This window comes from Macrobrachium rosenbergii, chromosome 22 (genome assembly GCF_040412425.1).
Source record: "Macrobrachium rosenbergii isolate ZJJX-2024 chromosome 22, ASM4041242v1, whole genome shotgun sequence".
Lineage (NCBI taxonomy): Eukaryota > Metazoa > Arthropoda > Malacostraca > Decapoda > Palaemonidae > Macrobrachium > Macrobrachium rosenbergii.
The window spans coordinates 20,327,149-20,615,506 of NC_089762.1; the positions used below are offsets into that span (position 1 = coordinate 20,327,149).

A 288,358-nucleotide genomic window follows, 5' to 3' on the forward strand; every position below is an offset into this window, starting at 1 on the left:
TGAACTTACCTAAACTCTTGGGAGGACAGCCCAGAAAATAGAACACTAAAGGTAATTAAAATAAAAAGACACCACCTATCAAATCTGATGCCCTGAATTGAAGAGAAGTAGCAGAGGACCAAACAAGTTAATAAATGGGAATGCAAACAAGACATGCATCCCTTTAACTGAAGTCTTACTGGTATTATCCTCTATAGTTGTTTCTACAACCTAACAAGCTCTCTTCGTTAATGATAAATTACCACATTTCTTTCACTGACATTCATACAGTTATCCAATCATAACTTTTTCCTCAGCAAAACATACCATGAGAGTAATAAAAAAATATTAAAAAAATAAAAGAACAAACCAACAGAAAAACTAGATGGATAGAAGAAGGATATTCATAGAAAACTGAGCGTTCTCATTTTTTGTTTCAATCTGTCGAACTCCCCCTGGTGCAGAAGTAAAAGCTATATAATGGAAAGGCAAGGTTAATTTCAAAAAAGAAATTTATACTTGGTCATAAATGAAAATGACCACAAGATCATAAACAGTAATGAAAATGACCACAAGATCATAAACAGTAACCCATGACTGAGTGTATTTTGTCAGACAAGTTTCAGGACAATGGTATAATAATTTTATCACAGAGCAACAAGTACCCTGTCTGGATTTTTTTCCTGCTGTACTGTACAAAATATTTCTGGGATTCTGTCTCAGATCTATGGTATCACTGATAAGAAATTTCCTTGTATATTCATACATATCCTGACAGGTAGAATGCCATCTAACTTTCAAATTTTTAAAAAGTTCATATACTTACGGCGACCAAAAGAGGCATAGCCTGATACACCAAAACAGATGTACAGTGTTGTCAGTCCTGTCATGGTACATATAAAAATGGGCCGGAACTTTTCACGTTTATTCTCTGCTAAAGACTCTTCTAAAGATAAAATCATTCCTGCTCCCTGTGAAGATAAAATATTTTCAAGATTGTTTATCATCTTCCCTGTTTTTCTAGTTGGAAATAAAAGTGTAAATAAATAAATTATTATTATTAACAGTTCAATGGCCATGGTTCCTAACTCACCAATTCGTCTGCAACAAAAATATTTTATAATAAAGTACAGCACTAAGTGTTTACAATAAAACAAATACAGTACTGTATTGTACAAACCCATCAATCATAAATAGCAATTATTGTATAGAACAGATCCAGGTGCACAAATATTATACACTGCAAAAAAATTATCCAACTAAGCATGCCTAACCAACTTCACCAGTTCCTTGATGCCATGGTACTTATTTACCTGCACTATCCTCCATCTCAAGAAAGAGGGGAAGGGAGGTTTGCATAAAATTTAAAATTTTTGTATGGTTAGAATATAATTTCTTAAAAACCTATAGATCATTAATAGACTACATCACAACTTAGGAGGAAGGACAAAGCAGATGAGCTCAATGTCAGGAAGGCAAAGCTGTATGGTGGATTAGGTAAATTTCCTCAATGACAAGTGCTTCCTCAAGTAACTGATTTACAATGTAAGATAATCTAAGACAGTATACAACACAAAAGCACTAGAGGCATAATGGTTGGTACTCATACTCCTTGCGTGTGATAGATAAATGAGAGATGAATTATGAGGAGGATGAGGATGAACAATCTTAATTACTCCCCACCAAAAGTACATGGTCCACCTGATGACAGGCCCCAAGAAGTAGGCAGTCCCTGGTTATAGGCGACCCGGTTTTTTGGTGCTTGTCTAGCGATGAAAATCGACAATTTTCAGCACTGATTTCCACTTATCGGCGCTAATAATTGGGCACTGGTGCTGATGCATACCTAACAGAGGCACTGATATCTGGTTATCGGTGCCGATACTCAGTTATCAGCGCTGAAAATTGCCAATTTTCGGTTATTGGCAATTTTCGCTTATCGTCACCTCCATTAAAATGGAACCCCTGCCGATAACCGGGGACTGCCTGTATACATCATGTATTTCATTAGTGACATCAAAAAGATGAAACTTAGCCAAGATGATCTGGCAACACCAAGTCCAAAATTACACTTGAAGACCAAGGAAGATGAGAGGGCCCAACCTCATGAGCCTTGACACTGAGCATAGAAAGAAGACCCTCTCTGGATACAGCAGCATAAGACTGTTATAGCCAGTCAGAGTTAAGAGTCCTTATACTCTGGCCTATTTTGATGACTTTTGTGAAGGAACAAATGAGGTGAATGAAAGGATTCTGTAGAGTTATGGGCCCCTACAGGCAGCCATGACAAACGAGTCAAACAGAGAACCTTCCCAGCTAGATGACCGAGTCTTGGCTACACATTCTGGAGACAAGATACTAGCTGAGGATCAGTGCGTTGAATGTGTATTCTCCTGAAAGGGTGTGAAGCATACTAACATACTTAGAGATAATCAAAGTGATCAAGAACACTGTTTGAGAGTCAAATCTAAAACAGAAATATCAGACACAAGTTTGGAGGTTTCACCAAAATTTGAGGAATGAGTTTGCCAAACTGACAAAAACATTATCAAGTTATCTAACCAGCCTTTGCTGGCTTTGAAGTCAGCAGAGCTACATCCTTTGCCTCCTCTTTGCCTTAAGGATTTAAGAACATGGCCATTTTTCAAGTTATAACATCAATGGGATACCTTTTTTATAGTCATCTTGCACCTACATTTAAATAGCAATTTCCACATGAGAGAGAATGATTTTGAACATTATTACGTGATTTTGCATCTGCTAGTGTAGATGCAGCAACTACATGGATTTACTTTTCCATCTTGTGTATGTAGCGGTCAACTTCTTGTTGCTGTAATGGCATAAAACCCAACATGTTCGCAGTACTGATGAAATTACCGATGAAATTACTGATGAAATTACCACAAGTAATCAAATCTTTGAGTCTAAAACCCACGAATTTTAACTCTTAACTGTACATGGTCACATTAGTAGACACCAAAATATGCAAGCACACAGGCGCAAAATGAGAAAGTTTGAATTCACAGGACAGAGAACTAGTGTCCAGAAACAAAAGGATCCAAAAATGACTAACAAAAACAAAAGTCACAGCAGTATAAAAAGCAGTGTCCTGATGCAACTCTGCTATACACACAGTGTAAGTTAGGTCTGTAAGTTAGGTCAGGCAAGCAATAGTGGTACCTATTTTAAGGGCATAGTAAATGAGGACTCTTCTCAAAGGACAACATACACACTACAGGACTTGCTGTCCTTACCCACAGAAGCATGCTAGGGAATAATGAACAAAACAACATAATATAAATGGCAAAAACAAACCTCGTAACAGTCAACTGTATGTAATTATAAATCTAGAATACAATAATGAAATGAGCCGTAGACAGAATGGAGATAACCAAAGGTAACTGTTACTATGGCAGAACACATAGAAAGTAAAAATAACTAAGTAAACACTACTGAGCAAAAGTTTGAATCCTTATGAAAGCAAGGCAAAGGTAAAAATTACATTCAGAGCCCTTTACACAAGGATAGATAAAAATTTCACACTAGAATTGCATGAACATGAAATTGATACAACTCAGTAAACTGAAAAGTTACTAAAAGTTGCAGACTACTAGATTTACTCAACTTACTGAAAATTACATGCCATAAATGGTACAAACTGCAAATGTAAAGATTACAGGCTGGGTAGCAAACCATTCACAGTACATCAGTCGTTGGTTGAAAGTTACCAAAATGCAGATGAAAATGCAGATACAGTAAAGATAATTCATAAGGTAAAACACAAAAAAAGTGGAAAACCCTTGGTGGTTCTGGGATGGAAGGCAGTGCGTCCTGATATCAGTGGGGTGTACGATGGATGAATAACATGGCGCCATGGACCTGGTGGGGTTGGCTATGCACATGCAGTTGGATCTTGCTTTGTAACATTGCAAAATGGTAAGCCTAGATGCATTTTGCACAGTCAAGACTATCTATGATTAATCAGTTTGTAGTAGCAAATTATTATCTTTAGCAAAAATACAGTAACAGAATACTAGCATATGCATAATTTTACACTGTCCTTGAAGATGTATCCCAGCTTAAGCAAGAAGAAGGATCTAATTATGGGTATTCCTCCTTAAGCGATTGGCAAAAAGAATAGTTTATGCTATCTGAAAATGGTTTCATTTTGATGATAGTCATTTTATCTTGAACCAGGCAAATTAGCAAGGAGAAACAAATGCATGAAGATATCACTAATTAATAGCAAGTACAGTAAGCAGAAATTAATTCATTTGTTTGTCTTTTTTTGGTACAGTATTTGATATTTTCATACTTGAAGCTGGGTTAGTGTTCTTACATTAAGTGACCTTTGCATACTTGAAACTACCTGAAATTAGATCACTCAGCACAATTCCAATATTTACTAAGGTGGTTTCCTATCCATCTGGTGTTAGCCTTTGATGCTGTGATACAGATTTATCTACTTGAAACTTAAAAGTTAGCTTTACAAAAATGAATAAACAAACTCTGTAACACAGTTATGTATCTGTTGAGCACACACAATTTACTGGACACTGATACAAATTTGATTTATCGGGCTGTACAACAAATACACACAACCAAATCTTTCCTGTCTAAACAAGTGAGTGTTCTTGATTCAATCATTCGGTGCCTGCTATCTGTCTTAAAAAACCTATACTTTGAATCATTGCTATCTGTTGTATTTTTCATTTTAACCCTTAAACGCCTACTGGATGTATCATACGTCGAATAAAATTGTCTGTTGGGTGCCAAGGGGAACCGTACATCGACTAAAAAATTTCAACCAGGTCACTTTGACTCGACGAAATGGTAAAAAAACGCAATTGTAAGCTAAAACTCTTATATTCTAGTAATATTCAATCATGTACCTTCATTTTGCAACAAATTGGAAGTCTCTAGCACGATATTTCGATTTATGGTGAATTTTTGAAAAACTTTTTCTTTACGATTACACGAGTAACTTTTCGAAAATTTCAGAAATTCTTTCGTCATTTTGTATGCGTAATTTTGCACTGTTCTATATTAGCCGTTACATAAAGTTTTATATATGAAAATGTGTGCAATTTCATGTAAAATACAGCAAAATACAACCCATGGTTGTAGCTTTTATCAGTTTGGAAATATTTTCATATAAATCACGATAACTGCCAAAATTTCAACCTTAGGTCAACTTTGACTCGGTGAAATGGTCAAAAAACGCAATTGTAAGCTAAACTCTTACATTCTAGTAATATTCAATCATTTACCTTCATTTTGCAACCAATTGGAAGTCTCTAGCACAATATTTTGATTTATGGTGAATTTTTAAAAACTTTTTCCTTAAATCCGCGCATAGAAATTCTTTAAATCACGTTGTCGTAATGTTTAGCCATTTTATATTAGTTGTTACATAAAGTTTTATATATGGAAATGTGCCAAATTTCATGAAGAATACAACAGAAAATAACTCATGGTTGTAGCTTTTATCAGTTTTGAAATATTTTCATATAAATCAAGATGACTGCCAAAATTTCAACCTTCTGTCAACTTTAACTTTCGACCAAAATGGTAAAAACGCAATTATAAGCTAAAACTCTTACATTCTAGTAATATTCAATCATGTACCTTCATTTTGCAACAAACTGGAAGTCTCTAGCACAATATTTCAATTTATGGTGAATTTCTGAAAAAAAACTTTTCCTTAAGTCTCTGATGGTAACATTGGCCGAACATCTCAGAAATTCTTTAAAATCACGTTGTCGTAATGTTTTGCATCGTTTAACATTAGTCGTTACATAAACTTTTATATATGAAAATGTGCGCAATTTCATGTAGAATACAAAAGAAAATAGCTCATGGTTGTAGCCTTCATCAGTTTTGAAATATTTTCACATAAATCATGATAACTGCCAAAATTTCAACCTTGGTCAACTTTAATTTCGACCAAAATCATAAAAAAACGCAATTGTAAGCTAAAACTCTTTACATTCTAGTAATATTCAATCGTTTACCTTCATTTTGCAATAAATTGGAAGTCTCTAGCACAATATTTCGATTTATGGAGAATTTTTGAAAAAACATTTTCCTTACGTCAATGCGGTAACTCGGCGAACATCTCAAAATTCTTTCGTCATGTCGTCGTTTAATATTTGCACCATTTATATTAGTCGTTACATAAAGTTTTATATATGAAAATGGGCGCAATTTCATGTACAATACAACAGAAAATAATTCATGGTTGTAGCCTTTATCAGTTTTGAAATATTTTCATATAAATCACGATAAATAGTAAAAATTCGACTTTTTGGTCAACTTTAACTCGACGAAATGGTCGAAAACTGCAATTCTAAGCAAAAACACTTACAGTCTAGTAATATTCAATCAATTAGCTTCATTTTTCAACAAACGGGAAGTCTCTAGCACAATATTTCGATTTATGGTGAATTTTTTAAAAATCATTTTACGTCCAAGTGTTACGAATTCATGCATCATTTGTGATAATATTTTCTCTGTGTTGCTTTGATCATTTTACAATTTTGTTATATACCAAAATCATCGCAATTTAGTGTACAATACAAAGAAAAACAAAATAACCCATTAGCTTTAACCGTTTTGCTCTGGCAGCGATTTGTATAAAATTATATATGAAAATTTTTTTGCTGTCATATATATGATAATGATATTTTTTCCCATTTCTGATGGTTGCATACTAAACTTCAGGCAATGACAAAAAAAATGAGCCTAAAATGAACTCTTAATCTTAAAAACTAAGCGTGCTGTGATTTTTGAAAAAACTTTTTTCCGCAGCGCTAACTCACCGAACGCCGCCGGCATACGGGAGACGTTTTTGTAAATAGAGGCTCGGCGTTTAAGGGTTAAAAGTAATGTGTGGCTATTTTTTCTTATGTGAAATGTTCTTACAATGCACATGTAATTACATTATGTAATGTACTTTCAGTACAGTTAAATTTACATTTAAAAGATGACATTTTAAAAGTGAAAGTGTCAATCTTTGTTCATCTCGCAATCACTTACTCTGAAACTGAGATTTTGGTTAAATAGTGTAACTGCGTACATGTACGAGGGTAAGTCAAAAAGTTCCAGGAAAAATTGTTGAATGATGTATTTACACAGGAATGAAACAACCCAAATACTTGGTAAACAATTATCTGTGATGTAGTGATCCATATAGACTTGTTACCTCAGTCATCCTCTTGCTACCGTGGTGTTAACATCTGCTTCAGAAAAGTAACTTCTTGAACCCATGGAAAATAAAAATTTTGAGATAAGAGCTAACATCAAGTTCCTGACCAAGCTTGATTGGAAACCAGGAAAAATTATTGAAGCTTTGCAACAAGTTTATGGAGATTCTTCTCCATCTAAATCAGTTGTTTATGATTGGATAAAGCGATTTAAGGATGGTCGGGAGGACCTCAAAGACAACCCAAGAGAGGGAAGACCATCGACTGCAAAAAATGAAAGAATTGTGGCTTTGGTGCAGAATCTAGTGGATGAAGATCGTCGGATTACTATCGATATGATAGCTAATGAAACTGGGATCTCCCATGGTTCCGCATTTTCAATTTTAAATGAAAATCTTGGTTTGAGTAAACTTTCAGCACGTTGGGTCCCAAAAGCGTTTGAAGACCAACTGCATCAAAGAGCTGAACTTTCTCTTGCAGTTTTAACGAAGATTGAATCAAATGAATCAGAGTTTTCTGACCGGATTGTTACTGGAGATGAAACTTGGATCCATCAATATGACCCAGAAAGTAAAATTCAATCAAAGCAATGGTTACCAAGAGGTTCAGCTGCACCAGTGAAGTTCAAAGTGGCGAGATCTGCCCAGAAGGTTATGGCAACAGTGTTTTGGGACTCCAAAGGAGTGATTTTGATTGATTTCCTTGAAGGACAAAAACAATCACCGGAACTACTACAAAGGTGTTTTGCAAAACTGAAGACTGCATTGGCTAAAAAACGTTGAGGAAAGTTGCACCGCAGAATTTTGTTCCATCATGATAACGCTCCAGCACATTCATCAAGGGTTGCAAGAGAAGTCCTACGGAAATTTAGGTGGGAAACTCTTCCACATCCTCCTTAAAGTCCTGATCTTGCTCCTTCAGATTTTTTCCTGTTCCCAAAACTCAAGGAACACTTACGAGGAGTCCGGTTTGAATCTTTGGATGCTGCTAAACATGCAGTTTCAACATGGTTTAATAGAAAGGCCCCAAATTTCTACAAAGAAGGGTTGCAGAGGTGGAAACAGCGCCTTGAAAAGTGTATAGAGTTAGATGGTAGATATGTAGAAAAATGATGTTTGAATTTCCTTAAATAAAGAGTATATTGAATTTTTCCTGGAACTTTTTGACTTACCCTCGTATGTACTGTGTTTCAGAACAGTCAATCACAAAGCAACAGATCATTGTTAATCAAACAGAGATAGACACAGTCCCCTATGTGACCTTTTGCTTTTTAGTGTTGCACTGTGCCTGTTTTATTGTGTGAGCATGTGCCCTGAGGTGAAAAAACAACAGGCTTAGATGGAATCACTGCAGAGATGGTTTTACCTGAAACTGAAATGATAATTCATTTACTAACTAGACTGTTTTGCAGAATATCGATTGAAGAAACAAAACCTAATGATTGGGAACTAGAAGTCATAGCAAAGGTACCAAGGAAAGGTGACATGATTTAATGTGGTAACAACAATGGTACTGCACTTGCATCAGTTATAATGAAAATATTCAGTATGTTTATTCTCAATAGGATATAGAAAGATAGTAATAAAATGCTTAACATATGAACAAGCTAGTTTTGGACATAAACCTCTTCACATTGTTTTTTGTTGATTACAAGAAGGCATCTGACAGTGTCCCCAGACCAATATTATGGAAGGTCTTGTGTTGCTATGGCATTCTTTTTTTAATATAAAAAACAACTAAAATTCTCCATGAATGAAGCATATGCAGTGTTAATACGGTGCAGTCTGATCAAGTTACTCTGCAGTAAATAGTGAGTTGCTACAAAGGGAATGTTATTTCACCTTCACCTTTGCTAGTTCTATGTTGGACGAGTCGGTAGAGTTCTCAGCTAGCACTCTGCTAGGCTCGAGTTCGAGTCTCCGGCCGGCCAATGAAGAATTAGAGGAATTTATTTCTGGTGACAGAAATTCTTTTCACGGTATACTGTGGTTCGGATTCCACAATAAACTGTAGGTCCCGTTGCTAGGTAACCAATTGGTTCTTAGCCAGGTAAAATAAGTCTAATCCTTCGGACCAGCCCTAGAGAGCTATTAATCAGCTCAGTGGTCTGGTTAAACTAAGGTATACTTAACTTTTTTTTCACCTTTGGCGTTTGCCCTTCTCACATAATTTATAACGAAAAAAATGGGGGTTGGGGATGGAAGAGGTTTAGGATGGAGAAACAACAGAAACAATTAAGAAAGGCTTAATGAGTTGAATCTTTCCAATACTTAGGAACAGATATTCAGTACAGGTTCTCTTGAATTTAATGAAAGACTATACATAAGTTTAATATAATCTGTATTGCTATATGGACATGGTATAACAATGAAAGTATATCTAAAATAATTTGTCAAATCAAAGAATAAAACTTCATGAAGAGTATTAGCTGTGAGATGGCAGGACAGAGTTAGAAGTGATACAATAAGAAAAATTACAAAAGTTTCCAGTGTAGATGAGATAATGATTAATGGGAGATATATGCAGCCTACACACATCCTTCACACAACCCCAGGGAGAACAGTATGTGATAGTGACATTCAGGCTCCTGTGGGCATCAAGAGTTGGAAGTTACTGACCTAACTGGATGACAGTTTGAGAAGGGAGACTGGAAATGAGAGATTTGTGGGAGATAAACAGAGGAAAGACATGAGTGGCAGAATTTCACACAGGCCCTATATGTCCCACAGCACTGTAGGCAATAATGATGATATTACTTAGTTTAAAGAAAACAAGTCTAAAGAATTTATACATTACCTCATAACAGTAGATGGCCACTGCAAAGAAGAATGGAAAACCAACTAAAGAGAACTCTTTTAGTCGAAAGGGGACCTTTTCAGAGTGGGAGAAGTCAAACCAGAATACCACTGCCAGAGCAAATACATTTGAAACCTGAGCAAACAAACTGAAAAAAAGAGGAAAAAGTTACTTAGGCTCAAGAATTTATATTAAAAACATTCTTTTATCATATCTTTAATGAAAGGGATTTATAGCAAAAGTTATTGGAAACGGAGATGCACGCTCCTACTGTTAAGGTATTATGCAATTAATGAAACTCTTTATTTACCACATTGGAAACCTCTACTAATGCTAATGTTGTATCACACTCAAACTCTCTAAAGGGTTAGTTCTGCAACATCAACAATAATTACTTCCAATGTTGCCACATCAACAACCTACAGCAAACTATCCCATTTCCATTACCTTCTAAACCTCCAGATATAACTATGCATATCATGACTAATCAAGTGAGGGCATAGTTAGTTGCTATCCCATAACAACCCTTGACATCTACACAAGTGCACACATGCATACAAATGCACAAACACAGACAAACCAAAATGAATTCACAGTCCAGAAAATAATATCTACTTCCACTTGGAAAATAAATACTGTACATAGAATATTGTTCAAATACACACTTCTGGTAATATTGTATTTAATTTATACTTAAACTGCTAAGCAATTACATTTCAGAGATGCAGATGAAATGCCTTCATGTGCAAATTGTAGATTCAAAAGATAATTTACACAAACAAAATAACAGGCAATTTAGATATTCTTAATGATAACACTTTCAAACTTGCCTCTGAATTTAGACCCATATCTAAATTAAATAAAAATTACATTACTGTATTACTAATTCTGTTACAGTAATAGAACGAATATACAGTCAACCCCTGCCTAGTCGTGGTTCAGGATTCGCAGCTTCACCTGTTCGCGAATTTTTCTGTGGAACTTATCACCTAATTATTTGTGAAATATTAGGTAATTCAAGGATTTTTCATTAAGAATTATTCACTAATTACGGTATTTTCATGTTATTTTCGTGACTAAATACATTCTTTATGATAAAAAATTATTTACTAATTTTTGAACAATATTAATGTAAAGACAGCAAATTATCAATAAAATGTATTCTTGTTTCTGAGCACATTAAATATTAAGGCACTGTAAACAGTAATTAACTTCCCAGGGTCTCCCATCTACTGCACAAAGAAAACAGGACTGCTTCAATACTGTGTGAGAGAAAATGGATGTACCTGAAAATAGGGTTAACTTGAATAGTTTTCACATTTAGCTGTGAGCCGTATATTTTTAAGGGTGATGCTGTAATATGACTTTGAAATGATATTATGTAATATGAATTTGAAATGATATTAAAGTGCTTTAGATGATAGCTTAAGGTATATTCTGCATAGGATGATAGTTTAAGGCATACATTTGGTGTCTGAGCTATTGAAATAACCAGTTATAAACATTTTTAGAAGGGGGTCTGGTTTTTTAACTATTTAATAGCCAGTTATAAGCATTTACTGAGGATGGTGTCAAGTGTTCGCGGACTTTTAGTATTCGCGGGGTGTTTGTGGTCCCTATCCCCCGCGACTATTGGGGGTTGACTATATGTGTGTATATATATATATATACAGGTAGTGCTCGAGTTACGATAATTCGAGTTTACGATGGGGTTAGCAATTAATACCAATACAACAATATTTAGAAAATATTTTTAAATTTCACGGGCACAGGCAACAGCGTATAATCAGGCAGTAAGAGAGGCCAACTTCTTTTCCTCCATCTCTTTATTCCATCTTCTAGTTAAAAAAGTAAGAGCATGATAAAAGTATTGTTAGTAACCTTATACTCTTGCGAAAATGAGTACAGCCATAAACAACCGAACGAGAAACTGTTGTTTTGCTAATAACCGAATCGGATAACAACTACTTTGCTTGTATTTCAACCATTGTACGGTTAAACAATTACCGTAGCTATGTTAAAAATGACGTTAAGTACAACAGGACTGATATATTTTTACATTTTACCCTTATCCGCTTTGGAGAAAAGATCGGCAAGGAAATATACTGCTACAGTAAATTTAAGCTGCAAGTTGTAGCTGAAGCTGAGGAAACAATGTTCAAGCTGCTAATGACAAATTATCGTGCATTAGCAACATGGATAAAACTCAACCGTAAATAAAATTGGAGAGAAAGTATTTTAATCAAAACTACTGGGCATGAAGGAACACATATTACTGCTGTTTTCACGCTGATAAAAGATAAACATGTAAAGCTTGTAGTATGATGATGAAATCAAGAGAAAATAGCGAACGGAATCTTCATTTTTTTTTTTTACACGAAACAAACATAGCCCCAAACAGCCATCTGCCAACATCATCTATTAACGAAAAAAATAGCTAAATTAATTTCACGAGACATATTTATGTTATATTTCGACTTACAAACACTTCTTATAACAAAAAATATCCTTGTCTCATATAAATAAAGTATCTAGAGATTCATTTACACTACCTAGAAGCAAGAAAAGTGCTCTGAACTGAGTTAAATGCGGCGAAATAAACACCGCGTGACAGATTCCCAAACCAAAACATTTCATCGCTATAATCGCAATTTATAATGCAAAAGCAATATGAGAATATATACAACTGGATACAGTGCAGTAAAGCATAACATTTTAAAACATCCATGGAAAAGAGGCACATTCATTATTTTGATGTTTGTATAATAAGTGAAATCAAAAAACCTGAAAAAAGCCAAAATCTTACTCTTCATTTTGGAGACACAACTTCATTTTACTTAACAATTATTTGTTTATGTCTCTGCCTAGGCATTTACATATGTGGCTGAATTCTATAATTTTTATCACGTTTTATTCTTCATTTTTCATCTTTTACCATGAGCTTTAATTCAAACGTTTCTACATTGGTTTATTATCTATACTCTTTATAAAAATAATGAAATACAGTATATTTATCAATATTTATAGGTATACATATATAATATCGCCAGTTAAACCGGACTATTGGCTAAGATGGACACCATGGCCCCCCAATTAGTCCGTCTTAACAAGGGATGACTGTACTACCTTTGTGCAAAAATGCTCATCTAAATTTTTGTCACTCCTTACTTTTGCTAAATTTTCTCCTATTACATTGCTTATTTCTTTTGGATCAAGTATTCTTTTCCCACTTTTTATTATGGCACGGCTAGGTGGTTTAACATGGGTACCATTTATTTTCTTGAATTTTTTCCATATTTTTTGTCATATTCCCTCCACAAAATGATTCTTCATTGAATTACTTCTCTTTTAAGTTTTGCAGATGTTCTGTTATATAGAGGTTTTAATGTATCAATTTCTAATAATAATATAGTCAGTTTTTGTAAAGTTCCTTCTAATATCGGTAATGTTTTGTTTATTTTACTGAACTTTCTATTCAAATTATCTAATCGTCTTCCAATCTGGTCTTTTATTGTTATTAATTCTGTTAGTTTTTCAGACCACCATGGGACTTTGTGTTTTGTTGGATGAGATTTTGATTTTGGTATTGCTTTATCGGCAGCATTTTTAATTAAATCAACAAGAAATTTATTGGTTTCATTATGGTCTTTTAAATATTCAAATGGTGGGATATTTCTAGTGTGCATTTCATATTTCTCCCAATCTGCTTAATAAATGTTCTATTGAAGGACATGCTTGGTTGGATTATTTTGTAATAATGAAATTAATATTGGGAAATCATCACTTGTATGCAAGTCATCAACTGTATTCCAATCCAATCTGTCTACTGTACTATGTTTGTTGTACTTAAGAGTCGATTGAGGGAAAATGTTCCGTGTGTTTTAGAAAAATATGTACTGATTTCATTATCATTTATACAGCACATGTCATATGAATCTATGAATTCTTCTATTTTACTTCCTGATCCATCTGAGTCTGTACAATCACAGTCCCAAATTGGGTTGTGAGCATTAAAATCACCTACTATTAATGCAGGTTCCTTGGCATTATTAAGTAATTCTTTAAGTTTGTCAAAGTCGTAATTTTTATTAGGTTGGTTGTATATATTATAAAATACATAATTATAATTTTTTATTTATATTCTAATACTCGATATTTGCAGATCAGTAAAGTTTACAGGTACTCTGTCATAACATACTTCATGTACATATATGGCAGTACCCAAATTTCCCTCTTCCTCTCTAGATGTCGATACTAAGGTATATTTACCTATTGTTGATACTGTTTTGTTGACATGTTGTAAACATAACATCACTGGTTCATATTCTTTTAGCAATCTTTGTATTTCTCTTAGGTGTAATCTGGTCTGCAACCATTTACGTTCCACTGTATAATATAACATTGAAAATATTATGTTATAGCGGTCAAGTTTTACTGTCTTTTTATGTATTTTCAACTTGGATTTTTTCTAATAATTTATTAACAACATTCATTTCTTTTTCTTTATAATATGCTAAGTGCTCAGTGCACATGCAACCTTTTTTGTGGGTACTCGGATCCGTGGTTTCTTTTTTTCTGTGTTTCATAAAATTTCTTATAATGTTTGTTAAACCATCTTTAGTTATGCTTTTGTTATTACTGCATAATTTAATGAAACAATCATTACATCCACATGTATTATCATGTATATTTCTCTTTTCATTTGTTCTTGTACCAATTACTGGAGATGGAGTAATCTCTTCTCCCTTGACATAATCATTATCTATGGTTTGGTTCTCTTTCACTTCTTCAGTGTTTTGGATACCTGTACCCATAGGTTTTACTATTATTTTAGGAGATAAAGGTATATTCTTAGCTTGCTTTTGTTTTTGTTCTTTCTTTATATCATTTATCTTTGGTTTGATTGATGTTTCTCTAATAATAGTTGGTTTCTTCATTTTGGGTGGTGTTCTCTCCAAAGGCCTTTTTTTATCTTTAATTTCCAGTCCATCATGACCCTCTCCTCTTACTTCTGTAGTAGCATCCTCTGGTGTTCCTATTTCCATTAATATTTCAAATGAATGGGATAAAATATCATCCATCCCATTTGTACCTGTTTCTTTATTCTTTACCATTTTAGTTTTTATTTCTAAAGCATTAATTTCTTCTTGAGATTTACTTTTCTGTGCTCCGTTATTTCTATTCGTATGCATTTTTGTTTCATTACTCATTCTTGTTATTGAAGAATATATATGTTTCTTAGATAGATCTTGAATTCCTCTCACATTCAATTCTAATTTAGCTTCTTTTTCAGACATTCCAGTTCTTCCTTGTAATATTTTTAACTCTGTATTGTATAAATAGTACATACATTCTTTGGATCTTGTATGATGGTCTTGCCCACAGTTTATACATTTTGGTTTGCTACACTTCCATTGTGTGGCATGTTCTTCTGATCCACAATACGCGCACACAGGTTCATTTCAACAATATTTTTTCACATGTCCATATTCACTACAATTTTTACACTGTGGCGGCTTTGGGACGTATGGTCTTACTTCTCTGGTTGGGCCTAAAATTTTTGTTTTCTGAGGTAGATCTTGACTATCAAAATTTTATTTTTGTGATTTTTAATATTTGTTTATTAATCTGTTTACTTGGCAGATCATATAGTTCACAATCCTGTGCTTTTGGGTATCTCTTTTTAAGTGAGTCTAATAATATTTTCTTTTCAGCTGGCTCATTATTATTCTCAGGAAGTACAATGGTACCCTGAATACTGTTCATAGTATCATGTTTTTTTCATTTTTATATTTATGTTATCTATATTTTTTATTGATAAATAATTTTCAGGCTGACTTTTTGTTGTGGCTTCTATAAGGCATGTCTTTTCTTTTATCTGTCTAAACTACCTTTCAGTCGTAGAGTGTCTGCTCAATAAATAATTTTCCAACTTGAGTGCTGATATATCTTGGTCAGTTTCTAAGGCTAGAAACCTTGACCAACTGCCACTCCCAAAGACTGAATTGAAGTGAGTCAAGGTTGGGCCAAGACAATATTTACTTTTTTTTTGGCTTGCTCTGTACTGGAGCATGTGGTTCCAGCATAATTACATTAAGATTTATTTTAGATTTTTCTAGACAAAGGATGTCAGAGGTAGTTTCAGCGGTCGTTAACTGTGCCGAGCCAGTATCATCAAAGGGTCCAGGGGTACTTGAACCCTTACAACTACTATTCACAAAGATTTAAGTATAAAAAAATAAAAAAAATAATAAATAAACCTGAAAACCTTAAAAAGATATCATCAGCCTTTCATGGAGTTTATTCTTCTACCAATGGCACAAGTGAGAACCGACTCCCAAATGTCCACCCCTACCCTAACCCACAGGGAATGGCACAGCATGATTAGAGTGGCCCAAGTGTAAGCCAAACACGCTTGCTAGGACTGAAAGTATTATATAAATACAATCATCCCCACCCTAATCATATTATGGGCAAACTGGATAGAATGCCAAGAGTCCTATCCCCAAAACCAGACCCCCCTGGAATCCGTGGTCCAGCCCTAGAGAAAAGTTCTGCCTTTGAGTTATCAATGTGATAACTCTCAGATCTGAACATTATCGGGCAGTTGATGGTCCTACCACAGTTCTCACTATTTAGCTTTGGATTAAACCCATTCCCAGCTATATCTTTTCCTATTTATCAGGTCCAATAAATTTTAGCTAAAGTGGAAAATTCCACAAAAATTAATCCAACAAGATATATAAAATGGTATATGGGACTCTTGGACTCAAACCCGGGAACAAATTCCTGGGGTTCAAGACCCCTCCCACCACGTCAAGGTGGTCCCACATCGAGAGGGAAGTGTATCTCAGAATAAAAGATGCAAATGGAGAGACGTTCTCTGAAGTAAAAAATTTCAAGGTGTTCAATGAAGTAATCTTATTTAATATTTGTGGTGTTGCTAATAGAGGAGTAGGAGAGCGAAATGACATGAGTGGGAAGGATTGGCTGATGTAGCTACCTCAGCCACCCTGCTTTGTCACTGAGGCTAAAGGAAAAAGTTAACTGGAATGCATGGGTAGAGGGGATGTTGCCCCGCTCATAACCACTGTCTCTGTCACAGATTACCCAGATCATGCATGCATGATGAAAACCCTCCATATAAATGGCTTTGGTTTGTATACCAAGGAATAATACAGACTGCTTAAAATTAATTTTTACAAGTGTGTGAATGTGTGTGTGTACACACACACACACACACACACACACACACACACACACACACACACACACACATATATATATATATATATATATATATATATATATATATATATATATATATATATATATAATGTACAAAAACACATACAGCACATATACATATATACATATGTATACATATGTATATATATATATATATATATATATATATATATATATATTTTTATATATATATATATATATATATATATATATATATATATATATATATATATATATATATATATATATATATATATATATATATATATATATATATATATATATATATATATATATATATATATATATATATATATATATATATATATATATATATATATATATATATATATATATATATATATATATATATATATACATACATACACACACATACATATACATATATATTTACACATACACATTCATATATATACACACAGACATATATATATATACACACATACATATACATATATATTTACACATACACATTCATATATATACACATACATATATATATATATATATATATATATATATATATATATATATATATATATATATATATATATATATATATATATATATATATATATATATACATATATACACACACACACACACACACACACACACATATATATATATATATATATATATATATATATATATATATATATATATATATATATATATATATATATATAAGGTGATCCCTGTCCTGCAGCAACTGCAGATGAGACTTTGCTATGACTAGCCAATCATCAAGATACCTCAACAGACATATCCCGCACGAATGGACCCAAGCTGACACAAGGGTGAACATTCGGGCGAACACCTGGCAAGCAGTCAAGAGCCCGAAACAAAGTGCCCTGAACTGGAACACCGCTCCCTCAAGGACAGTGAGGGTACTTGCGGGAATACTGATGGATGGATATTCGGAAATACACATCCTTCAAGTCCACCTTCAGCATGAGGTCATTGTCCCTGATGGAAGCGAGCACTGAACGAGCCGCTTCCATCTTGAACCTAGTCTGGCGAATGAATGGGTTCAGGGGAGAGCAATAGATGACTGGCTGCCACCCCCATGATTCTTTCTCCTGAGAAAGATTCAGCTGTAAAGCCCAGGGACCGATCTTTCACAACTTCTACAGCACGTTTGCTCAGCATCGCTGCAATCTCCTCCCGGCGAGCAAGATCCTTCAGCGAACCAAGTACATGATAGCAGAAGCAGACTGGAGAGTCAGTGAGGGGTGGATGAGACTCAAAGGGAGACAGATAGCCCTCCTGAAGGACATCTACTAACAAGGTCTCTGAGCCATATCGCTGCCATGTTGCCCAATGGCTCAACGGGCAAAATCCCCAAAACGACGGCAGCTTGAGGGGGGGAATGCCGACCCTAGCGTTTTCCTCCCATCTTCTTTCCCTTGCCTCCCTTCCCTCTACTGGGCTGGAAAGGTGGACGAAAAGGGTGTGACTGCACACCTTTCTTGGCAGGGGTAGAAGAGGACTGGGTTGTTCCTCGAGTGCCCTTCGAAGCCTGGGACTTCTTAGGGCCTGAGGAACTGCTAGCCAGACCCGAACATTGGGCTGTAGCAACACACTTCGTCACTACCTGGTGGACAAGCCAGCTGTTATCCTCAACGCCACGCTTATCCACTGCAGCATCTACCTCTTCTCAGGGAAAGAGAGAGGCAGAACCCAGCAACGGTCCGTTTCATAGAGCCAAAGCCGACTCTGGGCTGACGTGCTTGGTGACTTGTCTGGTTGGCTAGGTACGTGATAGCCCTACCACCAGATTGGCACAGCCTCCCGAAGGTTGAGTCCCCTGAGGGGTTGATGGACCCCCCAGAAGCCGCAACCTTGGACACTGTGAGGGACCACATGTCCAGCCAGGAGACTGCCTGGAAGGCTGCCATGGCAGTGGCTTCCAGGCTTGCTGCTTCTTGTTGCGTGAGGACTACGTCTTCCGCCCTAAGACCCTGCAGCAAGAGGCCTGGAGCTAGGCAAACCAAATCCAGGTCAACGTGTTTCGTCAGCAGAGGCTCCGTCGAGGGTGTGTAATATTTCTTCTGGCGAGGCAGAGGCGGAGGAAGTAGCTTGGCCGAGCGATTGGATTGGAGGGAACTCTCCTTCCCAGAGAAGCGTATTCACTTGATCCAGTACAGTCGACCCCCAGTATTCATGGGGGATGTGTACCACTAGCCCCCATGAATAGCTCAAATCTGTGAATACTTAAAACCCCTCTAAAAATGCTTATAACTGCCTATTTTGATAGTTCAAAACACAAAAAACCCTCTAAAAATATTTATACCTAAATATTTTAAGTTTTATCACATAAAGTAAAGTGCATTTAATAACAAAAATATGAAAATACAGTAATTTGTGAATATTTCTCTATGAAAAATACCATGAATAGGCAAATTTTCCAACAATAATGTGTATATATGTTCCACAGAGAAATCTGCGAATAGAAGAAGCCGCAAATCCGGAATCGCAAAGGGAGGGGGGGGGGGGCCACTGGTACACCTTCAGCAAGCGAGGACCAAGACAAGCCTAGAGAGGCTCTATAGGTTCCTTCTTAGAAGCCCAGTAACCTTCGAGGCTGGAAGGGCGGTCAGCAGACACAGCCAAGGTCCCTTCCTCGAGATCATTGTGTCAAAATGAATAAACAAGATGATCTCTGAAAAAGTCCTCTGTATCTCAAGAGAACCTGCCTCCTGGGGCATACGATCCTCGAGTCCTTCCAAGCCACAGTCCTCTCGCAACACTCTCCCTGCAGGTGGGAGAACCTCACCAGAACCCCCAGCTCCCTGCTCAACCACTTGGGCATATGAGCCGGTAGGTCCGAGAACCCTGCCCACCTCGCAAGTCCTTGTAGTAGGACTGTGACGGGATACGGAGTCCAGGTCACTAGCCCTCCTGCCCACCTCGCGGTTCCCAGTACATGTATACCCACAGGAAGTTGAGGGGACGGGAGAGAGGGAGCAAGTACCCTTACCTGTCCTGTCAGAACCTATGGTCCCGACAGGAGAAGCAGGCCAAGAGCAATCACCAACCCACGATGGTGATGACTTCACGGGTCTAAGAGAGTTCCTCCTTTCGTCCATATGCAGAGAGGGGCTGTCCCGAAGGGCAGAGGCTCACGCAAATGTACTCAAAGCCTCTCAGCAGGTGAGCGAGCCCACTCATGCATACACGAACAGGGGCTGACCGGGAAAGAGGTCACGTATTTTTGGGCATGAGCTTGCCCCATCCTCTCAATGTACTCCAATCGTCTCCAAGGCTGAAGCCTGCTGGCGGGGAGATGACTGTAAGGGGACCTCCTCGACACTACTCCAGGTGAGTGGATCTTCAAGTCAGTCACACCTTCATGGACCCTGGCCACATACTCAGGCGAGTAGCAGCAGAGGGAGGGGAAGCACCTGCTTGCTTGGACCTCATCTTCTCTCATGTGCCTGAACCAGAAAGTGGAGATGACTCTGTGTTGCTGGTTGAGGTAACTCGAGGTTTCATAAAAACCCAAGTACCTTGAGATACGCTCGCCTCCTTGGAGGCCCATGTACTTGAAACTCCCGTGGTACATGAAGGTTCCACGGAAGACCCAGTAAGGGCGTTCTTACGGGTGGGAGAAGTGACGTCCCTCTTCCTCTGCTTGTGGGCTTTGGAAGGGAGAGGGGAGGAGGCAGCAACAGACAAAGATAACGATGAAGATGATGATGAAACCTTCCTGGATCTCTTATTGAACTTCTTCTTCTTCTTCTTCTTCAAAAGGGCATGGAGGATCTGCCCCCTGAGGCTGAATGATGACTGGCACAGATTCCCAGGGAGCAGGGACGGGCACCATGTGGACACAGCAGGGGTGTGAGACTTGTGGAACACTGCTGGGGTCATTACAGTCGGATGCATAGATATACTAAGGGGCATCAGATAATTCGTAGTCGCTGTGGCAGTCAAAGTGGTGATTGTCGTGGCAGAGTGAGTCACTGGAGTGAGCACAGGGGTGTAAGCAGCTCGCACGTGACTAAGGATGCCCTGCATTAAGGAACTCCTTGGAGGCCATGGGACTTCCAGGTCTTCTGGAGTTCCTCCTCCTCCACACCTGGAAACAAAGTCGAGTCTGGGGGGGGGGTTAGTGCACTGAGGGGGATTCCTCCCTCCTGAATGTATGGAGGCCACCAAAGGGAGGTCATCCTGGCTTCCAGTCCCCCAACAACAACCTCCACCAAACAAAATGAGCGAAGACAACGATGGGGAAACTTCGCCCAAAGAAGTAGCAAAGTGGAGAAGTGTCGCTTGTGGGAGGAAAGTATCTGATGGGTTAGACACCAAGGGAGTCATCGGGGGCATGGTACCCTCAGATGATGACTTGGGAGGTTTCTTCTGATACTTCCTCCTCAATGAATACTTCGCCCATTGCTCTGGAGTCCAATCATGGCACTCCTCACCCACAGAATCAGGATTACATTCATATCCCCTGCGATGTGCAAAGAGTATGAGGGTCAATATCAAGGGCCAAACGGCAATGGCTGCAAACCTATTAGTAGTACCAGGGCATTTTCTCATTGGCACCATCTTCCACTCAGACAGCTCAGATGACTTGGGTTAGCCTATCCATAGCAAAAACACAAACACAGACACAAGGATCAACACAAAAAGGCACAATCCCACCGGGAATGGAAGCAATGTTCACAGTAGTAAACATAGGGAAAACAACGGCAGCAGGGTAGAGGGCAGCAGAGCAGCACAACCTCACCATAGTACAGCCGAAGGTAAAGTGACACTCTACCAAGTGGGCAGGTGGGTCTCCCACCGGTTCGTTCGGTAGTTAACTACCATACCGCCTTGTTAAAAGTTTAATGGCCGGTTCCAGCTGCACTGAAGGTAATTCCTATATAAAGACTGAGGGTTTGTATATTTTATTGCATATGAACAAATGTCCAAGGTGTTGAAAGAAATACAATACACTATGTGTACACATGTTGCTAATAAATTACTGGTACTTTTTTATCCAGTTTCTGAAATTACTGAAAGTCTGATCATACAATCAAGTCACTGTTGACCCAGCACCAGCACAAATTTCTAAGAGTAACAGAGCCTTACCTGAAAACAGCCAACTTGTTGAGATGTCGTAGAAGTGTAAGCAAGTACAATGGTGGTAAAAGTAACAGCAGCCAGACACGTTGACTAACTTGCGGGATATACACATTAAGATTCTTACAGAGGTAAATCAGATAACCACAACAGAAACCTGTTGAAACAGTTATTACATAAGAAATGGTTACATCAAAATAGCACAAACTTTTTTTATCTTTTATTATAATACTAAATGAAATCCTAACCCCCATAAATTAATGTACACAACTAAGTTCAGCTGCTTATGTTAATTGTGGCACTACGACAATTCAGTACCGAACGGACAATTCGGTGCTGGACAATTCAGTACTAGGTCAGTTTGGTACCAGACAATTCGTTACTGGACAATTCAGTACTACTATTACTAAAAAGATAAACACAAACACACAATGCATATATATTGCTTAATTATCAGTTGTAAAAAAGAAGACAATTTATAATGCTTAAAAAATTTAAACTACTATTAAAATTCATGTTTAACAAAATAATATATATTGATGAAATGAATTTTTGCATTTATTATTGAACACAATACTAAAACAAAAATATCTTAAAACTTGCAGTATTTCAAAATGTTCATCAGTACGAAGTCGAGCTTTGCACGAGCGATTTTCACAACGCCAGTATATTTTTGAACCACCAGCATTATCTTTATGTTTATGGTAAACTTAGTTTTTGTTATTGACTGATTTCTTCACTTTTCCAAATTTACAAAACTGCAAGTGGCCTTTCTATACCTCAAGGTCTGATAACTGATACTAAAATTCAGGTAAAAAAAATAGTTGACCATAGTAACAATGCTATACTTTAAAATAAGCCAAAAATATACAAACGAATGGGTCACCATCACTTGACTTAAAATAATTGCTTCATATCTCATTACTTAAGGGTCTTTGCAGCGCCCCTTCGGCCCCTAGCTACAACCTCTCTCGTTCCTTTTACTGTAACTCTGTTCATATTCTTTTCTTTCATCTGACTTTCCACCCTCTAAAAATTGTTATCTAGTGCAGCTGCGAGGTTTTCCTTCTGTTTCACCTTTTAAACCTTCTTACTATCAATTTCCCTTTCAGCGATGAATAACGAGGCAGGTCTCACCGTTTAGCCTTTGGCCTGAATTCTATATTCTCTATTCAAATGAGTAGCTTAGTTAAAAGCTTTCTTACTGAATTGTCTGGTACCGAATTGTCCAGTACCAAATTGTCCTAGTACTGAATTGTCAGTCACCAAATTGTTTGGTACCGATTGTTCGGTACCAAATTACCCAGTACCGAATTGTCTGGACGCTGTTACTGTACTCGTCACCTTCATTTATCATAGTTATTTGTTTCCTTGTTCCATTTCCCTAATGGTCTTGCTTATTTTAATATCCTGTACAGACACTCCTCTACTTACAAACAAGTTACCTTCCGCATGGCTGCTTATGTACTATTCATTTTTTTATACTAACACACAATACTACTATCCATTTCAGGGACTGCAAGTCATTGTTTTTCTCAAATATCTTTCAAATTAATTATTTGATCGAAATGGTACTTTGACACAGTGTACAAGACCCCTCCTGCTAATTTTTGGTAATATAGTGCATTGTCATATGGTTTTAGTTAAGGCGTTTACTCTTGACTTACATGGTGTCGCCAAGCATCACCAAACTATGCATTTGAACATTCTTTATCCCCATCCTGTCCCTCCCTCTCCCTTCCCCTCCTCATCCCCCCTCAACCCACTTTCCTGGCCTCCCCATCTCTGACCCCCCTTTCCTGTCTACAGGGGATAGCAGACGTTCGATTGCGTAAACTAGTCCTGCTGACTCATGTGACTTTGCCTTTCTAATTCTTCATAATTGCCACTTTTATTTCCATTGCGATAGCTTGCCACTTTTTACCACTACCACTATCTTCACTTGTTTTATGCCTGCCATTGGCCATGACAGATAAAGGGTGGGCTAGATATTTCAAGATAAATTCACAAGAATTACTCAGAGCACAAGAGATCACATCTTACAACTTGCATAGACTCAGGAGTCTGGGACCGCGTACTGGTGTATTGGTGTCAGCTATGGCGCTGTTCGGTGTTGGGTGCGCAATAAAAAACTTGAACCTACAGGTGGCAGATGGAGCGCTCCGAACAAATTTTACTTTACAATCACAGTTGTTCATATCTCTGAAAGTTTGTAAGTAGAGGAGCATCTTACTGCGTTTCTTTAACATCATTAGTGCATCCTCGACTTACGACGATTCAATCTTACAGCACTTTTTCAGTGTTGTAACTTGATGTTGCATCAAGTTATGGCATCATAAGTACCGTTAACAGCACTTATAGCACTGTATCTTGATGCAACATCAAGTTACGGCACCATAAAACAATTTACGGTGCCATAAGCGTCGTTAATGGTGAAAAACCAACTTATGGCGGGCGCTGGAATGGATTCCCCACCGTAAGTCAAGGACGCACTGTATTTGTACTGGTATTCATGCTTTTTTTTTTTTTTAGTTATCCAGCACAATTAATATATATTCCATCCAATTTGCACACTGTTAGTCACTCTACTCTCTCAGAGCTATTATTTTCTCATCAGCAGTCATGACTGAACTGTCTGGAGATCGCAGTTCCAAGAAATATAGTCTTAGTGACAATGCCATATTTCAGCTCCCTGGGAGAAAGTAATAATATAGTGCATTATATCCTAAAATTCAAAGACTGGGGTGAGTCAACCAGAAATTGATATATTACATCCTCAAGCAGGCAGGAAGTCTATTTGGCCTATCATTTTCAATATCACTACTTAGAGTATTTGTCTCCAGTAGAGCACTAAATTCTATTCCAAACAGCCATCACTTCTGAGCTTTATCTCCCCAAAATCTTCACTCATCTCCAACTTCCCTTCTCATAATTCTCATCCAAGCAAGTCAGGGTCTCCCAGTTCATCTGGTGTTGACAGTAGTCCAACTGACAATTCATGTATCTGGGTTGTGTGAAGGACATGTCCAAGCCATCTTCATTGCCTTTTCATCATTACAGCATCTACATATGGAACCTTAGTAATTTCCCTAAAGGTATCACTGTAGCGCTATCCTGGCATCTGACTGCTAATATTCTTCTTAAATCTTTATTTTTAGAGTGATAACATCTTTTAGATTGTTTCACTGTCATACAATTATTCATGTCCATATGGCAATACAAACCACACTAGTCTTACTTGATTTGCCTTTTCCAGTCATTTACTTGTTGAAGGAGAGAGAGAGAGAGAGAGAGAGAGAGAGAGAGAGAGAGAGAGAGAGAGAGAGAGAGAGAGAAGTAAGTACGCCGTTTACCTAAATGAAATGTGTGTACACATACACATGCATAAAGGAAAAAGGTGTGAACTTTGCAGGTTGCAATTATTTTATTTGCACTGTAAACCACACAATATTGCAGTGTAATGCAGTTCTTACAATGTGCCCTGCCATTCATCTTTAGAGGTTAGCCTATTGTTTGATTTTTTCAGTTACAGTATTTGGAACACAGTATTCATTATACATACATACACAAACATATACTACTGTAGCACTATGGGCTGCTTGTGTGATGAAAGTTATCTGACTGTTTTGTGTTAGATACACACTTATTCTAAACATTAACCAATCCCCTTACAAATTTTTAATTACATTTTGAGTAAAATTTATATTATTTTCTTGGATTTCGAAAAAGTATATGTGCAGATGTACCTCCAAAAACAATATTTCTATACAAGATGATAGACTTTTTGGATTACAGTATTGCAGTTCAAAAGAGCCATTTTACTAACCTGAGTAACTCAAAATGAAATGAGAACGTTAAGTATTGTTTTATTTTGCAAAACCTACAATATATTAATAATTTTCCAATGAATGCAGTAGACCACATAAGATGTTTAGTCCAGTACTGCTGCATATCTGGCTTGTTCTTTATACCCTTAAGCCTCTGTTGTTAGACACCATTTTTTTAATGTAACTCTCTTAATTTTGTTCAGCATTTCTGTTAAGTTTCCAAAATTATAAAATCAATAACATCACCATCTACAAACTCTTGGAATCATGTAAATAGTTACCTTCACTATCACAATCAATGTGAATCACACTACAGTATTACCTGTGAAAGGCAACAAGATTTTCCATTGTTAGTCACCCTTTTCCATCACCTAAAATTTGGAATACTTTCTTCTTTGCTTTTGTTTCATATGATGATGTATCAAAGCTACTGCTATCATAACTGGACCCCTTAATATTGCAAAATTACTGCTATCACATTTTTCATGATGGAAATGGAATAAGGCCAGAAAAAGGATGAAGCTTTGTCAGTGGTTCTGATAGCTCTCTTTGATAATCTGCTCCATTATATAAACAAATCTACATGAACCATCTACAGTATTAGTCAAAATGGGAATTGGACTTCCATCTCTAAACACATGAAATGGCATTGCAACACATCACAACTTACATCAAGTTCAATTATCTACTGGAGTTTCAATCAAGATTCTCATGACAATGTAATTTTGTACACATACTAATGGCCAAAAATATTCAGGGTGATCAGGGAATCAGTTAATGTATACTTATTAATCCTTTGGATTTGATACACATTTTATGGATTTTAGGGTCGCCTAGCCCTAGGTTGAGTTATTCATTATTCCCATAAATGCACCATGGATATACCCACACCTCCCTTGGACCTATTAGTGCAACTAAACCAGAGGTTACTGTAATAGTTCAGCCTATTACTCAAGCTCATCAGCTGTTTAATAGTAATCAATGGAACTACAACTGATATTCACATTTTGCCCATAATACACTGTAAGATATTATAGTACTTTTAATACCGCAATACCCTTATGACTACTATCCATTTCAGGGACAGCGAGTCATAATTTTTCTTAAATATCTTTCAAACCAATTATTTGATTGAAATAGTACTTTGACACAGTGTACAAGACACCTCCCGCTAAATTTTGGTAATATAGTGCATTGTCAAATGGAGTTAATTAAGGCGTTTATTCTTGACTTTTAAAGGCAAAGTCACAGGAGTCAGCAGGACTAATCTACGTAATCAAACGTCCACTATCCCCCATAAACAGGAAAGGGGGGTGGAGATGGGGAGGCCAGGAAAGTGGGTTGAGGGAGGGATGAGGAGGGGAAGGGAGAGGGAGGGGCAGGATGGGAATAAAGGATGTTTGAATGCATAGTTTGGCAATGCTTGGCAACACCATGTAAGTCAAGAGTAAACACCTTAGCTAAAACCATTTGACAATGCACCATATTACCAAAAATTAGAGAGAGTGTCTCGTACACTGTGTCAAAGTACCATTTCGATCAAATAATTAATTTGAAAGATATTTGAGAAAAAATGACTCGCGGTCCATGAAATGGATAGTAGTGATTTGCATTTAATTTTCCTCTCTGAAGAGGGCATCTAATGTGTAATATTATGCTCTGGCTATTGTAGTACATCAACTAGTGAATTGTAAACAATGGAATTTCATAACCAATATTCATGACTTGAACATTGGTAGCATACCAAAAGATATTTCAAACACTGTATGTACAGTATAACATTATTAATCAAATTCTAACTCCATTTTACTTTCTAAAGAGAAAACTAGCCTCCCAAAGTGCAAAATAAGCTAGTATACCAAAGCTTAGGTTATTTGTAACTTTATAAGAGTTGACTGAAGTAAAGATTAAAAATACTGAGTTTTTTAAAACTATTTAGCCTAATTTCCAACATGGTTTTTATGAGATGTCATGGCAGCCTCAGAAAATCAGTTTATTTTCAGGTCTTCCATTAGGCTACTAGGCTAACTTCAATTACCTGGAATTTCCAGTTATCTAGAGCCCTCATGTATAAAAGCCCTGAATAACAAGAACCATACTCTCTCTCTCTCTCATACATTAAATTCTTCCTCTTACTACTTCTGAATAGAAATCTACTGTATTACTGTAATTGCCTTAGGCAATAGGTAACAATTAAGCTATAAACAGCTGCTTATAGTAAAATTTACTGTCTCTTCAAAGAAAATGTGATTGGGAGCTCATAAATTAATAAAAGAAGGGTCTTTTAGTTAGAGACACAAAGTGATCAATGTATCTATCCCTAAAGCTAAACCCACAAGGCAAGAAAATAAAATTGATCAAGTTTTTGAAGGGCCACCTCCCTTCCTCTTCAGCATATATCTGTTGTATTCTGAAGAAGACTGGAGGTGGTCCATTCGAAAGCTTAATACATTTTATTTCTGTGCTTGGTGGGGTTTACTTAGTCTGGTATACAAAGAAAATGTTTATTTCATAGTATGTATCTATAACTAATTTTTAAAAAATTAACATCATGGAAAATCTATGTTACTTGTACATACATTTCATCAATTAACCCTCAAACGCCGAGCCTCTATTTACAAAAACGTCTCCCGTATGCCGGCAGCGTTTGGGAGTTAGTGCCGAAGCGGAAAAAGTTTTTTTTTTTAAATCACAGCACAATTAGTTTTTAAGATTAAGAGTTCATCTTTGGCTCCTTTTTTTGTCATTGCCTGAAGTTTAGTATGCAACCATCAGAAATTAAAAAAAAATATCATTATCATATATAAATATTGAAACATGACAGCACAAAAAAAAATTTTCATGTATAATTTTATACAAATCGCGCTGTGAGCAAAACGGTTAAAGCTAACGGATTATTTTTTTTCTTTGTATTGTACACTAAATTGCGATGATTTTGGTATATAACAAATTGTAAAACGATCAAAGCAACACAGAGAAAATATTATCACAATATGATGCATGAATCCGTAACGCGCGGACGTAAAAAAATGTTTTTTTAAAAAATTCACCATAAATCGAAATATTGTGCTAGAGACTTCCCGTTTGTTGAAAAATTAAGCTAATTGATTGAATATTACTAGACTGTAAGTGTTTTAGCTTACAATTGCAGTTTTCGACCATTTCGGTCGAGTTAAAGTTGACCGAAGGTCGAATTTTTTCTATTTATCGTAATTTATATGAAAATATTTCCAAACTGATAAAAGCTACAACCATGAGTTATTTTCTGTTGTATTGTACATGAAATTGCGCACATTTTCATATATAAAAGTTTATGTAATGACTAATATAAAACGGTGCAAACATTACGACAACATGACGAAAGAATTTCTGAGATGTTCGCCGAGTTATCGACGGACGAAGGAAAATGTTTTTCAAAAATTCACCATAAATCGAAATATTGTGCTAGAGACTTCCAATTTATTGTAAAATAAAGGTAAATGATTGAATATTACTAGAATGTAAGAGTTTTAGCTTACAATTGTGTTTTTCGACCATTTCGGTCGAGTTAAATTTGACCGAAGGTTGAAATTTTGGCAGTTATCATGATTTATGTGAAAATATTTCAAAAGTGATAAAGCTACAACCATGAATTATTTTCTGTTGTATTCTACATGAAATTGCGCACATTTTCATATATAAAAGTTTATGTAACGACTAATGTAAAACGATGCAAACATTACGACAAGCGTGATGAAAGAATTTCTGAGATGTTGGTCGAGTTACGCCGCAGAGCGTAAGGAAAAAGTTTTTTTTTTCAGAAATTCACCATAAATCGAAATATTGTGCTAGAGACTTCCAGTTTGTTGCAAAATGAAGGTACATGATTGAATATTACTAGAATGTAAGAGTTTTAGCTTATAATTGCGTTTTTTTTATGATTTTGGTCGAGTTAAAGTTGACCGAAGGTTGAAATTTTGGCAGTTATTGTGATTTATATGAAAATATTTCAAAACTGATAAAAGCTACAACCATGAGTTATTTTCTGTTGTATTCTACATGAAATTGCGCACATTTCCATATATAAAACTTTATGTAACGACTAATATAAAACGGTGCAAACATTACGACAACGTGATTTAAAGAATTTCTATGCTGGACGTAAGGAAAAAGTTTTTTTCAAAAATTCATCATAAATCGAAATATTGTGCTAGAGACTTCCAATTGGTTGCAAAATGAAGGTAAATGATTGAATATTACTAGAATGTAAGAGTTTTAGCTTAAAATTGCGTTTTTACCATTTTGGTCGAGTCAAAGTTGACCGAAGGTTGAAATTTTTAGTAGTTATCGAGATTTATATGAAAATATTTCCAAATTGATAAAAGCTACAACCATGGGTTGTATTTTGTTGTATTTTACATGAAATTGCACACATTTTCATATATAAAACTTTACATAATGGCTAATATAAAACAGTGCAAAAATTACGACAAAATGACGAAAGAATTTCTGAAATTTTCGGCCGAGTTACCGCGTGGACTTAAGGAAAAAGTTTTTTTTCAAAAATTCACCATAAATCGAAATATTGTGCTAGAGACTTCCAATATGTTGCAAAATTAAGGTAAATGATTGAATATTACTAGAATGTAAGAGTTTTAGCTTATAATTGACTTTTTGACCATTTCGGTCGAGTCAAAGTTGACCGAAGGTTGAAATTTTTTGTAGTTGACGTACAGTACGTCCACTTGGCACCCAACAGACAATTTTAGTCGACGTATGATACGTCCAGTAGGCATTTAAGGGTTAATTATTCATAAGATATCCAAGGGAAAATAATGCTACAATAAATGATTATGTCAAGCTCGCCTATTATAAAACCTTGTAGAGGTCTGGCCAGGATCCTACCTGCATTATTCTGGATCCTTTCATTTCTATGAAAGAGGAGGGCTTGAGAGTGCTTTACCCTCACTCAAGTTGTACAGATTGTCTTTAGTCACATTTTTTCCAACTCCAAAAGTATTATTATCTGCTGATCATATTCAAAGTGCAATGTTTGAAAGACCAGTCTACCTTGTTCTTTTACCTTATTGGTGTCATTCACAAGTATCTTGAAACACTTATGCTCCATTCTCTAATAGTCACCAGAGTCTTGAAATCATTCTTTTCCCATCATGCAATGCTTCACCTTATTGTTTCAACTACTAGAGGTCACTGTTCACAGCTTTCTATGGCACACTAACCCTACTTACAATACCAGGACAGACAACCATACAAACATTGACAAAGCTGGCAGCTCATGGGTCAGACCATAAAAAAGCTGTTTCACTCACAACCTGAGCTATGAGAGATCCTAATTCTGATGCATTATTTTTCTCACTTGCTAATATTCTCCTAGTCTGAGGAACAACTATGTTTCAACCATGTTCCTACTTATGTGGATATTCTGCTACAGCAGGTGAATGTTTATTACTTGGTAAGCAGCTATACTTTCTTTTGAGAATTCTGTTTTAAACATATATCAATACCTTGTTCCTTCAAAGCTTGTTCTAACAATGATTACCAATATGTGACCTATTCCATTTCAACTTTCAACTTAGGAAAACTTCATATCAATATAAATATATCTCAAATATAAAGGGCAAAACTCACCTATTTGTGAAATGACAACAGCTATGTCAACAAGTCTTTTACCACCAGGTCCAAAAGCATATAGGCCAACATCCCCATATGTAAGGTCTGTGGATGGAGTTGGAGGATGTCGCTCATCTTCATCTTCATCATCAGAAGAATCTGGAGGTATTAATGGTACCTATGAAGAAAAAAATTATATGTACAGTATGGATCATCAGAAGAATCTGGAGGTATTAATGGTACCTATGAAGAAAAAAATTATATGTACAGTATGGATATATTACAAGAAATAACTCTTCCAAAAATAATGGCACTGCAATAAGTAAAGCATACAATAAATGTAGCCTGTCTGTTTCTCTATAACACTACTGTCAAATTAATTGTTAAACAAAACAGAAAAGAAATTATTAAATATTTTCATAATCATACAAGCATTCATTTTTGAGTAATTTTCCTGTTTCTCCAAGATGGTAAAGTATTTGCTGAGAACTGTCATCAACACACAAAACAATCTTGAATATACCAGAGGGACCTCCTTGCCCGCTATATCATTAACACCTTGGAAAACTGCAAAAAACTGAAGGAAAGAAACTTATCAGAAGGGCCAGGATGAGGACATCAGGAAAATAAGATTCGTGTACTTATGCAAAACTGTATATATAGTACAGGTAGTCCCCGTTTATCGGCGGGGGTTCAGTTATGAGGGTGTGATGATAACCGAAAATTGGCAATTTTTGAGACTTATCAGCACCGAAAAGCGCCGATTTTCGGCGCCTCTGTTAGCTATGTATCAGCGTCAATACCTAATTATCATCGGCAATAAGCGGAAATCAGCAATTTTCGGCACCGAAAATTGCAGATTTTCGTCGCTAGACAAGCACTGCCCTTAACCAGGGCTGCCTGTACTTGTTTTGTCAACCCCATTAGTCATATAAGGCTTTATTTCCATAGATAAGGAAATACATCCCCCATCACACCTACCTATACTGGTCAAGACTGTGAGGTCTCTATTGTGCATATTCAGTACAACGTATATGGCCTATTCACTTTCACTTTTTGTGTGACTGCTGTAGAGCTCATTTCACATCTCTTCACAAAAATATTATGATCACATTATTAACTAAATCTCCATTATTTAATTTATCATTCCATCACGTTCATCATCATTTAATTAGTGTTAATTTCTTTCAAGACTTCTACAGTGTGAACCAAATTGAGGGTGAGGGGTGACAAAGACTCACCGGGTAGTAGATTCCTACTCGAAGGACATCCACTACCCAGGTCTCCACTCTGTATAGCTGCCTTGTTGCCCAGTGGCCCGGCAGGCACCCCGCACCATCGGCAGCAAGCGGGGAGGAATGCCACCCCTCGAGTCCTCCACCCTTCTTCTTACCCTTGGCCCCCTTCTTAGCATGGGAGGGCTGAAAGGGTCATGACTGCGCACCTGCTCCAGGGGCAGAAGTAGGCTGATATCTCTACGAGGGGCTGTGGAAGTCTGGGACTTCTTCTGACCAGAAGAGGAAGGGCCAGACTGACCCCGAGGGTCTGGCTGCAGTGCTATGTGAAGACCTGGGTCTTTGTCACTGGTTGGTGACAAGCTTGTCGTTGTTCTAGACATGTAGCCTGTCCACTGCAGCCTTCACCTCTCGTCTAGCAAAGAGGGAGGCAGAACCCAGTACCAGTCTGTTCCTAAATGCCAATGCTGACTCGGACCCGATGGACCTGGAGATCTGAGATAGTAGTGTCTTGCCTCTTTAGAACCAGGTTCACCCACAGGTTTACCATCTGGTAGTATGTGACAGCCCTACCTTCAAACATCGGTCTCCGAAAAGTGGCGCCTTCCTCAGGCATACAGGAACCCAAAGAGGAGGATGCGATCTTGGCTACTGACAATGACCACAGACCAATCCAAGAGACTGTCTGGAATGCTGCCATGGCAGTCAACTCCAGTGCCACTGCCTCTGTTTGCGAGAGAGACACTCCCTTTGTACAAAGATGTTCAAGCGACAGACTAGGACATGGCAATGACTCTCCGCGGGAACGTAGTATTTCCTCTGGCGAGCTAACGGCAGAGTAGGTGTCTTGCATGAGTGACTACATCTAAGTGATTCTCCTGCCCTGAAACTAGAGAATTCACCCCTTCAACAAGTCCTGACCAGGGCAAGCCCATTGAAACCCTGGGTTCCTTCTGGGGTCCCCAAAAAGGACTATCGATGACTGGCGAACAGTCTGCAGGAAAAGCCAAGGTCTCTTCCTCGAGATTGTTATACTGCAGTATCAGACTAATGAACCAGACATAGCACACTAGAAGGAGGTCTAAAGGCACTGACAAAACCAAAAAACAACAGCTTGAGCTAAACAAAAGCAAAATACTTCACTGATTTCAGCAAGCATGCAACAACAGGTGAATCAGGCAGGACTGCAGTCACCGACGTGTTGTCGGCAGCATGGCATAAAAGAGAATGACGCCGTTGGCTGTGAGTTGCTTCCACGCTCCCGTTGCAGTGGGCGGGGCCTGTCATCCCCCTCTTTGCAATTGACGAGTTACCATGAATTTTGAATTTAGGATGCCGTGTGAGCATAATCGTTAGCTAAGTAATTACTTGGTAAGTTACTTATATAAAAAGCATTTTCAGGTGTCAACGGTCTTCTCTGATACCCCAACAGACTAGGCAGCCTGAGTAGGATGAGAAATTAAATCAACAGCAAAGGCAAAGGCCACATCTAAGAAAGGAGTGAAGAAAGGTGTATACCTCCTGACAAAACTATACTGTACAGTACTTTGCCCATTCAAATGACACCAAGCAGCACATTCTTGTCATGGAAGATCATGGGTTACATAAAGAAATGGCACATATGCTCTTATCAAGACATACATGCTGTTATAAAACACAGTCTCCTTTCATCTTAGAATAGACATCCATCATACATACAAAGACCAAACCAGTGTTGAAAAATTCCACGCTGAAGGTCAGTAATCCCATGAAGAGAAAGTCATCTTCAACAACCATGCAGTCAAAAGTTCCACAGCAACAAATAACATTTTAACAAATAGCAACCAAAGAAAAAGTTAAAGCCTGTAAATAAACGAGTGGGTAGGTACATCCTTTACTTACCTACCTTGTTAAAAAGCTTCAAAGACTGATCCAGGAGTCACTAGTATCTCTTATATAGAAGTAAAACGTTTATATTCTCATATCACTGAAGAGAAAAAACACAAGTTGGTGATAAAATCTCAGCTGGGAAATTTTGTACTTACCTCTAGCACTAATGAAAAGAAAACAGCGCTATAAGTAAGCATTAGTGCTCCTTCTGAGGTGGTTTGCATAAGAAACAGCTCTAAGTTAAGGGTTTGCTATTAAATAAAGTTAAGGTGCAAGAATTTTTAGAAATGCAATGAGCACTCTGTGATTCTGCAACTCGTACCTTCGCTGTGTTTTGTCTTCCACAAACCTCTGCTTATCCTCAGACTTCCTTTGGGTCTAGATGTTCCTGCTTTTCTAGTGCCCACAGGAACCCAGCTGACATTACCATGAACTACGCTTATGGGGTTGTGTGAAGGAATGTCCAAGCCACTCTATCTCCCTTTCATAATTATCTCAACTACAGGTACATATAGAACTTCCATAATCTACCTTATTTGTTTTTCACAAAGATTTACTTCAAACTGACATAATCTTTGAGACATACTCTCATGTTGTACCACGAGTCATGTTTCTATAGCAATGCTGAGAGAGAATCTGTACTGGATATCATTCTTCAACCTCATTAATCTTTTCTCCATCTAATATTAATTAATCCCTTTGTGCATGATCTGTCCTTAGTACTTCTGCTTTTCTTAAGAGTTATTTTCGAGTTTCAACTCCCTATATATGGTATAGAATGCATTTTATTAAGCAAGGTTTATAAATCTTGTTGTGCTGGGCTGGTTAAAATAGTATTATCTACAAATCTGAAGTCTGTCAACTTTCTAGTGTAAATCCAATTGAAACCTCCTCTTCCACTTCTGACCACTTTTTTTCACTATACAATGTATGCAGGCAAACAAAAATGTTATTTTCATGATAAAATTAAGTTCTGTATATACTCACCAAATAATTGAATAGCTATAGTTTGTAACTCATGTGGCAGCCTTTATTTTCATATAAGTAACTTACCAAGTAATTACATAGCTTAATCCCATACTGACAGGTGGGGGGGATGCATGGACATATTCTACTCCAAAACATTAAGTTATGGTAATGACTTTGAAAATAGAAAAGTTGTTAGCACTGAAGACGATGCTTGTCGTTTCCTTATTTGGTAAGAGACCTGCTGCAGGTATATACTGCCCATCTTAACGTGTAGTCGCATGGGGGTATAGCTGTGGAGCGCCTCTACTTAGGTGGGAGCTTTACAGCAAAGGATATGTCTAATCGCTAACAAAGCTTACAAAAGGTGCCCTTGCCCTGGGGACAGTACCAGAATAAAATAACCAGACAATGCTTTCACCTACACTGAAAACACCACAACCCATCCACTGAGACCGGTGGGTACTCCAGGTACATTGTGGCCCCCTGGCTCCTGAAAATTCAACACCCTGCTATGCTGCTTCCCCCAACATCAAGCCAGCCACTGAAAATGGCCCCAAGGTACTGCAATTTTCAAACACTTTCAATTTCTTTCAAACAGTGAGATGAGAAGATCAGTTCGCACTTCCAGTAGGCCAAATGCAGAATGGCAGTGAGGGACATATGTACCTGAAAGCTAATAAGGTAGAGACTGCCCTGATGTCATGAGCTTTCACTTTAAAAGTTGTAAAATGTCCTCCTGAAGCTGAGTGTGCCTCAGAAATTATGTCTTTGCTGAAGGACAATGTGTTCTTAGTCAGAGGGAGTGATGGGTTCTTGACAGAGCACCAGAGATTACTGGATGGTCCTCTGATCTTTTTGGTCCTGCTCAGGTAATAAGTTAAAGCCCCAGCAAGGCAAAGAACTCTCTCTGCTTCTTCAGAGCCAAGGTATCCATTAAGGACTTAATGGAGAAAGAACGGGGCTACAAATCCAAGGGTAAAGTAGCAAACTGCGTCTCCTTGTGAAAAAACCTACCCTTTAACGATGGCTTGGAACTTGCTAATATGTTAGCAGTAGCCAAGGCCACGAGGAAGAGAGTCTTCCAAGTAAGGTTTCTCCAAGAAGGGGAACGAAGGAGTTCAAAAGAGGGACCTGTCAACCACTTCAACCCTACGGTACGTCCAGGTTCCAGGAGCTGGTTTCTTCCTTTCTTTGCTTAGACATATCACAGGACTTGACGAGGTCATTAAGATCTGGGATTGACGCAAGATTCAGGACACCTATGTTTAAACACTGTGCTAAACACAGATCGATACCCCTTAATGGTGGAGGACAAGAGATTCCTAGATCTCCTAGGATAAAGAAGGAAATCCGCAATTGGGCCAAAAATGTCTCAGAAGAAGAGATGTTGAGTCTGAAACACCAGCTTCGGAAAATCGCCCACTTAGCCTGGAAGACGCAATTAGGAAATCGATGACTGTATCTTGCAACAGCCTCTGCAGCGCTTCTTGAAAACCCTTACACTCTGACAAGCTTCCAGACTGTCTGAAGCCTGTCAAGGCAAGATCGGTATCTCTTATAAAGTGAGGTTGTCTGAGTAGACAGTTTTTAGGGAAAGTCTTGGAAAGTCCACCCACAACTGTAGCAGATCCTGGAACCATTCTTTCATGGGCCAGAATGGGGCTATGAGAGTCATCGTAACGTTGCGATAACCCCTAGACTTGTTCAGCTCTTCCCTGACTATGTTGAAAGGCCTTGAGGTCCAAGTAGGACCAGTCTTGCAGAATGGCGTCTGTTGCCCATGCCAGAGGGTCTGGGGCTGGAGAACAAAAGAGGAAGGTGATGATTCCTTGAGGTGGCAAACAAGTCCAATGTCGGCCTGCCCCATGGTTCGCATATTCCAATGTACCAGGGGATCCAAGGTCCACTCGGTGGGACAGACCTGCTTCCGACGGCTTAGTTCATCTGCTAGAATGTTTAGTTTGTTCAAAGCATAAGGTCTCCAGCTGTCTGGCAGAGAGAAAATAAGTGAGTGCAGTTTCACTTCCATATTTACAATAGGGCTGTGGTATTGTCTGAATGGACTACCATAGTAATGTTGTGTTGATGTGATGGTTCTGTTCTTCTGGCAACCACGTCCCAGAAACTTCCCGGTTCCCCAAGAGGACTCCCCAACCTAGAACCGAGGAGTCTGAATAGAAGTCTAGGTCTGGACCCAGAGGGTGAAGGGTTATCCTTCACAAAGGCTACATTTGGACTGCCACCATTGCCAGTCTGACTTGATCTCCAGGTTTATGGGAAATGTGTAGGTGTCCAGCTGTGTTTCCCTGTCCCAGTTGGCGTAGGTTGAATTGCCAACTCTCACGTGAAGTTTGCCTAACTTGACGAACGTCTTGATGGATGACAGAGTCCCCAGTAGGTTCATCCACTGATGGGCCAAGCAGACGAAAGGGCTAGAAACTTGTGGACCATCTGAAGGTAGCTGGTGATTCTCTGGGCAAACAGGAAAGCCTGAAAAGTCCGAGAGTTGAGACTCATCACCACAGAGGAACTCTTGCAATGAGACCAACTGGAACTCCTGAAGGTAGTTGATAATTCCCAGTTCCTGAGAGAGATATTCAAGTCCTTCGTGCACTTTTCCCTTGAAGGGAATTGAAGAGGCAATTCGTCCAGTTATAGACTAAGGTTTATGCCTATTAAATGAAGTCATTTGTTAGAGGAGCGAGGATTCGAGTGGACATTTGAGGTGCTGTAGAGAGGTCAAAGCAAAGAGCCCGTAACTGGAAGATTTAGCTGGCACCGGCGCTCCAAGAGGAGACAGGCATTTAGATGCTCATGTAGGGTGCCTGAGAGTGTGTCCTGGAAGACGAACCTTAGATACTTTCTGGACGCTGGATGGATGGGGAAGTGGAAGTATGCATCCTGCATATCCAAGGTTATTATCCAAAAGCCCTGGTGAATGGATGAAAGGACTGACTGGTTCGTCTCCACCTTGAACTTCGTCCTCCGGACGAAGAGATTGAGGGCGCTTATGTTGAGGACTGGTCTCCAAAACCCTGATGATTTGGGGACCACAAACAGACAGAAGCAGAAGCCGTCTGAGTTGATGTCCTCGACTTCTACTATGACTCTCTTTCGAAGGAGAGAGGAGACCTCCAAAAGGGCCCAATATTCCGAGCCTCTTAAGTAGGGTGCCAAAATGATGGGAGAAGGGACTAAAGGGTGGCTCTCCATGAGCGGAATGGCGTAGCCCTCCCTCAAAACTTTGACAATCCATTGTTCTGTCCCTCTGCTAATCCACTTCTCCCAAACCTTGAGAAGACTGAATCACACTTGTGCACGGAGGACTTCTTCCTCATTTCTTGGGCAAGGACTTGAGCTCCTCTTGATAATTCTGCCTAAGAAGAGGACATTGGAGCAGGTCCTAGACTGGACTTCATCTTGCTCTCATGAAAGGGATGCTGCTGGAGAGGAGAGACCATCTTAGGAAAAAACGCGGACAAATCTTTGGGGCGTTTGGAAGAATGCGCCAGGAGTCAACTTCTATTGGAGGTACAACTTCTGGGGCTGCGTGACTCCTTTAGTGTAAAGGGAACCATAAAACTCTTTTCTTCAAAATCCCAAAGCAAAATCAGCCGCAAGTTCAAGAGGGCCATCCCTGATGGTCTTGTCAGCGTGAGAAAGGACTCCTAGCCAGTCAGAGGCAAAGTTTCCACTAAATCACTGCAATCTCCGGTCTTTTTTGGCTAGTGCTCTCACCATCCAATCCAAGAAGCTGAAAGCTTCAAACAACTCAAAAAGGTCTTTGATAAGGAGGTAAAGTTCTGCTGATGAAAAAACATAATTTTCGCTGACAAAAACACCGAGCGTTGGGAAGGAAATTCCCCGGTAGGAAAGAAAACCTCCCACGGATAAGTGTGAGGGAGGAAAGACAAAGGAAGCCATATCTTGCTCCCCCTAAGCAGGAAACCCAATTTCAATCTCCTCGAGTGCCTTCCCAGAAGACAAGGAAAGCAACATCGTGGGGTGCCTAGGTCTGTCATCTGGGTGGCTCCTCATCGGGAAGGTTGAGGTAGGTGAGACCAGGGCTAGCATGAACCAAAAAAGGATAGGAAAGCTGGCCCACAAAAATTGAAGGAGAGCTGCATAGGCTAAGAGACCAGCGGTCGGAAACAGGTGCTTAGCGCTCCGAGCAGGAGATTGATACTGAAGAGTTGGCATCGGGCGCTCAGAAGCGGGCACCAGGCGCTTGGCAACTGGCGCTGAGCGCTCAGAAACTGGCGGAAGCTCAGGTGGCGTCAGGCACTCATGAAGAGAAGGGTGCTTAAACAAAGACAACGGGCGCCTGAGAGGGATTGCTAGGAGCTTGGAAGCCAAATACTGGCACCCAACAGAAGTACGCTTAAGAGAGAAATAATCTGGACTGTTCCATGCGCTGCAGGAAGCTGAGGACTGTGCCCGGCTCCTTAAGCCACTAACTGGGAATCAGAGAAGAGCAGTCAGCATCGCCTGTGCGCCTGCCTCATCAATGGACGAGACGAATCTAGAAAGTGCTTGCGGTGCTTCCAAGTCCAGGCTGGAGTCTTGGGAGTTGGACGACAAGTGACACACATCCACAGAGATGCCTTTCCAACGGCTGTCTGTCAAAGCCTGGGAGCTATCAACAGGCTCGACTGAGGGGGCAGCTACCCACTGGACCTCCGGTGTCTTCTCCCCAGGTTAGAGGAGTATGGCAGGGACCTTCGTCTAGGAAAACCGGTAGGATGAGCAGCCACCTCCTCCACTTGCATAACACTTTCTCCTGTCAAGACGCCTTTTCAGTGGCTGTCCACCTATACCTGGGAACATGCAACAGGTTCGACTGAGGGGGCGACTACCTAGGCCTCCATTGGACTTTTGACATGCCTTCTCCCAGGTTTAGGGGAGTATGAGTGACCTTGGTCTAGGAGAACTGACAGGACGAGTAACACCTCCTCCACTTCACTCTGTTCACTACTAGGTTAAATTTATTGTTAAACCTAGACTCAAGACTGGCAATGGCAAGGATCGAAAGCAAGGGAGTCAGGTGCAGGAGTAAGTGGATTAAAAGTATGAGGGCTAATAGCAGGAAAAAAAGGCAGGAAGAGGTTAAGAAGGAATAGCAGAGCTATTTCCTAACCTAGGCTAAGGTAGAAACCTAGGGTAAGGGAAGCTCATTTCTTGGCTCTAGAGACCGCTTCCTTTTCTATCCCTCTCTAATTTGTCTAGTTGAGATTTAAGTCCATTCTACTCTTGCTAACTATTAAATTTAATACAAGTTTTTTCCCTACTATATTTCTGCCCACTACATACACTGCAAATTGTATGAAAATCATAATACACTGCAAATTGTATGAGAATCATATGAAGATTTGATTAATCTGGTTTGCAACTTTTGCTACAACAGCAAAAATAGGTGAACTTAAATCAGACACATAATAACCAAAGAACTAGCAAAAATTATCCTGAAAGCTATTAAAGCTTGAAGGCTACTCAGATAAGCAATAATACTTCACTGAAATCCAGCCATATAACCAAAAATCAGTAAACAAAAGCTGCAGCAAACCCCCAATGTTACTCAAGAGCTGGCAGAAACAGAATGAGGTTTTCTGCTAAGTTGTTTCCAGTACTCCTCTTGGTGAGCAGGGCTTGTCACCTACACTAAATAAAGGCTGCCACACAAGTTAGAAACTATAGCTACGTAATTACTTGGAAAGTTACTTATATGAAAATGATATTTTTATAATAAAATAAAGTTTGTTCATACTTACCTGGCAGATATATATATAGCTGTATTCTCCGAAGGTCCGACAGAATTTCAAATTTGCGGCACACGCAGTGGCCGGTCAGGTGGTTAGTACACATTCCGCCGCTGGGAGGCGGGCATCAGGAACCATTCCCATTTTCTATTCAGATTTTCTAACGCCACTGTCTCCTGAGGGGAGGAGGAGGGCAATATGAATATATATATCTGCCAGGTAAGTATGAACAAACTTTATTTTATTATAAAAATATCATTTTGTTCATGAGACTTACCTGCCAGATATATATATAGCTGAATACCACCTTTGGAGGGGGTAGAGACAGCTAAGAATAATGGAAAAAAAACAATTTTAAAGATAAAATATTTTGGTTCCTTATCTGATAGCATAGCTGACTGAGTGGTTACTGTCACCCTAGCCTGCTTCTGCTTTACTAGAGACCCCAGCAAGGTAGTGACCTATAAAGCTGGCGACTTCTAGATGATCTGTCAACGGGGCGTGACCACAATGTGACTAGACCATAGATCATAATACCAGGACAAAAGCAGTATACCAACCACCTAACCAGTACTTTAAGATTTATGAAAAGATTGGGAAGACTGACTCCATCAATCGACCCATCAACCATAAAAAACACAACAAAACAATTAAAAACCCTCCTAAACAGGATTAAAGGATAGGAGCAGAGCTACCCCTGACCCCAAGGTTGTAGCAGCAGCAATGTATGGTCCCAGAGAAAAGCAATTTTCGTATGCTACCTTGACATCTCTTAAGAGTGTGAGGCAAACACCGATTCACTTCTCCAAAAAGTGGCACTGATAATATCACTGAGCGCCATATTTCTCTGGAAAGCCATGGAGGTAGCGACTGCCCTAACTTCATGGGCGTTAACTCTCAATAACTTAAAGTTGGAGTCGTCACAACAAGAATGTGCCTCCTTAATGACATTCCTGATGAAGAATGCCAGTGCGTTCTTCGACATGGGATTAACAGGATGTTTCACAGAACACCATAAATTGTCCAATGGACCTCGCAGGTCCTGAGTCCTTTTAAGGTAATACCTTAGAGCTCTAACAGGGCAAAGAACTCTCTCAGGATTCTGCCCAGCAAGGTCAGTCAAACCTTCAATTTCAAAGATCTAGGCCAAGGATTAGAAGGCCTTTCATTCTTAGCCAAGAAATATAGGGGACAAAGAGCAGACAGCATTATGTCCCTTGAAGCCCACATGTCGGCTGAAAGCCTGAACGCTCACTCTCTTCGCTGTCGCCAGAGCAATGAGGAAGACCGTCTTTCTAGTAACATCCCTTAGAGATGCTGAATGAAGAGGCTCAAAGGACTGGACATTAAAAACTTGAGGACGACATCCAAATTCCAAGTAGGGGGTAATAGGCCGGGGACCTTGGACGTTTCAAAAGATCTCAAGAGATCGTGGAGGTCCTTATTATTAGACAAAGCCAGTCCTCTGTGGCGGAAAACACAGAGAAAGCATGCTCCGATACCCTTTGATAGTTGGGACTGCCAACTTGAGCTTTTCTCTCAAAAAGAGAGAGGAAATCAGCTATTTGGCTCAAAGTGGTCGAGGAAGAGGAAACTCCCTTCTTTCTGCACCAACCTCTGAAGGTTGCCCACTTCGCTTGATACACTTTGATAGAGGAAGCTCTTCTGGCTCTAGCGATGGCCCGTGCCACTGGCCAGAAAACCCCCTCGCTCTGACCAATTTTTCGATAGTCTGAATGCAGTCAGGTTCAGAGCGGGAGGTTTTGAAGGTATCTCGTGAAGTGGGGTTGTTTGAGCAGATCTGCTCTCAGGTAGGTAGTGACCTGGGAACGTCCACTAACCAGAAGAGAATCTCCGAGAACCATTGGTTCGAAGGCCAAAAACGGGCGATGAGCGTCATCCTTGTTCCTTGAGAGGCCGAGAACTTGCGAAGCACTTCTCCCAGAATTTTGAACGGAGGAAAGGCATAAACGTCTAGACCCGTCCAATCCCAGAGAAGAGCATCTATTGCCACTGCGCCTGGGTCTAGAACAGGGAGCAGTAGATGGGAAGCCTCGCTGTTCTTGAGGTCGTGAAAAGATCCACAAGAGGGCGACCCCAAAATTTCCAGAGGTCTTGGCAAACCTCCTGATGAAGAGTCCACTCCGTCGGAAGAAGTTGGTGGCGCCGACAGAGCAGGTCCGCTCGAACATTCTCTACCCCTGCAACAAATCTTGTGAGGATTGTAATGTTGCGAGCTTGAGCCCAGAGGAGAATTTCTCTTGCAAGGCTGAACAGGGGACAAGAGTGTGTCCCGCCCTGTTTTTGAGGTACGCCAAGAGTGTTGTCGAGTTCACTTGAACAACGTGATTGGCAACTTGAGACTCGAAGACTTGGAGGGCTAGGAAGATTGCTGCCAACTCTTTGATGTTGATGTGCCAGGAAACCTGTTGCCCTTTCCAGGTTCCTGACACTTCCCTCCCTCCAGTGTTGCTCCCCAACCTGCCAATGACCCGTCGGAAAAACAACACTAGGTTGGGGCTCAGAAGCTTGAGAGAGATCCTTTTCCCAACTTCACAGGATCGAGCCACCACCACAGAGTCTTTTATGGCAGGAAGGATTCTCAATTCTTCTTCCAAGTCTTCCTTGTTCTTCAGTTCTCCAGCAGAAAGAACTGGAGAGGTCTGAGATGTAGCCTTCCAGAGAAACAAACTTCTCCAGCGAGGAAATGGTCCCCAGCAGACTCATCCATTCCCTCACCGAGCATGTTTCCTTCTCCAAGAAGACCGCGACTTTTCGTAACAATGAACTTGCCTTTCTAGCGACGGAGACGCTAGAAAAGCCGCTGAATTCATCTGAATCCCCAGATAAACGATGGACTGGGGGGATCAGATGCGATTTCTCCATTGATCAGAAGTCCCAGGGACTTCACGAGATCAGAGTAAAGTGAAGGTCCTCCAGACACCGAATCAACCAGTGCGTAGAGTGAGAAGCACAGATCAACCAATCGTCCAGGTAGAGAGAGATCCTGACTCGAGAGGTGCAACCAGCATCGCTATATTCTTCATGAGAAGAGTAAACACCGGTGTTTTCAACGTGGTATGGGGCTGTGCAGAGTCCAAAGCAGAGAGCCCTGAATTGGTAAGTCTTGCCCCCCAAGACAACCGGAGATACTTCATCGAACGTGGATGAATCGGGGCGTGGAAGATACGCATCTTGAAGGTCCAAAGACACCATCCAATCCCGGGATGAAGAGCTCCTAAAATTGACTGAGACGTTTCCATCTTGAACTTGTCCTTCTGGACAAAGTCGTTCAACCTGCTGACGCCCAAGACAGGTCTCAACCTTCTGGCTGTTTCGGAACCAGAAACAGTCTGTTGTAAAATCCCGGGATTTTGTGTCTAAGACTGGCTCCACTGCTCTCTTCTCGAGCATTTGTTCGAGAAGGTCGAACAATATCTTCTGCTTGGCAGGGTGGTACAGGAGATAAATCTCTGGGGTCGAAGACAAAGGCGGAAGAGAGGTCAGGAAAGGAATTAGGTATCCTCTCTCTACTACTTGGAGGGACCAAGAGTCTGCCCCTCTCTCTCTCCAGGCTCGAGCAAAATGAAGAAGCCTGGCTCCTACTGGCATCTGGAGGAGAAACGAGTCACTTGCCGCCCCTCTTGGGGTGACCTTGCCTCTAGGGAAACCTCTGCCTCGAGGTGCGGGTTTAGAAAAACTTCCTGTGGAAGATCCTCCACAAAAAGGGCTGCTTCTTCTTAGCTTGCTGAGACAAAGAAGACGCAGAAGGAGAGGCGCAGAGGGACGCTTAGAGGACCTGGAAAGGAGGTCTTGAGTGGCCTTCTCCTGAAGGCTGGAGGCGATATCCTTAACCAAGGTCTGGGGAAGAGATGGCTGAGAAAGGCGCAATTGAAGCTCTCCCTTCTGAGATGGAGAAACAGACTTCGCCAAAAGGAGCAGAACAATGCTCTCTTCTTTAAAAGAGCTGACGAAAACTGTCAAGTCAGATCTTCAGAGCCATCTCTGACTGCCTTGTCCATGCACCGGTACGCTGGACAGCTCCCAGACTAATAGAACTAGGGCTATTAGCCTTAGTGTTCAGAACGCCCAGACACCAATCCAAAAGTTAAAGACTTCCACAGTCTTGAAAAAGTCCTTTGGTGGTGGTCCATTTCAGTGAGAGTCCAGGAAACCTTAGAAGAGGACTTTTAAAGTGGGATCTCTAGAGTCCACAAGACTATGTAAGTCCCCTTTAAGTAAGGAACTGACAAACCCATATCTTCCCCTGTGTCGTACCAAATTCCGGATTTACCCGACAACCGAGAAGGAGGAAAAGCAAAGAAGTCTTCCCTTGAAACTTTCTAGTAGACATCCAGTCCTGAACTTTCTTAAAAGCTCTCTTAGTAGAGAAAGAAGTTTTCTTCATTTTAAGAAAGCCAGGAGATTTCTCGCCTGAGACGAAGCCAACTGGGGGGACGGGAGTGAGCTGAAGCTTGAAAGGTTTCAGGAAATAAATCCTTAAACAGACAAGTCAGGGTCTGATAATCGGAAGAAGCCGAAGGAACAAGTTTCTCTTCGTCCGAAAAAACGGAAGAGGTTCTTCTTCCTCAACTGGAGGGTCAGGAGAGCAAGGAGGAAGGAGTCGGAATCGCCGATCGCCAGGGACCTAACGTGCTTGGAGGTAGAGGCTACATCCTGAACAGCCTGAACAGAAGAAACGGGAAGTTGATCATCAAGAAAAACTGCAGGCGAGGAAGCAACTTCCGCAGGATGAGAAGATAGAACACGAGGAGAGCGAGGAGCGTCCTGGCGGGAAGCGCGCGCAGCTCCGTGAACAGGCACAGAAGGAGCTTCACGATGGAGAGCGCGAGAAGCGTCCTGGGTGGGAGCGCGCCGAGACACAGGGTGAGGCGCGCGAGAAGCGTGAGGAGCGCGCGGCGCTAGAAACTTGAACCTGGCAAGCGCATCGGGGCACGACAAAATCTTCACAGAGAAGGAATTTCTTTAAACCTTCCTTAGGCGCAAGGCGAAGCTTCAGGAGAAGCAGCAGGCGAAGCGACGAAGCGGGAGAGTGGAAAGGCCTGACTTCTTCACAGGCAGATGCAAATCTTTACGACGCGGCCTGGCCTTTCTACGATCTATAAGAGAATCCAGCTGCTGTTGCATGCCTAACAAAATCTGGCAAGTAGGGCAGCACAGCTCTCTTAGAAGACGGACTGAATTTGAGAGAAGGAAAGTGGTGAGAAGTCTTCTTTCCCAATGGGGAAAGCTCTCCCGTCTTAAGCGCGAGCAGCGTCAAGCTCCGTGAAACGAAAAACTTCTTCCTTCTGCAGGGACTTCCACAAACTTTCAGGTGGAAGCGTAAAGCGTCTAGAGGAAGAGGGCGTGGCGTCCTCTCCTCTCATGCTTCTCTTGAGAGGTCGAGAGAGTCAACCGAGCGCTCCAACCCCGGGGGGGAGGACATGTCGGAGGGCGAAGCATTCCTTATGGATGCGTGCCCGAGCACGATCCCTGGCAGCCTGGGTGGAGTCATCAGGACCTGCCGAAGGGACGCCAGATCGGAGGAGCCCCCGTAACCTTCATGCGACTTCGACATGCCCTCTCCCTGGGTCTTGGGAGTTCGGCAGAGGTCCAGGCCTAGAAGCATTATAGGGTCGATCTGACGCCCCCTCCACAACACTAGGGGGATTAACGCACACTAACACTTTGCGCTTGCAGGGCATTCACTTTATTTTCAAGAGCGAATAGACTCCAGAACGAGAGTCAGAGCATTACTTTCTGCAACAACCTCAGGGCAAGGCAACACTAAAGGGTTAGGACTACAAGCTACAGGGTTACTAACGGAGAAAACCCTGACCGACCAACCACAGAAACACTCCTGGAGGAAGACCTCCTCATCCTATCACGCTCCAATTTAAGCATATAGGATTCATACTTCTTCCATTCTCCCTCAGATAATCCCTCACATTCATTACATCGATTGTCCACAGAACATTCCATACCTCTACATTTCATACATAAGGTGTGAGGGTCTATCAAAGTCTTCGATAGCCTCACCTTACAACCACCCAAGCTACAAACACGATAGCTAGAGGAAGACATTATATAAAAAAGAAAAGTCAAAAGCAAAATTCAAAAACGGTCCAGAAAAGCGTATGCCAAGCCACAGATCCAAGTCGATACCAAAAACAACCAAAATACTCAAGTGACAAAATATTGAAATCCAAAAAGCGGAGGAACTGACAACAGGTGTTGACAGTCCGGCGACAGAGAAAATCTGAATAGAAAATGGGAATGGTTCTGATGCCCCCCTCCCAGCGGCGGGAATGTGTACTAACCACCTGACCGGCCACTGCGTGTGCCGCGAAATTTGAAATTCTGTCGGACCTTCGGAGAATACAGCTATATATATATCTGGCAGGTAAGTCTCATGAACAAAATGTGAAATAACATTCCCTTGTAGCTCCACTGTATTTTTCTGTAAATCCATCTTACAAGACCTAATGACATTAACTTCATTTGCATTTACTTCATTCATGGATAATTCCAACTAACTTTACATCTTTAAGAGGTATGCCACAACAATGCATGACCGTCCATAATTAGTCTTCGGATTCTGCCAAATGCCTTCTCATCATCAACAAAAGCTATCAGAAGATCTCTATAAATTCCACACACTGCTTCACAGTATGTCATAACACAAATACTGTATCTGATTTGTGCAATGCATGCCTCTTCTAGAACCAGTTTGTTTATCTATAAGGATGTTATCAATTTCTTTCTATATCCTGCTGAGAATAAGCATACCAAACATTTTATTGCAACCTACCAAATTGCAATGCCTCAACAGTTATAAACCATAATCAGTCACCTTTCTTTGGTACCTTTGTCATGCCTTCCAATACCCTTTAATCAGGCTTTGTTTCCTCATTCCATATTCTACATAACAGTCTAGTTAATGTATGAGGTGTCATTCAAGTTTCTACTAAAATCATGTCTGAAGTGATGCCATAATAATTTGATGTTTTTCATAAAATAATTTAATTTAATCTTTATTCCACCTCAAAAACTATGAATTTATTTGTAAGTGCATTGTGGTCATCTTCATCATCTGGAATATCTACTTCTCTCCCTCACATCTCTCATTCATAGCAATACTAAAATGTTCCACCCAAAAATGTCTCTGTTCATATGATTATATTACTGACCCATCCCTCCTTCTGACAAGTATTTTGCTCTTTTTTCTTTTCACCTGCTGAAATCATTATAATTCTGTAGGCTAAGTTAACACCTGCCACTCCTTAGATACTATGCCAACATTAACTTGTTTGTCCAAGTGTGTGTGTGTGTGTGTGTGTGTGTGTGTGTGTGTGTGTGTGTGTATGTGTGTGTATGTGTGTGCATGTGTAATATTGTCTGAAAACATACTTTCCCAACTCATGTCACTTTGTACATCTACACTCAAGGGTATCCATAAGAAGTTTTTTAACTTTTGCTGTAACACTTGGCCATTTGGCGAAAAAAATCAACAACACTGACCTTATGTTTCTCATGCAAACTGGTGGGCATAAACCTTTTGATAATCTAATAACAAATGCTGTTTTTGTGAGAGAGAGAGAGAGAGAGAGAGAGAGAGAGAGAGAGAGAATGTAAATATGTGATGTAAATGTGTCATGAGAATATCTGAATAGGGACTGCATATAACACATCATCATTGGAAACAAACATGATTAACCTAAATGGTGAAAACTCTCCCAACAGCATGGATAAGACCTCTCTGAATGTAGGTTACATCACTTAGTATGGAGTTTTGCTCTAGATTAAAGGAATTCACACCCGATAGAAGAGTGGATGTTGGCACACATCAGTGATATTTATTTATGGAAGAATATATCTTTATTCATAACTGATACTCCACTGCTTTGTTACAAGAAGCAAGCAGACAAAAATAACAGAAACTTATATCAGAATAATTAACCAATTATTCTAAATTCTATAAGAACACTGAAATGCATCAAACTGAAGGAAAACACATGACAAACCAATTTATTTTACACAAATATACTGTAGCCTACAGCAGTATATCTCCATTACTTCTAGTCAATAAGTTGAGAGCTGTTAGTAATTAGGTATGTTACTCAACTGAGTGTCCTTACCTTTGTATCCATTATAATTGAACGTCCGCCAGCTCTTCCACCAGAAGACAAAATGGCATACTTGCAGTCAATCAGCATCAACATAGCTGCCACACTAAGGTATCCAACTACAGCCATTATTAGGGCACCCTCCATAATACCAGACTGAAAAAAAAGAACTGAAATGAAGATACTGTACTAAAATGTACTAAATCTTTACACTAATTTGTAAATTTGCTATGTACAGAAACCTGAGCCTTTTACACAGAAGTACATATCCATAAGTGCAGCCTAGAAAAGGTTGTTGAAATTTCGTAACAAGATGGTTAACTGAACTCTTCTCACTCACATTCCATAAGCCAGCACTTTTTCCTTATGCATCAGGGACAATGTGGCTGGATGAGGCAGGATTATGATACAAGGCTCTCGGTATATACAAATTACTTCAAGATTTGATATTTGTTCCTATGGGAATAAAAACCATTGCCTTTTATGCCTGAGACTCACTCTTTGGATGGGAGGAAAGTTTCTCAACTAACTGGCAAGTTGAATCTCCACTTGAAAATGCCATGTTCCTGGTCATGAATACAAGCATGGGACTCATGATTCCTGTAAACCTCTTATACCATCTGGCATAGATATAGCGAGACTGATAAGCCCTAATCCAGATTGAGATGTGTCTATACCCATTCTACGAACTTTGGAAAACCAAATGCTACCCAAAAGAGGGAAGCATATGTCAGAAAGCAGCTAATATCTGGTTAACTGTAATGGGTGGGTTCAAATGTCAGGTTGCCAAACACCTCATCACAACCCCCATTAAAAGGATGGAAGGAGTCTCACCTGATGAGCTGAAGCTCTAACATAGAACGCTCTTTTGTGCAGTTTACCTTCATCGAGACCCATTTCAGCAAGTGCTTGGCTTAAGTACTGCCTTGCAGTGGAAGGAATAAAAGTGAGAAGGTACAGAGAGAAACCAATAACAAACCAATTCAACCTCCCCCCTTATGGCCTCTGAGTATCTTTGGACCTTGGGTATGATGCTTTGTTTGAGAGGAACTGCTGAACTGACATCATTGGTCATGAAGAGAAGGTGTTCCAAGACTTGTGGGAAACATCACTGAGCTAAATTGAGCTATGGGTAGTTGATATTGCCATATGTCTATTCTCATTATCTGTGAAACAGAGAAGTTTCTCCCAAAGGCTAAGGATGGGTAATGGCCTTACTCCATGGATTACTGTTCCCCTTGCAGGATGAGTCTTATGCCCTTTTACTCACTTCAGGAAGCCTGAAAGAGTGTTCTTAGACACATCCATCTTGTGCCTGCCAGAGCTAACAAACAGGCATCAACACTGGTCTTAGAGGTCAGGTCAATACGAGCTAGTATCCCAAGGCTTACACTTGGTACAAAAACACCTCAGCAAGATTCCCACCAATTAAGTCCATGAAAACCTTTAAATCTCATCAATAGATGGGTTCTGAGTTTCTCCCATAAATTTGGGAAAAGTCGACAACAAGACAGACTCCCAACCTTCCGAGATCAGTCAAGATAGGGCTCCCCCAAGGGCTAGTACAGCACCTGAGTTATGCTGGGGAGGATGAATCTCTACCAATCTGGAAGCTGAAGCCTTTGAGGTGACTGTTTGAAGTTCTTCACAAGCATGGAGAACTACTGAGGAAGAGGTTCATGCTTTGCAGCTGGCAAATATGGATCAAGGAAGGGCGGTAGCCTTTCACTGAAGGGAATGAGAGGAGCTCGTCTCAATGAAGGTCGGTGAGGAAGTTTGTCACCACACAGAAACCCTATCATTCAAGAAAAGCCTCTCTCTTGCAGGAATTGCTGGATAATTTCCAATTTTGTAGGATGGGGGTTGGCACTGATTGATGGTACTTCAAGCCATGTGGCTGGCAGAGAAGAGAAGGCCAGGGGGGAATCTCTTAGTGAGCCTTAGCCAAAAGAGATAGGAGATTGGGATACCATAAGACAAGGAGCCAAAGAAGAACTCCAAGGTCATTCTAACACCCAGAGTAACTAACACTCAGGTACCCACTCAGCATACCAGACTGAATGGAGGAAGGGCATACACATCCAGATTGTCCCAAGGGTGCTAACAGCATCCTCCAGGGCAGCCAAGAGAAATGTAGCAGTGGAGCAAAATACTGGAGGTTTCATACAAGTTGATCATCAGTGTTCTCAAAAGCTCAAGCAGCCTTTCTGCCACATGAAGATATTGGGGACCACTGACTGCCTCTGGCAAATGATCTTGACAGCATGGAGAACTGCCCACTTGTGCACATGCATTGCTCACCAGTGGTATAAAATGACCCATCACAAGATCTTGGAATGTTTGTAGGGATAGCAGTGCTGCAAGCATTTCTAAGACATTAATTTGCAGATGAAGGTTCTTCTGTGCCCACATACATGAATATGAGACACTACCAAGGTGTGTGCCCCACCACTTTTTTGACTCATCCAAGAACAGAAGCATCTCTGGAAGTGGAGGTTTAAAAGAATTTCCACAAAGAAGCTCCAGTTATTCAGCCACCAACCAAGGTCTTCCCTCACTTCTTGGCTCAAGGGCACTAAGTGAGAGGGAGAGTTGCCTGAAATGAACATAAGTGGGGGTGCCTCTGAGGCCTCAGTTTCTCCAAGGACAGCAAGTGAGCAAAGGATAACCTGCCAAAGTTGGCCTGGTTGTTCCTGTTTCTATGGGAATTGTGCTGTCCCCTCCCAGAGCTTTCTGCCATAAGATTCTGACGGGTGAACTCTCGCCACTGTTGTATATATCAGCATGCCCTGGTATTTGCCTCTTGCTTAGGTGTGAGATCGACCTTCCTCCAGCCTATAGTGATCCCAGATCAAGCAAATGTGAGGTGGCAGTCTCTGTTCCTGAGCAATTGCACCTCTGAGGATACCATAACTAGCTGATCAGCCAGACAATGAAAAAGATGTATCCCATGCAAGAGGCCCCAAGCTGGTACCAATAGGGTAGAGCAGGCTCAACCACCAATGCTTCTGGAGAGGCACAGGCAAAGAGTCACCATACTCACTAAACACTGGGAGAGTGGGTTGAGCTTCTTCCTGTCTGTGAAGACATGGGAAGGTCTGGGGGTGCTTGTGCACAGTACAGAGACACCATGCAAGAAGGTTACCACACACAACCTTCATGTGCATGCACAGTCTTTAGACCATCATACACACCACACAGCACGAGGTAATAGTTAGACCATCATACACACCACACAGCACGGGGTAAAGATGGCTCTACCATGTATGGGTGATGAGCTGTGCTCTCCACATACCAGGTGAGCAAGCTGAGCCTTTCTACTGTCTGGGAAGACATGGGAGGCTTGGGGTGTTCACACATGGTACAGGAACACTCACACTTACTATGTAAGCATATGGTCTGGAGATCTCTTACTTACCAGATGGTAATGTTAGCTCTACCATATGTGCTTCTGGTGGAACATGGAAGGAGAGCACCACTCATAACAAAGAAGTGCTGGTCAATGGGGGTACCAAGATGATTGGTAAGGCCTTGTCAGGCCTACCAACAGTGAACTTCACACCTAGAGGTAGGCAGATGCTGTTGCTTCCCCCATACTGATAAAGCACTCACTCAAAACCCTACAGAACTTCTGGTGAGAGTTCTTCAAGGACTCTGAGCATTTTTCACGCCTGAGAAATGTGGGTCAATGGAGTACCAGACTTGCTGGTCTCACCTGTGTCTGCTCCATCTACACTCAATTTAACACCAGCAGTTGGACACACACCATCACCTCCCTGAGATGTGGAAGGTGCTCTCCCAAAATCCTACAAGATTCCGTATGGGTGGTCTTTGAATACTCTCCTCCTCTTCTTTTTATGGGAGGAGGGTGGAGTAGAAGGGTGAGGAGGAGGGTGAGGAAGAGCTTAAGGAAAAAGAGGAGGAGGATGAAGAGGAAGAGGGGAAAGGAAAGCACTGGAGCTGCCTTTCCTTGCACCTAGCCCATGTCTTACCCTCCACTGAAGATTGCAACCATGGCTGATGCAGCTGGAGCATCTTCCACAGAAAGTGCAACTGCTTCAGGAAGCTCAATGGCATTGGACTCCTACCATTTACAGCAACAGCAGATTGTAGAAGTCACTGTGGTAATGGAGTGCTGAGCCCATCTCCCATGCATGCCCCTGTCGGCAGAGAGTGGTGCACTCAGGGGACGGATAGGGAGGTGTTTGATGGCAAGGAGGAAGTGGTAGGCTAACTCTTCTAGCATACCTCTTCTACCAAACACTTCCATACACAGCAATAAATTTACCCCCAACAACTGAGCAGTATACAATAGGATCCACCTCAATGGAGTGCATGAAGGTTCAGTACATGTGCAAGTGCCCTTCACACCTCAGATAATGACACTTTTCCACGTAAAAAAAAAAAAATCACGTTTCAATTTAGCAGTCAGTTAGAGCACAAGACATCCTCATTTGACAGCAGCTGAAGAAAACTGTTTGATGATAGTAAGTGGGTGATGAGTGTCCCAATTCACTCCCTCAACCACTAGTCAAATCGCTCCTACATAGCTTATACTTGTGAAAATTCAGAGATACGAACAAATGGGATTGCACATTAAAACTGTGTTCAGAGTGCCCCTCCTTTACCATCCGTAAGTTCAAATTTTGCTCTGTGCGCCTATTCTGCTTAGTTACAATTTTTGGTGCTACACATGCCGTACAGCACTTTAGCACACACCAACCCACTGGCCCAGACTCTTGTATCTGTGCCAGTGGCAAGACAAGCTCTGATGTGCTCCAAGCTATTCCTGTGATTTTATCGTGAAATATTTAGCCCATCCTTTATCTATCATGGGTAACGGCAAGCATAAGGCAAGTGAGGTTGGTGGCAGAGGTAAAAAGCAGCAAGACATCTCAGTAGAAACTAGGGTGGCAATTATAAAGAAATTAGAGTCATGAAAAAATGGCGAACGTAGCATGCATGTATAATATGAATTGTTCAACTGTTGGCACAATACAAAGAGCAAATTATGGAACATGTTAAAAGTGCCATGCCTATGCAGTCAACAATTATAAGCAAGAGAAGGGAGAAGCTGATAGAAGAAATGGAAAACTTGTAGGTATCTGGATGGAACACCGCTTAGCCTCATGCTGATTCAGGAAAACGATAAAAGCCTTTCTGATGACTTGAAGGCTAAGGCTGGCAAAAACGCTTCAGATAAAACATTTTCTGCAAGTTATGGATGGTTCCATCACTTTAAAAAACGTGCTAACTTGCATCACGTGTCTGTTAGTGGTGAGGCAGTGAGCACTGACAAGGCAGCAGCCTAAAAATTGCCAAGACACTCAAGGAAATCATTGATAAGGAAGGTTATACCCCTCAGCAAGTTTTCATACTGATAAGACAAGTCTTTTCTGGGAAAAAAATTCCAGAAAAAACATACATCAGCCGTGAAGAGAAGACGATGCCAGGATATAAGGTGGCAGAGGATAGGCTAGCCTTACTGCTGAGTGGCAACACATCAGGAGACTCATGTTAAAACCACTCTTAGCGCACTGCACTGCAAATCCACGGGCACTCAAAAACATCACAAAGAGCTCTCTATCCATAATCTGGATGTCCAATAACAAAGCATTGGTGACTCTTGCTATATTCGAAGACTGGTTTTCCATCACTTTGTTCCTGAAGTTAAGCTGTACTGCCAAGAGAATGGGATTCCTTTCAAGATTCTCTTAATCTTGGATGATGCCCCTGGGCACCCACTGCACTTGGATGATTTCGATCTGGATGTGAAAATTGTGTATTTAACCCCCTTACATAACTCCACTCCTTCAACTGATGGATCAAGGAGTAATAGCCGATTTCCAGAAATATTACACCCATTGTACTTACAGGCCAGCATTTAAGGAAGTAAATAACCCTGGTGTGTCCTTACGTGACTTCTAGAAGGGATACAACATTTATAATTCCATCAAGAACACTGATGCTGCATGGTATGAAGTAAGTGACATCACCATGAATGGAGCAAGGAAGGCTTTATGCCCACAGTTTGTCAATGACTTCCAGGGATTTAATCAGGAAGAGGAGGCAATGGGAATCATTAACAGTCTTGATGACATTAATGAAAAGCTACATCTTGACTTAAGAGGAAGAGGACTTTGAAGAGCTGTTTGAGTCTCATTCAGAAGTTAAGGGATGAAGATTTAATGGAGCTGGAAGAAATGCAAAGAACAGAAGAACATGAGGAAGAAGAAGAACTTCTTCCTTTAAAGAAGTCTAAAATGAAATTGTTGGCTGAGGGGTTTTCTCTTATAGAGAAAGCATTAATCATTTTTGAGAATCAGGACCCAAATGTTGAGAGATTCTCAAAAGTGGCAACAACCATCAACAATGCTATCCAGTGTTATCGTCTCGTATACTATGAAAAGAAAAGATAATCAGTGCAAACTTCCTTAGACCAATTCTTCTAACCAGTCTTCAACCTCAACAGCCTCCCAACCTCCACTGACTGCTTCCTCCTCAGATGAAGAAGAAAGTGATACTGAAGAAATCCTAGCCAAAGAAGATACTGACATTGACAACCCGCCATCCCTGTACTTCCACACTGCCTCTCCTCCTCTCATCCATCACCTCAAGCCTGCACTACCAGTTTCACAGGTAAGAAAAACTGTATTATCATCACAATTTATTTAGGTTTTATGTATCATAAGTATTAATAAAGTACTCTAAAAAATACAGTACTGTATATGGAGTGTATTGTTTTAGGATGAAAAGACATACAGTACTGTATTGATTTTATATCACACTGTACTTAAATAGGAGTGAAGAGTACAGTAACTAACTTACAAACAATTCAACATACAAATGGCCATCCGGAATGTAACTCATTCATAAGCAGGGCGGTGTCTGTATAGCGATGGTTTGTATTTCAGCAGAGACAAAACATTTTATGTATCAGTAACAGATATTTTTGTTGAGACTGAATGAATTCTGCTTCACTGCAATAAAAAAAATCTTGAGTTAGTTTACAGTAACAGATGTTACAACAGAATGCATTTGATGAACTAATGCTATATTTTCTCAAATGCTAAACTTCCTTGTAGCATTTTTCCTTTAAAAACATGTTCACAAATTCAAAGATAATTTGTTGTAATGTATATAATTGTAATGTGTATAATTAAAAAAGCATTCTTTTTGCTCAGTGATTTTTGGAAACGAGATTTACAGTACAGGAGAACGTAAACAATTTTGGCATGCTGCCTAGTATAGTATGATTATTTTACCAGTACACACATGGTGACAAATTTAACATAAGGTAATCTTGGGTAGTGCATGACTTTCATAGGCTAACAGAGATTGGATGGTAGAACTGTAGTACAACTCCTCATGGGGTATTACCTTGGAAACTGACTCTTTCTATAGTATTTTGGTTGCTTATCAAGAATTTACCATTATCTTTTGTTGGTCAACCATAATTAAACTCAGAACGGATATGTTTTTGTAAGCTGGTCATCCTGGAATGGTATCGCCCATGCCCAGTGTTATAGGAACTTTTGGTAAATGTGGAGTTTCCTTCACCAGGGGTTTTGGGGGATGGAGCCCCCCCCACCTAAGTAAAAAAGACTACAGGTACTAGGTTAGGTTAAGTTAGGGTAGATTAGGTTAGTATAGTTCCTTTTATAATAGGTTTTCTTAGCCAAACCCTTCTTGAACATTTGGCTCCCTAACTTGCAAGTGCACAGAGCCATTCCTTAACGACAACATGACAGTCCGGTCTTTCTCCCAGCGATTTTGGTATTTCTAAGTAATAGCTCCGAATGGACTATATGAAACAGTTCTGCGAATATAAAAGTCATTAAGGAGCCATGAGTTCAAGAAGGGATTGGCTAAGGAAATCTATTATAAAAGGAACCATACTAATCTAACATACCCTAACCTAACCTAACCTAGTAGGCCGTGTTAGTTAGTTGGGGGCAGAGCGCCCAGAACCCCTGGTGAAGGAAACCACTTTTTACCAAAAGTTCCCCTATAACACTGCGCATGCGCAATAGCATTCCAGGATGGCCAACATACAAAAACAATCAGTTCTGAGGTTAATTACAGTCGAATGACAAAGCATAAGGGTAAATCCTTGATAAGCAACCACAATACTATAGAAAAAGTCAATTTCCAAGGTAATACTCCATGCAGAACTCATAATTAGTCTAGTTCTACTGCGATTTCCCCCACCCAAAGCCCTTCATTCCCAAAAGGTCCCCACCCATGTTGGATAGAGATGATGTTAGCCTAATAATAATTGGTAATTCTAAGTATTAGCTCCGTGCCTGTTTTTACCTTGGAACCTGGTTTTTTCTACACTTTTAGGGCTTCTGATACTGGCGGTGCATTTGTTTGTTGTCGGCCAAATGGAATTTCTCTTCGCCGTGTTTAGTACTGGCCCGGGGGGGGGGGGGAAGGCAGTACCATAAGTTAACAAGTTATTGCACTTGCCGGACGGGATATGAACCGTTCCAAACAGACATACCCGTGCTCTGTCTTGTGAAGATCGCGTATGGAAACCCCTTGTTGGATGGACTTCATGGGGTTAATTACAGGTTAATTACATTCATGCGACAAAATCTGAAGGTAAACCCATGATTAGCAACCAAAAAACTATAGATAAAGTCAAATTAGAAGGAAATTGCCGCCACAGAGATACTACTACTTAGATCTACCTAATAATAGACCAACATTAAACAACCCCACCTCCTTCATCAGCAACACTAAATGTATAGGAAAAATGCATTTCCCAAAGTAATAGCGGCTGAGGAGCTGTCCTATAGTTTTACCATTTTGGACCTCATGTCCCGGTATGGAATGTTTTTTTATTAGGCCCACTGACACTGGCACTGGCACTAAAATTAAATCTCAAGATGCATCCCTGCAATTGCTATTTCCACATTTTACAAGTGATCAAAGGTGTCCTAAGGGACAAAGGTCCTGGAGAGGTAAGACCCAGCGTTCTAGGTTAGGTTAGTTTTTAGTGTACTGGGTATGCTACTTTACCCACGTCAACCTAATGGCTTTTGCCAAACCTTTGCATAGTTGGCTTTTTATTTTCACAGATAATGGCTATACACATAAGGGCATTTTCTCAAGCGAATATCCTTTATCTTAATTTCTGAACATGAAAGAACTTACTTCTTTGAAGGCAAAGGGTAATCCGAGCATTCCGGCACCAATAAAGGAGACGAATATATTAGCGATAATCTTTGTAGGGCTTGTGATGCCCGCTCCAGGTCGATTGACACCCATAACAACAACAACAACAACGATATTTATGGAGCCAGGGTGAACTTTTCATTTATCACTCGATCGGGACGTAGCATCACTGACTAACAGGTGAGTGGAGTTGACTGGTGAAGGTGCTAATCTTTCCTCAGGCTTACCAACTACCTTTAATCATTGAAACGTCATATAAGGCAAGTCAGTGTTTGACGATGTGTATTCATATGCCAATAGACACATTTTGTTTGAAATTACATATCAACTACAATACAGTATTGTATTTGGGGAAAAGGGGCAGTCGTTTTAAATTCTTACAAAATACTCATCTCCATCCAAATTTCCTACGTAAGCAATAAGTTACTGTACATCGTTTTTCTTATAAATAACTTCCCATACACCGATACTAGTTATTAAATGTCATACTGGATATTTTCATTGTTTCCTATGTGTTGTATTTGTTAGAAATTGCAAACATTTTTTATCTAACAATTGGATTAGAGATAACAGGAACAGATGAAATGAGTAAAGCGCAAATGACATATGAATGTAAACAAATGTTTCGCAGACGGAGGTTTTACCGGCCAAATTGAAAAGGAGACACTGAAAATAATAGTTTAAGCTGAAACAGTAAATGTTCCAACAGCCGAAACCCTGCAATCGTGTAGGTAAGATAAATTCATCTCTGAATATCTCTTCAAATTGAGTACCGTAGGTTACCTTGGACAAGGTTAATTCTATGCAGGCCAGTCGAATGTTTCAACTTCACTAGCCTGAGCATGGCCAGTAAGCTAATAGTACGATAAAGTAGCCGGATTTTATGTTCGTTAATAATTTTTTCGACAGGATTTCGCGAGCTCTGAACGATTTTTACAATTATTTGAGTTACAAACCTTCGCTGCGAGGATTCATTCAATAATCAGGCTATGGAGGACCGATGTTTGTGCCTGCAAGCATATAAACCTCTGCCTTAGGTAAATACACCCATATTTTACAATCTGACCACAGCAGTACTTAAAGTCGTAGCCGGATACATAGACCTTACATTTTTCCAACTGGTTATCTTGTGTTTTATCCATTTGCAACCACTATTTCAAATGCAAACTAACTTTTTTTCCCTACTCCATTATCCAGCAGTGGGAAACCTGGGTCATTAGGCAGGGGAAAGCCAAGTATGAGGTAAATGCACTAGCCAGAAAGGTAGGAATAACATAAATTACAACACAATCTTTCAAAGAAATAGAGTGGCCTAGTTTGTGCATATCACTTGTAAGTGTTGAAGATTTACAAGACAAGTGTAGAATGACGAAAATAAACATAACCTTTCCTAGAATGCTATGTCCTGACCTAACCAGACCTTATCTTCCTAACCTCACTCAGGGCACCGTGTCCTGACCTGACTGGGGACGCATTCATCCCTCCTGGACCCACCAACTAATACCAAACTTTGGGAACAATGGACTAGAACCTGATCCTGTCTTTCTGCAAACTACCCAGATTTACAAAGCATGAAAATGTTGCAAGGATAGCTACATGGATGCATCCTAACTTAGCTTTAGACACCTAATCTAACCAAGGGCACAAGGTCTTTACCTGGCTGACAACCCCCAACCAGACTTGACGAAGAGAACTATAAAAGTCAGAGTGAAATATATGGATATATCATAATCCATCCTAACTTATGGCCTTGGGCCTTCACATGGTTGAGATGCCAATCCCTCCATTTCCCAATCCTAACCTGACCCAGAGCACCATAGATCATTAAGGAGAAATGTAGAAATTCATCTTACGAACTTACTACACCAGGTCCTACCTGCCTGGGTGATTACCCCTTGTCTCCTCCTTAGCATTGTACATAGCATATTCCTTACCCTAAAGTTGGGAGGTACACAACTAGAAGGCACACATTACCTCTTGTTCCAGGCATAGTCTCATTGATTGATTCTGAGCAAAGATTGCTTTTGTGGAGAGGCATTTAGTATTGTAAGGGATTAAGTTACTTCCAGATGGATAAAGTAATTTTATATCTGAAATACATTATTCAAGATCTTAATCAACAGTACTTACACCCAAAGCACCCGTACCTAAACTGAAGAAACCACTGTGAAAAATGGTTAAAGTCTTGAAATGTCATAAGAATTTATGGAGTTTCAATTGGTAGAAAAGATGGATAATTATTACTTGACAAAAAACCCACAGAAGCTATTGTGAGTACTGTATATGTTACAAGTACTTACCTCTCCCAGTGTCAAAGAACCCAAAATGGAATCCCATCAAAAAAAAACAAAAAAAACAGTGGACTCAGAAAGTTATTTAAACCCTCATGTCCCGAACACTGAATACGTGACTTATTACAATATTGGCTTGCCCCATATATTCCCAGTTATATAAAGCTTAAATGACCATCATTTGACCCTTTCTTTTATTAAATTTGGTGGGGTTAGGAATTGAAGTATCTTTGGAAGGAGTAATCTGAGTGAGTCTCCTGAACTGACTGGAGTTCTGCACACCTGGGCTACCCCTCCTTGTTGAAAGGATGAGGAGGAGTACCCGAGCCTCTGTGCAAGATCAAATGTCAGATACTGGACCTTTTCGCATGAGTGAGGAAATGTGACTCTTACGAAATAGGCTTGAAGAATCTTTAGAGTCAGAAGCAGTAAGGAAAAGCTGAGCTATGGTTTCCCTTATTGCCAGACTCTCCTTCTTCCCCTTTGCCAGAGGAAGGAGCAGAATTGCTTCTATGATTCTAGGAGAAAAATAGAACGGGTGCTTGATGTGTAGTTGTACCGCATCAGCGCCAGGTCCAGCACGTGTTGGTTCAAGTCCTATTCTCATCCCGAAGGAGGAGAAGTAGAAGGACGGGGAAAGAGGAGGAAAAGAGGCCAGTCACTCCCGGTATCCTTCTCACTTCCAGAACCAACACCTTAGGCGAGATGTTCCATGTCCTCTTGAAGGAGCTGGGTAAGAGAACACAACTTGTTGAGCAGCCACCACAGGGCCAAGGAAAAATTGTTCCAAGCCAAGGGCCTGTGGGCAAGACCATAGGACAACAAGAGTGTGGTCTATGAGACCACATCTTGCTTCCAGCCTGACAGAAACTTCCGGAATGCGAGGGATGGACCAAGCCATCGGCTTCGTGAGCTCTCAGGTGGAAGGTACCGGTATTGTCGTCGGCTGCCGAGTACCTCCTTCGATCGCTTCACGAAGCCGGGAGGAAGATGTGTCCTTAGACACTTCTTCCTTGGGAGAGAGAGTACTAGCGAAAATGTTGACGACATCCAGGTTAGGAGTGTCGAGCCTTTTCAGAAAGTACCACAGCTCCCTAAAGGACAAAGTAACAAATGATCTGGATCATCGATACAAAGTCCAATGAGGAGGGGAACAAGGACGACTCGAACCCGACAATAGATGCCGAAGGATTTGGAGTCCACCTATGACATCCGAGGAGTCGAGGTATTGATCCCCTTCACCTGTTCTTCCATCTTCTATGCCAAAGCCAGAGCAAGATGAGAGATGGTCCTACAAGGGCACATCTCTATCCAACGACTCTCGTAAGGGCATGTGCAGCATGGGACAGGAATCCTAAACAAGAGTCACATGCCACCCAGGGAACAGTTCCCTGGGACAGCAAGACCGCAGAAGCTTCTCATCTGTAGCTAAATCTTGACTGAGGAGAAGAAGGCTACTTCAGATAGAAGACTAGGTCGCAAGATCCTACATTCTTCACAAATGAAAGAGAAAGAAGTAACCCTTGGCAGAGAAGACGAGGAAGTCCAGACTTGAAGAGCGACTCTGACCCGAGAAGGAGTTCTGCAACGACACCCACCAGCGAAGATGGCTCCAGTCCCTGGGAGTGTTGCAGAGGACTTCAAGAGATATCCAGCTATAGCCGCTGCCGCTCGGCGAGAAAGCCTATGCTTGCAAGGGAAGTTGGAAGGTCTCCCAGTCCCAAACACACCGAGATGTACTGCCTGAAGAACCGCTTTTTGTGTAGCTGCTACAGGAGGTTGGGTCAAGCAGAACTCTTCTCGATGCCTCAGCTATTAGGTTGGGCAAGAGGCGAAGTCTTCCAGTATTTGTCTGTATCTCGGGGTGAGCAGTGCTTGAGAACCCCCAGCGAAACAGACAAATACAGAGGGGAAAATGTAGATATCAAGTTTCCCAGAAAGACAGTATGCCTCACCGTAGCGGCCCTTTGGTCTGGTATGAAGGAGCGAGAAAAAAAAAACTACTGACTTGTGCAGGGAGGCAACAGAAAGTCAGTAGGGATTTCTCAGTTGAGCAATCTCTTTGAGAATCTTCGAGTGAGCAGCACGTTCTGTCCCGATCACACAAACCCAAGGCCAAGCTCGCCTACCAATAGGCTACATCCCCACCAGGGATGCATCTGGCTAACTGAGATGTCAAGTGTACTATAGAACACTTGAGTACCTGCAAATGTCGACAGATAAAACAGGAGGAAAAAACGATTCCCTCTTGTTTGTCAACAAATGCCACTACTGTGGTTTGTTGTTCAATGAACCAATGAGTGTCGCAAAACTCATCCTGAATTCTCGGAAGGCCAGAAGGCTGCCTTGAGCCCGGGGTGGTGATGAGAAGGTACTAATCGTCTCGGTCCCACACCGTCAAGACAAAGTCTTACAGGTGTGCGCCTCTTCCTCGATCGGTGAATCCGTAAGTAGACACACGATGTTAGGGGAATATGCAAGCATGTTCGAAGGTTCCTTCAATCAAGCATTAGCCTAACTCCTTCCTCATACTTCGAAGAGGAAAGAAGGACAGAGGAATGGAAGCAGACTTCCATTCTCCGCCATGGGGAAGCTTCTGCAAGATGACAGGATACCAAGACAATTAGCTCTAGCCGGGCTGGCATTTCCTGAATCGGGATCACAGAAGAGGAAGCGGGATAAAAAGAATTGCCGAGACCTAAGGGAAATAGATACTTCTCTTGAAGGAATCCATTCCCAGGTCTCGGCAATGTCGCTGCCAGCTCCAGAGACTTGATAAGTATCATTTCATCCAGGAATGTGCAGTAGGAGAACTTCTTCCTGGTTGATACTTCTTTCTCTCTTCCCTTCTTCCCTCCTCCCTTCTTCCCTCCTCCCTTATGGGAAAGAGGCTGGAAAGAGACACCATTATGAGCACTTTCCTAGAAGGGTAGGAGAGGCTATGTTCCGCAATCTTCTATCGAAGCCTGGGACTTCTTAGGAGTTGAGGGGGGGCTGGCCTGAACTTGAGGTCGAGTCGAGATGACTAAGACCCCAAGGTCTTGGCCATTGTCCAAAGGACAAGGCAGTGCCCTGGTAGGAACCTTGATTACCGAGGTATCTGGCAAATCTCTGCAAGAGAAAGGCAGAACCAAGTAAGGTTCGTTCCTAAGGGTCAAGCCAACTTGGGACTTACGAAACCGGAGATCCGAATTGGGACAAAGTCCTTGTTAGCACCAGAATTGCCCAAAGAACTGCAGTCGGCCAGACCCTTCGAGGCAAGAAGAATTCATATTCTGTCATGGCAGGGGAGAAACTTGGTGTCTCGACCTGAATGAACTCCTCCAAAGAATAGAGTTCATCTGGTCGAGAACACTCTTGGAAGGAAGGACCGCGGCGGCCCCTGACACTCTCAGCCCCTTGGGAATTGCAAGGGTTGCAAGTGATAAAGATTATTCGTTGGGGGAGTCGCGGTCCTGTCCCAGGGATCCTCACACTGACAAATCGCCGCGAAGTTCTCCGAAAAATGAGGGCGATCGCAACTTGAAGAGGAAGACCCTCGCTGCTTCCGAAGCGTGAAACTCTTGTACCTCTGCCCTTGGAGGGAGCCTTGACAGATCCTATGAAACCCTCCTTGGCTACCTGGTTGGACCACAAGACAATCGGGGGACCGACACCCAAAGCACACCAAGAAGCCGAACTCCAAAGAGCTCTCTCTGTCTGTCTAGCACCTCTCGGAACAACTGAGAGGAAAAGAGAACAAGTGAGGAGAAAGAGTACCCCTACCTGTCCTGCCAGTAAGACCAGCAGGAGAGGCGGACCGTGAGCGATAATCATCTGAAGGAGATTATTGCTACACGAGGGAAGAAGAGCGCTTGTGCCGTGGCAAAGCACTTTCCTGGGAAGAGCAAAAAAGTTCACTCGAACAGAGCTGAGAACCCGATTCAGAAAAAACGAAAGGGGCCAAGCCGAGCCGCACCGAGCCGAGCCGATCATGCGAACGCTATCCAGACTGGGAGGTATGCAGTGGACAGGAGGCAGGCGGGGCGAGCCGAGCCAGTCTTGCAAGCGTGACCAAAGGCTGGGCGGGGCGAGCGAGCCGAGCCAATCGCGCGAACACAGTCAGAACTGGACAGGGTGGAATTCGTCTGCTGTGAACTATTGCTAGTTTCCCAAACTCTAAACTCTGAGGCCGAGGCCCCTTGAGAAGAAGGTTCAAAGGGGAATTCTGTGTCTTGTATCCTGCATGTTCGAACCCTAAGGTTCAAGACACATATGAAAACCAGCCGAGCAACCGAAGCAGCTGGTGGGCAGTATCAAGACATCTGGCGTCTCGGCACCCAGACACCTGTGTGTCTCGGCACTTTCTCTCGTCCTGTTCCTCTCGTCAGGAAAGCGCTCGTGATTCATAGAGCGAGCTACCCATGAGACTCCCAAAAATCGGGAGCAGCTGCTTTCAGTTTCCTAAGAGATTGAAAGAGCCAGGCAGAGAACCAGTCTTAGACGCAGACTTCTAAGACTGGCAGTGAGGGCGCGGCCTCTCGAGGCCGCGCTCTCGCGGCCCCTGAAACGCCAGACCCTACAGGAGAATGCGAATCGGTTCCCACCCGAGGGTGGGAAGAGCCAACGAGAGAAACTTGTCTCCCAGAAGAGAGTCAGTCCCTTAGAAGTTCCACAGGACTCCCGAAGGGAATCTTTTCCCTGCTTCTTCTGGTGTTCGAACCGCCAGGATTGAGGCACCAGGCTAGGAACCCGTCCGAGCACTGGCAAGCACTCAGAGTGGTACTGGCGGGAAGAGCTGAGACACCTGGGTGCCTTGGCCCTTTCTCTTACACTACTCCCAAACTGGGCTGAGGAAATACTCTCCAGACCAGATTGGGATACTTGATATTCCAAAGAATCTCGAGCACTCGAAGCGGCTCGCGAACGAGCCCCTGAAGCAGCCCCCGTCCTAGAGGCGGAACCTCTAGGACTGGGAACGGGATCGCAAACCGAGGTCTGCGCGCCCGTGGCTCCCAAAATGCAAAACCCAGGGGTATGCGAATCGGTTTCCTAACCCGAAGGTCGGGAAGAGCCAATGAGAGACCCACTGCTTCCTCGGAAGGAGGCAGTCCCTAGATGTCCAAGGGCATCAAGGGGAAGAAGCAGCCCTCCTCTCCTTCAGCCGATGGAGGTCTGTCTGATTCCCGGGACCCCTTGGACCTCGGGAGAGGAAGAGAAGACACACCAGAAGACGAAATCGAAGATAAGATGAAGAAGATGGCGGCTACTTCCACAGAGCGACTTCTTTCACCTCCACTCCGACATCTTCTGCAAGATGGTGGACATGGAACATGGTAACCTCTAGGGCAGTCAGGCAGGAACACATCGGAAGCGGCCCAGAATACGACCACCAGGAGAAGCAGCAGGCATGATCAGGAAAGCTGATGCAGGAGCTACATCAGCGGTTCAGAAGGCAGGAGTTACTGCAATGGTCAGGAACGTCACTTTCCACAGGGCGACTTCCTTCACCTTCACGCTGACATCTTCTACAGTATGGTGGACATCATAACCTCTAGGGCAGCTGGCAGGAACACAAAGGAAGTGGTCCCGGGCACGACCGCCAGGAGAAGCGGCAAGCATGATCAGGACAGCCGATGCAGGAGCTATGGCAGCAGTTCAAAAGGCAGGAACTACTGCAATGACCAGGAACGTCACTTCCACAAGGCGACTTCCTTCACCCTCGCACCAACATCTTCTACAGGATGGCGGACGTCATAACCCCCAGGGCAGCTGGCAGGAACACAACGGAAGCAGCCCTGGGCACGACCACCAGGAGAAGCAGCAGGCACAATCAGGACAGCCGATGCAGGAGCTACGGAAGCGGTTTGGAATGCAGGAGCTACTGCAACGGCCAGGAACACCACATGAAAGTCACTGGCAGCGACAGGAACGATCAGGACAACTGCGGCAGGAGACCAGGAAGAGCTGCCCAGAGACTGTCATCGAGTTAACAGGAGCGTAACACAGGGAACAGCAGGAGCAGATGGACCACAGATATGCCAGAGGCATTGCCACAGCATACATGAAGGCCAGCAATGACAGCAATCAATCCACATCGGCGGGAATGAGACGGAACGATCCCGATGTGGAACTGTCATCCAGCCAGGTATTGTGGTCAAGCCCGAAGCAACACTAATGAACATCGGGACTCCTTCATGCGAGATTTCCCCTGAGATATCTGGCCAACTACTGCTGTGTCTGCAATGCTCACTGTCAGCCTGAAAGAAAAAGCAAAGATGATTAGAGAGGGAAACTCCTCTCGCTACAAGGGGAACTGCCCTACGCAGCGAGAGGAGGTACCCAAGAAGAGGTCACCTGACCGCATGCCCCCCCTCGCGGTCTTCGCCCGATGAGCGAGCGAAGAGGGCGAAGGAGAGAGATCTCTACTGAAGGTGAGATAAGGAAAAATCTACAGGGAGAGAAAAGGACGGAGGGAAGGGCGCCATGGAAGCGTAACTTACAGGCGATGCCCGCAACCTCCCACCCGCCCCACAACTCTCTAAGCGTAGGCGGCGAAAACAAAACTCAGCACAAGTAGGAAGGAAGTAATCATGCCCTTGTACACAGAGGCAGGAGCCCAATAAGGGAAGTGAACTCTTACATCCTGATCAATGTAGGGGAGCGAAGATATTATGTCCCAATCTAATATTTCTGATTCTACAGGGGAACGCCTTCAGTATCTAAATAAAGGGCTACTGGAGAGAAGCATTACCACTTGGTTACGCTCCTTTAAATACGCCCTTGGCCGTCAACCTAAGACACAGCGCAGGGGAACAACGGCTATGCAAGGTTATCACAAATCGTGGGTTTGTATTAATAAATATCAAACACACGTAATATATACACAAAATATGTTAAGATCCCACCGGGATAATAAGAGCTTAACGACAGTCAGACAAGGAGATCCGAAACCATGTCTGCAACGTATGACAGCCGAAAGCAAACTGGAATGTTTATATCCGGGCAGGCGGGTATTCCTGCCTACCTGGCGGTAGTTACTGCCTAACCACCTTGCTCAAGAGTTTAACAGCCATTTGCAGCCTACGCTGAAAGTAATTCCTAATGTAAAGGACCGACGGTTTGTATATCGTGTCAGAACAAATGCCTTTTTTGTGAGTATATGTGGAAACATGAGCATAAATATATTTATTGTGTGAGTGTGTACTATATGAGAGTGTATGCCTTTGTGCAACTTTCAAATGACCTATTTGGTCCCAGTGCTAGGCTTCTAGCCTAGACCTCTCATTTCATCCAAATCTTTCGGGCCAGCCCTATAAGAGCTGATAGTCAGCTTAGTGGTCTGGTTAAACTTTTATAATATATAATAATAATAATCCAAGGAGGTGAGAAAGGGTCTAGACTGGTGGATGGGCGACAGGAACCTTTTAATAGGAGTATGCCTACATACTCCCCCTCCGGACATGCTTCTGTTCTTGGACGCATCGACCGAGGGATGGGGCGCACACCTGGAGAAGTTGCTGACTTCAGGAGTGTGGCACCGAGAAGACAGGCACCTTCACAACAATATCCTGGAACTCAAGGCAGCCTTCCTGGCTCTCCAAGAGTTCCGGGATCAAGTGATGGGACGCTCCATGGTATTAATGAGTGACAATACGTACCACGGTAGTGGCATATGTCAACAAGCAGGGGGATCTAGTATCCCTCCCGCTCCACCAGTTAACGATGCAGGTGCATGAGTGGGCGTTGGCTCACTCGGTAGAGCTGTCAGCCAGGTACATTCCAGGCAAGAGGAATGTCATAGCAGACAAGCTCAGCCGCCAGAATCAGGTGATCAGAACAGAATGGTTCCTTCACCTGGAAGTCACGGAAAGGTTGTTTGACCTGTGGGTGCGTCCAGTCATCGATCTGTTCACCACCCAGCAGAACAGAAAACTTCAGGTCTTTTGCTCAGTCTTGCCTGACCCATGGGCAGCTGTGGAGGACGCGTTCCAGCACCCATGGGACAACCTCGACATCTATGGCTTTCCTCTGTTCTGTCTGATTTGCAGTCTTCACAACTGGAGGTTATCCACCATCTCCTGCGAGCGAGAGGCTTTTCGGGTCACGCAGCAACGGAGATGGTTGGATATCTCAGACGAACCTCCGCAGCGATATACCAGGGAAAGTGGTCTGTCTTCTGTGGTTGGTGTCATGGACAGGGTATCTCTCCGGTCAGAGCTACTGTTCAGCAGGTCGCGGACTTCCTCGTCTTTCTTCACTGAGAAAAGTATCTCTCCGTTTCAGCTGTAAAAGGCTATTGGGCTGCACTCTGCCTAGTTTTGCAGCCGAAAGGTGTAGATATCTCCTCGTCCTTTGAGATATCCCTATTGACGAGAAGCTTCGAGAGGTCTTGCCCACCCAGGGAACTCAGGCCCTTGCGTGGTATGTGACTTTCATTCTAAGGAGCCTGACTTGTGCACCGTACGAGCCTTTATGAGAGTTGTCAGACAGGGATCTGACCCTCAAGACCTTCTTCTTGCTTGCCCTGACATTGGCGAAGAGAGTTGGCAACTTCACAGACTTTCCTTTGATGTTAAACACTTGAGGGGATGGGGATCAGTTACGCTCGATTTTGTCCCGGATTTCATAGCGAAGACTTAGAATCCATCAGCCCCTGAAATTCGGTTTGTCTTTCGTGATGTCCTCTGAGGAGGGAATTGCCACCTCCTGCCTGAGTGTCAACAACTCTTCATTAGTGCTGGCTCGACCAAGAAAGAAGTGTTCAAGAACACGATCTCTTTGTGGCTTCGTGAGATGATAAGGAGCGCATATTCTGCTGCTGGAGAAGATGACACCGGTACACTTCCTCTGAGAGTCACAAAGTCCGCAGCATTGGTCCTTCCCTCGCATTCTGGAAGAACCTGTCGGTTCCACAGGTTTTGAAGGTGGGTGTGTGGTCCCAACAGACCATCTTCACTTCCTTCTACCTTCGGGATGTTGCCCACAAGTCCTTGGACACTTTTTCCTTGGGTCCTGTGGTGGCTGATCAACAAGTTGTGTAGCTTGCCTGGCTCCTTTAACTGGACAGGTTACGTCTCGCCTAAGATGTATGGTTGTGATTGGGAGAATGAATGTGGAGTGACTGGCCTCTCTTCCTTCTCATCTCTACTGTCTTCCTATGGACATGGAGCGGACGTGCCGTTACATGCTGGATCTGGCGGTCAGTGCAGGTAAGCACTCAACTAGAGCTTCTGTTCTATTTCCTTTCAGGATCATAGAAGCAACCCCACTCTTTCCTCTAGCAAGGGGAGGAAGGAGACCATGACAATAAGACAAACCCAGTGCTTGTATTTGTCTTAATGTCACCGACCTTAAGTTCTTCCTAGCCTACTTTGCTGAACTGACATTTCCTCATTCATGCAAAGGGACCCAGAAGTCTGACAATCGATCTCTTGTTTCTTACAACCCGATCATTTTGTCAGAGACAGTTTTCTCTTCCTCGCTCTATCGACCAGGAAGAGAACACAAGGTATGGTGAACTCCAGTCAGTTCATAGAGACTCACTCAGATTCCTCCCTCCAACCAGTGAGTCTTCCTAATGTAAAGGACCAGTGGGTTGTATATCATGTCGGAGCAAATCACAATTTTTTAAAGTAAATTGTATTTTTCCTAACTATACAAACCTGAGGTTCTCTACATTACATATCGTGCCCACCTCATGCCACCCCTCAACCTGACTCCTGGGCCGAAAGGCAAATTGGAATGTTTACATCCAGGCAGGCGGTACTCCCTCCTCCTGAATGGTAGTTAACTGCGTAACCACCTTGTTCGAAAGTTCAACAGCCGTTTCCAGCTTCACTGAAAGTAATTCTTGATGTAAAGGACCTCAGGTTTGTATAGTTAGGAAAAATACAATTTACTTTAAAAAATTGTGATATTTCAGGTAAAGAGGGCATATTTCTAGAATAGACAGACCACCTTTACCTCATTTACCTGAGGAATGTTGCCCACGTGTATCCAGTTCTACCATAGGGATGTGACCTACAAGTCTCTGTCTTTGCTTATCAGTTTTGGATATGAAGTATCTCCTCTAAGTACAGAAAGCCTGGCGTAATCTTGGAGGTGAAAATGTTGAGTAACTGGACTCTCCTTCCATCTTTACCCCTCTGCCAAGAGTAGCATCTAGACCAGGGGTGTCAAACTCAAATCCTTTCGAGGGCCAATTATGCACTTGGTTATGGTCTTGAGGGCTATCAAAGATTTGGTAATTACTTATTGGCAAGACTGAAGATTACAGTTTATTTTGCTGGTCTAGTACGGTTGAAAACGTTTGGGCGGCGCCACGGCTCATGCGTTCAGATACCAGCACTGACGGTGTTTGGCTTCGGACGGATTCCTTATGACTCATTTATTAAGATTTTTAATAAAAGAGCCTTATTGCCAGCAATTATAATATGAAATAAATTAATAAATTATTGTCATATGAATGAAAGGTAAAACTTATTATGTCTCATTTTAACAGTTTAATAACTTTAGTTAAATTTTCCTCAGTTCTAACAGTTATAGTAGCTCGAATTGAAAAATCTCTTGGCACCTCGCGGACCACTTAAGACCATCCTGCGGGCCATGAGTTTGACACTCCTGGATTCTAGACCAAAGTATGCTCTGGAGCTGGACAAGTTATGAGTGAGTACACATCAGGTATCTAGTCTGCTAGTTACTAAGATGCATCTTCTTGAATCCTTCTTCTTTCAAGAAGGCGGGTGGAGGGGGGCACATGGTATACCTTATTCTGGACCCATTTCTTGGTAATATCCAGAATTAAGCTGCTTTCTGACATGAAGTTTTTTATTGGAGATGTCATGGTTTTTCAAAATTTTCCTTACTCAAGTACCCTATTGCTCCAGACCAGTAGGAAGTTACAGTAGTCATGACATCCCTTTCTTGCAAGCGTAACCAGGAGCTTAGTCAGTTGCAGGAACTACCTCTCACCAAAGGGTTAAGTCTGTTGTATAAAAGGCGATGGTTTATATATCCATAGGATCAAATAACAAATTTTATAAATTATTTTTTATTTTTTCTATGTACACAAACCTGATCCTTTAATATGATGAACCCATATCAACCACCCCTCTCTGTCCCTGCAGCTAAAGAAAAAAGTGAGTGGTGATGTAAGGTGAGGGGTGTATTTTCCCACTCACCCCCAGCTCCACCTGTTAATTACCTTGTTATCAAGTTCAATGACCGGTCCAGCTCGTGCTGAGGGATACTCTTATATAAAAGACTCTGGATGGTATATCTAGGATAAATACAAATTCCTTTAAAATTTGTTATATTTTACTACTTATCTGTGACAGTACATTTGTGGTGATAACAGATCAATATCGACCTTTGAGACATGAAAAAACCACAAATTTGAGAACAAATATTTTCAGTTGCACATATACAGTATACCGTTTTGGAGCGTTATGCTCCCTCTTCAGTGAAGATACATTTTAATGTCTCCACACTGAAGAGAGACCATGACACTCCAAAACTGTAAGTGCTTTTGAATATATGTTCTCCAATTTGTGGTTTTTTCATATTTGGGGGTTTTTTCATATTTGGGGTAATGGATCATCTATAAAATGTCATAATGTTTATGTCAATTTGTAATTTCTTATTTTCTGTAAACATCTTTTTTTACAGATTTCATGTAAAACATAAGCGCCTGTTGAATATACCGTGTATGTATTAGTACTGTTGAATAGCTAACCAGGATGTTTTGGCCTGTGATCCTAGGAATATCTTGCATCAAAACTCTCTTGATGTTTGCATAGTAAGTATTATGATAAATTCCTGTTTTAGTGTTTTCATAGTCCTTCACTCATATTTTTTTATAAATGTGTGTTAAGGGAAAAAGTGATTTTGTATCCAAGTAAATATTAAAGTTTTGGAAAGGTACAGTAAGATCCAAGTTAACATCTGAAAGGTAATAATTCTTATAGGTAATTTAGCCATCGCAAAAGATAAAATGGGTTCAGTCATCAGCTTGTTATCATTTTGGCTGAGATGTTTCTACCTCATTTAGTGTAACTGGTGTTTGTTTATTAAGAGTTCATCCTTAACTACTTAACAGTATGGTATGGTTTTGTTTAAAGATAGTGCTAACACAAGAATCCTGCTGTTGGTGGTATATTTATCCTTTGCTTTACAACGCTTGAGAAAGAGAATTCATGAGGTGGAGATTGTGATCTCCAGTAACTGATAACAAGGAAGGCTTGAAAAAATTCATATGTATATGAAATTTGTGAATGAATTATAATTACATGAGAGGTATCATAGCAAAGTGCTATCAACATTTGTAAATTATAGTACTGTATAGTCAAATTAGTGAAGTTGGTCAAAAGTAGAGGTCTTTTACTGACCCAAAACCATAATTATTTTCCTCCTCACCATCTCTTTAGGAAAAGCAGTGTCACAATGTCTGAATTGATATTTTCATTTTAGCAATGATTTAATTACAGTGATGGTTCAACTATAGTTGCAATATTAATTAATTGCAGTTACACAAATATTGTTTGGTTGTTAAAGCTCGTTAATGATGTAGTTAAGGTGTGCTTGGTGAGTAAGAGTGGGGAAGGGAGTCCCAGCCAATCACAAGGCTGACAGCTTTTTTTTTTTTTTTTTGCTGTTGTTGAGTAAATAAATCACTACTCTACAATAAGGAACTTTAACTGGTTTTTGGAGCTCTTCATCTTTGGTGATATTTTGTCTTCCTTGTAAAAGTTCTTTTTGAGAATGGCTATGAATAACAAAAGATATGACTCATTGTGATGTCCTTAGCATGAGTATGTGTGAGTGTGTATGGTAGATTCATGTTTATGCATAACATTGATCATCATACATTCCTTCCATCACAAATACTGGCACCTTTGTGCTTAAAGTGATAGCATAGGAGCCAGTGGCAGGGATAGTCTCATATGGCCTTGGATCCTTGCATGTAATTAAACTAAGAGGTGGAAGTTTTCTATTTCTTTCCTTATCACTATTATATTTCATTAGCTTTCTCACAAGATGCTGTTCAACCTCTTAAACTACTACTACTTAGTTCAGCTTTCTCACGAGATGCTGTTCAACCTCTTAAAGTACTACTACTCAGTTCATATGTGGGGTTTTCCCCCAGTTGCTCCTTCAGCTCCTTTTACTGAATTTACTTTTATTTTTTCTTGCTATCCAACCTCTCTAACTCCCATTTGTTCCAACATAATATACAAACCGTCGGTCCTTTACATTAGGAATTACTTATGGGGAAGCTGGACACGGCTGTTAAACTCTTGAACAAGGTGGTTAGGCAGCAGCTACCATCAGGTAGGCAGGAACACCTGCCTGCCCAGATGTAAACATTCCAGTTTGCTTTCGGCTGTCATGCTTTGCAAACGTGTTTTCGGATCTCTTTGCCTGACAGTCGTTAAGTTCTTTATTATCCCGGTGGGCTCTTTCTGCATTTTTGTGAGTATATTACATGTGTTTGATATTTATTAATACAAACCCACGATTTGTGAAACTTGCATAAACCATCGTTCCCCTACACGTGTGTCTTGGGTTTGATGGCCAGGGTGTATCTAGAGGGGCGTAACCGAGTGGTAATGCTTCTCTTCCAGTAGCCCTTTATTTAGGTACTGAAGGCGTTCCCCTGTACGCTTGGAGATATGAGATTGGGACATAATATCTTTGCTCCCCTACATTGATTGGGACATAAAGAGTTCACTCCACTTCTTGGGCTCCTACCCTCCATGCACAAGGGCATGACTACTTCCTTTCTACTTGTGCCAAGTGTTGTTTACGCCGCCTGTGCTATAGAGTTGCGGGGGCGAGGTTGCGGGCGTCGTCGGTAAGTTTCGCTTCCACGGTGCCCTGGGTGGCCGCCCCTCCTTCCTTCTCTCTCCTTGTAGGTTCTTCCTTATCTCTCCTTCGGTAGAGAGCTCTCTCTTTCACCCTCTTCGCTTGCTCATCGGGCAAAGACAGCAAGGGGGGGGAGGTCGTGGGCAGTCGGGCGACCTCTTCTAAGGGGCCTCTTCTCGCTGTGTAGGGCAGTTCCCTTTGTAGCGAGAGGAGTCTCCCTCTACTAATCATCTTAGCTTTTTCTTTCAGGTTGACAGTGAGCATCGCAGGCACAGCAGTAGTTGGCTGGATATCTCAGTTGGGATATCTTTGCATGAAGGAGTCCCGACATTCATTCAGTGTTGATTCGGGATCGACCACAGTATCTGGTTGGAATGGCATAGTTCCACATCGGGATCGTTCCGACTCTGTTCCCGCCGATGTGGATCGATCGCTGTCATTGCTACCTTCATGTATGCTGTGGCACTGCCGCTGGCATATCTGTGGTCCATCTGCTCCTGCTGTTTCCTGTGTTATGCGCCTGTTGACTTGACAACAGACTCTAGGCGGCTCTTCCTGGTCTCCTGCCACAACCATTCTGATTGTTCCTGTCGCTGCTGGTGACTTTCATGTGACGTTCCTGGCTGTTGCGGTAGCTCCTGCCTTCCAAACCGTTTCTGTAGCTCCTGCATTGGCTGTCCTGATTGTGCCTGCTGCTTCTCCTGGTGGTCGTGTCCTGGGCCGCTTCCGTTGTGATCCTGCTTAGCTGCCTTGGAGATTATGATGTTTCATGTCCACCATCCTGTAGAAGTTGTCGGAGTGAAGGTGAAGGAAGTCGCCCTGTCGAAGTAGCCACCGTCTTCTTTAACTTATCTTCGATTTCGTCTTCTGCTGCCTCTTCCCTTCCTCTCCCGAGGTTCGAGGGGGTCCCGGGAACCGGATAGACCTCCGTCGGCCGAAGGAGAGGATGGCTGCTTCTTCCCCCTTGATGTCCTTGGACGTATAGGGACTGCCTCCTTCGGGTTCGGGAACTGATTCGCATACTCCTTGGGTTTTGTGTTTCAGGAGCCGCAGGCCCGCAGACCTTGGTTTGCGATCCCGTTCCCAGTCCTAGAGGTTCCGCCTCTAAGACAGGCTGCTTTGGGCACTTGTTCACGAGCCACTTCGAGTGTTTGAGATTCCATGGAATATTGAGTCTCCCGATCTGGCCTGGAGAGTACTGTCCCCGGCCCAGTTTGGGAGCAGTGCAAGAGAAAGGGCTGGGGCATCCAGGTGTCTCAGCTCTTCCTTCCAGCACTACAAGCGCTCCCCAAGTGCTTACCAGTGCTCAGTCGGGTTCCCAGGCTGGTGTCTTGATCCTGTCGGTTCGAACCCCATAAGAAGCAGGGAAGAGATTCCCTTTGGGAGTCCTGTGGGACTTCTAAGGGAATGCTCTCTTCTGGGAGACAAGTTTCTCTCGTTGGCTCTTCCCGCCCTCGGGTGGGAACAGATTCGCATTCTCCTCTGGGGTCTCGCATTTTGGGGGCTGTGAGAGTGTGGCCTCGAGGCCGCGCCCCCCACTGCCAGTCTTAGAAGTCTGCATCTAAGACTGGTTCTGTGCTTGACCCCTTTTGATTTCTTAGGAAACCGAAAGCAACCACTCTCAATTTTTTGGAGGCTTGTAGGGCGCTTGAACTCTATGAATCACAAGCGCTCTCCTGACAAGAGGCACAAGACAAGAGAAAGTGCCAAGACCCCCAGGTGTCTGGGTGCTGAGACGCCAGGTGTCTTGATACTGCCCGCCAGCTGCTTCGGTTGCTTGGCCGGGTTTCATCCTCGTGTCTTGAACCTTAGGTTCGAGCATGTAGGTTGGCAGACACAGAGTTCCCCTTTGAACCTTCTTCTCGAGGGGCCTCGGCCTTGAAGGAGTTTAGAGTTCGGGAAACTAGCGCTAGTTCACAGCAGATGAGTTCTGCCCTGTCCATTCCAATTGTGTTCGCGCGATCGGCCCGGCTTGGCTCAGCTCGGCTTGCTTGGCTTTCCCACCCCGCCCAGCCCCTGGTCGCGCTTGCAAGACTGGCTCAGCTTGCCTTGCCTGCCTCCCAGCCCACCGCATACCACCCAGCTGGATCGCGTTTGTGTGATTGGCTCGGTTCATTGCGGCTCGGCTCGGCCCCACTGTTTTTCCAAATCGGGTTCTCAGCTCTGTTCGAGTGAACTTTCTGCTCTTCCCAGGAAAGCGCTTTGCTCTGGCACAAGCGCTCTTCTTCACCCGTGTGGCAATATTCACCTTCGCTTGTGTATCGCTCATGGTCCACCTCTCCTGCTGGTCTTACTGGCAGGACGGGTAGGGGTATTCTTTCTCCTTACCTGTTCTCTTTTCCTCTCAGTTGTTCTGAGAGGTATGAGACGGACAGAGAGAGCTCTGACGAATTTGTCTTCGGAGTTTGGCTGCTTGGCATACTTTGGATGTCGGTCCCCCGATTGTCTCGTAGTACAACCAGGTAGCCGAGGAGGGTTTCTTGGGATCTGTCAAGGTCTCCCTCCAAGGAGAGAGGTACAGGAGTTTCGCGCTTTGGAAGCAGCATGGTCTTCCTCTTCAAGTTGCGATCACTCTTGTTTTTCTGAGAACTTCATGCCGATGCGTCAGCACAAGGATCCCCGGGACAGGACCACGGTTGCCCCAATGAACAATCTTCGTCACTCCCAACCCTTGTTGTTCTTGAGGGGCCGAGAGCTTGGGGGCCGCCAAGGTCCTTGCTTGCGAGAGCATCCTTGACCAAATGAATAGTTTTCTTCGGACAAGGAGTTCATTCAGATTGAGACACCAAGTTCTTCCCTGCCTTGACAGAGTACGAATTCTTCTTGCCCTGAAGGGGTCTTGCTGACTGCAGGTTGTTCTGACTCTGCCTCACCTGGACTAGGTTCTCTCTCTGCTTCTCCTTGTCGTGAAGGGTATTCTCTTCCGCAACGAGAGGCGTTGATCTTGGAGGGGACCTGCTGGTTTCTTCCAGGCAGTCTCCTGATGGATCCACGATCCTTTGCTTTTAGGCTTTCTCTCCTTGGATACGACCATTCCTAGAAAGAAAACTGCCTTCTGGAGACTGGTCCTCTCCAGGAGTGGGTCTTCCTATACCAGACAGCAATCTGTAGGCAATTCTGGTGCTAAGAAGAAGGACTTTGTCCTAATTTGGATCTCTGGTTTCGTGAGTCCCGAGTTGGCTCAACCCTTAGAAACGAACCTTTACTTGGTTCTGCCTTTCTCTTTAAGAGATTTGCCAGATACCGTGGTAATCAAGGTTTGTACCAGGCCACTGCCTTGTCCTTTGGACAATGACCAAGACCTTTGGGTTAGCCATCTCTGTTTGACCCTGAGTTCAAGCCAGCCCCCCTCAACTCCCAAGAGGTCCCAGGCTTCGGAAGAAGATCGCGGAACACGTAGCCCTCTTCTTCCCTTCTGGGAAAGTGCGCATAACTGTGTCTCTTTCCACCCTCTTTTCCATAAGGGAAGAGGGCAGAAGGGAAGAGAGAAAGAAGTGTCGACCGGGAAGAAGTCCTCCTACTGCAGATGCCTGGATGAAATGACACATCGAGTTTCTGGAGCTGGCAGGAACATTGACGAGACCTCGGAATGGATTCCTTCAGAAGTATCTATTTCCCTTGGGTCTCGGCAATTCTTTTCATCAAACTTCCATCCCGCTTCCTCTCCCATGCTCCTGATTCGGGAAATGCCAGCCTGCCTAGAGCTAATTGTCTTGGTATCCTGTCATCTTGTAGAAGCTTCCCCATGGTGGAGAATGGAGGTCTGCTTCCATTCCTCCATCCTTCTTTCCTCTTCAAAATATGAGGAAAGAGTTAGGCTAATGCGTGATTGAAGGAACCTTCAAATGTGCTTGCATAATCCCTTTACATCGTGTATCTACTTCTGGATTCACTGATCGAGGAATAGGCGCACACCTGTAAGACTTTGTCTTGAAGGTGTGTGACCGAGACAACTAATACCTTCTCATCAACATCCTGGACTCAAGGCAGCCTTTTGGCCTTCTGAGAACTCAGGATGAGTTTTGCGACACTCAGTGGTTTTGTTGAACAACAAAACCACAGTAGTGGCATTCTTCAGCAAACAAGAGGGAATCTTTTTTTTCCTTGTTTCATCTTTCGACATTTGCAAGTACTCGAGTGTTCTGTAGTGCACTCAATAGCTCAATTAGCCAGATGCATTCCTGGTGGGGATGTATTGGTAGGCGAGCTTGGCCTTGGGTTTGAGTGTTTGGGACAGAACATGCTCCCCACTCTCACGAAGATTCATAAAGAGACTGCTTGTCTGAGAGATCCCTACTGTCTTTCTGTTGCCTCACTGCACAATAAAGTTGGTAGTTTTCTCGCTCCTTCGTACCAGACCGAGGGGCCACTACGGTGAGGCATGATGTTTTATTGGGAAAAATCAATATCTACGTTTTTCCCTCCGCAATTCTGTTTCGCTAGGGGTTCACAAGCATTGTTCACTCCGAGTCACAGACAAATGCTGGAAGACTTCGCCTTTTGCCTGACCTGATAGCTCTCCTTCCGAGGCATCAAGAAGAGTTCTGCTTGGCCCAACCTCCTGTAGCAGCTTATAATACAAAAAGCAGTTCTTCAGGCAGTGTATCCCCGTGTGTTCAGGACTGGGAGACCTTCCAGCTTTCCTTTCAAGCATAGGCTTTCTCACCAAGCGGCAACGGATATAGCTGGGTATCTCTTGAAGTCCTCTGCAACACTGTCCCAGGGACTGGATCCGTCTTCGCTGTTGGGTGTCGTTGACGGAACTTCTTCTTGGGTCAGAGTCGCTCTTCAAGTCTGGACTTCCTCGTCTTCTCCGCCGAGGGTTGCTTCTCTCCCTTTCATTTGTAAAGAACATAGGTCCTTGCAACCTAGTCTTCCATCTGAAGTAGCCTTCTTCTCCTCAGTTGAGATTTAGCTACGGATGAGAGGCTTCTTCGGTCTTGCTGTCCCAGGGAACTGTTCCCTGGGTGGCATGTGACTCTTATTTAGGGTTCCTGTCCTGTGCTCTGCATGCGCCCTTACGAAAGTCGTCGGATAGAGATGTGCCCTCTTTGGACTATCTCTCATCTCGCTCCGGCCTTGGCACAGAAGATGGAAGAACAGGTGAAGGGGATCAATACCTTGACTCATTCTTGTATGTCGTAAGTGGACTCTGAATCCATTGGCATCTGTTGTTGGGTTTGAGCCCTTCTTGTTCCCCTCCTCCTTGGACTTTGTATCAATGATCCAGATCAGTCGTTACTTAGTCCTATTAGGGAGCTGTGGTACTTTCCGAAAAGGCTTGACATTCCTAACCTGGATGTCATCAACGTTTTCGCTGGTACTATCTCTCCCAAGGAAGAAGTGTCTAAGGACACATCTTTCTCCTGGCTTCGTGAAGCGATCGAAGGAGTACTCGACAGCTGGCAACGACGATGCCAGTACTTTCCACCCAAGAGCTCACGAAGTCAATAGCTTGGTCCATCCCTCATATTCCGGAAGTTCCTGTCGGTCAGGAAGCAAGATGTGGTCTCGTAGATCACACCCTTGTCTTCCTGTGGTCTTGCCCACAGGCCCTTTGAAACTTTTTTCCTTGGCCCTGCCGTGGCTGCTCGACAAGTTGCGTTTTCTTACCCGGCTCCTTTAAGAGGACTAGTAGCATCTCACCTAAGGTTTTGGTTCTGGAAGTGAGAAGGATACCGAGAGTGAGTGGCCTCTCTTCCTGCTCCTCCATCCCCGTCCTCCTACTTCTCCTCCTTCGGGATGAGAATAGGGCTCAAACCAATAATTGCTGGATCTGGCATCTGATGCGGTAAGACTACACATCGAGCTCCTGTTCTATTTTTCTTGTAGAATCATAGAAGCAATTCTGCTCCTTCCTCTAGCAAGGGAAGGAAGGAAGGAGAGACTGGCAATAAGGGAAACCCTATCTCGGGTTTTCCTTACTGCCTTCTACTAAGATTCTTCCAGCCTATTTCGTATGAATTACGTTTCCTCACTCTTGCGAAAAGGTCCAGTATCTGACATTTGATCTTGCAGTTCCTACACTCCGATCAATATGTCAGAGGCACGGTACTCCTCCTAGCTCCTTCAACCAGGAGGAGTATCCCAGGTGTGCAGAACTCCAGTCAGTTCAAGAGACTCAGTCAGATTCCTCCCTCCAACCAGTGAACCTTCCTACTGTAAAGGACTGATGGTTTGTTTATCGTGTCGGAACAAATCACAGTTTTTGAAAGTAAATTATATTTTTCGTAACTATACAAACCTGAGGTCCTTTACATTACATTTTATGCCTGCCTTATGCCACCTCTCAATCTGAACCTGGGCTAAAAGGCAAACTGGAATGTTTACTTATATCTGGGCAGGCAGGTATTCCGGCCTACCTGACGGTAGCTACTGCCATAAGTAATTCCTAATGTAAAGGACCTCAGGTTTGTATAGTTAGGAAAAATACAGTTTACTTACAAAAATTGTGATCTGTTTATGGTAAATTTCATTTAGTTTCCTTTAAAGGTGAGTGTAAATTTACATATACAGTACTGTATTGAAAACAAGCCGCTAACTGCTGACATCTCTTAAGCAGTTGTTCGTAAGAACAGACTGATAATTCGATTTGTGGTTGGTTGTGCTCGTGGCCCTAATCATTGCTCGTGGGTACAAGGACATTTCATTAATAAAAGTGCTCATGCCTCCAGTTAATCCTGGCCCCATGCACTCTTGGGTATAGGTTCCACTTTATTCTAGTAAAGGAAGCACAAACAACCTAAAGCAGGTTGCATTGATATTATCACTGTTGTAAATATATGAGGCCTTACGAACAATACCTAACTTTTGTGCAGCATTTGTTGAAGCTTTCATTAGATATTTCTCAAAAGTAAGATGTAAGTCAAAAGTTACACCTAGAATAGTTGAAACTACATACTCAATCAACAAAGTTCCATCCACATGAAGAGGAGAATGGGTTGGGAAATCTGTATGAGATCTGCTAATTACTAGTGTTTTTGTTTTACCACTGACTACACCATTCGCTGATCTGGTCCATGTCCCTATTGAGGCTGAGGGCAGCTTCATTTCTCATAAGTGGAGACTTTACTACACCCACAAGTATTGCATCATCGACATAATGAACAATCTTGTTTTCCAGGCCAACAACCATATCACTCGTGTACACTAAAAATAACAGTGGATGAAGAACACTACCTTGTGGAACTCCAGATATAATAGGTTTTGGTACCTACTCCAAGATTCTGAAGTTATAAATCAAAAGCAGCATTAAAATCTATTTGAATTACTCCACACTCAAAACCCCTATCAAGGTTCCCTTGCAAATGGCAAGTCATGTCTAAAGTCTAAAAGAGCATCACAAGTACCTGACAGAAGAGTGGAAACCATTGCTGGTATTATAATTATTTTCAAATCCAATATTGTAAGCTGTTGTGTTCTTATCAGCCACCCAGTAATGTGTGGAGTAGAGGGAGACTTATGTGATGTATCACTTTGATATTTTGAGTGATGGAACTACCTCAGGGCTCAGCCTGTGGATTCCTGAGGTAGACTCATATTTACTATCTAATTGGCGGAGAGATGGACTTCACGAAAGGTATGTGGTGTCTTTAAGATATTCATGCGGTTTATGTGAATGCTTTCCTCTTCTTATATGGGCAGTTGTGATCTTCTGGTACCCTAGGACCTTCAGATAAATAGACACAGTTAATGACCCATGGCAAAGTCGCAAGACCTTAGGTTGGCTCTTTTGCCTCAAGCTTCAATAAGGTCTTACTAACTGTAAGGCCCAAGGCAAAGCTTTAGCTTCTTCAGAACAGGCAATTGTATATTGGCTCCCAGATTGATGATCATAAGAAAAGTGGGTGGTTTTAATTGTCAGTGCCCTCTAATACCCTTGGTTGAAAAGAAGTTATTGTGTGAAAACTTAGCAAACAATGCAGTACTTGTTTTGCAAATCCCAAGGTAATTCAAATACTGAAACCTGTGGTGGCTGGACACTCAAAGCAGCTATGGTACCTTTGTTGGATTATGGAGAGGATTCCTATGAATTAAGTAATAAGGTTTAACCTTTGGAGTGGACGATTAATCACCAAAGAATAGGTTTTTTCTTTTTCTACTACCATTAATCTTTGGAAGGAATTCAAAATCAAATTGTGGGATTTTAGTAGTATAAGTATGTTTTGTGTGTATGTGTTAAATGTATGAAATATTTGTTTATGTAACTTATATTTCATGGAAAAAATTTTTTCCCATTTTTTTTGTATTGAAGACTTTTGTTGTGTTGGCATTATATTTAAAAATCAAGCAGTCAAACATTGCCAAGAATACAGTATCTTCTAAGCCTCTCCAACTGGTATGAATTTGCTTGCATTGGGGCTTTCAAGTGAATTGTTGCAGGAGGTGAGTGTTTACATTGTATATAATCACTTCTTACCATTACCTGCCACTTTTGAAAAGGTTTTGTATTTATGGAATAAATATTCTATACATGGATGTTGATTACATTTAAAAGAATATTACACAATTTCTGACAAGCAAATTAATTTTTATATCTTTCTCATACCATAAATGTAAGTTTGTGATTTTCATTCTAAATTTTCCCTTTTCAGCCGTTCAACTGATTTTGAAGTCCATCGAAACTGGCTTGCTATTACACACAGTTTACCTGTAAGCAAATGGTACTATGATCACACCTCAGAATGGACTCTGGACTATCCTCCTTTGTTTGCTTGGTTTGAATTTATTTTATCTAAGGTAATGTGTGCTGATACAGTTCAGTCTAAAGTAAGGTTATAACTTTCCGTGTGTGTTGTCCCTGTTAACTTTTTTACCATGATTTTTTTCCAGGCTTTAAATTTCCTATGTCTTAGACGGTTGTAGTTAAATGACATTGCATGACTGCCAGGTAAGTATATTGACTTGAATGCAATTTTTGAAACATTTTTTCTTGGTACAAAGCCATCATTGAATGACTGCCGTCATGTCTGTCAGGTTTCTTTTCCAACATGCTCAGAAATTTCAGCATGATACCTCCACTTCAGGCTCCTAAGTCTGTCTGCTGGCAGAAAATGGCCATTTCAAGTGTTTTCCCATTATGTCAAGCTTGGCAGGGTCAGGAGCAAGGCAAATTGCCATGTAAATGATGAGTTTATAACAAAAAATAATTTTTTCATTTCAAAAGTTTTATTCACTTTGGCACAATAAGCTTATTACTTTACTGCTACTTGAGTACCTGTTTTGGTGGGAGGAGTATTGCTGTTATTTGGACATTGTCTCTCAAGGACCTGGAGTCAGTAAAGTATTGAATGAATGTGTCCTGTGACTAATAAGGGTTCATGAATTGGGCGAATCCCATGTAAGTAAAACCATAATCTGTACTGCCAGATTAGTAGTGGACCAAAGCACTTATTCTTCCTTTGCATGGAAACAAGTACCCCTGTTGTCCACACTGCAAAACAAGTGGTCATTATTAAGAGAAAGAGAAGGTATAGGCAGGAGCATCCTCTCTTGCCATCACCCACGAGAGGGAGAATTGAATATGTCAAAAGATATATAAGTCAGGTCCTGAAAGTAACAACATCCTAAGGTACTTAGGAATGCCAGAGGGCAAAATTGATGACAGAAGAAATTTCCATATTTATTTAAAGGACCAAAGATGTAGATGCATCCCTAATTTCATGAAACTAACACTTTAAGTTAAGTATACTTTAGTTTTACCAGACCACTGAGCTGATTAACAGCTCTTCTAGGGCTGGCCTGAAGGATTAGACTTATTTTACGTGGCTAAGAACCAACTGGTTACTTAGCAATGGGACCTCCAGCTTATTGTAGAATCTGAACCACATTATAGCGAGAAATGAATTTCTATCACCAGAAATAAATTCCTCTAACTCTTCATCAGCCGGTCGGAGACTCGAACTCGGGCCTACCGAGTGATTGGCCAGAGCTCGACCGACTCGCGCAATGAAGAGCACTAACACTTTAGGTGGATGCTATAAGTTTGGAAGAATCATCTTCAAGTTTTAAGTTGACTTAATGTAGAGAAAGCAAAATATTGTTTTCATATAAGTAACTTACCAAGTAATCACAAAGCTAAGGTTTCTACTCATGCAGTAGCCTTTTTAAAAATTCTCCTGGTAGCGCTTCTATTGTTTTTTGTGTAGGTGACATGCTCTGTCCACTATTGGAGCTCTTGGGGAAACAACCAGCCAGTTAGTTCAAGTGTGTTTCTGCCACGGCAGCTCTTTTCTTGCTTTTCAGTTGTCTTTACTGGACTTCGATGAAGTATTATCACTTTATTTTGGCAGCTTTCAGAGCTTTTGTCAGCTCATTAGTTTTTTGGATCAGGATCCTAGTTTTATAGAGTTATGTCAGATTCTAGTTTCATATAACTAACTTACCCAGTAATTACTTAGCTAACTATTTCTTGCCTCGATAGCTTAGAAATTAAAAAAATTCCCGGGTAATGCTTCACAGATTTAGTGCAGGTGACTGGTCCTGCCCACTAACAGGAATACCAAGAACTACTAGCAGACAACCTCATTCTATTTTTGCTGACGTTTGAGTAACGCCGATTTTGATGGCAGCTGTGTTCTTAAATTCGCCGGTCGGAGACTGGATTTAGGTGAAGGAATATCGCCGATTTCGGGTAGCCTTCAAGCTTTCAGCTTTCAGCATAGTATTTTGTTGTTTTGTTAGTTTTGTTGTTAATGGACCTGATTCAAGTTTTTCATATTTCGCAGCAGTAGCAAATTTGCAGTTAAATTGTTTAACTACCAATAGTGTAGTTCACTGCGCTACCACCCTTACAGGTTAATCCATCCTCATGGGGCAGTCCAGAAGCCTTCTCTCCCAAGCCTTTAGCCACTGAGCACCTGTTCACGTGGTCCCTTAGCGCCCAGCAAACTCTCTCAGGCGCCCCATGTCAGCGTCCAAATGACTGTCTCCTCTCAAGCGCTCGGCTCCACTTTCCAAGCGCTTGGCGCCACCCATGTGCCCGGCACCAGCACCAGTTCCCGAGCATCTGGAGCCAACTCTGCAGTGCCCATCACCCTCCTCTGAGCGCCAAGCACCCACTCCCAGATGTCTTGCTTCTCTTCAGTCGCCGTCGCCTTTAGTTCAAAATGAACCTTCATTGGTTCCCATTAAGCAGCAGTTGGTTAGGTTATGACGTTGCTGAATAAGGCTCCCTCTGCTTCTAAGACTTCTCTTCAGGCTACCTTGTCCCTGGTCTCTTAAGCAGAGGAGGAAGGCGGTCAAGAGCCTGCTCCTAAGTCGGCCCATGCAGCTCTTCTGCGCTATTTGCTGGTGAATTTTCCCACCTTTTTTGCCCTAGCTGGCCCGGTCTCACCTGCCTCGACCTTTTTGATGAGGTCCCATCCGGACAACAGGACTAGGCTCCCCAAGATAGTGCTCTCTTCGTCTTCCAAGAAGGCTCTTAAGGAAATTGAAGGTTGGCTTTCAGCTAAAAGGGAGCAAGGAAAAGCTTCCTTCGTCTTTCCTCCCTTGTGCCTTGTTCAAAGGAGATATTTGTCTTAATCACCGGGGAAGCTCCTCCTTTGGGAGTCGCTGCCTCCTCCCAAGGGGACTTCTCTTCATTGGCAGAACTAGACACCTTGTCAAAGATTTATTGAAGGTGTTTGAAGTATTTAGCTTCCTGGACTGGACAGTGGGGGCACCGGCCAAGAAGATTGAAGGCTGTCAAGTTTTATCATCTGATATCGCCTCAGACTGGTTGGGAGTCCTGTCATGCACGGACAAGGCCATTACGGATGGCTCTGTAGGGATTGCCTCTCTTTTTTACTCTTGGTGTCTTGAAAAAGAGGAGGTTCCTCGTTGGACGAGCCGGTAGAGTTCTCGGCTAGCACTCTGTTAGTCCCGAGTTCGAGTCTCTGGCTGGTCAATGAAGAATTAGAGGAATTTATTTCTGGTGACGGAAATTCATTTCTTGCTACAATGTGGTTCGGATTCCACAATAAGCTGTAGGTCCCGTTGCTAGGTAACCAATTGGTTCTTAGCCACGTAAAATAAGTCTGATCCTTTGAGCCAGCCCTAGGAGAGCTGTTAATCAGCTCCATGGTTTGGTTAAACTAAGGTATACTTAACTTTTGAAGAAGAGAGAGCTCTGGTGCTCCTTTATCACTAAAGGAATCACTCAGACACAGAAGTCGGCCCTATTGTTTTCGCCTCTGGACCAACACCACCTCTTCCCTCAGGACATGGTTACGTAGATTGCATCTGATTTACAAGAGAAGTCCAAGCAGGATTTGTTGTCACAGTCCTCCAAGCCTTCCAAGGATTCAACTTCTCTTGCTCCTAAGCTGTCCTCTCCACTCCAGCAGCAGCCCTTTGGTGGAAGTAGGCCCAGATTGCAGTTTAGGACCTTCCCCTGTGTCTGTTTCATGACCAGGTCCACCAAGAAGGGCCCAGCCAAGACAGTGCCCAAAAAGTGAGATGGAAGTCCTTCATACACCAGTAGGGGTCAGACTTCTGTAGTTTGGGGAGAAGTGGATAATTAGAGGAGCAGAGCCATGGGTCATCAAGGTTCTAAAGGAAGGCTGTCATCCCATTCCTGGAGAGCCCTACAAGCTCCCCCCCCCCATTAGTCACCTCTCCCATCACAATGTTGGCTTACTCAAAAGGTTCATAGAGACATTCAGCCCTTTTGGAGGAGGTGTCCTCCATCATCCAAAAGAGAGCCGTAGAGCAAGTCAAGAACACCCACACAAAGGGCTTCTATAACCGTCTCTTTGTGGTTCTGAAAGCTTCGGGGGGTGGAAACCAGTCCTAGATGTAAGCGCCTTCAATCACTTTGTCCGGAAGATGAAATTCAAGATGGAGATGAACCATTCAGTCCTCTCATCCATTCACCAGGACAACTTGATGATAACCTTGGATATGCGGGGCACATACTTCCACATCCCGATCTATCCAGACTCCAGGAAGTATCTAAGGTTTGTCTTTTAGGACAAAGTATATCAGTTTCAGCCCTTTGCTTCAGTCTTCTATGGCCCCTCAGGTGTTCATGCAAGTTCTGGCTCCTCCCGCAAAATGGCTCCATCTAATAGGGGTAAACATCAGTCTGTATATGGACGACTGGCTGCTTCGATCCCTGTCAAAGGAAAAGTGTATGAAGGACACGTACAAGATTCTTCTCCTTACCCAGGAACTTGGTCTTCTCATCAATCTCCAGAAGTTCCAGTTGACCCTGTCTTAAGAGATTCTCTATTTGGGGATGACTTTCAACTCTCTGACTTTTCGGGCTTTTCCGTCACTCAAGAGAATTTCTGGTTGCCTTCAGAAAGTCTGCAGTTTTATAGCCCTCCCATCCTGCTTGGCTCAGCAGTGGATGAGCCTTCTGGGGACTCTAGCATCCATCGAGTTGTTTTTCAAGCTGGGCAGATTGCACATGAGAGTTCTTCAGTTCTTTCTAAAGGCCAGCTTGGACAGGAAAACACAACGGGACTCCTCCGTGTTTCCAATCACCCCGGAGATCAAATCGGACCTGCAATGGTGGCTGTCTGAAGAAAGACTACATGTATCAGAAGAGAAGTCCCTTTGACCTAGACTTGTATTCAGATGCCTCAGACGTAGGCTTGGGAGCCCCACTGGGGAATCGGGAGGTATCCAGTACATGGGCCCCAGAGCAACAAAGCCTACATACAAATGTCAGAGAACTGAAGGCGGTTCATCTAGGGCATCAGTATTTCTCAAACATGGCTGCAACAAGACAGTAGTAGTACACATGGACAGTACCATGGCCTTAGCCTATATCCAGAAACAAGCGGCATTCACTCCTTCTCTCTCTACCAGGCAGTAAGAGATCTATTCTTGTGGATGGATCAAAATCAAGTGACACTGGTCACCTGGTTTATCCAGGGGAAATTAAATGTCTTGGCGGACAAACTGAGCCGTCAGAAGCAGGTCCTTCCCACCAAATGGATCCTGGATCCCCTGGTCTGTCTGGATCTTTTGAAACTATGGGGCAGACCACATTAGACCTGTTTGCCACCTCCAGAAACATCGACGTCCTCTCTTCTGCTCTCCAGCCCCGTATCCTCTTGCATGGGCAAGACTGGTCCAATCTGGATCTTTATGCCTCCCACTTTTCATCATGGTCAGGGAGGTGATAAACAAATTTCAAACTCATCACAATGTAACTATGGTCCTCATAACCCCATTTTGGCCCCTGAAGGAGTGGTTCCCAGACCTACAGTTATTGGTGGATTTCCCGAGACTTCTTCCCCAAAAATTGCATTTACTCAGACAGCCCCACTTCACGAGACACCACCAAGGGCTGTCTGCTCCTGCTCTGACAGGCTTCAGACTGTCCACAAGCTTGTCAGAGCAAAAGTTTTTCAAGGTGAGCTGCAGAGGCTATTGCACAGTGCAGGTGTAATTCTTCTAGCCTCGTCTACCAGGTTAAGTGGGCAGTCTGTCGTCAATGGTGCATTAGCCACAATGTCTCTTCTTCTGAGACATCTATAACTCAGATTGCTGATTTCCTCCTATATCTGAGGGACTCTAGGAATTTGCCTTCTTCCACTATCAAGGACTATTGAGCTATACGTAGCTCAGTTTTTAAACATATAGGCCTGGATCTTTCATCAGACTCGGATCTTAACAACCTCATCAAGTCCTTTGATATGCCCAGGCAGAGGAAGGATGATCTGGTCTCTTGGAACCAGGGCGTGTTATTGAAGTGGCTAACAGGTCTTACCTTTGAACCCCTTCATTCCGCTTCTCCGTGGAATCTCACTCGTAAGGCACTACAGTATTCCTCGTTGCTTTAGCTACCACTAAACATAGTGAAATTCAAGCTATCAATAAAAGGGCAGGTTTTTCCAGAGGAGACAGTTTGTTCCTTTACCCTAGGTTTAGCCAAGAATGAGGACCCGTCCAAACCCTGGCCTCGTTCTTTCATCATTAAGAATTTAATGGACATCCTTGGCTCCGAGGAAGAAGAAAGAGTGCTTTGTCCTGTCAGAGCTCTGAAGTATTACCTGAGTGGGACTGAAAAGATCAGAGGTCCATCCAGTAACCTCGGGTGTTCAGTTAAGAACCTGTCACATCCTCTTACTAAGAACACATTCTTGTTCTTCCTGAGGAACTTAATTTCTGAGGCACATTCACGGATTCAGGAAGACATTCTGCATACTTTTAAAGTGAAAGCTCATGACGTCAGGGCAGTAGCTACCTCTTTAGCTTTCAGGCACAATATGTCCCTATCTTTCATTCTCCAGTTGACCTACTGGAAGTGCAAGTCTATTTTCGCATCACACTATTTAAAGGAGGTGGAAACTGTGTATTATAATTGCAGTACCTTGGGGCCATTATCAGTGGCTGGCATGGTATTGGGGGAGGATTCAAAGGAAGCACTCTTTTTCTCCAACTATTCTTTCGCCTTGGTGTAGGGTTTTGATTGTTGGGGAGCCTGGGGGTACAGTGTACCTGGAGTACCCACCAGCCTTAGTGGATGGGTTGTGGTGTTTTCAGAGTAGTTGATAGCGTTGTTTGGTTGTTTTCAATTTGGTACTGCGCCCAGGACAAGGACATTTTTATATGCTTTGGTAGCCATCAGGCCTATCCTCCACTGCAAAGCTTCCACTGAAGTAGAGGCGACCTGTGACTCAACCACAACACTACTACAGGTTAAGATGAACACCAAGCAGAGGCAGTATTCACCTGCAGTAGCTCTCTTACCAGGTAAGGAAACAAGCATTGTATCAATGCTGGCAAAATTTTCTGTTTCAAAGTCATTACCATGCTTTAATGTTTTGGTGTAGAATACAGTCAACCCCTGGTATTTGCTGGGGATAGGGACCACAAACACCCACGAATAGCTAAAATCCATGAATACTTGACATCCCCCCCTCTAAAAATGCTTATAAATGGCTATTTAAATAGTTAAAAAACCAGACGCCCCTCTAAAAATGTTTATAACTGCTTATTTTAATAGTTCAAACACCAAATATGATATTTTGATGATGAAATAAATTTTTAAACATACTTACCAAACACTCATTCAGCTATTTCACTCTTTTCGGCAGACCGGAGATTTTCAAATAGCTGGGTGCGCAGAACCGCTTGGTGTAGGTGTCACAGCCCCCGCCCACCATCGGGTCCCAGGTAGATCAAAAGAAAGTCGGCAATTCGCCGTCGCCACCATCCATCTGTGGGGAGGAGGGTGGGCTCAAATTAATGACTGTTTGGTAAGTATGTTTAAAAATTTATTTCATCATCAAAATATCATTTTTATACATGACACTTACCAAACAGTCATTCAGCTGACTCCATATTGATGGAGGAGGAGATGGAAGAATCAATCCCAACCTTCATCAGAAGTCAAGCCAGCGACTGAGAACATAATAATGCCTGATCTACCTACCTGTCAAGAGAGCTACTGCAGGAAGGTACTGCCTCTGGTCGGTGCTCATCTCGACGTGTAGGACGCTTGGTAGAATTGACCATGATCGCTCCTACTAGCGGGATCTGCAGCCAAGGATAAGTGCGCTTGGCTTGGCAGAGGATAAGAAATAATTGCCCTTGCCCAGGGCCACAGCACAGACCAGAATAAACAAACACGACACCTACACCATACACAAAAAACCACCCATACCCTACATAACTGGAGGGTACTCAGGTACAAGTACCTCTAGGCACCCCAAAAAAACTCGACACCTTATATCAAGGCGAAGTAAATAGAGAGACATACTCCCTACACTCCCTTGCCCAATACCATGCCAGAAACTGATAACGGCGCAAAAACACTACGGTCGTCGTAGACCGTTTCAACGTCCTTCAAATAAAAATATGCGAAGACTGACTTAGTCTTCCAAAAAGTCGTCTGAAGAATCGCACTCAGGGACATATTACGATGAAACGCAAGCGATGTCGCTACCGCTCTCACTTCATGCGTTTTGACTTTTAACACCGGAAGCTCACCTTCCATTAACACGTCCGGCGCTTTCCTTAATCAAATCTCTAATGAGGAAGGAAAGCGCATTCTTCGAAAGGGGACGGTCAGGCCGTCTCACTGAACACCACAAATTAGGTGAACTACCACGTAAATTACGTGTTTTCTCCACATAAAACTTAAGTGCTCTAACCGGACATAAAACGTTCTCCAATTCTTCTTGTCCGAGTATGGAAGATAGACCTTTAATCACAAAAGAGCGAGGCCATGGACGTGAAGGGTCCTCATTCTTTGCTAAAAAAGAAAGGAGTAGAGAGCATACTGCATCAGATTGGCAGAAGCCCACTTTTTTCTCAGTTGCGTGTAACTCACTAACTCTCTTCGCCGAAGAGAGTGCAAGAAGAAATAATGTCTTCCGAGTGAGATCTCGTAAAGATGCATCCTGCAAGGGCTCAAAAGGAGGTCCTGAAATCCAACTAAGCACCACATCCAAATTCCAGGAAATAGGACTATTCGCCAATTTAGTAGTCTTGAAAGACTTCAGCAAATCCGATATATCTGAGTCATTCGATAGATTTATGCCTCTATGCTTAAACACTGAGGCCAACATGGATCTATAACCTTGGATTGTCGAAAAAGCCAGCTTACTATCGTTTAGGAAAAGAAAGAAATCAGCAAACTGTGCTAAAGTGGTTTTAGTAGACAAGATATGATTGCATCGGCACCAGTCTCGAAACAAAACCCATCTTGACTGGTAGAGCTTGTCAGAAGAAGTACGTCTGCATCTCGCAATTGCCTCTGAAGCTCTTCTTGAAAAACCCTTCGCTCTGACAAGGTCCCTGACAGTCTGAACCCTGTCAGAGCGAGAGAGGGTAGGCCTTGGTGAAAGTGGTGAAAGTGTGGCTGTCTGAGCAGCGACTTCTTTAAAGGTAGCTTTCTCGGGAAGTCCGATAGGAGTGAGAGAAGATCGGGAAACCACTCTTTCCGAGGCCAGAATGGGGCCACCAACGTCATCGACGATCCCGGGTGCATGACGAATTTGGTGAGAACCTCCCGAATCATCCCGAAGGGAGGGAATGCATAAAGATCCTTGTGCGACCAGTCCAGAAGCATGGCGTCTGTGGCAATCGCCTGAGGATCTGGATCGGGAGAACAGTACAGAGGAAGACGATGGTTCTTGAAGTCGCGAAGAGGTCTATCGAGGGCTTTCCCAAACCTTCCAAAGACCCTCGCACTGAGACTTCGGAGTTCAACATCCATTCTGTTACCAAGACTTGATTCGCCCGACTGAGCTCGTCTGCTCTCACGTTCCTCTTCCCCTGAACGAATCTGGGGAGAAGCGTAATTCCGTTCTTCTCTGACCAAAGAAGAAGATCTCTTGCTTCTTTGTACAGGGAGAAAGAATGAGTACCTCCCTGTTTTCTTATGTAGGCTAGGGCTGTCGAGTTGTCGGAGAAAATCGCTACTACTTTCCCCGACACAAGAGGTGCGAAGACTTGAAGACCTAGAAAGATCGCCCTCAATTCCTTGAGATTGATGTGAAGCTTCTTTTGATCCTTCAGCCAAGTCCCCGACGTTTGGTGGTTGTTCATCCAAGCTCCCCAACCGACGTCTGAGGCGTCTGAATAAAAGTGTAGGGACGGGTTCAAAATTTGAAGAGACAACCCTTCCTCCAGTCTTGGAATATCGTACCACCACCGAAGATCTTCCTTTATCTGGGGTGTGACCCGAAACACGTGTGACTCGGGTTGTGTCCTCCTGTTCCAAACCGCTTTCAGGTAAAATTGAAGTGGTCTTAGATGAAGTCGCCCCAGTCGAACAAACTTTTCCACTGAGGCTAGGGTTCCTAGAAGGCTCTGCCATTCTAGAGCTGAAGAAAACTCCTTTTGCAGGAACTGGCGAACTTTGGAAAGACAGGACTGGACTCTTTTGGGGGACAGAAAAGCCCGAAAACTCTGAGAGTTGAGAAACATTCCCAAATAAAGAATCGACTGTGTCGGAGTTATCTGAGACTTCTGTAGGTTGATGAGAATTCCTAATTCCCGAGACAAAATAAGGGTCTTCTGTAAGTCCTCTTCGCACTGCTGTTGAGATGAGGCTCGAAGAAGCCAGTCGTCCAGGTACAGAGACACGCTGATCCCCATCAGATGTAACTACTTCCCCAGAGCGGCTAGCACACGCGTAAACACCAGGGGAGCTGTGGACAGGCCGAAGCAAAGCGCTCGAAATTGGTAAATCTTGCCCCTGAAAACGAACCTCAGGAACTTCCTGGAGAGCTGATGAATTTGAATGTGGAAATATCGTCTCTCATGTCCAGAGACACCATCCAATCTCCTTTGGCGGAGAGACGAAAGAACTGAATTCGGCGTTTCCATCACGAATTTTGTTTTCAAACGAACAAGTTCAGAGAGCTGACATCCAGAACTGGCCTCCAACCTCCTGAGGCTTTCGGGACTACTAAAAAGTCTGTTGTAGAAACCTGGGATATCGTCGTTCGACACTGTCTCTATGACTTGCTTTTGTAGGAGAGCACGTACCTCCGCTTGAAGAGCGACGAATCTCTCTGAGCCTTCTGCATATGCCACTAAGTTGATGGGAGAAGGAGAGAGAGGTGGCATACTGAGAAAAGGAATCACATGCCCATCCTTGAGTGTCTGGATCACCCAAGGATCGGCACCTCTTGCTTCCCATTCCTTCCAAAAACCCTGAAGTCTGGCTCCGACAGCAGGGGAGAGGACTTGATGATCACTTGGTTGACGATGACGTCCCTGCTCCTGCGGGTTTCCTAACACGAGCGGGAGGTCGCAAGTTCGTTCGAGGACGTCTGAAGGAAGACCTGCCACGAAACGGAGGACGACGGCTGTCCCAGCCAGATTGTTGTTGGCCCACTGGCCTTACAGACGAAGAAGTGGCAGAAAAATTCCTGGGGTTAGACTTTTTCGTGGACTGGGCTAAAAGTTCATGCGTCAAACATTCCTGTAAAGCAGAAGAAACTTCCTTAATGATGTCCTGTGGAAACAGATGATCGCGATCCAACGGTGCATACAGAAGGGCCGACTTCTGAAAAGAGGAGACGCCTTGAGCTGCGAACGAGCAACAAAGTTCGCGCTTCTTAAGAATACCCATCGTGTACAGGGCAGAAAGCTCCAATGATCCATCCTTTATGGCTTTATTAGCACAAGATAAAGTATTCAAAAGGTTCTCAGAAATGTCTTGAGGAATTGCTTCAAAATCACGAATTTTCTTGGCAACAGCACCCACAGTCCAGTCAAGAAAACTGAACACCTCAATTACTTTAAAGATGTTCTTAAAAAGATGATCTACATCAGTAGAAGAAAACATCACTTTCGCTGAAGAGAACGCTGATCTACGTGACGAGTCAATCAGACCTGAAAAACCTCCCTGGGAGGAGGCAGACACTACCAGGGAAGGAGCCGACTTGGTCGCGTAGAATCTGAAGATTCCTCTCTTCGAGGGAGGAAAAGCAAAGGAAGCCTTGCCCTGTTCCCTCTTGTCGCATAGCCATACTTCTATTTCCTTCAATGCCTTCTTAACAGAAGAGGAAAGAACCAATCTGGGAAGAGGCGAGTAATCCTTGCTGGGAGCCGTAATATCGAAGATAGAAGAGGGAGAAGCAGGGCATGTAGGAGTAAAAAAGTCTGGGAAATTAGTCAACAGGTAATGAAGCAAAGACGAATATGCTGAAGGAGGAGAGTCGAAGCCTTCTATATCCTCTTCTACTGAAGAAATGTCCTCCAAAATAGGCTCTGACTGAGAAGAAACTGCCTTATCTTTGCGTAAGAAAGACATTAAGTCCCGTAACTGACGCTTCACGGGTGCAAGCGCGGCTTCCATTCCACTGGTAGAAGGCTGTGCTGGAGGAGTAGCAGGTTGACGTTGAACAGGTGAGCAAGGAGGTGATTCGGGACGCGTACTAGCCCCCGATGAAGCGAAACCAGAAGGTGATTTATTGGAAACCACCTATTTGGCGCTAGAACCACGTCTCGCGGAAAGGAAATCCCTTTCCGAGTCCGATGAAGCATGAGCGAAACTAGTAGACGCTTGAGGGCTTGTGCGCCTTGAAGGCTTAACAGGAGGAACATCCAAATCACTATCTCCTGCCCTGCGCTTGAGGGGACGTGACACAAGCGAAAAGCGCTTATGCCTCACCACGTCAGGTGAAGCGGGTGGAGAAAAATCAGGCGACGAAGAAAGCGTATGCGATCCAAGAGAGACACCTTTCCAACGGTGCTCAGACGAAACCTGGGACGTTGCAACAGGTTCGGCTGAGGCGACAGCTGCCCGTGGGCAAACCCTCTCGACCCCCTTACGACTGCCAGTATGTCTTCTCGCCGGTGCGGGCGGCGGGACAGGGACTGGTGTCTAGGGCGTCGATCAGACGAGCAACTGCCACCTCCACATCACTATGCACAGCACTAGCACTTAACACTCGCTTGACACATGAGAAATAGATGATTTCTCAGCAAAAACACGAAAAGAATTGCCCAAATCGGACACAATGTTTACTAACAAATTAAATTTTGCATTTAATACCAACATGGCATCGGGTTCGGGAGCTTGGGGGCCTGACTCAGGAGAGGGTGGTAAAGGAGGAGGAGGATCGGAAACAGGGGCCGAAGCCTGAAGCAAAGAAGAAGATGAATGTCCTGCAGAAGAAGTAATAGGAGAAGCAGGGGAAATTCCTACCTTCGCAGCTTTAAGCGCTGCTCTCTTCTCCCTACCACAACGTATTTTCTTCAAATGTTGATTATATATCTTCCATTCCTCTTCCGTCCAGTTCTTACATTCATCGCATGTTAAGTCTTCCTTACAATCTTGACCCCTACAGCTAACACAGAGAGTATGAGAATCAAAGCAAATTTTCATCATACGTGTTTTGCAGCCTGCACTGCAAAACCGTACACTAGAAGAACTAGTATCTGACATGATAATTAACTAAGCAAAGAGTACATCACCAAATAAACAAACGGTTCCAGGAACAGTTCCGAAAGGCAACCACACAGCTCACCGGCAGCGAGCGAATTGCCGGCTTTCCTTTGATCTACCTGGGACCCCGATGGTGGGCGGGGCTGTGACACCTACACCGAACGGTTCCGCGCACCCGCGCTATTTGAAAATCTCCGGTCTGCCGAAAGAGTGAAATAGCTGAATGACTGTTTGGTAAGTGTCATGTATAAAAGTATACCTTAAACTATCATCATACACAAAATATACCTTAAACTGTTATCTAAAACACTTTAATATAATTTCAAAGTCATGTTACAGCATTACCCTTAAAAAACAGCTTTTGACTTAAGAAAAATTTATTTTTGGTAGTCACTGTTGAGTCCTCAAGGAGTTACCCCTATGGTGTGCCAGCATTCCATGGTGACTAGACTAGTATCAAAGAAGTATTGTGTCGTAATTAAAACACTATGACACGTGATAGCATATAATGGACTCAAAAGATAAGAAGGCATTTTCCCTTAAATTCAGCAAAGCTGATGTGGCAGGATTTAAAAACACAAAAAACAATACACAACACAGATACACCGAACATATAACCACATACAACACTCACTATGATCCTCGGTTGCTGGGAGATGGATGACGTGTCCACGGTTGCCAACACAGTAGACAAAATTACACAAACAAAACCGAAAACAGACTTTCAACCCAAAAAAAACGAGCAAAAAGGAAGAGACACATGCACAGACAACAATGACATCCAACGGAAAACACACGACTCATGAAGCATACAATAATCCACCATCAATGTCCGCCTTGCACAGAACTCAGCTCAAGACTCACTCAAAACAGACAGAAGCACTCACTAAACAAACTCGAACTAAAGACCCTCATCCTCTTCCATCAACTCTCACTCTCTCTCTCTCTCTCTCTCTCTCTCTCTCTCTCTCTCTCTCTCTCTCTCTCTCTCTCTCTCTCACAAAACGTTGGGAAATGCTAAATACAAACAAATTTATTCATCCCTCTATACTGAACCCAGTTTTTCCTACGTCAAAAACTGTAAGAAGTGACTATTGCACGTGCGCGTCTGCCATCTTGTTAACGACCGAGGCAGGCAAGAGTCCAACCTCTATTACTCTCTGATGGTCAATGTAGGTCCCATGCCTTTTCGTCAGGGAAGTAGGAGGGTTTTTAGGAGTCAACAGCAACTACCAAAAATAGGTTTTTCCTACGTCAAAACCTGTTTTTCGATGGCGTAGTCACTTGTTTCATCCTCAAGGAGCTTTACAAAAGAAATTGACAGGTGACGAAAGGCGTAAACTCTCAAAATTTGAATCCCAAAAACCCAAAGAGAGAACAAAAAACATTTCTGGTCCAAGGTCAAGCCACAAGTTTCAAGCCCCATTCCTTATTCTAGAAAACCTTTTGGGGTTTTGGTAACAAGTTTGTATGATGTATCGTCCCCATCTAAGAGAGCCCAGTTCACTAATGAGGGCTCGTGATGCTAATGCAATCAGGAAGATTGCCTTTTGTAGCATGTGAGTTGCGGTTGTATTGGTTCCGTTGATTTGAGGGGTAGATAGAAGTCTAAGTACCTTGTTCAGGGACCAAATAATTGGAAGTCTTTCTGGCGCAGGTCTTTGTAGCGTAAAAGACTGCAGAAGGGAAGTAACAACTTCTATGCTGGAGTCAATCCCGAATCCATAAAGCAAGGGTTCCGTTAATGCTGCCTTGTATACCATGTTTGTTGTAACCGCAAAACATTTGTCTTCAGAGAGGTATATCAGAAAATTTAAGTGTGTCTATAGAAATCTCAACTTTGCTCTTATTGGGGACATAATCTAACCATATCTTCCATACGGACTGGTATTGCCGGATAGATGATGTCCGTAATTTTTGCACTAGGTACCTAGCAATGTTAGGTGAGTAGTTTTCACGGTAGATAACGCAATATTTAAAAAATCCATACGGGAAGGTCTCAGCTCAGAAAGGAGGATGGGCAAACGATTTTCCCTCCTACTTTCTGGGATAGAATGGTGGACAATAGTGGAATTGATCTTTTCTCCTGTTGTTGAAGTGATAGGAACCAATGCCTGTTTCGCCAATTTGGGGCTACAGGTTGACCATCACTAATCCAGCATCGTTGGGACCTGGGGGCTGCCGGATTAGCCATTTTGCCGGATTAGCCATTCATTAGGCTAGAATACACGAAACCCAGTAGCTAAGCACCTCATCTTAGAATTAAAATATCCCATAAATCAGCACAAGTTGGTTAATAAAGAAAAGACAATGCTCGAGTTACGATAATTCGACTTACAATATTTTGAGTTTACAATATTTTGAGTTTACGATGGGGTTAGCAATTAATACCGATACGAAAATATTTAGGAAATATTTTTAGATTTCACACAGGCGCAGGCAGCGAGAGAGACCAACTTACAATAGACCAACTTCTTTTCCTCCATCTCTTTATTCCATCTGCTAGTTAAAAAAGTAAAAGAGAATGATAAAAGTATTCTTAGTAATGTTATACTCTTGCGTAAATGCGTACAGCCATGAACAACCGAACGGGAAACTTGTTTTGCTAATAATCGTATTGGATAACAACTGTTTTGCTTGTATTTCAACCATCGTACGGTAATACACAATTACTGACGTTAAGTACTGTGCAATAGGACTGATATATTTTTTACACTATTCCCTTATTCGCTTTGGAGAAAAGATCGGCAGGGAAATATACTGCTACAGTAGCTTTAAGCTGCAAGTTGTAGCTGAAGCTGAGAAAACAATGTTCAAGCTGCTAATGACTATAAATTATCGTGCATCGGCAACATGGATGAAACTCGACCGTAAATAAAACTGGAAAGAACGTATTTTAATCAAAGCTACTGGGCATGAAAGAATACAAATTACCACTGTTTTCACGCCGATAAAAGATAAATATGTAAAGCTTGTATTATGATGAAATCAGGAGAACATAGCGACCGGAATCTTGATTTTTTTTACACAAAACAAATGCCCCCAAAACGGCCAGCCGCAATTCCCGTGAACGTCATATAATGACGAAAAAATAGCTAAATTAGTTTCACAATGAGACATATTTAAGTTATATTTCGACTTAAAAACACTTCGTATAACGAAAAATATCCTTGTCCCAAATAAATAAATTATCCATATTCATTTACGCTAACTAGAAGCAAGAAAAGCACTTTGAACTTAGTTAAATGCGGCGAAATAAACTCCGCGATGTTGATTCCCAAAACAAAACATTGATCGCAATTTATAATACAAAAGCAATATGAGAATATACACAATTGGAAACAATGTAGTAAAGCATAACTTTTTAAAAGATCCATGAAAAAGATGCACATTCGTTATGTTGATGTTTGTATAATACTGTTAATATGTGAATAGAGTTCAGTATACTGTAGGCTAGGCTACCAGTTTGTTGATGCAGCACACTGCGCCACCAAATCGAAGCGGCCGGCGAGCGAGTTAGCGCAGCGACCCGGGAAATTTGAAAATTAGTGCGGAAACATTAGAAATTACTCTAGCCGAAATTTGTGCTGGATTACTGATTGTTCCGGACTACTGATTGCCGGATTAGTGATGGTCAACCTGTATTAAGTAAGCTGTTCCTTTGAAGGTTAGGAGTTTGCTCAGAACCTTCAGAATCTGGGACAATGGAGGAAAAAGATATATCGGTCTCCACTTGTTCCAGTCTTCCAGGAAGGCATCTCTTGCTATTGCTTGATTGTCAAGAGACTTAATTTGTTAAAAATGAAGCTAATTGATTGAATATTACTAGACTGTAAGTGTTTTAGCTTACAATTGCAGTTTCGACCATTTCATTTCGAGTTAAAGTTGACCGAAAGTCGAATTTTTTTTATTTATCGTGATTTATATGAAAATATTTCAAAACTGATAAAAGCTACAACCATGAGTTATTTTCTGTTGTATTGTACATGAAATTGCACACATTTTCATATATAAAACTTTATGTAACGACTAATATAAAACTGTGCAAATATTACGAAAAATGTGAAAAGAATTTCTGAGATGTTCGGCCGAGTTACCACGCAGACGTAAGGAAAATGTTTTTAAAAATTCACCATAAATCGAACTATTGTGCTAGAGACTTCCAATTTATTGCAAAATGAAGGTAAACGATTGAATATTACTAGAATGTAAGAGTTTTAGCTTACAATTGGGTTTTTACCATTTCGGTCGAGTTAAAGTTGATGATAAGGTTGAAATTTTGGCAGTTATCGTGATTTATGTGAAAATATTTAAAAACTGATAAAGGCTACAACCATGAGCTATTTTCTGTTGTATTTAGACATGAAATTTTGCACATTTACATATATAAAAGTTTATGTAACGACTAATGTAAAACGATGCAAACATTACGACAACGTTAAGAAAAAGAATTTCTGAGATGTTTTCCAGTTTTGCAGACGTAAGGAAAAATTTTTTTTTTTTTTCAGAAATTCACCATAAATCAAAATATTGTGCTAGAGACTTCCAGTTTGTTGCAAAATGAAGGTACATGATTGAATATTACTAGAATGTAAGAGTTTTAGCTTATAATTGCATTTTTTGACCATTTCGTTCGAAAGTTAAAGTTGACCGAAGGTTGAAATTTTGGCCGTTATCGTGATTTATATGAAAATATTTAAAAACTGATAAAAGCTACAACCATGAGTTATTTTTGTTGTATTCTACATGAAATTGCGCACATTTTCATATATAAAACTTTATGTAACGACTGATATAAAATGAAGCAAACATTACGACAACGTGAGGCTTAAAGAATTTCTCTCTATCTGCGGACATAAGGAAAAAGTTTTTTTGAAAAAAATTCACCATAAATCGAAATATTGTGCTAGAGACTTCCAATTGGTTGCAAAATGAAGGTAAATGATTGAATATTACTAGAATGTAAGAGTTTTAGCTTACAATTGCATTTTTTACCAGAGGTCGAGTCAAAGTTGACCGAAGGTTGAAATTTTGGCAGTTATCGTGGTTTATATGAAAATATTTCCAAACTGATAAAAGCTACAACCATGGGTTGTATTTTGCTGTATTTTACATGAAATTGCGCACATTTTCATATATAAAACTTTATGTAACGACTAATTTAGAACAGTGCAAAAATTATGACAAAATGACGAAAGAATTTCTGAAATTTTCGGCTGAGTTACTTTCCTATTCCAAGTGGCGTAAGAAAAAATATTTTTCAAAAATTCACCATAAATCGAAATATTTTGCTAGATACTTCCAATTTGTTGCAAAATGAAGATACATGATTGAATATTACTAGAATGTAAGAGTTTTAGCTTACAATTGCGTTTTTCTGACCATTTCGGTCGAGTCAAAGTTGACAAATAAATTTTAGTACGCTGAAGGTTGAAATTTTTGTAGTCGACGACGGTACGTCCACTTGGCACCCAACAGACAATTTTAGTCGACGTATGATACGTCTAGTAGGCGTTTAAGGGTTAAAGGTGGGCGGGGATGAGACCATTTCCACCCCAGCCTGTTGAGAACAATGCTGTGTCCCCAAGGAGAAGACTTCTATTCCCTGTGGTGTCTTTGAAGCCGACCCCCAACCAAACAATTCCTATTGGTATCCCCCTCTTCCTCTACCTTTTCCCTTGGTAGGCAGTCCAGGCATTTATTTTCCTTTTCCTTTGTAAGACAGTTTTTGGACCTTGTGAAAAGGATGTCCTTGCTGATGTGGCTGTTGTTTTTCTTTTGAAGGGGGTTGACCCTTCTGACCACCTACCTGCTTGTGAGGAAAAGTTTTGGAGGTGACTGCGGGCTTATATGATTTTTGATCAAAGTGAGCCTTTTTGAATTGGGTAAAGGCAAATTTTGGGTTTTTTTGTTTCCTGAATTCTCCTTTTCCTAGAAGAGCGTACACTGTACAGTTTTGTTGGTGTGCTTGTTCATTGACTTGAGTTAAAACAGAATCCTCAAAGAGGCCCTTATGGAAGGGGTTAGACTGTAATAAAGCAGTCACATTGGGAAGTGACTTGTTGGAACCTTCCAGTGTTTCCATTCACGCTTTTAAACACCAGTCTAAAAAGTCATAGTGCTTCCCATAGGATTCTCATAAGACTTTTAGCCACAACAGCAAAAAGTGTCCTGGAATCTTCTGGAAGCCTTTTGACGGCAACTTCTAGCAAGGTAGAAGAGGTTAAGATACTAAGAAGAGTCTTAACATGGAATTCTGACAAAGCTGTCTCATCTGAGATTCTTCTCTAAGGGGTCCCAAATTGCTGAGTAGCCACATCCAAGGAGAGCTTTTCCTTTCAAAAGGGACTTGAAGTGTTGCCCATCCGTTGGTGGAATTTTGCAAAACTGGGAGGACTGTGGTGAATGGTTTTATTTCTGTCATTGACTCCCGTTTTCTAGTTACTACATAATTCTGAAAGTTTGTCTTCACATGGTTAATTATTTTAGAAGTGAAGGGACAGAAGGCTTTGGGGGTACTGGGTGAGCAATGGGTTTTATTCATATGGGAGTATAGATCCATCTCCTGTTGACCTGGTAAAGGGCATCATCTATAGCTTTCAATGCTGCATTTCCAAATAAGGGAACTGTTTCCTTTTGAGGTTTCTCCATGTCTGGCAAAGGTGGTATCAGGCACCATTCTGTATTAGGGAGTGCTGCCCTGTCTCTAAGCTCCACATGTACAACTTCAATCATGGTTTGTCTCTCATTAATTAGATACTTACCATCAGGAGAGAAAATACACATTGAAGCATCTCACCAAGGATTATCATTATCATCAGGGGAGAATATTGGAGCCCCTGTTATGCTTTGATCAGAAGCTTTGTAGTCTGAAATGAACATTTTGTTGGTTCCAATTGGAATTCTAACATTAGACCTTGTTTGGTCAGAATTTGTTTCCACTCTCCCTTTTCGGTTACAGGATGCAGTACTTTTTCACTTTGGAGTGTTCATCAATGACTTGATTTCTTTAATTTCCTGTTCGGAATCATGCAATACAGTAAATCCCCCTGTATTTGTGTTCTCACGATTCACGGACTCGTGTATTCGCAGATTTCTCTGTGGAACGTATCTACCCATTATTCGCGGAAAATTCGCCCATTCGCGGTATTTTTCACTGAGAAATACTCACTAATTACTGTATTTTCATATAAATTTTATGACTAAATGCACTTTTTGTAATAAAACTATTAAAATACTCAGGTATGAGCATTTTTAGAGGGTTTTTCTTGTGTTTAAACTATCAAAATAGGCAGTTCTAAGTGTTTTTAGAGGGGTTTTAAGTATTTCCGGATTTTAGCTATTCATAGGGGGATGCAGTATGCATCCCCCCCCCCCCGAATACGTGGGAGTTTACTGTATGTCCATCATATATTGTCATTCTGTGGCAAGGACATCTTTGATATTACTCATAACTTGCTTATGGTGTAAGACTGCATCACGGTCTTTCGGCCGCACGTGTATGTGCATCATCCATCAGAGGGAACGAGACAAAAGCAAGAGCATCCCATTTTCTCTCTCTCAAGGAACGCAACTTCTACCATGCAATATTTCCGTCTGTTTCTCCCTAACCATTGTTGTCTCGATTTATGTACAATCACCACTACTTGCCTCGAATCTCATGCTGCTGTCCATATGTGGAATATCCTGGCCTTTCCATTGATATATATTTTATCATTGTACGTTTATTATGTCTTTCACAATCGCCATCTGTTTGTCTGCCAACAAACACAGATGTCCGAAACACTACCTCTGTTTTGCCCTGTCTGTGTGTAGAAACTACTTTGCGGCTTGCACCAGCTAATAACAATTTCGAAGATTCGGTACATTTATTCAGTAAGGAACCACCAATAAACCAGACAACACCCAGCCAGTATGTCACTCTATACCATCCTTACACTGGTGACCCCAGAGTGACCCGAAGGAGCCGATGGCAGACGTCCAACCCAAGATGACGACCCATGTGCCAACAAACCCTTCGCCGCCTCCCCGCTTCCAGCCATTCCCTAGTGCTCACTAGATGTCCGACCCTCCGAGATGACCCACCCCACCACAGGAACCCTGGACACCTCCTCGAGGCAGCCTGCTGCCGCCCCCGAACTCGTACCAGACGACCTGACCAACGAAGGAGCGATGTACCCTTCAACCCGTTACCGTCCTCCTCGAGTTCCTGCTGGCTGGCGCCGCCCTTCAGCCTCATACCCGCCCTAAGCCCAAGCCCTTCGCGCCCATTCCAATTGTTAGCAAGACAATTTCCACATCGATGCCATGCTTGTGGGGGGGAGTATTGTAAGACCGCATCGCGGTCTTTCAGCCACATGTGTGTGCGTCATCCTTCGGAGGGAACGAGACAGAAGCAAGAGCATCCCATTTTCTCTCTCTCAAGGAATGCAACTTCTACCATACAATATTTCCGTCTGTTTCTCCCTAACCATTGTTGTCTCGATTTATGTATAATCACCACTACTTGCATTGCCATGCAAGCATTCCAATCATGAATTCATAATGGTCCACCGAATCTTCTGTATCAGACTGATTGTAGGTTTCTGTTTGTGAAGACGCCAAATGTCTCGCCATTTCACATATATTATGCTACTGCATTGTATTCATTAATCTGTCTTGAATATCATGCTACTGTCCATGTGCGGAATTTCCTGGCCTTTCCATTGATATATGTTTTATCATTGTACATTTATTATGTCTCTCACAATCGCCATCTGTTTGTCTGCCGACAAACACAGATGTCCGAAACACTCCCTCTGTTTTGTCCTGTCTGTGTGTAGAAACTACTTTGCGGCTCGCACCAGCCAATAACAACTTCGAAGATTCTGTACATTTATTCAGTAAGGAACCACCAATAAACCAGACAACACCCAGCCAGTATGTCACTCTATACCATCCTTACAATGGAACTGATCAAATGCTGCAAACTATGTATCCCTTATGGGGGAGCTTGCTATACCCCTCTGAAAATGTAGTCATTTCAATTGGGGTTAAATGAATCCTTGTATCCCTTTTGGGGGAAGGATCCTGATCAGCTTCTGAAAGCTGCATGGGGGATTGAATTCCTTCTGGAAAGTTTCTCCCATGGTTAGCTGAAGGTTGTGTCCCTGATCCTTCTGGGCTCAGCAAGGTCATTTCAGTAGCAATATCAACTTCATTTGTAAGAAAATCACCTCCAAGAGGAACTTCCTCTATTTCCTCCGTAGGGTTAACCTGGGATGTATTAGGGACTGGTGTTACTGGGTTTTGGCTTAAATATAGAATCTTCTGAGAAGGGGTTAAATATTTGCTGCTGGAGTTCTGCCGGTAAGATATAATCTCCTCCTTCCTCCTTCTTGCTGAACCCTAGCTGTTCCGTCCTTAAAACTTGCTGCCAAGAGCCACTACAAATTTTGCACATATCTGGCGACCAAGCAAATTTGTCTTGGTTTTTACAAGGACTATGCTCATGGCATGTGGTATGGGTCGCACCCACTGGCCAAAAGTGAACCGAGCAATTTCCTTTGGAACACTAGAGCTGAGGGTCCTGCATAATGGCGATCCTGTAGTAAAAAAAAAACAAGTTGTTATTAGAAACTAATTAGTATAAGTTGTTTTTAATAAGGGACACTTGTAAATCCCTGTATCGTTAGCATATTACATTTTACAGGTTAATTTGATTACTAGTGTGTAAATGTAATACCTTTTATAAAATATCTACATTAAGTTAAAACCTTTGAGGTTTAGGTCAATTTTGACACCGTATATGGCTGTATTACTTAAACTGTTAAGCCTTAAACGCCAACTGGACGTATCGTAAGTCGACTAAAATTGTCTGTCGGGTGACGAGCTGACGTACCGTACGTTGACTACAAAAAATTTCAACCTTCGGTCAACTTTGACTGGACCGAAATGGTTGAAAAATGCAATTGTAAGCTAAAACTCTTACATTCTAGTAATATTCAATCATTTACCTTCATTTTGCAACAAATTGGAAGTCTCTAGCGCAATATTTCGATTTATGGTGAATTTTTGAAAAAACTTTTTCCTTACGTCTGTGCAGTAACTTGGGCGAAAATTTCAGAAATTCTTTCGTCCTTTTGTTGTAGTTTTTGCACCGTTTTATATTAGCCGTTACATAAAGTTTTATATATGAAAATGTGTGCAATTTCATGTAAAATACAACAAAAAACAACCCATGGTTGTAGCTTTTATCAGTTTGGAAATATTTTCATATAAATCACGATAAATGCCAAAATTTCAACCTTGAGGTCAACTTTGACTTGACCGAAATGGTCGAAAAATGCAATTGTAGCTAAAACTCTAACATTCTAGTAATATTCAATCATTTACCTTCATTTTGCAACAAACAAATCTCTAGCATAGTATTTCGATTTACAGTGAATTTAAAAAAAATGTTTGCGAACATCTTAGAAATTTATATTAGTCGTTAGTCATAAAGTTTTATATATGAAAATGTGCGCAATTTCATGTAGAATGCAACAGAAAGTAACTAATGGTTTTAGCTTTTATCAGTTTTGAAATATTTTCATATAAATCACGATGTGCCAAAATTTCAACCTTTGGTCAAATTTGACTCGACCGAAATGGTAAAAAACGCAATTGTAAGCTAAAACTCTTACATTCTAGTAATATTCAATCATATACCTTCATTTTGCAACAAATTGGAAGTCTCTAGCACAATATTTCGATTTATGGTGAATTTTTTAAAAAACTTTTTCCTTACGTCCTCGCACGGTAACTCGGCCGAACATCTCAGAAATTCTTTCATCACTTTGTCGTAATGTTTGCACCGTTTTATATTAGTCGTTACATAAAGTTTTATATATGAAAATGTGTGCAATTTCATGTAGAATACAACAAAGAATAACTCATTGTTGTAGCTTCTATCGGTTTTGAAATATTTTCATATAAATCACGGCGCCAAAATTTCAACCTTCGGTCAACTTTAACTCTACCGAAATGGTCGAAAAACGCAATTGTAAGCTAAAACTCCTACATTCTAGTAATATTCAATCATTTACCTTAATTTTGCAACAAATTGGAAGTCTCTAGCACAATATTTCGATTTTTGGTGAATTTTTGAAAAAAACTTTTTCCTTACATCCGCGCAGTAACTCAGCCGAACATTTTGGAAATTCTTTTGTCACTTTGTTGTAATGTTTGCACCGTTTTATATTAGTCATTACATAAAGTTTTATATATGAAAATGTGTGGAATTTCATGTAGAATACAACAAAAAATAACTCATGGTTGTAGCCTTTATCAGTTTTGAAATATTTTCATGTAAATCACAATAAATAGAAAAAATTTGACCTTTGGTCAACTTTAACTCGACCGAAATTATTGAAAACTGCAATTGTAAGCTAAAACACTTACATTCTAGTAATATTCAATCAATTACCTTCATTTTGCAACAAATGGGAAGTCTCTAGAAGAATATTTCGATTTATGGTGAATTTTCGAAAAAAACTTTTATGTCCGCTCGTTACGAATTCATGCATCATTTTGTGATATTATTTTCTCTGTGTTGCTTTGATCGTTTTACAATTTGTTATATACCAAAGCCATCGCAATTTAGTGTACAGTACAAAGAAAAAAAAATAACTCATTAGCTTTACCTGTTTTGCTCACAGCGCGATTTGTATACAATTATATATGAAATTTATTTTTCGCGCTGTCATATATTTCAATATTTATATATGATAATGATATTTTTTTTCATTTCTGATGGTTGCATACTAAACTTCAGGCATGTCAAAAAAGGAACCAAAAATGAACTCTTAATCTTAAAAACTAAGCGTGCTGTGATATTTAAAAAAAAAACTTTTTTTTCCACTTCATGAGTTATTAACTCCCGAACCCACATGGCATACTGCAGACACTTTCGTAAATAGAGGCTCGGCATTTAAGGGTTAAGTCCTTTTGCAATGGCTGTGTGAAACTTTAATTCTAAATTGTCATGCCATGCCATTCAGACTAATCTATGAACTAATTTGTTCAACTAACCCAAGCTACTGTTTAAATGGCTTAGGTTAATCCTTCTAGTATAATCTATGTTAATCTAGCATAGAAGATTTCTTAGAGAGTTCTCGCTTAACCTATTCTAAGCCGCTTCTTTTTATAGGTTTATTTAAAACCTAAGGATATAAGCTATAAAAAAATTAATCCTCTTATAATCTGGTTTTCTGTTTTATGTAGGCAAAACTACACTTTTGTCTGATACTCAGCCATGCTGTTTCTAAATTAACAGCAGGATATTCCCTTAAAAAGGGATTCCTACTTAATCTGGTTAGGCTATTGCCTGTTCTAGGTTTATATCACTTGTAAGGGTATAAGCTACATAAGACCCTGCCAGTGTTATTGATCCTAGATTACTGTTTATATGTACTCCTAGGCTTATTTGTTCTTTCTTAGTATAGTACAGGGTATTACCTAATCCAGATTTTTATAGATCACACTTAACTGTATAGGCTATATAAAACCAGCAACTTACTAATATGTAAAATTATAGTTAGGCTACTATTTTTGTCTAACCCAGGTTGTTGTTTGTATCCAATCCTAGGTTATTTGGTCTACTATGTAAAATAGCAACCCAATAATTTATAATCTTATAGCTAGGCTATCACTTACTCTAATGTAGGATACTGCATAATCTGGATTATCTAATTCACAATTAAGGGTATGGGTCATGTAAAGCACAGTTGCCATAGTATGTAGCCTTAAGGCTAGGCTACTATCTCATCTGGCACAGTTTACTATTTTCATCTAGTCCGAGAATACATGGTTTAGGAAAATGATTTAGTCCAATAATGGGATGTTTTATAAAACTTCATTACTTAACCTAATACTGTATAAGATACTGCCTAGTCCTGGATTATTTTAGATCATGCTTGAGCAAACAGGCTATATAAAGGGAAAAATTCTGTAGCCTGTTTATCAAATTCCAGGGTCCTTGGTGTAAACTAGGCTGCTGCCTAGGACCATTAAAGAATACTTCTTAAAAGGTTCTTACTTACCTTAATTTAGATTACTACCTAATCCAGGTTCAATGGCCTTTAGGATATGTAATCCTAAGTTATAGGCTACAGACAATGTCCACTATAGTCTAAATTATTCACACTGAATTTGTTAGGCTACCATCTCATGTAGGCTACCACCTAGGCTATTGTAGACATTGTTATCTGAAAGGATTATCTAAATTAATAATAAATTGTGGAACATTTCTTTAGTTAAAACTTCTAAATAGAATGATAAAAAATTCAAATTTTTTGGCCTTTTGCAAATAACAGAGATCGTGAGATAGCACCAACCATGTGCTTGGAAAACAAAGTCCGGTTTCCAGCTTCCATACACAAAATAAACACTTGTTCCACAGTTTAAACTAAAAATTTTTAACTGGAGCTTAAAAATAAGCACTTAACTTTCAAGTTTAGATGTTTCGGAGCAGCGATGGTTTACTGGGGCAACCCTGTCTTCAGCCAGTTTTCTAGTCAGAACCTACCACTAGATGGCGGTAAGCTCTGACAAGAAAATTGGTGGAGGGACACAACAAAAATGGCAACGAGACGAAAACTAATTCAGTATTTATCACAAAATTTTAGCGGTCATTTTTTACACATTTCTGATTTCAGTTTCGGCGTGGCAGAACGGCGCTTCATGCCTTATCTGCATTTTGAAAGATTCTTGGCAAGCACGTATGTTCTGACAAGCAGTAATATTGCGCTACGCGCGCTTCCCATGAGTTACAGGGGGCGAAATTTTACCCCTAACCTGTAATTATCAACGATTTACTATCCTAACCAAGAGAATCCTACCGTACCCCCCTTATATTATATATATAAAAAACACACGTACCTTACTCGAAATCAGAATTGTCGGACCATTCTGGCAAGTCGATTCTTCTTGTTTTCATCCTTCACAAGACTAACTGTTCCTTCCTTACACTGTTCACACAGACCACTAAAATCGCCTAAAAGGCCACTTTTCATTAGAAACAAATGCAATTCACTTTCAACGTCACATAATTTAACCAAATCAATAATAGTGACCGGATTTGCAGTGGCAAATTGAACATGAGATGGATGGGAAGACACCATGTTAACAGTTTGAATTCTGTGCTGGAATGGGGACGCATGGTCAGGTTGAACTACTTAACCATGCGGAGGGATTTGGTTGTTGCGCGGTTGCCCCGGCAAACCATAAACTACCCGATGTTTCCATGATTCTCACTGAGGAAAAAATTTGAAACCAAAGCAATTTTGTGAGGAGCACTGAATTGTCGTGCACACTACTTTGACCAGTAGAGGATAATGGAGACTGGTCTTTTGCTTGCTTCAGTCATAAACAATATGGCAGACACACATGCGCAATAGTCACTTCTTACAGTTTTTGACGCAGGAAAAACTGGGTTCAGCTTAGCTGAAGATAAGGGAAAATGCCCTCTTATCTTTTGAGTCCATTATACTCTATCACATGTCATAGTGTTTTTATTATGACACAATACCCGGCCACAAGACCATGCTAAAAGATATTTCTTTGATACTAGTCTAGTCACCATGGAACACTGCCACACCATGGGAGTTAACTCCTTGAGGATGAAACAAGTGACTACGCTATCAAAAATAAATGTCTTACAGCTAGGTGTTAAAACTATTCAAGTTACCCCTATTTTAAAGTACATCCATTTGCTCTCATACCTTAAACTATCATCCTACACAGAAAATACCTTAAACTATTATCTAAAACACTTTAATATAATTTTATGCATTACCCTTAAAAATATATGGCTTACAGCTAAGTGTGAAAACTATTCAAGTTACCCCTATTTTCAAGTACATCCATTTTCTCTCATACAGTATTGAAGCAGTCCTGTTTTCTTTGTACAGTGCATGGGGAAACACTGGGAAGTTAAGTACTTATAAAGTACTGCAATATTTGATATGCATTGAAAAATACATTCATTTTACTGATAGTTTGTTTTGTTTACTTTAGTATTATTTGAAAATTAGTAAATCATTTATCATAAAAAATGGATTTAACCATGAAAATAACATGAAAAAAATCCTTGAATTACTGAATTTTTTGCGAATAATTTGGTGATAAGTTCCACAGAAGAATCCGCGAAAGGTGAAGCCGCGAATCCTGAATCGCAAATAGGCGGTTGTCGACTGTATGTCCATGTATCCCACCTCCATTCAATGTGGGATTCAGCTATGTAATTACTTGGGAAGTTACTTATATGAAAATTATATTTTCATAATAAAATTAAGTTCATATATACTTAACAGGTAATTACAGAATTGGAACCTACCCTCCTTCCCTCTTAAGGACATACGGGCACGAACACAACTGGACTAACTGGCTGGTTGTGTCCCCAAGGGCTCCGATAGTGGGCGGAGCCTGTTGCCTATACAAAAAACAATAGAAGCGTTACCGCGAATTTTTAAAAGCTGCCGCATGAGTAGAAACCTTAGCTATATTTAGTAAGTATATATGAAACTTAATTTTACTATGAAAATATCCTTTATAAACACTCCAGTCATGTATGTGTTGGTGGATGAAAAAAAAAATCAATTCACTCTTTAAAAAAATTTTGTTTGGTTTTAGAAAGATAAATCTTTACAGCTCTTGCAGGGCAAAGAACAGTCTTCCATGTTCTCAAGCTGTAGTGGTAAGAATAAAGTAACAGTTGAAGGTGAAGGCTGAGGGGTAGAGTAGGTTGTCAGTGTTTATGTCATGAGACAGACACACAGGACAGCTCTGTATTTCCCCAGTTCTCTGTGTGAGTAACCTGGCTGGAAATAGCGTGTAACTCACCAGTATGACTGAAGCTAGGGCTGTTAACCCTTAAACGCCTGTTGGACGTAGCAAACGTCGACTAAAATTGTCTGTTGAATGCCGAGGGACGTAGCAAACGTCGACTACAAAAAATTTCAACATTCGGTCAACTTTGACTCGACCGAAATGGTCGAAAAACGCTATTGTAAGCTAAAACTCTTACATTCTAGTAATATTCAATCATGTACCTTCATTTTGCAACAAATTGGAAGTCTCTAGCACAATATTTCGATTTATGGTGAATTTTTGAAAAAACTTTTTTCTTATGCCCGCTGTAACTCGGCCGAAAATTTCAGAAATTCTTTCGTCATTGTGTCGTAATTTTTGCACTGCTCTATATTAGCCGTTACATAAAGTTTTATATATGAAAATGTGAGCAATTTCATGTAGAATACAACAGAAAATAACTCATGGTTGTAGCTTTTATCAGTTTTGAAATATTTTCATATAAATCACGATAACTGCCAAAATTTCAAGCTTCGGTCAACTTTAACTCGACCGAAATGGTAAAAAACGCAATTATAAGCTAAAACTCTTACATTCTAGTAATATTCAATCATGTACCTTCATTTTGCAATAAACTGAAAGTCTCTAGCACAATATTTCGATTTATGGTGAATTTCTGAAAAAAATTTTTTTTCCTTACGCTCTGCGTGGTAACTGGGCGAACATCTCAGAAATTCTTTTTCGTCATGTTGTCGTAATGTTTGCATCGTTTTACATTAGTCGTTACATAAACTTTTATATATGAAAATGTGTGCAATTTCATGTAGAATACAACAGAAATTAGCTAATGGTTGTAGCTTTTATCAGTTTTGAAATATTTTCACATAAACCACTATAACTGCCAAAATTTCAACCTTCAGTCAACTTTAACTCGACCGAAATGGTAAAAAAACGCAATTGTAAGCTAAAACTCTTACATTCTAGGAATATTCAATTGTTTACCTTCATTTTGCAATAAATTGGAAGTTTCTAGCACAATATTTCGATTTATGGTGAATTTTTTAAGAAAACATTTTCCTTACATCTGCGCGGTAACTCGGCCGAACATCTCAGAAATTCTTTCGTCTCGTTGTCTTAATATTTGCACCGTTTTATATTAGTCGTTACATAAAGTTTTATATATGAAAATGTGTGCAATTTCATTTACAATACAACAAAAAATAACTCATGGTTGTAGCCTTTATCATTTTTGAAATATTTTCATATAAATCACGATAAATAGAAAAAATTTGACTTTCGGTCAACTTTAACTCGACCGAAATGGTCAAAAACTGCAATTGTAAGCTAAAACACTTACAGTCTAGTAATATTCAATCAATTAGCTTCATTTTTCAATAAACAGGAAGTCTCTAGCACAATATTTCGATTTATGGTGAATTTTTGAAAAAAAAAAATTTTACGTCCGCGTGTTACGAATTCATGCATCATTTTGTGATAATATTTTCTCTGTGTTGCTTTGATCGTTTTAAAATTTGTTATATACCAAAATCATCGCAATTTAGTGTACAATACAACTAAAAAATATTAAGTCATTAGCTTTAACCATTTTGCTTACAGTGCGATTTGTATACAATTATATACAAGTTTTTTTTTCGCTGTCATATATTCCAATATTTATATATGATAATGATATTTTTTCATTTCTGATGGTTGCATACTAAACTTCAGGCAATGACAAAAAAAATGAGCCAAAAATGAACTCTTAATCTTAAAAACTAAGCGTGCTGTGATTTTTTGAAAAAAACTTTTTTTCCGCTTCGGCGCTAACTCACCGAATGCCGCCAGCATACGGGAGACGTTTTTGTAAATAGGGCTTTGGCGTTAAAGGGTTAAGAATTTTTCATGGAAGATCTTCAAAAGGGCATCTTCCTAGGGTTCATATACAGAACTGGATAGGTGTTTCAGTGTTTGCAACAAGTACTAGGAAGGGTGCTGGAGAGTCCTTGGTGTAGCTTATCTCTTAGGAGACTGACACGTATGAAAAAGCTTGTTAGAAGGGCCCAGGTCGATGTCCATGCTCTCAGATATCTGTAAGAGGCCAGAGTAGTAGCCACTGATGGCAGAAATTATGCAGGTAGGGTAGAAATTCCACAACAAGCAGAGTAGGTGCATTGAGTGGTTCTTATGCCTTTCTACCATGTACGAGAGTTAGTGCTTTCAGTGAAGCTCTTGGGTTGTACTGTAGCATTTGTAAATGTTTGCAGCATCCCTTCAGCTCCTAGCTGCACCTGCTTTTTAGCCTTTCCCTTTATCCCCATTGCTATTCCTTTTCATCCATCTTGCCCAACTTCTCTGCAACTTACCAGTGAAAGTGGAGTCATCTCCCACTTTTCATTTTAGACCCTTGTATGTCATCCCATTTATTCTCTGAATCTCTTTATCTTGGTGTCCAACCACTCCAATTCGTAATGTAATTTCTTGTGTGCTGAATTGCTGAAAGTGCCCCAGTGCTTGGCTTAATAGCATAAATTTCATTATTCATGATTCAAAGCCCCTAGTACTTCATCAGCTTCTTTCCACTTGGCCTGATGTAGCCTGGGTTGTAGGTAACTTAGACAGCTTGGTGCAGAAAGCCTCTCATAGTGAAAAACTTCTAGATAGCTTCCAAGCATGAAGATTGAGGAGATTGAGAATCTGGTGGTATTTCCAAAAGTGAAGCTGAAGGAAGAGCTTTCAGTATGGAAAACTTCTTTGGAGCTCCACTAGAATAGAAAACAAGTTTTGGGAAACTATGACTGCTTCCAGACAAAGTGGGACAATATGAGCTAAGGACATTGTTGGACTGCTGCAGTTTGTCCAAACTGGTCTGATTAAAGAGAAGGTTGGAAATGCCCATACCCCTAGGTTGTTCCAGGGAACCATAAAAGCATTGCTTGCCCATGCTGCCTGGTCTGGCAAGGCTGAGCAGTAGTTTGGAAGCTTGTGATTTAGACAGGTGGGAAACAGGTCTAATAGAGGGGTTCCCACTGTTTCTAAATCATGCTGCAAACCTCAAGATGCAGGAACCACTTGGTCCCATCTGCTCAATTTGCCCACTGAGAAGATACAAAGCTCCATGCTATCTTAGAGGAGTTTTCAAAGAACTCCTAACTGCCACCAAAGTTGCCACCTAACTAAAATCTCTGGCTCTAGAATTAAAGCTGAACTAACTGTGATCTTCTGCAGATTAGTCAGATAACCCCCCTGAATTTGCTCCTCACTTACACATTTGGAGATCAGAAGACTCCACAACTGCACTAGGCAAGCTATTCCACATTTTAGTTGTAGCTAAAATTAAACTAGCAAATTGAATAGTATTAAACCTGATACTAAAAAATGACGCACTTTGCTACTGCAGCAGCCTGCCTAGTGTTGCGAGCAAAAACAGCTAGATCAGGTAAAGAAGAGTTCAGGACACATTTGCCATTGTATAACATTTTATGTAGCAAACATTATGAACTCATTTTATGTCTGTGCCACAAGTCAATATTAAGAGTTGGCATAATAAACTTGACTGGTGACAAATAACTTTCCAAGAGTTTGAGATGAGAGTTAGTATCCAAAGACCACACTGGAGAATAGTACTCCGAACAAGGAAGAAGAAAAGTTAAAAAAAAAAAACACTTAGATATAATCACTTCATCATGAAACAGTTGAAAATATTTTTTGCAAGATACTGTAATGTACTAGCTTTTAGGTAACAGAAGAAGCAGTATTACAAATATGCTTCTCAAAAGTCAATTTCTTATCAAAAGTTACACCTAAAATCTTACAAGAGTCATTGACATTTAAAACATTACAATTTAAGTGTAACTCAGGATGCAGAGGCAGAAATATTCTGGACTGACTATCATAGTTTTGAGTTTTAGAAGGATTAAGCTTCATGACCCAAAGCTTACTCCACTTATGAATATGTGCCAGATCTCCATTCAAAGGTTGTGATTTAAAAGTATGGTATTTTCAAGTACCCAAAGGGATGGTAAAGAGTTGCTCTTTCGAATAGAGTGATGCACTGGTACTATTTTTTTTTTTTTTCATCCAGAAAGGCGTTAACTGCAAAAAGCAGTTCGGCAGGGTTTAAGGTCAGTAATGGGCCTTGATTTCACCCCCTTAGGCTTTGGGAATGTCAAACAACCAGCTGTAAAAACCCCAAGATCACTGAGCACCTCCTCTGTAGCTTCTTTTGCCATCATTGATCTCACCTCTGTGTCAAGAGTAAGAAACTTCTCTGAGTTCCTTACGTACAACACACATTGGGTAAGTTTTGATGTCAATGAGAGTGTGTCATCAGAAAGGAAAGCCAGCAATTTTGTTTCAAGATCTGAACCACCAACAGGTCTGTTCCTGTCTCCAACCAATGGTTTCAGAATTTCTGAAGACAAGGTGCCCACTAGAACCAGATCTGTTGGTGGTCCAGAGTTTCATCTCCATCTGCAGTGACCATGGGGAGATTTTTTGGGGAGTCTACCACCTCATTTGCTAGAATGAAAGAGTGCATGGAAATCTCACAGTCACAAGCTAGGGCCTTAGGGAACCAATATGATTCCCCACTCCTGGAATAAGAAGGTGCAGGGACACACAGAAGTTGCTACAGTTCCTGCTACTAGGAGACTATTGAGAGTAAGATGGAGTCAAGCTAACATCTTAGTAATTTCTCAAACCAACAAACTGGGAAAGAGGGTTCAGCAAGTAATTTCCCAAACCAACAAGCTAGAAAAGAGGGTTCAGCCCATAATGTCCACTGTACCGATAGTCTCAGTCAGATGACTAGAGCAAATTATTAGGAAAGCCATAAATTTTTTTAAGCCTGGTTGAATGTGTGACCAAGTACATTTATTGTACAGAATGTTTGCCTCTAGGCCATAAGTTAGTCAAAAGCTAACTTACATGTACATGCATTATCAATGGAATCTACTGAAAGTGAAACAGGCTTAGCAAACCTAGTCAGGTATTATCAACCAAAAATGAAACACATCTCAGAACCCAGTGGGGGAGTAACCTTCAGTTTCAAAATCTGAAAAAAAAATGGGAAAACCAAAACACAGTTGGCCCCAAGGATTTTGGATAAGGGATTGTGAACAAGTACCAACGAATATCTGTTAATGTCTTTAATGTAGTTCAGGTCACATAACCAGTATCTGGCAGGCAGTCAGTCAGTCTTATCTTATTTTTTTTTCTTACTTTCACTATATGAATCAACCTGCAGTCCTGTAGTCCAGATAATTCTTTGTGGTTCTTTTTATTTCACCTTACTTTTAGATATGAAAGGACTGACAAATGTGAGCCACATCTTGACTCTGTCAGAGGTATAGAAGTTTCACTACCTATTGGATTGCTCTGTCAAATATTTTGATACATTTTTATATTGACCCTTTGGTGGGCTCTGGCATTTATATTCATCTCATGGACCATTACCATAATCATTTCATGAGTTTATTAGGTAGATATCTGTGATTTAACTGCAGCTATACCCTCCTCAACAAGGTAAGCATTTATCAGCTAATCATCTAATTTCTAAATCAGACATACCAAATTAGCAGGGCCTAACACATGACCTGCACTAACCTACATCCTTTGGTAGGTTGATAGCATGATAGATTCAGTTACAGTATTTTATCTAAAAATATAAATGTTTCAAAGAACTGTTTTCTTCTGCATTCAACTTTTGAGCAGTAGATAGTCAACTAAGCAAGGTGATCAATTACACATTTCATGAATGCATAATTATTTTTTAAAACTAATCACTGTACAGTACTTCACTTTAGCGGTATATCTCGCCCTCCATAGTAACAGGAACATTTGTTGTAAGCATTTGAAACGTACATATTAAAACTAATTAACTGAACTACTTTAGAGGTATAATTACTGCACTACTTTAGGGGTAATGGCTTGTTGTCCACAGTAACAGAATCATCTATTGTAAGTATTTGAAATATACATTTGTCCTTTTTGAACTGAAGTTAAGGCGAGTAAGGCAATTTGTATTTACAAAACAAAATAATTTTTCAACAATTATTATATTTCAGATTGCATGGTATTTTGATCCCCTGATGCTTAAAGTTGAAAACCTTAACTATGCATCTGTGGCAACTGTGGTATTTCAGCGTGTGTCTGTAATTGCTTCTGATCTTGTCTACGCGTATGGATGTAAAATGTAAGTCTTCATAAGTTAAACTAGCTCCCTTACATTAATTGAGCTCTGACACTATGAATATATATCCATTTTGCTTAATATGCCATGTAATTGTTTTGTTTGACAGTATTGGAGATAAAATAAATTAAAAATATAGTTACCCGTAAGAATTCAGTAAGTTCTTGATCTTACATAATGTGAAGTTTGAAACTTGTGTATTTCTTTAGGAAATTCAGCAGAACCATAAGGGTTACCAACTTGTTTTGTGTTTGCTCACTATTTGTGATTTAGATCCCTATTAATTGATACTTACTTCTTGGCATCTTGAACACATCACAAATTGCTGTTTGTATGTATGAAAGTATTATACAAGAGACGGGTTCTGACAACAAAAAAGGAATAAATGTTATGGTGGTGTGACTACAAAATGCTAAGATTCATGACTGGAGTGCTGGGGGCAGATTATATTACACATATTGAAGTTACAGAGAGATGTGTCCATCAGCTGGAAAATGGATTGAGATTTCAGAAACTGAGATGGCAGGGACAGAAGGTAAGAGAAGGGATCATGGGCAGTTAATCAGAAAAATAGTAGATATGGAAGTGGCAGGATGAAGACTTGCAGGAAGACTCGGAAAATCTTAGGGGAAAAGGACATGGATGAAGACCTAGACTAGGTTGGAATTCATGAAGAAGTGCAAGAGACAGTAGACTTTGTTGGGAACTTACTTCATATGTAATTCCATAAAAGGAAAATTGATGTAAAAACTTTGGTGATGATGATGACAAAGTTAGAGGAAATATCCCTGGTTTCCAAATTCTTCCTCACAATTAAGTTTAATGTTCAAAGTCAAAATTAATGTTTCCTGTGGAATCTATATAGCCACTATATAGTTTGTTCAACATCAACTGCGATGTAGTTAGTTGGTAGATGTTAAACTGCCATGTCTGAGAAAAGGGATTTTGACAAAGGAAAAATCTATTTCTGAGGGAGGCCCCATGTCACCCGGTGAAATTCCATACTAACACGAATTTCTAGGTATAAATATTGCTAAATATACCAGAGAAAAAAGCTTTCAGGAATGCTGGGGTTACTACCCCCAGATCGAGCGTCTTCTATTGAAGACGTCGGTATAACCAAGGGTGAGTGAAAGAATCACAACCACAGAGCCACACTCGATAGACATCCCCATGTCAAAACCCCCGGGGAAGAGCGGGGAGCCGTACCAGCGCCCACGCTCACCCGCCCGCCAAGCGGCAACTCCAGCACCATCTGAACTCATTCCATTTCTAGCACGTGATTTTTGTGCATTCATTATTTTTGTGCTCGTGCTTTTGGCTGTTTTTCCTGCTTATCAGCATGTCTTCCAGCAAGGAGAAATGTCCTTGTTACCATGTGAAGAAAAAACCATTTGAGGAGGCATTGCAAGGTATTTTCTAAGGTTTCTAAGGAGGAGGGGCAATCCAGAATTCAAATTTCACCAAACTTCATTTATTTTCTCCATCTAAAGTTCACTTTTATAGGTATAAAGGGAGACAGATGGTAAACCATTACCATTATTAGCAATAGCTTAAAATTAATGTTCAAAAGCAATGTACCATAGCTAGAAAGTCTGGTTTGGCACCAGAGTGTACCACTTTAGCTTGCATATTTTTCATTCATGTACATTGCTTTTGTTATGTTACAATGCAGTTCAGGCAAAGAAGTAAAACAATTTGATGTGGTGTGTTGGTCTAGTCTGGTGCAAGAGACCTCACAAGACCTCTTTAAGACCCTAAGACCTCTTAAGTTGAAGCAGTGTCTAGAAAGAGGTTAACTCTTATTTAAGTCCTAGGTTCACAAACAGTGCCTGTTCCAAAGAATGACATATGTACCAAGTGCAGTAACTATAGGCTAATTTCTGTTTTCCCTGTACTCTCCAAAGTTTCAGAAAAACTGATTTTTAAGCCATTATATAAGTATGTGGAACCTAAAGCAAATAGGAAGCTGTTAGGCACCTGTAATGCTCTTTTAAATTTGATGTGCCATTTGAGAGGAAACCTTGATAGGGGTTTTGAGCGTAGAGTAATTCAGGTAGATTTTAGTGCTGCTTTCGATTTAGTAAATCACAAGGCACTTATTTATAAGCTTCAGAATCTTGGAATGGCTGGATATGTTTTACGTTTACTTCACGATTTCCTTACAGGAAGGCAGCAGCGAGTTGCTGTGATGGGATCTTTAGCGAACGAAGACTTAGTCTGTTTGGAGTTCCACAGGATAGTGTTCTTGGTCTGCTATTATCTTTAGAGTGTACAGTAAACCCCCCGTATTCCCGGGGGATGTGTACCGCACCCCCCTGCGAATAGCTAGGACCTGCAAATACTTAGAACCCTTCTAAAAACACTTAGAACTGCCTATTTTGATAGTTTATACACACAAAAAAACCAGAAATGCTTATACAGGGATTATCCTACTTACGATGGGGTTAGGTTCCAAAAAAACCTATCGTTTGTTGGAAAAAACGTATCTCGAATATAGCCTAGCCTACACTAGGGTATTCGGTACCATGTATACATATATGGTGGCCTAGCCTACACTATAAAGTATACTCTATACATACACAGTACAGTATAATAATTATTAATATCAGCTAATTCTGGGGCTTCATGCATAGTAACATATTATAATTCAATACAAAGAGAAATTTAATAACAAACAAGAATTAACTTAGCCTACACTATGGTATATCATATACATATATTGTAGCCTAGCCTACATTATACCGTACTCTATATTCGCATATCGTATTATACAAACATCAACATAACGAGTATGCATCTTTTCCATGGATCTTTTAAAATGTTATGCCTTAATTCACTGTATCCAATAATATTGTATATATTCTTATGCAGTATTGCTTTTGTATTATAAATTGCGATCATAGCGATCAGTGTTTTGGTTAGGAAATCATTTACACAATGTTTATTTTGCCATTTTAACTCAGTTCAGAGTGCTTTTCTTGCTTCTAGTTAGCGTAAATGAATCTCTAGATACTTTATTTATATGGGGCAAGGTTATTTTTCGTTATACTGTACGAAGTGTTTTTAAGTGGAAATGTGACAAATACGTCTTCTTGTGAAATTAATTTAGCTATTTTTTTCATTAGTAGATGACGTTGGCCATTTGAGGGCATTTGTTTTGTGGAAAAAAATCAAGATTCCGTTTGCTATTTTCACTTGATTTCATCATAATATGAGCTTTACATATTTATCATTTATCAGCATAAAAGTAGCAGTAATGTGTTCTTTCATGCCCAGTAGTTTTGACTAAAATACTTTCTCTGCAATTTTAATTACGGTCAAGTTTCATCCATGTTGCCGATAAACGATAATTTATAGTCATTAGCAGCTTGAACATTGTTTTCTCAGCCTTCAGCTACAACTTCCAACATAAATTTAGCAGTATATTTCCTTGCCGATCTTTTATCCATACCGAATAAGGGTACATGTATAATGTAAAAATATATCAGTCCTATTCTACTTCACTTCATTTGTACCATGACGTATAGTAATTGTGTATTACCGTACGATGGTTGAAATACAAGCAAAATGGCTGTTGTCATCCGATTTGGTGATAAACAGAACAGTTTCTCGGTTGGTTGTTTATGGCTGTACGCATTTACACAAGAGTATAACATTACTAACAGTACTTTTATCATTATCTGTTACTAGAAGATGGGCTAAAGAGTTGGAGGAAAAGAAGCTGGTCTATTGTAATTTGGTCTCTCTCACTGCCTGATTGTACGCTGCTGCCTGAGCCCGCGCAAAATTTTCATAAATATTGTCGTATCGGTATTAATTGCTTACCCCATTGCAAAATCGATATATTGTAAGGTGAACTATCATAACTCGAGCACTACCTGAGTATTTTAATAGTTTTATCACAAAAAGTGCATTTAGTCATGAAAATGGGATGAAAATACAATAATTAGTGAATATTTCTCAGTGAAAAATACTGTGAATGGGCAGATTTTCAGCGAATAATGCATATATATGTTCCCTAGAGAAATCCACGAATAGGTGAGTCCGTGGAATTGTGAGACCTCGAATATGGGGACGTTATTGCACAAGCTAAATGGTTGTTGGCTTGGAAAACAAGATTGTTCAGTATGCCAATGGTGCAACATTTGTGGGTGTTGTAAAGTCTCCATTTATGAGAAATGAAGCGCCTCAGCCTCAATCAGGACATGGACTGGATCAGTGAATGGTGTAGTCCAGTGGTTCTCAAACTTTTTTGTGAGTGACATTTGTTTGGAACATTTCAATCCTTTGCAACCCAGAGTAAAGTAAAGGAAAAGAAAATGTACAGTGATATATAAACTGTATTTTGGAAAAAAATAACTGTATAGCTTCTTATTCACAAAACTAAACTAGTGGGATCCATGGTACTGCTTTTCCCTTTCACAAAAATAAACTAACAGGATTCAAGGCACTGCTTTTCATTCACAAAAGTAAAATGATAGAATCCATGGCACTGCTTTTCATTCACAAAACTAAATTGATAGAATCCATGGCACTGCTTTTCATTTACAAAACTAAATTAATAGAATCCATGGCACTGCTTTTCATTCACAAAACTAAATTGATAGAATCCATGGCACTGCTTTTCATTTACAAAACTAAATTAACAGAATCCATGGCACTGCTTTTCATTCACGAAACTAAACTGATAGGATCCATGGCACTGCTTTTTATTCACAAAACTAAATTAATGGGATCCATGGTGCTGTTTCTCATTCACATAAGTAATTTGTGGTTAAAAGAAGAATTCAGTTAACCTCTTAACGCCGACTGGACGTATTTTACGTCGACAAAAGTTGTCTGTCGGGTGCCGAGTGGACGTAAAATACGTCGACTACAAAAAGTTTTTTTAAATATTCGCGGAAAAATACTTATAGGCCTCGTTTGCAAAAAAATTTTAAATCGCGCCTTGAGGGATGCTGGGAGTTCACGGATCACGCTGTTGTTTTGTTTATAAGCATGACCCAGCTGCGCATGCGCGAATTTCTTTCTTATCCCAAAAGAAAGCATCAGCTAACTCTGCTGAAAATCTCAGAAATTCTTTACTCACTTTGTCATAATTTTTGCACCATTTTCTATTAGCCGTTACATAAAGTTTTATATATGAAAATGTGTGCAATTTCATGTAGAATACAGTAAAAAATAACTCATGGTTGTAGCTAATATCAATTTTGACATATTTTCATATAAATCACGATAAGTGCCAAAATTTCAACCTTCGGTCAACTTTGACTCGACCAAAATGGTCGAAAAATGCAACTGTAAGCTAAAACTCTTGCATTCTAGTAATATTCAATCATTTACCTTCATTTTGCAACAAATTGGAAGTCTCTAGCACAATATTTCAATTTTTGGTGAATTTTTGAAAAAAACTTTTTCCTTCCCTCCGCTCACGCTAACTCTGCTGAAAATCTCAGAAATTCTTTAGTCAGTTTGTCGTAATTTTAGCACTGTTTTCTATTGGCCGTTGCATAAAGCTTTATATATGAAAATGTGTGCAATTTCATGTAGAATACAACAAAAAATAACTCATGGTTGTAACTTTTATCAATTTTAACATATTTTCATATAAATTACAATAAGTGCCAAAATTTCAACCTTCGATCAACTTTGACTCGACCAAAATGGTCGAAAAATTCAGTTGTAAGCTAAAACTCTTATATAGTAATATTCAATCATTTACCTTCATTTTGCAACAAACGAGAAGTCTCTAGCACAATATTTTGATTTATGGTGAATTTTTGAAAAAAACTTTTTCCTTACGTCCGCTCTAACACTGCTGAAAATCTTGTAAGAGCCTGACACTCTCTCTTCCAAACACGTGTGTGTTCGTGTGTTCGTCATCCATCGGAGTGGACAAGACAACAAGAGCATCTCGTTTTGTTTCTCTAAAGGAACACGATTTCAACCATACAATATTTCTGTCTGTTTCTCCCTAACCATTGTTGTCTTGATGTATGTACAATCACCACTACTTGCATTGCCATGCAAGCATTCTAATCATGTACTCATAATGTTCCAACGAATCTTCTGTATCAAACTGTGTGTATGTTTCTGTTTGTGAAGACGCCAAACTTCTCGCCACTCCAATGGACGACGAACACACACGTGTTTGGAAGAGACGGCGTCAGGCTCTTACAATCTCAGAAATTCTTTAGTCATTTTGTCGTAATTTTAGCACTGTTTTCTATTTGCTGTTACATAAAGTTTTATGTATGAAAATCTGTGCAATTTCATGTAGAATACAACAAAAAATAACTCATGGTTGTAGCTTTTATCAATTTTGACATATTTTCATATAAATCACGATAAGTGCCAAAATTTCAACCTTCGGTCAAATTTGACTCGACCGAAATGGTCGAAAAATGCAATTGTAAACTAAAACTCTTACATTCTAGTAATATTCAATCATTTACCTTCATTTTGCAACAGATGAGAAGTCTCCAGCACAATATTTCGATTTATGGTGAATTTTTGAAAAACACTTTCCTTACGTCTGCTCTAACACTGCTGAAAATCTTGTAAGAGCCTGAAGCTGTCTCTTCCAAACACGAGTGTGTTCGTGTGTTCGTCATCCATCGGAGTGGACAAGACAACAAGAGCATCTCGTTTTCTTTCTCTAAAGGAACCTGATTTCAACCATACAATATTTCAGTCTGTTTCTCCCTAACCATTGTTGTCTTAATGTATGTACAATCACCACTACTTGCATTGCCATGCAAGCATTCTAATCATGTACTCATAATGTTCCAACGAATCTTCTGTATCAAACTGTGTGTATGTTTCTGTTTGTGAAGACGCCAAACGTCTTGCCACTCCGATGGACGACGAACACACGAACACACACGTGTTTGGAAGAGATGGCGTCAGCCTCTTACAATCTCAGAAATTCTTTAATCACCTTGTCGTAATTTTTGCACAGTTTTCTATTAGACATTACATAAAGTTTTATATATGAAAATGTGTGCAATTTCATGTAGAATACAACAAAAAATAACTCATGGTTGTAGCTTTTATCAATTTTGACATATTTTCATATAAATCACGATAAGTGCCAAAATTTCAACCTTCGGTCAAATTTTACTCGACCGAAATGGTCGAAAAATGGAATTGTAAGCTAAAACTCTTACATTCTAGTAATATTCAATCATTTACCTTCATTTTGCAACAGACGAGAAGTCTCTAGCACAATATTTCAATTTATGGTGAATTTTTGAAAAAAACTTTTTCCTTACATCCGCACGTGCTAACTCTGCTGAAAATCTCAGAAATTCTTTAGTCACATTGCCGTAATTTTTGCACCGTTTTATATTAGCCATTACATAACGTTTTATATATGAAAATGTGCGCAATTTCATGTAGAATACAACAAAAAATAACTCATGGTTGTAGCTTTTATCAGTTTTGAAATATTTTCATATAAATCACGGTAAGTGCCAAATTTCCACCTTCAGTCAACTTTGACTTCGACGAAAATGGTCAAAAAAAGCAATTGTAAGCTAAAACTCTTACATTCTAGTAATATTCAATCATTTACCTTCATTTTGCAACAAACGAGAAGTCTCTAGCACAATATTTCGATTTATGGTGAATTTTTGAAAAAAACTTTTTCCTTACATCCGTGCACGCTAACTCTGCTGAAAATCTCAGAATTTCTTTAGTCACTTTGTTGTAATTTTTGCACCATTTTATATTAGCTGTTACATAAAGTTTTATATACGAAAATGTGCGCAATTTCATGTAGAATGCATCATTTTGTGATAATATTTTCTCTGTGTTGCTTTGATCGTTTTACAATTTGTTATATACCAAAATCATTGCAATTTAGTGTACAATACAATAAAAAAAAATAACTCATTAGCTTTAACCGTTTTGCTCACAGCGCAATTTGTATACAATTATATATGACATTTTTTTTTCGTGCTGTCACATATTCCAATATTTTTTTATGATAATGATATTTTTTTCATTTCTGATGGTTGCATACTAAACTTCAGGCAATGAGAAAAAAAGGAGCCAAAAATGAACTCTTAATCTTAAAAACTAAGCGTGCTGTGATTTTTAAAAAAAAACTTTCTTTCCGCTTCGGCGCTAACTCTCAAACCCCGTCGGCATACGGCAGACACTTTTGTAAATAGAAGCTAGGCGTTTAAGGGTTAAGTAACTGAAATACACAAAGCGTGATCATTTTCCTGTGTCCTTGCGACCCTTCAAAATTGATCTCGCGACCCATAGTATGAGAACCACTGGAATGTAGTCGGTGGGGTAGGAGGGTGAACCCCAAGAAAACCAAAACACCATTGATTAGCAGATCTTGTACAGATTTTCCACCACAACCTCCCACTTTCGTGGATGGAACTCTGCTGAATGAGTCTGAAACTTTAAGTATTCTAGGTATAACTTTTAACTCACATCTTACTTTTGAAAAACATGTACAGTAGTGAAAGTGTCAGCAAATGCCACACATAAGTTAGGCATTGTATGTAAGGCCTCCTATATTTACAACAGTGATGAAATTAGTGCAACCTGTTTTAGATCATTTGTCTTTCCTTTACTAGAATACTGTTCTCCAGTGTTGATGTCAGCTTCTGCCAGAGATATAATCTTTTAGATAGAGTGGTTCATGTTGGTATGCTTCTGTTTCCTAGTCTTAGCAGTTATGACACGGACTATTGACGGATGGTTTCTTATTTGTCACTTGTTCCTACACAATATACACACCATCAGTCTTTACAATAGGAATATGCTTCAGCACAGCTGGAGACCGGCCATTTAATGTTAAGCAAGGTAGTTAAGTATGTAGTTGGCTACTGACTACAGGTGGGAGTCCCACCCACCCAGTCAGTACACATTCACTTTGCTTTTGGCCAGGGAGAGCGAGAGATGTGCTGCTCTTCCCTCTGTGCCTGCCGTTCGACCGATACGTTTGTTTTTGTGATGATTTCATGTACAGTATATTAGTGTGTTGCTGTTTTTGCTTATATCTGGACATAATATTATGATATAATGCAAAGCCAACCCCTTATTTTACTTTGTGTTGTGTATTCAGTATTATGATATAATTGTTCATTCTGACATAACGCCACCCTATAACTTATTAACTTTGAGAGTGGTAAAACTGGTTTGCTGTTTTTTGCTTACTATATATCTCGACATAACGTGCTAATGTGATTTAATGTAAATCCATCCCTTTATTTTACCCTTGTGTGTTGAGTATTCAGTATTCTGATATAATTGTTCATTCTGGCATAGCACAACCTTACAACTTATTATCCTTGAGATTAGTAAAACTGGTTTGTTATTTTTTGCTTATATCTGGACATAACATGCTGATTTGTTATAATGCAAATCCATCCTATACCATAAACCAATTGAGTGCAAAAAGTGCTAGTGCAAGTGTTGTGTCAGTGGAGGAGGTAGCTATTTGTCCCGCCAACGCTCCTAGACCTAGGCCCTTGTCATACTCTCCTAAACCTGGGAGGAGGCAAACCGAACATCCAAATGGTTCCAATTCCAGCGTGGATAGGAGGTGCAGTCAGCTCTTTTCCAACGTTTCCAGACTGTTGAAGAGGTCGGCAGCTCCTGAACGTGTTCCTCCGCTCCCTTGTAAGCGTTCCAGAGATCTGGTTCGGAGTTCTGAACCTTCTTGTAGCTTCTGGGACCAGAAAGATGCCCCGATGTCTCCCGAGTTGTTTATACCGCAACGCTTGTCTAAGAAGAGCACTGATCGGGCAGTGTCAGCTGAGCACCCGATAGGGTGCGTTCAGTGTTGGCCAATCACGCAATGAGGGCAGACAACATTGCGGTTGATAGCTCGTCTGGCACCAGGCATTCGGCTGGCGTCAAGTGGCCAGTTGTTGATACTACCATGTGTTTCAAACGTTCAATAGCAGTTGAATGCCCATGAGTGTACAGTGGGTCAGTCGATTTTGAACACTCGAGTGGAGGTGAGCGCACTTTCCAAGCCGAACGCTCTGACCATCGTTTGGTGCCTGATCGTCATACGTCTCCTATGAAGTCTTACCGGACTCAGTTACTGCCCTCGCTGCCTCGTTTGGCAACATATCCTGACAAGCGTTTAACATCTCTTACCACTGCTTCTGATCGTCCAATGCTGCCAGTTTCAACTAGTGTCAGCATTCAAGTGGCGCAAGACTCCTCTCTGGAACCGATTCGTCGTCGTCTCGATAACACTGTGAGCCTTTTAAAGAAGCCTTCGACTACAGTGCAAGAACAAAAGGACTTAGTTTCTTCTTCGATCTCATCCGTGGAAGATGTAGAGAAAGATCAACTGACGTCAGCTTATGCCTCCTTATTGAAGTTCTTTCTCTTCAGCTATCCAACTTTCTTCTCTCTTTCGGTCCTTCATCTCTGGGGTCGGCATTTATGATGCGACAGCCCAGAGGCTCCTCTAACCTGCCAAAGATGGTTCTTTCCTGTTCCTCAAAGAAGGCTTTGTCTCATATTGGGAATTGGTTGGCCGATAAGGGGGATCTTGGCCACCTTCTGCACCCCTCCTTCTCATTTGATGAAAAGGAGATATCTCTCTTATGTCACCGGGGAAGCTCCATCTTTGGGAGTTTCTGCCTCCTCCCTAGGGGACTTCTCCGGCTTGATTGATTCAACGCAACGTTTGGCGTTTGCTTCAGGCAAGATAGGCTTTTCATCAATGGAATTGGATCATTTAGTGAAAGACTTATTCAAAGTCTTTGAAATATTCAGTTTCCTTGATTGGACAGTGGGACCTCTGACAAAGAAGATTGAAGATTGCACAGCTCTACCAGACAGTTTTATTGCAGACTGGCTAGGAATTTTATCCTGTGCGGACAAGGCGGTTTGTGATGGATCACAAGAATTGGCTGCTCTCTTTGCCTAACGCATAGTGGAGAAGAGGGAGCTGGGGTTTTCGTTTGTCACAAAAGGAGTTACTCCTTCTCAGGAATTGTCTCTGCTCTTTGCCCCGTTGGACTGAGAAAGTCTGTATCCCAGGGCTACTCTGGAGTGTGTAGCTTCGGAGCTTCAGAAGAAGACTACCCACGACTTGCTAACTCAGTCCACTAAACACCCTAAGTTCCTCGCTGGGTGAGCGGGTTCCGTTCTCAGCTACCACTCTGTTGGTCGCGAGTTCGAGTCTCCGACCGGCCAGTGAAAAACAAGAGGAATTTGTTTCTGGTGATAGAAATTCATTTCTCGCTATAATGTGGTTCGGTTTCACAATAAGCTGTAGGTCCCATTGCTAGGTAACCAATTGGTTCTTAGCCACGTAAAAATAAATCTAATCCTTCGGGCCAGCCCTAGGAGAGCTGTTAATCAGCTCAGTGGTCTGGTTAAACTAAGATATATTTTTTTTTTTTTTCACTAAACACCCGAAGCAGCCGATTTAGACACCTGTGGCACCCATTAGTGTAAGGGTGGCCTCTCCTTTGCAGCAGCAGCAGCCTTTTCCTGGCCGCAGAGCAGGGTATCAGTCCTGACCATGTACCAAGCCCTGTGCGGTGTGCATGGTCATCAAGTCATCTACCAGACCCCTCTTCTAGCAAGTGAGGATCCAGTCCTCCATGTGTCGGTTGGAGCAAGACTTCCCCATTTTTGGAGGAAATGGGAAGTCAGGAGTGCGCAACCATGGGTGATAGAAGTTTTGAGAGAGGGGTACTTGATCCCATTCAACACAAAGCCCCCATTGGCGTTGGCACCCATCAACCTGACAGCCTACTCTGCAGGCTCACAGAGGTTTTTGGTCCTGTCAGAGGAGGTTACCTCTCTAAAAAGGGGGCCATAGAAGTTGTGGAAGACGTGAACTTGAAGTGATTTTACAACCACCTCTTCATCATACCCAAGTCATCAGGAGGGCGGAGACCTGTCCTGGACTTAAGTGCTCTGAATTTTTTTGTAAAGACCACAAAATTCAGGATGGAAACCAATCAGTCAGTGATGTCCTCCATTCATCAAGGGGATTGGATGGTTATGGTGGACATGGAGAACACATACTTTCACATTTCAGTCTACCCTGAAATTTCTCATTCTTCCCTCCTGCTCAGCCAAAGAGTGGATGAGCCTCTTGGGCACTCTTCCGTCCATAGAGAAGTTTGTGCCGTTAGGGAGACTGCACTCAAGACCCCTGCAGTTCTTCCTAAAGGCCAGCTGGTGCAGGAAGACGCCTCCGGACTTGTTTGTCTTCCCCATTACTCCCAAAATCAAGGAGGACCTTCGGTGGTGGCTGGGAGAAGAGAGATTCCTGGTAGGGAAGTCTTTATTCCCTCTGAACCCAAGCCTAACCTTGTTCTCAGATGCTTCAAACCTGGGATGGGGAGCTCATTTACAGGACTTGGAAGTTGCAGGGACATGGTCGCAAGAAGGAAGATTGCTCCATATCAGTGTAAAGCCGCTGAAAGTGATATACCTGGCTCATCAGTATTTTGCAACGGTGACACGCAACAAAATAATTGCAGTCCACTCAAACAAACAACATGACAGGGTGGCCTACAGAAGGAACCAGGGAGGCACGCACTCTTTCTCTCTTTGCCCGGCGGCCAGAGATCTTCTCATTTGGGCCTAGAACAACTGTACTTGGATTGTCATCCGCTTCATTCAGGGCAAGATGAATGTTCTTGCAGACGAGTTGAGTCACCTCAAATAGGTCCTACTGACAGAGTGGACGCTGAATCCACAGGTGTGCACCGACCTGTGGAAACAGTGGGGGAACCTGTTGATAGACATGTTTGCGATGTTGAAGAATCGTCATCTTCCCCTGTATTGCTCGCCAGTTCCAGACCCTCTGGCTTGGGCAACAGACGCAATGCTCCAAGACTGGTCTGACCTGGACATGTATGCATTCCTGCGATTCAGTATGATGAGGGAAGTCATCAACAAAGTCATCAACAAGTTTCAGTCTCCTAGCAACTCGCCGATGACACTAGTGGCCCCATTTTGGCTGCAGAAGGAATGGTTCCTAGACCTTCTAAGCCTCTTAGTGGACTTCCCAAGACTTCTTCCATAGCGTCGAAGTCTTCTCAAACAACCTCATTTCCTCCACTATCATCAAGATTTGTTCCACTCTCATTCTGACAGGCTTCAGACTGTCAGGAAGCTTGTCAGAGTGAAAGGATTTTCAAAGGCAGCTGCAAAGGCTATTGCCAACTGTAGATGACAATCTTTACAAACATCTACGAGGCTAAGTGGTCAGTTTTTCGTGACTGGTGTCGAAGACACAGTATCTCGTCTTCTGAGACCACTTTAGCGACAGCCAAAAGAGTTAATGAATTACAGGACAAGCGGGTTGGGTTTGCGAAGAACGAAACCCCAGCCAATCCTTGGCCCCGTTCGTTCTCTATCAAGAACCTTACAGATCTCCTGGGACCTACAGACCAGGAGAGAGTTCTCCGTCCAGTCAGAGCCTTAAAATGTTACCTAGTGAGGACTAAGAGCATCAGGGGTTTCTCTCGTAACCTCTGGTGTTCTGTAAAGAACCCATCTTGTTCTATGTCCAAGAACACGTTATCCTTCTTTCTTAGAGAAGTGATCCCTGAATCCCACAGGGGAATTCAGGAAGAGACATTACCTTTGTTGAAAGTTAAAGCCCACGAAGTCCGAGGAGTGGCCACTTCACTGGCTTTTAAATGCAATCTGTCACTGTCGGCTATACTTCAGTCTACTTATTGGAAGTGCAGATCTGTGTTTGTCTCTCATTATTTGCGTGATGTAGAAACCACTCATGAAAACTGCAGTACGTTAGGATCGTTCTCCGTGGCTGGCTTGGCATTGGGGGAGGAAGGGTAGGAGCATGTCTCCTTTTTCTTTATCTCCTTGTCTTGATTTTAGGTGATTGAGTTATGGGAACCTGGGGGTACTATGTACCTGGAGTACCCACGAGTCATTATCTCCTTTTGGTGGGGTTTGGTATTTTATGTAAGGTGTAGGTAACAATATTTGGTCGAAAAAATGTTTCTTGTACTGCGCCCAGGGCAAGGGCATATTCTTTTGTATAATGCTTTGGCAACCGTCGGAGTACTGTACTCCTTGGCAGCAAAGCACTCGCTAAAGTAAGGGCGATTCTCAGCTTTACTGCTGCACCACTACAGGTTGATGATGAGCACCGACCAGAGGCAGTACCCATCTGCTGTAGCTCTCTCAACAGGTAAGGGTACAAAAAGCATTGTCCAATGCTGGCTACCTGTCTATTTCAAATTCATCTCCATTACTGAGTGTTTTTGAGTAGTTAGTGTCCATGTATCCCACCTCCTTTCTCTGTGGGATTCAGCAATGTAATTACTTACATATAAAAATGACATTTTTGTTATAAAATAAAGTTTTATATATACTTACCAAGTAATTACATGATCGGAGCCCTCCCACCTCCCCTCTAATGGACGTTATGCGTGAATGAATTGAATACCTGAGCCGGTTGTACCTATTCTTCCCCAAAAGTGGGCAGGGTCTGTTACCTACACCAAAGCAATATGAGCGCTACCGTGAAATTTTTAAAACTTAAGCTGCCTCAAAAAGTAGGAACTAATAGCAATGTAATTACTTTGTAAGTATATATAAAACTTTATTTTATTATAAAAAGTCATATTTTAATAATTTTCTTACTTGTTTATCCATTTATTTATTTGGTATTTTTAATTTTTTTAATAAGTGATCTCTTCTTTCTTTACCTCCTGTTACTTCTTTCTAATGAAAACCATATTCTTGGGAAGCTTGAATTTCATGTCAATGGCCCCTGTGGGTTTGTTCCTTATGAATAGGATTAATTTTCTTTATTATAATAATAATCGTCATCATCATCATACTCATCATCATCAAATTGTATTAATTTTTAGCTGAAGCCTAAATTTTATGAACCATAGCTCTTAGATGGATATAATTATTGTGTCAAAATAGATTTATTCTCTTCCCAAAGATTAGAAACCTTGTGTTTCTCCAAGTAAGCTTGTCTGCAATCATCTTTGAACCAGATTTTTTTCCTTTAATACCATAATTCAATGAAAGAGAAAGGATTTGCTGATTTATTATGTTGACAAAACTGTCATTTAAAGTAATGATAAGCTCAACTTCTGTCAACTAAGACCAGCTTAGATGTGAAAGATCACTCCAAACTCAATTCCAGCATGCTTGATATTTAATATATATTTTACAAGAGTGTGACACATTAGGGACAACTTAGTAAGTTTTAATCTCTTTGCTCTTTGCATATTTGTTTGTAAATACTGTGTGTGTAAAAGCAGGTTATGAATTTTTTGTAGATTTATATAGGATAGTGTTCAGTGTTTAGTTTCTTATTGAAAAAATTATCATTATGGTAGAAGTTGTTAAACTCTGAGATGTGACATATTTTTACATTCCCAAAATAACTCATCAGTCAGACAGATAGGAATAATAAAAATTAATTGCACTAATTTATATTGATTTCATTTTTGAGTCATGCAGTATTATAAAGTTACAGATTATTTTCATATTCATACAGCACTATAAAATAATAAATTGTATTTTTATTTGTAAAATAGAGTTCTTTTTATATATTGTGAGCTAAAGTTAAGTTTTTGTATCAACTTTTTTCTTTCCAGTGTTGTTGCATGACAAAATTACATTTACTGTGCATTTGTTTTGTAGAACTAACATCACTAAAATCCATTGCACTCAATAAATGGGAGAACATATGGAACAATGAACATGATAGTAACAAATTAAAGCAAATCAAGCCCAGTGCTGGAGTATGCAATTCATTATATCAGACTGATAGACACATACAGTATAAGTAATTTAGATTCGTCTTAGAATTGGTCACTCTTGTTTGACCCATGGATATTTGATGAATAGCTCACATGATCCAGTCCCTACATGTACAGACTATAGAGAAACACGAACAGTAAACTTTTTTGTGTGAATATTGAGAATATAATAAACATCAAATAAAAAATCTAAACTTTATTAGTAAAGACAGATCTTTGGGTCAGCCCCATGAGAGTCATAAATGATCTCAGTGGTCTGGTTAAACTACTTGATATTGGTAGTCAATTTATTTAGGAATGCATTAGTTCAGTTCTGTTTTACATGCTTGTATCAAATTATTTTTGTATTTAATGGCAATTTGATTTTCCTTATCTTTCAGATGCAGTGAGGAGGTTGGAAGAGCATCGGGTCAAAAAAGCGATATTACATATCAGTTATTTATTATCTTATTTGGAAATGCTGGGCTGATTTTAGTTGATCACATACACTTTCAATACAATGGATTTCTATTTGGAATTTTGTTCATATCAATTGCAAGAATGATACAGGTGAGATTATGTCAGATAACAATTTTGTGTTTAGTGGTATGTTCTTCTTAGTTAACTTTAAGGAAACCTGTTGTCTAAAAATTTTCAATCTATTAGTTCATATGTCTACTGTGTTTATGGTAAAATACTCCCATTTGAATCAGCCCTGAGTTATGAGTTTCAGGTCAGTGGTCTGATTAGACTATTTAACCCTTAAACGCCGACTGGACGTATCGTACGTCGACTAAAATTGTCTGTTGGGTGCCGAGTGGACGTACCGTACGTCGACTACAAAAAATTTCAACTTTGGTCAACTTTGACTCTACCAAAATGGTCGAAAAACGCAATTGTAAGCTAAAACTCTTACATTCGAGTAATATTCAATCATTTACCTTCATTTTGCAACAAATTGGAAGTCTCTAGCACAATATTTTGATTTATGGTGAATTTTTGAAAAAAACTTTTTCCTTACGTCCGCGTGGTAACTCGCCCGAAAATTTCAGAAATTCTTTGGTCATTTTGTTGTAATGTTTGCACCAGTTTATATTAGTCGTTACATAAAGTTTTATATATGGAAATGTGCGCAGTTTCATGTAGAATACAACAGAAAATAACTCATGGTTGTAGCTTCTATCGGTTTTGAAATATTTCCATATAAATCACGATAAGTGCCAAAATTTCAACCTTCGGTCAACTTTAACTCGACCAAAATGGTTGCAAAACGCAATTGTAAACTAAAACTCTTACATTCAAGTAATATTCAGTCATGTACCTTCATTTTGCAACAAATTGGAAGTCTCTAGCACAATATTTTGATTTATGGTGGATTTTTGAAAAAACTTTTCCCTTACGTCTGCGCGCGGTAACTCTGCCGAACATCTCAGAAATTCTTTCGTCACTTTGTCATAATGTTTGCACTGGTTTATATTAGTCGTTACATAAAGTTTTATATATGGAAATGTGTGCAATTTCATGTAGAATACAACAGAAAATAACTCATGGTTGTAGCTTTTCTGGGCTCGACCTGTGTCACCCAGTGAAATGGTTCCAATAGCACACATGTCTAGGTATAACTATTGCTAAATATACCAGAGAAAAAAAACTGTCCATAATGTCGGGGTTACTACCCCCGGATCGAGCACCATAATGGTGTCGGTATGCACTAGGGGTGAGGGGAAGCCACTATCACAGGTCTTCATCCTATAGATCTCTCTATTCTCAAAGTCCCAAATTTGGGTGTGCCGTACTAAGGATTGCCTCCCGCTCACCCACTAGGTCTCCCACGCGACCGCCATTTTCATTCCAATCTTAGCACAGCTACGAGAACACGTAAAATTTTGTTTTGTGATTGTGTTCCGTTTTTTGGCAGATCATCATGTCCTCCACTGAGAGTTTCCCACCACCTAAGTTGAGTACTATTTCTGATTGGTTTGTTTAACGCAAGAGGCATCGTATTTATGAGTTGTACGTTAATATTGTTTACCAGTGTAAACAGTTCCGTTTCGCAGCCGAGCGTGGGCTGTATGTGTGCCTCTTTCCCGTTTTCGACCTTCAATCTCAACTTTTCTATTAAAAGAGCGAATTCTCCTAGTTTTTAGCCATTTAAGTTTGGAGCTTAATTGGAGAATTTACCAGGTCGCTGGTAGGAGATGAGGAACCGGGTATCACGACAGAACTAGGCTCACCCTTTTCCGATAGTAGAATTTGAGTCTTTTTATCGGTCTCCTTCCTCCACCAGCAAGCTGGTTCCTTCTCGATGGTGTAAATTTTTGGATCATGATGATAGCTGATATGTACAAGGATGGATGACATGTCCATTCCTGGATTAATTTATGCATGTGATTCGGCATCAGGGGAGGCCATTTTGGGTACCTAACGTTACCAATATAACCCATGTTTCCTGGACCTTCTCTGCCGCCGAGTCAATTATGTATTTATATGTGTATTTATATAGGTTTAATCCTAGGCTAACCCACATCATGAATGGTTGACTCTTATATTTTGGTTGTTCATATACTAGGTAGTTTTATTTCTAATATAAGGTAGTTAACTAGCCTAACCTACCGAGGCTAGGCATGACAGTGCTCTTACACGATGTTCAGGCTACCTAGCTCTCCCGACCAGGCCGTCTTACGGTTTTGGTGGGAGGAGGGTTAGGCTAGTGAGAGAGTTCCTCCGTTCACACTTAGCCCACCTGACCAGGCCGTTAGGTTTTTGGAAGGTGAAGTTAGGCTAGTGAGCGAGTTCCTCATTCACATTTAGCCCACCTGGCCAGGCCAGGTTTTGGAAGGTAAGGTTTTAGTGAGAGGGGCTCCTCACTTCATATTTTGCCACCTGACCAAGCTATCTCGGTTTTGGGAGTGTGGCTGAGTTAGGACGAAGGTTCTTCTCTCCCCACACCAGTGGCATTAATCCTGGCCTTCCTGACCAGGCCAAGAAGCTTTGGTTTTTGGAGGGTAGGCTAGGATCAGTTAACTCCGTATTTTCGTGTATGTAGCCTAGTCCCCGGTTTTTTACCTTAACGATTAGAATTTGGCGACGTTGCCTGAGCGTTGTCCTTGTAAGAGGAAAGCCGTTTGCTTGTGTTCGGCACCCCTGTAAGGTGGTTATAGTCGGCGTCCGGAGGGTGCTACCCACCTGACTGGTCGCTATTCGCCGGGTTTCCGCCACCCTCTACCTTTCCCCTACGGGCAGTGTTTCGTTGCTCGCTTCTAATTGCTTTTAGTAGTTAGTAGCTGGAGCGTCGAACATTATCCCGTGGATGCATAATAACAGTTACGATATGTTAGAATTCACTTCTCCGCCGGGCTAGTCTGATTTTTCGTTGTTTTTTGTCCAGTTAACCACTCCGGTGGACATGGGTCACGGTTGTTGGCAGTTTCCATTATATGGTTTCCGCCCTGGGCGTTTGAGAAGGGGCTATATGCGACCTCCCTACCCCGCCTCTATTATGCCGTTCCCATATTATGAGACACAATGAGATTTCAGTGACTATTCACGGCGGAGTGTCATAGAGTACCTGTTTATAACATATATATAAGTTAACCATTCGGCAGTTTAAGCTATGTTTTAGATTCTTGCTGCCGGACTCAGTTCCGGCGGGTTTTGCCTTGTTGATTCACATGTATCATCACCCATAATCTATGTTAAGGTAATCTGTGGCTGCCGGACTTAGTCCGGCGAGTCTTGCCTTAATGATACTCATGTACCATCATTTCACTTACAGATGGTACGTTGTCAGGAGTCAGGGTGCTCGGCCGTTCTCCAGCAACCGTGCGGACACGAGGTGTGCCACTCGCACTCCAGCTGTGCAGTGCATGTTGGGGACCTGACCGTTTGGCACCCGGACGGCTGTGAAATTTGCTACGCTCTTTACGAGCTGGTGTCCGATGAGTCGGTAAGTGATGGGAGACTGCTAACCTTTAGTCCCCTTTTTTTATATTGATGGCTCATATGGATATATACGAAAATTGGGAGAATATTTTCAGTAAGTCCTACCTTCTCTTTCAGTCTAACCCAGCAATCCGTGCCTCTTCGCTGTCGACCCTGAAGACCTGGGTCGGCGGATTTGGGAGGAACGTTGCGTCTGGCAACCCCTGCGTGCTCTCGGAGGAGATCTGTAATCTCCTCTATCCTGGTGCCCGGATCTCCGCCCGCATTACCGAGGGAGTTGGCGCCCCACTCATCAAGAAGATCAGGCAAGAGCGCGCAGCCCTCCCAAGGCGACAACCTGTGCGGAGAGGTGGCGGAAGAGGTGGCAGCTATTAACATCCACCTGGAGCCCATGAGCGTGGATGACCAACAGGGAGAAGGTAGGGCGGTAAGTGAGGCAGGTGAGGTTAGTTTAGATAGGACCTTATTTAGTTCACCTTCTTCTTCGTCTTCCTTCCAGGGATTTCAGAGGTCAGCTAACCTTGGGGACAGATCTCGGTCTGTTATGCCCAAGGTGAAATCTTTGAAAAAGAAGGACTTACCAAAGCCCTCTAGACCTCAAAGGTCTAATCCACCAGCTCCCTCTAGGTTGTCACTGGCTCCCAAACCGGTGACGTCCTCAAGTAAGGCTACTCCCTCTTCTAAGGGGTCGAGGTCCAGAGATCCAAAGGCTAAGCCCCCACAGCCTAGCTTTGACTCTGAGGCCTTTGTTGAACTGCTGATGCAGAAAATAGACTCCAAGGTAGAAGCTAGGCTACATGATCTTTCAGCTCACATTGTCACAAGCTTGCAGACCTCCGGAGAGTCAGTGCTGTCATTGGCACAAAAGGTGCAGGCCCAGGAAAGCTTGCTCTCGGTTCATCCAATCCGAGCAGCACAACAATCACATGTTGTCCCGGATGCCTCCAAACTGCCCCCTTTGATAAGGGAAACCCGTGGCGGCTGGCCCTGCATGCTCCCCTGCATAATGGCACACTGACTATTGAGGTTTGGGCACTCGTCGTCTGGAAGAACTGGAGTTCTTTCCAGCCGACCTAGTGCCTCCTATCCAGGCTTTGCCAGGTTAACGGAAGCCTGGATTAGGTCTGACAAGGTCCCGAAAGAAACAGTCATCTTTCCCAGGGACCAAGCTCAATCCACCCTAATGCGCGCTCTCACTGAATGGGAGTGCGAGAACACGAAGCTTACTCCCTTTAAGGAAAGTTTTACGATGTTCTCTGTAGGTGACGCCATCCCTACCCCTGCACTACTAAGATTGCAGAGCTGACCCTCCAGGCTGGGATAGATGGCAAGCCCATGCCTCAACTCCGGAGACAGATTCTACTTCCCTTCTCTTCCCGGAGATTCGGGTGTTGGTTGGGAGCTCCGGCAACTTTTACGGTGGGGAAACTCGATCCCAGTGTGCCTCCTCCCTGTTCAGCGAGCAACTTCCCAGAATTCGGAGGCTCTGCTCAAGGCGGAATTTGAGGCTAAGTGCAGGTTGAGTTGCTCCTGCATTCCGTCACCATCTCAGAGGTAACGGCATTAGCTTATAATGACGAACCTCTGTTTCAGGTCCTCACGAAGTCGCTATTGGCTTCCTTCCAATCGGACCTTTACGACTTTGTGGTACGAGACAGAACTGCAGGAAACACATCTTCAGACGCCACCATCAGACATGAGCCCAATAGACTCATGAAGAGCTCTATCTGGGGACCTAACCTCTTTCCAGAGGATGAGGTCAATAATGTTATGGCAGAGGCAACTAGGCGAACCAGAGTCTCCGCTCTCGCTGGGGCCTTCCTTTTAAGAGGAAGTTCTCTGAGACCTCGGACCTCAACCTAAAGAAAGGAAAAGGTTCAGGAGATTCCAGGGCTTTAAGAAACCTCAGGCTCAAACAGTGCTTCAGGCGGTACCGGTCTCACAGATCGGCCAGCCTTCTACATCTAAGTCACAACCTCAGCAGCAGTTCGTACTGATGCAGCCGGCTCAGCAAGCTTCTGCTCCGCCAGCCTTCGTGACATCCCCAGCTTTCAACGCCTCGTTTGAAAGCCAAGGGGCGTTTTGAGGCTACAATAGGCATGCGAGGGGAAGCAGGGCTAGAGCCGCCTACAGAGGTAGAGCAGCATCCAGACCTCACTCACGTGGAAGAGGAGGCCGTGGAAATAGAGGAAGTAAGGCCTCTCCCCATCAGTGAGACCCCACAGGTAGGCGGGAGATTATATCTCTTCAGGGACCATTGGACCTTCAGCCCATGGGTCCACAGCATAATCTCCAAAGGTCTGGGATGGAGCTGGAGCAAGGGGCCTCCTCCGCCAGTCAGATTCCATCAACATCCATCCAAAGACTTACTGGACTTTGCAAAGAACTTCTGTAAAAGAAGGCAATAAAGAAAGTCAGGCGCTTGAAATTTCAAGGCCGTCTGTTCAGTGTCGAAGAAAGACTCAGACAAACAAAGAGTAATTCTGGACCTGTCTCGTCTCAACTTATACATTCAATGCGACAAGTTTCGCATGCTTAAAATCTCGCAGGTGCGGACCCTACTTCCCGTGGGGCCGTCACCACCTCTATAGATCTTTCAGGCGCATGTTATCACGTTCGGTTGAGAAACTTCTCCCCTTACCTAGGGTTCAGACTAGGAAAACAAGCATACTTGTTCAGAGTCATGCCATTCGGGCTCAACATAGCGCCCAGAATCTTTACCAAACTGGCAGAGACGGTAGTCCAAGAGCTACGGGCCCAAGGGATTATGCTGGCCGCATATCTGGACGATTGATAATTTGGGCATCTAACGTCAAGGAATGTCAAAAAGCAACTTTCACAGTAATCAACTTCTTGGAATACCTGGGTTTCCAAATAAACAGGAAGAAATCCCGTCTAGTTCTGGCGGCTCAATTTCAATGGTTGGGAATCCAGTGGGACCTAAACACACACAAACTGTCACTTCCGCCAGCCAAAAGGAAGGAAATAGCCAAAGCTACCAGACAGTTCCTCAAAAACAAAAGAGCCTCTCTCGTCGTACCCAGGAAAGAGTTCTAGGCTCTCTTCAGTTCGCTTCAGTAACAGACTTGCTGCTAAAAGCCAAACTGAAGGATGTAAACAGGGTATGGTGGAAACGAGCCAACAGCAGAAACAGAGACAAGCTGTCTCTGATTCCGCAGATATTGAGGAAGAGGCTTCGACCATGGGCGACAGTCAAGAGTTTGGCAAGGTCAGTGCCTCTTCAATTTCCCCCTCCATCACTAGTGATCCATACGGATGCTTCCCTAAGCGGATGGGGAGGATACTCCCAACACAAGAAAGTTCAAGGAACATGGTCGACAGTATTCCGCCAGTTCCATATCAACATTCTAGAGGCAATGGCAGTATTTCTAACACTAAAGAAACTGCGTCCAGCCAGACAGATTCACATCAGACTGGTGCTGGACAGTGCAGTAGTGGTGCATTGCCTGAACAGAGGGGGCTCCAAGTCGAGCCATATCAATCAAGTAATGATCGCAATTTTCTCTCTGGCAAGGAAACATCTTTGGCACCTGTCAGCTACCCACCTGGCAGGTGTTCGGAATGTCATTGCAGATTCACTGTCCAGGACAACCCCGCTGGAGTCGGAATGGTCCTTGGACAGGAAGTCGTTCGAGTGGATTTGTCTTCAGGTACCGGGTCTCCAGGTAGACCTGTTTGCCACAGAGAGCAACCACAATCTAGATCCTCTAGCTCATTCCACAGATGCGATGTCAATCGACTGGAACAGATGGCAAAGGATCTATCTGTTTCCACCAATAAACTTGTTGATGAAAGTTTTACACAAACTCAGATCATTCAAAGGTCAAGTAGCACTGGTGGCACCCAACTGGCCGGAGAGCAGTTGGTTTCCTTTACTGCTAGAGTTGAAGCTCCGGCACAAACAGATCCCCAACCCAAGGTTGACACAAGTAGTGCAAACTCGGACTGTGTCAGCTTCCTCAAGAATTCTGAATGCCCTAGCTTTATGGACTTCATGAAATTTGCAGCGCAAAAAGACGCTAACATTGATCCTATTAATACACTGTTCATAGAATCAGATAAGAGGGAATCTACTCTCAGACAGTATGACTCAGCAGTTAAAAAGTTAGCATTATTTCTGAGGGAATCTGAAGCTCATGAAATGACCACGAACCTAGCGATCTCTTTCTTCAGATCATTATTTGAGAAAGGATTGGCCACTAGTACTATTACTACAACAAAATCTGCGTTGAGAAAAATATTTTTACATGGCTTTAATATTAACCCTACAGACTCATATTTTTCGTCAATTCCTAAAGCATGTGCTCGTCTTAGACTAGCAACCCGTCCACACACGGTTTCCTGGTACTTAAATGATGTACTTAAATTGGCATTAGACACTGCTAACGAATTATGTTCATACCTGAGTCTGTTAAGGAAAATGTTATTCCTAGTAAGTCTAGCCTCAGGAGCTAGAATTTCTGAACTGTCTGCTCTTTCTAGAGAGCCGAATCATGTTGATTTCCTCCCGTCAGGTGAAGTTCTGTTGTCTCCGGACCTCAGTTTTCTAGCAAAGAATGAGGATCCACAGAATAGATGGTCTCTTTGGAAGATTATTCCCCTTCCACAGGATCTGTCTTTATGTCCAGTCAGTACTTTAAAAGCTTATTTAAATAGAACTTCTAAGAGAACTTCAGGCCCTCTTTTTGTTAGGGAAAATGGAGGAACCATTTCCTTAAAGGCCATCAGGCAACAAATTCTTTATTTTATTAAACAGGCAAACCCGGATTCAGTACCTCGGGTACATGATATTCGAGCGGTGGCCACCTCAGCTAACTATTTCCATAATATGAATTTTGATGACCTTAAAAAATATACGGGCTGGAAATCACCGACAGTATTTAAACGCCACTATCTTAAGTCCCTAGAGGCTCTTAAATATTCCATAGTAGCTGCAGGAAGTATTGTTCCTCCTGGTCCAGCTCAAGACTAGTTTATGTATCCTCTTTGTCCTTTTGGTTTGTAATCCTCGTTTACCTATTGGTATATTCTCTAGCCTACCTGCCTCGCTTGCTTGCCCTGCTTCTAGCCTTTAGGTCAGGTCTGCTTCACAGCCTGACTCCTGCCCGTACCGCGGATATCCTGTTTTCATTCATAACTTGTTAGCCTTAAGTGTCTTGGTATTGGTTATTTTATAATTTTAGACTGTGTGCCTCATAGTTTTGATTATGTTGTTGATCTTATAATTTGGGAGTATTAAAACACAGTAAAAATTTTTCTCTTAGTTTTATTTAGCTCCATTAAGGTAATCTTTGGGGCGTACCTCCAAGGTCTTGTATGGCTGATTCTCTGTTACTATTTCACTGGGTGACACAGGTCGAGCCCAGAAAAGGGATTTTGACAAAGGAAAAATCTATTTCTTGGGGAAGACCTGCACTTCCTTTCCCACCCGGGTGGTATACCAAGCTTGGTGGGTGCTAATATTGGGATGAAAATGGCGGTCACGTGGGAGACCTAGTGGGTGAGCGGGAGGCAATCCTTAGTACGGCACACCCAAATTTGGGACTTTGAGAATAGAGAGATCTATAGGATGAAGACCTGTGATATTGGCTTCCACTCACCCCTAGTGCATACCGACACCATTATGGTGCTCGATCCGGGTGTAGTAACCCCGGCATTATGGAAAGCTTTTTTCTCTGGTATATTTAGCAATAGTTATACCTAGAAATGTGTGCTATTGGAACCATTTCACTGGGTGACACAGGTCTTCCCCCAGAAATAGATTTTTCCTTTGTCAAAATCCCTTTTATCAGTTTTGAAATATTTCCATATAAATCACGATAAGTGCCAAAATTTCAGCCTTCGGTCAACTTTAACTCGACCGAAATGATAAAAAAACGCAATTGTAAGCTAAAACTCTTACATTCTAGTAATATTCAATCATGTACCTTCATTTTGCAACAAACTGGAAGTCTCTAGCACAATATTTCGATTTATGGTGAATTTTTGAAAAAAAAAAAAACTTTTTCCTTACGTCCGCGCGCAGTAACTCGGTCAAACATCTCTGAAATTCTTTCGTCACTTTGTTGTAATGTTTGCACCGTTTTATATTAGTCGTTACATAAAGTTTTATATATGAAAATGTGCGCAATTTCAGGTAGAATACAATAGAAAATAACTCATGGTTGTAGATTTTATCAGTTTTTAAATATTTTCATATAAATCATGATGGGCCAAAATTTCAACCTTCGGTCAACTTTTAACTCGACCGAAATGATCGAAAAACACAATTGTAAGCTAAAACTCTTACATTCTAGTAATATTTAATCATGTACCTTCATTTTGCAACAAACTGGAAGTCTCTAGCACAATATTTTGATTTATGGTGAATTTTTGAAAAAATATTTTTCCTTAAGTCTGCGCGGTAACTGGGTCGAACATCTCAGAAATTCTTTCGTCACTTTGTCGTAATATTTGCACCATTTTATTTTAGTCGTTACATAAAGTTTTATATATGGAAATGTGTGCAATTTCATGTAGAATACAACATAAAATAACTCATGGTTGTAGCTTTTATCAGTTTTGAAATATTTTCATATACAGTCATACTTCGAACTTACACGAGGTTAGGTTCCAGAACCCCTCCCGCAGGGTGAATTTTCGCCTAAGTTTGGCATGGTCTCTAAAAATGCTATTAAATACTCATTTCTAAAGTTTAAACACTAAATGTGATGCTAATCATGCTCCCAAATTATTAAGTTAACTTTTAAATGGAATTAAAGTTACTGTAATTTCATTTAAAAGTTAGCTTAACACATTGCCCTTAAAAAAGAGAAATAAATAGTTTACATAAAAATTGAGAGTTGTAGGAGAATTTCTCTCTCTCTCCCCTTCCAACCGATCTATTTTTAGAATTATGTCAACCTCTTTTTAGCAACTTTTTTATTCTGCGTCTCTTTCTCTTTGTTCTGAAATGCTTTTTCATGAACAAACAATGTTTTATATTTTGACTAATACAACTCTTAGTTATTATGTCTATGTTTTAGAACGTATTTGCAACACTAGTGCATTTAAACTTCGTAGACGATACGGGTCAAATTAGATCAATTTAAACTATCTGCTGTACAGGTAAAGATGTACAGAGAATTAATAAGTTGTAAAAATGTGTGAGCGCTAACTATGAGAGAGAGAGAGAAAGAGAGAGAGAACCAACACGAACGGTAAAGAATCGCCTGGTTCAAGGGTTGTCCTTACTTAAGAGAGTGAAATTATTTATCAGTTATTACGGAGAGAGAGAGAGATTGTCCTTACTTGAAATGTCAAGTTATATTATTTATGAATTACAGTATTACGGAGAGAGAGAGAGAGAGAGAGAGAGAGAGTTAGCTTAATACATTACCCTTAAAAAAAAAGAAATAAATGGTTGACTTAAGAATATAGTGTGTGACTCTCTCCCCCATTCCACCAACCTATTTTTAGAAGTCTTCTCAACCCCATTTTTACAAACTTTTTTTATTCTGTCACTTTCTCTTTGTTCTGAAATGCTCTATGTTTTAGAACTGCGCATTTACAGTTTGTAAACAGTACGGGTAAAATTAGATCAATTCAAAATTATCTACTGTACAGTTAAAGACATACAGAGAAACAGTGCTGTAATACGTAGGTTGGCTAACTTCAAACGAGAGAGAGAGATAACAGTTGTCCTTACTTGAGAGAGTGAAATTTTTTATGAATTATTACGGACAGAGAGAGAGAGAGACAGAGAATTACAAGAAAAATTTGACCACTGATTAGCAACACTCATTCTTGTCATGTTAAATGACATGTCTGACAGCTTTTGCCTTTCACCTTCTTACAAAAGATGAGGGAAGAATTTGTTTGTTCAAGATAATACAAATTTTGTATTACAGTTTTATTATTATTATTATTATTATTATTATTACTATTATTATTATTATTATTATTATTATTATTATTATTATTATTATTATTATTATTATTTGATTTTATTAATCTTATTAATATTTGAAAATTATTACATATTATTACTTAAAAGTTTATTTATCATACAAATAAACATACCCTGTTTACATGTACCATAAAAATTCATCTCACTAAAAAAGAGAGAGAGAGTAATTATTACTTTTAATATTTAATGTTATTTAATTTACACATAAAAGCTTGAAAACTTATAAATTACATAAAAAAATTAAACAAACACTTTTGCTGGGTTTCTCAGTGTACGGAAATGTTCGCTTGTCTGTGAAAAACTCGTGTATGACCATTAGTTAGGTTCCAATAAAAAATTTGTGTGTGTGAATTCGTGCAACTCGAATTGCGCAAGTTCGAAGTATTACTGTAAATCACGATAAATAGAAAAAATCCTACTTTCGGTCAACTTCAAGTCGACCGAAATGGTCGAAAAATGCAATTGTAAGCTAAAAAAAACTTACAGTCTAGTAATATTCAATCAATTACCTTCATTTTGCAACAAACGGGAAGTCTCTAGCACAATATTTCGATTTATGGTGAATTGTTGAAAAAAACTTTTTTTTACGTCCGCTCGTTATGAATTCATGCATCATTTTGTGATAATATTTTCTCTGTGTTGCTTTGATCGTTTTACAATTTGCTATATACCAAAATCATTGCAATTTAGTGTACAATACAACGAAAAAAAAAAATAACTCATTAGCTTTAACCACTTTGCTCACAGCGCGATTTGTATACAATTACATATGAATTTTTTTTTTGCGCTGTCATATATTCCAATATTTATATATGATAATGATTTTTTTCATTTCTGATGGTTGCATACTAAACTTCAGGCAATGAGAAAAAAAGGAGCCAAAAATGAACTCTTAATCTTAAAAACTAAGCATGCTGTGATTTTTTGAAAAAAACTTTCTTTCCGCTTCTGCGCTAACTCTCAAACCCCGCTGGCATACAGCAGACACTTTTGTAAATAGAGGCTCAGCGTTTAAGGGTTAAGTAAGTTGTTCCTTTTGAAGGCTCAAAGCTTGCTGAAAACCTTCAAAATCTGGGACAATGGAGGAAAAAGGTATATCTTCCTCCATTTGCTCCAATCTTGTAGGAAGGCATCTCTTGCTGTTGCTAGACTGTCGAAGTTCGGAGACACATACACTGGGAGTTTGTGATTCTTGTATGTGGTGAACAGTTCCACTTTCGGTTGTGGAAGCAGGTTAGCTATTGTTTGAAAAGAGTGGTTTCCAACATCCACAGCAGCCTAACCAGATTAAGGAGGAATCCCTTTTCAAGGGAATATCTTACTAGTAACCTAAAAGTAGTAGTTCAATTAACCCTTAAACGCCGAGCCTCTATTTACAAAAACGTCTCCCGTATGCTGGCGGCGTTCGGGAGCTAGCGCCGAAGCGGAAAAAAAGTTTTTTTCAAAAAATCACAGCACGCTTAGTTTTTAAGATTAAGAGTTCATTTTTGGCTCCTTTTTTTGTCATTGCCTGAAGTTTAGTATGCAACCATCAGAAATGAAAAAAAATATCATTATCATATATAAATATTGAAATATATATATGACAGCACAAAAAAAATTTTCATATATAATTTTATACAAATCGCGCTGTGAGCAAAACGGTTAAGGCTAATGGATTATTTTGTTTTTCTTTGTATTGTACACTAAATTGCGATGATTTTGGTATATAACAAATTGTAAAACGATCAAAGCAACACAGAGAAAATATTATCACAATATGATGCATGAATCTGTAAAAAGGTGGATTCAAAAAAATGTTTTTTCAAAAATTCACCATAAATCGAAATATTGTGCTAGAGACTTCCCGTTTGTTGAAAAATGAAGCTAATTGATTGAATATTACTAGACTGTAAGTGTTTTAGCTTACAATTGCATTTTTCGACCATTTCGGTCGAGTTAAAGTTGACCGAAGGTCGAATTTTTTCTATTTATCGTAATTTATATGAAAATATTTCAAAACTGATAAAAGCTACAACCATGAGTTATTTTCTGTAGTATTCTACATGAAATTGCGCACATTTTCATATATAAAATTTTATGTAACGACTAATATAAAACAGTGCAAACATTACGACAACGTGACGAAAGAATTTCCGAGATGTTCGGCTGAGTTACCGTGCAGACGTAAGGAAAATGTTTTTTTCAAAAATTCACCATAAATCGAAATATTGTGCTAGAGACTTCCAGTTTATTTTAAAATAAAGGTAAATGATTGAATATTACTAGAATGTAAGAGTTTTAGCTTACAATTGCGTTTTTCGACCATTTCGGTCGAGTTAAAGTTGACCGAAGGTTGAAATTTTGGCAGTTATCGTGATTTATGTGACAATATTTCAAAAGTGATAAAAGCTACAACCATGAATTATTTTCTGTTGTATTCTACATGAAATTGCGCACATTTTCATACATAAAAGTTTATGTAACGACTAATGTAAAACGATACAAACATTACGACAATGTGACAAAAGAATTTCTGAGATGTTCGGCCGAGTTACCGCCCGCAGACGTAAGGAAAAAGTTTTTTTTTTTTCAGAAATTCACCATAAATCGAAATATTGTGCTAGAGACTTCCAGTTTGTTGCAAAATGAAGGTACATGATTGAATATTACTAGAATGTAAGAGTTTTAGCTTATAATTGCATTTTTTTACCATTTTGGTCGAGTTAAAGTTGACCAAAGGTTGAAATTTTGGCAGCTATCGTGATTTATATGAAAATATTTCAAAACTGATAAAAGCTACAACCATGAGTTATTTTCTGTTGTATTCTACATGAAATTGCAAACATTTCCATATATAAAAGTTTATGTAACGACTAATATAACACGGTGCAAACATTACGACAATGTGACGAAAGAATTTCTGGAGTGGACGTAAGGAAAAAGTTTTTTTAAAAAATTCATCATAAATCGAAATATTGTGCTAGAGACTTCCAATTTGTTGCAAAATGAAGGTAAATGATTGAATATTACTAGAATGTAAGTGTTTTAGCTTACAATTGCGTTTTTTTAACATTTCGGTCGAGTCAAAGTAGACCGAAGGTTGAAATTTTTGCAGTTATTGAGATTTATATGAAAATATTTCCAAACTGATAAAAGCTAGAACCATGGGTTGTATTTTGTTGTATTTTACATGAAATTGCACACATTTTCATATATAAAACTTTACGTAAAGGGTAATATAAAATAGTGCAAAAATTACGACAAAATGATGAAAGAATTTCTGAAATTTTCGGCCGAGTTACTGCGCGGATGTAAGGAAAAAGTTTTTTTTTAAATTCACCATAAATCGAAATATTGTGCTAGAGACTTCCAATTTGTTGCAAAATGAAGGTAAATGATTGAATATTACTAGAATGTAAGAGTTTTAGCTTACAATTGCGTTTTTCGACCATTTCGGTCGAGTCAAAGTTGACGAAGGTTGAAATTTTTGTAGTCGACGACGGTACGTCCACTTGGCACCCAACAGACAATTTTAGCCGACGTATGATACGTCCAGTAGGCGTTTAAGGGTTAACCCTTAAATGCTGAGCCTCTATTTACAAAAACGTCTCCCGTATGCCGGCGGCGTTTGGGAGCCAGCACCGAAGCGGAAAAAAATTTTTTTAAAAAAATCACAGCACACTTAATTTTTAAGATTAAGAGTTCATTTTTGGCTCCTTTTTTTGTCATTGTCTGAAGTTTAGTATGCAACCATCAGAAATGAGAAAAAATATCATTATCATATATAAATATTGAAATATATGACAGCGCAAAAAAAAATTTTTCATATATAATTTTATACAAATCGCGCTGTGAGCAAAACGGTTAGAGCTAACGGGTTATTTTTTTTCTTTGTATTGTACACTAAATTGCGATGATTTTGGTATATAACAAATTGTAAAATGATCAAAGCAACACAGAGAAAATATTATCACAAAATGATGCATGAATTTGTAATGTGCGGACGTTAAAAAATGTTTTTTTCAAAAATTCACCATAAATCGAAATATTGTGCTAGAGACTTCGCGTTTGTTGAAAAATGAAGCTACTTGATTGAATATTACTAGACTGTAAGTGTTTTAGCTTACAATTGCAGTTTTCAAACATTTCGGTCGAGTTAAAGTTGACCGAAAGGCAAATTTTTTTTATTTATCGTGATTTATATGAATATATTTCAAAACTGATAAAAGCTACAACCATGAGTTATTTTTTGTTGTATTGTACATGAAATTGCGCACATTTTCATATATAAAACTTTATGTAACGACTAATATAAAACGGTGCAAATATTACGACAACGTGTGAAAGAATTTCTGAGATGTTTGGCGAGTTATGTGGACGTAAGGAAAATGTTTTTCAAAAATTCACCATAAATCGAAATATTGTGCTAGAGACTTCCAATTTATTGCAAAATGAAGGTAAATGATTGAATATTACTAGAATGTAATTTTGGCAGTTATCGTGATTTATGTGAAAATATTTCAAAAGTGATAAAAGCTACAACCATGAGCTATTTGCTGTTGTATTCTACATAAAATTGCGCACATTTTCATATATAAAAGTTTATGTAACGACTAATGTAAAACGATGCAAACATTACGACAACGTGTGAAAGAATTTCTGAGATGTTCGGCCGTTTTCATGGCAGACGTAAGGGAAAGTTTTTTTTTTTTTTTCAGAAATTCACCATAAATCGAAATGTGCTAGAGCCTTCCAGTTTGTTGCAAAATGAAGGTACATGATTGAATATTACTAGAATGTAAGAGTTTTAGCTTATAATTGCGTTTTTACCATTTCAGTCGAGTTAAAGTTGACCAAAGGTTGAAATTTTGGCAGTTATCGTGATTTATATGAAAATATTTCCAAACTGATAAAAGCTACAACCATGAGTTATTTTCTGTTGTATTCTACATGAAATTGTGCACATTTCCATATATAAAACTTTATGTAACGACTAATATAAAACGGTGCAAACATTACGACAACGTGTTAAAGAATTTCTGCGCGGACATAAGGAAAAAGTTTTTTCAAAAATTTACCATAAATCGAAATATTGTGCTAGAGACTTCCAATTTGTTGCAAAATGAAGGTAATTGATTGAATATTACTAGAATGTAAGAGTTTTAGCTTACAATTGCGTTTTTTTACCATTTCGGTCGAGTCAAAGTAGACCGAAGGTTGAAATTTTGGCAGTTATCGAGATTTATATGAAAATATTTCCAAACTGATAAAAGCTACAACCATGGGTTGTATTTTGCTGTATTTTACATGAAATTGCGCACATTTTCATATATAAAACTTTATGTAATGGCTAATATAAAACAGTGCAAAAATTACGACAAAATGACAAAAGAATTTCTGAAATTTTGGCCGAGTTACATGTTGGCGTAAGGAAAAAGTTTTTTCAAAAATTCACCATAAATCGAAATATTGTGCTAGAGACTTCCAATTTGTTGCAAAATGAAGGTACATGATTGAATATTACTAGAATGTAAGAGTTTTAGCTTACAATTGCGTTTTTTAAACCATTTCGGTCGAGTCAAAGTTGACCGAAGGTTGAAATTTTTGTAGTCGGCGTGCGACGGTACGCGTCCACTTGACACCCAACACACAATTTTAGTCGACGTATGATACGTCCAGTAGGCGTTTAAGGGTTAATCTAGTCTAAATTATCCTCATTTAATCTGATGTAAGCTACTTCCTAGATTATTGTAGGTATCATATAATCTGAAAGGATTTTCTATATTAATGATAAATGTGGAACATTTCCTAGTTAAAACCTCTTATTAGAATGACAAATTCTTTAAAACAATTTGCGCTTTTCAAAACTAGCAATCAGCGATCATAAGAAAGCGCTGATCATATGTTATCAAGTTACTCCGGGTTCCGGCTTTCACACAAATGAATTACCAATTCCAAAAGTTTAAAACTAAAATTTTAACTAGAACTTAAACATAAGCACTTGTCAAGAGTATCCTCTCATACACCATCTCACCAGTCAATAAGTCAAATGAATTCAGGAATGTGTAGCTAATTCACTTATTTTAGTATGATTCACTGTAGGCACAATTCGCATCTATAAAACCTCTCTCTCACCACTGCTTTTTGGGGGAAACCACTCTAATCTCCTTTTGTTCGTGGGAATGCCAGAATTCCGTAAATTCCAGTTGCTGATCCGGTCGGAGCTAATCGTCGCCCGAGGCAGGTCAGCTGGCAGATTGAACATGCGCTCCGCCATCTTGGAACTCAAGCCTTGCATGTCCCCATTGCCATGTGGGCAGGACCAGTGCCAGTGTCCCAGCACCCAATAGATCTCCCTCCTGGATATCCCAGGATTGACTCACAATCTCTGCCAGTGCCACCTGAGTGCGATGAGCAGTGCCAAGCTCCGTCCGTCCCAAATGGCAAGCAGTCTCCAAATCCTATACCAGTGCCTGATCCTGCCTTAGTGTCAGTGCCAGCGCACACCCCAGATCTCCATTCAAGAGATCCCAGTTTGGATCCCCTCTCTTCTCCCAGCTTGGCTCCACTACCAGTGCCAGCAAGAGAGATGGATTCTCCCGACCACACTGGAAGCTCACCCAAAGGTGCAGCCTCACAACCCGTGCCTGAGCTGGTCATTGCCACCTGTGAGCCTCCTACACTCACCAGAACCTCTTCCTCGCTTTCTCAGTCCTCCGCAGACATGAGTATTAGTAAGGATTCTGCCACACCTCAACTGGCTGGTGAACTCAAGCAACTGCAACGACTTGGGGTAGAGCCTGTCGCAAATGCCCCTGCTCCAGCCATCAAAAAAGCCAAATTGGGTGGCATTCTGTTGTCCTCCTCAGGCTTGGTTTGACTGGTTCCCCTACCAAAGAAAACCGTCAACCTAAAGATAGGTCCACAGGAGAAAATCATAGGCGTAGATGACTCCAGATAGCCTAAAGAGTGCCATTGAGCTCCCTTTGGCACTATTGCCAACCTGTTTATTTCCTTATAACTTTGTAATTTATTCTTTTCCTTTAACATTTTCCTTCTTTCATTTTATTCATTACTCATTATTTTATGCCTCACAAAGGCTCATATTTTATCTTGTTTCCCACTCTGCCAGTGCAGAGTGCAATTGACAGATATCCCAAGTTTGTAAGTCCTATGACTTCCCATTCTTGCCTATCAGAGCATGATACATTTTAAAATAATATATGCCAAAGCCATTAGGTGTTCCCATATGAGTACCAACTGGGCACATTGCCAGTATCATAAACGTTGGCAGATCATCCTGCCAGAGGAGTCGTGCCTTCTGACTTCCCTTTGAGGCCTTTCTGGGATAAAGAATGAACCTAGCGATTTTCATAGGTTAAGGAATATAATTTCGGCAAATTAATCATCATGTTCGCCCTAACAATTATTAATTACTTTGTACTGTCATCTATTCGCTTGTTATTCTTTTGTGATAAATCTCGAGTCCCAGACTCGCAATCTTGTGTAAATTACACACATAGTTATACTGTACTTCATGTACGTAGATGAGTGCCACAGGGCACCTATAAGGTTAGTGCCGTGTTACCGGTCTGCCTTATCAGTGACTCCCAAAGTGAGATGTCATATATTTGTAGGTAGGGTATTTCATAGTGAAAGCTAGCCTAGCAAATCTAAATTAATATACCTCATATTTAAGCTATATCGGATGGTAAAGTACAGTATTTCAAATTATTAACTGTCAGTATTGTTGCAATGAGTACAGGATTATGGCTCTTACTTTACGCTGGTAAAACTATTAGTTTGATCAAAATAACCTGTACAGGAAAGAATTTTCTACATTCCACGTAGAGGAAGCTGGAAGTGATTCATTTAACTGGGAATTACAGTGCCCCATGCTCTGCATGATTGATAGATCAAAGTATTAAAAAAAGAGAATAAATTTAACTTCAGGGATTGCTTTGCATTAGAAATCTCTTAACATTTTTAAGATTGAAATTTAATAAGGGATTTACAAGAAAAAAGCACTTAAAGAGAGATAATGAGGATATCCACTTAGAGGGAAAATCTGGAGGTCAGGGTCATATTTTTAGCAATAAATGGAACTATTTAGCTTTATCATGTTTCCTTACAAGCTAAAATTATATAGTGCACTGGAAAAGATAAGCCATGTCAGCAGAAAAAAGTTCCTTAATTCTTTGTAGTTCAAAAAGGGAGCTAAAGCTAAAAGGAAGCAAGGAATGCATGATCCATAGGCCTAACATTGGCTCCATTGTAAGGTGTGGAGACTTGTTACCTAAATTTGATCATTTTTTGTTATGAGAAGACCATATAGAATCCTTTTGAGAACCAAACAGGCTTGGGGAGATATATATGGTTTGGAAATATCCTCAAAATCCTTGAGAGAATTGTACTTGATAGTGTCAGCTGGCCCCCTGTGGGCAAAAGAAGAGTTGGAAGACCCAAACCTTCTTGCAGAAGAACTATAATAACGAAGGCTGTAGATGAGTGGAGATTTGTGGAAGATAAAGCACAAGAAAGACACGAGTTGCAAAATTTTAGAGGCCGTTTGCATAATAGAGCCTTCTGAAAAGTAGCAAAATCTTTTAGGTAACAGAACCTATCATATAGCATTTGGGGTTAACATTCAAGACATCTCATAGTTAAGAATCATATAATTTTTAGTATATATATATATATATATATATGACTTTTATCACATCACCGTGATTCATATACAAGCATTAACCTACAAACGTCCTTTAATATCCAATTCGCTCTACCTCGGAAATGATATATTTTCATATGTTACCGAAGGGGAATTTTTTAGTTGATAATAAGTTCGTCGTCCCGTGGGCTCGAACCAACGAAAGGCAAGAACTCAGGACTACAGTGATGCCTTTACCCACTCGGCCAACAAGTGAGGTATAAGTTGATACTGGCTCCCACCTACAAATCCCCGTCGAACTCAGGTATTTGTATTTAGAGTCGATATCACCCACCTCTCCCATGCTGACCATGTAGTGCGCTTGTCGCACAGAGCCATATTATGACTTTTTATCACATCACTGTGATTCATATACAAGCATTAAGCTACAAACGTCCTTTAATATCCAATTCGCTCTACCTCGGAAATAATATACAGTATTTTTATATATGTTACCGAGGGGGAATTTTTTAGTTGATAATAAGTTCGTAGTCCCGTGGGCTCGAACCAACAAAAGACAAGAACTCAGGACTACAGTAATGCCTTTATCCACACGGCCAACAAAAAAGTCATAATATGGCTGCGTGCAACAAACGCACTACATGGTCAGCATGGGAGAGGTGGGTTGATATCGACTCTATATACAAATACCTGAGTTCGATGGGGATTTGTAGGTGGGAGCCGTATCAACTTATACCTCGCATTGCTGGCCGTGGGTAAAGGCGTCACTGTAGTCCTGAGTTCTTGTCTTCGTTGGTTGAGCCTCACGGGACGACAAACTCATTATCAACTAAAAATTCCCCTTCAGTAACATATATGAAAATATATTATTTCCGAGGTAGAGCAAATTGGATATTAAAGGACGTTTTAGCTTAATGCTTGTATATGAATCACGGTGATGTGATAAAAAGTCATAATAAGGCTGCATGCAACAAATGCACTACATGGTCAGCATGGGAGAGGTGGGTTGATATCGACTCTAAATACAAATACCTGAGTTCGACGGGGATTTTTAGGTGGGAGCCGGTACCAACTTATACCTCACTTGTTGGCCGAGTGGGTAAAGGCATCACTGTAGTCCTGAGTTCTTGTCTTTCGTTGGGTCGAGCCCACGGGACGACGAACTTATTATCAACTAAAAAATTCCCCTTCGTTAACATATATAAAAATACTGTATATTATTTCCGAGGTAGAGCGAATTGGATATTAAAGGACGTTTGTAGCTCAATGTATATATCAATATGTGTATCTATATATGTAAAGTTATAATATTTTGTTACAGAGCCATTTTATTTTTCAGAGGCGGGAAATTGAGGCTGCTTTCTGGTTTTCAGTTCTCCTTAACTTGAAGCATATATATCTGTACATAGCTCCAGCGTACTTTATCTATCTCCTGCGATCATACTGCTTATTCACTAATTCTGAGGGGAAAATACAGTGGAACAAGCTTTCAGTTATCCGCTTACTGAAGCTGGGTGTGACAGTCTTAGCTGTTTTTGGACTTTCTTTTGGGCCTTTTATTTACATGGGGCAACTAAATCAGGTAAGTGGAGAAATATTTTGGAATTATTTTGGTGTGGGCATAAGTTTCTTTTTGTCTGTTATTTTCTAAACTATTTCATATACAACATTTACTTAACATACATTAATTAATGAAGTATGCAACTGCTGTCAAGCAGCTCTGAACTTGCCTGTCTTCCTTATGAAGAATCATTGTGTCAGAACACAATTTCTACATAAAAATGAAAAATATTTGAAATATGAGAGATTTTCATTTTATAATACTGTACTGAACTACCACTTTACTAATATTGCACATGCAATTAAATTAGGGAAAAATGAGAATAAACCTGTATCGAAAGATTTTATTCAGCTGTGGGTAGTTCGAGAACTACATTACCTTGTTTTGAGAAAGTTTGTTGTGAAACATTGAAGGACTTTTAGCAGATAATAAATTTTTATATTCATATTGATGGAATAAGGTGTGATAGCAGCTGCCTAAACAGATGTACTGTAATCTTTAGTGTCACACTTTAATCCACACACTTGGTACAATTAATTTGGGAATAAAAGAACTACACAATTAAAAAAATATAACAATCCATAGTTTATGACTCCTTAGATAACTGTCATCAGATTGCCTTGTAGAGCCCAGTGCCAAAACCCTCAGTGCTAGGGACAAAACATAATGTAACTGTAGACAGTGGGCATGGAGAATGAAGAATAAAGAACTACTGTAGTCAGACACAGTACAGTATATTGTAAATTGGATGTAATGTATGCTCTTAAGTGATACGACATGATTGCATTAGATTTTGTTCAAAATTCACGAATTGGCAACTAACATGTTCCATATTTATCTCTTATTTCAATGCGAAAATACGATAATCTCATACAATAAAGCTATAATATCTTTTGTAAGAGTGAAATCTGTCATATATTTCAAAACTAAGAAAATATTGCATGTTGCCAGATTTCAGAAAAACAGTTCGAAACATTTTCATAATTTTCGTTCACTGATCTATGATGCATTCAACAAAAAAGTGTCATCAAACCTTAGTTGAAATGTTAAAATAATAAAAAAATTAAAAAATTTTTCATAACAACATTGCTTGCAATGCAACCATAAAATTTGAAATAGTCTTATTTGATTGTTTTTACTGCTCGACGCTGAAAAAAATGTAAGTGAATACGAAAGTATTACTGTAGCTATAATGCATTCACTGATATCAATGGGTGGGCGGAGCTTGTGTTACACAACCATTAGAGTAGCGGCAACTTGAATCACCTGGAACATAGGTCTGCAATGAGTAGTGACAGTGAAATTATCTTGAAAACATTTATTTTTTATTTGTTAGAGGAATATTTGGATTTTCATAAAAATAAAATGATCTGTGTTATATTTCATAACGACTTAAAGAATTATGGCTTACTAGCAAATATTCGCGTATGCAATTAATCTTTTGTTAAAGCCAAGATTTTGTTCCTAAGCCTAGATGTTAGATTTCTTTACTTACTATAAATACATTACACTCAGCATTCACATCTCTATATTAACAATTTCAGGCCAGAAAGCACATGAAGTTATCTACACATTTTTGCACTTCAAGTTACCTTATGAATGAATAAATTATACACCAAAAGTGAGCAGAATTACTTTTAAGAAAATAATATTTTAACCCAGTTAAAAAACAAGGGTTCCATAGGCCTTGATATTAATACTAATTGATATTTCGATTAATAGCAATCTTCTCCATATGATATAAATCATCATCATCTTTTATTCTTCAAAGAACAGGTGATCTCTACAAATAAATTCTTTAGTAACAGAGATTACATCTCAGAAGGCTTAGAATATTTTTTAGCCCTATAAATCATTTTGCAACATACAGGCAACTTGAACACAGCCTAAAACTTCAACATTCAAAGAAAACTTGTAATTCATATTTCTGTTTTGAAAATTTTGTTATGGCTGTTGAGCTTATTAGGTCTACTGTTATAATGCTACAGAGGTAGTTGCATTGACCGGTAGGAGGAGCATGTTAAGTGCGCTGTCATTGAAAGCACCGCTAACCTTATTACACTGTGCTTTGGGCTAAGCAGTGTAAAAATAAAAATCAATTCAAATCACACAGATTACGAATTATACCAATGCATAAAAGGGATCATATTTATATAACCATAGGGAAAATAGTTTTAGCTGTGAATTCGCAAACTTATCAACATGTATGACATTGGAAATAAAAAAAAAGCTTAACGCTACATGGCAACCTACGTTGCGTCTGAGATTTTGGATGATACAATAAACAATAAAAATTATGTCGCCCCAGATTTGAGCTTGACTCTGCCTTATTGGTGGCATGTAAGAAACTTTCGTTTGTAAAATAGGGTCAAGGGAATTTATGATGTGTGTGTTATAGGTGAAAATGAAGTGTACAAATTTAACTCATGGCCAATGGCAACTGGTTTCAGTGATGAGTAACAAATCCACCATCAAACATGAAAACTGACTGTAGTCATATAACAAAGTTCAAGAGATATTCATACAGTGAGACATGTTACATTGCAATTTGGAATATTCTATTCTTCTTTCTTCAAAACTTAAACCAGGAATAATATTTTATATGAAGTACTGAGTTTCTTTATCAGAAAAGGGGATTTCAAACATCTAACTTACCTGGTAGTTATATATATAGCTTAAGTCCCTGACGTCACGGCAGAATTTCAAAAACTCGCGGCGATCGCCGATCGGGTAGTCAGGTGATCCACCTGTTCGCCCTCTACCCAGGTACCTGGAACCATTCTACCTATTCCTCAGATCTTCCCTGCCGCCGTACCGGTGACATCGTTGGAATTTCGCTTGCAGCCTGTGTTTTTTCTCAGTTATTTTGGTGAAGTACACTTTGGCTTTGGCTTTCGCTCGCTTTTGGATTTGCTTTTGGATTTTTCTTGGCCCTTTCAGATATTGATTGGTTTGACCCTTACCTTATTTTGATCTCTCTTTTGGATTTTCAACATGTCTGATTCTTCATCGAGTGTGAGACTGTGTGTGAGGGGATGTAAGACTAGGCTTGCTAAAGCCTCCTTGGATCCCCATTCAATATGCGTGAAGTGCAGAGGTAAGAGTCGTGAGTTGGATGATAGATGTGACGAATGTTTGGGTCTATCTGAAAGAGAATGGATGGATTATAGTCGCTATGTGAGGAGGCTTGAAAGAGACCGGCTCAGAAGAGCCAAGAGTTCTATATCTCGCTCTTCTAGGGATAGCCAGGGTTTAGATAATTCTTTGCCCCATACTAGCGATCCAATTGATCCTTCCTCCGTAGTGGTATTCTCTGATCCCCCTTCTGATACAGGTAAAGAATCAACTCTTAAGGATATGATGAAAGCCATTCAAACCCTAGGCAAACGGGTAGAATCCCTCGCAGAAGACAGGGAAAAATTATGGTCGGATATGAGAGATCTTAAAAGTGCAAATATCAGTGCGAAGATTAGTGCAAGTGCAGTGGGGGGTGCGGCCGCTCGGATCTATTGTGCTCCTAGTCCTAGACCTCTTCCAAGCTCCCCAACCCCTGGGAGAAGGAAAGTCGACAGGCGAAGGGAGGCGAGAGATTTTAGCTCCCAAGCGGTCGTCCCCTCGAGCGTACCTGTTGACGCTTCCCAGGACGCTCACCCTCGCCATAGAAAAGGCGAGGTAAAGTTGTGTTCTTCCTCTTCGGACGACGCAGTCCCCAGACGAGGCTGGCGTTTTGCGTCGGAGTCAAGACCACTCAAGAGGAAACTTCCCCCTGTAGAGGGACATCGTGAGGGGACATCTCAGGCTCCAGGGTGTAGCCACTGGAGCAGCCCGGAGCGCTTCCCTTCCAGCTCCGAGGGTAGCTCTCCTGCCAAAAGCAGACGTAAACTGGCAGGTCCGATCAGGACGCCTGGCAGCAAGAAGGTGGACGCATTACTGCCTTCTGTGCATGCTCCTCCTCTTCCTTCGGATTGGTACTCGTCTCCGGAACACTCTCCCCAATCCTTACGAGACGTTGAGGAACAATTAATGAATGAAGTTGCGGCTTCCCCGGTCTGTCCCCAGCAGCAGGAAGCCCCGCAGTTGGTTTTACTTAAGGACATGCAGCAGAAGCTGTCTTCCCTGATGCAAGCATGGCAGCCAGACAAACAAAAGACAGATAACGAACGTCCAACTAAAGAGGTTCAAAGCGCTGTACGTCATTTTGGTGAAGCTTTAGACGTGGGATGCACTGGCGTCAAGCGTCTAGGAGCCAAGCACCAAGACGACAAGCGTCAAGGAATTGGACTCCAGGAATTCGGGCGTCGGGATATTGGAATACAAGACGTTGAGGTAGCTCAGGACGCGGGATGCACTGGCGTCAAGCGTCTAAGAGCCAAGCAACAAGACGACAAGCGTCAAGGAATTGGACGCCAGGAATTCAGACGTCGGGATATTGGAATACAAGACGTTGAGGTAGCTCAGGACGCGGGATGCACTGGCGTCAAGCGTCCGAGTTTAGAGCGCCAAGACGTCAAACTTCAAGAGATTGGACGTCAGGACGTAGAATTCGCGCTGGACGCGGGATGCACTGGCGTCAAGCGTCCAGCAGCAGGAAACGTCAAGACTCAAGGAACTGGACGTCAAGGTGAGGGGCGACAGGACGTCAAGCGTCAAGAAACTGGATGTCAATATACGCTAGTAGCAAGACGCCAGGACGCTAAACGTCAAGGTGACGGACGTCAGGACGTCGAGCGTCAAGAAGCTGGACGCCATTATACAATAGTAACAGGACGCCAGGACGCCAAGCGTCAAGAGGACAGACGCCAGGACGTTCTAGTCGAAAGCCCTCACAGTTCAGATGCAGCAGCAAGAAAGCAGGACGTTGCCACGTCGGTAACAGGACAACAGTCGGATGATGTGGAAGACGATCTTCCTCCTTCACCAGACAATCCAGTGGACGACATATCCGACGAAGAGGAACGGAAAGACCAACATCCCTTGTCGGGCTTGAAGAGACTAATGAAAGTTTTAACGGAACTTTTTCCGGATAACTTCGTACCAGCTACTCCTTGTTCGCCTCCATCGGAATTCACTTTAAGAAAGACTTCAACGAAGGACATCTTTACGAAGATGATTATGTCTCGCTCATCCAAACGAGCTTTGAAAATAATGGAGGATTGGATGAATACCAAGAAGGATCTAGGCCGGACGGCGTTTTCTTTTCCCCCAGCCAGACTAGCATCTAGATCTAGCGTTTGGTATGAGACTGGAGAATCTCTTGGCCTGGGAGTTCCTGCTTCTTCCCAGGGGGACTTCTCGAGTCTCATAGACGCTTCTCGCCGCGCAGCCATGGGGAAGTCAAAGGTGTTTTGGTCTGCGTCGGAGATGGACCACCTTCTCAAGGGAATCTTCAGGGCCTTTGAGGTCTTTAATTTTCTAGACTGGTCCCTGGGAGCCTTGGGTAAGAAGACGGACACCATCAAGAATTCAGACACAGTGGAACTTGTCCATATCATGTCGTGTATGGATAAGGCTCTCAGAGATGGTGCCACTGAACTAGCGGCACTTTTCTCTGCAGGGATCTTAAAGAAAAGGGCCCATCTTTGTTCTTTTCTATCCAATGGGGTTACGACTATTCAGAAATCGGAACTCCTTTATGCTCCTCTTTCTGCCCATCTGTTCCCTCAAGAACTAGTAAAAGAGGTCACATCGGCCTTAGCACAAAAGGCCACGCAGTACTTAATTACCAAGACAGCTAGAAAAGTACTGCCAACGAACTTCATCACACAGAAGAATAAAGGAGAAGCTCCTGTGTCTCAGCCCTTTCGTTAGAGCCCTCAGTAGAGGAAGTTCAAGATCCGCTGGTAAAAGATCAACGAAGAGAGGCTCCAGACAAGGAAGAAACAGAGTCTGACGGGAGTCTCCTTCAGACAGCGGTAGGAGCCAGACTGACCAACTTCTGGCAAGTGTGGGAGAGGAGAGGATCGGACCCATGGTCCATCCATTTGCTCAAAGAGGGGTACAAGATCCCTTTCCTCAGAGAGGCCCCTCTAGCATCAAGACCGATAGACCTTTCGGCCAAATACAAGGTGAAAACAAAGGCGGAGGCTCTGCAACAACAAATATCTCTTCTGTTGCAAAAGGAGGCCATAGAGAGAGTTTAAGATTTGGACTCCCCAGGATTTTACAACCGTTTATTCCTGGTTCCCAAGAGCTCGGGGGGATGGAGACCAGTGCTGGATGTGAGTGCTCTCAACGTTTTTGTTCAGAAAACGAAGTTCACGATGGAAACGACGAAATCTCTTCTAGCAGCAGTCAGACAGCACGACTGGATGGTATCATTGGATCTGCAGGATGCGTACTTTCACATCCCTATCCACCCGAGCTCAAAGAAATATCTGAGGTTCTTTCACAAGGGAGAAGTATTCCAGTTTCGAGCCCTTTGTTTCGGCCTAAACACCGCTCCACAGGTTTTCACAAGGTTAATGACCAACGTAGCTGGAATGCTACACATGAGAGGCATCAGAATCTCCTTATACCTAGACGACTGGCTCCTCAGAGCTCCTTCCCGCACACGCTGCCTGGAGGATCTTCAGACAACAATTTAATTATCGGAAGAACTAGGCCTACTGATAAACAAAGAAAAATCTCAGCTGATTCCATCCCAAGAGATTATATACCTTGGGATGAAGATTCAGAGTCACACTTTTCGGGTTTTTCCGTCTGTATCAAGGACGGAACAAGCCTTAGAAAAGCTTCAGGGCTTCTTAGGGAAACGGACATGTTCGGTGAGGGAATGGATGAGTCTGCTGGGGACCCTTTCCTCTCTAGAACAGTTTGTCTCCTTGGGGAGACTGAATCTAGACCCGTTACAATTCCATCTCAATCGGAACTGGGACAAAGAAAAAGAACTGGAGACGAAATGCATCCCCATCTCGAAACCTGTAAGGCAATATCTGAAATGGTGGAACGACCCCATCAAGCTACAAGAGGGCCTTTCCCTAAAACAGAGGAACCCAGACCTAGTGTTGTTCTCTGACGCGTCGGACTCAGGATGGGGAGCAACTTTGGGAAAGAACGAAGTCTCGGGCTCCTGGATCAGAGAGCAAGAAAGTTGGCATATCAACCAGAAGGAACTAACAGCAATCCTTCTAGCTCCCAAAAAGTACGAACATTTAGTAAAGAACAGAGTGGTGCAGGTCAACTCCAACAACACGACAGCGTTGGCCTACATCAGCAAACAAGGGGGCACTCACTCCAAGTCTGTATACGAGACAGCAAGAGAGCTTCTTCTCTGGGCAAGGGAGAAGCTACTAACCCGCTTTATCCAAGGGGAGAGAAATGTAAGAGCAGACATGCTGAGCAGGAAAGATCAAGTCCTGTCCACGGAATGGATTCTACATCAGGACGTCTGCAAGAGCATGTGGCGGATTTGGGGACGCCCGTGCATAGACTTTTTCGCCACAGCGCGAACGAAGAGGATAGAAACTTACTGTTCACCTGTTCCAGATCCCGAAGCGACTTACATAGACGCGTTCCTCATGGACTGGTCCAATTTGGACGTATATGCATTCCCGCCATTCAAAATAATTCACAGGGTACTGCAGAAGTTTGTGTCGCACGAGGGCACCAGAATGACTCTAGTGGGTCCTTACTGGCCGACAAGAGATTGGTTCACAGAGGTACTGGAATGGATAGTGGACACCCCAAGAAAACTTCCGCTAAGAGTAGATCTACTCAAACAACCCCACTTGGAAAGGTATCACCAAAACCTCCAAGCTCTACACATGACTGCCTTCAGACTATCGAAAAACTCACAAGAGCTAGAGGTTTTTCGAAGGAGGCAGCCAGCGCGATCGCAAGAGCAAGGAGGTCATCCACCATTAAGGTATACCAATCCAAGTGGAAAATTTTTAGAGGATGGTGCAGGAACAACTCTATATCCTCTTCCAGTACCTCTGTCACTCAGATAGCAGACTTCCTTCTTCATCTTAGGAAGAAACTTAAGTTTTCAACTTCGACCATTAAAGGATATAGAAGTATGCTAGCATCTGTTTTTAGACACAGGAACTTGGACCTGTCTAACGATAGGGATCTCCAGGACCTTCTCAGATCCTTCGAAACCTCTAAGGAGAGAGTACAAACATCACCAGCTTGGAACCTAGACGTGGTCCTGAGGTTCCTCACGAGTGATAGGTTCGAACCTTTGCATAGGACATCCTTAAAGGATCTCACCATGAAAACTCTTTTCCTGGTCAGTTTAGCCACGGCAAAAAGAGTAAGTGAGATTCATGCCTTCAGCAAAACTATAGGTTTTAGACAAGACAAGGCAATTTGCTCACTTCGACTAGATTTTCTTGCTAAAAATGAGCGCCCATCTCAACCCTGGCCCAAAGCGTTCGAGATTCCGAACCTGACAGACATCACAGGTGAGGAAGTAGAAAGAGGTCTGTGTCCAGTAAGAGCTCTAAAGTACTATCTGGAAAGGACAAAGGACTTACGGGGGAAGTCAGAAGGGCTTTGGTGCTCGGTCAAAAAACCCCCGTTACAGACGTCTAAGAATGCTCTGTCTTATTTTATCAGACAATTAATAAAAGAAGCACATTCAGAATGTAAGGAAGCGGACCACAAAATTCTGAAAGTTAAAACACGCGAAGTCAGGGCGGTAGCAACCTCTGTGGCTTTTAAACAGAATAGGTCCCTGCAGAGTATCTTGGACACGACTTTCTGGAGGAGCAAGTCTGTTTTTGCCTCGCATTACCTTAAACAGGTCCAGACTTTATACGAAGACTGCTACACGCTGGGTCCGTTTGTAGCTGCGAATTCAGTAGTGGGAGAAAGGGCTACCCCTGCAATCCCATAACCCAATACCCTTTTCCTTCCTTGGAACTGAGAAGTTTATGGTTGTTTGCAAAGGCTGGATGCATCCTTCCGCAATCATTAGCAGACAGTTTTTAAAATAGTATTCTTTTCTTGAGTTTTTAGTCAGGTGGTCGTTTGTTCCTTGGTAGCGCCCGGAACAAGGGTATTCAAAGGAGGTCTAGTCACATAGAGGTTATACACTGGTTGACAGCCCCTAGAGATTTTCAGCCCCCTGGGTGGATCGCTGGATCTCTTAAGGAATGCAGACATAATGAGGCAGGAAAACAATGAAGTCAGCTTCCTTAACAGGTAGGAACCTTGAGTTGGTTTTGCAATTTTTTGTATTTCAATTCCACCGATGTTAGCTGTCTCTGACCCTCCACCAAAGGTGTCAATCAGCTATATATATAACTACCAGGTAAGTTAGATGTTTGAAAATGTTATTTTCATAATAAAATAAATTTTTGAACATACCTAGTAGTTATATATGATTAAATTCCCACCCTCCTCCCCTCTAGAGACTAGGGGCATGGAAGATCTGAGGAATAGGTAGAATGGTTCCAGGTACCTGGGTAGAGGGCGCACAGGTGGATCACCTGACTACCCGATCGGCGATCGCCGCGAGTTTTTGAAATTCTGCCGTGACGTCAGGGACTTAAGCTATATATATATAACTACCAGGTAAGTATGTTCAAAAATTTATTTTATTATGAAAATAACATTTTTCCTTGTAAAAAGGTCCGCATTCTTGGCCAGGAATGATAGGCCAGGCATCTGGAGCAGAGCTATTTGTCTCTGATCCTCCCTGCCTGGGACCTTATAAAATTTTTATATTTGCAGAATAAGAGTAAGCACATGAATATTTATTTAATCATTATGAAATTTTTAGAATAATTTCTAAAGTGAAGAAATGCACGTAAAATGTTAACAACTACCATAGTTTTGGAATACAGTTAGTTAAAAAAAATTTATGATTTTTTCAGATGTTTTCTGAAAACTTATATTTATTTCTTAAGAGTTCAGGTTGTACAATTCAGTGAAACATTCAGATTATTTAGCATATATACTGAACTTAATAATGAAGTAAAAATAACTGTTTAAATGTAACCTTTTTATATAAATTTAAAGTGTAATGAAGAAGCAATTTGGTACATAAATTAAATGGACTTGGAGTTTGATTTTTGGGATTTCCTTACTTCCGTAACCTAAAAATTTGATGCAAATCGATCCATTCATAAGCTCAGAACCTTCATTTACATTACTGCATAATGAAGCCTTATGCTCTTGGTATACCCCCTAAGAAAGTTTACAGAATTGGTTGTGTGCCCTATTAAGTATTTGCAATAAATGAACATTACTTTAAACTGTGCCTTATTTTTTCCAGGTTCTGTCCCGTCTCTTCCCCTTCAAAAGAGGATTGAGCCATGCATATTGGGCCCCAAATTTTTGGGCACTTTATAACTTTGCTGACAAAATTTTGGAAATTTCAGGTAAGACAGTTTGGTAGTGTAACTGTCCTAAAAGGAGTTACTCTTCCATGGTTCCCCTAGGGCTCCATGAGACAGACCAACCAATCTCAAAGAATTCTCTTATATGTAGTAGGTCTCAGCCAGAATAGGATGGCTCTATCTTCTGTCCACACATCAACTACCTCAGTTTTTTCCTTTGTCTTCCTCACACAGATGTGAGAACAGCACGTATGTCGGCTGTCTTTCTCATTACTCTCTGGTTTGTTAGTGTTCACTTGTTGCCATACTCATCAAAACAACATTAAAGCTAAGTACACAGGTATAAAACCCAGTGGAAAGTTTTAGTTCCTTATAATTTTAAAGGTAGGCTTATATTTGTTAAAATTGGGAGCAAGTAGGTCTCCTGCAAGGTGAGAAGTTAGGATTAGATTTGCTAGGCTATGGTGTAATTGCCATACTGTATTTATTTCCTGTCGACAAAGCAATAATTAGCACTTATGTAATAGTATTGGACAATTTTGTAATTGAAACTCATTAGTCAATGACTTTTTTAACATTGATAGATAATTTGAAGATACTGAAAGGGTAAATTGGGTTAGCCTAACTTCTTGTTTATGAAACATATCCATGAGTTTAGTTTCTAATCGTGCTTGACTTACAAGCCTTGGTGTTTACTATTCACTAAAGACTGGTATTTCCTTTCTAGTATTTTGTAATCAAACTAAATGGATTTTGTGATATAGAAAGTTCCCTAGTTATCCTTAATATTGGGGGTCTTTTCAAGTGTTAAAGGAAATATATTCATGCTGATCAACTTCCAACAGGTATTACTCCACGAGTAGTAACGTCACGTTTTAAAGATTGTCATGATGCTCTTCTTTTTTCAACGGGAATATGAAAATTGCTTTTCATGATGGTGAGCTTTGCCAAACAAATTCAAATCTTAAAGATACTGACTGTGTGTATATAAATTTGGTATGATAATTTCAATAATTAGTTATTTTAATTGTGTAACAACTAATATACTCTATAACCTTTACCTGGTGCTTGGGAATAGACCAGGTAATAAAGGTTATGAAATGTATAGAAATGCATTGTATAGGTATCACTTTAGTTTTGTCTTAATTGAGGTTAGAAGTATTTGTGAATAAATCCTTGAAGGCAACTTTTTATTGTAGTAACTGTGAATTTAATACATGACGACTATTTTTTAAACAAATCATTTATAACTAACTAACTAACTATTTTATGGACATGACCCATGGATCATGTTACCTAATATCATACTAGGGACACTTACTTGTGGCCAAGTCAGCCTGTTATAATTTGAAGTGTTTGCTGCTTATACAGTGATACAGGTAGCTAACACTAGGTAGTTTTTTAACGTTTGTTCCTCCTTTCACTACTAGGCTGCTGTTACACAGGACCCATGGATTACCTGCACCACAGCAAATTGCTCAGTCTGCTTTTTGCATGCAGAAATGCCTCATAACTACCTGCCATGAACTAGCCCTGTAGGAATAAGGAGATTTTGATTGGTTGCCAGACATATGTGAAATATGCAACATGCTCCTGGCAGAAAGCTTAAATGATTAAAGAGCTCATTTTAAGCTGTCTCTATGAGTTCAGTAAGAGTAAGATTTGGAGGAGATTACAGTATTCTGGCAACCCACATTTGGGCCAATACTTCAAATGCAACGGATTCTAGGAACTCCCACTTCAACTCCTCAGATGGAGATGAATAGTTTCCTTGGGGGAGAGGTCACTAATACCCAATGTGAAGTGGATATACCCGCTGAAATTCCCCTTCTGGATCCAGAAGATCTAGGGAACAGTCTTCTGTTTTACATGAGAGAGATACCTCAGATGAGAGTCTTGCCTCACTCATGCAGCTATCAGATATTGAAGGGGGCCATTGATAGGGTCCACACGACCCCATCTGAAGTCTCTGTACTTTCTAGGGGTAGTGATTTATCCTGGACTAATATACTGCTGGGCAGTGATGATATAACTGCCTGGGCTCAGTCAGTTCATGCAGGCTTCACTGATAGGGAAATTCTGCTTGCTGTGGTTTCAAAATTCCAGAAGGAAATTATGAACAGTATCAAGGATGACCTTGTTACTGATTGTCAGCGTATTAGAGATGCTATCCATGATTCCCAAGAGGAATTTAGGTCTGTCCTGGATATGGAATTGGGTGTGATGCGTGAAAAATTCCTCATCCTTTAAACTAGAGGATTGAGAGGCTGCAGAGTCTGTCCAGGCAAAGATTGGTGTTCTCACCAAAAAAACTTAGGTCATTTGAAGTGGGTAATGAAAAATTCAAGCCCAAATAGAAGTTGAATCGGTTTCCTAGATCCTCGTTGAAATCAGAGTGGGTAATAAGCGAAAGGCTACTTATTCTCAGACCTCCAACTTGTAACAATAATATGACCAGGTCAGAATATAAAACCTCAAACCAGAATGTAGTACCGGCACCAATATCTTCCCCTAAGAATGATACTAATAACCCTTAGCAAGACGCCTCAGTGTATATCCTTTTACTAGGTAGTTTTATTGAAAGGAAAACTATGATCTAAATTGAGCATGTAGAATTTCTGGACAGAGTGGCCTTTCCCAACACTGAATGGCACTTTCCCTCTTTCAATAGGAATTCAGAAACTGTTGAAGGAAACGGTTATCCTGCCTATTAATATAACAGTGGAAGCCATAGAAAAAACGTTTCTCCAGTTTAATGGAAAATATAGCATACAAACAATTTAAGAGAACCAATACCCTCTTCAGGAGTCACTAGCCTTCTGTCCCTTCACATTTAAAACAATCATTCATGTGAAGACAGAATTTCAGAATTTTGTGGTAACTGGGAAACGAGAGTTAATGGCAGAAATTTAGCCATTTGTCTCTTCTATCCCAGTATCTGATAGTTCTACAAAAAAAAAAAAAAAGGGGGCAACACTTGTCCTTCCTTTTGAGAGGAATGAGCTCCCATTGGACATGACTACCCAACAATTTGGAACCCCTATCAGAAAAATCTCAGGACATCCTTTGCTGAATTTTATGCTAGGCTTCACCTCCTCAATTATAACTTATACTACTATGCTGGAAGTAGCTATTAACCCTTAAACGCTGAGCCTCTATTTACAAAAGTGTCTGTCGTATGCCAGCGGCGTTCGGGGGTTAGCGCCAAAGTGGAAAAAAATTTTTTTTTCAAAAAATCACAGCACGCTTAGTCTAAGATTAAGAGTTCATTTTTTCTCCTTTTTTTGCCATTGCCTGAAGTTTAGTATGCAACCATCAGAAATGAAAAAAAATATCATTACCATATATAAATATTGGAATGTATGACAGCGCAAAAAAAAAATTTCATATATAATTGTATACAAATCGCGCTGTGAGCAAAATGGTTAAAGCTAATGAGTTATTTTTTTTTCGTTGTATTGTACACTAAATTGCGATGATTTTGGTATATAAGAATTGTAAAACGACCAAAGCAACACAGAAAAAATATTATCACAAAATGATGCATGAATTCGTAACGCACGGACGTAAAAACAAGTTTTTTTTTCTAAAATTCACTACAAATCAAAATATTGTGCTAGAGACTTCCTGTTTGTTGCAAAATGAAGGTAATTGATTGAATATTACTAGACTGTAAGTGTTTTAGCTTACAATTGCATTTTTCGACCATTACGGTCGCGTTAAAGTTGACCGAAGGTCGAATTTTCTCTATTTATCGTGATTTATATGAAAATATTTCAAAACTGACAAAAGCTACAACCATGAGTTATTTTTTGTTGTATTCTACGTGATATTGCGCACATTTTCATGTATAACACTTTATGTAAGGCCTAATATAAAATGGTGCGAAAATTACGACAAGGTGACTAAAGAAATTCTGAGATTTTCAGCCGTTACTGCTTGCGGATGTACGGAAAAAGTTTTTTCAAAACTTCACCATAAATCAAAATATTGTTCTAGAGACTTTCCGTTTGTTGCAAAATGAAGGTAAATGATTGAATGTTACTAGAATGTAAGAGTTTTAGCTTACAATTGCGTTTTTTTACCATTTCGGTCGAGTCAAAGTTGACCGAAGGTTGAAATTTTGGCACTTATCGTGATTTATATGAAAATATTTCAAAACTGATAAAAGCAACAACCATGAGTTATTTTGTGTTGTATTCTACATGAAATTGCACACATTTTCATATATAAAACTTAATGTAACGGCTAATATAAAACGGTGCAAACATTACGACAAAGTGACGAAAGAATTTCTGAGATGTTCGGCCGAGTTAGCGCGTGTGGACATAAGGAAAAAGTTTTTTTCAAAAATTCACCATAAATCGAAATATTGTGCTAGAGTCTTCCAATTTGTTGCAAAATAAAGGTAAATGATTGAATATTACTAGAATGTAAGAGTTTTAGCTTACAATTGCGTTTTTCGACCATTTCGGTCAAGTCAAAGTTGACCGAAGGTTGAAATTTTGGCACATCATGATATGAAAATATTTCCAAACTGATAAAAGCTACAACCATGGGGTGTTTTTTGTTGTATTCCACATGAAATTGTGCACATTTTCATATATAAAACTTTATGTAACGGCTAATATAAAACGGTGCAAACATTACGGCAAAGTGACGAAAGAATTTCTGAGATGTTCGGCCGAGTTACCGCGCACGGACGTAAGGAAAAAGTTTTTTAAAAAATTCACCATAAATCGAAATATTGTGCTAGAGACTTCCAATTTGTTGCCAAATGAAGGTAAATGATTGAATATTACTAGAATGTAAGAGTTTTAGCTTACAATTGCGTTTTTCGACCATTTCGGTCGAGTCAAAGTTGACCGAAGGTTGAAATTTTGGCAGTTATCGTGATTTATATGAAAATATTTCCAAACTGATAAAAGCTACAACCATGGGTTGTTTTTTGTTTTATTCTACATGAAATTGCACACATTTTCATATATAAAACTTTATGTAATGGCTAATATAAAATGGTGCAAAAATTATGACAAAGTGACGAAAGAATTTCTGAGACTTTCGGCCGAGTTACCGCGCACGGACGTAAGGAAAAAGTTTTTTTCAAAAATTCACCATAAATCGAAATATTGTGCTAGAGACTTCCAATTCATTGCAAAATGAAGGTAAATGGCTGAATATTACTAGAATGTAAGAGTTTTAGCTTACAATTGCGTTTTTCGACCATTTCGGTTGAGTCAAAGTTGACCGAAGGTTGAAATTTTGGCACTTATCGTAATTTATATGAAAATATTTCAAAACTGATAAAAGCTACAACCATGAGTTATTTTTTGTTGTATTCTACATGAAACTGCGCATTTTTTCATATATATAACTTTATGTAACGGCTAATATAAAACGGTGCAAAAAGTACGACAAAGTGACGAAAGAATTTCTGAGATGCGTCGCTGATGCTCTGTAGTGCGAGAAGAAAGAAATTGGTGCATGCGCGGCTGGGTAACTCTTGTTAACAAAACAACAGCGTGATCCGTGAACTCCCAGCATCCCTCAAGGCGCGTGATTTAAAATCTTTTGCAAACTAGGCCTATAACTATTTTTCCGCGAATATTTAAAAAAACTTTTTGTAGTCGACGTACTGTACGTCCACTCGGCACCCGACAGACAATTTTAGTCGATGTACGATACGTCCAGTCGGCATTTGAGGGTTAAAGAGCTTCCATTGTCTTCCAGAACAAAGTTCATTGCAGTAGCCAAAACACTAATGTGGACTCTATGAGTGTCGCATTAAGGCTTAAAGGAAGCGTTGGTGGGCTCCAACATTTGCTCCCCGTTGTAACCTCCCTATTACATTCATCCCGCTTCTGTTGGGACCTGTTTGAAGAATCTGTTGCTGCAAAACTCATTGAACGAGCCCGACATCGGAACTGCGCAATACATCCAGTCTTGGAAAAGGAGAATCATGGAAACATCACTTTAGAGTTTTCTCTTCCTAAGCTTAACAAAGCTTGGTATGAATCAGAGCCATACAAGCCTTCAGTCAATACTAAAGGATCCTTCCAACAACAGAGGAAAGGATAACATTAGCAGCAACGCCCATTATGAAGTGGACAAAGTCACTTCTAATAGGGCTTGCACAGTCGGGGACATAATATGATTTTCAGTGGGGTAGGGTTGAGATGGTCTCACCTTCCCCTTCCGTTGAATGAAGGGTGATCCCCGACCTGTCTGGCCTACCTAGATGATTGGCTAATCTGGGAAGCCACCAGAGAAGAGCGCTTACAAAACCTGAGGGTAGTAGTCAGCAGACTTCAGTCAAAAAGGGTGTCCTAATAGAGGAAAAAGTCCTGCCTTACATCTTCCTTGATGGGTTGGGAGGCCATTGGGAGGATCATCAGGGAGCAGGAAGATGGTTACCTATTCTGAGAAGGTGTCATATCAACCTCCTGGAGCTGTTGGCTGTCTTTCAGTCTAAAAAAAAAGAAATAAAAAAAAATAAAACCTCCAAAAGGGACCCACATTTTGTCAGTCTTAGACAGCATGGCTGCAAGACTTATATCAAGAGGTTGTGGTAATGCTCAGCCCCTCTCAAGTCAGTAATTGCCAATATGTTTCCACTTCTGGAAGTGGACATGTTTGCCACATGCAAGAACCATCAGCTTCCAGTGTCCTCGTCATTCAGGCAGTAGTAAGAGATGCATGCCTACAAGATTGGAACAAATGGAAGACGATATACATTTTTCCTCCATTGTCCTAGATTTCGAAGGCTTTGAACAGTCTACAAGCTTTCAATGGAACTGCTTACTTAGTGGCCTCAAATTAGACACATGGTCATTGGTCCCTTTTTTCTTCAGCAAAGGGTGAGAGAATATATTCCATTACTGTCCAATGTTGTATCCCAGACAAAAGGAGGGGAAGTTGTCTATGCATCCTCCTTTCTGAACCATGGCATTCATGTGTGGATTTTGAAATCTAGTCTTTTGTGAAGATTATCTGCCTAACATTGCTAGGTACCTAGTGCAAAAATTATGGACTTCATTTATCAGACATACTAATCCGTATGGCAAATGAGGTTTGATTACCTCCGCACTGAGAGCCCAGTTGAATTCTTTTGAAAAAGCTTTACATTTTATTATATATCTTTTGATGTTAAGCACCTTGCTATTACAACAGTCATGGCATACAAGGCAGCACTGTCAGAACCCTTGCTGTATGGTTTTGGAATTGATTCTAATGTAGAAATTGTGAATTCAGCTACAACTCATACGCTCCAAAAGGCAGTCCCTTGACTGCTTTGGCATCAGGAGTTGTCATTTACTGTTGCCTCCTGGCCTTTCATTCCTTGCCAAGAATGAGGACCTTTTAAAGGAAAAATCCCCTTTTCTGATACGGGAACTCAGTATTTCAGATAAAACATTATGCCTGGTTCAAACACTCAGGGTTTACCTAGATGTCATGGCAAACATCCAAATGGTCCTATTTTCCTGACACCGTAGCACAAACAAACCACTCTCCCTCTACAAGGGCAGAGAATGATTTTAGTGTCCCTCATTAAAAAGGCAGACCCTCACTCCTTTCGTAAGTCACATGACATCCAAAAGTGACTACATCCCTAACTTCGTTTATGTTTCTTCTGAAGAAATCTCTTGAGTTTATGGGGTGGTTATCAGAGGCAGTATTCTTGAAATGGGGAAGGCACAATAAACTTGTAGTCAAACCCAACATAATTAGGTACATCATTGTAAAACCACAAGGGATAATACATATATTGGTTCGTATCTTTCCTGTTCTTGATTGCCAAACCCTAATGGGTACCTGGAATAAAGAAAGCAGTTGATAACCTGTTACTTTACCCAGGATCAAAAATTCCTGAAACACTATTGCCATGTGAGTGGTGGTCATGTTGAGATATAACCAGGGAAGGCACAATAATCTTGTAGCCAGACCCAACATAATTAGATAAGCCACCGCCATAGAACCACAAAGAGTAATGCACATATAGGTTGTTGTGTTGTTTCCTGTTCTTTATTGCCAAACCCTAATAGGTATCCGGATGAGTTGTTGGGATTTATTTATTAGGAGCTAAGCCATTTTGTCACCTGTCAATTTCTTTTGTAAGCTCCTTTGAGGACGAACAACGGTTACATCATCAAAAAACAGGTTTTGATGTAGGAAAAACATTTTTGGTAGCTGCTGTGAGGTCTCAAACCCACCCACTTCCTTGAAGAAAAGGCATGGGACTGGGGTAAACATTTATCTCGAACAGACCTGGCGTGTAAAGAGGAAGACAGCTGACATACACATTGTCATCACATCTGTGTGAGTAAGATGAAGGAAAGAATTGAGGTAGTCAATGTGTGGACAGGAGATAAAGCCCTCCTGAGTCATTTATATTCTATCACTGTGCCAATATGCTTTATTCTGACCGAGACCTCTTTGAGAATGACTGGTCTGTCTTACGGAGCTTTTTTTTTTTTTTTTTTTTTTTTTTTTTTTTTCCCATAGTGATCAATTTAATAGTCAGGTTGGAAGCAGTGTTGGGTTAATTGAATGGATACCAGTAAGAGTTGGTTTACATCAGGGATCTGCTTTAAGTCCATATCTTTTTGACCTGATTATGGAAGTGTTATCTCAAGGAATAAGAAATCAATCCCCTTAGTGAATGCTGTTTGTTAATGACATTGTGATATGCAGTACCAACAGAGGGATAGTGGAGTTAAAACTAGAACAATGGAGGAAGGTACTGGAAGATGAGGATTAAAGATTAGTAGAAAGACTGAATACTGAAGGTTCGGTTAGTATAGTAGAGACAAGGTTGACCTGAGTAGAAAAATTTAAGCATCTTGATTCAGCAGTAGTTGGTAATGGAAATTTATGTCTGGAAATAACACACACAGTGCAGGCTGGATAGAAAAATTGGAGCAAGATGTCAAGTGTCTTGTGTGACTGCAGAATCAACATAAGGTTAAAGAAAGAGTGTATAAGGAAGTTTTGATATATGGAGCTGAAACGTGGATAGTAAAGAAAGTGCAAGAGAAGAAATTGGGTGTGGTAGAGATGAAAATGCTTAGATGGATGTGTGGGGTGACATAAATGGACAGGATCAAGAATGAAAGAGTAAGGGGAACTACTAAAGTCATAGAACTATCCAAGGAGGCCAAGGAAAGAAGACTGCAGGGGTATGGCCATTTGATGAGAAGGGATGAGACATATGTAGAGAGGAGAGTGATGCAGATGGAGGTGCCCAGTGGGAGAGTGAGAGGATGCAGATGGAGGTGCCCAGTGGGAGAGTGAGAGGATGCAGATGGAGGTGCCTGGTGGGAGATTGAGAGGAAGGCCAAAGCAAAGGTGGGTGGATGTTGTTAAAGAAGACCAGAGAGACAAAAAAATTGTCAGAAGAAAATGTTTATGACTGAACCAGGTGGAGGAAAGTTGTGCAAAACATCAACCCCACATAGAGGTGGGAAAAGATGCAAAGAAGTGATCAGTTTAATAGTCTGTACAGTATTAAAACAATCAAACCAACATTCAGTGTTATAAAATATCAGGAAGGAAGTAATAAAAAGAATAATAAGTTCATAAACAGTGATGTTGGATTAGCTGCAATAGTGTCAAATGGACACACACACACACACACACACACACACACACACACACACACACACACACACACACACACACACACACACACACTCTCTCTCTCTCTCTCTCTCTCTCTCTCTCTCTCTCTCTCTCTCTCTCTCTCTCTCTCTCTCTCATGCATTTTGTATGCAATAAACAATTTAACTAATAATGGCACTCATGGTTATAGTTATAGTTAGGATGGAATAAACTGATAGGTACACTTAACTGCAACTCTCAAGCCCTTCAAGTCAGCTGTCTGGTTTTAATTAAGTAGGCAACATTTAATGGTTTATTATATAAACAAACTTTTTTTAAGGTGACAGTACATTTATGATTTCTGTGAGAGAAGAATAACAGCTCAAGTTCCCTAAAGATTAATGACTGGGTTCTATGATGCAAGAAACTTGCCCATGTTATTTTGTGAAGAGTTCTTTTTTATTCATGATTTTATGAAAATTTTGTATTACTGTACTCTCTATTGAATAATACTTGTAATCCAGAAAGATACCTGCAGTGTTGCTATGATAGGCATCTGTTCTATGTAATATGGAGAATTTTGGAATATAAGTAATATTAAGTACAGTATATTGCTGAATATTTTTTTAAGTGTCTTGTACAATCGTACACACGCTGCTGCAAAGCTATTGCACTTGTGAATAATAATACCAAATTCATCAGAGTGTGTAAATACATATTGATTTATGAAAAAATACATACTGATTTATGAAAAATAAAATATATATAACTAATAAGAAATCAAAACCTTCATAAAACAGTGATGTTTGACTAAGGTTTTTCATTCATTCAAAATCTAATAATTATTGGATTTTAACCCTTAAACGCCGACTGGACGTATCATACGTCGACTAAAATTGTCTGTTGGGTGCCGAGTGGACGTACGGTACGTTGACTACAAAAAGTTTTTTTTAAATATTTGTGGAAAAATAGTTATAGGCCTAGTTTGCGAAAGATTTTAAATCACGCGCCTTGAGGGATGCTGGGAGTTCACTGATCACGCTGTTGTTTTGTTTACAAGCGTTACCCAGCCGCGCATGCGCCAATTTCTTTCTTCTTGCACTACAGAGCATCAGCAACGCATCTCAGAAATTCTTTCGTCACATTGTTGTAATTTTTGCACTGTTTTTTATTAGCCGTTACATAAAGTTTTATATATGAAAATGTGCGCAATTTCACGTAGAATACAACAAAAAATAACTCATGGTTATAGCTTTTATCAGTTTTGAAATATTGTCATATAAATTACGATGTGCCAAAATTTCAGCCTTCGGTCAACTTTGACTCGACCGAAATGGTCGAAAAACGCAATTGTAAACTAAAACTCTTACATTCTAGTAATATTCGATCAATTACCTTCATTTTGGAACAAACGGGAAGTTTCTAGCACAATATTTCGATTTATGGTGAATTTTAGAAAAAAAACTTTTTATGTCCTCACGTTACGAATTCATGCATCATTTTGTGATAATATTTTCTCTGTGTTGCTTTGATCGTTTTACAATTTGTTATATACCAAAATCATCGCAATTTAGTGTACAATACAACGAAAAAAAATAACTCATTAGCTTTAACCATTTTGCTCACAGCGCGATTTGTATACAATTATATATGAAATTTTTTTTTGCTGTCATATATTCCAATATTTATATATGATAATGATATTTTTTTTCATTTCTGATGGTTGCATACTAAACTTCAGGCAATGACAAAAAAGGAGCCAAAAATGAACTCTTAATCTTAAAAACTAAGCGTGCTGTGATTTTTTGAAAAAAACTTTTTTTCAGCTTCGGTGCTAACTCCCGAACGCCGCCGCCATACGACAGACACTTTTGTAAATAGAGGCTCAGCATTTAAGATTTAATAACTGGCAAACCTGTTTTAATTACCACTAATGGAACTCTAATTCTTAAAATTTGATTTTAGATTATGATTAACTTTTGCCTTTATTTGTGTGCAGGTCAACTTGTGGAAAATAATTTTATAGCCTTTGCTTTGCCTGATCTTCTTAGGAAGCAAGTTTGGGCTGATGGCAAAATCTGAGGCTAGCATGACTGGTGGTTTAGTACAAGAATTTAATCATGCAGTTCTTCCTTCAGTGTCTCCTCTAATGACTCTTGTTGCCACCGTTTTAAGTATAATTGTAAGTATTACATGTATTCTGTTAGTAAAAATACCTTTACAGTACATTACTTCTGAGTGTAAATAATATAAAATAGTATAATTCTCAACACTAATTACTGTATTTCATAAGATGCTGTTTTTTCAAATAAAGTTGAAGGAAATTTATGGTGCATCTTAGATAAGATAAAACTCAAGTTCATACAGACTATGAGCAGTTGGTTTTGGTGACAGGTAACAATTGTCACCCTCAGACAAACATAAAGTACTGTTTTCTATTATATTAAAGTTAGAAGTGACATACATAAAAGGCATGCAGTGAAATATATGAATTCATAGTTTAGAAATTTTGTTTTTCATTACACAATATAAAAAATGGGTATGTAACTACACCTTCAGCAATCCACCTACATTTACTGTATCTGTTCTTTTACCAGTTGAGCACCAATTGAAAATATCCCAGGTCACTATAATTTCAAGTTCCATGGGCCATTATACTTTAACATTCCATAGGCCATCATAATTAAAGATTTCTTAGGCCACAATGATTTAAGATTTCTGTGATCAACCTAATTTAAAATCTCAGGCCACAGAACAATGTTTGGTTGCATTGGATATGTTCACCTGTTTGTGTGCTTCCTCACTCACTGTGTAAATATATGCAAGGGACCTCTGTTTGTGAATTATTACAAAAAAAATCCCTTTGTTTATCAAATAAAATTTTACTTCATAAATTAAGTGAGGCCCATATTAATGTTTAAATATTGTTTATCAAATAAAATTTTAATTTATAAATTAAGTGAGGCCCATATAAATGTTTAAATATGTTGGGCCTATTCTTTAGTTAGCTTAAAGGAAAACTAGATGCTAGTAAGGGAATTGGAGCTACAACTACTATGACCTTGTTGAATATACTGGTTCCTGTCAGTTTTTTTTCTCTCTAAAACTCAAGTGTAATAAATGCAGAATGATAATCTTATTATAAGAAATTAAAAGATTGCAGCATCAAAAAATAATGCTACATTGAAGTAATTTTATCCCATCTTTGAAATGGTCATATTCATTTGACTCATGGATATTTGAGGTGAAGCCTCAATGACCAAGTCCCAGAATGCAGAAAAGCAGAACAGCACTTACAGTTAAACATATTGTCTGTGATTGTCATATTTTGAAATCACATCAATCAAATTGTAAGAACTATTCCCCCCAAAATTTTGTCTGAATCTTCAGCAGTTCAGTGCACAGCATTCCATTGTTAAATTTTTCAAGTCTGTTGTGCAACTTCCATATTTACTGATTTCCTTACTAACTGTTAATCATCTCTTCTCACTACATGTCCAGATCATCTGTGTCTTTAGGATCTCTGTATTTTTTAGCAGTTGAACACCACAGCTTATAAATTCCTAATTCATTGTATGATCTTCCCACCACATTCCAGTTATGAATCTTAGCATTATTGACATTGTTTCATACAGGATTTAATAATGTACATAACAAAACAAAGTTTCTAAAATTTCAGCTAATATTATTTTCTGTTTACAGCCAGTCCTTGTGCACCTATGGAAAAATCCTAATAGTCCTTGGCAGTTTGTAAGAGGCCTTGTGATATGTGGTTTTGGGTCATTTATGTTTGGATGGCATGTTCATGAAAAAGCAGTTTTATTAATAATACTGCCTTTAGGGTAAGTTATATTTGTTTGGATTTCTACTAACACCTTCGCGTTAGTCATGTTACATTATTTTTTACTTTTAGGATGTGAATTTTTAAAGGAATTTTTACTACTCTGAATCTGTATTATTCTATCAGCCCAGTGGTTGTGCATTAACAAAACTGAAGCTTCAAAATGGGTATTTAAAAAATATATTTTAAGGAAATGTTATGAATAAAATTTGAAATAATAATACCTTTTTTAAATAAAAGAACGACAAAAATTGATACCGAATTAATCTTTTTATAAACTCCTGCTGAACTTTTTAATAGTGTTTCTCTTTTAATTTTACCAACCTAGGTGATAACATTCAGTGCTTAGTAGTAATTTCTGAGAGGTAAAGTTTGCAAATTTAAATTTCTTGAAATTTCAGGTTAATAAACTTTTTAATTATGTTTTTAGTACTTTCTTATTTGAGTATGTATTTACATGTTCAACCCCATAGATGGACAGATAACAATATGCTTTAAATAGTACATTGTAGTTAGTTCTAAAGGGCTTTTGAAGCTTCCATTTGGTCCCCAGCACATTAACTTTTTTGTCTTTTATTTTTCATCTGTTGCAGTTTTCTCTCTCCCCCTGATCTGTTTACTTCATTCTATCCTATTATCTTTTCCTTCCCCCCAACCCAGAAGACGCTTCTATTTGAATGGGTGAGCTCTTGAAGGTCTGGAATGCATTCTGAGGTTTGAGACCAGTATCCTTCAGAATTGGTTGGGCTTTCCAAGTTTGGATGTTTCCACTTGCAACTAGTTTTTGTCCTGATAAATAGAGAAAGTTATCGTAGCTGGGACTGAGGTTCTCATTTGATGGGAGCTGTGGTTGAATTGTAAATTACCTGAAAATAGCTATTAATATAACTGTTAAAACTTATATCTTGAAGGCAGAACTAACCTCTTAAAGTTTTTTCATGGATTCCAGGGTTATAGGGGGTAGAACTTGAGTATTGTGTATGGTTTACCTGTCAGTGTAATTAGGAGGAGCAAGATTGTAGTCTTGGAGTACTCTCAGATGTATCAAACAGATCTAGCCTACACTTGTGCCCTACTAATTATGTTGGTGCCATTCCCTCAGGATAGGATAAAGAGTGGCTATTATCTTGGCACAGATGAATACTAAGATCGCTGTATTCTTTATAAGGGAAGCTAATAAGGGGTGCAGAAAAGAGGCCCTGTGAATTGCTGCTTGCGTATGACATGTTTTAAACGTTAAAATTAAGAATTATTTGGAAGATAGAGGACTAGAATGTAAAATAAAGGATTGAAAGCCAGTTCAAGAAAAATCATGATTATGGTAACCAGAAAGGAAGCAAAATTAGAAAGTTTAGTTTGGAGTGTGACTAATTACTTGTTAAAGGAAGTATGGGTGTAGTACGGCACTGGGCACTGAATGCAACAATTGATATTGAACCATAATGAGACTGCAAAGACATGGACTTTGCGGTTTTGTGCTTATACCCATTCAGCATGGAAATGTCAGTAAGGTGAAACATTGGTTATTTTATACCATCACTGTTTCCATTCACTCCATGGCCCCTCTCTGCACTTACCTGACTTATTTACATGCCTCATATTTTTCATGCAGTCAGTAGTACCATTAGACTTTGTAATCTGATCCCTTTTCTGATGGGTTTGTCTCCCTTTGAGGTTAATTGGTCAGTATTTGTTGTTGATTGATTGATTATGAAATTTAGGTCAACAAGGTGAATTTTCTGCCATTTCACTTCATGGTCAGGTGATTGCCTTTCTTCCTAAATATGTTCTCTTCTTTCTTCATGCCTTGAGAAATGATGAGCATCCCTGTTCTGTGTTGTGAATGTCTTGATCAGTAGTTTTTTAGGTGTAGAAATTCATTTAGGGATGGACTGGTAAATTAATTATTGGTATAAAGAATATAATTGTTACCCAGAGACATAAATGTTTCCATGAAAATTCCCAAATGTCCTAAATTGCCATTAGTGGGAATATCTACAACTGTCCTAGTACTAACATCATAATCCACATTATAACCAGTATTGCAATGGAGACAACATATATTTTCATACCAAAATGGTATTTTTATATGTAATGTACCGTTTGAATGAAAATAAGATCTCCTCTGAATAAAACCAACCTGTCATTAACCAGAAGCTTTTGAAAGGGATATGAATATCTTCTAGAATGTTCCAATAACTTTTCGATAATGTTCATTATTTTACAGTCTGTCTTGGGAATAGGGTTCTCTCAAAGTATTTTCATAAAATGCAAAAGTCTATTAACCCTTAAACGCCTACTGGACGTATCATACGTCGACTAAAATTGTCTGTTGGGTGCCGAGTGGACGTACCGTACGTCGACTACAAAAAATTTCAACCTTCGGTCAACTTTGACTCGACCGAAATGGTCGAAAAACGCAATTGTAAGCTAAAACTCTTACATTCTAGTAATATTCAATCATGTACCTTCATTTTGCAACAAATTGGAAGTCTCTAGCACAATATTTCGATTTATGGTGAATTTTTGAAAAAAACTTTTTTCTTATGCACGGGCGGTAACTCAGCCAAAAATTTCATAAATTCTTTCATCATTTTGTCGTAATTTTTGCACTGTTCTATATTAGCCGTTACATAAAGTTTTATATATGAAAATGTGTGCAATTTCATGTACAATACAGCAAAATACAACCCATGGTTGTAGCTTTTATCAGTTTGGAAATATTTTCATATAAACCACAATAACTGCCAAAATATCAACCTTTGGTTAACTTTGACTCGACCGAAATGGTAAAAAAACGCAATTGTAAGCTAAAACTCTTACATTCTAGTAATATTCAATCATTTAACTTCATTTTGCAACCAACTGGAAGTCTCTAGCACAATATTTCGATTTATGGTGAATTTTTGAAAAAACTTTTTCCTTACGTCCGCGCCAGAAATTCTTTCGTCACGTTGTCGTAATGTTTGCACTGTTTTATATTAGTCGTTACATAAAGTTTTATATATGGAAATGTGTGCAATTTCATGTAGAATACAACAGAAAATAACTCATGGTTGTAGCTGTTATCAGTTTTGGAATATTTTCATATAAATCACAATAACTGCCAAAATTTCAAGCTTCGGTCAACTTTAACTCAACTGAAATGGTAAAAAAATGCAATTATAAGCTAAAACTCTTACATTCTAGTAATATTCAATCATGTACCTTCATTTTGCAACAAACTGGAAGTCTCTAGCACAATATTTCGATTTATGGTGAATTTCTGAAAAAAAAAAAAAAATTTTTTTCCCTACGTCTGCGCGCAGTAACTCGGCCGAACATCTCAGAAATTCTTTTCATGTTGTCGTAATGTTTGCATCATTTTACATTAGTCGTTACATAAACTTTTATATATGAAAATGTGCGCAATTTCATGTAGAATACAACAGAAAATAGCTCATGGTTGTAGCTTTCATCAGTTTTGAAATATTTTCACATAAATCACGATAACTGCCAAAATTTCAACCTTCGGTCAACTTTAACTCGACCGAAATGGTAAAAAAACGCAATTGTAAGCTAAAACTCTTACATTCTAGTAATATTCAATCGTTTACCTTCATTTTGCAATAAATTGGAAGTCTCTAGCACAATATTTCGATTTATGGTGAATTTTAAAAAAAAACATTTTCCTTACGTCTGCGCGGTAACTCTGCCGAACATCTCAGAAATTCTTTCGTCTCGTTGTCGTAATATTTGCACCGTTTTATATTAGTCGTTACATAAAGTTTTATATATGAAAATGTGTGCAATTTCATGTAGAATACAACAAAAAATAACTCATGGTTGTAGCTTTTATCAGTTTTGAAATATTTTCATATAAATCACGATAAATAGAAAAAATTCGACTTTCGGTCAACTTTAACTCGACCGAAATGGTCGAAAACTGCAATTGTAAGCTAAAATACTTACAGTATAGTAATATTCAATCAATTAGCTTCATTTTTCAACAAACTGGAAGTGTCTAGCACAATATTTCGATTTATGGTGAATTTTTGAAAAAAAAACATTTTTTTACGTCCGCACGTTACGAATTCATGCATCATTTTGTGATAATATTTTCTCTGTGTTGCTTTGATCGTTTTAAAATTTGTTATATACCAAAATCATCGCAATTTAGTGTAAAATACAAATAAAAAAAATTAACTCATTAGCTTTAACCGTTTTGCTTACAGCACGATTTGTATACAATTATATACAAGTTTTTTTTTTCGCTGTCATATATTCCAATATTTATATATGATAATGATATTTTTTTTCATTTCTGATGGTTGTATACTAAACTTCAGGCAATGACAAAAAAAAAATGAGCCAAAAATGAACTCTTAATGTTAAAAACTAAGTGTGCTGTGATTTTTTGAAAAAAACTTTTTTCCACTTCGGTGCTAACTCATCGAACGCCGCCGGCATACGGGAGACATTTTTGTAAATAGGGCTTCGGCGTTAAAGGGTTAATGACTTGATTCTGATCACAAGGCATGAGTTTTGAATGATTATATATAGTACGTCAGTCAACCAATAATCTCAAGATATTTTGATTGCACGGAATGCTGTCATTTAACTCATTTCATCCTTCCATGCTTTCCTCTTACCCATGCATGGAGTTTGCCCAGCAGCATGCCGTCTAAAATGACAGTTCATTTCATCAGTCATGAATTGCACAATTTCATCTTTCATAGAAAGCCCTAAAAAGTCTTGAGTCCTATCATTGCTGAAGCCAGAGTCATGCATTTCTTCTGCCATTCATGTACAGGCAGTCCCTGGTTAACAGTGGGCTCGGTTAACAGTGATCCAGTTTTATGACGCTTGTCTAGTGACGAAAATCGCCGATTTCCTCTTATCGGCACTGATAATTGGGTATTGGAGCCGACACATACCTAACAGAGGCACTGATAACCGAGAATCAGCGATTTTTGGTGCCGATAAGCCCCAAAACTCGCTTAAAAAGCGCCAAAAATCTAGTGGCGATTTTTGGTCATCATCACACCCTCAGAATGGAACCCCCGCCAATAACCGGGGACTGCCTGTACAGTAAATGCATATATACTCATTTGGTATAAAATCACTGCTGTTGGCCCTACTGTCATCTCTTGATACACTAGCCGATGTGCCTTGCATCCAAGCCATTTTTTCAATGAGCATGAAGGAAAGTGCACACCATGTTGGTAAAACATTCTCTCCGTTTCATTACCAAGCTTCAAATTGTGCACTTATATGATTTTCAGCATCATTGTATCATTCGTACTGACACACAGGATTGGCAACTTTAACAATATCCAACCTTCCATACACGAGCCTTGCAGTATATTATTGTCTTTGCCATTTTCTTCACCATAGTCTGAAGCGTCATCATCCTCCTAGCTTAATCTGTAAGTGGAGTCACTGTTTTTAATGAGTTTTTCTAGGTATTTATATCCTGTTCCTCCTAATGTCCATTCCTTTCTCTTGTATCTTCATGAATGCAGTCTCTCCGTCTTCTCTCAGGCCTTCTTCTACTTTACCTTAGTATTTCCATTTCCATGAGATCTCTTGCAATCTGTCGCTCATCCCCCACCTTATCAGGTGCCTGAACCAATGCAGTCTTGACTCTTGGGCTTCCTCTGACTCTTCAGTGACTTGGTGATCCCATGATATATTAATTTCTTATCCTATCTCTTTTTGTCATTCTACTCATCCATTTGAGCATCCTCATTTCTGCCATGTCTAGCTTCTTTTGTTCTATTTATTCAGTGGTGCTGCTTCTAGTCCAAAATAGCAGCTCTTTCCACCACCTAATTTACTTTGCCCTTCAGTTTAGTAGGGACTCTGTTGTTGCAGCGTGTGCCTGATTCCACCCTTCTTGAATTCAGTGGTTAACCTCCTTATCCATATCACCAGTGCATCTGTTATTGAACCCAGATACTTAAACACTGTCTGGATGTTCATTTCTCCCAGCATAATCATGTCTCTGGTCATCATTCATCTCATTTCTCGTATGTTCTGACCTTGTTTGACTCAGCCTCATCCCCCTACTCTCTAATGCATATTGTCACTTGTCCAGGTTTCTCTTTAGCTCCTTTCCAGTTTCTAGAATCAAAACGATGTCATCAGCATAGAACTTGTGTGTCGATGATGTGTCATGCATCTGAACACCATCACCATCGCTTGATGAACATGAATGAGAGTACTTACCATGTTGGCAGAATGGCTCTCTTTGGCTCTCTTCCCATTAGTCTCTTTGTTTCATCACCGAAAATGCTTCTGCTGCAAAATTTGCACTTACATCACTTTCAGCATCATTATATCATTCATGCTGATATATAGGATAGGTACCACCATCAGCTTCTTACCAGTTTAATTCCTAGCCAGGGTCACTGTTTTTAATGAGCCCTTTCCAGGTGGTTCTTTCCTGTGTCTTCCTTTCATTTATTTCTTTGTCTCCCATCTCAAATTCAGTCTCTCCATTTTGTTATAAGCCTTCCTCTTCTTCATTTCCTTAGCACTTTCATTTCCCTGATCTCTCATGAAACAATGTTTCTCATCATCTCCCCACCTCATCAGGTGCTCAAGCCGTCTCAATCATGACTCTTGGGCAATCTTTGACACTTCAATGAATTTTGCTGATCCCATGAAGTATTCACTTCTTGTCTTATCTGTTTTTGTCATAAGACTCATCCATTTGAGCATCCTCATTTCTGCCATGTGCAATTTATTTTGTTCTACTTTCTTCAGTAGTGCTGCATCTACCCCAATAAAATGGCAGGTCTTTTCACCAACTTTTGAACCATGCTGTTCTGCCTAGTAAGTCTGTAAGGCCCACACAGGTAGATAAGATGTGACACTTGCAGAGAATACAGAGAATATTCTGAAAAATTTTAACCAAAAAATCTAGGATTTTTTATTGAAATGGATTGGAAAGAGCACATTACCAATTAAATTGCTTAGAAATGAGATGTCAAGAAGCTAGCCTGGAAAATATACTTGTGATCTCAAAGATTGAGATGATTTGAAGGGGAAGTGAGCAGTCAGGTAGTCAGAGATTTAGTAAATATGAAAGTATCAAGATGATGACCACTAAGAAGACACAGAAAATGATAGAGAAACATTATGGGTGAAAACCTGGACCAAATGGCTTTGTAATTACTATGTAATTACTATGTGTGCTATATAGAAGAGAGTAGAACCTATTACTTTAAATGTCTAGTCTTGTCAATGGAAAACCTGTAGTAAAAACATTAAAAACATGACTGAACCTTTCTGTACTCAGTTTCATTGTGGAGTCCACATGAGGGGTATGTACCTGCACCATATGGGATTTGAACCATCTTGTCTCAATGCATATAGAATTCAAAAGTATAATGGAACTAGTTACTGCACTTTGATTGATCCTGTAGTGTTTCATACATATGCAATTATATATTTATGGATAATATAAAGTTCTTTAATTATATATATTGCTGATGCAATGTTAGATTCTCACATGGCTTTCCCCAAGGATTTATTTTTGGAAAGAGTTAAAAGTAAAAGAGGTAGATGACTAAGTGGGAAGAAACTAAAGGGTACACTGTAAGTGATACCTGTCATGGGGATAAAATTGTAAAAATTCTGGTTATTTTTAACATATAGATGATACATGCCACGAAACTTTTCTTATGTGCATTGCAATGTAAGCCTTGGAAGCTTTCCAGAACATTTCCTTCATACAATTTAAAATGAGTTTTCTTTTTCAGGTTGTTGTGCATGCAGCGCAGAGTTGAAGCTCAGATATTTGTTCTTATGAGTATCGTTGGCCATTTTTCTCTTTTCCCTCTAATATTTACTCACCATGAAACTCCAATTAAGGTAGAGTATTTAATAGCAGTCATTGATTGTCAGTAAGAAGCTAGGGAACCTGACAGTATAAATGTTGATAACGATTCAGTTAATGTATTACAGTTCTTGAAATAATATTATGTCAAATTTCAAGCAAATCATGGTAATTCATACATCTTGACAGTGGTAGCAAGGAGGTTGTGGTAAAGGATTGAAGTATTGGCAGTCACTTGTTGGATTCTGATTATTAAAAAACTTCTTGCTTTACTTATGCCTTGTTCAGCATGGTGTAGTTAAGAGCTTGTTCATTTGATAGATAAAGGATAGTGTGAATCATCCTTTGAGATGAGTACCCACCATTACTGAAATCCTCCTTACTGTCATGCACATGCATGCTTAGCTCACCTACCACTTGATAGCGTGTTGCTGTTCTCTTTTCAATAAATATTATCTCTTCATTTTTGTACCTCTGGATGGAGTCAGTTATAGTTATATTTTTATTACTAAAAATGTCAAGATGTGCACTATGTTAAAATACATGTTTGCATGAATAAAGATTTGGTGTTCATCCACCAAGTCAGGATGCTGCCATTTTTTAAAATGTTTTAGCTTAGTATGTGCAGTGGGTAAAAATGCAATTTTAGGAGTAGTGTTTGCTTTTGCATAAACTAATTCTCCTCTAGGTAAGTATTAGGACTCAAAAACGGAATGTGTATTCCAAAATTAATTACAGAAAATGTACCATAGGTCCAAAAACTACAACAGAAGTAGTCAGTGTAGAAACAGGGAGAGCCCACTGAGACACCTATGTCTGGTTGAGTAAATATTTATGTGCTATGTGTTGGAATGCACATATAACTAGTATAAGAAGCCTAAGTTTATTTTTTCATCAGTTTTGAGAGGAATTATATTTTGTTTCTTATCCGCAAGTCTAGTCTTAATTAGAATTTGAGACTTGTATGTATGATGATACAGCGTGTACTTATGTATGATGATACCGTGTGTACTTATGTATGATGATACAGTGTGTACTTATGTATGATGATACAGTGTGCAAGTTACTTCGTCTTGAATAGCGTATAATGATTGCTACCAAACTGAATTTCCTTTGTAAAGAAACAGTTTTGCGTTCGCTGCGTCTTCTTTAGCGTAAAATATTAATGTTGCGTTACCTACCCAACCAATATTTTCGGTTTTGAAAGGCATAACTGTAAATCTCAAATGTGTGACAGGAATTGGGACATGTAGGTATCATCTTGGTCCGTAAAGGTCAACTTTCCTTTTCCGAGTAGTGTAATGAACGTAACCTTGTATTTGCTCCGGACCGATTTTTTGAGCATAAATTTGTTCTTAAAAAATTAATTGAACATATTATTACACTTTACTTTGCAGAGAACTGAAAAGTGTAATCCGAATTTTTGAGAATGAAATGCACCAGCGAGTTGCAAAATAATGTTTAATGAGTATTGAGATATGTATGTTAAAGGAATTGAGATATCTGTATATGGTACTCTGTGTTCCTCATAAATTTCTTAAAAAATTAATTGAACATATTATGTATTACACTTTCCTTTGCAGAGACTGAAATGTGTAAGGGCAGAATACAGTGGGAGAGAATTGTGCTCATTGTTTTGGTTACGACATGCTTTCGGAGTATGACGGGGATCGTGAAGAGTTACACATTTTTTAACTCCTTCTATGAGCGCCCAGTAGCGCTCTCTTGCTCTAATTGCAGAACGCTCAGCACCTGCTCGAGCTACTGGCTCGACGGCCGCCAACTGCAGAACGCTCGGAGCCTGCTCGAACTACTGACTCGGCGACCACCAACTGCAGAATGCTTGGTGTCTGCTCAAGCTTTTGGCTCGACGGCCGCCAAATGCAGAGCGCTCAGCGCCTGCTCGAGCTACTGGCTCGGCGACACCCAACTGCAGAGCGTTCGTGCCAGCTCGAGCTGCTGGCTCGATGGCCACCAACTGCAGAACACTTGGGGCCTGCTCGAGCTACTGGCTCAGTGGCTGCCAACTGCAGAGCGCTCGACGGCTGCCAACTGCAGAACGCTTGGCGCCAGCTTTCGGGCGCTTGGCGCCCGCTGTTGGGCACTAGGCATCCGCTTTGGGCGCTCTCTGGAGCCTCGGCGTTCGCTCTCGGGCACTTGGCACCTGTTACTGGTACCCTGGCGCCATCTAAGTCATCTCTCTCCCACTGTTAACCTTCCTGCCCATTTTATCCACTTGCTCCTACGCCTGGCTCCCTCACTTCCTTCTCGTGCCATTGCCAGTCTTGTTTTAGGTTAACAGATGTTAACCTTGTTAACCTTGTGATAGTGAAGTATTGTGCAGTGGAGGAGGTGTCTACTCGTCCCTCGATTCTCCTAGACAAAGGTCCCTGTCATACTCCCATACACTGGGAGGAGACATACTGGAAGTCCAAGGGAGGTCGGGGGGTTACACACGGGTATTCGCCCCCTCAGTTGAGCCTTTTGCCGGTCCCGGGTATCAACAGACAGTCTGGGAAGACATCTTTCTGGATGTGTAGTGGAGGGGGCAACTGCTCGTCCCGCTGATTCTCTTAGGCGCAGGTCACTGCCATACTCCCCCCTACCTGGGAGAGGGCTTACCAGTAGCCCAAGGGAGGTCAGTGGGGTCTGCCCACGGGCAGTTGTCTCCTCAGTCCAACCTGTTGCACCCCAGGTTGCGACGAGAGACAGCCACTGGAAAGGCGTCTCGGAAGTGCATCGGCTGACTCTCCTAGGCACAGGTCACTGCCATACTCCCCTCTACCTGGGAGGAGGCATACCAGTAGCCTAAGGGAGGTCAGTGGGGTCTGCCCATGGGCAGTTGTCGCCCCAGTCCAACCTGTTACATCCCAGGTTGCGACTAGAAACAGCAACTGAAAAGGCGTCTCGGAATTGCATCGGGTTTTGTGAAGTTCTGAAGAAGCGCCGCCTCGTAGGAGCCGTCTTCGTCATTTTACGGAGGATTCTTGCCCACTCAGAGACGCTTACCGGGTAAAGATCGTCCCCACATCTCCCTTACAAGAGAATGAGGGAGCCCTCCTTCAGTCCTCAACCTTTGTGCAGCAAGTTGGACACTCCAGAGCTTTTTTCTCCTCTCCTCAGTGCCAGGAGTGAGGTTCTAGCTCTCTACACCTCTCGGGCAAGCAGCTCCAAGTTTCACAAAGTGCCCTGTTTCCTCGGAACATCCTGTTTCGGTGGGATGTCTGTTGAGTGCCTTGGAGCAGACAAGTGTCCTGTAGCAGCCAGGCGCCATGTTGCAGCCAAGCACCCTGATGCAACTGAGCGCCCTGATGCAACCGAGTGCCCTGATGCGGCCAAGCGCCCTGATGCAACAGAGTGCCCTGTTGCAACTGAGCGGCCTGATGCAACCGAGTGCCCTGATGCGGCCAAGCTTCCTGATGCAGTCGGGTGCTCTGAGAGGGTCGGACATTCTCTTTCGTCGGAGCACCCTGAAGCTGACGAACTCCTGATAATGCTTGAACTTCATCAAGTAAGCGCCCTGCAGCTTTGGATACGTCTTCTTCTGCTTTGGACCCAGCACGAGCCTTGGAAACAAAAAACTGGATAATATCCTTCATCTCCTACAGAAACCTGCGGCGCAGACTGCCCCTGGATCAGTTTGATGACATCTCCGATTTCTTCTGTTGAGGAAGAAAAGGAGAAAGATACGTCTGCTGCGCTGTATGCAGCACTCCTTAAGTGCCTTCTTCAACAGTTCCTGGATTTTTTCACTCAGTCCTCTCCTTCTTCTCCAGGCTCCTCTTACATGATGAGCTATCAGCCTTTGGATTCGACTAGTCTTCCTAAGATGGTTCTTTCTAAATCTTCGAAGAAAGCTTTCCTCCAAGTGGAGGAATGGCTTTCTGACAAGAGGGATCAAGGAAGGGCCTGTTTTAGTGTTTTCCCCCCCTCTCATCTCTGGCGTAGGCGGTACTTGTCATATTCATCGGGAGAAACTCCTTCCCTGGGAGTGCCTGACTCCTCCCAGGGGGACTTTTCTGCGCTCATTGACTCGGGATAGAGATCGGCTCTCGCATCGACGAAAACGTTCTTTTCAGCTCAGGAGATGGACCACCTGTTGAAGAGTATTTTTAAGGCCTTCAAGGTGTGGAGTTTTCTCGACTGGTGTTTGGGAGCAGTCTCCAAGAAGCTTCAAGAATCTCCTTTCATGTATGCTGAAGCTGCAGACCTGGAGAATTTTCTCTCTTGCGCAGGTAGAGCCGTCAGAGGTAGATTGCTTGAAGTAGCTGCCCTGTATGTCATGGGCGTCCTGAAGGATCGCGAACTGTGGGTCTCATTTACAGCGAAGGGTTTCGACCCCACAGAAATCGGCCCTCCTGCTTTCCCCTCTGGATAAACAGCTTTTGTTTCCTCAAGATCTTCCTCTTGCAAGTGAGGATTTGGTCCTTCATGCTCCTGTTGGGGTCAGGCTTCGTCTCTTTTGGGAGAGATGGAGCAAAAGAGGAGCGGATCAGTGTGTAGTAAAATTTTTTTAAAAAAGAGGGATACCCTATCCCTTTCAAGGAGAATCCGCCATTGACCAACACTCTGTTGTATTGACAGCTTACTCCATCGGTTAGGAGAAGCATTCGGCCTTGCCGAAGGAAGTGTCCTCTCTTCTGAGCAAAAAGGCAATGGAATTAGTGAAAAATACAGATATCCCTGGCCATGCAGGATGCTTATTTACATATTCCGGCTAACCCAGATTTGAGGAAATGTCTACATTTCATTTTCGAGGACCAGATCTTTCAATTTGGAGCACTTTGTTTCGGTCTCTCGAAGGCCCCACAAGTCTTCACTCGAGTGTTGAATCCTGTGGCGGGTTGGCTACATTTAGTGGGAGTGAGGATCTCGCTATGTCTGGACGATTGGCTAATTCGATCACCTACAAAGAATCAATGCACGAAGGGCTTACAAACGCTTCTCTTGACCTAGGAATTAGGACTAAATGAACTTCGAGAAGTCACAAATGATTCCCACTCAGAAGATTCTTTATTTGGGAGTTCTGATAGACTCTGAGTTTTCGGGCTTCTCCGTCACTCAGAAGAGTGAAAGACTGTCTGAGGAAGGTAGACCTCTTCCTATCGCTTGGTTCTTGCTCCACCACTCAGTGGATGAATCTCTTGGGAACGTTGATTTCTCCGGAGAAATTTGTAAGATTAGGGAAACTTCTTATGAGACCTCTCCAGTTTTATTTAAGAGCTTGTTGGGATCAGAAAGTCCATCAGGACAGCCATGTCTTTCCGATAACTTCAGAAATAAAGGAATTTTTACCGAGATCGAAGACCCTTCCATGACCTGGATCTGTTCTTACTCTCTCTCTCGAGAACTTAATGAAAGAGAGGAAGGTTTTGACACCCAGGGATTGGGCTCCAGGCTCCCAGGAGTACCCATCAGCCTGAGTTGTTTTTTTCCTCACTTGACTTTCACGTCACCTGGCGCCAGCTACAGCCGGGTGCCAGCTCTACCTCGAGCTTCTAGGAGCGCCCACCACCTCCCAACCACCCAGCGCCAGCTTCCGGTGGTCTAACACCAACTCTCCTGCATCCTTGGCTCTGGAGAAGAGTTGGAAGCTCATTTTCTGTTGGAGTTTTACGGTATGACCTAAGCAGGACTGGAAGCATAGGAGGTTTTCATGACCTTTAGTGTTCTAGCACCCTCCATCTAATAACGTATGGTCCTCTTGTGATTGGACTTGTTTTGTTTCTGACGCCACTCTTTGTTTCTGGAGAGCTATTGGCTTACCCTTAGTGGAAGCTAGACACATCAGTACAACCTCCCCTCATAGCTTTCAGGCACTGTGTGCCCCTGATGTCCGGTCTATAATCAACCTTCTCCAAGACACTCTGAGAAGTAAGAAAGCTTTTTGCTCCTTAGGGAGGCTAAGGATATCAGATCAGCTTCTACCTCCTTAGTTTTCAGGCAATGTATGCCCCTGACGTTCATTCAGCAATTGTCCTTTGGGAAGTGTAATCGTTCTTCACTACTCGCATTTCAAAGAAAGTTAAACAATGTTAGATTCTGGCAGTACCATGTGATCATTATTAATAACTGCCATGGCATCGTAGAAGGAAGCATAGGATTCTCTCCTACCATCTATTGACCTTGTAGTAAGGTGCCGAGACTTGTGAGAGCCGGAGGTTACAATTTACCTGGAGTGCCCATCACTGTAAGTGAAGGGGTCATGGTCTGTTTTTTCAGTGCAAGTGACAGTCATATCTGGTTTTTTTACTGCTACTGCACCCAGGGCAAGGCAATTATTTATGCTTTGTCGGCCATTGATGTACACCTTCGTCGCAAAGCTTAATCTTATACTTTGTCAGCCATTGGAGTACTGTACTCCTTCGCTGCGAAGTGTTCCACTTAAGTAGAAGCGCTCCTGGCTTTACTGCCACGCTGCTACAGGTTAAGTTGAGCAACAACCAGAGGCAGTTCTTTACTGCAGGCTCTCTTAACTAACAAGGAACTACAAGCATCGTAACCAATGCTGGCAACTTATCTATTATCTAAATCATTACATAAATTAATGATTGGGAACAGAATTTGTCCATGATTCCCCACCACCTTTCAATGTGGAATCAGTTAATGTAATTACTGGGTAAGTTACATATGTAAAAATGACATTTTTATAATAAAATAAAGTTTTATATATACTTACCCAGTAATTACGGACGGAGCCCTCCTCCTCCCCGTGCATGGACATAAAGCATAAACGTAATGACGAATGTTTGCCAAGTAGTTCCTGATACTCTCGTTAGTGGGCGAGACCAGTCACCTGCACTAAATTGAAGCACTAACCCGCAAATTTTTTAATTTAAGCTGCTGAGGCAAGAGAAGCTCTCAGCTAATGTAATTACTGGGTAAGTATATATAAAACTTTATTTTATTATAAAAATGCCATGTTAGTCAGGATCATGATTTTGATACTTGCAATAAATTATTACAAGCCATATCTTAGGGTATAGCCAAGGCTACATTGGTTTAATCTCCTGAGGAGTGTCTTCAGTTTGAAGAAAAATAATAATAAATAAATAAATAAATAAGCGAGGTGGAGAGTAATCTTCACCACTAGAAATGCAATTAATTCTACCTTTTTATTATTTTACTTTTACTTTAGGAATGGAAAACTACAGTATAATCAGGTCAGACATTACTGGCTACACCTATTGTGTGCAGATTCTGCAGAATGACAATAACAACCCATTTATAAATAATAATAATAATGATAATAATAGTATGGCTCTGGAGTCTAGGCCTATGCTTATTGGCTCTATAACATACTAGGCTATATTTCAGATAGTAACAATATACTGTATAGTTGTGTCAAACCTTTGTAACTTATCAAGGGTGAAATTCCTCCAGTCTTGGCATGGTATACTTTCATCATTATTTTCTTCATAAGCCTATAGGCTCAATAAGAATGGTATAATTGAGAAGTGTGAAGTGCACTTGGCCTACGGGTAAGGTGAGGGGAGGCAAACTGAGCCATTTAAACAGTTGACGTCTGGTTAGACCATGCCCACAGCTACATCTCCGATATGTTCATTACATTAAATACATTCTATGGTGGCTAAAAAGTCAAATTAAGTATTTATGTCTTTTCACATTTACCAAAATTAAAATTATTGTGTTAATGTATTTATAATGATCTAGCTGATATTTTGATAAAAAATATAGTATTGATACTTTAAAATCATGCTTAGTGAAATGTATCTTTTTTTGAGCGAAGTTGCAAAATGTTTCGTCATTGCAACTTAACATCATTAGAAATGTGAAGAAAGTAAGAGTTACCAGTTAGTGACTTTCGAATGAAAATCGCTGAAATCAGATCACACGACTTTTGCCGCATGCTGTATATTAAGTCCTTGAGATAGTGCTGGGACTATCTCTCTAGAATTGCAAGAAGAAATAATTTTAAGTTTTGTTGTAAAAAAAATCATGATGTGGTCTTAAGTTATAGAAAGTATGAAGGTGTAAGTGTATAGGAATGTACCTGCTGTTGAATAGGTATTTTTAGTTTACTCTGGTCTCTCCCAACATAGTTCAGCACAATCTTTGGGATGAGATCACCATATCTGCCCTAAAGCAAATTCCTCCATAATGGACCTTTGAACAAGGCATGCCCTATGAGGTCCATTATCCCAGATGTCATTCCTAAACTGGAGGCAGAGACTGCCAGCAGGATTGACTGCATCAGACAAGAGTCACTTGTTGGTTTACTTTTAAAACCAGTCATGTTTTCTGTGGATTGGGTTTGCCATCCTTTGCAGAGTACTGTACTGCACTATCCTTGTCAACGTGGTAGTCAGCTATTTGGCTATTAGGTAAGAGTCATAGAAGTAATACCAATTTTTATATTAAAATTATTTATTTCTGGATCGGGGTCCCGTGTCAGCCGGTGAAATAATCCATTCAGCACTTATTTCTAGGTAATTCCGTTGCTAGATACCAGAGAAAAGCTAAATGTAAAGCTGGGGTTACTACCCCCAGAGCGAGCTCAAAGAAATGGAGTCGTACATGGTAAAGGGTGAGATTGTCACAATCACGGGACCCTGCCCTATAAAGATTCCCAATGTCAAAAGTCCCAACGAGAGAGGTGCCGATACAAGCCCATGCACTACTCGCGGACTGTACACAAGGCAATACTAGTCGCATTCCATTTTAGCACGCGATTTCGTTCACACATAATTTCGTTGTGCTCCTTATTTTGTGCGCTATTTTGGCATTTTTTATGGCATCCTCGCAAGGTTCTTCTTCAACAACTTGAGTACCAGTGTTTTATTGTTTTTTAGGCGATTGAGGCTCCTTATTTTCCTTTAGTTTAATAATTAAAGGGATTTATAACGCCCGTCTCGATCTCCTCTCACGGCGTCTCATGACCTTTCTTGGTCTTGGGTCGGCATGTTTGTTTTGTGTTGTTTATTTGTAATTTTTCTTGTTTGGGATATATTCCCAATTTGTGATTCCTAACTTTAGTGGGTTTGATTAATTTTATGTTTGTTCTGTGCCCTACGAGAAGTGACGTTTAGCATTTAGGCTACGAGCTCCCCCCTCGGGCCCATTCGCTTTTTATCATGGCTTCATCATGCCTTAATTTTGTCCCTCATTTCTCTTAGCTTTTGGGAATCTTATTTTCGTTGGTACTGTTACGGTTTTTTACTTTGTTTTTACAATTTAGTTAATTTTGTGAATTTTGTGTTCCCTTGCTGATCAAGTGCTGTCTTGCTGTTTAGGCTACGTGGTTCCCCCTCGGGCCTATTCGCTTATTATTTTGGCTTTATTTTGCCTTATTTTAGACTCTCACTTCTCTAAGCTTATGGGAACATGATTTTCATTGGTACATTTAAGATTATCCTCTTTACGTTTGACCTTGTGCTCGGATGCTTTTGAATTTTGTTGATTATTTTTGGTACTTTCATTTAACTGGAGGTCGGCCATTTCCCTTCACGTTCATGTCGTGTTGGGCCTGCCTATCCTCCTACATGTACCTTATAGTAAATTTTTGTTTTATTATACATTATTTTGGGTTATTTGTTAGCCTTTATCCCTCTCCTAGGCTTCCTTCCTTTGCATCGCCTCAGTTAGGTTAGCCTAGGGGTTGGCTATAGCACTTTTTCCCTTCGGGGAAAAAACGTTAAGGGGGGGCGATCTCGATCTGTACGTGTGAGTTTCATGTCTGTGATCTCGATCTGTACATATGTGTTTTATGTCTGGTGCTTCCCTTTGTTTGGTTTTGGCTTGGGTATATTGCCTACGTCCACCCTCTCCCTGTTTCGGCTTTTCACTTAGGCTAATGTTCCTAATAGGTTAAGCTGGAATAGCGAGGGTTTACCCGCGTAGCCTATCCTAGTTCAATCCTTCTTTGGGTTGCTTACCAAAGGTGACCGGGAGTGCTCTCCCCACTCCTGTTCACACTCCTTTTACCAACTATATTTTATTTTGTTGCATCGAGAATCCCCTTCTTCCCCTTTTACCCATTCCCTTTGCTCTCTCTCCCCTTGGTTTGTTTTCAAGGTTTGTTAACTTACCAAGGCTTGGGAGCAATTTATCCTTATTTTGTGCTGTAGCCTACATCCCCTCCCTCTGCATTGATTGGTTTGTCCCTCGGTGTTGTGTGTCTGACCTGATCGGTTGGCACCCCACCTGGACCTAGAGGTGACCGGGAGTGCTTTCCCCACTCCTGTTCACACTCCTTTACCTTTCTTTGCTCTCCTGGTCGTAGAGGTTTTTGCCCTTCCTCTCCTTTTTCTCGCTCTTGTCGTGCAACACAGCTCACATAGCGAGGGGACTATGAGGATCTCTGGGCCCGGGAGTGCTGTCCCACCCTGGTCGCTACTTTGGGTTACCAACCTCCTGGCCTATCCTTCCCTCCCCCTTCCTTTTACGTCGACTGTTTCCCTTCGAGGTGCTTCCTACCAGTTCGCACCTCACTGTTGGGATCTCATACGAGGCCAGTTAGTGTTTTCCACCTAACTGTCTTCTGTTTTATTTACTTTCAGCGTTCCCCCTCCATTTTGCTAACTACCTGTTCGGTGTTTCATTATCTTGTTGGACGCTCTCCTTGCTTACTGCTCCGGCAGTTATAGTGTTTAGCGGTCGGTGTTTATTCCCCCACCTCTGTCACTTCGTTCAGGATATCCTCCTCCGGGGGTTTTCCTCTCTTGGCTCTGAGTGCGCCCACTTCCGAACAGTTCATAACCTTCCCACTATGTTTGTATCCGTCACATATTTTTAAAAACGTGGTCGCTCCGGAATGTTTCCGTTGACTCTGTTTTTGTATCTATGAGATTTGTCCTGTTAGCCCGGTTTTCTCTCCGGTTTACTCCGGGGGTTTTCCTGGTCTGACTAGGCTAAAGTCGCTGCTACGGTACTCTGCTCCGGCATCCGTTCCAGCATGCTCATTTCTCATACGCTTTCAGCTGGTTTTGTCGAGTGCAGGAATGCTCCGCTATCCTGCAACAAGCCAGCGGTCACGGAGTCCATAGTTCCCATTCCGGTGCGCGGTCTGTGTTGGAGAATTTATAGTTTGGCACGGAAGGTTGTGAGGTACGCTATGCTCTCTCCAAGCAGGCTACTTGATGAATCCGTAGGTTTCATATACACCTATCGGTTTTATCTCCTCCAAACTCCGCCTCATATGGCTTATTAATAGGCGTTTGGCACCCGGAAGGTTGTCATGTACGCTATGCTCTTTCCGAGCAGGCTACCGGATGAATCCGTAGGTTTCATATGCACCTGTCGGTTTTACCTCCACCAAACTCCACCTCATATGGCTTATTAAGTAGTCGCTCTTTCGGTGTTTGGGCTCTCTCCAGGCGAGATTCTCGATGAATCGGTAGGTTTCGGATACACCTATCGGTTTTCCTCCGCCAAACTCCGTCTCATGTGACTTATTAATAGTTGCTCCTCCGGTGTTTGGGGTCCTAATTTTCCCCCTCCTGGAGGCCGGCCGCAAGTCTCGTAACTCTTCGCTTCACACCCTCTAGTCCGGGGTCAGCAGCTTCGGGCGAAACGTAGAGGCGGGAAATTCCTATGTCCTTTTTCGGTGAGACATTTGTAATGTTCCTTTCTATCGCGCCCAGATCTCAACATCAGTTGCTGAAGAAGTTGCTGCCCCTTTGTTTACCGGAGTCCAAGAGATGACCCGGTCCTCTTAAAATAAATTAGCTGTTTACGGAGGGTTTACTGAAGATGTTGCGGCCTTCAGTCTCGTTCTCGAACCTGTGAACATCGTCCCGGAGCGATAAGTAGGTGCGGGAATAAGTGAGGCAAACCTTTTCCGCTTAGTTCGGGAATAAGTGAGACAAACTTTTTCCTTTAGGGGATTCGTTAGATCCTCATCCCTTTTCAACGGTTCCTGGTCTACCGTCCCTAAGGTGAAATCTGTCAAGAAAGACCCTTTTTAAAACCCAGAAGACCCGCTCCGGGGCCCCCTCGAGGACGTCTCGGATCTCTAGTCCGGTGCCGTCTACGAGTTAGGCCTCGTCTTCTGGAAAGGGACACGGCCCAAACAAAGTAAGGCGGTTACCCCCTCCTTCCTTTGTTGCAGACTCCTTTACGGGTCTCCTTATAAGGAGCTCGATATGAGGGTCATTGACAAACTATCAAACTATCTAACTATCTATCTACCTCATGGGTCCATGCCTTCCCTTTCCCAGGAGCTTAAATCCCAAAGTGATTAATCTCAGGGCTCATTAACAACGGATCACCCGTAAAATCCTGCTCTGTTCCGGAATTCTACTCCATTCCGGACACCTCCACCTCTTTTCCCCTTCGGTCTGGGGAACCTTTGGCGCCTAACCCTTTATGCTTCCCAGCATGAAGGCACCCTCATATCGAGGGTGTGGGCACACGGAGGTTGGCGGAATTGCATTTCTTCCCTTCCGGCCTGGTTTCCCCTTATCCGGGTTTTGCCAGACTGGCAGAAGAGGCATGGTATCTATCTGACAAGATCCCTAAGGAAACCCTCATCTTCCCTAGGGACTGGGCACAATCGTCTCTGTTGAGAATTCTAACGGAGTGGCAGGCGGAGAATTTCAAGCTCACGCCAGCTATGGGATCTTTACCGTGTTCTCTTTGAAAGACCTGCTTCCTACCCCTTGTGCTCTGAATGTAGCCCCTCTTATCAACAGGCTTGTTTCGGAAATAAACCACTGACGCATCTCCGGGAGACAGATATCACAGATACGTTCACAGTGAATCTTCTAACCCCGGACTACGCTTCTAATTTATTCAGCGTACAGCTCCCTAAGCTTCCGGAGCCGATTCCCGGAAGCTGAAACAAGGTGTAAGAACAGGCTTGCCAGGTCCTGGAACTCTTTGACTTTAACGGAAACAATGTCTGTGGCATATAATGGGGGTTCGTTGTTTCGGGTCCTGATAAAATCCCTCTTGTCAGGTTTTCTGCAGGTCCTGCTTTATTTCATCAGTCCGGATGGACAGCTGAAGACACATTTTTCGGCAGCCACGTTCCGCCTTGAGCTGAGAAGACTTAGGAACAGTTTCACCTGGGGAATTAATCTTTTCCCCAGGTGGGCGTTTTTACGGTCTGTCCGGGGCTACTAATGTTAATCAGAGCCTTCGTTCTCATTGGTGTCTACCTTACGAGCAGAAACAATCTGAACTTGCCGGGCCCTATCCCAAGTCTGGCAAAAAGTTCATGTAGTTCAAACGTCCCTCTGCTCAGGCAGTGGTGTAGGCTCTTCAGGTTCCTGTCCCTGGACAGCCGTCAGCCTCTCACTCCCAGCCTCCACCTCGATGTGTGCTGGTTCAGCCAACACATCAGCCCCTAGTGGCTCCCCATATGTCTCTGCCCCCCCCCCCCATATGCCTCCGCCGGGGTTTTTCTTGGCTTCATACGGAAACCCAAGGAAAGAATTTTCACTAGACATTCTACCAGAGGCACTGAACCTCGGGGTTATCATAGGAGCAGGAAAGCATCCTGCTCCTCTCCGAGAAATTGGGAAGGCAAAGGCTCCAGGGGAGGCAAGCAAGCCTCCTCCCAGTAGTATTTCTCACATGGGTGGGAGGCTGTACCATTTTCGGGGCCACTGGAACTTCAGTCCCTGGGCCCAGAGTATAGTTATCAAAGGCCCGGGGTGGAGCTGGACTGTTTGTCCCCCTCCCCCAATCAGGTTCGGTCAGTTACCGGCCAGAGATCTGGAGGACTTTGTGAATGGCCTGTCAGACTTTTTCAGTCTGCCAAAGAAGTTCCCTTCCGCTGGAAAATTTTTCCGGGCTTGTCCCGTTTATTTTCCTCATTCAATGCGACAAGTCTCGGTTGCTTACAGTCTTGTAGGTTCGGATCCTACTGCTCCGTGGAGCCGTAAGCACCTCTATAGTCCTTTCCGTCGCTTCCTTTCACGTCTTAGTTGCAGGAAGGTTCTCTTCCTTCTTGGGATTCAGACTCGGGGAGCAGGCGTACCCCTTCAGGTTCATGCCCTCCTCAATGCAGCCCCCAGAATCTTCGCCAGTTTGAACAATACCGTAGTTCAACAGCTCCGGTATTAGAAGGTTATGCTAGCCGCATATCTAGTCGCCTGGCTCATTTGGGCACCCAACGTCGGGAATTGCCTGAGGGTGCCGGCCATTATAATCGGCTTTCTGGAGTCTCTGGGCTTCTAAGTACACAGGAAGGAATCCCACCTGATTCCGGAGGGTAGCCTTCAGTGGTTGTGAATCCAGTGGAAGCGGGAAGAGATAGCAAGGGCAACCAAGCATTTCATCAACACAAGCATACCTCTCGCCGTGCCCAAGAAAAGGTCTTGGGCTCTCTTCAGTTTGCTTCAGTGACGGGTCTCCTTCTGAAGTCAAAGCTGGAGTTTATAACCGAGGTATGGCAGAGTCAGGGACGTGTCTCCCTGATTCCTCCTATTTGAATAAGGGCCTCCGGCCTTGAGCAACAGTCAAGAGCTTGTCGAAGTCAGTTCCTCTCCAGCTTCCCCCTCCGGCCTCAGTATTCCACACCGTCACCTCTCTGAGCGGGTGGGGTGGATATTTTTGGCTCCATGAAGTACATGGAACTTAGTCGGTGCCCTTGGGAAACTTCTTCCTCCCAGGAGGATTCATTTTAGGCTGGTTCTGAACAACGCAGCAATAGTGCGGTGCGTAAACAAGTGGGTTTGAAGTCGAATTGAATCAATCAGGTTATGGTTCATTCTTCTCCATAGCCAACAGACACAAGTGGCTTCTGTCTGCCACTCTTCTCGTAAGGGTCCAAAAGGTCGCTACAGTTTCCCTATCCAGGGCCTCCCCCCTGGTGTCGGAATAGTCCTTAGACAGAGCGTCATTCAGGTAGTTTTGCGATCTATTCCCGGACCTAGAAGGAGGTCTGTTTGCAACCCAATTCAGCCACAAACTATCAAACTGCCACGACTGGTATAAACTCAGCCTGCATCAGCCTCCTCAAAGTTCTGGTGCCCTGGCCTTGTGGTCTTTGTGAATTTTACAGTTTAGGAGGAAACTGATATTGGTCCTGTTATTACTGTCTTCCTAAAATCAGTCAAGGGATCCTACTCTGCTGCAGTATGGTTCTGCAGTTAAGTAACTAGCACTCTTCACATAAGTTTTTGAAGCTACAGTAATGATGCAGTCGCATTGGCCCCGAGGAAAGTGTTTTATTGAAACCGGACTCACAGGCCCTTAATTTTCAACCCTAAGGTCTGTGTCCGCCTGAGACCAGTACTCCGTCCACATTCGGTTTCCTGGTCTTTGAGTAATGTATCGGAGTTAGCTTCGGTAACCAACAATCATCTTGTTCTTACCTTTCCTTGTTGGGGAAGACCCTAATTTTAATCAGCTTAGCTTCTAGTGCTAGTATTCCTGTACTGTCTGCCCTGTCTAGCGGAACCAACCATTTTGGTTTCCCCACATCAGGGGTAGTGTTGCGAATTCCTCACCCTAACTTTCTATCTACAGTTGAAGGTCCTCATTTTCAGTGGTCACCTTGGAAAGTACTCCCCTTTCACAAGGTCTGTGTCTGTGCCCAGTTTTTCCTTACAGGCTTATTTAGACAGGACCTCGCAATTTTGTCAGGTCCTCTCTTTATTAGAAAAGGTGGGGGTACTGTCAATGTGTCTGCTATCAGGCAGCAAGTTTTGTTTTTTCTTAATACAAGCCTATTCAGGTTCAATTCCAAGCTCATAATCTTAGTACAGTGGCCACTTACATTATTTTCATTACATGAATTTCAGGGACCTTACTAATGTTCAGGGTGGAATTCTCCCCTAGTTTTCAACGTCTCTATTTAAAATCTTTAACAGCTCTTAAATTCCCCTACGGTGGCGGCAAGGAACGTTGTCCCTCTTTGGTTCCCTTTCTGATTCTTAGTCACTTTCCCCTCACTCTCAGTTGTTTTACAAGCAGTCCATTGTCTTTAATAGCATAAGAATGATATTTATTTCTCTGTTATTATTTCACCGGCTGACAGGACCCCGATCCAGAAAAAGGATTTTGACAAAGGAAAAATCTATTTCTGGGAGGGGCCCGTGTCACCCGGTGACCCACCCTGTTTTTCATTCTCTCCCTCCCATGGTAAACATCATTCTAGTGGGGTGAGTGCTAACATGGAATGCGACTAGTATTGCCTTGTGTACAGTCCCATAAGTAGTGCATGGGCTTGTATCGGCACCTCTCTCGTTGGGACTTTTGACATTGGGAATCTTTATAGGGCAGGGTCCCGTGATTGTGACAATCTCACCCTTTACCATATACGACTCCATTTCTTGGGGCTCGCTCTGGGGGTAGTAACCCCAGCTTTACATTTAGCTTTTCTCTGGTATCTAGCAACGGAATTACCTAGAAATAAGTGCTGAATGGATTATTTCACCGGGTGACACGGGCCCCTCTCCAGAAATAGATTTTTCCTTTGTCAAAATCCTTTTTCTATACTCACCAATAGAGAGAATTGTTACCAGACCTAATGTCTATTGCAATAGATTGGCTGTGATTCTTATCTTTAAGATCAGTCCATTCAAGCAACCACAGGTTAAAATTTCACCAGAACCCAGCTTCCCCACAGTCAGGTGGGCAAAAAACAGGCACACCAGGGGTTGATGGTTGAGGATTCATATTAATAAAATAATATAAAAAATATAAAATTCATTGAGAATGGGTTCCCACTGTCCAGGGGGGCCATTCAAAAGGGGGAGCAATATTTGTACTTTTTAAAAGGCAGCAGTCCTGGAGACTCTTCTGAATACAGTAAATACGTTACCATCAGTACCTTAAGGGTGTTCATTCCATCAGAGTCAGACCCAGCAATGGGGACAAGGTTTGGTATGAAAGTTTCCCCTTGTCCATGTCAGGTACTCCAATTTTATGAGTGCAGAGGCATGCTGTCCAATGCCACCTTCCATCAAAATTTCAGCAAAAGAATTTTCCATAATCCAAATCACTATGGTCTTCATTGTCAAGTTTATTTTGGTAGAAGGAAATAAAAATGACACTGTTGAGATCTGGTGTTGTTGAAAGATGCAGTCACACCAGAAATCTTTAGTAAAATAAGAAATTAGCTTAGTATATGGACTCTTAGAATACATGTGATTAGATGTGTATATGTTTATTGTAATTAATTTGTGGACAATTTCAATATTAGTAGCTTAGGTAACCATAGCACTAATAGATCATTCGACCATCTTAGGGGTTGTTTATGGTTGTATGTGGTACTGCAATTCATTCGCTGTAACATCTCTTTTTTGGTGGTTTGATATAAAGATATGTCAAATAGTGTTTATCTAAAGTTGCATGCTTATCATGTGCCATCTCACTTGGGCAGAGTATAGTTATGATACATCTTATTTGTAAAGCCTTATTAACCTCTAGTGCAGTAGGTTGGCTAGATAAACCAGTGATGCCATCTTCTAACTTCAAGGTACACAATTTACATAAACACAGTAAAGTTTCCTCATGAGCATTGTGAGAAAACATTGTTTTTATTTCAGGTTTTGGTATTGATTCTTCATGCCCTGATAACTACACACACACTCCAAAGCCACTGGGACTTGGGAAAATCAAATCATCTCCTACCCCAGATTCACTTGTGCAGTGGACCAGAAACATTTTATGTAGCTGGTCTCATACCATTGTTCATGTATTATGAATTTGGACATAGGATATTGGGCCTTGCTGAAAAACTTCCATTTTTACCACTGATGCTGATATCTGTGTATTGTGCTCTTGGTATTTTCTACGCATGGATCAACTATTATTGTTTTGTCTTATCTGCTCCTAAAAAGGGTAAAAAGAAAATACACTGATCTTCTGTCTTCTTAAAATCATTCTTGATGGTTGTATTATCATTCCCCAGTTTTGTAGCATATATTTCACATGTTAGTGTGTGTTGATAATATTACAAAGAAATTTCTGTACCTTATGCAAAACATAAAAAGAATATTTTGACTATATTTACTGTAGTTTTTCTAAATATAAATGAAAGTGTCATATAAAATTTAAGTTTTTATTTTGCCAGATAGTTCATAAGTGAAAATGTAAATTCTTGCAGTAGAAATGGGTAGATGATCCTTGTGTATATTTTGATGTTAGTACATTAATTTTGTAAAACATTATAGGTAAAGAAGTGCAGCATTTTTAGGAATTTCTTAGAGATAACTGGCCATCTTCATCTGTTTTTGGAAAAATTGGTCTGGTCATAACCCAAGGAAAGGTTAAAGGCTTACAGATGCAAATAGTAAAATTCAGGCGAGTATTTATTTCACGACTTTAGTATTAATTAATTCAGTTTATATGAAGTATGATAGCCATTTATTCTTTTGCAAAACAAAAGAGTAGTTCTAATGTGAGAATAGTCATTAAAGAATTTGTCTTTTTATTATCTTTAGCAAGGATAGCTCAAGTGCAGTACTTTCGGTAATTCAACTGTCACCAAAGATTTGTTAAAGATTTACCAAAAGCTGCAGGAAACTGAACCAGTTCATCTTGGAGCCTTTCTTGTAAGTTATACCCTCCTCGTCTGCTTTGTTTCATCCCATCAACTGAAGGAAGAATGGATGGCATTTTTTATTATAATTGTAGAGGGTTTCTATAGCACTTCTAGTCACTGAAATTTACAAATATTTGGGATGGTATATCTTGAATTGTTTTATGACTTATCCTATTGCACCTAATTCTGCTTGTGGTGGTATATCTTTAATCATTTTATGATTGATCCTATGGCACATAATTCTGCTGTGAAAACAGAAGCATTGCTAGGCAAGGAAAATTGGTATGCTTTGTTGGATTATTGGGCTGCAAATTCCATTGTTTTTAAAGGTCTGACCCATCTGTGTATCAGCTGCCACAGTAGTTGGCAGTTAGTAAAGCCCAGCAACTCAAGAGTACACAAAAAACCCCGACTTTGGCCCTCTATAACTCTGAAAATATTCAACCAAATGAGATGAAACTATGGCTTTAGAGGTTTCCCACTAAGGTCTCTAATCGTGCCAAATTTCATCAAAATCCATGAAACCATTCCAGAGATCCTTAATGTGTGAAAGGCAAGTCTTGTCAGGAGGCTGGCTGACTTTCTGTCAATTTTCTCTCTACCTATATACTGTGATACTAAAACTGAAATGTTTGTTTGTTTGCCTGCTTACTGGAGCGCATGATCAAGTGTTAATTTAGCTTGTAAAGTCCCCGCTCAATGGGTTTTCTCTAGTGAACCTCCCGTTTTCTACGGTGCCTTTTCCCGTGACCTTAGGTCGGGGTACCTAGCCATGTTTTATTTATGTAAATGTGCATTTATTACTTATTCATTTGTGCCCTTTTGTATTGTACATGTGTCAAAGCATTATTGTGTCTAATCTGTCAATTTTTATCTATCACGTTACATGTATTTACCTGTCCTGTTTCACATTGAGAACAATTGACCTCGGGTCACCTGTATGTCTTTGTACTGACGTCCACACGCCGCTTCATAAGCGGCCTGCTCCCTTAATAAACTAGCAGTCAATGTCTACCTGCTCTCTCTTTTGCACCCTCTCACAGTGGTGACCCCGGAGTGGTTCCCAGAGCCATTAATGGACCTAAACGGTGACTTAGTCTTGGCCCGACGAACTACCCCACGCCCATAACGGACTAACTACGGCACTTTAACAAAGCGTTCGGGCGTACCGACCCTCGTCAGCAGATCACCGGCATCATTAACGGACCCACACGGCACGCTCCTAAGCGTGTATTGATGCAAGTGTAACTCACACTCCGAGTGAGAGTGCAGAAGCGAGCATGAACGCAGACATTCCCTCCCACATACAAATAACCGCGAACTTCGCGGAGTCTGATATCTCCCTCGCGCAAAACCCACTCATGCCCTCCCTGACACCGAGGCTCACTCACTCCTCCACGCCAGTACCCGCTTCTTGCACGATGCCCTTCCTGACGGACCAACCAAGGTCCGCCCTCGCCATAAAGCTGCCGCCATTCACACACAGCAACCCATCATCATGGCTCTACAGGGTTGAGGGGCAGTTCAGGTTGGCAGGACTGACCGATGAAGTGGTGCAGGCAGACATCGTAATCAACGCCCTTCCAGAGGAAGTTTACAGGAAGATCACCCCGTGGGTGTCTGCTTCAAGTCCTGCCACCTACCAAAAGCTGAAGGCCTCTCTCGTCAAGACCTGCTCCCTGCCGATCTCTGAGAGAGCCGCCTGCGCCCTCGACCTCACCAACAACCCCCGGCACAACCAGAACCTCCTGGAGACGTGGAACGTCATCCAGGACCTTCTCATCCTACCTGGGACGGATGGCAGCGGCAGGCACACAGAGAAGCCTGTCGAGGGAGATCTTCCTCCATCAGCTCCTCCTGGAGGTTCGGACCCAGATCCTAGAGCCTTACTCCCTGTCCCTCAAGGACCTGATTAAAATGGCACAGCAGCTGACTGACTCCATGAGGGCAGCGAAGCGGGCATCCATGCCCGCACACCCCATCAACTCCCTCCAGCCGGAGGAAACTGCAAAAGAGGAGATAAACACCGTCATCAGGAGGCGGCCAACCCATCACCAGAAGAAGCAATTGCCGGGGCCTTGCTACTACCACTGGCGGTATGGCAAGGATGCCCGGAACTGTGAGCCCCCTGCCCTTTCACCCATCCAGAAAACGGGGGCGGCGGCGGCCAGCAGCACAGGCCACCATGGCAGCAGGAGCACCCAGGAGCCCAGCACCAGTAGGTTTTTATGTCCGCGACACCATCTCTGGCAGGATGATGCTGATCGACACTGGGGCCGTACGCTCAGTGTTCCTGCCATCCAGAGAGGACCGCATATGCCCGTCGGACTCGGCTGCCTCCCTGATGGCCGCCAACAGGTCCCCCATCCTCTCCTGCGGCACCAAGCTCCTGTCGGTCTCCATCCTTGGCCGGAGGTACAAGTAGAGTTTCATCGTTGTCTACGTGAGGACCCCACTCCTGGGTGCGGACTTCCTGACCCACTTCGGTCTGGCAGTCGATGTTGGCCGCAAGCGCCTGCTGGACACCGAATCCTGCCAGTCCCTCCCCTGGCGACGGGCCCCAGCGCGCCCACAGTCTGTTCCGTCGCCCCGCACCAGTACGCCTCACTTCTGAAGGAGTTCCCCGAGGTATTCAAGCCCGAACTGTGTCAGTTGCCCAGGGCCCCTGCCAAACACGGAGTTTACCACCACATCAAGACAAAGGGCCCCCGACGCATGCAAAGTTCCAGAGGCTTCCCCCTCAGCACCTTCAGGAGGCCAGGCACGCTTTCGCCGGGATGGAGCATATGGGCATATGCAGGAAGGCTTCCAGCATGTGGGCCTCCCCCCTCCACATGGTGCAGAAACCGGACGGCTCCTAGAGACCTTGCGGCGACTACAGGCAGCCCAACCTCACCACAGAACCGGATCACTACTGTCTCCCAAACATGCAAGACCTCACGGCCTCTTTCCATGGGGCCAAAATATTTTCCAAATTGGATCTTTTAAAATCCTACTTCCAGGTACCAGTAGCTCCAGAGGACATCCCCAAAACCGCCATCATCACGCCCTTCGGGTCCTACGTTTTTGCCTTCTCCACCTTCGGCCTGAGGAACGGGGGGGCGACCTTCCAGAGACTGATGGACAGCATCCTGGGGGACCTGAACTTCTGCGTCTGTTACGTAGATGACATTTTAATTTTTTCCAGATCCAACAAAGAACACCTGCGGCACATCCGGAAGGTCCTGCAGCGCCTGCAGGAGAACGGCCTTGTCGTCAGGTCTGACAAATGCACCTTCGGCGTCGAAAGAGTTGACTTCCTGGGCCACGAGATATCCCCGGGAGGAGGCCGTCCACTCACATCGAAGGTCGCAGCCGTTGCCAGGTTCCTCACCCCTACCTCCGTCAGGGCCGTACAGGAATTCCTCGGGATGGTCAACTACTACAGGAGGTTCATCCCTGGGGTTGCACACACCATGGCCCCTGACGGAGATCCTGAAGGGCCATCCGAAGACCTTAGTGTGGGGCCCCGACCAGCAGCGGGCCTTCTCCCTGACGAAGGCTGCCCTCGCCAAGGCAACCGCCTTGGCCCACCAGGACCCCAACCTCCCCCCTCCAGCTGACGACGGACGCCAGCAACGTCGCCTGTGCCGTCCTGGAGCAGGTCATCGCCTCAGCCCCCCAGCCCATCGCCTTCTTTAGCAGGAAATTCAGCCCCGCCAAGTCCCGCTACAGCACCTTCGACAGGGAACTCTGCGCAGTGTACCGAGCGGTACGCCACTTCAAGCTCCTCCTGGAGGGCACGCCCTTCACAATTTGGACGGACCACCAGCCGCTGGTCCACACCTTCATAAAGCAGGGGGATGCATGGTCCTCCAGGCAGCTCGCGGCCATCATGGAAGGACGCGCCCCTCGCCCCTGGGGGGCCATCACTGCTGAGCAACGTAAACACCAGCCACCCCCGCCCGCTGGTACCCACCTCCCGCTGCCGTCTGGTTTTCGACATCATCCATGGGCTGTCCCACCCCTCTGGCAGGACAACGGCCAAGCTGCTAGCAGAGAAGTTCATCTGGCACAGCATCCGGAAGGACACGACCTGGGCGAGGCAGTGCATCCGGTGCCAGACCAGCAAAGTAGGGCGCCACACCGAGTTGGGGGTGGGCTACTTCCCCCAGCCAGGGAGGCGCTTCGGACACATTCATGTCGACGTGGTAGGCCCCCTTCCCCCATCAGGTGGGGCCAGGTATCTCCTGATAGTCATTGACCGCTCCACCAGGTGGCCCGAAGCGATGCCCATGGAAGAAGCCACCGCCAGTGCGTGCGCCAAGGCCCTCCTCTCCAGCTGGATCAGCCAGTTCGGTGTCCCGGAGCATATAACAACGGACGGGCCCAGCCTTCCTGTCCGAGCTGTGGACTGCCCTGACACACCTGCTGGGGACCACTCACCACAGCACCACTGCCTACAACCCAGCGGCCAACGGATTGGTGGAAAAGTTCCACAGGTCCCTGAAGGCATCCCTCATGGCCTGCTGCAACGCTGAGAATTGGAAGTACCAGCTGCCCTGGGTCCTCCTTGGCCTGAGGACCGCCCCCAGAGCCAACGGCGACCCGTCCACAGCCAAAAAAGTCTATGGACAGTCTCTCGTAGTCCTGAGCGAACTCATCACAGGGGATTGCCACAACCTGACAGTCCAGAGGCTCCGTGACACAGTCGGAAAGTTTTCCCCCTGCCAGCGGACGTATACCAATAGGACGACACCTTTCACGCCCCCCGGTCTGTCCACCACCCACGTCTTTGTCAGGAATGACGCCGTCTGCCCACCCTTAACCAGGCCCTACAGGGGGCCCTTCCTCGTGCTGGAGAGAAACAAAAAAGCGTTCCGGCTGGCCATCCACAGGAAAGACGACTGGGTGTCAATAAACCGCCTCAAGCCCGCACCGTTGGAGGAGGATGTCAACAACACCCCTCAGCACCCTCCGCAGGAGACGTCACCCCCGCAGCCCATGCCACCCACAAGAAAGTCGCGTGGCTGCCCCCGTAAGGCCCTGGACCCAGGCAGCGCTGCAGCCAACCGCTCCCGCATGCATCGCACCCCCAGCTGACATTGCGGAGCCGTGGCACTCTCCAGCGCCTCAGCAGATACTTGCTTTAATCAGACGTTACCTACGTCGTGGTGGGGGAGTATTGTAAAGTCCCCGCTCAACGGGTTTTCTCTAGTGAACCTCCTGTTTTCTACAGTGCCTTTTCCCGTGACCTTAGGTCAGGGTACCTAGCCATGTTTTATTTATGTAAATGTGCATTTATTACTTACTCATTTGTGCCCTTTTGTATTGTACATGTGTCAGAGCATTATTGTGTCTAATCTGTCAGTTTTTATTTGTCATGTTATCTGTATTTACCCGTCCTGTTTCACATTGAGAACAGTTGACCTCGGGTCACCTGTATGTCCTTGTATGTCTTTGTACTGATGTCCGCACACCGCTTTATAAGCGGCCTGCTCCCTTAATAAACTAGCAGTCAGTGTCTAACTGCTCTCTCTTTTGCATCTTCTCACAAGCTGTGTCCTCCCCCTCCCCTTCCATCTTCCCTCCCCCTTCCCATTCCCTCTCCTCCCTAAGCACAAGATTAAGAGTTAATTTAGCTGAGTCCTCCCCCTCCCTTTCCCTCTTCCATCCCCCTCCCCTCCCCAAGTGTTTATTTAGTTGTGTCCTACCCCTCCCCTTCCCCTTCCAACTTCCCTTGTGTGTTCAATCGTTTCATATGTACATCTAGTTTTCCATGCAATACAGTCATCATAATTATAAGTATGTCGGGGTGGTGTGGCGTCATCTAGTAACGTATTTGGTAGTCTTTTTTGGTATCCATATAACAAGTAGTGTGGTGATTCTCTTAGCATTTCATTTACAGTATTGTTTATAGTAAACCGTACGTTTTCCAAAGCTAAATCCCAGTCTTCTGTATTAGGTTTAACTAAAATTTTCAGGATATCCTTTATTTTACAATTCGTTCTTTCTACTGCTCCATTTGAACTTGGTTTATATGCTGTTATTTGGCATTTATTTATCATAAAATTCACATAGTTTTCTTAAAAGTTCACTAGTAAATTCAGCTGCGTTATCAGAAAGAAGAACTTGTGGACATGAATGTCTCTTAATAATTCTAGATTTAACAGCTTCTGCTACTGTAATTGCATCTCTATTTCTTACTGGTACAATTTCTATATATCTTGTTAGATAGTCTAAAGAGACTAATATTTGTTTATTCCCTCTAACAGTGGTAGGAAATGGACCTAAAATTGTCCATACTCACGCACTGGAATGGTTGGAGTTCCAATGGATATTTTTCAAGTGGAGCCTTTGGATTTATGTTACCCTTGTTTCTATTACAAACTTCACAATTTTGTACAAAGTTCTTGGCATCTTTACTACAATGTGGCCAAAAATAATTTCTGGTTATGATTCTACTTGTCTTTTTGATTCCTGGATGTCCTGCTAACTTGTATGAATGGGTTAATTCTAAAACTTCTCTGATTAGTGTTTTTGGGATTTATAGACGAGAATAACCATTCTTCTCTGTTGGTCTTTTGTATAATAAACCATGAATTAAAACAAAATCAGGTTTTGAAGATTCATCTGTCATTAACTGTCCTATTAACTGCCTGATTTCTGTATCCTTTCCTTGTTGTATTTGTACTCTTTCTAAATCTAAGTCTACTATTTGCCAGCTAAAACAAAAAGTATTAGTGGTAATGCATTTCTCTGCTTCTTCGTGGGATCTAGGTAATGCATCTGCTAGTGTATTAAATTTTCCTGGGATATATCTGAACTCTGGAGCAAATTCTAACACACTAATGAACTATCTATTGAACTTCATGTTATTTGTAAAAATTCTCTGCTTAAACAAATCACAAATGGGTTTGTGATCAGTAAGTACATTGACTTTATGTCCTAAGATTGTGTCTAAATTTCTTTAACCCCCAGTATAATGCTAAACATTCTCTTTCTATTGTGCTATAATTCCTCTCTGCTGCATTTAAGACTCTACTGACATAATATACTGCTCTCATTCTTGTTTTGTCCATTTGTAATAATACAGCCCCTAGCCTGGTACTTGAGGCATCACAGACTAAGTAGAAGTCTTTGGAGAAATCTGGGAGGCTAATACAGGATTCCTGGTCATTTTACACTATAGTGTTTGGAAGGCTGTCTCTTGCTCTTTATTCCATTCATATTTGACATCCTTCTTTGTTAATTCTGTTAATGGTTTGGCTATTGTAGCAAAACCCTTAATGAAAGGTCTATAGTAACGTACCATTCCTAGGAATCGTCTCAATGTTTTCAAATTTTTAGGAGCTGGATATTCAGCTATTGCCTTTGTCTTGCCTGCTTGCATTCACAGACCATCTTCACTAATTACATGACCTAAGTATTCCAAGGATTTCATTAAGAATTGACATTTCTTTAATTTGATTTTTAGTCCTGCTCTTCTTAATGTTTCTAGGACTATTTCTAAAGTTTTGAGGTGACTTTTTAAATCTTTGCTAAAAATGATAACATCATCTAGGTAAACTGCAACATTTTCTATGTCCCCTCGTATCTGCAACATTAATCTAACAAACGTTAAAGGAGCTGAAGTGAGTCCAAATGGCATGACTTCAAATTGCAAGTGTTCTTTATGTGTGCTGAAGGCGGTGTATGGTTTCGACTCTTCGTCCAAAGGTACTTGTCAGTATCCACTCAGTAAATCTAAAGATGAAAATATTTTTGCACCTCCTAATTGAGCTAACATGTCTTGAATTACTGGCATTGGCATTCTATTTGGGATGGCGTTGGAATTTAACTTTCTATAATCTATCACAAGTCTCCAATTTCCATCTTTCTTTGGAACAAGTAGTAATGGAGAATTATATGGAGATTTAGAAGCAATGACTACCCCATCTTTCTTCATCTCTTCTATCGAATTATCAACTATGGGTCTTTGGTTTATTGGTAATCTGTAATTAGGAATAAAGAATGGTTTTGTTCCATCATCTAACAAAATTTTATGTCTTAGGATATTTGTTCTGTCTAATTTATCTCCTTCTATAGCTATTACATCTCTGTATTTTTCTAATACATGAATTAATTTATTCTCGTTTTCTGGGAAATCTGTTTTATCCACCTCTTTGCTTGATTCAGACCTTTGACCAGGTACAGAGAAAAATGCTCTTTCTTCTAATGTTAGTAACGGATTGTTAATAGGTATTCCTTTGCAAAAGACAGTGCCTGCATATAGTATTAGTTTGTTATCCGAGTAGTTTTGGACATAAACTTCACAAGTATTACCCTTCATGTGGACTAAAGAGTTATCCATCCTGATAAATTCTGGCAACTCTTCATTTATTAATAGAACGTCTTTAACTTCTATCTCTTCTTTTCCCCTTCAATGTATTTTTGTTAAAACACTTTGGATGCAAAACTATTTGTCTATTGAGTATGAATTGTACTTTATGATCATCAGCAGTGCTTACGCAACGTATGTCTTCATCTTTTATCTCTGCAAAGTAACAGTTTTCTGCATCTACACTATTTTCTTCAGTTACTGCTATTATATCATTTATATCTCCTTTATTTATTTTGTTTAACAACACTTCAATAAATTCCTTTCATTATCACAACTTATTACTACGTTGCTATAACTATCTGTATTTATCTCTGCATATTTATCATTATAGACGCCTTGTTTTTCGTCATATTCAGAACCTTGGCGATCACCATTATTTATTTCTGGGTTATTTCTTTCTTTCGAGGATATAATTTCTGGATGTGCACATCTTGGGTTTCTAGTCTGTAATTGTGGGAATTCCTCTTTTCTATTCTTTTCCATTTTATTTTATTGTTCTCTTGATGATAATTGATTTTATGTATGTCTTTCTCGCTTGTTGAAGTCGTCCGAGACAAATTGATCAGATTTGGGTGAAACTTTTCTTCTTCAAGTGTAAAGCATACGCTCCTTTTATTATCTTGTTACAGGTCAATTCTTTCTTCTCGGCAGTCTACGATGATTCCACATCTCTTCTTCATTAAATTAAATGAGAACAACACTTGTGTGGGAAAAAATCTGTCTTCTAGAACTATAAAACTTTCAAAAGTTTTATGTGACGAAAGGTCTATTTCTAAGTTCACATTTCCTAAACTTTTAATCTGTTTACCTGCTACTCCTTTTATTTTGCTTTGACCCTGAATTAGCATTTCTTTAACGCCTAAGTAATTTGTTAATGTACTTAATTACGTTTATCAATTATGCTTGCAGTACTACCTGAATTCATAAGTACAGTACATAATTTGTTAATTATTGGAACTTTAATGATAGGTAAACCCTTTCTGATTATTTCTTCTTCATCCATGGAAAAGGTAAATCCTTTCTGATTATTTCTTCTTCGTCCATGGAAAATACAACTTCTTTACTCTGCAAATAGGATAGTGCAGATGAACCATCACTTCCCCTTTTTGCTAATTCTTCTACTTTTATATTATCTTCTTGAAGGGACTTTCTTGTGGTATTATTATTTATAGTCTAGAATACACTTGACAGTTGCTTTGTACTGCAATGTCAAGGTTTATCATCAGCTCTTCAGTTTGTGTGAGCAAAGTTCTATATAATTAATTTTGCATTTGACTTTTATATAGGCTACATGGGCTTTCTGATGTAGGTGTGTCAATCAGTATGCCTAAGAACTTTGCTGCTTGACTAAGTTCGTGATCACTAAGCTTTAAGTCAATCTTCATTTGTTTCTCTTTTTAAAATAGTACTGATGATACGCTCTGCATGTCATGTTTAGTCCATCTAAATGTTAAATGTTAAATTTAAATCTAAATGGTAGTTGAATACTGTTGTTATTTATTCTTATTGTAAAAAGGTGCTACTATGTTGCTGGTTTTTAAGTGAGAAGGTCTTTGCATGAATACCATCAATCAGTACTTGAAAGGTAACTTCTCCCAAAGTTATTTTGAGAGTAGCCTAGATTGAGGGATTCACAGTAGTACAACCTTCACCATCCCTGCCTTTCAAAAACACCTTTCACTGATTTGATAGTTCATGAAGTTCAGTTTTATTACATTTTTAAGTTCTTTTGTATATTCAGTGCTAGGTGCCACCCTTCTTTTATGCATGAGAGAAGGAGAAAGCATGAGAATGAGAAAGAATACTTGGTATAATTTATTTATGAGAATTTCGGTTATTTTTTATCACATTATTATATGGTGTTAAATTCTGTTTAGTATATTAAACTTATTTTACTCATGAGGGTAAGTATGCTAGATTGAGAATGCATTACAGAAGTGAGAGAAAATAAAGAGGAGAAGCTCAGTTGATTTTATTGTTATGATTCAGTATGTTAAATTTCTTTCATACATGAGAAAGGAGAATAAGAACACAATGTTAAATGCCATGACTTTTTTTTTTATGCTGAGACTATTAATCCCTGGTTTTTAAATATCCAAGCACAACCTTTTACTTAAACTATTTTACAACTGTTTTGAAGGTGTTCCTCTGATGAAGATTGTTAATCACAGCTTCAGTTTAAAATGAAGTCACAAAAACCTATTCCTATTTTCCCTACAAGGTCTATTGCTTTATAATGCACTTTCATGACATGCATGGGTTTCCAGAAACCTGACATAATGATGAATGATTTTTCTCTCCATATCAGTGAGAGAAGCAGCAAATTGGAAAATTTATTTTACAAATCTACCAAATGTTGATAAACTAACACAAGATAAAATGTGTGTTGTATATCCAACTTTAGTGTTGCTTAATTTTAAAATTACACAATACCCTTAGCAAATTAGCCATCCTCAATAAATACAAAATGACTTTGTAAAAATACCTTAAAGCTTCTATGTTTATATACATATATAATTCATGGACAATGTTCTTTCCATTCAGGTTAACAAAATAAACTATGACTGTTCATAAATACCATACAGTATCACAAATATAACACATGAAGAATAACATGAAGTAAATTTATGACAAAGACCATATTGTAAGGCAGTTTTGATTAATTTGTCAATATGGTCTTCACAAAACAGTGCAAAACTGTCATCTTGTTAAAAAATAATACTATTATTTTTAATCAAAGTATTGTACACAATAAACTGGAGAAATAACTTGTATATGCATAATATCTGGTAACAAAAATCCAAAAGTTGCAGAAGTTCAAGGAATGTAATGCATTCAATATATGAAAACCTACAGCACTATTATCTCAATCATGAATAGTATAACACAAGTTATTTCTCCCTCCTCCTATATTTGTTTCTGGACCGTTGCTCTTTGCTGTCTTCCTTAATGTCTCCACTATCTACTTGAGCAGTTCCATAACCACCAGTTTCTGGATTACGAAATCTCTCTTCAAAGTCTCCAGATGATGCATTTACATCTGACTTTTCATATAATTCAGAATTACTCAAAGGTACATTCTGTGCATGGCTTGCATCTGTTGAAAGAAAATACCATTACTAAGAAATCACAACACTTAGCTTTACACCAGACAAAGAATTGTACTCTAATTACAAATAATTTATGGTGTCTATACAATAAACAAACCTCTTATTCTCATACCAAACACAATGGAAGTCAAAATTACCCCTAGTTACACAGTTGAACTGATCCGAGTTGTTATTTAAAGCAAATCCTCCCTGAACTGGGAGGCTATCCTTACCATTTTCTGCTCAGCGGATGCTATCCTTACCATTTTCTGCTCAGCTCACTAGTATTTAGCTCTAGCAGTTCCTTATATAATCTTTCTTGATCTTTTTAATATTATTAGAGGTAAAGTCAAGAATACATATTTTAAACTAAATTTACTCTAGAAAATGTTTTTTTCTGATTACAATAACAAAGCTGCTACCATGCTTCACATACTGTGGTAACTGCAACTTCTATATTTAGGTATTTAGTAACATGAGAATGTGTTCGTACAAGGACCATTGTCTTTGCCTTATGTTTTGGTTTGAATTGGGCAACTGAATATACATTTACTAAAACAATTTTGTTACCATAGGGGTTGAAAGGTTCCACCCAAGTAGGGTCAATATTTCACTAGTTTCCTTGTTTAGTATTTGTACTGTGCATGCCAAGCTCATACTCCACTGAGCCGAAGTCAAGGTGTCATTCCACTATTTTACTTCTCTTAAGTCAGCTGTGCTTCTTTGTATTATCACTGTGTTTCTGTTATGGTGATGTACCTTTCATTTTTCATTTACAAATGTGCTTGTTGATTTTCCTTTACTCTTGATGTATTCTGCTGAGCATTAAGTGAATTTAATGCTTACTTAGCATCTTTTGCTTGTCTGAATAATTGTCACTGTTGTGTTGCTGTGAGTACAGTAAAACCCCTATATTCGATATGTACAAGACAACCCCCCTCCCACGAATAGTTAAAATCCATGAATAGTTAACCCTTAAACGCCGATTGGACGTATCATACATCGACTAAAATTGTCTGTTGGGTGCCGAGTGGACGTACCGTACTTCGACTAAAAAAATTTTCAACCTTCGGTCAACTTTGACTCGACCGAAATGGTCGAAAAACGCAATTGTAAGCTAAAACTCTTACATTCTAGTAATATTCAATCTTTTACATTCATTTTGCAACAAATTGGAAGTCTCTAGCACAATATTTCGATTTATGGTGAATTTTTGAAAAAAACTTTTTCCTTACGTCCGCGCAGTAACTCGGCTGAAAATTTCAGAAATTCTTTCGTCATTTTGTTGTAATTTTTACACTGTTTTACATTAGCCGTTACATAAAGTTTTATATATGAAAATGTGTGCAATTTCATGTAAAATACAACAAAATACAACCCATGGTTGTAGCTTTTATCAGTTTGGAAATATTTTCATATAAATCACGATAACTGCCAAAATTTCAACCTTGGTCAACTTTGATTTCGACCGAAATGGTAAAAAACGCAATTGTAAGCTAAAACTCTTACATTCTAGTAATATTCAATCATTTACCTTCATTTTGCAACAAATTGGAAGTCTCTAGCACAATATTTCGATTTATGGCGAATTTTTGAAAAAACTTTCCTTACATCCGCGCCAGAAATTCTTTAAATCACGTTGTCGTAATGTTTGCACCGTTTTATATTAGTCGTTACATAAATTTTTATATATGGAAATGTGCGCAATTTCATGTAGAATACAACAGAAAATAACTCATGGTGTAGCTTTTATCAGTTTGGAAATATTTTCATATAAATCACGATAACTGCCAAAATTTCAAGCTTCGGTCAACTTTAACTCGACCGAAATGGTAAAAAAACGCAATTATAAGCTAAACCCCTAACATTCTAGTAATATTCAATCATGTACCTTCATTTTGCAACAAACTGGAAGTCTCTAGCACAATATTTTGATTTATGGTGAATTTCTGAAAAAAAAAAAAAAACTTTTTCCTTACGTCTGCACGCGGTAACTCGGCCGAACATCTCAGAAATTCTTTCGTCACGTTGTCGTAATGTTTGCATCGTTTTACATTAGTCGTTACATAAACTTTTATATATATGAAAATTTGCGCAATTTCACGTAGAATACAACAGCAAATAACTCATGGTTATAGCTTTTATCAGTTTTGAAATATTTTCACATAAATCACGATAACTGCCAAAATTTCAACCGGTCAACTTTAACTTTCGACCGAAATGGTCGAAAAACGCAATTGTAAGCTAAAACTCTTACATTCTAGTAATATTCAATCATTTACCTTCATTTTGCAATAAATTGGAAGTTTCTAGCACAATATTTTGATTTATGGTGAATTTTTGACAAAAAACATTTTCCTTACGTCCATGTGGTAACTCGGCCGAACATCTCGGAAATTCTTTAAATCACGTTGTCGTAATGTTTGCACCGTTTTATATTAGTCGTTACATAAACTTTTATATATGAAAATGTGCGCAATTTCATGTAGAATACAACAAAAAATAACTCATGGTTGTAGCTTTTATCAGTTTTGAAATATTTACATATAAATCACGATAAATAGAAAAAACTCTACCTTCGGTCAACTTTAACTCGACCGAAATGGTCAAAAACTGCAATTGTAAGCTAAAACACTTACAGTCTAGTAATATTCAATCAATTAGCTTCATTTTTCAACAAACGGAAGTCTCTAGCACAATATTTTGATTTATGGTGAATTCTTGAAAAAAAAAATTTTACGTCCACGTGTTACGAATTCATGCATCATATTGTGATAATATTTTCTCTGTGCTGCTTTGATCGTTTTACAATTTGTTATATACCAAAATCATCGCAATTTAGTGTACAATAAAAAAAAAAAAAAAATAACCTGTTAGCTTTAACCGTTTTGCTCACAGCACAATTTGTATAAAATTATATATGAAAATTTTTTTTTGCGCTGTCATATATTTCAATATTTACGTATGATAATGATAATTTTTCATTTCTGATGGTTGCATACTAAACTTCAGGCAATTACAAAAAAACGAGCCAAAAATGAACTCTTAATCTTAAAAACTAAGCATGCTGTCATTTTTTGAAAAAAACTTTTTTTCCGCTTTGGCGCTAACTCCCGAACGCCGCCGGCATACTGGAGACGTTTTTGTAAATAGAGGCTCGGCGTTAGAGGGTTAACACCCCCTCTAAAAATGCTTATAACTGCCTATCTTAAAAGTTCAAATACATCAAATATGCCTTAAATTATTATCCTGCTACTGTATTAATCTTTGAAGTGATATTAACATTATTTCAAAGTCATCTTAAACATTTTACCCTTAAAAATATATATGTAGCCAATAACAGAGAGAGAGAGAGAGAGATGAACTTAGTTGCATGGTTAAACAATTAAAAATGTTAATAATACAGTACAGTATATATATTATGTATATCTTTCTATTAACCAGTCTCCCTTTCTATCTATCTATTTATCTATCCATCTACCTCACCTTTGGTGAGAGAGAGAGAGAGAGAATGGGCAACATCACACACCACCAAGAGGGCAACACTTTCTACCCTTGTGGTCAATATGTCAAGATATTCGACATATTTGACAGGTTACACCCACCCTCCTGTCTCGAGGAGACTGGGAAAAAGAAGAGGGAAAAAATTTATTTAGCTAACATCTTACTAATTCACTACTGTATATTTTCTTTAATGAATTGATAATTTGCTGTTTACATTAATTTTAATATTTGAAAATTGGTAAATCATTTACTTATCATACAAAACAAACAAACATACAGGCAGTCCCTGGGTTATGACAGGTCCGGCTTATGACGTTCCAAGGTGGCGATGCTTTTCAAATATATTCATCAGAAATTATTTCCTGGTTTAAGACGCATGTTCTGGGGTTACGACGCCAATCTAATGGAAGAAATATGGCTCCAAAATGGCAGAATAATCAAAATTTGGAATTTTTTTATGAACATAAACTCAGTGAAAATTGCTGTTTAGATTGTTTTCAATATACCCAAAGCATTTAAAGTAAGGTTTTCTTAGGATTTTTGGCTTATAATGATTTTCGGCTTAGGACGCGGCGTAGGAACGGAATCTCTGTCGTAAACTGGGGACTGCCTGTACTCTCTCATCTCAATATGAGAGAGAGAGAAAATTATTATTTTTATTATTTAATGTTATTTAATCTTATTAAACTTGGTATTAATATCTGAAAATTAGTACTGTAAATCACTTTATCATAAATTGTATCCTCTATAGAAATGCTTATAATGTCATCCTGAAACACTTATATATCATTTTAATATAATTTCAATATTCAATATAATACTTCAATCACTGTAATATCACTTCAATAGTATCGAGGCTGAGCATTGTATCTATAATGGGTGAAAAAACCAGTTTAAGCACCAGCTGCCAGCAGGGTTCGCTATAAGGAGGTCCCTTGGGTACTATAAAGGGGTCCCTCCTGAATCTATGGAGGGGCGAGAACCAGTTTTTTACCATGCAAAGCTAAAACCCTGTATCTTTCCACAAAGTTTCTCTCTCTCAGTTATTACAGTAGTTAATCTTATTATTATTTAATCCTATTACTATTATTATTAATATCTGAAAATTAGTACTTATTATTACCTGTATTATTACAGGTACAATATTATTATTACAGGCAGTCCCCGGTTATCGGCAATCCGGTTTTTCGGTGCTTGTCTAGCGACAAAAATTGGCAATTTTCGGCACCGATGTGCACTGAATTCTGCTTACTGGTGCTGATACATACTTAACTGAGGCGCCACTAACCAAAAATCGCCGATTTTGGATTATCGCCAATTTTCACTTATCATCATGCTGTTAGAATGGAACCCCTGCCAATAACCGGGGACTGCCTTATTATTATTTAGTTTTATTAATATTAACACTTTCGCATCTGTATAGTTTCAGCGCCGCGCCTACCAGAGATCCGAGGTGTCTGGGAGCGCTCAACAGTGAGAAAAAATATTTATTTAGAAAATTCAGCAAAAATAGAAATTATATGCCAACAATGTTCATTTTGCTGTCCTTTTTTCTCAATGCTTATATTTTATGCTGGAATAGTCAGAATAAGAGTTCCAGCCCTCTAAATTGAAAAAATTTGAGTTATTAAAAAAAAAAATCTACTTATTTTTACATTTTCGTTCGTAGCCCAAAAACTATGAAAGTCAGGCAAATTAATTTTTTTTATGAGAAAGCCAACAAAATTCTCCAAATATCGATATGTAAAATAATGAAAAACGGATAAGTACAGTTTGTGAAAAAATTGATAGAAAAGAGGGTAAGAAACAGAGCGCGCTGCCCAGTGTACGGTGAGAATTAGCACTATAGTTTTTTTTTTTTAAGAGCTCTATCTTGGCTATTTTTCATAGGAATTACTTTGTAAATATTCGAAAATTTAGAGGAAAGGTTGAGGAATACAATGAGAGTCAAGAAAAATGGTTTTGGTAACGGCAACAGTTCCATTTTGACGTTGTAAGTTGATCGAAACAAAAAAAAATGTTACCGTTGTCAACATTATTGTTCATAGCTCAAAACCTATAACAGTTAGGCGAATGAATTATTTTTCATGAGAAAGCCAACAAAATTCTCTAAATATCGACATATAAAAGAATGAAAAACAAATAAGTACAGTTGGTAAAAAAATTTATAGAAAAAGCGGGTACGAAACAGTGTGTTTCCCATAGTGTAATCCCACATACAAATCCCACATTTTATAAAAAATGTAAAAAAATATGTAAGATACGAGAGAGAAGCGTGGATAGAATCAGCTGATTTCACTGTGAGAATTTTACTACGCCAGGGATTTGATTCAGGAACTAAAAAACTTATAGAAAAAGAGGGTACGAAACACAGTGTTTCCAATACAGCGAACCCCCCGTATTCACGGGGGATGCATCCCACACGCCCCCGCAAATAGCTAAAATCCGCGAATACTTAAAACTCTAAAAACACTTAGAACTGCCCATTTTGATAGTTTAAACAGAAAAACCCTGTAAAAATGCATATACCTGAGTATTTTAATAGTTTTATCACAAAAAGTACATTTATTCATGAAAATTACATGAAAATACAGTACTTAGTGAATATTTCTCAGTGAAAAATACAGCGAATGGGCGAATTTTCCGCGAATAATGGCTAGATATGTTCCACAGAGAAACCCGCCAATGCGTGAGTCCGCGAATCATTAGAACGCGAATACAGGGGTTTTACTGTAATGTAATCTCACATTTTATAAAAAATGTAAGATATGAGAGAGAAGTGTGGGTAGGATCAGCTGCTTTCATTGTGAGAACTTTACTATGCCAGGGATTTGCGCATGCGCAGTATAGGAACTGCTTGGCTGGCGTACTGATGCCTGAGTTACACGGTCCAAGGTATGCTTTAGCCTATGGAAACCACTAACTGTCCGAATAAAAAAAAAAAATTACTCCTAACACTCGTACGAAAAATTTCTGTAAATTTTATGTAGCAGTACGTCAGTCGGGTAGGAAGGGGAGTAGGGTACTTTTACGTACCACTACGTCATTTGGGTATGAATGGGTTAATGTTTGAAAATTATGAATGGGTTAATGTTTGAAAATCAATAAATAATTTTTTTATCATAAAATTTTGTCATGAAAAAACTTCAAAATACACTAATTAGTGTATACAGTAAACCCCCGTATTCATGTTCTCACGATTTGCAGACTCTCATATTTGTGGATTTCTCTGTGGAACCTATCTATCCATTACTCGCAGAAAATTCGCCCATTCGCGATATTTTTCACTGAGAAATATTCACTAATCAGTGTATTTTCATATAATTTTCATGACATGCACTTTTTGTGACAAAACTATTAAAATACTCTGGTATAAGCATTTTTAGAGGATTTTTCTTGTGTTTAAACTGTCAAAATAGGCAGTTCTAAGTGTTTTTGGAGGGTTTTAAGTATTTGCGGATTTTAGCTATTCATGGGGAGTGAGGGGGTGGTGCAATACACATCCTGCGCGAATACGGGGGGTTTACTGTATTTCTCAACGAAAAAGTCTGTGTATTGCCAAATTTTTCGCAAATAATTTAGGGACAAGTTCCACAGAAAAATCTGTGAATTACGAGACTGCAAGTAGCTAGGGCTGACTATACTCACCTATTTCAATACTTTATTTCAGATACTCAAGTGAGATACTCTGATTTAATTATAAGTATAAGTTTTGCTTGGTTTTCACAATCTGACTTTGTTTCATGTAGGAGCTTTGACAAGTAAGTTTTAGCCTTGCCTTAGTCTTAGGGGTGTTGTTTATTTGTTCAGTTAATATTTCCTCTTCCAGTAAGAAGTAAAAGCTGCCATCTCTATTTGAGCTATTCATTGTGTTAATTATGCTTCTTTAAAATTAAGATACTGAATTTATTTTGGTGACCTGTATCCTTTCCCCTATTATGCTAAGCTTACTGGGAATATATTTCCCTTACTCATGCCTCAGCTTACTTGAGCAAGCAAGGACAGTAAAGTTCCTTTAACCCTCTAACGCCAAGCCTCTATTTACAAAAATGTCTCCCGTATGCCGGCGGCGTTCGGGAGTTAGCGCCAAAGCGGAAAAAAAGTTTTTTTCAAAAAATCACAGCACGCTTAGTTTTTAAGATTAAGAGTTCATTTTTGGCTCCCTTTTTTTGTCATTGCCTGAAGTTTAGTATGCAACCATCAGAAATGAAAAAATATCATTATCATATATAAATATTGAAATATATGACAGCGCAAAAAAAAAAATTTCATATATAATTTTATACAAATCGCGCTGAACAAAATGGTTAAAGCTAACAGGTTATTTATTTTTCTTTGTATTGTACACTAAATTGCGATGATTTTGGTATATAATAAATTGTAAAACAATCAAAGCAACACAGAGAAAATATTATCACAAAATGATGCATGAATTAAACGCAGCTGGACGTAAAAAAAGTTTTTTCAAAAATTCACCATAAATCGAAATATTGTGCTAGAGACTTCCCGTTTGTTGAAAAATGAAGCTAATTGATTGAATATTACTAGACTGTAAGTGTTTTAGCTTACAATTGCAGTTTTTGACCATTTCGGTCGAGTTAAAGTTGACCGAAGGTAGAATTTTTTCTATTTATCGCGACTTATATGTAAATATTTCAAAACTGATAAAAGCTACAACCATGAGTTATTTTCTGTTGTATTCTACATGAAATTGCGCACATTTTCATATATAAAAGTTTATGTAACGACTAATATAAAACGGTGCAAACATTACGACAAAGTGACGAAAAAATTTCTGAGATGTTCGGCAGAGTTACCGAGCGGACGTAAGGAAAATGTTTTTGTAAAAAATTCACCATAAATCGAAATATTGTGCTAGAGACTTCCAATTTATTGCACAATGAAGGTAAACGATTGAATATTACTAGAATGTAAGAGTTTTAGCTTACAATTGCGTTTTTCCACCATTTCGGTCGAGTTAAAGTTGACTGAAGGTTGAAATTTTGGCAGTTGTCGTGATTTATGTGAAAAAATTTAAAAACTGATAAAAGCTACAACCATGAGTTATGTTTTGTTGTATTCTACATGAAATTGCACACATTTTCATATATAAAAGTTTATGTAACGACTAATGTAAAACGATGCAAACATTACGACAACGTGACGAAAGAATTTCTGAGATGTTCAGCCGAGTTACCGTGCGCAAACGTAAGGAAAAAGTTTTTTTTTTTTTCAGAAATTCACCATAAATCGAAATATTGTGCTAGAGGCTTCCAGTTTGTTGCAAAATGAAGGTACATGATTGAATATTACTAAAATGTTAGGGGTTTAGCTTATAATTGTGTTTTTTTACCATTTCGGTCGAGTTAAAGTTGACCGAAGGTTGAAATTTTGGCAGTTATCGTGATTTATATGAAAATATTTCCAAACTGATAAAAGCTACAACCATGAGTTATTTTCTGTTGTATTCTACATGAAATTGCGCACATTTCCATATATAAAAGTTTATGTAACGACTAATACAAAATGGTGCAAACATTACGACAACGTGACAAAAGAATTTCTGGCGCGGACGTAAGGAAAAGTTTTTTTCAAAAATTCACCATAAATCGAAATATTGTGCTAGAGACTTCCAGTTTGTTGCAAAATGAAGGTGAATGATTGAATATTACTAGAATGTAAATGATTGAATATTACTAGAATGTAAGAGTTTTAGCTTACAATTGCGTTTTTTACCATTTCGGTCAAGTCAAAGTTGACCGAAGGTTGAAATTTTGGCAGTTATCGTGATTTATATGAAAATATTTCCAAACTGATAAAAGCTAAAACCATGGGTTGTATTTTGTTGTATTCTACATGAAATTGCACACATTTTCATATATAAAACTTTATGTAACGGCTAATATAAAACAGTGCAAAAATTACGACAAAATGACGAAAGAATTTTTGAAATTTTCGGCCGAGTTACCGTGCGGACATAAGGTAAAAGTTTTTTTCAAAAATTCACCATAAATCGAAATATCGTGCTAGAGACTTGCAATTTGTTGCAAAGTGAAGGTAAATGATTGAATATTACTAGAATGTAAGAGTTTTAGCTTACAATTTCGTTTTTCGACCATTTCGGTCGAGTCAAAGTTGACTGAAGGTTGAAATTTTTTGTAGTCGACGTACAGTACGTCCACTCGGCACCCAACAGACAATTTTAGTCGACGTATGATACGTCCAGTCGGCGTTTAAGGGTTAAGTTGTTCTTGGACAAGAACCCACATCTGCAGAGGGGTCATCAGTATTCCCCTTAGAAGATTTGCTCAGTGTGTGTTTGTATAAGCATGTAACTGGCCCTGCAATTGGTGATCCTCCTGACTTTCTCATCTTGCCACACTGCAGCCACAAATGTCAAGAGTCAGGTCTCATCTTACATGTTTCCTTTCCAGCACTGCCACATCCTTTCCAGCACTGCCACACCCTTGTGCCAAGGATGCCCAGGGTAAGAGATGTCTGCCATCCCTGGTCTCAACCCTAACCCCTCCTCACCTCTCTCTTTTCTGAAAAGCTTCTTCTCCATGAAAGACTACCTCTCTGGATGATCTCTTCACCCTGAGAAATATTCCAATCTCTTCATTACTGAGTGTTGAAAATCCTTTATTTGGTATAAGCCACTTTCTTGGGTCAGAAGGCAACCTCCATGCTCCAGGACCAGTTTTAGGCTGTTTGATTCACCCATGGATGAGTTAATGCAGGGTTGGGACTCCTCCTCTTTTGATACTTTTGGTCTATAAGACTTTGGCTGAATCAATGCTTCTTGCAAAGTGCCTGCAATCTTTGCTTTACGTGGCCTCCACTATTCCTGTATACTTTGTTGTTGCCATTTACTCACTGCTCATGAGTGAAGTCCATCAAGGTTCATCTCCAGCAGACTGTATCCTTCTGGTCTCCTGATCTGTTTCCTCAGAGTCACCAACTTCTTTTGTTTTCAAAAGAATTAATTACAAACTGACCATAGCATGAGCTTATTTGGCTGTTTTTGAAAAGGTTATCTCGCAACTCGTGATCAAGGGTAATGAGGTTTGAACTTTCTCCTCTTTCTTGGAATTCAATACATCCTGTAGTTCTCCATCCTTGGAGTGGGAACTGGTGTGGTAAAAACATCTTTGCAAAATCCTACCTGTGAGATTTCAAAATCCAACCTGTGGGATTTCACACACAGACCTCTTGTTTATTTGTGGGCATCAATTGTCATAGAGGATTGTTTTTCCCTACTGGCAGGGATCCCGGTCAGTCATCCTAAATGTCCTCATGATTTCATCCCTCTTGATTAGGGCCAATGTACATGCGTACAATCCCTGGAGTACCTGCCTTTATACCTCGTCCTTGGTGAATGTGCATTTATTGGATAGTGTCAACTGCAAATCCATTACTTTACATAAACTTCACAATTCTGGATTTCCAGTGTTACTCCACTACTTACTGCTTGAAAGAAGTTGTAACTCTTGCATCCTGGTCTGTTCATCTGGTCCTTGATTCATCTTCATTGCCCTCCCTTTCAAATTGCAATTCATGCTATTTATATGCTTGTTTTTTCATGCTATTTATATGCTTGTAAAAACAATGTTCTTCCATAAAATACATGAATGCAGTAACCTGAAAATGTTCTAGCTTAGCCATAAGGGGCTCTGAAAGGGAAAGACCTTCAAAAGGTACATGGTTCCTTAAGGAATGAGTTGACCCTTTCCAGCTCTGGTAAGGGACTCTTGAGGACCAGAACTTTGGACTCCTGCACCTTCTCTAGATAAGCCAGTTGACCACTTGGCTCTCCTCCTATGCACGAGAAGAACTACAAGCATAAGAGGAGGAAGGGATCGTGGATCTCTCCCTTCTGTATGAACACTCGTGGTTAAAATGAATTGGAACCTCTACCCACTCGCAGAACAGGAAGTGAGGTACAGTGCGTGGTCTTTAGTCAGGTATCTCTTGTGAACTGGATGATCATGGTATCCATTCCCCATGAACCCCTTGAGGAGCGATGCTACGATGGTGAAGAACCTCTCCCAGCACCCTGTCTCAAGACCAGGCACTCAGTGTCACAGCAAGTGGGGCCCAACGAGTGTGAATGTGAACACACATGAAAAGAGGAATTTACCTCATCTTGTGTAAACTGGAACATGCATGTTATCGACACCTATATGGCAAGCAATGTTGTGTAGATCTTCTACCATGCCTACACTCCCTGGAGATCTGTCATGAGAGGCCCACTTTAGACTTCTTACAAAAATGCTTGGCTTTTCCCTTCCTCCTCTTCCATCTGTCATGAGAGGCCCACTTTAGACTTCTTACAAAAATGCCTGGCTTTTCCCTTCCTCAAGAAGATGACGATGAGCACCTAGACCTTTTCCTCTTCTCATGTTACATGTAGCATGCTTGCTGTTCACTGACAAGAACTTGTAGAAGAAAAACTAAAGAAGTTGGCTGCTTGGGAGGAAGGTCAGCAAAAACAAGACCACTTTAAGAAATTGCTCATGCTTCCTGGAACTGTGGACGCTGCAGACACTTTACTATCAACCAGAAATTTGCCTGGAAGATTTGGCAGACAAGGCTTCCTTATTCTTATCTACCAAGCTATTTAGAAAGGTGGATCAGTATGAGCTACCTTGGAACATTCAGCTTAGGCCAAATTTTCTTAACATACTTGCATTTCACAAGACTTGAACAGTTCATCGCTATTACCATGAAGGGTATACTGTATTGGAACTGCTGTGTGAACTTCAACCCCAGACAAGTCTACACTTCTGTAAACAAAGAGTGGCACAGCATTTTCAGAGGACGAGAGCGAACCCTTGATGAGCAAGAAGCACTCTTGGAAGGTATTCAGGAAATAGATGATGGTGGAAGAAAGGTCCCAGCTGGATACAACGATGTCGCTGGTGGAGCAAGGCTTCCAACCAAATGACACTGGTGAATGCCTCTCGTCCCTCCTTCTCCTCTAGCTAAATATTTCTCACTGAGAAGACCAATCCACACACCCCATAGGGGGGTAGTGTCCTCAGTGCACCTCAATTGGTGCACTGTAGACATTACTTGAGGGTCTTGGCAGCATCCCTTCAGGAAATAGAAGATAGAAGATGGTGGAAGAAAGGTCCCAGTTGGATACAATGATGTCACTGGAGTAAGGTTCCCAACCCAATGGCGAATGTCTCTCAAACCTCCTTTTCCTCTAGCTAAATATTTCTCACTGAGAAGCCCAATCCACACACCCCACAGGGGATAGTGCCATCAATGTGCCTCAATTGGTGCACTGTAGACATTACTTAAGGTTCTTTACAGCATCCCTTCGGCCCCTAGCTGCAGCCTCTTTCATTCTTTTCACTATACCTCCATTCATATCTTTCTTCCATCTGACTTTCCACCTTCTCCAACAACTGTGAGGTTTTCCTCCTGTTACACCTTTCAAACCTCCCTGCTGCCAATTTCCGTTTCAGCACTGAATGACCTTATAGGTCCCAGCGCTTGGTCTTTGGCCGAAATCTTATGATCTATTTTATTCTTCTATTCAATCCACAAATTTCTCACGAGGGGAAGAATGGACACAAGCTTTACCTTGACAATGAGATAAAACTACTGTGGCTCTACAAGTGCAGGAGACATTAATCTGCCATATAGCTACCAACAAACCTCCTTAATAAAGGAATGTTAAACTCACCCATGTTCATTCAAGGGAGAGGAGAGAATGGCAGCACACACAACCTCACACTGAACAGTCAAAAGATTAAGCGTTAATGGATTCCTCCACTCATTCACTAGCACACCCATATGAATAGCCTTGTGACTACAGTCATTCAACTCTTCAGCTCTACAAGCTAGATATTCTCCAAAAGGCAATGGTTTGTGTACCCATACGAACAAACTTTTTCTACAAACCCATGGTCTCAAACTTCCATTGCCCTACTCTCCCCACATTCTTCAAGATGGTTAGCATGGAGGAATGATGCCTTGCCTTTGGGGTATCAGCGCATTAGCTGAATGCTACTGAAAAAGTCACTGTTGTCAATATCAGTGTCCTTAAAGAATGATTCCTTCCAAATTAGTATTGTTACACATCGTAGTCATTTTAGTCTCTGGCCAAGACATGGATAGACTGTTTATTTCTTATCTCTAACATGTTGATGGGGGGGGACATAGCCATCTACAGAGAATCATGAATTAATAAAATACATAGGATGCAACATAGCAGGGGAGCAGCTTAGAGTTAGCAGAAGTCCATGCCAGTCAAATTTTTCTTATAAGATATTGCCTTCCCCCCCTCTCTCTCTCCCACTCTCTCTCATTTGGTGTTGGTTGATTTTCTATATTACTTCCTCTGTTATTTGTTGTTACTTCAGGAATAGCACTCACTCTCTTTCTCGTTTCTCTGTGAGACTCACTCTCTTTCTCGTTTCTCTGTGAGAGAGTAGGGGAAAATTCCATTTCATTTGTGTATTTATCTCTGGCTTTTCCTCTAGGATACGCAGGACTTCAAGAAAGTGCATGCATTGATGATCTGGTGCCATGCTGATCATTTTCATGGCCTGTCTGGTCTTCTTCAGTTTTGATGACTGTAATTATTAAATAAGGAGCTTCCTTTAGGTGATAAGAGAGATGTTTTAAGAGCAAGACTGTAATCATTCCAATGTATGAGAGGTGGCATCCATCCAATTATTGTGTAAATTCACAGAGACATTTGAAGAAAAGTAGGCTGAACAACTCCCTCCTGGATGAATTCCTCACCAATTGTGACTGTGGTGGCCCCTACAAAAGCTCCACTCTACCAAAAAAGATGAAAAATGCTGCCTAGAGCTTGAAACAGATCCTGAGCATTGCCATATGGAGAGCAAATAATTTTGGCTTAAAGCTCCAAATTTTGCTGAACAAACAAACAGGACCCTAGAGAGAATTCACTCCTTGAGGAATGCCTCCCATCCCCTGGCTTTATATACTGCTTCCTGTTATTCACAGGCTTCCTAGGGGAACTCCAAAGCTCTTCCTCAACAGGCATTATCACTTTTTTAGATATTGAGAACCTTTTTACTAATATCCATGTTAACAAGACCACATCTGAATTAAAACACCCCAGAGGAGGATCCAGAGGCCCTTCTAAATATGTGTACCAAGAAAGCCCTCTTCATCCTCTTCATCACTTATAAAGGGCATAAACATTCTAAAGGAAGTTCTGAAGGCCATTCTAGAGACATGTATTAAGAAGGCCCCCTTTGTCACCAATTAGGGGGATTGGGAGTCCTATTTGCCAATTTCTATATGGGCACCTTCAAGGATAGGGTCTTTAGTAGGATCCCACAGCAACTGTTACATATCAGCACCTATATGATAATCATCAATGTGGAATTAAATATCATAAAATGAACTTATCAAATCAGATAATTTTACAAAGGAACAAAGGCCAACTCTGAAACTTCATACATAAGACTCAAATATGACCAAAAATACACTGCCTGTATACAGTATAACAAAAAACTATATATATCTATTAGGTCTTTTCTTACTAAAAGAAATAAAAGAACTGAAAGAAGCATATCAAACTTTGAATATAACTGTCCTGATAACTGCCAAATATTTATGTGGACCATTAACAGTGGCATTTAATATTATACTCTGAGAGAACAATAAGAGAACAATAAACCTGATAGAGAGCTCTAAGAAACATTTGCAAAATAAACTTCCATGCAGTTACTGTTAAATTTGAATTACTGTATCTTGTATTCTGTTAGAGCCATTTTATGGCTAGAGCTCTATTCCTTTCAAATTCTAATTCTAATGTATCATAACATTTTACTGCAATAGCCCATTTACTAGTTTCTGCTGCCTGCATTACTAAAATACTTTGCCACTTCATGTTAAATCTGCAACTACAGTAATGTATTGGTGTTAATATACTGTGCAAGTTACTTTACCACTAGAAATATAATAATTTTACTCTGATTCTTATCCACTTCAAATGATTGAAATGGTCCATAGGCAATAACGAATAAACTGATAACATGAATATTACAAAATCACAATGACACAATGCTAATTTTCTAAAGATGCCCACAAGAATGCCTCATACTACAGGTATATGAGAAGAATCTATATGCACTACAGGAAGTTTTCATTGAATAAAGGCACAGAAGAAGACCAACAGTTTTATCTAAAACTAAAAGATAAAGCTGAAATAATACAAACTCAAATATCTATGGAAAAAATCCTTAAAGCTTCATGAAGCAGACCTGTAGGGGATACCATTTACAGTGTACAGTTTGGGACGCCGTAGATGCTTCTAAAGGTTCTTTGCAGCATTCCCTTTCTGCTTTTTTTACTTACTTATTCCCTTTGGTCTCTTCCCACCTAGCTGTATTAACTTCACCTTTACCTTTCTCCAATTTATCATACACTTTTCATTACAAGAAATATTCCTTCAGGTGAAAATTTTGAAAATTTATCAATGGAACCAAGTGGTCTTGTAAACTAATTTATAATATAACAATAATAATAATCATGCAGACAAAGAACAATACTTTTACAGTGCTTAAATCTGTAATACACTGAACAACAGAAAAATAAAAGTGAAAGTACCTGTGTGTGGAGGAAGCCATTTCTGTGGTACTTCATCTGTTTCACTAACTGGATCATTCAGACCTTTATCATTTCTACTGCTAACAATTATTTCTAAATGAATGTCATACTGTTGGTCTAATCCAAGGTAACTGTCTGACATAACATACAACGTAAGAACAGCTTTCCCTGAAAAAAAAAAAAAAATTATTGTTTTTGTAATTTAACATACAAATTTTTTTGGCACTTTAGCGTTGAAAATTATAAGACTGTACTTCCACTGCCATGAAAGTGAAGCCATCCTCTCGAGTGGGTACGACTCCTCTTTCTCACTCTTCTACACTAGTTAATACAGTAGTTTGACTCGAATGGTGGGAAGGGGATAGCCTTTTTTAAGCCAGTGATTTATATTTAGTTTTAAACTTTAATCAATTGGGTTTTACAGTAAAGTGCTGTGCCTGAAAACACCATGCTATTCTTATCAGCACAATTAAAAGTACACTGTACTTCCAACATAGCAACCGGAGTTTCAAGACTGCTAACAGCAGAGAAAACCTTAACACTGACCAACAACAAACAACAGTGGATGACAAGGGTTAATGATATAAAAAATTTGATCATTGTAGATTTGTTAAATTTTTCCTTTAAAAGGGTTCTGCTGTGCATTTTTGGCCTACATTCTAACCTGATTCAAGTCCAAGACTTCACCTGTGCCCTTTCCCCATGATTTTCTGGGTCTTTCTTCTAGTATTTGTTTCTGTGGTGGGCGTATTGCTTATGGTGTGCCTTGCATAACACAATTCTGATGGCATTACAGGTCCTTTGTAACAGCCTTTCCGCCCCAGCTGCACTGCTTGTTGGCTTTTATGTTGTATCTGTTCCCTTTAGCCTGATCATGTCTGGTTGTCCAACTTCTTCAACCTTTGGTAAGCCCTGTCTTCAAAAGTGGCTCTGGTCTTGTTATGCTATGTTTAATATATAAATACTATTGTGTCTTTCTACTTCCCTATCTATAATTTCTCTAACTAACTGTCCTTATCCCCTTCCTGACTTGTCAAATCCATCTGATCTTAATAATATACTTGTCTTTCAGCATATAACATATAATTCCTAGCCTTTACACAACATATATTTTTCCCCTTTTTACTAACTGGGCATTCTTATTTACGAGTAGCCTAGCTAGAATACCTTCTCACTTTATCCATGCTGTTGCTACTCTTGCCTACTACACTCTCAGTGCAGCTTCATAACCCAGTACCCTTCCAAGTACTGCCCTTCCACTAAAAAAAAAGTTCTCTTTCTCCCCTGTTCTTTGTTTGCTTTTACAAATTTTGGGCACCAAAAATTCCCGTATTCCATTTAAATTCTGCAATCCTTAGCATCTGTAACAATTTATAAATAGAAATGTACATGTAAGGCATTCACCCTTTCAACTCTCCCACATCATTTACTGGGCCTGTTCCCTGTTTGCATATTTTTATTTGTTCCTTTTCTAGTCACCATAAACTTGGCTGTGTTTACAGTGATTTTCAGTCCTCTAATTACATTCTTTTCTTCCCTGTTTCACACAGTTCTAGGACTTCTGCTGATTTTCCTGTTAATATCTAGTTTCTGGCACATAGTAACCACCAGGGGATTCTTTCTATCCACTCCATTGTCGATTCCTTTATTAATATAATAAAATACAGGATTTTGATGCTTCATTATTGTTGGGCATAAACATTTATTTCAAATTCTTCTACTATACCTGCTACAGTATTACCTTCCACTCATTATTTTGAGTAATGTACAGTAGCTTCACTAGCTCAATGTGTCTATCAGACATTCTCTGCTTGCAAACCGCTTGTCTTAGTATTTTGCTAAACACATTCTCAAAGTACAAACACATATGTAACTAGTAAAATGTGACCAGTATTCTCTTTATATAGTACTGTATAAGTCTTTCTTTTTGCATGGTATTTAGCCTGCAGTTACCTCATAATAAAAGTTCCCAAATGCATCACTGAAATGCCTGTTGGCACTAAGAGTCCAAAGAGACCTAACAAAGGAAAGTGACAAAAAAGAAAAGAGAGAGGAATATCATATCCCACTTGAGGAATGGTTCTCAATGTCATCATAGTGCAAGTGCTGTCCTCTTCTGTATCTCTCAAGTGAAGTCTACCATCCACAATATTGAAACAAAATGCTATGGTGAAGGAATGTTTTGTGTTTCATACAAATACATATTCATATGACTTCCAACAACATCAGGATGCAATCTCAATGTTTTTAAATTTAAATTATGAACCAAATATATTACAGTAAGTGAGCAGGTTGTTTTTAAGTTACTAAAAGTATTAACATACTTTATCTACAACAACAGAATTAAAAATATTTCTACCAGGTTCAGGAGGGGTAGTGAACACCATGGTGTGAGTTACTCTGCCACGGACAGGAGGAACCCTCTTCAGAGCTATAAGTTCTCCAGATTCAACTTCCCCAAGCACTAAAAACCAACCCTCATCTTTTGCTTTAGGGAATTTGGGTGCATGCACTCGCAGGTCTTTAGTCTGAAATACAGTAAACCAAAGTGTAAAAACTAAACATCATACAAAAAGATATGTGATATATCATAATGGTAAGGCATTCACATTACAAATATAGAAACATTCGTGGAAAGAATACAACTCACTCATATGCAACTTTGAATACCTACAGAATGAATGAAGACAGAGCATAGGAAATCTGTATTCATATATAAACTTGCAATGTAATAAAATTTATTCCTCATATAAAAATCCACCAATCACACATCTGAGGTTGATGGTGATGTTAAGCACAAAATAGCAAAGCCAAATACCGATTACCAATTAAGGAATTAAAAGGAATTTAATTATGAGTATCCCAGATAATTAAAAATTTATCAATGGATTAAACAGCTAAGAATTATCATGATTGATAAATAATATTATGTCTAGAAAAATGACTGAGAGCTTTTATATAAGGAGGAATATATGACCAGAACTGTTCAATTTAAATTATAATTATTTTCATACTGGGTGTACAGTGATGCAATTCTTGTTTTAAATCAGCAACACACAATACAGAGATCAAATTTAAGATAAATACCGTTTTTATTATACAACACAGATTTCATATACTGCATAATTTCTGCAGATGAAGAAATTCCAGTCACATAAACTAACACCATTCAAGAATGAGACATGCTCAGTCTTGCATATGATGTTTGTGTGCAGAAGAAAGGTTACTCACTCCAAGATTAATGATTTTGTATGAAAAAAACTTGTTTTGTGTAACAAAAACTTATGTTTCATCACAATCCTATTAGACTTATATGACTTAAATAGCCATTTAGAATGAAGAATGAAAAGTTAAACCACCCAAACTTAGACCTTTAAATGCAGGATTATTGGAGGATTGATGACAAAGGTAGCAAAGTCAATTCCAAGGGATCTCTGCTGTGAGTGCTCCAGGCATAACAGTGGTTTGCACTCCGGCCGGCTGATGAAGAGTTAGAGGAGTTTATCTCTGGTGATAGAAATTCATTTCTCGCTATAATGTGGTTCGGATTCCACAATAAGCTGTAGGTCCCATTGCTAAGTAACCAGTTGGTTCTTAGCCAAGTAAAATAAGTAATCCTTCGGGCCAGCCCTAGGAGAGCTGTTAATCAGCTCTGTGGTCTGGTAAAACTAAGGTATACTTAACCTGGTAGGCAGCAGCATGAGAATATGACTGAGCATTCATCAGCAACTTGAGGAGCTAAGATGGTTACCTGAGGTAACCACACTTTAATGTGCTATAGAGACATGAATCCATGAATAGTATTCAGAAGCAAATTAAAATTAAAGTTCATGATGCCTACTACACTATCCAAATTATGAATGAATTACGATCCGAATGGCCGTTCGTACCTTGAACTGTTCTGTCGTACTCTTCGCACCTATTCAAGTATGATATAAAGTCAACACAGGCAGTCCCTGGTTATCAGCGGGGGATCCGTTCCCAACGGCATGAAGATAAGCGAAAATCGCCGATAACCGAAAAAGCTTAGACTTTCAGTGCTTATTGGCGCTGATAACCAGAGATTGGCACCTCTGTTAGGTATGTAAAGGTGCCAATGCCCGATTATTGGTGCCAATACGTGGAAATTGGCACATATTGGCACCAAAAATCACCGATTTTCATTGCTAGACAAACACTGTAAAACCAGATCGCGATAACCAGGGACTGCCTGTACAGTACTGTAAGTTTCTTCATTCTAAAACACAATACATTGTACGTACTGTATTTTACAGGTTATTTAACACAAATGATACATAAAAAAATAAATTGTGATGATAATACAGTTGTTTTTCTTAACTCTGAAACTGGCAGAGTAGGCTTGAGGTGATAGATGAAATATGTCGTGTTTACATTCCCAAGTCAACTCAGGAGTCATATATTATACTATTTTTCACTATTTTTAAATCATGCAGTATTATAAAGAATTACTTTGGATGTTAGAAAGGTAAGGAGAAAATAAAATTTAGATACATGCAACATGCAACATTCAAAATTTAATATTTTTCCATGTTTAGAAAGTTATGAACTTAGAAGGAATTTCATAGGAACAGCATTTGACATTGGAAGTTCATAAAGTAAACAATGCATACCACCATCTATTGACAAAAATGCATACTAAAATTTCCTATGGGGAGCGGAAATACAGAGATGGGAACTCATCAAAGAACGAGTTAAATTTGGAAGATAGAAATAAGTAGGAATATTTTACTAGTATGAAAAAGTAATTCTCATGATAGTAAGATTATACTGTACAGTATGGTAGTAATCACGAGAATACACTCTGGATAATCAGGTTCTTCTTCCTCATGTTCTTCTGTTCTTACTAGGTTGAATAGGTGCGCAGAGAAAATTTGAACTTAAAGGTGGCCAATGGGAACGCTCCAACTTACAACCCTGTCTGTTTGTATCTTTAAATGTTCATACCATGAATATCTGTGAGTAGGGCAGTGACTAATCATCCAGCACATCAATCAGCCCAACTAAAATCACATCCAAATAATTACATGTTATGCCTCTCAAACAGAAGTTAGTGAAACTAGAGTGGCATCTCCATGTTCCTATACAAAGATTGGTTGAAAGCCAAAAACTGCACCACTTGCGGGTTGCAAGTGATACCCCAGGCTATCCTGAATTTTAAATGTCATCTAAACACGTTTTTTTATCAACATAAAATACAGAAATTACTTATTCAATTTCTTTAGTCTTTATAAAAGAAAGTTCTGCTTCATAAAAAAACCAGCAAGCATAACTGAACTGGTATTTTCTGAAAAAATACTAAGGAAAATTTCTTGTCTTTGGGTGTTGACTGCACATCTTACAGGTTAAGGTCAGACTGACTGAATGTATGTTGTCTGGTGTCACAATTAGAGTTAAGGTCAGAAATTAGAAGACTGTGCATACCTCATACACTTTAAATATGATATCAATGTATAACAATTCTGAGTAGCCCTTGTGATAACCTGGCAAAACAAAATAGATGGTACTCTTTTAAATCTGTTTCATCCTATGGCCAATGTGAAACGCAAGTCCTGAAAATGTTGAATGAAATTCCTCAGCACTTTGTAGATGAAGTCTAAATGCCCTGATTGGAAATGGTCATCACACCGAGAAGTCACAATCAATACATGAACAGCAAAGGGGTTGACTATCAGGTCCAGGGTGCAGGAAGACTGAATTTTTGCAACAAAATCCAGGGCAACAGAATATATGATATATGATCAGTTCTTCAAGTGGGTCACAGTCCAGAACAAGGCATGGAGCACACAGACAAGCTTCAAGGTTCAGAAATGAAATATTTAAGTCTTAAATTTTTTACAGAGGACACAAGTCCAAGTTCACTAGGAAGTTTTACTAGGCTTTTAATAAAACTAGATCCCAGATTGGAAGCTACACACAGGTTCTTGGGGCTGACTGGACAAAATGTTTAACTATACTGTGAACAATACCAAATTCAAACCATGATATATGAAGACAACAAAAAGCCATTCAGTAACCTTTAATTACTGATGGGGACAATTTCTTTTGTAAATGAACTTGGCACTTTCCCCAATAAAGTTTTGTCTTTCAAGTCCTTTACTGTGTGGAAACTTTAGCTGCTGCAACATCTAAAATGCCTCTCTCTTTGATTCTTCACTGAATAACCTCCATATGTGATGACAGAGTGCTTCCCGCCCATTATGGAATCTGAAAGTGGGTGGCTTCTTCCTGGTGTCTGTCACTGTAAGCAGCTTACAAGCTCCTGCCTCACCAGGCTGAAGGGGGTGAAAGGCATATACATCCAGAGTGTTCCATGACAGCATCATTGCATCTGTTCCTCAATGCTTCTAATCTTGCTGGAATTGGCAATAAACTGATAATTTTTTGTTCATGGATCCTATGAAAAAATCGAGTGGCATCCCCCATAACTCCCAAAGCTCCTTAAAATGTCAATATTCATCAACCACTGATGTTAGGACTTGGAACCTTCTGTTAATACATTATGGAACCCTGTAACAAATCTGGGCATGAGATTTATGTCATGCTCCCTCTGCTCACTTGAACATTTCCCCAACCAACCAGCACAGCATCTTCTGAGTGAGTGCCTGCTTGGTTTTCAAATAAGCAATGATAGTTGTGTTGTCAGACATGATTCCATCCTTTCTTCCTTCAGGGGATGTCAAAAATGCTTCGAGGCCTATAAAAACTGCACAAAGTTCTAAAACACTGATACAGAGCTGCTCCTCTTAAGACTGAAAATCATTTGCTTACATATCTAGATGAGCACACCAGTCTAGTCAACTCATAAGAAGACAACAGTATTTTTGGATTTAAAGGAACAAAGGAAATCTCAGGTCATGATGAGCCTTGTGCTGCCCCTAACAAAGGTTTAGCAGTATGTCCACAGGTACTCAAGCCTCCAAGCATTGGTGAATTGGAGCTGGAGAGATCGAATCCTGGAGTACTGAGAGACACCAAATTTCCAAGAGTACCAGGCATGCATTCAAATCTCACCAAGACTTGGCTGTCAGCAAGAGACATCTGCAAAACTGCTGGATGGTCGTTATCAATCTCTGAATCTTGTCTCTGGATGGTTAAACAAGTTCTCTCTCTATGTCTATCATCCCATCTTTTTCAGTAATAAAAGCAAGTCAAGGGTTTTCATTCATATACATCTAGAAACATTAATACATAACAGTACCTTACCCTATTCAAACGACTAAAACTGACTGTAAGGGCATACTCTTGGTTAGCATGAACTTGAATCCATCTCTTAGAAGAGTTGCTGTTCTCTGAAAGTAAAGATATACAATATTATATTTTTCTATTTCATACATACAAATACCTTCATGCTTATACAGTTAATTACATGTAAATTATTTACCAAAACTGAGCCTTGTCAAAGAGTCTGGTTCTTTGAAGGAACAACTGTACGGCTCTAAATGGACAAGAAAAAATATCATTGCCTTAAAGTGACACAGTGGTAAAAGATGTTGTGTTACAACTACTGCTCTTATGAGGTTTAGTTTTTGCAACAAAGTCAGCAGCAAAGACAAAGAGAATTGTAACATTTTGTATGAATAACACATGAGTTTCTCAATTCCAGATAAACAGATGGCCAGAATTGTAACATTTTATATGAATAACACATAAGTTTCTCAATTCCACATAAACAGATGGGCTGGAGTCAGGAAAAGCATCTGTGCATAAAAGACCTGCAAAAACAAATTATGAAATGAACCATTCAATGAAGGTCAGAAACACAGGAAAAGGCTCATTAGGATGGTGCTCCTGCCTACAGATGAAGCTGAGAACATCATCATCTCTACATGATAACTTCACAGAAATGCTGCAAGATGCAAATCCTACAGAATGGGATTAATTTCCATGTAAAGCTGAAAAAAGCAAAAGGGAACAGGAACATTATAGGAAGTAATGGACTACATTAGTTCCATTCTTGCAATCACATCTTTACCGGACAGAAATCAACAGGAGGCTGGCATCCCATTCCAAAATGTGCCTTTGTTAGGTAAGTGTAAGAAAGGTGTCTCAACTCAAAGCCCTTTATTTTGGACAGGCCATGACCCTGAAAATTTTCACGTGTTCTAGCACCAGTAATTATCTAGGTATAAGCAATGGGATAAACATGAGAAGATATCTGGGCTACTGATTGGTATTGGTCTCTAGCTAAGAGATCCTTTGTTATTACCTCCAGAAGCTCCTTCAGTTAGGCCAGTACCTAGTTTTACGGTTTCACTGAGAGATTACACACAGAACTGGCTGCAAGGGCTATCTCTCTTGATAAAGAGATCATCATAGTGAAAAGTTTATGTTTACCACTGAAAAACAAATTCTGAAAATAATTTGAAGTACAAGAGGAGTTTGTCTTGAATCAGAGTTCCCTGTAGGCCTACAGCAATTTCTAATGTCATCTCTAGGCCTACAGCAATTTCTAACATCACAAGCTCTATGTAAAAGATGACCTATTATAATTTGTACTCTCCAGTTGCAGTTAGAGATCATGCACAGCTACAGTACAGCCACGAAATCTCCCCGCTTTGCCAAAGACTGTAGCAAATCTAAAGACACCAATAACTTTCAAGGAGAGTACAACTGATCCCCTCATGCCCCAAAGTTTGTTCCGTAGACATCTCCACAAAGGGCTAGGGAGCCCATTTACTGGATTTTCAGGCAGCAAGCATATGGCTCCCTGGGACAAAGGCTATCAATTAAAATAATTCTGAATTGCAAAAATTTTTCTCAGTTACATAAGCTTTTGAGCAGCATGTGTAAAATATCATTGCGTGAGTAATGTCTGACGACACAATGTTGGTTGCTTATTTAAGACAGCATAAGGCCACAAAGTCAGATTTTCATATGGAATGAGGACACAAAGTTTTTGCCCGTGGAATTGAAATGCTTTTAACTAACAGCTTCAGCGGGGGAGATCAAGTTTTGCTCTAAGTGGTCTCCCTACCTCAGCATATGCAACAGTGTAACTATGGACAGATCCCCAATGTTGCTTTGGTAACCACCAGTAGTAACAAGAACCAGTGTACTGCTTAGGTTTACCAGACCAACAGTCTTAAGGAAATGCAGTCATGCTCCATGGGACAATAAGGAATATACTGGACAAAGTGATGACTTCCATGAAACCTAAAAGTAAGCTTGATAACTCTTTTAAGGACAGATAAAAAAAGACTTGGATTTTCTCATCCTGACAGGAGATAAGTTTAAAAAAAAATTCCAGCTCTAAAACCCATCTGAGACAACTGCATTTCCATAGTGTCTTCAGAACCTATGCATGCTGGATCATCAAGCCTTGAGTACAGTTATCAACAGCTCAAACAGGAGAGGAATTTCTAAATGGGCAGCCAAGACATTAGGCGGACCTTACATCAACTGTACTAATCAAAGTGGGAATCCTTTATAAATGGTGCAGTGGGAGAACCACTAATTCATTCTATACCACAAGTACCAACACAGCAGATTTCCCATTGTCTCTACAGGAAGACAATGGTTTATCAGAATCAACCACTAAGGATATATGGCTGTCCTTCCCAGTTATTTACACATAAAGGAGAGATTTTCTTTTCTTCTGGCCTTAAGCATCTGTATCAATTTTTCCAGAACCTGTCTCTTATACTATAAAGAAAACCATTATGAACCTCCAGAAAACTACTTTACCTTGACTTTCAGTTGAAGATATTCTGCTCCTGTTATTTTCATCTAGGAAGTGTTTTAGTGAGTTTTTGATTTATCAGACACAGTTATTCAGGTAAAAGGCTATTTTTCCCTCAGCTTTGTTGTGAAGGCTTAAACATCACATGATTAGTGAATACCACTGTCAATTAAGAACGATACTTAACACACAGATGATATTCTCCCTTGTCTAATTTGATCCCTATAGTTATACTTTCAAAGGTCTTGAGACTAGACAAGGCCTGACTAGGTTTTATATCCACAAAAATCTTGAAATACAGACCAACCAAAAGAAATAGTGACCATTTTTTTCATGGCTTCGGAGAGTGATTATTAGCTAATGGGAATATGGCGGATGGCAAAGTATCTCAAGCTGAAATCAGTGCCCATGAAATATGAGCTTGGTAAGCTCCACTGATTTTTAAGCAAAATTTGGATGTTAATACAGTTTTAATGGCAGGATCTTAGAGATGGCCAACAACCTTTGATTGTCTTTAGTTATGAGATATACATAAATGGCCACAAGCATACTCCTTAGGGTCTGTCATAGCAATGGAGCAATTGGTCCCATTTCGGGAAGTGGAACAATCATCACTTACCTTTAACTTTCCTCTCTCATTTACCATTAGATCCTTATGATGTAAATTTCCAGTTTATTTATTTTTTCGTCATGAATATGGGGAACCATTTAACCATGTGAGTTGAGATACTAAAAAAACAAGATATATAGTGAACCCCCGTATTCGCGGGGGATGCTTCCCCCCCCCACGAATAGGTCAAACCCACGAATGCTTGAAACCCCTCTAAAAACACTTAGAACTGCCCATTTTGATAGCTTAAACCAAGAAAAACCCTGTAAAAATGCTTATACCTGAGTATTTTAACACTTTCCTGTCCAAGTGACATAATATTACGCAATACCCCCCTACCCCCCTTCTTTTCTGACTGACGTAATTTTACGTAAAATTTACCGACATTTTTCGTACGTGTGGTAGGGGAAAATTTTTTTTATTTTCGGACAGTTGGTGGTTTCCATAGGCTAAAGCATACCTTGGACCGTGTAACTCAGGCATCAATACGCCAGGCAAGCAGTTCCTATACTGCGCATGCGCAAATCCCTGGCATAGTAAATTTCTCACAATGAAATCAGCTGATCCTAACCACGCTTCTCTCTCGTACCTTACATTTTTTTTTTATAAAATGTAGGATTACATTATTGGAAACACTGTTTCGTACCCTCTTTTTCTATAAATTTTTTAGTTCCTCTACTGTGCATGCGCAAATCCATGGCGTAGTAAAATTCTCACAATGACATCAGCTGATCCCACCCACGCAGGCCTGGCAGGCCACACCTCTGTCAGAGACCATAAATGCGAGGTTGGGTGAACACGTGTGGCTGTTTACATACAGCGACGTCAATCGAGGTCAGTTTCCAACATGCTTTCGCAAAGTTTTTACGGTAAAACTAGCGGAAAACGCGTTAGTGCATCACATAAGAGACATCTGGATTTTAGGCAGGGCTCTGAATCTCATTTTTCATTATTATATATATCGATATTTAGAGAATTTTGTTGGCTTTCTCGTAAAAAATAATTCATTCGCCTAACTGTTATAGCTTTTGAGCTACGAACGATAATGTTGAAAACAGTAACATTTTTTTTTTCATTTCGAACAGCTTATAACGTCAAAATGAAACTGTTGCCGTTACCAAAGCCATTTTTCTTAACTCACTTTATTCCTCAACCTTTCCTCTACATTTTTGTATATTTACAAAGTAATTCTATGAAAAATATCCAAGTTAAGGCTCTTCAAAAAAAAATGTCTAGCGATAATTCTCACCGTATGCAGGGCAGCGCGCTCTGTTTCTTACCCTATTTTCTATCAATTTTTCACCAACTGGACTTATTCGTTTTTCATTCTTTTATATGTCAGTATTTAGAGAATTTTCTTGGCTTTCTCATAATAAATAATTCATTCGCCTAACTGTTATAGTTTTTGAGCTACGAACAATAATGTTGACAACGGTAACCTTTTTTTTCATTGATCAACTTATGTCAAAATGATACTGTTGCCATTACCAAAGCCATTTTTCTTAACTCTCCCTTTATTCTTCAACTCTTCCTCTACATTTTCGTATATTTACAAAGTAATTTCTATGAAAAATAACCGAGATAGGGCTCTTAAAAAAAAAAAATTTTTCTAGCGCTAATTCTCACCATAGGCCGGGCAGAGCACTCTGTTTCTCACCCTCTTTTCTATCAATTTTTTCAGCAACTGGACTTATTCGTTTTCCATTGTTTTATATGTCAATATTTAGGGAATTTTGTTTGCTTTCTCATAAAAAATAATTAATTCATCTGACTTTCATAGTTTTTGGGTTACGAACGAAAATATAAAAACAAGTAAAGAATTTTTTTTTCTTTCATTAAATAACTCACATTTTTTCATATTTAGAGGGCTGGGACTCTTATTCTGACTATTCCACCATAAAATATAAACATTTAGAAAAAAAGGACAGCAAAATGAACATTGTTGGCATAAAATTTCTATTTTTGCTGAATTTTCGAAATTATTTTTTCACACTATCGAGCGCTCCCAGACACATTGGGGCTCATGTACCCTCAGTGATGTGATAACTAAACAGATAGGAAAGGGTTAATAGTTTTATCACAAAAAGTGCATTTATTCATGAGAATTATATGAAAATACAGTAATTAGTGAATATTTTTCAGTGAAAAATATTTTCTTGACTTAAATAGGCGAATTTTCATTACGAATGATGGCTAGATATGTTCCACAGAGAAACCATGGAATGTGTGAGTCCGCGAACCATGAGAACGCGAATACAGGGGGTTTACTGTACATCTAAACCCCCCAACAAAACAAAAGTTTACCTTTTTTGTAAACTTTCTGATTTTTATACAAGAGATGTAGTTATGGTTTGCAGCTCCATCTCTTGTACCTGCAGAGTCCTAATACCTCATTTTAACAGTCAGGGTATTCAACAACTTGAATCCTTCCCACATTATGTGAGATAAGATTCGGTGCTGAACTATAAGTTAAGGGTTTGTTAATAATGTTTTTTAGAAATTATTATTAATCTTAATAAAAGAAACATTTCTTCTTCATTTGGAGGTTTATCTGGGAAACATTTCATGAAAAATTAAATGGCACTATAAAATGGGTTCCAAATAAAATGTAAAGCTTTACTTGGTATTTTTCATATAAATTATTTTTAAACTTTTAGTTATACCGGCAGTCCTTGCTCATCGGCAGCATAGGTTAACAGTGATCCGGTTTTATGGCATTTGGCTAACGACGTCATCAACCAGGTTTTTAGTGACAGTAAGTGATTTTTGACATCGGTAAGCGGTTTAGCAGTGTCGGTAAGCAGTTTATCAGTGTCGATAAGCAGTTTATCAGAGTTGATAGGCGGTTTATCAGTGTCGATAAGCAGTTTATCGGTGTCAATAAGCAGTTTATTGGTGCTTACATCGTAATTGCCATTTATTACCATAATTATTTGCAATATTTGGTTAGCGGTGCTCAACCGGGAACAGAACCCCCACCGTTAACCGGGGACTGCCATGTATGTATGTATGTATAGGTATGTGTGTATGTGTGTGTATGTGTGTGTGTATATATATATATATATACATATATATATATATAATCAGAAAGCTACAAACGTCCTTTAATATCCAATTCACTCTACCTCGGAAGTAATATATTTTCATATATGTTACGCAAGAAGGGGAATTTTAGTTGATAATAAGTCCACCGTCCGTGCAGAACCAGCGGTTAGTGTGTCACTGACTCCAGTGACACACTAATCCGTGGCTGGTTTGTGTCACTGTAGTCCTGATTCCGGTGGACTTATTATCAACTAACTAAATCCCCCTTCGGTAACATATATGAAAATATATTACTTCGAGGTAGAGTGAATTGATATTAAAGGTTTTTGTAGCTTTCTGATTGTATATGAATCACGGTGATGTGATAAATAGTTATATATATATATATATATATATATATTATATATATATATATATATATATATATATATATATATATATATATATATATATATATATATATATATATATATATATATATATATATATATATATATATATATATATATATATATATATATATATATATATATATATATATATATATATATATATATATATATATATATATATATATATATATATATATATATATATATATATATACACACAGACACACACAGTAAACCCCAGCATTTGCGGTCCCATGATTCACGGACTCACCTACTCACAGATTTCTCTGTGGAACGTATATACACATTATTCGCAGAAAATTTGCCCATTCGCGGTATTTTTCACTGAGAACTATTCACTAATTACTGTATTTTCATAACATTTTCATGACTAAATGCACTTTCTGTGATAAAGCTATTAAAATACTCAGGTATAAGCATTTTTAGAGGTTTTTTTGTGTTTGAGCTATCAAAATAGGCAGTTCCAAGCGTTTTTAGAGGGGTTTTAAGTATTTATGATTTTAGCTATTCGCAGGGGTGTGGTATGCATCGCCCTAACAGGTGGTTTACTGTATGTTTTATGTATGTATGTATGTATGTATGTATGTATGTATGTATGTATATATATATATATATATATATATATATATATATATATATATATATATATATATATATATATATATATATATATATATATATATATATATATATATATATATAATATGATACAGGTAGTGCTCGATTACGATGATTCGACTTACGATAATTTCGCTTTTTACGATGGGGTTAGCAATTAATATCGATACGACAATATTTTGAAAATACGTAATTTTAAATTTCGCGGGTGACTGGCGCAGGCAACAACGTACAACCAGGCAGCGTCACGGTCTCACGATACGTTGGGCGAGAGGCTGGAATAGGTACATTAATTCAATGAGCTAACCTCACTTGCTCGTTGTGTCGGAAGTTAAAATAGGTCAGTGTTCGTTTTTGCAATTTTTGTGCGTTTGTAAATACAGGTAGTGCACGAGTGGCGATAATTCGTCTTCACGATAATTCGAGTTTTCTGATGGAGTTAGCAATTAATACCGATGCGACAATATTTAGAAAATATTTTTAAATTTCGAGCGGGCACAAGCAACAGCGTACACTACAATTGCTGTAGAATCAGGCAGCAAGAAAGACCAACTTACAATAGACCAACTTCTTTTTCTCCATATCTTTATTCCATCTTCTAGTTAAAAAGGTAAGAGAATAATAAAAGCATTGTTAGTAACCTTATACTCTTAAAAAGGTAGAGAAAATGCATTGTGCAACAGCCATAAACAACCGAACGAGACTCTGTTGTTTTGCTAATAACCAAATCGGATAACAACTGTTTTGCTTGTATTTCAACCATCGTGCGGTTAAACAATTATCGTAATTATATTAAAAATGACGTTAAGTACTGATATGTTTTTACACTACCCTTATCCGCTTTGGAGAAAAGATCGGCAAGGAAATATACTGCTACAGTAAAATTAAGCTGCAAGTTGTAGCTGACGCTGAGAAAAGAATGTTCAAGCTGCTAATGACTATAAATTTTCGTACATTGGCAACATGGATGAAACTCGACCCATAAATAAAATTGGAAAGTATTTTAATCAAAACTACTGGACATGAAAGAACACATATTACTGCTGTTTTCACGCCCGATAAAGATACATCTGAAAAGCTCGTGGCATGATGATGAAATCAAGAGAAAATAGTGAACGGAATCTTGATTTTTTTTTGTTTACACAAAACAAAGGGCCAGCCGCCAACGTCATCTACTAACGAAAAAAAAAACTAAAATAATTTCACAACGAGACATATTTAAGTTATATTTCGACATAAAAACACTTCGTATAACGAAAAATACACATGTCCCTTATAAATAAAGTATCTAGAGATTCATTTACGCTAACTTGAAGCAAGAAATGCCCTCTGAACCGAGTTAAATGCATCGAAATAAAGACGCGTGATCGATTCGAAACCAAAACATTTGATCGCTATGATCGAATTTATAATGCAAAAGCAATATAAGAATATTTACGATTGGATACAGTGTAGTAAAGCATAACATTTTAAAAGATCCATGGAAAAGATGCACATTCGTTATTTTGATGTTTGTATAATACGGCGGTGTTATGTGAAAATAGAATACAGTATAATAGGCTAGGCTACCGTATATGATATACGAAAGTGCAGGCCAGGCCTTGTTTGTTATTCAATTTCTCTTAATACGGGCTTATCATGTCAGTCTGCATTGAACCTGCAGAATTAGCTGACACTAATAATTACTATACCATATATGTATAAAGTATACTGTGAAGTGTAGGCTAGGCTACCATATATGTATAGATGGTACTGATTACCCTAGTGTAGGCTAGGCCATATTCGAGTTACGATTTTTTCAACAAACGATGGGTTTTGGAACCTAACCCCATCGTAAGTAGGGGAATACCTGTATATGTATGTGTATATATATATATATATATATATATATATATATATATATATATATATATATATATATATATATATATATATATATATATATATATATATACAGTCAACTCCCATATTCATGGGGATGAGTACCACAACCCAACCCCACTAGTTAAAATCTGTGAATAATTAGCACCCCCTCTAAAAATGCTTGTAACTGCCTATCTTGAAAGTTCAAATACCAAACGTATACCCTAAACTAGCATCCTACATCAAATATACCTTAAGCTATTATCCTATTACTGTATTAATCTTTGAAATGATATTATTAATATCATTTCAAAGTCATCTTAAACATTTTACCCTTTAAAAATATATACATACTTCTAGCCCTTCCAGCCAATAACAGAGAGAGAGAGAGAGAGAGAGAGAGAGAGAGAGAGAGATGAAATACAAAGAACATAATCTAGATTAGTAGATGAGAGTTATACCTTCATCTTTCCCCCTTAGTAGGATACAAAAATAAGATCAGGGACTGAACTAAAATCTTACTAATTTACTATATTTTCTTTAATGAATTGACATTTTGCTGTGTTTACATTAATATTAATATCTGAAAATTAGTAAATCATTTATCTATCAAATCAAACAAAACAAATAAACAGAGAGATTATTTTTTATTTAATGTTATTTAATCTTATTAAACTTAATATTAATATTTGAAAATTAGTACTGCAAATCACTTTTTTTATCATAAAGTGTATATGTATGTACACTCGGCAAGAAAAGTGAAGATAGAGTTTTCTTTAGATTTCGTTCATCGAATTTTAATTTTTTTCTTACAGAAAACACAAAATCTTGGTAAATTTACTCTACAATATGAAAATACAATGCAAATTATATCATATATGTTAAATCTGCAAAACAGAAACGTTCAGATACTTAAAAACACCATGCATGTCCGAAGTAATCAGAATTTCTCAGATGACTTCGTTCATAGAGATCTAAAAGATAGTGTATGGATATCTCGGTGTAGTACTTTTTATCAGAACGGCAATATTTACTCGTTTTCCGTTATGAACAGGCTTATTATTGCATCATCATACGAGGTAATGATAATTTCTTTAATTTTTATAGATTCATATTTGTATTTCACGGTGTTAAAGGTCAGCTGAAATTAATGGCAGTAAATGTTGTGACAGCTAGGGCAGGTTGACCCAATCTATTTAAATCCACAAGAGCGTTCTCTATGATGTGCGGAGTACCGCGTTAACTTCGGCGTTGAAAACACAAGTAACTGGATGTTTCTTAACGTTGCCATAGTCTCTCTCTCTCTCTCTCTCTCTCTCTCTCTCTCTCTCTCTCTCTCTCTCTCTCCATTGCTAAAACATACTGTACAAATATAGTATCGCTCAATCCCTAAAAGAAAAAGAATAATGAAATGAGTAGCTCTACATGTAGGCCTAGGCTTACACAACAGCAACTCTCTCTCTCTCTCTCTCTCTCTCCATTGCTAAAACATACTATACAAATATAGTCTCGCCCAATCTCTAAAAGAAAAAAAATAATAAATGAGTAGCTCTACATATAGGCCTAGGCTTACACAACAGCAACACACTCTCTCTCTCTCTCTCTCTCTCTCTCTCTCTCTCTCTCTCTCTCTCTCCATAACATTGCATTCGTTCCTTTATTGTTCCCCAAGTTTTTCGTTGGACATTGCTCAAATTTAACTCTTGATTTCATTATGGAAGATCGCGTTTCCGATTATGCAAGCATTCCGTTCATTGTGGTGTCATAAATTCATATGTGCAAGGTTACTTCGTAGATTATGTGGAAAAATGTTTATTTTGCTCAGAACTGTCGCTGCAAATTACAACTTGAACGAATACTGTAAAGCTTACTACTGCATTTAAGTATCAATGATTTCAGAACCGTAGAATATGATTGAAAGTTATTGGAGGTCAAGCAAAAAACAAACACAATAAGATGAAGCTCCTCCCCTTTAGCAATATATGTCCGAAGATTAAAAAAACTGTATCTTCACTTTTCTTGCCAGGTGTACAGCACAGTATTGAGTCACAAAAATAATATGAAAATACAGAATATTGCTCTACGTAAAAATCCACGAATGGGCGAGCTTTCCCGTGAATAATTTATAGACAGGTTCCACAGAAAATTCTGCGAATTGCTGAGTCCGTGAATTGTGAGAACGTGAATCTGGGGAGTTCACTGTGTATGTGTGTGTATACATACAGTCAACCCCCACTATTTGCAGTCTAGCAATTCGCGACTCACTGATTTGCGAATATTTCTATGGAACTTATCCCTAAATTGTTCACGAAAAATTTGGCAATTCGCTGACTTTTTCGTTGAGAAATATTCATTAATTAGTGTACTGTATTTTGATGTTATTTTCATGACTAAATACATTGTTTATGATAAAAAAATTATTTAATTTTCAAATATTAATATTACGATTACAGTAATAAGATTAATAATAATAATAATAATAATAATAAAACTGTACCTGTAATATTACAGGTAATAATACGTACAGTAATATTAGGTTCCAGACCCCTCATGTAAGGTGTGTGAGAGAGAGAGAGAGAGAGAGAGAGAGAGAGAGAGAGAGAGAGAGAGAGAGAGAGAGAGAGAGAGAGAGATAGTGGGGGGGTTGCCCTTACGTTAACCCTTGGAAGATATACAAATGCACATGGTGTAAGAAAAAAAATTCTAAATTTTTCCTACCTTCCACGGGAAAGTGACTATTTACAACCCTGTGTGGGGTCTGTTTTACAAAACACTCATAAATTTTACCAAGTATACATGTTTTTTCTAATAATTCATTTCATTTTATTTTGTAAAATTATGATTACAGCTAATACAATATCATAACAGATAAGAACTAAAATCAGTAACAAATTCTGAGTATATTTATTGTAAAATATTTATGTAAAATAAAATTTACTGAGATAGGAAGATGCAGTTACTTTTTTGGATGTATACATGTTTTTTCTAATATTTCTTTGCACTTTTCTTTGTAAAATTACAATTATAAATGACATCATAACATAAAAGATAAGAATTAAAACTAACAGCAATCCCTAGGTATATTTATGAGCAAATAAATAAAAAGACATCATGGGAGACAGGAGCAAGACATCCCCCCCCCCAACAAGTCAAGAACAATACTGATCTCCCTGAGATGTCCACTGACTAAGCTGAGCTGAGTCTAAAGTTGCCACCAGTCATTTATGGGCCAATGAAGTGATGGAAACTCTTTCTCGCTCGATACAGCCAAATCATATGGCACATAATATTAATACTCATATGAGGAATCCCGTCCATCACACAAAACCTGTTATAGACACTCATATGAGGATTCCCATCCATTAGGGGTTAAATGTCTCTTGAAACTATTCATGAATTATTACGAATACAGAGAGAATAACGTGAGAGAGAGAGAGGGGGGGAAGAGATTTTTCTGAATTAAAAGATGGAAATTCGTGATTTATGAGCGAAAGAGAGAGGTTTTTCTGTATCTTTCGTAGCAGTATTTATTTGATCATCAAGTGGGCAACATATCTGACCATGGAGTGGGCAACGTTTTCTACTCTTCGTGGTCAATATGTCAAGTTAATTGACAAGTTAATTGGTAGTTAGGTTACACCCGCCCCTTGCTCTGAAGCTTCAGAGAAGACTGGGAATCAATACGTATTCTTTTAAAATTTTACATAATTTACTATAGAAATGCATAAATATTGTAATTATAGCACAGGAAATATGAAAAAAATTAATAACTAATGTCACATTATCTATAAAACTACTGTTTACAAAACAAACATATATGTTACATATGCATAAAAAACTCTCTTTTTTCAATAAGAGAGAGAGAGAGAGAGAGAGAGAGAGAGAGAGAGAGAGAGAGAGAGAGAGAGAGAGAGAGAGAGAGAGAATACAACTTATTTTATTAAAGTACAGAGAGAGAGAGAGAGAGAACAAGAATACAACTTATTCCTCAAAGCAAATATTAAAGTACAGAGAGAGAGAGAGAGAGAGATCTCTACAACAGTGTTTTGTGATTTTAGTATCACACAGTATTTATGCACAAAAATAAAAATACTTATTTCTCATAATAACTTTACACATAAAAGCATGAAACTTATAAATTACATAAAAAATCAAACATAACCACTTCCACGGGATTTCTAGAGGATTTTGCAATATTAATAAGTGATGCAAGTATATTTGGTTTGCAATACACCAGTATGTTTATGTCGGTATACGGGGCTCGTGGCTTGACATTCTTTTTAATAATCTTCCTAATGATGTTGCTGTTGTTGTTATATTTGTTGTTAAAGTTAGTTTGGTAGTATATTGTTGTCTGTTGGCCTGTCATCTCATTGTGTTGGTCTGTGGTGTTGTCTTGCTTGTAGTATTGGTAAAAAAACCTGCGTATTTCTGATTGTATCATATTGCCTTCAAATCCGTTGTTTGTGAGTAGCTGTTGTATTCTGTCTAATTCCAGGTATGTTGTCTTCCACGTGGTGGAATGGGTGAAAGCCCGCCATGCATGTGAACGGATTACCGACCGTTTATAGGCCTCTGGGCATTCACCTCTCCCGTTCAGGCAGCATCCAATATTAGTAGCCTTTGTGTATACCTGTGTTATATTAGTTTGTTTCATTGTTTACTAGTGCATCTAAAAATGGAAGTTTCCTGTCTATGCTGTGTTCTACTGTGAAGTTTAGTACTGGTTTTCCTGTGAAGTCGTCTTTTAGTCTGAATATCTTGTCTGTTGTTTGTTACAATGAAAATGTCATCGATGTATCTAGCATAAATTTCTGGTTTCTCATGATTATTAACCCTTTAACGCCGACTGGACGTATTTTACGTCGACGAAAATTGTCTGTCGGGTGCCAAGTGGACGTAAAATACGTCAACTACAAAAAGTTTTTTTAAATATTCGCGGAAAAATACTTATAGGGCTAGTTTATGAAAAATTTTAACTCACGCACCTTGAGGGATCCTGGGAGTTCACGGATCACACTGTTGTTTTGTTTACAAGCGTGATCCAGCTGCGCATGCGCGAATTTCTTTCTTCTCCCACTAGAAAGCATCAGCGATGCATCTCAGAAATTCTTTCGTCACTTTGTCGTAATTTTTGCACCATTTTGTATTAGCCGTTACATAAAGTTTTATATATGAAAATGTGTGCAATTTCATGTAGAATACAATAAAAAACAATCAATGGTTGTAGCTTTTATAAGTTTTAAAATATTTTCATATAAATCACCATAAGTGCCAAAATTTCAACCTTTGGTCAACTTTGACTCAATCAAAATGGTCGAAAAATGCAATTATAAGCTAAAACTCTTACATTCTAGTAATATTCAATTACCTTCATTTTGCAACAAACTGGAAGCCTCTAGCACAATATTTCGATTTATGGTGAATTTTTGAAAAAAAAATTTTCCTTACATCTGCGCGCTAACTCGGCCGAAAATCTCAGAAATTCTTTTGTCACTTTGTCGAAATGTTTGCACCGTTTTATATTAGCTGTTACATAAAGTTTTATATATGAAAATGTGCGCAATTTCATGTCAAATACAACAAAAAACAACCCATGGTTGTAGCTTTTATTAGATTTGAAATATTTTCATATAAATCACAATAAGTGCCAAAATTTCAACATTCTGTCAATTTTGACTCGACTGAAATGGTTGAAAAACACAATTGTAAGCTAAAACTCTTACATTCTAGTAATATTCAATCATTTACCTTCATTTTGCAACAAATTGGAAGTCTCTAGCACAATATTTCGATTTATGGTGAATTTTAAAAAAAAACTTTTTCCTTACATCCGCACGCTAACTTGGCCGAAAATCTCAGAAATTCTTTCGTCACTTTGTCGTAATTTTTGCACCGTTTTATATTAGCGGTTACATAACGTTTTATATATGAAAATGTGTGCAATTTCATGTAAAATACAACAAAAAACAACCCATGGTTGTAGCTTTTATCAGTTTTGAAATATTTTCATATAAATCACGATAAGTGCCAAAATTTCAACCTTCGGTCAACTTTGACTCAATCGAAATGGTTGAAAAATGCAATTGTAAGCTAAAACTCTTACATTCTAGTAATATTCAATCATTTACCTTCATTTTGCAACAAATTGGAAGTCTCTAGCACAATGTTTCGATTTATGGTGAATTTTTGAAAAAAAACTTTTTCCTTGAGTCACCTTGTCGTAATTTTCGCACCATTTTCTATTAGGTGCTACATAAAGTGTTATATATGAAAATGTGTGCAAAATTTCATGTAGAATACAACAAAAATTAATTCATGGTTGTAGCTTTTATCAGTTATGAAATATTTTCATATAAATCACGATAAGTGCCATAATTTAAACCTACGGTCAACTTTGACTTGACCGAAATGGTTGAAAAATGCAATTATAAGCTAAAACTCTTACATTCTAGTAACATTCAATCATTTATCTTCATTTTGCAACAAACGGGAAGTCTTTAGCACAATATTTCGATTTATGGTGAATTTTTGAAAAAAAAAAAATTTTCCTTACCTCCGCATGCGGTAACTCAGCTGAAAATCTTAGAATTTCTTTAGTCACCTTGTCGTAATTTTTGCACCATTTTCTATTAGGCATTACATAAAGTGTTATACATGAAAATGTGTGCAATTTCATGTAGAATACAACACAAAATAACTCATGGTTGTAGCTTTTATCAGTTTTGAAATATTTTCATATAAATCACAATAAATAGAAAAAACTCGACCTTTGGTCAACTTTAACTCGACTGAAATGGTCGAAAACTGCAATTTTAAGCTAAAACACTTACAGTCTAGTAATATTCAATCAATTACCTTCATTTTGGAACAAACGGGAAGTCTCTAGCACAATATTTCGATTTATGGTGAATTCTTGAAAAAAACTTTTTTTTACGTCCATGCGTTACGAATTCATGCATCATTTTGTGACAATATTTTCTCTGTGTTGCTTTGATCGTTTTACAATTTGTTATATACCAAAATCATTGCAATTTAGTGTACAATACAACGAAAAAAAATAACTCATTAGCTTTAACCGTTTTGCTCACAGCGAGATTTGTATACAATTATATATGAAATTTTTTTTCGTGCTGTCATATATTTCAATATTTATATATGATAATGATATTTTTTCATTTCTGATGGTTGCATACTAAACTTTAGGCAATGACAAAAAAAGGAGCCAAAAATTAACTCTTAATCTTAAAAACTAAGCGTGCTGTGATTTTTTAAAAAAAAACTTTTTTTTCATGCTTCGGCACTAACTCCCGAACGCCGCCGGCATACGGCAGACACTTTTGTAAATAGAGGCTCGGCGTTTAAGGGTTAATGGTGCCAGTAGTTAACAATGTTGCTAGCCAAGTGTCTTAACACTGAAATGCCATTAACTGGTGCCGCCAGTAAGCAGGGACTGCCTGTAATAATTCAGCAGTTCATTTGCCAAATTTAATTTCTCTCACTTTTCTATACCAAATCCATGTATTAAAATATGTAGCACATATTAAACTTGCACCCAATTTACCTATATAAAAATTCACTTACACCAACATGAGCAAACAAATATATGTTTTTGTCTAGTAACAACATTACACAACGGCCAAATTTTATACCATAAAAACAATTACTTTTTTTTTTTGAGATCGCTGAATGCTCCTCACATAGAGCCACTTGAAACAAAAATAAACTGATGTTCAAAAATGGACATCAATGATCACAGTCATTGCAACTGCATGTCATTAATACTCAATTTGAATTACGGATTGAAATATGAATAAAAAGCTGCAGAAAGCTGAAAAAGATGATTTCAGGTCTACTTGCACATGATGAAAATGAAACTAAAATTAATATAATTTTGGTGAAAAAAAAGACAGACTTCTCACCAAATACTGATCACAACTTTGGTGGATTTAAAAGATATTCAGAACTTGGGGCATTACGGCATAAGTAAATTAAGAAGTTTGTTTGTTGAATGTACATGCAATTGTTAAATACAGTATGCATCAGTACTTAGCATAAAACTTGCTGAGCAATTCTATGAATTTGGATTTGAATTTCAGCTTTATTCTGCTTTCCAGTGTTCTACATTGATGTTTAAACTCTTGAAATCTTCATATAAAACATATATAAGCTCAATTTAAAGTGGCCAAAAAATATACCAACCTGGTCTTTCTATAATAACTCTTTCTTCAGACTGATTAGGTGAGTTAGCCAACACTCCTTTGACAGACACATCAACTTTCATTATTGGAAGTTGTTGTAATACCTTGAAGACATTTTCAATTTGATTTTCATCTAGTTCACTTCTCAGCATTCTTGCAAGCTTCTCATATTTTCCATCAACAGCATGAATCAATTCAGGAAGGCAATGTATGGTGTGGCCTGCATGACTGGGAGATATAGATTTTGACAAAATTATAAAACCATACAGGCACAGGAGAGGACTGTAAGCAAAACTTGTGATAAGTGCATAAAATAAAAAAAATTCATTATATATAAGTAAAACGAAAACCAGGTATGCTATCTGCTGAAAACTACTATATACATTTTAAAAGTAAAATCCAATTTTTATGATAAACCATATGACTGGCCTGGAAAAGGTTTGATCCACTGGAGCTCATTTTATTTGAAATGATGCATCTTAATTACCCTAAGCATGATCAAAATTATAGTTGTTGTTCTTCCCTCTTGTGGGTGAAAATACCTACTCTCTCCAGAATGATCATTCCTCATCACTTCACACCTTGTTTTTATAAATACAGCACAGTAATCGTAATATTTCCTACCATATGATAAACCTAAGCCAAACAGAAAGGGAAATTATACCAACAACAAGCACTCCAAAACATCAAAATGCTGCTATATAATGTCCATAATAACAACTGGAACAAGATTTTTCTGAGGTCACAAACCTCTACCAAGAATACCTGGGACATATGTGGTGTCAAAGTAGGCCTGGATCATTTTTATTACCCATGAGGCTTAGGGTCATGATAATGAGAGAGAGAGAGAGAGAGAGAGAGAGAGAGAGAGAGAGAGAGAGAGAGAGAGAGAGAGAGAGAGAGAGAGAGAGAGAGAGAGAGAGAGAGAGAGAGAGAGAGAGAGAGAGAGAGAGAGAGAGAGAGAGAGAGAGAGAGAGAGAGAGAGAGAGAGAGAGACAGAGAGAGAGAGAGAGAGACCACACTAGCTCTACAAGGGGCCTTCTCCACAAGTTGCAAATTTCTCTCCCAAAATGTAATACTGTAACACGAGTTGTACCTTTTGTAAAATTTTTGTAAAACCCCATACCTAACGAACAAATAAAACAAAACACATACCATTCTTGTCAGGGTCAATAACTCTTTTAAAGAATAATAATTGCAATCAAAGCATTCCTGAAAAGAAACTACTGTAGTTAGCCTCGAGTTTAACAGTGCTATCATGCAGGAAATATGATTTGAAGTCACACTGTTTGAAATAGCTACGAACATCTTCAGGCTACATGTTTCTCATTGTAAAATCATCTTTAAACTTTACCTCAAGGGTAAATCCTGTAAAAAAAAAAGGAAGGTGCCTGTCAAAATGTAGGACAATGGCTATTTTAATGAAAATATTTCCATTATATAAAACAAATAAATGCTGAAGAATATGAAAAAAGATGGAAAAAGTCATTAAGCAGACTGAATAATATGAAAAAAGATGGAAAAATTCATTAAGCAGACTGAAGAATATGAAAAAAGATGGAAAAAGTCATTACGCAGACCCTAAAATATGGGAGCTGAAACCCAAGAGCAGGGAAAAGGTAAAACTTACAGGTTACCAAATACACAGTGGGAAGCAATAATTGCCAGATTTAGCTACCCACAGCTTCCTACTCCAAATTATTTAGTCTAAGCTGAGGAGATGGTTTTTTGACAAAATGGAGATCTAAAAATTGTAGACAATGCTTGGCACTCGTAAAGAGTGTGACTTCTTGTGACTTTCCAACTATGGCAGAGGTGATGGGAGAAATATATCACTACACAACATAAGAGCTTTGAAGGGGATGACAGCCACACTTATCTTTTTTTGTATCTGGTCACAACCAAGTATATAGCAACTGAATTTTGCACTGACAAGAATCAATAATTACCAGCCACAAAAAAAGCAGCACAGATATTCAAATCCACTGGGTAAATCATTCATATGAAGTTATAAGCATGTATCAGAAATATCACTAATATTATAAGAATAAAAAATATACCATTTACACTTTGCCAAAATAAAGAAATTGTTACAGATTATATTATGAAACAAAAAAGTAAAATGGCCAAAACACAATGGTGGATCACAAACAACCAGGACCCTGGAACACTGGCTGGTATAATACCAGAGCCACTGGAATTTTAACACATGCTTCACTTCTGTAATAAAAAAAACATTTTATCACTTTCAACAGCCATATCAACTAACACCATCCATTTTGCCCTTCTATCATTTCTTTCATAAGCTTTTCCAAGTATGGAAAAGTAGAAATGTTTAAAAGGTGCGAGAGGGAATGGAAAGGACATGATTGAAAATCAATGCAAGCAAAACAAAGATAATGGTAACTTTAAGGGAAGCCAAGGAAAACATAAAACTGGGGGTAAGCTGTGTACTGAGTGAAATAGATGGTGGCACAGAAGTGTGTAAATTACAAAAGATTTATGGATTAAGAGATTTTCGATGTCATAAATGCACTACAAGAGCAAATGGAGAAGAGAGGGCATTCAGAGCAATGTTCTGATAATAAGTAAGCCTTAAAAAAGATAAAGCACTAGTTACCTTGGGGACAAACTGGACTGAAACAAGAGTTGAAAAAGTAGTATGAAAGAAAGTGGCTGCAGCATGGATGAAATGGAGATAGCTAACCTATTGGCAGATAAAAAAAAAAATTAAAGGGAGGAAAGAATTATGACAGGTATACAGTACAAGGCCTGTAATACTCAGTGCAGCGGAAACATGGACACTTCCAAGGAAAACTACAGAGATTCTGAAAATGTATAACTACACACTGTTACCATTCATACTTGGAGTAAGGTGGAGAGACTGCAATGAGAAATTGGTGTAGAAATGTGGTATCCAGAGGCTGGAAAAAACCAAGACCTCAAACACAGATGTTTTAGACATTTGAAGAGAAGGGATGATGGACAGCTGGTAGGAAAAGCAATAGATACAGAAGTTGCAAGACAATGACCAGCTGGAAGGACAGCAAAATCATACAGCAAAGTGACAAGTGAAGACTGAAAGGAACTCAGTCAGAAGGAGCACAAAACAGACAAAAATCAAGGGAACTCACTTCCACACCCAACTCCTTGAAGAGGAAGGTTAATGAAGAAATATTCTTTCACACACACACATACAGTACATAAAGTCTACTGTAATTGTAATAACCACAGGTCCCTCATAACTTCCTGATTTCTTCCCACTTTTTTGATACACTTGTCACTACAAAACCTAAGGTCCAAATAGACTAATATGAAGCAATTCTGATGTCTGTAGCATGTATGTATGCATGTACAGTAATCCTTCCATTATCCAGGTTGCCATTATCTAAAACTCAACATTATTTGACACACCTGGGGCAAGGATCAAGGCCCCAAAGATATATGATTTACATAAATTTTCAAAAATAAGAAAAAAAATGCCCTACAATAGTTGGCAGTGCTGTGTGGCCCCAGGAAAATGTTGTTAACAATGCTTACACTCATAAACAGACTGAGAAAGAGTTTGGGGGTGGAGGAAACCTTGAGAAATTTCCAAAGTGGGCTGGGGGTAGTATAGCTGAACAACATGGGAGAGGAGGGGGCAGTAAGGCACTCACTCACAAAAGGGGTTTTTTCGAAGGAGAGTGGAGCTGGGGAGCAGTTTCCCTGACTGGAAGAGGATGGGGACGCAGTGTTGGATGGGTGAAGAGGGCATAGATGTCTAACTTGCTACAGCTTGTTTTGTTTCAAGTTGTTACGCTTATTGTTTTATCTATATTCTATACTATTCTCATTTATATTTTTACTGTATTTTCTGTTTTTATTTTTACAACCTATAAAATAAATGTTATTGTGTGTGTAGGGTATGTACGTATACAGTGGGTCCCTGCTAGATCGCAGATCAGCAATCATGGCTTCAGTTAATAGCAGGTTTTTCTGTGGAACTTATCTCCAAATACATAACGGAAAATTCACTAATTCGCAAAATTTTCTGATCAATATTCACTAATTACAGGCAGTCCCCGGTTAGCGGCAGGGGTTCCGTCCCTGGCCGAGTGCCACTAACCAACAATCGCTGTTAACCGAAAATCAGCAATAATAGGGCTGAAAAACCCACTTAACAGCACTATTAACCGGATATTGGTGCCATTAACCAGAGATCTACACTGAAATCCCCACTTAACGGCACTGTTAACTGGCGATCAGTGCCGACGTCCCCACTCAATGGCGCCGTTAACCAGAGATCAGCACCAAAAATCTGGTTAATGATGTTGCTAGCCAAGTGCTGTAACACCGCAACTCAATTAACTGATGCCGCCGGTAAGTAGGGATTGCCCGTACTGTACAGGCAGTCCCCAGTTATCAGTGGCCTCGGTTATCGGCGATCCAGTTTTATGGCGCTTGTCTGGCAACGACAATAACCAAATTTTCGACACCGATCTCCGGTTATCGGCGCCGATCTCTGGTTATCACCGCCGATCTCTGGTTATCGGCACTGATCCATGGTTAACAGCATCACTGGTCCCCGGTTATCGGCGCAGATAACCGGATACCAGCGCCAGTAACCAAGGATCAGCGCTATTATTACCGATTTTCAGTTGTTGGCGATTTTTGGTTATCAACACGCTGTCGAGAATGGAACTCCGCTGATAACTGGGGACTGCCTGTATTTTCATTTTATTTTCATGACTACATTTTTATGATAAAAAATTATTTACTAATTTTCAAATAATATTAATGTAAACACAGTAAAAGATCAATTAAACACAGCAAAATATCAATAAAATGCTAAATTAAAATCCTGCAAAATCACAACAGCTTACCAATGTTCATAAACACCTCAGCTCAACCCCGCCCTCTCTCTCTCTCTCTCTCTCTCTCAGTATATAAATCCTTTAATGAAAAAACAGCAAAAATGTTATTTCACTTACAGAATCCATTTACTGTATACTGTATTATATTGATGTATTATCCTCACATATATTTATAAAAAAAATTATTGTCCCGATATTTGTAATTGTTTTTACTGTAGGTACATGTTGCCACTTTTTTTCTTTGATTTACTGAATCGTACTTCTTTACAAGTTTAGTTGCCTCTATGATTATCACACATATTATAATTTGTAAACAAGAGAATATTTTTGGTTGTCGGCGATTTTCGGTTATCATCATGCTGTCGGGAATGGAACCCTGCCGATAACAGGGTACTGCCTGTATTTTCATTTTATTTTCATGACTACATTTTTATGATAAAAAATTATTTACTAATTTTCAAAAAATGTAAACATAACAAGAGATCAAATAAACACAGCAAAATATCAATAAAATGCTAAATTAAAATCCCACAAAATCACAACAGCTTACCAATGTTCATAAACACCTCAGCTCAACCCCCCGCCCTCTCTATCTCTCTCAGTATACATATCCTTTAATAAAAAAACAGCAAAAATGTTATTTCACTTACAGATTCCATTTACTGTATACTGCATTATATACTGTATTATACTGATGTATTTTCATCATAATATATGAATAAAAAAAATGATAGCCCCGACATTTGTAATTGTTTTTACTGTAGGTATGTGTTGCCACATTTTTTTCTTTGATTTACTGAACCGTACTTCTTTACAATTTTAGTTGACTCTATGATTATCACACACATTATAATTTGTACACAAGATAATATTTCATCACTGTTGATGTTTCATCTCTGATCACCGTAAACATATTTAAAATCCGACTTCATAAGCAAGCAACAAAAGGTTATACTGGACTTTCTCCCCAGCCTGTCAAGTCAAGTCTTGTCTCCAGCTGCTGGCATTTGTAATCTCTCTCTCTCTCTCTCTCTCTCTCTCTCTCTCTCTCTCTCTCTCTCTCTCTCTCTCTCTCTCTCTCTCTCTCTCTCTCTCTCTCTCTCTCTCTCTCTCTCTCTCTCTCTCTCTCTCTCTCTCTCTCTCTCTCTCTCTCTCTCTCTCTCTCTCTCTCTCTCTCTCTCTCTCTCTCTCTCTCTTAGCAGACTCAATCAGCTGATTTATGTTCTACGATGATAAACGTAACACTGCACAGTAAAGCTGGATTCTGTAGGTGGAATAACATTTTATCGATATTTTGCTGTTTACATTAATATTAATATTTCAAAATTAGTAAATCCATGTAACATCTACATACACAAGAGAATATCTTATCACTATTGGTTCCATTGATAATTTGGTTTTTTTTTAATGTATAGTTAAATATTTAAATACTGTAAAGTATTTAACTCTACTTGTGAATTCCCAATGCTTCCCCTATCTGAAAAAGGAAAACAGGACAGCTTCAATACTGTATAAGAGAAAATGGCTGTGTTTATATGTTGGGGGAACTTGAGTTTAGTTTTCACACATATTTCCAAGGGTAATGTTGTAAGATAACTTTGAAATTATATTAACCCTTAAACGCCTACTGGACGTATCATACGTTGACTAAAATTGTCTGTTGGGTGCCAAGTGGACGTACCCGTCGTCGACTACAAAAAATTTAAACCGGTCAACTTTGACTCGACCGAAATGGTGAAAAAACGCAATTGTAAGCTAAAACTCTTACATTCTAGTAATATTCAATCATGTACCTTCATTTTGCAACAAATTGGAAGTCTCTAGCACAATATTTCGATTTATGGTGAATTTTGAAAAAACTTTTTCCTTACGCTTGAGCGGTAACTTTCGGTTGAAAATTTCAGAAATTCTTTCGTCATTTTGTCATAATTTTTGCACTGTTTTATATTTGCCGTTACATAAAGTTTTATATATGAAAATGTGTGCAATTTCATGTAAAATACAGCAAAATACAACCCATGGTTGTAGCTTTTATTAGTTTGGAAATATTTTCATATAAACCACGATAACTGCCAAAATTTCAACCTTCGGTCAAATTTGACTCGACCGAAATGGTAAAAAAACGCAATTGTAAGCTAAAACTCTTACATTCTAGTAATATTCAATCATTTACCTTCATTTTGCAACAAATTGGAAGTCTCTAGCACAATATTTCGATTTATGGTGAATTTTTGAAAAAACTTTTTTCCTTACATCGCGCCAGAAATTCTTTAAATCACGTTGTCATAATGTTTGCACCGTTTTATATTAGTTGTTACATAAAGTTTTATATTTGGAAATGTGTGCAATTTCATGTAGAATACAACAGAAAATAGCTCATGGTTGTAGCTTTTATCAGTTTGGAAATATTTTCATATAAATCACGATAACTGCCAAAATTTCAACCTTGGTCAACTTTAACTTTCGACGAAATGGTAAAAAAACTCAATTATAAGCTAAAACTCTTACATTCAAGTAATATTCAATCATGTACCTTCATTTTGCAACAAACTGGAAGTCTCTAGCACAATATTTCGATTTACGGTGAATTTCTGAAAAAAAAAAAAAAACTTTTTCTTACGTCTCGCGTGTGGTAACTCGGCCGAACATCTCAGAAATTCTTTTCGTCACGTTGTCGTAATGTTTGCATCGTTTACATTAGTCGTTACATAAACTTTTATATATGAAAATGTGCGCAATTTCATGTAGAATACAACAGAAAATAGCTCATGGTTGTAGCTTTTATCAGTTTTGAAATATTTTCACATAAATCATGATAACTGCCAAAATTTCAACCTTCGTCAACTTTAACTCGACCAAAATGGTGAAAAACGCAATTGTAAGCTAAAACTCTTACATTCTAGTAGTATTCAATCATTTACCTTCATTTTGCAATAAATTGGAAGTCTCTAGCACAATATTTCGATTTATGGTGAATTTTTGAAAAAACATTTTCCTTACGTCCATGTGGTAACTTTCGGCCGAACATCTCAGAAACTCTTTCGTCACGTTGTTGTAATATTTGCACCATTTTATATTAGTCATTACATAAAGTTTTATATATGAAAATGTGCGCAATTTCATGTACAATACAACAGAAAATAACTCATGGTTGTAGCTTTTATCAGTTTTGAAATATTTCCATATAAATCACGATAAATAGAAAAATTCGACTTTTGGTCAACTTTAACTTTCGACGAAATGGTGAAAACTGCAATTGTAGCTAAAACACTTACAGTCTAGTAATATTCAATCAATTAGCTTCATTTTTCAACAAACGGGAAGTCTCTAGCACAATATTTCGATTTATGGTGAATTTAAAAAAAAAAAAACATTTTTTTACGTCCGCTCGTTACGAATTCATGCATCATTTTGTGATAATATTTTCTCTGTGTTGTTTTGATCGTTTTACAATTTGTTATATACCAAAATCATCGCAATTTAGTGTACAATACAAAGAAAAACAAAATAACCCGTTAGCATTAACCGTTTTGCTCACAGCGCAATTTGTATAAAATTATATATGAAAAATTTTTTTTGCGCTGTCATATATTTCAATATTTATATATGATAATGATATCTTTTTTCAATTCTGATGGTTGCATACTAAACTTCAGGCAATGACAAAAAAAGGAGCCAAAAATGAACTCTTAATCTTGAAAACTAAAATTAATCTTGAAAACTAAGCGTGCTGTGATTTTTTGAAAAAAACTTTTTTTCCGTTTTGGCGCTAAACTCCCGAACGCCGCCGGCATACGGGAGACGTTTTTGTAAATAGAGGCTCGGCGTTTAAGGGTTAAAGGGTTTTAGGATGATAGTTTAAGGTATACTGTATCTGGTGTTTGAACTATTAAAGCAGGCAGTTATAAGTGTTTTTAGAGAGGTGTTCCAATTTATCAAGGATTTTTGCTTAACATGGGTGGTTGTGGTCCCTAACCCCCTGATTACCAGGGACCTACTGTATACACAATTATTTGCTGGTGTTAGTGAACTTGCAAGAGCTTGTTTTAACATGTATGATTTTCCCACATTTTATTAAAGGATATGTACACTACTGTATTGTAACTTGCAACGAAATATATCAAACACCAAGAAAAACAAGAAGAAAGAAAGAGAGAGAGAGAGAGAGAGAGAGAGAGAGAGAGAGAACAACTGAGATGAAATATCGACAGTGATATATTATTTTCTTGTTTATTGTTATGATATGTGTGATGATCATCCTTAGAGTTAACTAATCTTGTAATGAAATGCTATACAGTAAATCAAGAAAGCAAAAAACAAAACGGCAATTGTGACTGCGCTAACAAACACACACACATCGATGAAGTGACACAAGCAGATGTAAACATACACATACACACAGGCAGTCCCTGGTTTAAGGTGGGGGTTACATTCCTGGGGGTGCACCATAACCCAAAAAATGTTGTAAACCAGAACATCATAATAATAATGGGTATAAATGGCACTTACAGCATTGTAAGTGCCGTAAAAGCAGGTTACAGCAACATAAAACTGGGTACGGCGTACCCAAAAAATCAGGTTAGCGGTGCTGTGAGCCAAGCACCGTAAAGTCAGAGCACCGTAACCCAAGACCGCCGTAACCCAGGGACTGCCTGCATAAGTAAGGCCTCCATTATAATGTGAAATGGAGAGAACAAGAACTGTAATGAAATGCTGTACAGTAATGAAGTGCTGTACAGTAATTCAAGCAAAGAAAAAAAGAAAAAAGGCAAATGAGATACTGTGCTAACAAATACACACATGAATGTACAAACTATGTAGAGATGATAACATCAACATTCATGAAATGACACATGCAGATGTAAACATACACACACAGGCAAACAAGTAAGGCTTCCATGATAATATACGTACAGTATATGGAGGTGGAATGAAAAATCATAAATTCCAATAAAACGGAAAACGACCAAAAACATTTTAGTAGTGCTCTTAAAAATAATTCTCTTTGGATATTTGTCACTGAGAGATGCCATATTACTAAAGATGTAAATACAAGGTGTTTCACACAAGCAGTTTCCATGACAGTCCTTACTTGCCAAACAAATTTTATTTTTGGTAGATTATACCAGGCTAAGCTTTCAGACATGATTACCAAACCTATGGCTTATGTAACAATTCATAACCATCTCATAATTAACAACCACTTACCAAAGAACTGACATAAACAACATCAAGTATGACCTAAACAAACGAATCGGGAAACAGCTGTTTTGCAATTTTGAGGGATTTTACTTTAACATAAAGTATGTCAGCTTGTCTTTGTATACCAATTTTACATTTATGTATAAAAATAAAAATAATAATTCCAGTAATGTATTCATTTCTTTTAGCAACTAAAAATTATTCTCCTAATTCTTTTGCTAGTACAATCAATCAGCTGATTCTGAGAAAGTAAACATCATGTCAATGCAAATGGCAGTTGATCAGCTTTCTTATACTACGATGATGATATAACATGATGATAATAGTATACAGTAAATGGATTCAGTAAGTAAAATATCAGTTTCATCACCATTACCTTTATCTTAATACAGCTGTAATAGCCTATTTGACTTATGCCAATAGATACTGTGAGTATACACCCAGCCTAGGTCAATAGTTCACACACACACATTTTGTATCTCCTGTATGATAGTACAATATGGTAACAACTGATAAGAAAGTTACTGTATAAAAATTCATAAATGGTCATAAAACCGTGGTAAGCTGTAGGTAAACACAGGTAGGCTGCCTACTTAATGAATTGTCATTTACAAGAGGCTTTGGATAACACATCTCTCAGAAACACCCTCACTTGTAATACTGTTTTCCCAATCCCTTCAACTTTTTTGGACAAACTGTCCAAAATTCCTCTTCAAGAATCAATGAGTTCTTCATCAACATGTACTGGCCTTATGTACACATTGTAATTTTTTTTTGTTTACTAAATTTATAAATCTTGCACAACAATAATTTTAAAGACCTAAACAAATTTACTACTGCAAATTCTTACAAAACTAAACAAATAAATTCTTACCTAAAGCAGTAAAGGATATCAGAATTCACATGAGGCAAAGTAAGAAGAGAAGAATCTGTATGCCAACGTGCTTGAGTCACCATCTGCATTAATACCTGAACCTGAAGGGAGGCTGAGAGCCATCCTGCACAACCACATACGTCTAATAAAGCCTGAAATCAAAATAAAAAATGAAAGAAACAACTGACTTACAATAATTACTAATAAATCATTACTGACGAATCTGACTTTCCATAATGTTTATGGTCACAATTTGGGCAATTGGGGATACTGCATGTCCAATTTGTAGAATGGTATTCTGATCCATGTAGAGCATAAATTTCCTTATAAGTGCATCTTCTATGTGTATATCTAAATTTACAGTTTTTTTTGGCAGAGCAGAAATTTGGGCACTTACAGTCTTGCTTCCCTATTTTGTCAAAGTAATTTTATTTTTAATGGTAATACTTGTCCTTTCAATCTGACCTTGACTTTTAACCTGGATTCTCTGGTTTTTACTCAGAATTTCATACATTTCAAGGTCTGTAGCATGTGAAATGTAAGGCCCCCTAATTGTATATTCTTGTCTGGCAATTCATCATCATCTCAGATTAGAGAACAAATTACTGTTGAATATGATTTAATGTAATATGATTTTGATTTGTTACATTTACTTGGAAACCATTGGTGCTGGGTTGGAGCAACAGAGGATGGTGGGACAAAGGGTAAGGTACTAGTACTATCCCTGCCTAATGCTTTGTTTGGTTCATATTTTTGCATGTTGGTGTGGCACGTGCTGTTTAAAAGTCGTTAACAATTTTTCTCCACCCCACAGTTCATTGCAGGTAAGTAAATCAGTGGATTGGTGGACAGGGGGCATGACTGTTTTAGGAAAAAATTTATTATGGGTTTACCTGTACGCAATTAATCTGAATACAATACAATCAGAATATGGCAGAAGAGGACAGACACTATACATCTATGACAGCAGGAAAAATTTACTAGAGAAAACATTTTAGAACAAGCTACTAACAAAAATACCAGTAAAGCAGGAAATCAGACTAGCAGAATAGTCTTTTACCACAAAAATATCTTATAATAAAATATGGCTAGATGAAACAAGACCATTAGGTACAGCAGAAAGCATGTTATAAGAAAAAAAGATATCAGTAAGATTATCATACACAAAAGAAAAATATTTTTATGCACCAAAAATTTTGATGATCTTTAAATCCTAAAAATATGTTTCCATGTAAAAGTAATAAGATATGTAGTAAGCAGCAGGTATGACATAAATAGACAGTAATGCATACAAGCTCAGAAAAGGTTATTGTTTGACACTTCAAAGTCAAGTACTAAACAAGAATATTTGTCTCATAACATCCAACTAACTTATACTATATTTCCTTACTGAATTTAAGTAAGAATAATAAAAAACAACAGTAATAATAATAATGATAATGATGATCATGATATTGGAGTAAATACAATACATTACAATATTAACCCTTAAACGCCGAGCCTCTATTTACAAAAATGTCTCCCGTATGCCGGCGGCGTTCGGTGAGTTAGCGCCAAAGCGGAAAAAAGTTTTTAAAAAAAATCACAGCACGCTTAGTTTTTAAGATTAAGAGTTCATTTTTGGCTCCTTTTTTTGTCATTGCCTGAAGTTTAGTATGCAACCATCAGAAATGAAAAAAAATATCATTATCATATATAAATATTGGAATATATGACAGTGAAAAAAAAAAAACTCTTATATAATTGTATACAAATCGTGCTGTAAGCACAATGGTTAAAGCTAATGAGTTAATTTTCTTTAGTTGTATTGTACACTAAATTGCGATGATTTTGGTATATAATAAATTGTAAAACGATCAAAGCAACACAGAAAAAATATTATCACAAAATGATGCATGAATTCGTAGCGGGCGGACGTAAAAAAATGTTTTTTTCAAAAATTCACCATAAATCGAAATATTGTGCTAGAGACTTTCCGTTTGTTGAAAGATGAAGCTAATTGATTGAATATTACTAGACTGTAAATGTTTTAGCTTACAATTGCAGTTTTCGACCATTTCGGTCGAGTTAAAGTTGACCGAAAGTCGAATTTTGTCTATTTATCGTGATTTATATGAAAATATTTCAAAACTGATAAAAGCTACAACCATGAGTTATTTTCTGTTGTATTGTACATGAAATTGCGCACATTTTCATATATAAAACTTTATGTAACGACTAATATAAAACGGTGCAAATATTACGACAACGAGACGAAAGAATTTCCGAGATGTTCGGCCAAGTTACCGCACAGACGTAAGGAAAATTTTTTTAAATTCACCATAAATCGAAATATTGTGCTAGAGACTTCCAATTTATTGCAAAATGAAGGTAAACGATTGAATATTACTAGAATGTAAGAGTTTTAGCTTACAATTGCGTTTTTTTACCATTTCGGTCGAGTTAAAGTTGACTGAAGGTTGAAATTTTGGCAGTTATCGTGATTTATGTGAAAATATTTCAAAAGTGATAAAAGCTACAACCATGAGCTATCTTCTGTTGTATTGTACATGAAATTGCGCACATTTTCATATATAAAAGTTTATGTAACGACTAATGTAAAACTATGCAAACATTACCACAACATGATGAAAGAATTTCTGAGATGTTCGGCGAGTTACAGCAGTTGGCGCATGAGCGTAAAGGAAAAAGGTTTTTTCAGAAATTCACCATAAATCGAAATATTGTGCTAGAGACTTCCAGTTTGTTGCAAAATGAAGGTACATGATTGAATATTACTAGAATGTAAGAGTTTTAGCTTATAATTGAGTTTTTTTACCATTTCGGTCGAGTTAAAGTTGACCGAAGGTTGAAATTTTGGCAGTCATCGTGATTTATGAAAATATTTCAAAACTGATAAAAGCTACAACCATAAGTTATTTTCTGTTGTATTCTACATGAAATTGCGCACATTTCCATATATAAAACTTTATGTAACGACTAATATAAAACAGTGCAAACATAACGACAACGTGACGAAAGAATTTCTGGCGCGGACGTAAGGAAAATGTTTTTTTAAAAAATTCACCATAAATCGAAATATTGTGCTAGAGACTTCCAATTGGTTGCAAAATGAAGATAAATGATTGAATATTACTAGAATGTAAGAGTTTTAGCTTACAATTGCTTTTTTTTACCATTTCGGTCAAGTCAAAGTTGACCGAAGGCTGAAATTTTGGCAGTTATCGTGATTTATATGAAAATATTTCAAAACTGATAAAAGCTACAACTATGAGTTATTTTCTGTTGTATTGTACATGAAATTGCGCACATTTTCATATATAAAACTTTATGTAATGGCTAATACAGAACAGTACAAAAATTACGACAAAATGACGAAAGAATTTCTGAAATTTTCGGCCGAGTTACCGCGCAGGCGTAAGAAAAAAGTTTTTTTCAAAAATTCACCATAAATCGAAATATTGTGCTAGAGACTTCCAATTTGTTGCAAAATGAAGGTACATGATTGAATATTACTAGAATGTAAGAGTTTTAGCTTACAACTGCGTTTTTCAACCATTTCGGTCGAGTGAAAGTTGACCGAAGGTTGAAATTTTTTGTAGTCGACGTACGGTACATCCACTTGGCACCCAACAGACAATTTTAGTCGACGTATGATACGTCCAGTAGGCGTTTAAGGGTTAAGGAGTTAGGTATGCTATCGTAGTCTACAGCGTCAGATATCTCAACTTCACACAGTAGACCTGGGTACCATTTTTGAGCCATTTTTGGGGAAAAACTAGGGTTTTATATGCCATTAAATATATAATAGCTGCTTTTGCAATAAAAGCAGACTGATTGTATACCAGATAATTTTTTTATCCATAACATCTGAAAACAATTGAAACATCTACTGTGTTACCTGTAAAATTCTTATTGCTTGATCTAAAACAGACTTCGTGTCTGTCAAATAATCCACACAAGGGAGTGGAAGACGAGACATGTGGGACTGGAGAAGCAGGTGAGCCTTTGTATTGGAGGAATCATAAGTATACGGGTTTACTTGCAATGGGCAAGACTTGGCTAACTCTGCATTTAAATTGTCTTCATTGTGACGTACAGGGAGTTCATCATATTCATGTGCCTGTCAATGAAATAAAGAAGTTCATATTAAGCCTTACATTTGCATTCTATCATGGACATATCAAAACCAAAATGAAAACAAAAGACAAAAATCTTTAAAAAATAATACATAATTACAAACCTTTGATTTCACTTATACAGTAACACCAAGTAAATACAGAGCAACTGAAAGATGATTTCTTACTTATTTGACAGGTGATGCTGGATGAAGTGTACATGTAAACTAATTATTCAGAGCTGGGAGCCAAGCAATCCAAATAAAACAAGTGGTTTTAATTTATGGAAAACTATTTTTATAACTTGAAATAAGTATTTCTATACAAACTCATTAATTATACATACAGGAAATCCCCAATATTCGCAGGGGTTGCATACCACAACCCTCCCCAGAATAGTTAAAATCCACGAATAGTTCAAACACCCCCCCTAAAAATGCTTATGACTGCCTATCTTGAAAGTTCAAATACCAAATGTATACCTTAAACTAGCATCCTACATCAAATATACCTTAGACTATTATCCTATTACTGCATTAATCTTTGAAATGATATTATTAATATCATTTCAAACTCATCTTACACCTTTTACCATTTAAAATATATACGTAAATACTTCTAACCCTTCCAGCCAATAACAGAGAGAGAGAGAGAGAGAGAGAGAGAGAGAGAGAGAGAGAGAGAGAGAGAGAGAGAGAGAGAGAGAGAGAGAGAGAGAGAGAGAGAGAGAGAGAGTATATATTTCTATCAACTGCTCTCCTTTCTATCTATCTATCTATCTCTCACATTCTGAGTGTCCTTTGGAGAGAGAGAGAGAGAGAGAGAGAGAGAGAGAGAGAGAGAGAGAGAGAGAGAGATTTTCAGTATCCTTCATAGCGGTATTTTGACCACTAGGTGGGCAACATATTTGACCGTGAGTGGGGAACACTTTCCCCCCTTCATGGTCAATATGTCAAGATAACTGACAGTTAGATTACACCCCACTCCCTCGCTCCAAGCTTTCGGAAAAGACTGGGAATCGATATGTTTTCTTTTAAAATTTTACATAATTTACTATAGAAATGTATAAATGTTGTAATTACAGCATGGAAAATATGAAAAAATTAATAAAGTGACATCACATTTATCTACAAAACTACAGTACACACAACAAATAAAGATATATTTTGCATATGCATAAAAAATCTACCTCACAGAGAGAGAGAGAGAGAGAGAGAGAGAGAGAGAGAGAGAGAGAGAGAGAGAGAGAGAGAGATGAAATACAAAGAACATTAGTATTAGTATATGAGAGAGACTTTTCGACTAGGTGCTAACCCTTTTTTTTTTATGACGACAGTTACGCCTTCATCCCTCCCCCTAAGTCGGATACAGAAAAAGATCAGGGATTACACTAAATCTTACTAATTCACTATATTTTCTTCAATAAATGGATATTTAGCAGTGTTTACACTAATATTAATATTTGAAAATTAGTAATTATTTATTTATCATACAAAACAAATAAACGTACATATTACACATGCACAAAAAATCTCTCATCTCAGTAAGAGAGAGAGAGAGAGAGAGAGAGAGAGAGAGAGAGAGAGAGAATGAATTATAATTTTTATTATTTAATGTTATTATTTAATCTTATTAAACTTAATATTAATACTCGTATATGAAAATTAGTATTCTAAATCATTATCATAAAATGTACATGTACCTACAGTACAGTATTTAGTCACAAAAATAATATGAAAATACAGAATACTACTCCATGAAAAAATCTGCGAATGAGTGGTTTTTCTGCGAATAATTTACAGGTAGGCTCCACAGAAAATTCCACGAATTGTGAGAACGCAAATCCGGGGGGCTTACTGTATGTGTAAAACAGAGTCCTGCAATGTTTCAAGGTTAACCAGCTGTTTGTCTGACAGACAGATGGTCTCACTTTTATAAAAACCCATGGATTAAGTATATCTAAACTAACCACCTCTTTTTTTTTATGTGAACAGCATGTGAGGTGGCAAGAGTTGTGGGCTGGAGGAGGGAATTCATTGTGTGACTTTACAACAAAGTCTGTTTCATCACATACTGAACATCTGTAAAATACTGGTACTTAAAGGTTGATCAATCATGCTTGCCTTTAATTACAAACAATTTAATAAGCTTTAGACGTAAGTGTACAGATAAGGTATCTGAAATCTTGGATACTCATTGCCCTAAGTCTACCATTCTGCAGTTTTTCAAACAAAACTGGATGTATTGATAGTTAAATAATAAAATATTACTCCTGTATATACTAATATACTGTACACTACATCCCTTCTCCCATTAGGGATAGCCGCCTCAATTCAAATATAATTACAGGCAGTCCCCGGTTTACGACAGGTCCGGCTTACGACGTTCCGAGGTTACGACACTTTTCAAATATATTCATCAGAAATTATTTCCCGGTTCACGACGCATGTTCCAGGGTTATGATGCATCGTACGCCAATGCGACGAAGAAATATGGCTCCAAAATGGCAGAATAATTAAAATTTAGGTTTTTTTTATGAAAAACTCAATAAAAATGCAGTTTACATCGTTTTCAATACACCCAGAGCATTAAAAGTAAGGTTTTCTTAGGATTTTTGACGTTTTTCGGTTTACAACGATTTTTGGCTTACAACGCAGCATAGGAACAGGTCCCCCGTCATAAACTGGGGACTGCCTGTAATTTTGAGTTTTTACGAATGCATAAGGTCTTTAAAAGATTCTATTTGACCTTCTTAACCTAGGCATAGGGATATACTGTTCATGCTTCCCCCAGCTGGATTTATAATTAGGCCCATATGAATCCTGAGAACTAAAAGAAGTTCTAGCAACTTATTCATCAATTTCTTACCAAAATTTGACAATTTTACATTCAATGGACCTTTAAATCTTTTACAAAACGTTATTTCCACTGGTGAACATTTAGTTGAAGACTATACAGTACATACATCTAAAAGAATATCGAACTACCACATTCCAGGTTTTAATTGTAATCTGGTGTTAAGCTTTTTGTAATCTAATTTAGTATCCAGTTTTTTGCAATTTACCTTGAAAATTTTTACTGCTTCCCCTACTAACCCATTGCTACCCAGATGATAAGGGACACCTGTACAGTCCTTTATATCAAGTCTCACTAGATCCCTGAATTCCTTTTAATTTAAAACATGTTGCAATTAAAAACAACTGTACTACTTGGAAACCCAAAATTTGCAAAATATGACCTCAAATATTGCAAAGTTATATCTTAAGCAACATAAGAACAAGGATTACAAGAATCAATGAAAAGAAAATACAAAACAGATACGAGTTCAAAATAGTCAATATGAAGGTGTGATCTGGGTTTTTCAGTTGTAGGCCACTTTAATAGAGATACTGTGCGTCATCGAACGGCGGATTCGATCTTATGGCGCTGAAAAGCGCCGTAACTTGATGTTACATCAAGTTACAGTGCCCTAAGCTTCGTTGACAGTACTAACTTTTAACATACATTTTTGTCAACAGATGGTGATGTGCACTGTCTACTTTATGAACTTCCAATATCAGATGCCCCTTCTGCGAAATTCTCTCCATGTTCATAATTTTCAAAACAAAACATGGGAAAAATATTAAAGTTTGAATGTTGCATGCATCTAAAGTTTATTTTCTTCTTTTTACCTTTCTAACATCCATAGCAATTCTTTATAATACAGCAAGCTTTAAAAATAGTGAAAATAGTATACTGTAATCTATGGCTCCCAAGTTAACTCGGAAATGTAAAATGACATATTTCATCCATCACCTCAAGCCTACTCTACTAGTTTCAAAATTAGAAAAAATAACTGTATTATCACAATTTATGTAGGTTTCATGTATCATTCGTATTAATAAACTAACCTGTAAAATATAGCATGTACAGTGTATTATGTTTTAGGATAAAAAAACATACAGTAATGTACTGACTTTATATCATACTTAAATAAGCGTGAACAGTACATTACTTTTAAAATTACTTTAAAAACCAACAATGAACAATTCAAGATATGAACAGCCATCCGGAATGTAACTCATTCATAAGTTGGGTAGTGACTGTATTGGGTGTAATCTGGGGTCAAAACTAATAAAGTCATAATGCTGGAATCATCAAATACTATATATATAATCATAAATGAGTAAAATACCATTAATGTGAATTCACGGAATTTTCCATCCCACACAAACTGGTTACGGACAAAACCTTGGATCTGCAGGGTGCCTACTTCCCTGTTCCCACCCACCCAGTTTGTGTGGGATGGAAAATTCCGTGAATTTCACATCCTTTTACTTTGGCCTATCAGAGCGTTGCAAGTTTTCACAAGAGATTTGGCTCCAGCGGTGGTCTGGAAACACCAAGCTGAAATTCATCTTGGCCTTTATCTCAACAACAGTTGATCATGGCTTTATCAAAATAAGAGCTTCAACATCAACTCTCCATTCTCTGCAGTCTATGTCAACCTTTCAGAATGCAAGTAAACGGGGAAATCAGACCTGACACCATCCACAGAGGCAATTTAATTATGGATGGCTACAGAAACTAAGTGGGAACTTGTCTAGCCTTCAGAGGACATGATTTGTAAACTGCTGATGATTCTCTGGCAATTGTGCAGTTCTTGTCTGAAAGCCAAGTCCTGGCAGGTTGTGCGCCTCGAGTATTTTTTTGGTCCCAGCAACAGACTGGCTGTTGCTACGTTTGGTGGTGGCAACAAAGATCATCTTCAGCGGGGAGTTCCTCTACTCCCTCCAGATCTGGAAGTTCAGATGTTCCACCTTCAAACAAAGCATCACTGGTATCAAGTGGAAAAACTTTGCATGCTTTCAAGGCTCATGGTCATTTTTATCAGCCTCTAAGCCTTTGTGACAATTTTGAAAGGATGACTGGGGAAATGTTCATGTAGGAAGAGAAATATACTTAAAATCTCATATTTGTTCTATGTGTCTGTAACATGGTCACTGGTGCCCTGAGCATGAGGTTCAATGTTCTTTCACTACCATGGTTGATAAACACTGATAGCTCAAGTGTGCTTTGTCAGTTGTTGGGGACTCCAGTCATCCATCTGTGAACAACATCCATGGATGAAAAAAGGTTGATTTATCATCCACCACAAGTCAGAACTGGTGGCCAGGATGATGGCCACAATGATGCAATGTGGAACAACCTGAGCATCAATAGCCTTCCCTCATTTGGTCTCATCAGGCAAGGCCTAGTGAAGCTGGGAGCATTGATGAACTATGGGATTATTCTCACTGCTCCACTCTGGCTGCAGCAAGAGTAGTTCATCAACCTTCTGATCTGACCAAGAACCATTTTCACAAATTTTACAGCTGGGACCATTTCATTTTCATGCACGGAGGTTATCCATCAAAGACTTGGAGCGAGGTTTTTTGAAGGTTGCAGCAACTGCAATCACAACACCTGAAAAGATCTAAATGGAAAAGAAGGCAAAGTTCCTTAGCTGATATGGCACATAAAATAATGCGGCATTAAGCGCCTCTATTCCTGTAACTGCTGGCTTTTCTCCTTTTTATTTTTATACAAAAAACTATATCTGCAAAAAAAAAAAAAAAATAAAAAAAAATCAAAGCAGATTCACTACTTTGAATTTAACTGCCAATCAGGACATTTCAGACAGTCTGCCTCAAAGACATATGTTGTCTGCCCCAAAGACACTTGTTGTCTGCCCCACACACATCTGCTGTCTGCCCCAAAGACATCTGTTAAAACTACCTAGGTGGGATTTAGTGTTGGTTTTAAACTCCTTGAGGGGTTTGGTCTTGGTTTTAAACAAGCTGATATGGCTCCTTATGGACCTCCATTTGAATTACTGGTATATCTACTTGCCACCTTCGAAGCCATCTTCTGTTACCTGTAATAGTTTCTTACATCCTTAAAGACCTTTATGAAAGTTTAATGCTTCTTTGAACAATGTACTCTTCTTCAGGAGTTTGCCTTGTTCCTACAAGTGACTGACTTACCCTCTCATGTAAAAATATACACATTACCTTACTCCAAACAAAACACAGCACCACAGCTTGGTGATCTTTGATCTCTCAGCTCCTAAACACTGAAGACTTCCTTAGCTGTATGTAGTTTCACTATCACTAAGGGGATAGTGTTCTTAATAATCCTTTTGTTAAGCAGAATATTCTTCTGAGATTAAGATAACTTAACTTTTGGGTCAGTCAAATTCCTGATCTTTTTATAAGTCCAATGCTTAGCAGATGGTATAGAAGGCAGCTAGGGCTTTTAGGAGGGCCTGCTTTTTATATAAAGTAAAACTTGAATCTTGAGTGTCAAAATTTCTAGATTTCCTAGGGTAGAGGTCAAGCAAAATGCTTTCCAAAGGATATCCTGCATGGTTAGGACTGTTGCTATCTGCATCCAGGAATTGCTGCCACATGCCACGACCAGTCACTTCAGGGAACTGTGGTGATCCTCCCTCCAGGATGTCCTGTAATATGTAAGTGTGCTTTGGCCAGATGAAATCCGAGTTCTATAATCTGCTCTATTCTTCTTATGTCTCTTTGTCCAGTGGGAAACTTCTCCTACCTCTTTTATTGCCTTCTCTAAATCTACTCTTCCCATTAAAATTGAGATTTATTTCTGTCTTCTCTACCTTATCTGCTATCTGCCTATCTTTTACATTGGTCTCCAACATCATCTTCCAGAGGTGACTGTCATCAAATTTCACCGTGTTCAGATTTGTGTTAGAGAGAAATGGAATCCTCTAGCTACTCTCTTGAAGCTCTGAACCAAGATTCTGCTTGAGTTCTTTCATGATTCCTGCTTGATCTGTCTCGCAGTTGATGGCATGATACCAGTCATCCTCTCCTCTTTGATTTCCATGGGCACTGCCTAGACCTTTGGCCCTCTGTTCGCTATGATTATCCTATTCTTGGCAACTTGCTGAATCTTGACTAAAAGTCAAGGCCATGGTGTTTGGTGTTGCATAAGTTTAGGGAATGAGCCAAGTCTCCATCTATCTTGCCTTCCTTGCAAGTGTTATCAAAGATCTGTCAAAAAAGGGTGAATATCTAAAACAAGCAAACTCCTTGTATTGGTTTTGCCACAGCCCATGAAACTCTCAGCCACAGCCCATGAAACTTTTGGCCATGGCCTGGTGGTGGCCTGTGCTGTTGGCACCTATAGTGGTGCCAGATGCATAATCATGGCTAACTTTAACCTTAAATAAAATAAAAACTACCGAGGCTAGAGGGCTGCAATTTGGATGTCTGATGATTGGAGGAAGGATGATCAACATACCAATTTGCAGCCCTCTAGCCTCTGCAGTTTTTAAGATCTGTGGACAGACAGAAAAAGTGTGGACGGACAGACAAGGCAATCTCAATAGTTTTCTCTTACAGAAAACTAAAAAGTACAAAAGCGCCGAAGTTTTTTCAGCACAATTGAGTTTTCTGTACAGCGTATAATGCTGTATGAAACTCTCAGCCGTGGCGCATGAAACTTTCAGCCATGGCCTTGTGGTGTCCTCTGTTGTTGGCACCTCAAGCGGTGCCGGTGCCAGATGCATGATCATGGCCAACTTCAACCTTAAATAAAATAAAAAATACGGAGGCTAGAGGGCTGCAATTTGGTATATTTGATAATTAGAGAGTGGATGATCAACATACAAATTTGCAGCCCTCTAGCCTCTGTAGTTTTCAAAATCTGAGGGCAGACAGAAAAAGTGCTGACGGAAAGACAATTATTTACATGAAACTAATAATGTAGTTTGTATGCTGTGTGATTGATTTCTAAATTTTACCAGATTAGTATCTCAAATCCTAGTCATAATTTTCCAAAAAGAATTTAATCTGTCCATATATACAGATTTCAATGTACTTTAAACAACTCATAATTTGAGAGTGACAAACATTTGTATATTTGACAGCTATTGCCTGTACATGATACAATAGAAACTAGTTGCTCAGACGCATGTACCTCAGCATCCTAGACTATGATATTCTTGTCTTCACTTCGGTCCATTTTCAACTAAGGCATTTCCTATGGAAAATAACCAGCTGTAAGTTAGGGCCAGTTGCTACACAAAAAATACTTTTCCTTATAACAGGAGACTAAATTTCCCTGTATGTAAGCCAGTGGTCTAGTAATCTTTCTGCCACCTCATCCAGGCAGTTGATACTCTCATTTTTTCTAATGCCCTTTCAATACTTGCTTTCCAGTCTAGTTACCCAGGTGACAAAAATGTTCAACCTCACCTAAGACCTCCATTTCTGCCAAAACATGGTGCTTCCACTACCTCTCTTCCCCTTCATATTTCTACTCTCAAAAGTCTTGAGCATCATTTTAGTACATAATGCTGAATTCATCCTCATCTCTTTCCAATACCACCATAAGATCTGATTTGCTTATACTCAGTTCCACACTTCTATCTTTTAGTGACTGCTACCTCTTCCTTTGATTCTATGGTCAACACAAGGTACCTTGCTTTCTGCAGTCTTTTGCAGCTTTCTTCACTTACTGTAATGAACAGCAAAGGGGTTCAGGACTGATCTTAACTGACCCCATCTCAAATTCTTCTGATTCTTCAGGTACCCTCTACCCTCATAATATCAAATCTTGTATCTTACAAATATATGAACTCTATTAATGTTCAAAAGACTTTCCATACTCACTACAATCTGCTTTTCACATACTCTTATGCTGCTCTGAAGGTATCTATCAACAGTTGTCAAAGAATTAAAATACAAACAATGGAGATGAATGGGGAGATGAGACTCAGTCTATTGATCTTTTTATATCGACTACAGTAAACCCCCGTATTCACGTTCTCATGGTTCGCGGACTCACGCATTCGCGGGTTTCTCTGTGGAACATATCTAGCCATCATTCGCGGAAAATTCGCCCATTCGTGGTATTTTTCACTGAGAAATATTCACTAATTACTGTATTTTCATATAATTTTCATGAATAAATGCACTTTTTGTGATAAAACTATTAAAATACTCAGGTATAAGCATTTTTACAGGGTTTTTCTTGGTTTAAGCTATCAAAATGGGCAGTTCTAAGTGTTTTTGAGGGTTTTAAGCATTTTGGATTTGACCTATTAGCGGGGGTATGGGGACGCATCCCCCGCGAATATGGGGGGTTCACTGTATACACTTCTTCATACTAACAAAGTTTGTCAACACTAACAACTAAAAATATTAATATACAAAAATTTATATAAAACACACAGAAATAAATTTAAACTAAGATAACTGCTCATATTGGCAAAGCTTGAGAAATCATGCAGATTTTTTCATTCACAACTGTATATGTATCAGGACACCATAATCCTAAGGTGCACTACTAATCAAAGTGACTTCCATATGAGATAGTAAAATGAAGAGTTTTTTCTTACCTCACTAAGATGATTCAAAATGTCCTCCATACCCATATCTTTCTTGAGTTTCTCTTGAAAATGTTGTATGGTCAAATGAGAAAGGTAATAAAAAGAAGCTATTCGCCCAAGGGGTGTTGCCTCTATTGATCGATTATCCTGCAATAAAAATATCAACACTGATTCAGACATAACATGGAAACAATACATGAAAGGTAGAAAGTGGTGAAATGTACTGAAGATTAATTACAATGATGGTATGGTTGCATTAAAACAATAAATACATTACAGTGGTAATATAACTGGTTACATTAAAATAATAAATGCAATACAGTGGTAATATAACCATTTCATTATTTGCATTACATTCTTATGACACACCTTACAGTATATTCCCCTCAGAATGAACTCATTCTCCCTAGTCCTTCAGGAAAGGAAACATTCTGGCTCCACAGATCTTCAAGATGCATACTTATATGCCTCTGTTCCTCTGTCTCCCTAAGATCCACAAGTTTTCAACTGATTCTGGGTTTCAACCACAATATGGTCTTACTACCTAAAGACTTATCTCTGAAGGCACAAGTGATCTGGCTTATGATTGCCGAGAACACTCTCCTATATCACTTTCACGGGATTCTATAACAGTGCGATACCCCGCAAATTCACATTTATCAAAACAGAATATGTCCCATTTCTGTATAGCAGTCCATTCTCTAGGAAATAAAAGACTGGCACAGCATCTTCTCAGGTCTGCTCTTCCTCAAGAGACAGGACATGTTCAGGTTTGCTGAAACCCTAGCTTTGGAAAGGAATATTTGTTAGCTCAGAAAGGGACAACTCTGTTGGACCCTTTTCCATCTTGAGAACCTAGTCTGCTTGGTGGATGCCACGGGGAATATCTGCAAGTCTAATTTAACACAATGAACTTCCCTAACTTCTCCACAGAACATGGATACAGCATTGCCTTAAGAGTACAAGGTCTATCTTGGTGTCTATTTGACTAAAGCAAATGTAGCCTGTATGTAAGCCATCTGGATCTTGAGGCAGTTAACTGGTTCAAACAACTTTCCAGGCTCAGATCTAGTCATCAAGTATACTCAAAGCTGAAAAATGCAGATGTTGAAGCAATTCAACATTTTCAGTGCTTGGACCCAGGGCTGTGAGTTACTAAGGACATTTTATAGGTGAATCTGACTACCTGACTATTAGATAGTGAATTGCAGAAGCAAAGAACTTCTGTGATTGGCTGGGTTATGAGGGTGAAGATTTGTTAGAGAAGCCAGATCTCTAAAGCTAGGATGAGAAGTGCCAGTCAAAATTCTGACCACTGTTTTATCTGCTTAAGATGCAGTGCAGTCAGATTTAAAAGTGGAGCTAGAAAGTGGAGTTCTTGATGATGATTGGATAAAGCAGCCTAGTTTAGAGCCAAGTTTATTGTACACTACATCACGGCTACGGAAAAACTTCAAGAACTGAAAAGCACTGAGGGTAATGGAGATGCTGTATGAATGAAAACAATGGACCTTCAGCTGCAAAGGTATGGTTGCCTGAGTTAGATCTTCTGAAATTTATAGGAGAAATTACAAAATGGCAGCCTTTTTGGGACCAATTCAACTATATAACTTCAATGTTGGACAGGGAAGCTAAATCAGTGATATCAGATCTTTCTCACATGTGCTAAGTATAAGACTGCATGTGATCTATAGAGGCAGAAATATGGTAGGCTTGAAAGAATAATATCTGGCTATGTTCAAGCTCTTTTGGATGGTACGGTTCCTTTGAAGGAAAGAGATCCAACATATGTGTCCAAACTTTGGAATCTACATGACAAGATACTGTCAGATCAGAAATTTAGAAGCGTTGAGTGTGTCTGGTAAGCAGTGTCTTCTTAATGCCTATCATCCTTTCCCACCTACCTAATAAAATGTACCTGGAGTGGGCTTGACAGTGTGCAAGTTGTGAATGTGAACTGGTATGGCTGCTTAAATCCTTGCATGAAGAAAATTTAAGTAATGAATATTCAAAAACATCCAAGGATATTACTTTGCTAAAACTGGAAGTAATATCTTTTAATGTTTATAGAAGCAAAACAAAAATTATATATTAGGTACAGAGCAAAGTCTATCCTTTGAAAACTGTAGGTGTAATTATATATCTAGGGGTGAATTAGAAACTAACCTACATGAGGCTGAAGTATATATAAATGACAGAGCCTGACATTTGTTGGAGATGAACCTGATAATCATTGTTACCTATCTCCCCCTCATTTCATTATAAGAAGAAATATGACATTTTTATAATAAAAATAAAGTTTTATATATACTTAGCAAGTAATTACATTGCTATTAGTTCCTACTTTTTGCAGCAGCTAAAATTTTAAAAATTTCGTGGTAGCATTCATATTGTTTTGGTGTAGGTAACAGACCCTGCCCATTTTCGGGGAAGAACAGGTTGGCTCAGGCATTCAATTCATTCATGCATAATGTCCATTAGAGGGGAGGCAGGAGGGCTCCAATCATGTAATTACTTGGTAAGTATATATAAAACTTTATTGTATTATAAAAATGTCATTTTAATATCAGTAACTTACCAAGTAATTACATTGCTGAATCCCACAGAGAAAGGAGGTCGGATACATGGGCACTAACTAGTCAAAAACAGTGATGGAGATGAATTTGAAATAGATGGGCAGCCAATATTGGACAATGCTTGTTGTAACCTTACCTGTTGAGAGAGCTACAGCAGATGGGTACTTCCTCTGGTCGGTGCTCATCATCAACCTGTAGTGGCGCAACAGTAAAACTGAGAATCGCCTCTACTTTAGTGGGTGCTTTGCCGCCAAGGAGTACTCCGATGGTTGCCAAAGCGTTATATAAAAGAATATGCCCTTGCCCTGGGCGCAGTACAAGAAAAATTTTTTCGACCAAATATTGTTACCCACACCTTACATAAAATACCAACCCCAACCAAAAGGAGATAATGATTGGTGGGTACTCCAGGTACATAGTAGCCCCAGGCTCCCATAACTCGATCACCTAAAATCAAGATGAGGAGACAGAGAAAAAGGAGATATGCTCCTACCCTTCCTCCCCCAGTACCAAGCCAGCCATGGAGAAAGGTCCTAGTGTACTGCAGTTTTCATAAGTGGTTTCTACATCACGAAAATAATGAGAGGCAAACACAGACCTGCACTTCCAGTATGTAGATTGAAGTATAGCCAACAGTAACAGATTACATTTAAAAGCCAGTGAAGTGGAGACTGCCTGGACTTCGTGGGCTTCAACTTTCAACAGAGGTAAGGCCTCTTCCTGAATTCCCCTGTGGGATTCACAGATCACTTCTCTTAGAAAGAAAGATAACACAAACGAGACGGGTTCTTTACGGGACACCAGAGGTTACAAGAGGAACCTCTGATGCTCTTAGTCCTCTCCAGGTAACATTTTAAGGCTCTGAATGAACAGAGAACTCTCTCCTGGTCTTTAGATCCCAGGATATCTGTAAGGTTCTTGATAGAGAACGAATGGGGCCAAGGATTGGCTGGGGTTTCGTTCTTCGCAAGAAACCCAAGGGTATACATGCAGCAGACTGCATCACCATGTGAAAAACCAACCTTCTTGTCCAAGACCTGTAATTCATTAACAATTTTGGCTATTGCTAGAGCAACCAAAAAGAAAGTCTTTCTCATTAAGTCTCTCAAGGAAGATGAATGAAGAGGTTCAAAGGGAGGCCCTGAGAGCCAACGAAGCACGATATCTAGGTTCCTAAGAATAGAAGGCGGTATGTGTTCCCTTGAAGTATCGAAAGATTTAATCAATTCACTAACATCCTGACTTGTTGCAAGATCCAAATCTCTGTGCCTAAAGACAGAACTGAGCATGGATCTATAGCCTTTAATAGTCAAAGTTGCTAGTCCCTGAAAAGACTTCAGGAAGATTAAAAAATCAGCTATTTGAGCTAAAGTGGTCTCAGAAGACAAGATACTATGTCTTCGATTCAAGTCACGAAAAACTGACCACTTAGCCTGGTAGACGTTGGATGAAGATTGTCGTCTACAGTCGGCAATAACCTTCATAGCTGCCCTTGAAAATCCTTTCGCTCTGACAAGCTTCCTGACAGAGCGAGATTGGACAAACCTTGATGATGGAGGAAATGAGGTTGTTTGAGAAGACTTCGACGCTGTGGAAGAAGTCTTGGGGAGTCCACTAAGAGGCTTAGAAGGTATGAGAACCATTCTCTCTGCGGCCAAAACAGGGCCACTAGTGTCAGTGACGAATTGCTGTAAGATTGAAACATGTTGATGACTTCTTCCCTCACCATACTGAATGGTAGGAAGGCATATATGTCCAAGTTGGACCAGTCCTGGAGCATTGTGTCTGTTGCCCAAGCCAGAGGGTCTGGAACTGGCGAACAATACAGGGGAAGACGATGATTTTTCAACGTCACAAACATGTCTATTGACGGCTTCCCCCACTGTTTCCATAGGTCGGTTCACACCTGCGGATTCAGCATCCACTCCATCAGTAGGACCTGTTTGCGGTGACTCAACTCGTCTGCAAGAACATTCACCTTGCCTTGAATGAAGTGGGTGACGATCCGAGTACGGTTGTTCTAGGCCCAAATGAGAAGATCTCTGGCTGCCTGGCAAGGAGAGAAAGAGTGCGTGCCTCCTTGGTTCCTTATGTAAGCCAGCGCCGTCATGTTCTCCGAGTGGACTGCAATTATTTTGTTGTGTGTCACCAAAGCAAAATGCTGAAGAGCCAGGAGTATCGCTTTCAGCTCCTTTACACTGATGTGGAGCAATCTTTCTTCTTGCGACCACGTCCCTGCAACTTCCAAGTCCTATAAATGAGCTCCCCATCCCAAGTCTGAAGTGTCTGAGAACAAGGTAAGACTTGGGTTCAGAGGGAATACAGATTTCCCTACCAGGAATCTCTCTTCTCCCAGGCACCACCGAAGGTCCTCCTTGATTTCGGGAGTAATGGGGAAGACAAATAAGTTCAGAGATGTCTTCCTGCACCAGCTAGCCTTTAGGAAGAACCGCAGGGGTCTCAAGTGCAGTCTCCCTAATGGCACAAGCTTCTCTATGGACAAAAGAGTGCCCAAGAGGCTTATCCACTCTTTGGCTGAGCAGGAAAGAAGAACGAGA

At 39.6% G+C, this 288,358-nt stretch overlaps 3 protein-coding genes across 7 annotated transcripts in view; 1 reads left to right on the top strand and 2 right to left on the bottom strand.

Annotated features, from left to right (window-relative positions):
* Positions 1–761: 761 nt before the first annotated feature.
* On the bottom strand, positions 762–59,131 carry LOC136850621 (uncharacterized). Its single transcript, XM_067124316.1, has 6 exons — positions 58,880–59,131; positions 49,730–49,873; positions 31,781–31,940; positions 22,335–22,482; positions 9,981–10,128; positions 762–950 (listed from the first exon to the last, which is right to left on the bottom strand). Exons 1-6 carry the CDS (start codon positions 58,991–58,993, stop codon positions 777–779), a joined length of 888 nt encoding a protein of 295 aa, XP_066980417.1. The 5' UTR covers positions 58,994–59,131; the 3' UTR covers positions 762–776.
* Positions 59,132–59,481: 350 nt separating this feature from the next.
* xit (ALG6/ALG8 family glucosyltransferase xit) lies at positions 59,482–206,289 on the top strand. Of its 3 annotated transcripts, none has more exons than XM_067124320.1 (11): positions 59,482–59,631; positions 72,841–72,970; positions 83,631–83,775; positions 118,777–118,904; positions 135,052–135,220; positions 156,551–156,793; positions 166,995–167,100; positions 178,707–178,837; positions 180,358–180,497; positions 188,245–188,356; positions 205,784–206,289. In XM_067124320.1, exons 2-11 carry the CDS (start codon positions 72,912–72,914, stop codon positions 206,096–206,098), a joined length of 1,548 nt encoding a protein of 515 aa, XP_066980421.1. In that variant the 5' UTR covers positions 59,482–59,631; positions 72,841–72,911; the 3' UTR covers positions 206,099–206,289. The 3 variants fall into 3 exon arrangements, with proteins under 3 accessions (XP_066980421.1, XP_066980423.1, XP_066980422.1); XM_067124321.1 differs by lacking the exon at positions 59,482–59,631 and adding an exon at positions 59,675–59,937; XM_067124322.1 differs by lacking the exon at positions 118,777–118,904 and having other exon boundaries at positions 59,502–59,631.
* A 10,891-nt stretch (positions 206,290–217,180) lies between these two features.
* obe (obelus) overlaps positions 217,181–288,358 on the bottom strand; it is a 437,154-nt gene continuing 365,976 nt past the window's right edge. For all 3 annotated transcript variants that reach the window (XM_067124317.1, XM_067124318.1, XM_067124319.1), the window contains exons 38-45: positions 283,234–283,371; positions 273,623–273,844; positions 269,722–269,873; positions 258,791–259,017; positions 241,564–241,649; positions 236,699–236,867; positions 234,340–234,507; positions 217,181–218,240 (exon numbers count right to left, since the gene is read on the bottom strand). In XM_067124317.1, coding sequence (XP_066980418.1) covers positions 218,035–218,240; positions 234,340–234,507; positions 236,699–236,867; positions 241,564–241,649; positions 258,791–259,017; positions 269,722–269,873; positions 273,623–273,844; positions 283,234–283,371 — 1,368 coding nt within the window. In that variant the 3' untranslated portion in view covers positions 217,181–218,034. The remainder of the gene's footprint in view (positions 218,241–234,339; positions 234,508–236,698; positions 236,868–241,563; positions 241,650–258,790; positions 259,018–269,721; positions 269,874–273,622; positions 273,845–283,233; positions 283,372–288,358) is intronic.

What these genes read in the sequence shown, in the direction of transcription:
- LOC136850621 (XM_067124316.1), bottom strand. Translation starts at nt 58,993, where the DNA reads ATGGGTGTCAATCGACCTGGAGCGGGCATCACAAGCCCTACAAAGATT. An exon ending in TACCCTTTGCCTTCAAAGAA is followed by an intron (nt 49,874 to 58,879) that starts GTAAGTTCTTTC and finishes CTTTTTTTTCAG; the next exon opens with TCTGGTATTATGGAGGGTGC. An exon ending in CAATTATAATGGATACAAAG is followed by an intron (nt 31,941 to 49,729) that starts GTAAGGACACTC and finishes TTTTCTTCATAG; the next exon opens with GTACCATTAATACCTCCAGA.
- xit (XM_067124320.1), top strand. Translation starts at nt 72,912, where the DNA reads ATGTTTTGGCCTGTGATCCTAGGAATATCTTGCATCAAAACTCTCTTG. An exon ending in CCACCGTTTTAAGTATAATT is followed by an intron (nt 178,838 to 180,357) that starts GTAAGTATTACA and finishes TTCTGTTTACAG; the next exon opens with CCAGTCCTTGTGCACCTATG. An exon ending in TTAATAATACTGCCTTTAGG is followed by an intron (nt 180,498 to 188,244) that starts GTAAGTTATATT and finishes TTTCTTTTTCAG; the next exon opens with GTTGTTGTGCATGCAGCGCA.